Source organism: Eptesicus fuscus, chromosome 22 (assembly GCF_027574615.1).
Source record: "Eptesicus fuscus isolate TK198812 chromosome 22, DD_ASM_mEF_20220401, whole genome shotgun sequence".
In the NCBI taxonomy this organism is placed as follows: domain Eukaryota; kingdom Metazoa; phylum Chordata; class Mammalia; order Chiroptera; family Vespertilionidae; genus Eptesicus; species Eptesicus fuscus.
The window spans coordinates 24928646-25142957 of record NC_072494.1 but is presented as its reverse complement, the minus strand read 5'-3'; the positions used below and the strand labels follow the sequence as shown (position 1 = coordinate 25142957).

Sequence of the window (214312 nt, the reverse complement as noted above, 5' to 3'; positions counted from 1 at the left end):
ATTTGGTGATGACAAAATACATATTTTAGATGCCTTGAGAGAGCCACTGTTGACTAGGCTTGGTGTGTTGTTTTTTTAAGTGAACGTGTGTGGTATTTTCTTTTACATCAAGTTACTCTAAAAAAAAATTACAGAGCCTTTTCATATCTGTTCTTAACTGCTTAGAAACTCCATCATCTAGTAAACAGATGTGGTGCTTAGAAGGAAAATGTGAAGGTGTGGACGGAATGGGGTCAGATGCCGCAAAAGATGATCTTAGTGCCCCATCAGCAGTGCCTCTGTGCAGCCAGAAAGGGAAAATGAAGGAAGGTAGCTGTTTATTGCACAGACAAAAAAGCTCCACTTAAAAAAAAAAATTCCACTTAGAACTCCAGAGAAAAGAGATTTCCCCCCGCAGGAAGCAGGTAAACAATTTCAAGGAAGGATGCTGATTTCCCGCGCTTGGGTCACCTGCCAGTCTCTGAGCATCCCATTCCTAACCAAGTGCACACAGGTCATAGGTGTTCAGCAGCCCACCAGAAAACCACAACATTTGGGGAATGCAGTTTCTCCAAGGAAAGAGGTTCTGTTGCCAGAAGGAGGGGAGGTTATAGGACAGAATAAAAACAACAGATGTCTACTACATCAAGAGTGAGGTGTGTGAGATAATTAGAAAAATAATGTAAAAGGTTGCGTTGGCCTTTTAAGATTGCAACTTTGCCCTTATTTTTTTTTTTATCTTCTTAGAATTACCAATGTGTTTATTTTTCCATTCCTTCGTCTTTCTGACCTCATTTCCCTGTATTCTTCCCAAGCCCAGGCACCACTATATATATCCTTTATCTTTTATATTTAGAATGTAACCTAAGATAGCAATTATAATGATGCTAGCCTATATTTAATTCTGTTCTACACTTTTCAAATGCAATTACCTCTGAAGCGGGGGATATTAGCTGTGCAGTGTTGAGAAAACGAAGACTCAAAGAGATGAAGTAATCTCTGTAACCTTGCAAGCGGCAAGGTCAAGATGAGAACCTGCCCTTTCTGGCTCCCTGTCCAGTGCTGTTTCCTTTTCTGCTATTAAAGGTCATAGTAGAGAAGAGGATAAAGGAAGAGCTATTTCAGACTTCCCAGGTTTTTAGGTTATCAAACGGGAATTAAAAATGAGGTGAAAATTAATGTGATACTGGAAGAGAATTACAATATCCATCTTCAAAGTTACAGTAACTACACATGATTCTTTGTGTTCGGTTTATAGCTCTTGCCTGGGTCCTTGGTCCAAGTCCAAGCATAACAAGATAAGATATCTTTTGTGGCTATGCTCAGGTAGACGGGATTCTTCTTGTATGAGGTAAAGTCCCTCCTTCCCACTCAGCCCCACACATGCAATTTAAGCCACCCTGATACTGTGATACTAGTTGGAAAAGGGAGAGAAAAGAAGGACACTTACCATAATTCATAAAATTTAAACTAGAACTTTATTACACAGACAACAAAAGAAAATATTTCCCAAAGTGAAGAGTAGAGCTCAATCCCTCCCTGACCCAACATGTTCAGGGAGCCTCACATCTCAAAAATTGTCTTATTCTACCAACCGGATGTGCACTGCATCCCACTGTAGAGGATGGAGAGAGAAACAATCTCTTACATGCAGATGACATGGTTTTATTGTGGGAACTCGGAATGTCCTTAGGTTTTGACCCTGAATGGTTAAATATTGTTAGAAAGGGTACAGGTAACAGCCTGGTAACTATAGTTAATAATCCTGGGTTGCATAGTTGAAAGCTGCTAAGAGAGTCTATTTTACAAGTTCTCATCACAATAAATAATTTTTAACTATGTATGCTGACAGATGTTAACTAGACGTATTGTGGTGACCATTTCACAATATGCGAGTGTACAAATATCAAATCATTATGTTGTATACCTGAAACTAATGTGATAGGTTGATTATACCTCAATTTAAAAATTCAACTCTAAAAAAAAAGAGAAAGGTCAATTCTTTCAAAGCAAAAGGAAAGTTATTATTTTTGGTTGTTTTTTTCCTAACACTTACTTGCCTCATAGGTTCATTACCTCATTCAATTATTTAGATATATATTGCAACAGGTTTTTTTGTTTTGTTTTTAGGATGTGCGCCTGGAAATTGCATTGTTCAAAATTAGAAGTTCATAGCTCTTGAGCAAGAGTTTTTAGGAGATTGTTATTATACCAGCTTAAAAAGCTTTTCTGGCTGAAATTGTGATGGTCCTGGCACAGAACTCAAGAGTCTCCATCTCCAGTTTACATATGTATTGGAATAAATGTTAAATTGCTTTATCCTCCCACCCAAAATTTGTCTATTGTAGCAACCAAATTAAAGCAAGACTTTAAATAGTTCACCCATAATTCTACTACACTAAAATGACTTTTTAATTTATCAGAATTCCCTCTCCTAGCCCATATTATTATTTTATTTTAATAGACATCCTTTATTGAAGTACAATTTGCATACAGGAAAAATGCACCAATTCCAAGGTTATAGTTTAATAGTTTGTATCACAAAGTGCACACACTTGTGTAATCCTTACCCAGGTCCAGAAATAGAATCTTACCCTAACCCAAAGCCCCACCCTGCCCCACTGACCATCGGTAGCCCTTCCTTCTCCCTAAATGTAACTAACATCTGTGCTTGCTTCTAACAACCTTGCTAAAGTCACTTATTATGTCCTATGGTTTGTAAATTCTTCTTGATTTTCCAGCTACAAAATTAGGTTACCTGTGCATAGTGACAGTTTTATTTCTTATTTTCCTTTTTAATACATTTTAGCTCTTTTCCTTCTTAACTTGCACTGACTGGGACATCTAATATAATAATATTGAAGTGATGATAGCAGACATCTTTACCTTGTTCCTGATCTCACAGGAAAACGTTTCAACATTTCACCATTAAATATAATGTTTGTTGTACATTTTGTATATTTACCTTTTATCAGATTAAAGGAATTCCTTTATAGAGGGATTGGGGGAAAGCAGATTTATAGTTGTGAATAAATGCAGTTTATTTTTGTATTATTATTTATTTTTGTATTATCATTATTTTGTTGTTGTTGTTAATCTTCACCTGAGGATATTTTTCCATTGATTTTTTTAGAGAGTGGAAGGGAAGGGGAGAGACAGAGAGAGAGAAACATCGGTGTGAGAGACACACATCGATTGGTTGCCTCATACACACATCCTAACCAGGGCCAGGGATCGAGCCTGTAACCTAGGTACGTGCCCTTGACCAGAATCAAGCCCAGGACTCTTCAGTAGGCAGGCCGACGCTCTATCCACTGAGCTAGGTACATTTATTCTTGTATTACTTTTTTTTTTTTCATATGAAAAACTGTAAACCTACTTTTGCCCATGCCTGTATTCCTAGTTTAATAAGAGATTTTTTAAAAAAAAAATTATGAATGAATGTTGAAATTGGTTATGATTTTATGCATTTACTAAAATGTTTATTTAGCTTTTCTATTATACATATCATATGTTATTATTTGTTCATATGCTGAATAAATTGATTACTTTTTAAATGCTAAACCAACCTTGCATTCCTGGAATAAACCAAATTTAATTTCACTATTTTCTATCTATCACTGAATTTAGTTTCTAGTATTATATTTAGGATTTTTTCATCTATGTAAATGAGAGAAATTGCTCTCTTATATTCTTTTAAAAAAATCTTGATTTAGTATCAAGATTAAGCTGGCATGCCTGGCTTGTGTGGCTCAATGGTTGAGCATCGACCTATGAACCAGGAGGTCATGGTTCAATTCCCAGTCAGGGCACATGCCCAGGTTGTGGGCTCAATCCCCCATATGGAGTGTGCAAGAGGCAGCTGATCAATGATTCTCTCTCATCATTGATATTTCTCTCTCTCTCTCTGAAATCAGTAAAAATATTTATTGGCATAGATTCACTTATAATTAATTCTTATTCTCTTTTTAATTATGGCAGGAACTTTATTCATTCCTAAAACTGGTATTTTCTCTCACTCTCTTTTTTTTTACTTACTAGATTTCACCAGTTTAACTAATTGTTACAAATTACCGGCTCTTGGCTTTGTAATTTTTATTATTTGTTCACTATGTTATTCATTTACGTTTTTATTATTTTCTTCTTTCAACTTGGAGTTTTTGATATCCTGTTCTAACTTCTTGAGATGAAATATTAGATGATGAATTTCAGCCATTTTTCCCTAAAATATGCGTTTAAGGATATAAATTACCCTCTAAATGCCACTTTAGTCACATCCCATGAGTTTTGATGTGCCATATCATTGTTCCTATTCAACTCAGAATATATTCTAATGTCGGTTGCAATTTCTACTTTGATCTGTATGTTACTTACAAGTGTGTTGCTTAATTTCTAAACACTGGGGGATTGTTTCGTTTTCTTTGTTATTATATTGTTATTTACATTCGAATAACTGGAACCTTAGGAAATGTACTGTTGATTATTGCGATTGTCTTGCTCGGATCATGGAGTCTGCCCCTCGCTGGGCTTTAGGGAGGTGAGAAAGAGGACCCTGTGGTTTCCGCAAATTATACAGGGAGGGCTGGCACCAGAACTCTCTGACCCAGGACCTTGAGGATGAACTGCAGAAATGGCAACGGCCTTTCAACAGCAAGGGACAGGCGTCAGAACTGACCCCTTGAGACTGAGTGACAACCCCTGGGTTCCATGACATGGGGACGGACCCAGAAAAGAAAAGATATTCATATAATATTCAGGATAGATGTTTGGAGTTATCTTACTACTAAAAATATGTGGCCTTAAGTTATTCTTCAAGCTTGGGAAACAGGATGGGACATTTTTCACTTGATATCATTTTTCAGTTGATATTTAAGAGACATGAATATAATGTGGTCTCTCTAGTGTGGTTTTAATACCCATTGCTAATATTTACTCGGCACTTACAATGTGCCAGGCATTCTTCTAAGCAGTGTGCCTCCATTACTTCAGCTAGTCCTCGTATCTGTCATTATCCCCATTTTCCGATGAAGAAATGAAGGCACTGCCCAAGGTCATCCAGCTGCTGGCGCAGCCTGGATTTAAATTCAGGGTGTGTGACACTAGAGCCAGTGCCCCTAGCCACATGCATAACAACAAATGTTTACTTGGAATTTGCTAGGTAGCAATAACATTTTGAGTGATCGACTCATAGAATCTTTGCGTTAACTCTGTAAGTAGGTATGTTAACTATCATCCCATTTTACAGGTGAGCACATGGAGGCACAGGGAGGCCCAGTAATTTAGCCAAGATCACACAGCTAGTAGGTGGCAGAGCTGAGGTTCAAACATGGGCAGTTTGGCTGCGGAGCCTTTGTCTTCACCGTTATATATCACTGCCCCCCAAACTCTATCGACTTATCAAAGACGTGGCCAGTGTCCAAACCATCAGTTCACATGTATATACCATCAAATTAACATTCACTCTGGTTTGATAATTATGTCAGAAATGATGAGACACTTATTTTCTGAGTAAATGTTTTGCTCATAACGTTCTAATTTTTATACTTTAAAAACATAATAGCATAATAGAAATGACCTGCAAATAGTCATGTTTAGCACAAATATCATTGCATAGAAATATGGTGTGTGATTTTTATTGCCTAGAAATATGGATGGTGGTTTTAGGTTGAGTGCTATGACAGCTAGAAATGACTGTTATAGATAAGATCAACTGGGGGAAAGAAAACTTCAATTTTCCTTAAGTTATGCACACGGGTTATTTTTTTTTTCCATGGCTGCAACCTAAATTATTAAAGTTAAAAAGTTAAACTTTAACGGTAAACTACTCGAGGACTTCATAAATACCCTGTACTGACAAGGCTTATGTGTGTTAGTTCCACGTGGGGAAAAGGGTCCATTTTTTTTTTTTCGTCCAAGTCCAGAGACACGGTCACCTGATAACCCACTAAGCTTAATGAGAGCAAAGCTGAACAATCCTCTCACCACACAGGGTAGTTTTTAAACGACCCAATAAATGACATGGATATTGAAGTCCTTAACTTGCTGTCAGTATTAGCATGCCACAATTTTAGGAAAAGGACTTTGAATCCTTAACCCAATTGTATTTGACTGAAGTCATAAGCGGTTTCTGCTAACCTTTCACCTTTGACTTTTGGTGTGTGGTTCACTATACCCACTTGTTAACCACACAGGATATGCTTTTCCAAAGCAAGAATTACCAGTGACTCAAGCTGATTTTATGAAAAAGTCATTCCAGGAAGCAATTTGACATCAGAGTATTCACTGAATACAAGAATGCCGTTTTCTTTCAAAGAGCCGGATGGTCTTTCGGAGGTCCAGTTTTCAGGCACGTCAGGACGTTTTAGGCATAAGGCACCCTTGTTTTGTTTTTAATAGCATCTGGACATTTGTGCTAATGGAAGCACTGATCACTCATTCTGGAATGGGTTGTGGAAAGGACATTCTGAATACAAGGGACCTCTGTGACATCACCGCGCTGTTAGCAAAGAAAATACTCGAAGCGATAAAGCAGGAATACAATATACTCCCTGCATGAGGCAAGTGAGTGAAAATAGTCGATCTAGCTAGCGTCCGAAGCAGAAAAAGAAAATAACCACTTCCGAAGAACTCTTCTCAGGACAGCACAACATGAAAGCCAAAGCAAATTGCTAAAATTTGGGGAAGAAAAACCAACAAAATGTAAATAAAAGAAAAGGAACACACTCTGGAAATAGGCACCGTGGTAACTCCCAAAAGCCAGATGTGCCTTGCGGAAAAAAACAAATAAACAAAAAACTTTGCCCGGCTGGCGTGGCTCAGTGGTTGAGCATTGACCTATAAACCAGGAGGTCAGGGTTTGATTCCCAGTCAGGGCACATGCCCAGGTTATGGGCTTGATCCCTGTTGGCAGGGCATGCAGGAGGCAGCAGATCGATGATTTTCTCTCATCAGTGATGTTTCTATGGCTCTCTCCCCGTCCCTTCCTCTCTGAAATGAATAAAAAATATTTTTTAAAAGGAAAAGAAAAAATAACACTTTAAATTACTGTTATGGACTGATGTTTGGTGACCCTCCCCATAAATATCCCTATGTGTTGAAATCCTGAATCCCAATGTGACAGTACTGGGAGATTGGACTTTTGGGAGATAATTAGGGTTAGATGAGGTCATGATGGTGGGGCCCTGGTCTGATGGGATTAGTGTCCTTATAAGATAAGCATATGAGAGCAAGCATATGCGCTCTCTCTCGCTCGCTCTCTCTCTCTCTCTCTCTCTCTCTCTCTTCTCTCTCTCTCTCTCTTCCTTTCTCTCCCTCTCTCTCAGCCATGTGAGGACACAGCAAGAAGCTGGTTGTCTTCAAGGACAGGAAGAGCTCTTACTAAATTGGCAAACACCAGATCTTGGACTCCGGAACATAGAGAAAATAAATGTCTGTTGTTTAAAGCACCCAGTCTATGACATCGGTGAAGGCAGCCTGAGCTGTTAAACTACCTTCACTTAGTGTCAGTTGCCACAGAGTAGATACAAAGTGAGCCTGCTCTATCTCAGAAATGATGACTCTGTGTGTACTGAAGATGGGCCTGCTTTTTTTTTTTTTTTTTTCTTAATTGGCTGTGGAACTCCCAAATAGGAACACATTATAACTTAATATGCCCAAGTTTGTCACAATCTAATATTCACTGTCCTCTAAAATATACCAATAAAAGGAACTCTTTCGTTACTCAGCAAAGCTCATGTAGTCACAAGATGCCAAAATCTTGTCTGCTTGTAGCTCTAAGGTATGTTCCAGCTTTTATGATGTTAAATATTTAAAATTTAATTTCAGAATGAATTTTCTTCGCTTAACATATGTAATATCCTAACATTTTCATGGAAGATATAAGAACTAAGGTTTACAGTATTTTCCCCTCATTTGTGTATAGGACCATGCCTCGTTGTGTGCATAGGATTGTTTTAAGGAACAGGAGAGCTTTGCATTATTCTGAAACACTGGGGTATTTCTTACTCTGGAACTTCCGTCTTAAGACAGCTCATTATTAAAACATCATGTAAATGTCAGGTGAGTGTGTGAAATAACCATTGTCATCAGCTGCCCTCCTGATAGGTCTTACCCCCTTATCTGAGATATATAATTACACAGACGCTAGAGCTACGGAACAGCCAGGGAGAGTCCCTCAGCACACGGAGAGTCCCTCAGCACACGCAGAGTCAGGGCGATGGTCAGTGACCCTCTGAGAATGAATTCACATGTGCACCTGTTTTCATTCCCACCAGACGTGTCTTTTATAGTCCTGCTCAAGGGTTTTGGTTTTGGTTTTGTTTTAAATATTGGTACCAATGAGAGATGGAAGGGAAGTTGTAAAGATAAATTAGATCTTAATATTAACTAATTTCTAATGAATAAATGCAGTTTATCTTAGGAATTGAAAGTTTTCAATAAATTTGAAAGGACCTTCGGGAAACTGAATTTTCTTCTCCACTGACTGGTTTTAAGGTGTCTTATATTTAACATGGGACCACCAAACATAATTGACTCAGTTGGAAAGAATGCATCTTGGAATGGAGCCCAAGGACACTAAGACAATAAGCACCAGATACCTTGTATCTCTGACCCAAGCCCTAGATGGCAGCCCTAAAGTTCATTTCCACCCTGAGGCAGAGCCAGGAATCCATTCCAGGGACCTATGTGCTGAGCATTTCTCACGTCCACCACGCAGGCTAACCCTTCAGTCTCTATTAGTTATTAAGTGATCCTCTTATGTAGGACACAGTGCTAGGCACCGGGAGGGTAAGCGCAGGCAAAAGTTTCAAAACGGAGCTCAAGGTTTGATTCTAAGTTTGTTTATAATCAGTCAAGAGGAAAGAGTACATAAGTGTAAAAATTATTCGAGCACATTTACAAAATAACACAAATTTTTAAAGGTTATGCGGCTCAAATACATAAGTGCGTAAGAATTAATATGCAAAGAGTCTCCTTCCCCCCAAAAAAGGTGAATAAATGAACCACAGATTAGAATTTTAAACGCCGAAAGGGCTATGGGCTGGCCTAACAAGAGAAGGTACTAGAAGTTAAAATCTGGACTGATGAAACATTTCAGACCATATTGAAATTCATATTTGCTTGAGTGTACATGAGTAGTTGGCTTTTTTAATCTATCCAAGAAACACCCATTGTGTATCTACTATGTTCCAAGTGAATTCATTCATTCATTCAACACATTTTTTACTGCCTGTTGTGTGTCAGAAGCTAGAACTATAGCAGTGAATAGGCAAGGCAGAACACACTTTCAAAGTGAACACACTTGAAATCCAAGGGGAGGTGTAATATTGTGATTTATAAGATATATATATATATATATATACACACACACACACACACACACACACATCAGTCATATATATTTGGTCTTCATCCGCAGTCCCTGGCTCACAGCTCCTAAAACCTTTGGAATTTCCTAAGTGTTGACAGCAATAAAGGTGTCTTTTATTATGTGAATGAGGTGGCTGGAAAGCACCTAGCATGCATGCGGACTGGTGGACAGTGGAACCAACCATGTGATTAGCGGGTTGGAACATTCAGTCCCTCCATCCCCACCCCTGGAGGGGGAGAGGCTCTGGAGAGGAAGTGCAGTCACCAGTGGTCAGCAACGCAATCATCACACCTCTGCAGTGAAGCCTCTGAAAGGACAGGGTTAGAAGAGCTGCTGGGCTGCAGGACACGTGGAGGTGCTGCGAGTGTGGTGTGCTTGGGGAGGGCATGGAAGTGCGAGCTACTCCAGCACATGAATAAAACCTGAGGAGGGGGCGTGGGAACCTCTGATTTATAGCCAGTTGGTCAGAAGTACAGGAAACAACTGGTGCTTCTGACTGGTGTCTGAAGTCCCAGAAGGGGCTGTGGGAACTTCCAATATGTAACAGGTTGGTCAGACGGGTAACAGACTGGCCTTGCCACTGACATCTGAAGTAGGAGGCAGTCCTTGAGGACTGAGCCTTCAACCTGTGGAATTTGATGCTGCTTCCGGGTACACAGTGTCAGAATTGAGTTGAATTCTTGATGTCCAAAAATGGTTTGTTAGTGTGGGGAACCCCTATTATGTTGGAAATTGTGTCTCGAAACACCCAAAAGAGGAGGGCAAAACTTAAAAAAAATAATAATTATAATAAAGTAAGATGGCATATGACATAAGAAATACAAATGTGATTGGAAGTTATTGATGGGAATATTAAAAAGTAACAAAGTTATGTAAGCCTGGAAGTAATATGATCATATTTGCACATTTTAAAACATCTTTCTATTATTGCAGATGAAAAATGAATGGCAAAGGAGCAATGGAAGAGGGTCACTTAGGAAGCTGGTGCCTATCGTCCCAACAAGAGACAGATAATAATGGAGAAGAGGGTGGAGAAACATGGCAAACTGAAGACATATTTGGAGGCGGACAAGTACCTTCTAGGTATTTCTTAACAAGATAAGGAAGACTAAGAAAAATACTTCCTGATTCTGGATTGAGTGACTGGGTTAATGGTGATGTCATTTCCTGAGAGAGGAAACACTGGAAGCTGAACATTTTTGGGGGGTAAAGTTTGAAGATGCTGAGTTTAATTTCCAACAAGTTCGGTTTGGGTTATATAGCACTCCGTTAAATGAAAAATAAAGCATAGTGTCTGACCCAAGGGTTCACAGTATAGGAGAAAAATAATGAGCATGTTATCATAATTCAGCATAATAAAAGGCTAAATAGAGATATGCAGAATGTTTATCTAGTCGGGAGAGGTGAAGTTATAATGTGGTGGTGAATAAACACCAAACAAAGCAACTTAGCCAACAAGTTTACATTGTGCTTATACAGTAAGTGGCCAGATTAGTGTATAATCTCTGAACGCATAATAATCTGGCCACTCAGTGTGTGTGTGTGTGTGTGTGTGTGTGTGTGTGTGTGTATGTATATTAGAGGCCCGATGCATGAATTTGCGCTTGGGTGGGATCCGGCCAGCCTGGCCAAGGGGAGGGGACATGGGCGGTTGGCCGGCCTGCCTGCTGGTCGAACACCTGGTAGAGGGGACAATTTGCATATTAGCCTTTTATTATATAGGATATACACTGAGTGGCCAGATTAGTATGCGTTCAGAGATCATAATAATCTGGCCACTCAGTGTATGAAGTCTGATGCAGGTTCAAGGACTTTCCAGAGCATCTACCTCCATGTGGTATGCCCAGGCCATTTCTATCTTGTGGTGTTGCCGTCTCCATAACTGCCAACAGCAGAAGAAAGAGTTGGATGGTCATGCACCAACTCCTAAGTGTTTTGGATCAGAACTGGCACATTTCACTTGCACTCGAAGTCACAGGGCCTTACCTCATTAGAAGGGAGTTGGGAAATGTGGGCATCCAAAGGCTATTCAGTGAGGAGCAAGAGTTTCTGCCACAGACATGAAATGAGAGCGATTAATGACATGGGAGAGTCAGGAACTCGTTCAGAGGGAGGCCACATCTATGCTGGATCTGAAGGAAGTCCAGGAGTTGACCTTGAGATGAATCCAGAGGAAGGATTCTGCAGCCTGAGGGAGCATCATGTGCTAGGACACAAACATGAAGGAGCTCGAGATGCCGGAGGTGTCTGGGAAACGGCAAGAAGAGACTTGTAATTAAAATAGAGGGTTTCAGGGAAGTAGAAGAAAATAGAGTAAGTTATAAAAATTGGGGAAGGCATGAATACTCTAAGGAGGTTGTATTCTGACCTGTAGGCCACTGGTTTTTAGACAAATAAGTTTATCAGGTTGGTGAGGAAAAACGACTAGAAAGAGGTGAGACTGAAGGTAGGAAAAACATCTAGGAGACGGTCATATAGTCCACGAGAGAGGTGAAGAGGCTCAACCTTGGAAGATGCAATGGAGAAGTATCCACTGAGATAAAGTGGGCGGGGCTTGGAAAGTGACCTGGGAGAGTGAGGGAGGAGGAGCTGTGGAGAATGAATTTGAGGTTTTTAACCTTCTCTGAAACCATGAACAGATGTAGGGAAAACAGTCATCGGAACACACGTAAGAGTAAAACTGTTTCTACATGTAGAAATTCAAGACTCTAGAATCATCCTTTGTCAGAGTTTGTTCGCCAACAACTAATCTATACACATTTATAATAATCTATAATAATAAAAGTGTAATATGCTAATCAGACTGGACGTCCTTCCGGACAACCTTCCAGATGAAGCTGAGGCTGCGAGGGAAGTCCTGGTCCTGGGTGCCTGCTGGCAGCTGGTGCCAGAGGGAAGCCGGTGCCGGCAGCCATTGGAAGGAAGGCCTACTCTTGCATGAATTTCGTGCATTGGGCCTCTAGTGTTGTAATAATATTTTCCTTTTAAAAAAGTCCTAGTCTATGGAAACACGGAAGGAGTAGATTTTGTTTTTAGCTAAAACCACCCCCTTTCTTTGGGTCTTAGTCCAGTTTCTACTGCCTCCGGGATCCGATGTGCCTGGAGCATGGAAGCATCTGGAATAGCACACTTCCTCACTCAAGCCAAAACAAGTTCACTCATCTGTTGCTTATCTCATATCCGCCCTCTAGATCTCATGGGAGGATATAGCCCTTACTTCTAAAATAATGTGCAGAAAACAAAAATAGTGTGGAAAGAAGTTTTTGAACATGATCTCCGTAATTGCTTTTCAAAATAACTTACACAAAGTTAATGTAAGTTAATGTTTGTGTTTTAAATATTGCTTGGTTTTGATAAAGTTTGTTATGATTTTTTTTTTTGTATTCTTGTGGGCATTCATTTAACTTTGGGGGAATCATTTTTTTGTAATAAGAAAAGAAAGTCTTAGATTCTGTTGTTTCCTCTACTGACTGACTTAATAACTTGTGGTAAGCCACTTGACCTTTTGACAATTAAGCCCTTGACTGTGAAACAGGATAATACTGTAATATTTAACTCTCCTATGAGAGTATGATTGTGATTTATTCAATTAAAGGCTTTGAAACACTGTTGTGCCCTTGGGTGAAATTTATTTATAAATACTAAGTATGAATAATTACTGCTATTTGTTTTTAATATAATCATTTATTTAGTCCTTATATTTAGTGGTTCTCCATTTTTTGTTAGGTGCCAAAGATAAAAAGATAAATAATATATAGCTCCTACCTTCAAGGAATTCTTCATTTTACTAGGGAAGACAAATAATAAGATCAAAGTCAACACAAAGAAGTACAATTTCATGAATGGTCAAGTGAAACACTAAAGTAAAAAAAAAAAAAAAAAGTGAAACAGAAAAAAAACAAAAACAATAGAAAAGTTACCTGAGATAGCTGTTCCAAAAAATTTCAAGAATCTTGATTGACTCTTTTTTCAACGAATAATAAGTTATAATCATTTTCAAAGCTTCCCTCTTGATAGCAAGGTGTTTGAAGCAAGTCATATTTTTCAGCTTAGTATCTTATTTACCCCAAAGAACTGGTTAAGAGAGTTGGCCTGGATGTGAACCACCTGATTTAATTACTGATGTGTGACCTTGAGCAAGCTTCTAAGCCCCTTAATGCCTCAGTTTCCTCATCTGTAAAATGGGAGTAATAATAGCAACATTTTATAGAGTAGCTGAGAACCAAACAAGCTATGCATGCAAAGTACTTAAAAGTGATTGGCACTCATTAAACATTAAGTGCTAGCTATTATTATATTATCATTATTATTCATTAGCCACACCTCTTAGCACAGTTTTGTATGCAGTAGATACATACTCTTTGAATTAAATTAGCAGACACTTAGGCATAGTCCAGAATCAGATAAAAAGATCTATTCAACTGTCACTGTTGTTGACAAAGACAAGTATAAAATGGGTAAAGATTTCATCTCATGCCTGGCCAGCATGGCTCAGAGGTTGAGCATCGACCTATGAACCAGGAGGTCATGGTTCAAGTCCCTGTCAGAGCACATGCCTGGGTTGCAGGCTCATTCCCCAGTGTGGGGCGTGTAGGAGGCAGTCTATCATGATTCTCTCTCATCATTTATGTTTCTATCACTCTCTCCCTTTCCTTTCCTCTTTGAAATACAAAAGGAATGATTCAGTAGGAATGATTCCATTCCTACTGTGACCTATATATATATATAAAGATTTCATCTCATAAAGAAATAAGGAATATGTGAATAATTGCTAAGAGATAAAAACTAAGTGCGGGCCATGAAAAAGTTTTGCAGAACAAGAGAAAGGAAATAGTATCTTTACCGTGTCATGGGAGCAGAGACAATGCCAGTCTTATAGCCCTGACAACCACTTAATGCCTAGCATGTAATACATTCCCCATAAATATTTGTTGACTGATAATCCAATGGGGTGGAGGTGTGGGAGTGGGTAAAACCTAATTCTGAAAAATCAACTAGAGCACTATTCAGAGGGAAATTTCTATTTTTTTTACCTCTTCCATAAAACGCAAGATGACATATCCTTTATGAAACAGAATCAGAAAACCATAATGAGGAAAGGATGGGACATCGGTAGACCAAACACCAGTGATGAAACACTTAAATTACCACTTGCAATGACCGTGAAGGAAATGTCTACTGAAAGCAGGGTCTTAGCAGATGTCATATCTGCTGCAATACATCTTAGGTGGGAGGGAGGTTGGGTGTACAGGAGTTAAATCTGTCAGACGGTGAGGCTGCTTCTAAGTGCTAATTGATATTGTCTCAACTGTGGCCATGAGTATGTGCGGGGATGAATTCTAAGGCTGTTAGATCAGGAGGCAGGAACATAACTTTAGGTTGGGCTGGATTTATCAATTGGCATGGATCCATGAGAGACTGTGTATTCAGTGAGCTAATCCAAGCAGCTGAGAATAGCTTTAACAGTGTTTCTATTCTGAGTTAAGTGGAGATAACAGAAATTCTTTAGTATTAGATGAAACAGTGATTCTCAACCCCGTTAGACAAAAGCGCCCCCTTTTTATGATAATTTTTGGTAATATACCCCTTATTCTCAAATTAAATTCATAGTCAGTATAACCGACAGATGCATATTTTAATCATCATAATGCCCTAACTGTCACATAAAGAAATAAAAGGGAAGTATTATTATTTCAGCGTGCGAATGCTTAGGCACAACCCTGCTGGAAGACACAGTGAAGTAACCGCGTCTGGAGCCAGATGTGGAAGTCCCTGTTCTTGCGTAAGCATTCTGTTAACGGTGCTGATACGCAGAATGAATTTCTTACTGTGCGTTATGGTCAGCAATGTGGAGAAAAGCTTCCCTCCAGGACCTGTGCCCACGGATCTCTCCAGGCTCACATTTCGTGCCACTCTCCCCTGGTCCTGATGCGTCAGTCACACGGGCCTTCTGTGGGTCCTTTCATAACTGCCAGACCCTTGCCTTGCGGGGCCTTTGCACGTGCAATGCTCTGCCGGCGCTGTTCCTCCTACCAGGTCCCCCGTAGATGGCTTCTTCCGTGTTTTGGGTCTCCAGTTAAAAGTCTCCAACTCAGAGGGGATTTCGGCGACCATCCTATTTAATTAGCTCCCCACTGTTATTTTCTCCTCGATATCCCATTTCCTTCAAAACACAAGTCACGATGCTTAACACAATATTTTAAAAAGATGGTGAAGGTCTGTCTCTACTACTAGAATATAAGGTCCCTGGGGACAGGGGTTTTTTCAGTCTTTGTTGTACTCCAACATCCTGTAAACTCCACCCCGTATTGATAGTCAAGTCTTGACAGTTGTGAATTAAAACCCCTATCACGCCCTCAGTTTTGTCAAAGTGAGTAATTTATAATTACTTGGAAAATACTCATGAGCCTTGACAGATGCCGAAAGAGTTCTGTGCATATTGTAGCAGTGGAGGTGAACTTCCGTAATAAATTCCTGTCTGACCCCATCTATCTTGTTACTCTGCTTCCTTAGTGGGGGATGTTTAATGGCCGGACCGCCATTAAATCGTTGTTCAAAATTCCATCTAACTTTTTAGCTTGGCCACACAGCACTGATCAAAGGTTGTCTTGAGGAAATGAGGCAATCCCTTTTTCTTGGCTTGGAATCCACCTGAACAGCCACCAAGAGTCTTTGTTTGGCTGAGTGAGTCCAACATTATGAATGAATAGCCCCTTTTCCAGCAAACAATAGCCTAGAGCTGGGCACTAACTGGCTGAGAGGTGTTCATCTCCTAGTGGGTAATTCTTTCCAGAAATCTAGCAACTGCTAGAATGTTTCCATTCCTACTGCGTCCTAGAAACTTAACCAACTTAAAAAAGGTTTTTGAAAACATGCTGTAGTTTTCTGCTGCAAACTTTTCCATTTCAAAAGTCATGGTTTCATATTGAAATTGTGACGTTATAGCCCTGGCTGGTTTGGCTCAGTGGATAGAGCGTCGGCCTGCGGACTGAAAGGTCCCGGGTTCAATTCCGGTCAACGGCATGTACCTTGGTTGTGGGCACATCCCCAGTGGGGGGTGTGCAGGAGGCAGCTGATCGATGTTTCTCTCTCATCGATGTTTCTAACTCTCTATCCCTCTCCCTTCCTCTCTGTAAAAAATCAATTAAAAAATGTATTAAAAAAAAAGAAATTGTGACGTTATAAATTTTTTTTCTTGACATTATTATGGAATCTATAGATTAGAATCTAAGAGACTGATTTCATGGATAGGTTTAATTCACTTTCAACTCTTCCAACACGAGGAGCTGATACCGTACACTGATCAAACGTGCAGTTTGCCATGAATACCTTTACCCCTGGCACCTGAGGAGATATGAAGATCCTAAACAGAGTCACAGCCGTGACCTGCAAATGTTTACAGCAGGAAGTTAAACATCAGACCTGCAGCGGGGGTTAATCAACAGTCGATTTCTAATAGTTCGCTGACAAAGGCAGCCTTATTCCATGTGTTCCTGAGAGCCGCGGGAGTTAGTTCCTGTGACCTCACAGTGAAAACAACAAGCGTGCTTTGCCTCCATGGCCTGAGAAGCCAGGGGGTCCTTCAAAACCAAAAGTCAACTTCAGAATGAGAAAAACAGCCTTTCAACTGATTGTCCTCCAAATTGTACTGTTGCAGGTAAAGTAAACGGGGGCTCCTCCCCACCCCCCTTGTGAATTGGAACACTTCATGCTGAGTCAGCTGTGCTTGGTAACACACCACCACGCTGTGTTTAGTCCCATTGTTTGCGGGAATTTACTTTCCGGCTAGAAAGAACTTCCAAAGAGTGTTCATTCTCTCTCCGTCTCTCGTAGGCCCTTGACCTTTGTTCACAGTGCTCCATCCAGCCCTGTATGGTGGGACTTAGGTTGAGTTTTGAATGCTAACAAGGCATGATTAGATTTATCTAAAAAAAAATACCATTTGAAGATACTATCCATGTCTTACTGTGTCTTGAATTCATCCCAGTCCACTTTTACACAAGATTTCTAAACAAAAATGTTCAAGACGTCCTGAGACCTCGGATTTTAAAAAGAAAAAAAGACAACAAAAAACCCAGAAGCTCCTTCATTTCTTGCTATTGTTTGGGTATCAGCCTCTTCGCTCCTTTGCTGTCTGAATCTGTCAACTTTCAGGCTCCTCAGCTGGCCTTCCGGGTCTCCTCTGGCGACACCTTAGCCTTTAACACTGAGGTGTGCGGTTCCCTATGTTATATCACATGACATTAGGCAGGTGCAGCCTTCAAGAAGGGGTTTCCCGATTGGTAACATCTCACGGTGACATTTCCATCTGCATTTATCTAATTACACATTTTGATTTAAAATTTTTAAACATAAAAATTGCTTCTGTGAGAACTAAGTTGAATGCTTTGGAAACACTTAATAAGACCGAAGAACTTCAAATTGCTTAGGTGTCAAATTAGACGTGGGTTAAGCACTAAGTATGACAGGCACAAAAAGCTCTGGCCAAACATCTCAAGCATAGCAGAGTGGCCAGCTTGCCACAGAGTTAATGCTATGGGCATCAGCTAGGTCAGTTAGGTGGAGGGCCTTAAAAGAGAGTCCACTTTAATGTTGACTTAAGCCATTTTTATGATATTCCCTATTTTTAAAATATGTCATAGGTGATAGATCCTCCCTTCCCCCAACTGATGGCTGGAGTATGATGTAAACTCCACCAGCAGCACGGACATTCCTGAGCACCCAACAAGGCACCTTATATGGACTGTACATTGAACCACCAATCAGCACCTGCCAAATACCCTAAGGCCCCAATTCCTAAGTCCCTAGGTCCCTAATCATGTGCCTTACATGAAACCACCAATCAGCGTGTGCTGAGTGCCCTAGGCCCCGTCCCTTCCTTTTCCTCCCCTCAAAAGGCGCCTTTACCCCCCCCGGAACGTGTGCTCTTTCTCCTTTGGAAGGTAGCCCGGCAGGGGTCTTCTCCTCAAATAAAGCCTGTGTCCTGGTATCCTGGTCTCCGGCCCTCTGTTTCATCTTTCAATAGGTGTGATGAACTGTGTCAGAGAAATGCAATTGAACACATGAAGAGAGACTGATGAATGACTTAGCGCCGGCTTCTGGCTGAGCGGAGCTCCCCCTGTGGGAGTTCACTGACCACCAGGGGGCAGCTCCTGTGTTGAGCGTCTGGTCAGTGCGAGTCATAACGACCCGGTCATTCTGCTGGTCTCTTGATTTGCATGTTAGGGTTTTATTATATAGGATATTTCTTATTACAATTCACAGGACAGCTCACAGAATTCATGGGAGGACTGGAGAAAACAGGCTTGAGGCTACACTTTCAGGAACGAAACTGAAAACCTTGGTGCAAAACTGGTCTGATGAAGAACCTACTGCTGGAGCCCTGCTCTCCCCACCTTGGAGGACACACCATGGCCCTCTGCCAGGGATTGACTTCACAGTGTTCCCACTGGGTGAGAACTCAACCTTAGGACCACAGTCGTCCTCTCTGCCCTTGTCTTCAATTGTTTTGTAGCAGGGTGTCCTCACCCACCCCAATCATTCTACCCTAAACCATTCCATTCTTTTTCTAGCCCATGAGCTACCTTCTGATTGTAAGTTCTTTAGAAAGATACCTGTTCAAAAATATTTTTTTAAATTGATTTTACAGAGAGGAAGGGAGAGGGACAAAATCAGAAACATTGACCAGCTGCCTCCCGTATGCCCCCTACTGGGGATCGAGCTTGCAACCTTAACCAGAATCGAACCTGGGCCCCTTTAGTCCACCGGCCAACGCTCTATCCACTGAGCCAAACTGGTTAGGGCAGAAAGAGACTAACTTTTCAAGGCTATGAGATAAAATGCATTGCATTTATTTGTAAGTCTATTGGAACCTGCTTTGAAATGGCCTCGCCTGGAGTTTTCTAATTCCCCATTACTACATTCATCCTCCAGCTACCTAAAGATGGTTTTTATTATCTAAACAGGCAAAAGCCAGCTAAAAGTATTCAGTAATTCGAGTTTTTCAGCATTTATGAGGTACAGACATGACTTGCATGCCTCTATCCTTACTCCCTCTCCGAGATCAAAGAGCCGGGCATGGAGAAATGGTGTTTAAGTCAGGCAGTTACATATCTAAAATGTAGCTCATTTCCCTGTCCCTTAGTCTTTGGTATGTTCCCTCCAGCGACAGATTCACAGAAAAAAAGAGGGTGAGTGACTCCCTGGAACAGTGCTTGTCCACACAGCTCCCTTGGGGCCTGAGTCCGCGGGCCAGCCAGATCTGGCAGATGGCCCAGGTGGCCCAGGGCTCCAGCTCCTCCGGCCAGAGTGATGCCTGCAGTGGGTGTGTCCTCCAAACCTGCAGCTAATAAGTTGCCATGAAATGTGTGTTCACCAGCAAAACATACTCTGGCTTAGATTTTTAATTCATATGCAAAGAATCCAAGGTAAGTATTCCAAAAGAAATAGGATTTGGAATTCTCCTAGTGAGAGGGAACAAAGGTGTTACTGTTAGAACGCTGGTGTGACTCTGCGTATAAAAGTCCATGTTCCGTAAATTTGGCTTCCGGGACTCAAAACCACAATAGGAAACTCACTTGTTCTACTGAACACTTGCCTCTTTGCTTCACTAATATATACAATATAAACGACCCGTCACTGATTATGTTTTTAAAAGCACAGGGGTTTATTGGCCCATATAACTGAAGAGCCCAGAAGTGGTCCGAGGCTTCAGGCATAACTGCATCAGGGCTCTGCCTCTCTCCCTTTCTGTCCTTACGTGTGCTGGCTTTGTACCTATGCTGGCTTCCTTTGTGGTACCAAGAAGGCTCCTAGCAGAAGGGCTTCTTGTTGGAAAATCATCTGATGATTTCACTATAGGTTTAGTGACTTGTTTTACTTGCCTTGAGAATCTAGCAAAGGCAGAGTCTTTGACAACAGGTTCTTCACCGAACTTCCGGTGCTGGACAGTGAGTAAGGGTGAGGTCACCATCGGGGACATGGATGTCCTCAGTGTCCAAGCCCATGGGCTCCCTTCAAGGTACACAGCTCTGCTGGTCACATGCCCAAGCCTGTGCTTATTTGGCGGCCCTGCCACTCAGGGCTAAGCCTTCCTGCATTACCATATGGCCATTTTTGTCAGGGTCCTTCCATTATTGGTTATTTTTAAGGGATTTGAAGTGTGAAGCAATGGATATGGTAAAATATTCAGACCTACTTCTACAGACAATGAGGAACCCTAAACAATAATGTGAAGACTCTGAAATCAATAAAAAATATTTTAAAATTTTTCTAATGTATCAGTCTCTATTTATTATTATATTTTAAAAAATGCGGGGTCATTCTAGTTCTAGTGTAATTGTTAAGTGAATGACCTGATTTGTATGACTGCCTGAAATAGCTCTAATGACATTTCCTCTGGGGTATATATAGCCGGTGTTTTTTAGCGTGTGATTGCCTATAGCAGTGGTTCTCAACCTTCCTAATGCCGCGACCCTTTAACACAGTTCCTCATGTTGTGGTGAACCCCAACCATAAAATTATTTTCGTTGCTACTTCATAACTGTAATTTTGCTACTGTTAATGAATCGTAATGTAAATATCTGTGTTTTCCGATGCTCTTAGGCTCTACAGCAGTGGCTCTCAACCTGTGGGTCGCAAGCCACAGGTTGAGAACCGCTAGCAGGGTCGCCTAAGACCGTTGGAAAACACAGATATTTACATTACGATTCATTAACAGTAGCAAAATTACAGTTATGAAGTAGCAACGAAAATAATTTTATGGTTGGGGGTCACCACAACATGAGGAGCTGTATTAAAGGGTCGCGGCATTAGAAAGGTTGAGAACCACTGGCCTATAGTGTGTGGACTGTATGGGTAGGTGGGTTGGGGGGTAGCAATACTTATATCAGACAAAATAGACTTAAAAAAAGGCTATTGTAAAAGACAAAGAAGGATATTACATCATGATAAAGTGATTCATTCAACAAGAGACTATAACCCTTGTAAACATTTATGTACCCGACTTAGGAGCACCTAAATATATAAAGCAAATACCGATGGACATAAAGGGATAGATAGACGTAATGCCGACATAGGAGGGGACTTCAACACCCCATTGACACCAGTGGATCGACCTTCTGGACAGAAAATCAACAAGGAAACACAGCCATAAAAGACACATTAGACCAGATGGATTTAATTTATATTTTCAGAGCATTTCACCCCAAGCAGCAGAATATGCATTCTTTTCAAGTACACACAGAATATTTTCCAGGATAGACCACACATTAGGCCACAAAACAAGTCTCAATAAATGTAAGAAGACTGAAATCATATCAAGCATTGTCTCTGACCACAATGGTGTGAAACTAGAAATCAATTATAAGGGGGGGAAAAAAAACCCTTGAAAAACACACAAACACATGGAGGCTACATGATATGTTACTAAACAATGAATGGGTTAACAATGAGATGAAGGAAGAAATCAAAAGATAACTGAGACAAATAAAAATGAACACACAACAACCCAAAATCTATGAGACACAGCAAAAGCTGTTCTAAGAGGGAAATTCATACCATTACAGGCCTACCTCAAGAAACAAGAAAAGGCCCTAACCAGTTTGGCTCAGTGGATAGAGCGTTGGCCTGCGGACTGAAAGGTCCCAGGTTCGATTCCGGTCAAGGGCATGTACCTTGGTTGCAGGCACATCCCCAGTAGGAGGTGTACAGGAGGCAGCTGATTGATGTTTCTATCTCTCTATTCCTCTCTGTAAAAAATCAATAAAATATATTAAAAAGAAAAGAAACTAGAAAAGTCTCAAGTAAACAATCTGATTGTACACCTAAGGAACTAGGGGGAAAAAAAACAAAAAAACAATGAACAAAGCCCAAAGTGGAGAAAAAATGAAATAATAAAGATCAGGGTGGAAATAAACAAAGTCTAAGAAAATACAAACGATCAATGAAACCAAGAGCTGGTTCTTTGAAAAGCAAAACAATATTGATAAACCTTTAACACAACTCATCAAGGAAAAAGAGGACCCAAATAAGTAAAATCAGAAGTGAAAGAGGAGAAGTAACAACTGTCACCACAGAAATACAAAGGATTATAAGAAAGTACTACAAACCATTATATGCCAACAAATTAGACAATCTGGAAGAAATGGATAAATTCCTAGAAACATACAATCTTCCAAGACTAAATCAAGAAGACACAGAAAATCTGAACAGACCATTTAGAATAAACAAAACTGATGCAGAAAACAAAAGCAAAAATAAAACTCCCGACAAACAGATACCTGGACTGGATGGCTTCATAGATGAATTTTACCAAACATTCAATGAACCAACACTTATTCTCAAACTATTCCAAAAATTCAAGATGAGGGAATACTCCCAAGCTCATTTTATGAGGCCAGCATTATTTTAATTCCAAAACCAGATAAAGACACCACAAAGAAAATAGGCCACTATCTCTGATGAACATAAATGCAAAAATTCTCAACAAAATACTAGCAAACTGAATTCAGCAATACATTAAAAATACACCACGATCAAGTGGGATTTATTACTGGGATGCAAGGTTGGTACAATATCCACACATCAATTAATATGACACACCACATAAACAAAACAAAGGATAAAAATCATATAATCATATCAGTAGACAGAGAAAAAGCATTTGATAAAATCCAGTACCCCTTTATGGTAAAAACTCTCAGCTAAGATGGAATAGAGGGAACATACCTCAACATCATAAAGTCCATATAATGGCAAACCCATGGCGAACATCATGTGAAGTACAGCATAGGAAATATGGTCAATAATATTGTAATAACTGTGGATGGTGCCAGGTGGGTCCTGGAAATATCGAGGGGATCACTTTGTAAAGCATATCATTGTCTAATCACTATGATGTACTCCTGGAACTAAAACAAGATAATATTGAATGTAAAATATAACTGAAAAATGGAATAAAAAAAATTAAATAGCCCTAACCGGTTTGGCTCAGTGGATAGAGCATCGGCCTGCGAACTCAAGGGTCCCAGGTTTGATTCTGGTCAAGGGCATGTACCTTGGTTGCAGGTACATCCCCAGTAGGGGGTGTGCAGGAGGCAGCTGATTGATGTTTCTCTCTCATCGATGTTTCTAACTCTCTATCCTTCTCCCTTCCTCCCTGTAAAAAATCAATAACATATATTAAAAATAAATAAATAAATATTAAATAAATAAATATGTTTGCTGTACTATTAGATGTTATGCACTCTTCCACATGTAGGCTAATCAGCTATTGTCATCTTAGTGTCCTTTCCTGCCGAGATTGAAGTGTATGACTTCTGATAGTTATTAAGGTACGTGTGTGGGCCATTAGCTTTTTACCACCAAAGCTCTAGTCATTGGTTTTAGGCTGTGCCTTGTCCAGACCCTGTATTGCCTCTTGTTTGTAGAATCTGTGTGCCCTGAAACATGTCTAGTGAGTCATGTAAAATGAAATTAAAACCCCATGTCTACCTCAAAAACTGCTAAAAACAAAAACAGAACACAAAACAAGTACCAGGGAGTTAGTCCACACGGTCCAAGTTTGAGGATTTAGCAGAACATCATTTTGAGGTTAAAGAGGTGTAAGACCTTAGAGAAATGTGTCTAAACTTGTCCTTTAGCAAACGCTGTCTGCTTCTGAGTCAGAGGCTGGGGCTGGCAGGACTACAGGAATGCTTCAGGCTCCACCCAGCCCTTTGGGGATGGGGGCCTTTAAACAGCCCAAAAGCTCTCCAGTGCCCTCTTCTGGTAAAACGAAGGGGTACAATGCTTCCAAGAGAGCTGATTCCCCATGCACCCACCATTCATAGTATTTGTTTCAAAGTTAATATCAAAATGTTTTGAGGGGAAATGGGGACTTACTAAATACAATAATCTATTGACCATCTGCACCCTTCACTAGGATTATGAAGACAGGAATTTGTCTTTTATTTTTATAACTTTGGTATCTATGGATTGCCCAGCACATAGCAGGTTCCTAACAATTGTTTGCTTTGGGAGGCAGAGGATGGGAGGGGAGTTGTTTTTGAACTTTTGACTAGGACAAGTGGTATCTGTTATTCTGAACCTAAAAATAAAAACCCCACCACGATTTATTTAAAAAAGAAACATTTTGAAGAAATGCTAGAGTAATAGATTTTACTTTTGGTGAGTGAAATATATAGTGAGGTATCACTTTAAACAAAATCCAGAACTCCCGACAAGAGGAAAAACCTTTAGAGTCAAAACATGATGAATGTTGTAATTATTCCCTGAACTCTAGTAACACAATAGTAATGCTAATATTTTCCTAAAAATAAACTCCAAGTTTAACACAGTGTCCTTCCAAATGAGCGTGGAGGAAGGCAGGTGTTTTCCCAAGGCTGTGGGAACTGTGAGCCCCAGGGCAACGCTTCCCAGCTAGACAGTAAACAAAAGTTATTCCAATTGGCTCAATGTGAGAATAAAATAACAGAAATCAGTGGTCTCTGTTCTTCTCCAAAATATATTATCTTGAGCAGACTCTTATTGTGAAAGTGTTCATGGTTTGCACACATTAAATTACTCTTTAGCTGGAAATTTGCCTCCGGTTTAACAGTTACATAATATAATCTTTGTGTGTGTGAGAGAATTTTGAGCAGCACAACAGACACATGAAAATAGACTAACCTCTCCTTCTTGGCAGAAAGTGGCTGCCTTGCTTAAAATGTAAAGAAAAATTTATTTTGGGAACCATGTGAAGAGTTTTGGGGAAACTCTAGGTCGCTGGATTTATCACTAGGGTTTCCCCTAGTAATAACTAGAGGTCTCCATGCACTATCGCCTCCGAGTGTAAACAACTTTTCTTTCAGGTGTGTGGAGTTTCAGGTGGCGCACGCATTTGTTAGGTCATGATGACTGGGAGGGTGACTCACAATCACCCAGAAAAGGTAAGACCCTAAGAAATCCTACCTTGGGGTGAGAATTCTGTCACTGGGTGATTCCAAGGAGAGAGGGGTGGGGGCACCGCTCAGAACCGCGCACCAGAACGCCGCAGGCCTCAGCCCCGCCCCCGCCACGACGCCCCGCCCATAGCCCCGCCCTCCAGCTCATATAGAACGGATCCCTCACGCCCCGCCCCTTCACAAAGCCCCGCCCCCGCTACAACGCCCCGCCCATAGTCCCGCCCTCCAGCTCATATAGAACAAATCCCTCACGCCCCGCCCCTTCACAAAGCCCCGCCCGTAACCCGCCCTTCGACACCTATAGGACGGCCCCACACGCCCCGCCCCTTATCCCCGCCCTTCCCCCCAAAGCCCCGCCCTCCGACACCTATAGAGCGGTCCCCTCACACCCCGCCCCGCCCCGCCCCCAGGCACTGCCCCTCCACGCCCCTCCCTAAGCCGCGACCCACAACATCCCTCTCCACTCCATCACCCCATCCTCAACTCACGTCGCCGGGACCCCCTCGAGCCCCCGCGCTCGTTGCGGGCTCGGAGGGCGCAGCTCGCCCATTGGCCAGCGCGGCGCAGGCGGGAAAGGTGGCCAACGGCTCCAGCTGGCCCTCGGGTGCAGGTATGGCGTCGGAGTCCCGGACTTCGGTGCCTGAGGACTCGGACCAAACCATGAACCCCGGCGGGCGCGGCGAGGAGGTTGTCACCGCGCTCAGCCGGGACTTGTCGGCGGCGGAGACCCTGAAGAGCAGCGCGTCCCCGGTGCGATCGGTGGTGGCCTCCTCTCGCCCAGTGAAGGGGAAAGCGGGCCGGGAGGCGGCCCGGCGGCGGCTGCAGCTGCTGCCCGTGTCTCAGGCCGAGGACCCGGGAGAGGTGGCCGCGGAGGAGGAGGAAGAGCCCCTTCCGTCCGTGCCCGAGGAAGAGGAGGAGGCGGCGGCGGCGGCGGAGGAGAGGGCGGAGGCGCAGCCCTTGCCGCCCGTCTGCGTGTCCCCCTTGCGGGGCATGTGGCGGGAGGAGAAGGTGGCGCTCTTTTGCGACGAGGTGCTGCAGGGTTGTAAGGTGAGGATGAGAAGAAAACGGGCCGGAACCCAGCGCAGGACCCTTGGAGGGGGGTTAGCAAGGGAAGTGGGGTCCAACTCTCAGGGTGGTGGGGGTCCAGAGGGCACAAAGAAAACTTGCATTTCAAAAAAGTCAAATTTACTCAGCATTTATAGGATTTATACCTTATTAGGTGTGCCCAGGCCCTAACCTAAAGGAGTAACTATTAGATTTACGGCAAACTGAAAAATCATCAGTTAAGGAGACAGCTCTGGCAGTGTTTTTTCTTTCTTTTGTTTTTCCTAGAGCTTCTAAAAAATGAAGATAAGACTTTATCAATGTCCAGGTATACATCTTAGTTTATTCATTCAATAATTTGTGCACAAACATAAGGATAAGATTCCATTTGGTAGCCTTGAAATTTACACTACACTACAATAACTAAAAATGTTTACAGCCTAAGAATGGTTCCCACATGTCGGTTGAGGGTGTGGAAAGATGTTTTGTATAGAACATACACATATGGTACCTGAGAATACTGAATAGAGCAAATATTGTATGTTTCTGCTTGTTAAGCAGAAGGACTTATGTACCAAGATATTTATTGCAGTGATATTTATAAAACTTAAAAATTAGAAACTGCCTTGGCCAGTATGGCTCAGTTGGTTGAGTGTTGTCCCATCGAGGTCGCCAATTCCATTCCCTGTCAGGGCACATGCCTGGGTTTCTGGCTCAATCCCCAGTAGAGGATGTGCAGGAAGCAGCAGATCCATCTCTCCCTCTCCTTTCCTCTCTAAAATTATATATATAATTTTAAATTATATAATTAATTATATATATATAAAATTTTATATATATAAACTAATTTCCAACTAGGGGGTCAGTAAAGAACTTGTGGCTTCATATGTAATGGAAAACTATGCACATGTAAAAAGTATCTTTTCAAGAACTATAGATATGCTTATGCTATAATGTTAAGTAAAATAAATCAGGAGAGAAAACGCTGATTCATGAATATATGCATAGAAAAAAGACTGAAAGGAAATACACTAAATTATCAACAATGGCTATATTCTGGCTGCCAAGATTAGGGGTGATATTTTCTGTATTTTTCAAATTTCTCTGTATCTTGATATTTTATAATTTGAAAAAAATTTATTTTTAAAAACATAAAACTAGTACAGTATTAATGATCAACTTTAATATTGAGTATTGGAGAAGGGTATGTTTCTTAAAGGCATTGAAAAACGTTTATATAAATTATTGTCATTAATTAAACATGGTCAAATGACTGAGTTTAATTTTAGCTTAAATCATCATCCTTGAAATAGCTGAATTTAATTTAAATCAAATGGGAAAATATTTATTGAATGTTTAATATACTCATTTGCTATACAGAATGGAGTGCTATTTTAAATTTTTACGAACTGAATATATTTTAAATAATTGTCGCCGAGGCCGGTTTGGCTCAGTGGATAGAGTGTCGGCCTGCGGACTCAAGGGTCCCGGGTTCGATTCTGGCAAGGGCATGTGCCTTGGTTGCGGGCACATCCCCAGTGGGGGGTGTGCGGGAGGCAGCTGATCGATGTTTCTAACTCTCTATCCCTCTCTCTTCCTCTCTGTAAAAAATCAATAAAATATATTTTAAAAAAATTAAAAAATAATTGTCATTACATCATTAAAATTCAGAAGAAAATAACTTTTTACATATAATTATTGTGTTTATATTTTCCATTAAATGTAGATTCAGTTCAAATCTATTATTTCCCAGGTTTTTCATTATTTAAGAGTATATTGATTCTGTTTAAAATAGAAATCAGTAAAAATATATATAAATCTTACATATATATTATTTTACTTAAATATGTACTTTTTTCTTTTGCTAGGCAGAAGATGCTGATGAGGCTATGAGTAACTACCTATCAGAAAAATTAAAGTTGAAAGACAAATGGCTTGGAGTCTGGAAGACTAACCCTGAGTTATTCTTTCTGAAATATGAAGAAGCTTCTATCCCTTTTGTTGGTATACTAGTTGAGGTAAATAATTTTGACCTGATCTTTGTTCTTTTGAGTGAAAATATGATCTTATTAACTTGGAGCTTTGAAATATAAACAGAATTTGGCAAAAGTTTACTTATATTTTAAATTTCTAAGCAAATTAGTGTTAAGAGGGAATGTTAGCACCATTTACTTATAAACAGTTATCATTAACTATAATCTAATTTACAATACTAGACAGTATTTAGCCTAGTTTTAACTGCTCAAATAATGTAAAAATAATAAATAACCTATTTCTTAAAAATTAGTAATTTAGCCTTTAAAAAATTTGGGGCTTTTCCCATCATTTCCCTTCTTCATTTATCTCAATAATGATATTTAGTTAGATTAGGAAAGAAAAAAAATTGATCAGAAAACTACCATTATAATTTGAAATTTTTTCTTATGAAAAGTACCTTTTAATATAATACATTAACTTTCAAGCCTTCATCTGATAATATTTTGCTTTTCTATGCCTATAGGTTAAATATTGTGGCATATTTGATGTCATATATTTGATTCCCTTAAAGGTCAATTATCCCTGTATGGAAATTAACATTTACAATCACAAATGGTACTCCTGCCTCAGATTAGATATTTCAAATCTGTAGTTTTAATCATGAGAAAAACTGTGTTTGCAACTCACAGCATTGCATACTACCTGAAAACAATTGTGTGTTCCATGGAAAAGTAAGTTACTGGTTTTTTATAGATAAAGAACACGATCTTTTCAAACAGAGACTACCCTTGCCAAGTTGTGTCAAGGCAGACTAACCCCACCACCAGAGTGCTGTGAGGAACTTTCCCTCCCCGCCCCGCTCCGCAGTGTCAGTGTAGACCACATAGGAAACCTGGACTGCCACCCTGCCAGTAAGGAGAGACTCCGGTCATCCCTGCCAAGGCGGTGTCAGAAAAGGTCTAGTGGAGAATCAGGACCGCCCCCCGCCCCCCTACTCCCAGTGCTGTCAGGGGAGGCATCGGGGGAGCAGTAATGAGGTGCTCCTCTCTTTCCCAGCCAGAGTGCTGGTATCAGTGGAGGCCTAATGGGGAACCTGAACAGCAGTAACAAAGAACACCCCTTCCCCACCCCAACTGAAGAATCTGGACTTCCATCCCCACTAGGCAGTACCAAAGTGGCAACCCCCTTTTTGTGCCAGGTTTGATGTCAGAAGAGGACTGATGAAAGATTTAAATAAGATCAAGAACCTAATAGCACAGTACTCAAAACGTCCAGGTTTCAATAGAAAATCATTTGTCATCACTTCTAAGAACCAGGGAGATCTTAACTGGAATAAACAATAAGCACGTTCGTGATGATTGCAGATGTTAGTTAGAATTTTCTGACAAGGATTTTAAAGCAGCCATCAAAGTATGCGTCAGTGAGCAATTCTGAATGCACATGAAACAAATGAAATCACCATCTCAGCAAAGAAACAAAGTCTCTGCAAATAAATGAGTCACCCTGACTGCTTTTCGAATACAGGCAGTAAGGCATATCCCTTCAGGCATGAAAACTAGAAGATTTTTCTATGAATCAGCTCAAAAGAAACGACCTAAAGATATGGATATATGGAGTTCCCATGGAAAGAGTCTGGGTAGAACAGAAGAGTAGAAAAAAAGATATTTTCAATTATGTGAGATCTCAAAAGTTATGTCCAATGTACCCCTCAGGAAGTTAATGGATGTTCAGTCAAGGAAATAAATGAAGAAACATGAAGACATCCGATCCAAAATACAGAGAGGCCAACATGAGAGAAGCAAAGGGAATTCCCAGAATGATAGCGAAGAGATAACAGCTATGTAAGTAGCAGGCCTGAGAGCCAGTTCAGATTGGAACTGGTTGAAGAACTCTGGAAAGGAGTGCTTCAAGAAAATGAAATTGCTATTTCATTTCAAACATAACCTGTTATTTTGAACATATTGAAAGGAGATGTATACAACTTAGGGAATTTGAGGTTAAATTAATGAAAGGCTCACAGAAAACAGCAAAAAACAAAAACAAAACCTACTATTGACTCCTAAGAAACCAAGTTTGTTCAGGAAAGGAAAATGAATCAGCTTACACTGTATGGATCACCTGTGAATGGCATTTTGAATACTAAGCTTTAACAACATTGGTAGCTGGAGGACCAGGAGAGTGTGGGTATATGTGATGGGGATGGGGGAAAATGAAAGAGACTACTAAGCCCAGTCAGCATGGCTCAGTGGTTAAGTGTCGACCTATGAACCAGGAGGTTACGGTTCGATTTCTGGTCAGGGCACATGCTTGGGTTGCAGACTTGATGCCCAGGGGGTGTGCAGGAGGCAGCAGATCAATGATTCTCCCTCATCATTGATATTTCTTTCTCTCCCTCTTCCTGCTCTGAAATCAATAAAAATATATTTAAAAAAAAAAAGATTATATGCCAAAAACTGAAACAAAACAAACTGTAAGTGGCAATATAAGGATCTTATTTTTTTAAAAAAAGAGGTAAATGTCAAAATAATCAGCTAAAAAATTATAAGTGTTTGTCTCCGAGGAATAAGAATTAGAGGGTGGTGGGAGATTATAAAGAAATTATATTTTTTATAACCTAGTACAGCCATTTGATTTTAAAATATATGATGTATAATACTGATTTAAGAAATCAAAACTAAAATTTTAAAATATTTATTTTAGGCAACTTGTACACCACGCCAGAGCTCCTCATCTTGTTTCAGAGTGACTGTTTCTGTTGCTGAGCCTTTTTCTTCTAATATTGCAAATATTCCAAGGAATTTGGTTAATGAGGTTTTAGAAGAACTAGAGCATAGTGTGCCTCTCTTGGAAGTATACCCTGTTGAAGGACAAGATTCCGATATACATGACATTGCTTTGGCCTTGGAAGTTGTAAGGTATTAGAGCATTTTACTTCTTAAAGTTAAAATTATCATAGCCAACATTTTAGTTTAATATGTAAATTTTGTTCATACAAGCACTTTGTGAATATTTATTGATTGACTTTTACTCACTTAATTCAATTTATTTTTAATGAACATATTTGTAACTCTTAGTTAAAACATTCTCTTTTGAAGTATTATATACGGGCAATAAACATTTGCTATTTTCAACTTTGCATTTTACAAAAATTGAATTAAAGAATTCTAGCAATAAGTTATAAGTTCTGTTCATATTTAAACATCTTAAATACATCAGATTTCATTCTTTCACATTTAAGGGCATTACAAATACTCGATGTCATTCACATTATGATTGCTTCTTACAATCTGGTACAATTTGAGAGAAGCCATCCATAAACTTACTATAGATGAGGGCATGTTTCTGTTTTTCTCATGCTTTCCTGCTTTCAATATACAAATTTGATATCTTAAGTATTACTTTTTTTGGTGAATAAAATAATAACCCAAATCTATGAAATCTGAAACATGAAATTTATAATTCCACTTCAAGGAATATTATCTTATCTGTAGTAACCTAAAATAGAATCCAGATAATCAAATTTTTAAAGTTTACCTTTAATAGTAGTTCATTGAAAGGTCCTTTAAAAATATTTTTCTGCCCTGGCAGTGTGGCTCACTTGGTTGGAGCATCCTCCTGTATACCCAAGGGTGTCTGGTTCAATTCCCTATCAGGGCACATGCCTAATACACCAATTGATCTCTCTCTCTCTCTCTCTCTTTCTCTCCCTATCTCTCTCGCCCCCTTCCTCTCTCTAAAATCAATAAAAAGCATGTCCTTGAGTGAGGAAAAAAAAAAATTTTTTTTTCTTAACAGTTGAAATTTATGTAAAGAATTTTTACATCAGAATGCCTTTTTAATTCTAAATGTGGTACTCACTGTTTTTGATCACTTTCATCTTAATTTATCTTAGGTTTTTTTATGATTTTCTTTGGAGAGACTGGGATGACGAAGAACGTTGTGACAATTATACTGCTTTGATTGAAGAAAGAATTAATTTGTAAGTATACTCAAAAACTTGTTCAGGCCCTAGCTGGCTTGGCTCAGTGAATAGAACATCGGCCTGTGGACTGAAGGGTCCAGGGTTTGATTCCAGTCAAGGGCATATGCCTGGGTTGTGGGCTTGATCCCCAGAAGGGGGCGAGCAGGAGGCAGCTGATCAATGATTCTCATCATTGATGTTTCTCTCTCTCTCCCTTTCCCTTCTCTCTGAAATCAATAAAAATATTTTAAAAAAAACCACACAAACTTGCTCAGCACATTATATAAGATAAGCATTGAAATTATATTGATACTTTTCAGGTGGTGTGATATACAAGATGGAACAATACCTGGTCCTATCGCACAACGTTTCAAAAAAACTTTGGAGAAATATAAAAACAAGCGTGTCGAGCTCATTGAGTATCAGAACAATATTAAAGAGGATCCCTCTGCAGCAGAGGCTGTTGAATGCTGGAAAAAATACTACGAGATAGTAATGCTCTGTGAATTATTGAAAATGTGGGAAGATTTACGCCTCCGGTAATACTTTGCTCTATTTTATTTTATTCTACTTTATTATGTTTTTATTTATTTCAGAGAGAGGACGGGAGAGGGAAAGAGAGAACCATCAATGATGACATAGAATCACTCTGTCATCCTGTATACTCCCTACTGGGGAGCGAGCCCGAAACCTGAGCATGTGCCCTGACCAGTAATCAAACCCGATCTCCTGGTTCATGTGTCGATGCTCAACCACTGAGCCACACTGGCCAGGCAGTTTGCTGTATTTTAAATGGAAACAATTTGGCTGCCTCATTATTTCTGCTTTTCTAACCAACGTAAGTTGATAAGTTGTTTTTGATGATAAATAAAAAAATGTAGATTTAATCAGCATCATTCTCCTCTAGAATACTTCCAAATGTGTTTAAATATTTTTACATTGTTATGCAGCAAAATATATTTCTGTCTTTGTTTTTAAAAGAGGGGAAACAGGGATTCTTGCTCATAGTCCCCAAATTAATAGAAAATCTTGGAGTCAAAGAACTTGTATTTCATACAAAATTGTTAAACCACTTTTTGTGTGTTCTAACCTTTATTCATTCTTTGCCTTAGGAATTCTGAGCCACATTTTACTTATCCAACTGTAAACTGTGAGCCTAAATCTTTCCTTTTGTATTTTCTCTCAAATTTGACCTGTTTTATAATCACTAACAATCCCATTCCAGTGCTTATTTTTGATGTTTCCTTGTTATTGGGATTCCTGTGTAACAAAACCTTGGGGTTACTTTGGGAAATCAATATGGATATGATTTTTGAAATCCACTGATGTAGAAATGCAGCTTTAACAAAAGTTGAATTTGAATACAAGTTATCATCACTAGACTTGAGATTCCAAGGGCATAGGGCAACACAGAGTTCTCTCATCTGAAAATTATAATCACAGAGAATCTAATTCTCTGAGTGGTGGAGTGAGTTAATCAAACTCTTCCATAGATAACAATTATAAAATCTGGACAAAATTTATTAAAAGTATTCAACTATTTTAAGGCACTATGAAATGACCAAAAGCAGGCAGCAAGCAGAAAAGTTTATCCTTGGAATGGGTAAAAAATTGAAATTTGTGGCTTTTGGTCTGAGGGTAATCACCAATTCTCATAGCTCTGGCAGCAAAAAATGCAGTGTATTTGAAAGTGACAGGACAGAGTTGAGGGCTAGCAGAGTACCTGGAAACTCAGGTGGGGTATCCAGAAAATAAGAGGTACAAAAGGGGATCCACAAATTGAGCATAAACTCTGCCATTTCAAATTCTTGGTTGACCTCTAAACTATGCTAGCATTGGTGAGACAGAGAAATGCTAAAAAAGGAACCTGGAAATTGAGAAAACTAAGCAGAGATGCCAGCTGCTGCGTACCTCAAAGGAGAAAGTTTGCATTCTGGCACCAGGCAAGTTAAAACTGCCTCACGTAGAATACAAGACTAACAATCCTCAGAAAAACAACACAATCCAGAGTTACTTAAATATATTATCCCAAATCTCTAGTTCAACCAAAATTAATAGACATGCAATGAAGCCAGAATATTAGCTCATACTCGGGAGAAAAAAGACAGTTAATAGAAACTGATTTTTAGGGAGCCCAGATGTTGGATTTATCAAAGACTTCAAAACAGTTATTATAAATATGTTTGAAGAATTAAAGGGAAACATGATTATAGAATGAGAGGAAAATACGGTGTTAATAAGTACATGGAAAATCTCAACAGAGAGGGAAACTATGTTAAGAGAACCAAGGATCTCCAGATTCAGCTCGGACATGTTACCATGCTCACAAGAAAAAGGATTTCACACAAGTTAACTCACAGTGAACCATAGGCCTACATGGAAAACAATACTATAAGACTTTTAGAATAAAACAGGCAGAAACCTACGTGACCTTGGGTTTGGCAATATGTTTTCAGATACAACACTGAGTATGACAGGAATGTTCTATATCTTGATTATTGTGATTGAGTTAAATGTGTGTATACACCTATGAAACCTCATGAAATGATTCATTTAAAATGAGTGTCTGTTGTGTAATTATTCCCTAATAAATTCAATTAAAAATCACTGATATGTACATTTGTTGTTAAAACTAGGATTGTATTACATTTGTCCTGAGTATAGGATGCTTTACTCTTTGAGCAACTAGTAATCGGGTATATGGTGCAAAAATGTATGAGTAGTTCTCTTTCTCAATATCTAAACCACTTAAGTAGGTATAAAAATGTTGACTGGGTTTGATTTTGAAATGTTAAATGAAACTTTTGCTTTAGAGGATATTGCTAATATGTTGGAATTCAAATTTTAGTAACTTGCATGGCAAATTCTTAGAACCAGTTTCCTGAAAATTTAAGCTTCACAAAAATATTTGATAGGCAATAAACCTGAAAAATACTGGTACTAAAGCTGCATCCCATTTAGCATCAAGCAACAAAGTGCTGCAGAAAACACAAACGTTTACACCTAATGAGATTAATGGCAAATCGACATCTGTTGGAAAAGGAGGGTCCCTTCGGCTGACAGGAATGAGGAAAGTTACATTCAAATTTTTTTTCTTTCTCTTGATGACACATAAATGCAATTAAGAGATAGAACACAGGAACTGTAAAGAAAAGGAGAAAGGAGAAAGAACAAAAGTAATTAGAAGTGCTGAGTAGCAAACAATATAAAAACTAAGAGAAAAGCTAGAATTGTTCTTCTGGGAGGCAACAGCCAACTATTTCTACGGAGACCCTATCCTCTGAAACAAAACAAGCTGTTAATTGAACATAGTATCTGAAATTAAACACATCCTACAACATTCTTATGCCTCAGTATCACAGGCATAACCCACCTCTGCTCTGTGCAGTGGGTTATGATAGCACAATCAGGAAGTGTTTATTTGTATTGAGAAATTGAGGGGAGTGAGCTATTAACTGTAGTGGGTTGTATGCAGATTTCAGATACAAACCATTAAAATGAAAAGATTTGAGTTCAAGGGTTTAAACACTCAGTTATCTAATGAATATTTTAATCATTATTCTCAAGTTGCTCATTGCTCTCAAGGAGCTTAAAATTAGTGAAACCTTTTTCTCCAAGATGCTTAGTGCCAAGTTTTTATTTTCTAAGCAAGTGTAGGTTGAATCTTTTTTCATTGTTAATTTAATCATAAATGTTTTTAACTCTAGAGTCCATGGACCTTTTTTTCCAAGAATTCTGAGGCGTAGGAAAGGAAAAAGAGATTTTGGAAAGACTATAACACATATTGTAGCAAAAGTGATGACTACTGACATGGTAAGAAATATACTTCAGTCTTACTTGTTCATTTAAGTTTAGCTGTGTATAATCAGAAAAGCAGCACTTTGAAGGTAGGGTTCTTGCCTGACTCAGGAATGCTGTATTTCCCCCATTACATCCAGCTTAGTGAGTGGCATATAGTAAGTACTAAATGAAACAATGTCAACAATTATTTGCCGAGTACTAACCTTTGTTGTCAGGCACTATGCTAGTAGTATAGAAAGGATGGGAAACAAATATGAGAAAGCCTGCTTGTGAGGAAGATACAACATCGAACCAGACCCACACATCACACATTGTATAAGTCTGAATGTGGTGGAGATATGAACAAGTAGGCAATTACAACAAATAATGATACATGCTATGATACAGGATGCATATAGGATGAGCACATAAGCCTGAATTAGCAAGTCTGGCAATGCTGGCTGGGAGAAATAACTCAGTTGAAACCTAAATAAAGGAAGACTATAAATTTAAGCAGCCCAAGAGGGGAAAATGTTCTAAGTCTAAAAGTAAATATTTCCATCTCAACCTCAGTAGCATTTCACAGCGCTCTCCTGGAAACATTCTTGTTTGTTCTCTTGTTACTATACTTCTCTGGTTCTCCTTTCTAGATGCTTCCCTCTCCTCCTGTCGGTCCTTTAAATGCTTGGTACTTTTGCTGCATGATATTATCCCTAAGTGATTTAGCTTATCTCTATCTGATCAGTTATATATACTGATAACTGGAAATGTGTCCACTGCCCATTGCTCATCACCACTCTATCTCAAAAGTACTTCAACTCAACTATCCACAATTAAATACATGACCGTCTTCATTGACTTTATATTCTAGAGTTCCCTGCTCCAGTAAATGGTTCCAGTACCTACCCAGTTGCTAGTTATAATTTTCTGAGTTATCCTATCCCTCTTCACCTCCATGTATCTATCCACTTTGGTGTAGACAACATTCTTTCACAGAGTTGCTGCACATCCTCAACCCTCAACGTAAACATCATGTCCAGCCTTTCGCAGCCTTCCAGAGTACATTAAACAGCTGTGTACTATAACAGCACCCTGCCCTTCCCCTTACTGGCATTTTCCCATATCACTACTGTTGAATACTTTTTGTTGGTATCTATTGAATGTCTGTCTCTTACTAGAATATGAGCTTCTTGAGAGCAACGGGTATATATTTACCATACACCCCCCACCTCACATCATGCTTGGCATATGGTGCCCAACTGTTTTGGTTAAATAAATGAGTACATGTCTGACAGAGTACAGTGTGTAGGAGAAACAGAGAAGTGATTAAGTAAAAATGAGGCCATCATCCTGGCCAGTGTCCTCAGTGGTCAGAGGATAGGCCTGCACCCTGAAGGATTATGAAGTCTATTCCCAGTTAAGGGTTGCAGACTCAATCCCAGGCCCCGATCTGGACATGTGTGGGAGGCAACCAGTCAATGTGACTCTCTCACATTGATGTTTCTTTCTCTTTCTCTCTAGCCCCTGCCTCCCTTTCACTCTTTCTAAAATCAAATGGAAAAAAATATTGCAGATTAACCAAAAATTTCAATTTTAAATTAAAAAAAAATGAGGCCATTATGGTGAGTCCTAACCTACTCCTATAAGATATATGAATGATATTGCCATTTCTATTGGAAAAAGAATAGGTATTTTCTGAGTATATTTCCAGCTTCCAAATTTTATTTTAAATGTCCTCACTCTAAAAGGTGCTAATAATGAAGCCCTCTTCCCTTTTCTACCCCAAGTGAAAATTCCTAGTACTTTTTTTAGTCCTATGATTTAATATGTAATATTTTGTGGATTTATCAAAATTATAGGGTCAGTTCGAGTTAGAACACAAATTATATTGGAAAGGTATCTGGTATCATAAAGACCTGGATCTAAAGCTTAGATTTTACTGCTCACTAACTCTACCAGTATGTCCTTGGGCAAACCACTTAAACTGAGTTTCCACTTCCTGAACCTTTTAAAGCGATAATAGTTCACTTCAAAGAACTATTGTGAAGTTTAGGAGGTAACAGGTAAAATTCAAAATATGACTTCTAACACACACTATTTAGTATCTGTAAAATTATTAGTGATCATAAAGAAAATCTAATTTTATCACTCCTTTAAATGATGGACTAATACTTTGAGCACTTAACAAACATAATAAATAATAATTCAAGTACTTCCTATACAAGAAAAGTCTTGGGAAAAGTACATTACCAGTAAGTTAACTGATTAAAATGACCTCTCTCAATTTAACCTGTTGTTGAAGGTGTGCTGCTTTATTTCTTCTTTTCAGGTAAAGGACTTATCTTCAGACACATTTCTGCAACAGCATGATGATTTGGATTTGGCTTTGGATAGTTGTTATAGTGGAGATACAGTAGTTATTTTCCCAGGAGAATATCAAGCTGTCAATCTTGCTTTATTGACTGATGACATCATTATAAAGGGTTAGCAGGGCATCCTTTGCATTTTTATAGCAATGTGTACTAGGCAAATTGTATATTGCAAGCATGGTTAATGAAATTATTAGGAATTAGAACATGGATTTCACAAAAATCCCTTATGTGCCTTTTTACAACTAAGATTTTTCTCACCTGTCATGTGTATATTGCCTGTACAGGTGACCTTGTCTGGACATACTGTACCAGAGCAAATCAATGAGACTGCTTTTTCCCTATGCTAACGAAAACCTATTGACAGTATTTTCTATTAGGACCATCTATATTTTTATTAAACTTTCATCTGTCTCCTCTGCACTTCATATCACTTTTGAGGGAAAGCCCAAATGTAAGGCTGTATTAAAGTATATTCAGCATTTTCTTTAAAAGGTTAATTCACATGCAAACTTATTAAAATAGTAGAAAAGCAGAGCATACTAACTTTTTCTTAAGGGTCTGAATAAGTAACTTTATTCTGCCCTTTTATATTGAAGCATGCATATTCCCACTGTCTGGCCAAAAAAAAAGAACAGGTGACTTAAAAGTTGCCTACCTACATAAAATTTTCACTAGATTTTGATGACTGTAGTCAGTAGTATTTTGCTGAAAACTACTACTGGATAATAAAGATCATATTTGTAATTTTAAAAATTTGTAGCCTTCTTGAAGACCCAACCCTTATTTTTGGATTGATGTTTAAATTTAAATTGCTTTGACTACTCCAGAGCAAAATTATGGATATGATTAATCTTATAACCTAATTCAAGAGTCTCTGCCAGTCCTTTTTAATATAATTTATTATAGTTTTAAAAACAGGTATGGTAAGATACTTTTTGAGGCTTAAACATTTTGTATGTAGAGGATTACTGATTATATAATTTAGTAGTGGAATGAGTATGTTAAATATCATAGGTATAGATTGATTTTAAACCCAGAATCTGGCATCAAAATGACAAAAGATTACATTATAGGTAAGTATCTAATTTTAATAACTGAATAATCACATATATCATTTATTACAAATATGTAAAAATCTTGGTAATAGCAAGTATTATTGAGTTACAAAGAGCTTTTGACTTTGGGACTACTAATTTAATAATGTCTTTGTTCCAATGATTCAGGAGTTGGAAAGAGAGAAGAAATTATGATTACTTCTGAACCTTCTCATGACAGTTTTGTGGTATCCAAAGCTGCTAATGTGAAACTAATGCACCTATCTTTGATACAACAAGGGACAGTGGATGGCATTGTGGTGGTGGAGTCTGGTCACATGACTCTGGAGAACTGTGTATTAAAATGTGAAGGAACAGGAGTGTGTGTTCTTACAGGGGCTTCTTTGACAATTAAGGACAGTGAAATAATCGGTGCCCAGGTATTTCATTTTAAAACTGTTGCTTTCTATGACTATAGATATAACTTTGAATGAGCTTATTATGCAAAGAAAGGGTAACAGTTACCTCATCTTTGTACTTCATCTTTGATTAAGCTTAGAAGCTGATGAAAGTAAAATGAGGACCAGTACAAGAGTGTCATAGTATACTTAAGAAAAGCGAACTGCCTAAGTCCAAAGTAATAAATTATTACTTTGTGTTGTGTGATTTTTTTAAAATGTAGGAATCAGTGGCTACAAAATAAGATTATGAATCAGTTATCTGATAGTTTATTTAAAAAATAATAGTACTCATAAGCTATTAGACATTGCTGTAAGGTATGTGGTTAGTTATAACAGCTTGAGTCTTCAAGTAACAATCACAAAGATCATTAAATGACTAGAAAATTCAATGAGAAACAAGATTAAAGAAAGCAGAAATCTAAGAGGATTTTTCCATTAAAATGAGTCAATAGACTTTAGCAGCATTATGAGGGATTTAGTAGAGTATATTTAAGTAAATTTTTACAATGGAAAAGAATTGCTTAAAGAAACTTTTGACTCCGTCTAGAGACTTCATTTGAGTGGGAGAGAACCGTAATAGACTACGACTTCAATTCTTTCTAGTCCTAAGATTTTCTTAGCACAGATAGCAGTTTTTCCCATTTTAATAACATATACACAATAAATTGTTGCTTGCACTATTGTGTATTTTCATGTAATTTAGTGTTTAAATTGCTAATATGGGATTACAATTTTGAAATCTAAAGGAAATTTTGGAGAAATGTGTTTTACTGACTGTTGTATTTGCTTTGCATTGACAGGGTGCTGGTGTTGAACTGTATCCTGGCAGCACAGCCATTCTCGAAAGGAATGAAATTCATCACTGTAATAACTTCAGAACCAATGACAGTTCAAAAAGCATCTTAGGTGGTGTTAATATGAAGGTATTCTTATATTCCTTAATATAGAATTGTTATGAGAATGATAATTAGAAAGATACTAACATTATTTTTAGGCTTAAGATTTAGCCTAAATGTTATTATTGATTTGGAAAAGAATATATAATTAATTAAGATATGGCTTAAATGATGGCTGATAGGAAACAATTTTAGTCTTATAATTTAATAATTTTAAATTCAATTTTAGCAAGTAACTTCAAATATGAGAAAGTATATGTTTGCTCTTATAAAAATGTTTTAAATCCTTCAGTGAGCGGATGCAGAATACATTTAGGAAAGTAAAGCAGCCCTAGCCGGTTTGGCTCAGTGGATAGAGCGCCGGCCTGCGGACTGAAGGGTCCCAGGTTCGATTCCAGCCAAGGGCACATGCCTGGGTTGCGGGCTTGATCCCCAATAGGGGGCGTGCAAGAGGCAGCCGATCAATGATTCTCATCATTGATGTTTCTATCTCTCTATCCCTCTCCCTTCCTCTCTGAAATCAATAAATACATTTTTTTTTTTAAAAAAAAGGAAAGTAAAGCAAGAGAATAATAAATATATTAAGAAATATTTTTGCCGAAACCGGTTTGGCTCAGTGGATAAGAGCATTGGCCTGCGGACTGAAGGGTCCCAGGTTCGATTCCGGTCAAGGGCATGTACCTTGGTTGCGGGCACATCCCCAGTAGGGGGTGTGCAAGAGGCAGCTGATCGATGTTTCTCTCTCATCGATGTTTCTAGCTCTCTATCCCTTTCTCTTCCTCTCTGTAAAAAATCAATAAAATATATTAAAAAAATATTTTATCTTTCAAACTTTGTAAAATAAATCAAAACATTAATGGCAATAATTTATAAGTGAAATGCCTTCCCATTCCTATAAATTCTACCTTTCTAGAGCCCTCTCTAGACTTGTGTAGCTAGTGAAGTTTTTCCATAGAAATCTAGTTTACGTATCAATTGAAATTTTCATGTTTATCATTTTTTAAATCATTTATTTTCATATCTATCTTATTAAAAGCTTCATAGTATTGCTGTAACCCCATCTAGAATCATTTATCTTTACCAATAACTGATAAAAAATAAGTTAAAAACCTCATTTAATGTTTCCTCATTAAACATTTTTGTAGTTAATATTACATTAACCCAGTAAGGAAAAGAAATTGTTCAAAACTGAGATTCTGTTGTCTAAAAGAAATGTGTACACCCAAGAATAAATTCTAGAGTTTATGACACGTTCATTATTTATATTTATAGAAATTGAAAAACTAGTTTCTTTGAATACTTTCACAGGTTCTTCCTGCACCCAAATTGAAGATGACTAATAATCATATTTACAACAACAATGGCTATGGAGTAAGCATTCTTCCACCAACTGAACAGTTTTTTATTGTAGCAGAAACTTGCAACAAAGGGGCTGCTTCAGGAGACAAAAAAGATGAAAATAGGCTCTCCAAAGTAATGCAAAATCTGAATCTGGAAATGAATGATAATAAAATGGAAGCAAACTTAAAGGGGGATATCAGAATAGCCACAAGTTAAAGCACTGGGTTTATGTTCAAGTTTTATATTTCAGAGCGTTTAATAAATCTCATCTCCCACAGAAATGGTAATTCTAATTAAATTCAACTTATTTAATTAAAAACATTTAAACATGTTAATGTTTTCACTGAATGCTTCATTGTAAGATTTTTTTTTTTTAGTCTGGCTGTAGTGGTTCAGGGGTTGAGCATTGACCTATGAACCAGGAGGTTATAGTTCAATTCCCAGTCAGGGCATATGCCAGGGTTGCGGGCAATCCCCAATATGGGCAGAAGGGAGCCGATTGATGATTCTCTCTCATCACTGATGTTTCTATCTTGCTCCCTCCCTCTTTGAAGTCAATTTAAAAAATATATTTAAGAAAAAGGTATATGGTACCACCATCACTGCTAATTCCAAAAGCAAATGTAGTTTTAAATGTTGCTTTTAATACTTAGTCCAGTAAGCAGCATTGTGTTCTATGTGGAGAATGTTAATTTTACAGTTAATTCCTGATTCATTCCCAGTTATGTTAGTAACTGGAATAAAATAAGATAGCCCCACTGAATCAGGAATAGGTTCAACTGCAGGAAACAAATTCAAAATGAGAGGTAAACACTATAATGATGTATTTCTCCCTCACATTCAGTAAATCCAGAGGGATTAGTACAGGGTTAGGAGATACTCCATTTCGCTACTTAGCGTAGGGCAGTAGGTGTTTCAAGTTTCTTCTATTTTGTTTTACCATCATATGGTGTTCTCATTCAAAAGCACATGGTCCAACATAGCAATGGTTGCCCAAGCCATTATGCCAAAATTCCAGCTAAGCAGAAGGGATAGTGCCTAATAAAGCTGCATACATTGTTCCAACTGCATTCTTCTCTGGATAGAATCTAATATGGCTATACCTAACTGCAAATGAAGGTAGGAAATCTTTGTGTTCTCCAAAAAGGGGGGGGGGGGGGGGTCATTTCTAAGAAGTCTTTTCTACAAAGCAAAACATACTGATTTTAGGATATAAAAGGAAATAAGCACTCAGGCTCAAATACTTAAATGTTTCCTTCCTCAATTTGCTTTTCACTTTGTGTTATCTGTAACAACCTAGCAAGTGACCCTGTGTTGCCACAGAGACTCTCTTGAGGCCGTGTTGAATAAGGCAGTTGTTGTTCAGTGTTTCGTTGAATAGTCTTTTTTAAAAAAACATAAGGTCCTGTTAGCTGGGTGCCATGTAATGCCAGGGATTGCCCATGGAGTTCCTAAACAATCTTTCAATAATGAATATGCTGAGCGTGGGGATTTTCCTTTCCAGGCCTCTTCCTCCACCTCCGTTTTTGACTTTAGGAAGAGTAGGTCATAGAAAAAAAACAGGATCTTTTGAGCAAGAGCAGAAAGCAATAGCCTTGTGTGAGCAAACTTGTCACTCATTGGTCATCTGCCTCCTTCCTGTTGCTGCCAACTAATCTTTTCCCAGTCCCACATTCCTTTTTCCTATTCTCACATTCCTAAGGCATGCAAAAGCCTATGATTTTCTAAATTTGATCTTTCATAAATATTTTTATCTCCTTCCTTGACCTTCCCACCACTACTTTTCCCCTCCATTGTAACAAATGACCACAAATTTAGACAGTCAAGCAACGTTCATTAACAGTTCCTTAGACTGAGGTCTGACATGGGTCCCGCTGGGCTAAAATCAGTGTTTTGGGGCTGTGTGCCTTTCTGGATGCTCTAAAGGAGAGTGTTTTCTTGCTCATTTGGGGGTTGGTAGAACTCACTTCCCTGCAGTTTTAGGATTGAAATGTTCCCCTGACAGTTGTCAGCCAAGGGCTGTTCCCAGCCTCCAGTGGGCAACTGCATCCCTTGGATCATGGCCTCCTCCATCTTCAAAGCAGCAACAATAGATTGCATCCCTTTCATGTTTTGAACTTCACCTGCCTCTTCAGTCTCATCTCCCCACCCACTCCTATCTCCCTCTTCCACTTTTTTTTTCTAATATATTTTATTGATATTTTACAGAGAGGAAGGGAGAGGGACAGAGAGTTAGAAACATCGATGAGAGAGAAACATTGATCAGCTGCCTCCTGCACACCCCCTACTGGGGATGTGCCCGCAACCAAGGTACATGCCCTTGACCGGAATCGAACCTGGGACCCTTCAGTCTGCAGGCCGACGCTTTATCCACTGAGCCAAACCGGTTTTGGCTCCCTCTTCCACTTTTAAGAACTTACATGAACCTGGATAATCCAGGATAATTTTCCCAAACTCAGGTTCCTTAATTTTAATCACATCTGTAACGTCCCTTGTGAAACCTAAGATGTGGACATCTTGGGTGATGGTGGTATTATTCTGCCTACCACCTACCTTCACCAATTTTCCAGGTTAAGGTAAGAAAAATCCTAATTCTACTTCTCAAATGGGATTTAAGAAGTTTCCTCCACCAGGACCAGATATCCAATGCATATCTTTTGTACATTTAAAAGAAATTCTAATCTAGTACCTCAAGGGGAGATGGTTCCGTATTTCTGCTGTCCTCATGTGTGCACACATCTGGCTTTCCCACTATAAATTTCTTAGAATACAGGTAACTGGGTCTTAGTAATCGTTTCTTCCTATGTTGTACTGTGCATTGCCAACTAGTAACTGGCAAATAGTTTTAACAGAATGCACTAATGGGTCTCTGCCTATGCAAGACTGAAATGAGATTTATGATCCAGGACTTGAAAGGACATTTCATTACAGTTGCTGGGGATGGAAATGCTAGGATTCTAGAGATGAAGATGACAGATCGAGATTAGGAGAGGCCTTGGTGTGGATGGAAAGGTAGTGCCTTTTGTAGGGGACGGGGCAGTGGAATGGAGATCTCCTTCATTGCCTTGCCAGCAGCAGTGAGGGCACAGCCACATTTGAAGTGCAGAATGGAAGCCAAAATGCTAGAACCTCTTTTCAGTTTATGAAATAGAAGCAGTTATTGGTCCTCAGCAGCACAAGGTACAAGAGATGCTATGATTAGCGGAGCAAGCTGAGACACACAAGTTGGGAATTGCATGTATATTATCTTATAAATTTAATGATTATAACCAGAAAGCAAAAAATTTGTGAACAGAGGTCTTTTTCTAACGTATTAAAGTGGAAAATGAAAAACCTATTTTAAACTTTCAGTGATTTAACCAAATCAGGCACTATAGGTTCCAAGATTATGAACTACCTTAAATTTTAATTAAAAAATTTTGTTACATGCCTTTGTGGAGAGTCCATAGCTTCCATCATTTTCTCAGGGGTGCCTCATAGCCCACAAAAGCTTAAGACATGTTTTCACAACATGTACAAAGGGCAGGAGCTTTCATTGATAAGGCCTTAAGTGCAGTGTGGCTGGTGGGTGGAACAGAGTGTAGAGTAGGAGTAGGGGTAAAGTGTTTAGCCCTGACCCTGAAGGAACCCGTGATGTAAGGCAGGAACAGGAGGGGTGATAATAGATTTGTACGGGATGTTTACTCCAGCTGAGTGTGGAGAACGCACTGCAGATAGGACTGCAGGCAGCAAAGATCAGTTAAGAGGGTGTTGCATCATTGTATACCCAAATTAATATCCAGAATAGAATAGTCTGTTGCTTTATAAAAGCGCGGATGAAAGGTGTTTTGGAAGTAAAAGTGACTTCCGGCAATTATGTAGTTGAAACTTCTGTGATTAAAAAAAAAAAGTTGCCCTAATCAGTTTGGCTCAGTGGATAGAGCGTCAGCCTGCAGACTGAAGGATCCCAGGTTCGATTCCAGTCAAGGGCATGTACCTTGGTTGCGGGCACATCCCCAGTGTGCAGGAGATAGCTGATCCATGTTTCTCTCTCATTGATGTTTCTAACTCTCTATCCCTCTCTCCCTTCCTCTCTGTAAAAAAAAAAAAAAAAAAAAAAAAAAAATCAATAAAATATATTTTAGAAAAACCACAAAAAAACCCCCAGTAACAGTTGAACAGGGGACATAATAGAGAGCATAGAGTGAGTTAGAGAGTGTTCTTCAGTTTGGAAGTACAGCTGACCCTGAACAACACAGGTTTGAACTGCAATGGTCTACATATACACAATTTTGCAATAGTCAGTCAGCCATCTGTATCTCCAGGTTTCACATTAACAAATTCAACCAACCACGATTGAAAACAGTATTTCTAGGGATGCAGACAGGTGACTGAATGCATTCTATGCCATTTTGTTTAAGGGACTTGGGCATCTTCAGATTTTGGTATCTGCAGGGGCTGGAAGACATAGAACCAATTCCCTGTGGATACTGAGGGACAACTGAAGTTTTTGGAGTCAAAAGTTGTGAATTTCAGACTGCGTAATGGGTTGCTGCCCCTGACTCCGATGCTGTTCAAAGGTCAGCTATATGGACTTTTTTTCTTTTAATTTCAGTGGAATTTCTAAGCAGAAATGTATAATCAGTAAGCAGCTGCTTATACCACTACTAAAGATGGTAGTAGTCTGCTCAGAAAGGAAATCTGAGTTGGAGATTCAGATTTGAATCTACAAACAGATTGGAGCCATTGGCTTATCAATAGTAACTACTGAAGGTTGTGGTGTATTCTGAAAAGAACAAGAAAGCAAAATAACTGGCCCAACATCACCCACATGTCAAAAAGCAGCATAGTTCTGTCTAATCCAAAGCATATGTAATCTCTATTGTACTCTATTTCTCAAATGAGGAATATGTAAAAATCTTTGGAACTGTCAAGTGTTACAAATGTATAAACATCCTACCTTATAATAGAAAATATGCAAATTGACCGCACCTTTGCCACACCCACCAACCACGCCCACCAGGAAACCATTGCAGGGACATTGGGGTGTGGCGGAGCCCAAGGCCAGGAAAGCCTCGGGCACCAGCGGGGAGCCTGCACGGATCGCAGGCAACAACCAGGGGGTCGGCTCCTATGATCCATAGCAGGGAGGCTGGGGTGCAGCAGAGCCAAGGCCGCAGCCCGGGGCCAAGCCCCGACCCTGAAAGAAGGCAGAAGGCGGTAGCCACAGCCAAGGCCTGGGTCCAGCAGAAAACTGGTGCAGGCAGCCAGGTGAATGAAGGTCTATTGCACGAATCTTCGTGCAAACGGGCTACTAGTCTCTAATAAAATAAACTAGCTTAAAAATATATGTTAATATAGACAGAGTTAACTGTCTGGTATATAAACTTCATGCATTGGTGAAACTTATCTTTATTCTTTGCCTAAATATAAACTTTATTCAAAGAGTTTTGTGCGTTTTAAATTCTAATTAAAATTATTTCTTTAATTTTTACACTGGAAACTAACTTAGAAAAGATAATGCTGACCTTTGGCCTTAGATTTTTTCAAAAATGAAACTTGGGAAAAAGCCAAAATGCTCAGGCCTAGGTTAGTAGTCTTACTCAGATGCAGAGGTCTATGTGAATAGTGTACTGGCCAGTATTTGTTGCAAGAGAAACAACTCCACTCCAAGGCTAATTATTCTACTACAAATGATATCACTTGATGTACTTTTGAAACAGTACTGTTTGTCCTCTAATGTTTTAAACTAACAGATATAACTGGCATTGTAAAGTTATTCTGTGTAAGATCAATAATTACATTGCCTGTATTTGGTGTAATATTTTATTTTCTATTGTATTAAAGTAAAGCCAAGAAAATATCAAGTTAATTTTAAGGCAAATCTTTACTCCTTAAAGAAAAAAATACAAACCGGTACTTTTATAATAGATTGTTATATTTTACATAATATAAACAAAATCACTAATGTGTCTATATGCTTGGTTTCCTTAAACTACAATGAACCACAGAATAGGTGAAAAATGGGTTTACTTATTAACAGCAAATAAACAACTTGGGAAAATAGGTAGCATGCATTTTTTGTTTACTGTCTATGCATAGGCCCCAACATAACCAAGCTTTAATAGCCACCACCCCCTCTTCTTTGCCCAAAGTAGCCACCCCCATAACCCCCTCTGCCCCCTCCTCTTTGGAACCCCCCAGATCCTCGGAAGCCCCCTCCACCACCATAGTCTCCTCCCGCACCGCCTCTAAAGCCCCCTCGGGAACCTCCTCTATAGCCTCCCCCTCCACTGTAGCCTCCCCCTCCACCGTAGCCTCCCCCTCCACCATAGCCTCCCCGATAGGAGTTGGAGCCACCACCATAGCCACTGCCATAGCCTCCACCTCTGTAGCCTCCGGTGCCATAGCCTCCACCGCCATAACTAGAGCCTCCCCTTCTATAGCCACTTCCATTGTCATATCGGGCCATCTTGGGAGGACGTGGACCATCTCCATACCTACGAAAAGCACAAAGTCACCACTTTAGCAAAGGATCCTTAATACTTCTCAACTAGTCACAAAATATAAACATTAGGCATATTTGAAAATGTAACACATAAAGGGAATAAAACAAACTGCACAAGTACAAACTGAAATGAAATACATATGCTACTCCAAAACTGATACAGGAGGAGGCATCAACTGTAACCATGTTTTTCTAAAGCTCTTTCTAGTTCATTCTCAAAGATCTTCCATTTTGGCAGTATAGCCTTACAACTTCAAAGACAGTTCATTTTCACTCAGTTCAACTATATAGGATTCTAATGAAGCAATAATATGTTAGGAAGAGGTTCCTGGAGTTGGGAATAAATTATTTGATCTTTATCTACCAAATATTTTCCTGCATTAACTCTGAAATATGTTTTTGAAAATGTCTGGGTAATCTGTTTACGCCTAAATGTTTCATGTGGCAAACAAAGAAAACAAGGGGTAATGGAAAATTGCAGAAATCATGTCTCGCCAACAACACCCCAAACAGCTATTTCTCCCATGCAGCTTTGAGACTAGCATTACCAATTCAGCAGTGGGCCAAGTCAGGATGTGGCCAGGATCTGCCGTCATGCCCTAGCTGCACTGCGATCTCCCTGTTTCAATCCATCACCAATTCCTATTGATTTCTTTGCACAGCTGTCTAATCTATTCTCCCATTTCAACCCTATTATAATTCAGGGCTCCATCATATTAATACATCCTAAACTCGGTCTTAATTTTTTTTTGTTTAAAATATATTTTATTGATTTTTTTTACAGAGAGGAAGGGAGAGGAATAGAGAGTTAGAAACATTGACCAGCTGCCTCTTGCACACCTCCTACTGGGGATGTGCCCACAACCAATGTACATGCCCTTGACCGGAATCGAACCTTGGACCTTTCAGTCCGCAGGCCAACGCTCTATCCATTGAGCCAAACCGGTTAGGGCTCGGTCTTACATTTATCCCCTCCTTTCTAGTTTCTGGACATTTGTCCTTCACAGAGATTATCTGTGAAGCACCCTTGATCATCACCCCTTCCTGCCAAAAGTAATCACTCCTCTTCTATACATCGATAACTACATTTGTATCTGTATATGACACTTTTCCAGATTTATTTTTGAAGAGTCTCCTCAATAATTCTTCTATACATGTGACCTGCTGGGAGGACCAAAGTATAAATGACCCTTGAAGAATGTGGGGATAAGGGGGTATTGACCCCCAACACAGTCAAAGCACATGTAACTTTAAAATCCCCCCCTCAAACTTCAGATGTCCCTCAGTATCAGTGGGGGATTTGTTTCAGAACCAACCCCCCTCCACAAAAAAAGATACCCAAATTTGCAGATGCTCAAGTCCCTTATATAAAACGGCACAGAACAATGAATACAGTTAGCCATTTGCATCTGCGGATTCTCAACTGTAGAGAGGAAATAATGTTTTCGATTGCGGTTGGTTGAATCCTTAGATATGAAATCTGGGGACCTGGAAGGCTATGTATGTATTTTTTAAAATCTGTGTATGAGTGGAACTCCTGTGGGATCGGGCCTAAACCAGCAGTCAAGACATCCCCCAAGGGGTCCCCGATTAGAAAGTGTGCAGGCTGGGCTGAGGAAACTCCCCCCCCCCTCCACCCCTGTGCACAAATTTTGTGCACCGGGCCACTAGTAGCTTATAACTAGAAAACATTTCATTTTATAAAATTTTAGTTTGTGTATTACTGTTATTATAACTTAAGATTTTGTGGTGTGACTGTGGTACTGTAGTTATGTTCTTAAAAGATATATGGAGTATACTGGTGTAAAATGTCATAATGCCTGCAACTTAATCACAAATGATTACGAAAGCTAAAGAAGTAATACATACACGAAAGCAAGTGTCACAGAATTCTAACCATTAGTGATCCTAAATTAAGAGACTATATGGGTGTTCACTATACTATTCTTTTCTGTAGACCTTAGCTGTTTTCAAATAAAAAGCTGTGGGCAAAGAAATATTTAAAAGGTGAAAAGGAAATTAAACATTTAAAAGAAATCCCACACTTCTTTAAGATACCATGTTCTTCTATTTCCATACGATAAACCCTGATGCTTTTCATTTGAAGCAGGAGCAATTTGACCCAGCACCATCATTTTTTTCTTTGGAGATGGCAAAACAATACTGTGGAAAGAAGACTGACTAGGTTCTGTCACTTTATCATGTGAGCCACCATGGACTCTACAAAGAAGGCATACCTTGTTGGATTGCGCTTCACAGATACTGTGGGGCTTTTAGGCCAGTGCAAGATTACTGTCCTCTGCTTAGTTCACAGAGAAGTTACTGTGGCACTCACCGTGGTCCGCCAATCATAAGGTTGATACCAGCAGCTGAGGGCCTCGAGATCTGGCGGATCGTGTTCAGCATACGTTCATTTACAGGGTCCAGCTGGCTGATGATACTGGGCTGCTTGGTCACCTCGACAACCAGAGCCTCCATGGCTGCCCGGAGAGCAGTGATACAGGCAGCAGCTTCATGAGATATTTGCAGCCTGATCCTAAAGTAGAGAAAAATGATGGAAAAATTAAAGGGGGGGGGAGGGGGGGTACATAAGAAAAGACTAGTATCTCTCTCAATTTCACACACAGCAAGTGATGAAATAAATTTAACTTCCTACCAAGTACCAATACTTTCAATTACTATAATGTTACTCCCACACCTCTCCCCCAGCAATTTAAGCAAACACAGGTAAGTATAAGCCATACTATCAAAATAGAAAGGGAATGAAGAGAATGACAAAGTTATAAAGAACCTTTGGTGCCACCAAGTTTTGCCATTACTTGTTTTACAATTAAGTTAGATCAGCAACTAATTTTATCACATCTCACAATTCTCAAAACTGACTTTGGAGTTGATTTTTGAAAATCCATACCAGTCATCTACAAGCACAATCTGACCATCAGACTGGACTTTCTTGGAGGCAAAGAGCAGCAGCTGCAGGGGGGTGACTAAGGTCATGCCTTTAGCAGAGATAGCCCGGGTTCGAATCTGCAGATCAAGAAAGAGACAAGAAGTAAGAGTTGACATGCCAACTGCCAATCAACTGCTATGTAATGATAATGGACAATGCTTTAAAAATTAAAACTCCTGTGCCCACGGCACATTAACCTTTTGCACTCGGATGTCGAGTGTGACTCGACACGGTTAGCATCGGTAACAGTAATTCAAAATTACTCTTTGAATTTATCAATAATTTGAAATATAAAAAAATCCAAATAAATAAGTTTGTATGAAAAGAAACTCATTTTTAATTCTACTGCCGCGCTTTGTAAAATCTGGGATATTTAAAAAATTAAATCCCGAGTAGAATAAAGGAATCGAGAAAAAAGCAAGCGAGTGCAAAGGGTTAATAAGTAAAGACAATTTGAATTTTAAACCTAAACTTTTCTAACTAATCTTTTCTTACCTTTTCACCAAATACAAAGAAGGGAGATGGGTACTTCACGTCTTGGCTGCTAAAAGGACAATTAACAGATGACTTGTGGATAAGTGCATTACGCCCTTCAGTGGTGAGAATCTTTCTTTTTTCCTTATGATAGCACACGTTGGGGTACACGCCAAAAGCCAGAAGAGAGATAACAACATCTAAGTTATTATCTGGTCCAGTGTTAGTAAACACTTGTGTCAACAAACAATCTGTTAAGAGGAATGGAGTAAAAAAAAAAAAAAAAAAAAAATCAGATATTTGGCTAAACCTTAAATTGCATATAAACTATTTAAGAGCATTATGAGAAATGACTCTTCAACCTTTTTTTCAAACAACCTGCCTAACTTCTCTTCTCGGCACTCTTATACCCAAATTAAGTTCAAGAAAAAATTCTGCTGAGAATCCACATTAAGAAAACTAAAACGTCTTAGGTGTCTTATATACTCAACCATAAGATAAGGTTGGGATGATTACTTAAACACACACACACACAACAAAACAATTCTCTACTCTCCGAATAAGAGACTGGCAGGACCAGTCAAAGTATTCCTTCTGATGGTCTTAAATAGATGTTTCTTCTGGACAGACAAGTGACGATCCAAGGGAACCCACTGGAATGAAGATATTCCCCACTCCAGACTATACTCTGAGGACTTCACCATCATCTGAAGGGCCCACAGCACAGTTTGTTCTAGAAAAACCTGATTTCTGGTCTTAAAAACCTCCTAACTGAATGAACTTGAACAAGTAGATGAAACTTCTGTGCCATTTCTTCACTGATAAAATGGGGTAATAATATCTGCATACAAGACCATTGTGAAAGATTCTATCATATAAAAAATGCTCTTTCCCTTTCCTCTGATTTCAATTTAAAAAAATTACAAATTTAGTCACCTTACAGCAGAAGACTAAATTGCTGGGGGAGAAGTGTGGGAGTAACATTATAGTAATTGAAAATATTGGTACTTGGTAGGAAGTTAAATTTATTTCATCACTTGCTGTGTGTGACTTTGGTTAGTTTAGATCATATCCTTTTAAAATTTGCCATCTTTCCCACCAGGTTCTACCAGGTCCTACTTTTGATTTATGTTCCAGTTCTCAATGACTTAAGAAATAATTCTGGCTATTAATCTAGCTGGGGGAGAAAAGTACAACAGCTCAACTTCATATCAAGAGAAGATAGCTGGATTACTTTTTATACATCACATCACAAAGTCCTCTGTAAGTGTCTACACACTAAAAACCTTAATTAAAGCCACTTAAAATGTAACATGGTAGAGTTTACTTCATGTCTAAGAATAAAGACATGGACACATTGATGAATCACTTCATAAGCCACTATTTGAGGTTATTTTAGCACATCACTCATTCTCAGAATACTGAAAGCTAGACCAGTGTTCTTCACAAAATGATTTAAAATTCCCCAAAGCATTACAATTTTTCAAGCATCTATCGTTCACATTATTATTTGAGCATCCCAACCTTTTGCTCCTTTTTTAAAATGACTGAACTGCCCTGGCCGTTTGGCTCAGTGGATAGAGCCCACGGACTAAAAGTTTCCGGGTTCAATTCTGGTCAAGAGCACGTATCTAGGTTGCAGGCTTCATCCCAACCCTAGTCAGGGCACGTGTGGGAGGCAATCACTCGATGTGTCTCTCTCACATAGATGTTTCTCTCTCTCCCCCTCCCTCGCACTTTCTAAAAAAAAAAAAAAAAAAGAAAAATATCCTTGGATGAGGATTAACAACAATAAAATAATATAAAAGTAAAATGACTGAACTAATGTGAAAAACCGATTCCCACCATAGTTCAAAGAATAGCTGGAACACAGAAAGCACAGGGTCAAAGTCAGAAGCTGAGACGGACTGCACTGATAGTGTGCACTACATAAATTCCCTCCAGATGTGTCTTAAGACTATAAGAGTCTTACCTTCTGGAAATCCAGAATTGATTAGAATCTCCTTGAGCTGAACTTTGGCTTCCCAGGTCATTCTTAGTGTAGCCATATTGAGTCTTTTGTGCTCACAAAAACGTATCTCTGCTTCTTCTCCACCCATTCTAAAATAAGTATAAGAGTCATTTTTAAAGCCCAGGGAATTAGATAGATTAGAAACTAGAGACAGTTCACCCAAACCTTACAACTACCCTCTTTCAAATCCATACCTAGCATCATCCCAAGCTTGGAATACCGATAAAAGGGCCACATGATCAGAAAATCTGGTTCCAGCAAAATTTCGATGGACATAGCCCAGTCGCTTTCCTTCACTGATGAAAGGCTCAGGAAAGCAGGTGGCAGCAGAGATGGTACAGATAGCATCTCCCACACTGAAACGGAGACGGGAAAAGTCAGTCTCATTCTTGTTCCAGCACCTTGGACAGTATACTGTGGGTCAGCGTCTTGACTGGCTATGACACTGCTTTATTAGCACTGAAATTGGCTTAACAAAGAACTTTACAGCTGCTCCCTCCTGAAGCAGAACAGGAAAGAATAATGAGCTCTGAGAATATTAATGGATGCATATTTATCATAAATTATGACTAAGTAGTTAGTGTATAGTTTTCCTTTCCCATTCTCTCTTACCCATTTTACCAAATCTCTTAATCTTCAATACTTCTGATAAAACATACCCTTTTACCTAATGCTATTTCTCTTTCAGGGACAATTATAGGTAACCAACCTCCCGAGCTGTACCTTCTAAGAAACCAGAACTCTTTCCCCAGTGAGTTGTGTCCAGATGGCCATCTACTATTTGTTCTCATTTCATACTTCTTTCAGTGTCTAAAGTATGCCACTTGCCCACTTAAAAATGTTCAGTTTTTCTTCTATCTGAGCCCATCCTGTTTTTAAGGGGAGGGGAATAAGATTTTGAAACTATCCTACCATTTAATTATCAGCAATAAAACAAAGCACTTACTAGAAAATACACCCCATTATCATCATTTTGCCAAAACGAGGCTCAATGGGGAGTTTAGCCAGGATTCGGCCCAGAGGAGTCAACTCATCATTGACATCTAATGCATCAAGCTCTGTGGGAAGATATTTCTTTGTGAGCAGAAACAGTAACGAACACCCTTTAACCTAGACAAAGATGAAACATTTCTTTATAGATTAAGATTAGGAAAGTGCACTTGAGTTTTTATCACTTGTCAAGCCAGCTGCCAGCACCAGCCAACAAGTTTCTTCACTCAAAAATCCTGGAGCACCTATTATGAAGATGTACTAGAATTAGGCCTTGTAGGTGGTAAAACTGAATACAGTCCATTAGAAGTCTATAAATATACTAATAAATACTAAAAGTACCTATGTGCCAAAGTCTAATATCATCTATTGATAATTCTGAGAAAAATATCTTGAGAACAAGTCTGAGGTTTACACACATGAGTACTAGACTCAGCTCCAATATCCTCTTTCCCCCCACTATACTACAACAGCTTCAATCAGAAGTGTGATTAGAAAAAGTAGGTTTTGTAAAAGATGTACATAAAATATCATGAGTTATTGATGTTTTGACTGTTAAATATTGGTTAAGAGGTGACATCTTGCCTTTTCTCCATTTTTCCCCAAAATAAGACATTAGCTCTGTTTTACCTCAGGTTACTCATTGTTAATCCTGATAATACTAAGCACATAAGACAACAATGGAAGCCTTAGCATCAGTCCTGTGGACTGTATTTTCTTTTTGATTCATTGTTAAGTGTTACTTGCGAGAACAAGACAGGTGATATAATTCACATGTGCCAGGTAGGTCTATTTATAGGTACCTCTAAGAGTGTGCTCTGCTTCAATCACAGCATCCAAAGGTGGAGGCTCAATTGCCTTGGCCAAGAATTGGCCAATTCCTCCTAGACGCAGAAGTTTTATGCTCAAAGCAATTTCATGTAATGGTGTCCGGAACATCTCTGGTGTCATGTGGGTTTCGAGTCTAAGAGAAAACAAACATAAAATAACCATCCTCCTTTGCATATACATACATTTATATAATAAAATCTTTGCAGGTAATCAGGAATATGGAACTACACTTCCCTCATCCTTTTACAATTATCAAAGAATGTTTTATATTTACTGCAAAAAACTGTCTCTGGACAAGACTCTCTAAACTGGTTGAGGAGGGACTTATGACTATGACTATACTTACCGAGTCTGATAGCTTTTTCAGCTGGGAGTTAAGAAGAATGAAAAAATTATCCCAAACTGCTAATGTTATTACCCCCACCTATGGCATCTTAGTTCCCGCCTGCTGGCAAAATGGGCTAAAAATAGTAGCAAGACCTTTTGTGATATGTGGGCTAATACTGACATTTTCTCACAACCTCTTTCTCGTCCATATGATGTTAGTACCTCTGAAAAGATCTTACAGATCATCTTAACCTTTAAAATTTAAATAATAAGTTATTATTACAAACTAATACTAGTAACAATAGCTAACATCTACTGAGAGCTTACTATGTGCCAAGCACTGTTCTCAGTATTTTACATTATTAACTAATTTTATACTTGAACAAATCTTATGGGCTAGGTAGTATACTATCTTTAACAACTGAGGAAACAGACACAAAACGGTCAAGTAACTTAATTTTATTTTATAAAGAGACCTAAAGAGAGTAAATGCTTAAGTTCATGAAACATATTAGGCACAAATAGTATTAAAATCCAGGTCTCTACACTTCTAATCCAGGCTTATTCCCTATGAACTGTTCATGATGAAGATCAATGGGAACCATTACAGATGATTCCAATAGTACTGGCAAAACAGCTTAAAACAAGTTCACACAAATGCCTATATAGCATATTCATTCCTCATCCTACAGAGAAAAGAATAAAAATTCCTCATTGTAGGTCTCTATTCATGCATCACTAATTAATAGTTGCTTTACTCTAAGATGTTATGAGTACAGTATTTGTTTCATTTCAAGGGATAATCTAACCTTTTAAAAGAACTTGTCATCCAAATATCACAGGCAGTCTCCTGAGTTAACTTCTGATGCTAAAATAAACCCACATTCATAATTACTAGAAAAACATATGGTACCAGTATAAAGGCAAACTAAAGCCTCTCTAGTTTTTCTTCAATGCAATATGTACATCTGGTCACCTAAATTTATCTGTCTCATATTTTACTATCATAAATATACACACACAAATCCCCTGGTTACAGCTAATACACATCACATGGATCTCCAGAAATATACATCTAAATACATGTCTTAACACATTGCACACCAGTACTTTTATTGATAGCTTTACCCAGTGGCCAGTAAGTTTCTACTGAATGAGTACAAAAAACATTTTACAAAGCATCATACATTAAAAAGATATTAGCTTGGAAGAACATGTAATAAATAACTTCAAAATGCAATGGGTATTTAATTTTAAGGTGTGCCTTTAACTTTTATATAAAACACTGTGTAATATGAAAACACGAGAATGCTTGTGATCTGCGCGCAATGTGTTAAGTCTGTAATTCAGAGCTATAAGGATGTTTTTAACTAATAGATACCACCCACAAACATTCCCTAAAAGGCCATCTATATATATCTATCTATCCTAACTAATGAAAGAGTAATATGCAAATTAACCATCACTCCACCACACCCACAAACCACGCCCACAAGCCAATCAGGAGTTAATATGCAAATAAACCCAACCAAGATGGCTACAGCCACAGAGAGCAGGAGGGGAGGATTGGGTTTCCCAGGCAATGGAGGAAGCCAAGCTTTCCGCCTGCCCTTGCCGGCCTAGGCCTCCACTCAAGGCTACAAAGTTTCAATTATAGAAGGTAAACAAATCCAAACAGAAATGGTGGCAGCCACAGAGCTGGAAAGAGCGGGAGGGTAGGGTTGCCCCCAGCAATGGAGGAAGCCAAGCTTTCCGCACACCCTGGCTGGCCCAGGCCTCCGCTTAAGGCTACAAAGTTTCAATTATAGAAGATACATAAACCCCAACAGAAATGGCTGCTGCCATGGAGCAAGCAGAAGGCTTGGCTCTGCCCCAGGCTACAAAGTTTCAATTGTAGAAGATAAACAAATGCCAGATACCAGGGCCTCCGTTTGGGTCGCCAGGGGGCATGGCCAGCCTGCAAACCACCATAGGCCCCTCGCCCAGGCCGCCCCACGCCCCAAGGGAACCCCCACCCTGATCCAGGACATCCGTCAGGGCAAACCAGCCGGCTCCCACCCGTGCACCAGACCTCTTATCCTATCTAATTAAAGAGTAATATGCAGATTGACCATCACTCCAACACACAAGATTGCTGCCCCCATGTGGTCAAAGATCCTGCCCCCATGTGGACACAAGATGGCCACCACAAGATGGCCAGCAGGGGAGGGCAGTTGGGGGGAACCAGGCCTTCAGGGGAGGGCAGTTAGGGGTCACCAGGCCAGCAGAAGAGGAAAGTTGGGGGTGACCGGGCCTGCAGGGAAGGGCAGTTCGGGGGGACCCAGGACTGCAGTGGAGAACAGCTGAGGGTATCGGGCCTAAACGGGCAATTGGACATCCCTCGAGGGGTCCCAGATTGGAGACGGTGCAGGCTGGGCTGAGGGACACCCCCCCACTCACAAATTTCGTGCACCGGGCCTCTAGTCTAATCTAATAATAGACAAATATGCAAATTGACCGCACCTTCGCTACACCTAAGCCAAGCCCACCAGCCAAGCCACGCCCACCAACCAATCAGGACGAGTATGCAAATTGCCCCAACAAAGATGGCGGCTAATTTGCATATCAAGACAGTGTCAAAAGAAGCCAAGAGCTGCAAAGGGGAGTAAAGCTTCGAAGAAGCAAGCAAGCCAGGGGGGTGGGGGGAGGAGAAGGGAGGAGCGAAGTCAGGGCCGTAGGCGAAGGGAAACGAAGGCGGGCTGGAGGAGAAGGCGGGGCCGGCGGCAAGGGCGGGGTGGAGGCGGGGCCGGGGGCGAAGGGAAACGCGGGCGGGCCAGAGGAGAAGGCGAGGCGGGCGGCAAGGGAGGAACGGAGGCGGGGTAGAGTGCAGCAGGAAATCCCATTGCAGGAATTTTCCTGCAACGGGAAAGCTAGTATATGTATAAAAGGCTAAGCAATTGGCCGGCTGGCAGATACATATGACATGCACTGGCCACCAGGGAGCAGAAGCTCAACGCAGGAGCTGCCTACGGACAGCAACTTTGCAGAGTGCCCTCTCCCTGTCCAGGACCCCTCGGGCGATATGAGAGCAGGTTTTGTCCTGATTCCAGCTGGCCAAGCCTCGCAAGGGACCCCATTCACCCTGTAGTCTCCCTTTGAGCTGCAGTGCTGCCCTAGGTGCAGCTGGCGGGTGAGGAACCAAGGAGGGGGTGTCCAGCCCCGTCTTGCCCAGTCCTGCACCACTGGCCCACTAGTGTACTATAAATGGAAACGCCCAAGGTATAAACAGACTTGGACTTTAGCCTGGGAGCAGTCAGCTAAACTTTTTTAAGCTTTAGTTTCTTTATCTAAATAATGGCCTCTATTTCTTAGATGAGGAGATCATGAAACAGGTGATGTGCTAACAGTGAAAAAAAAAAAAAAAAAGAGAGAGAAATAATCTATAAATACAAAATATTACTTTAACATTTTCCAGAAAGTTAATCATTCTATAAATAGCAATAATTCCAAAGTAATAAAGCTATGCAGAACCAAAATAATGTCCATATATTCTCCTTTTAAATGCTTATAAGTAAACCAGTATCTAACATGCAACCACTGACAATTTGTGATTTCTTTCATTCTTACTGCAATCTTGTCATCCAAGCTAAGTTTCCTCCAATATAGTTAACTGGAGGCATTTATGCACTGATTTCATTAAATTCATGGCAGAGAGAGAGAGAGAGAGAGAAAAAGGGGGGTGGGGAGGGTAGGAAAGAGGTATATAAAGGGTTAAAAACAACATCCATCTTTATTCTATAATTGGTCTCACCTCTCAAAACGAGCTCGGCTACAGAGGTGAAAGCAGAAGCCCGGGCGTACTCGGCCAGCTCGTCCTTTCCGTTGCTCCAGGTTTGTTTTGGACGCCCACACTGTCGCGTAGTTTGTCATATTGTTGTGAGCAGTGAACAGCTTCACCTTCTGCCTACATAGCACAGAGTAGTTAATTCTAGGACTCATGTGAACTACCAATACGTAACTAATATTATTCTAAGTGGGGGATGAGTTCCAGATGGCCACACCTACATGTGATGTCTATTTGTGAACAGTACCAGTAAGAATTTGACTGCATCTCCTGTCAGCTTACTAAAAGGCAATGTAACACATATGTGCCACTACCAGCTAGATGATCTTGGCTAAGTGACTAACCTATACTGTGCCTCATTTTCCTCATCTGAAAATGACTATAATACCATCACCTATCTCATAGGGTTTTTATATATAAATATTAAGTTAATTAATAAATGTAAAGCATTTAAGTAGATCTGTTATATAAATGTAAGTGGACAATTAGATGATCTACACTATCATTGATCTAAAGGACATGTGCTAAACCGGAATATGGGGCACTTCTCATGACCTCACCAGCAGTGTCCTTCTAAATCCTTTACAACCCTGAACCCTTCAATGTTACAAATAGGTGGCTAGCACTAAATGATTGGGATGGCACAGAGGAGCTGCATACTATTCACCAATCCTTAAACTGGGCATTTGCAAATCTTTTTCTATTGTCAGGTAGGCGGAAAGACTATATAGAAAAGACTTGGGCACAAGCTGGCCAGATATAACCAAACTTTTGACTTTTTTGTCTTGTGTATCAATTACCATAAGTACTTAATCTATACACAATGCCACCCTATGTATCTCTCATACTCATTTAATACTAAATATGAACTCTTTTAATTCTAAAATGAGTGTCCTACAGGTAGTATATTTGTCATGTGCTAAATACTGACTGTCTTTATACACAAAACAGATGTTCATTTTCCTGGAAGTTGCCAACAAAACATCTACAGATAAGAGCAGTGGAATCAGTCAGAAACTAAGAGTACTAAGCATTGTTACTTCCTACCATAACTGATTTGTGATGATCAAAAACAAGAGACATTATTAATTAGTTTACTGCCCAGTATATATAAATGCACAGTGATTTGATGGTATAAGAACACAGGAACTTAAACTACATTCTAAAGATTTATTCCAGGCAAATAGGTTCCTTGTGAACTTACTTGCAGGAGTCAATGACATAAACAACATCATTTATAGTAATGCTTGTCTCAGCAATATTTGTGGACAAAATAACCTGTAAAGAAATGACATAAAGAAAAATTACACTTCAGGAATTTGATCACTTAGCCATTGACTAGTTAATGAAAAGCTTACTAAACTTGGAGAGAATATCCCCTTTTCCCTCAATTTAGACAGATTAGTTTTTTTTTAATAGCTCTTTGAAGACCGGTAACATTTGTTTAATATCTATGACATTCACAACCCTGTAACTGTAATGTTCATTGTTTACCTTAGTTACGCCAACTGGTACTGGGTCAAATACTTTGCGCTGTTCTTCTCGAGGAATCTGAGAATGTAGAGGCAGAATCTGATACCTATGGCTTCCTATAACAATACAGAAAGGTTAAGGTTTAAAAATAGGAGCCTAGTTTAAAACTGCTATCCATTATGCACATCTATACTAATAAAGGAATATGCAAATTGTCTGGGAAGCCATCACAGTAATGTCCAACAGTAGGCTGCGTGGGGCGGGGCGACTAGGCTGGCGGAGAGGGATGGGGCAGTTAGGGGCAATCAGGCTGGGGATCGGGCCTAAACTGACAGTAGGACATCCCCCGAAGGGGCCCGGATTGGAGAAGGTGCAGGCTGGGCTGAGGGGACTCTCCCCTCTCCCCCACCACCCAGTGCACGAATTTCATGCACTAGGCCTCTAGTTGTTGTATAAAAATGGACACACTAAATTTTGTTTATACATAGTGGTTAGGGCACAAGCAGAAAGATTCACTTTCACTCTCATATATGCAAGAATTCAAAGACTCATACCAAAATGTGCATTCATTTCCAAATGTTTCTGCATAGTATAAATTAAATTCCAGCCAGGCAGAAAGACCAACACGGCTCCAGGAACATTGAGGGTCTCAATGTACTTAAGTAGAGCCTCAATGAGCTCAAAAGAAGTTTCCTTTTCATTCAGTTGAGCCATGCTCATCCTTGTTTCTGGACCATATTCATCACCACAGATCAGGTTGCAATTTGCCTGCAAAAGGAGGAGACATATTTGGGAATATCTTGATTAACCACAGCTCATGAGATTAAGTCTCCTATGTCTGCTCTTAATATTCAAATGACACCTAATCTCATTAATTCTAGCTGATTAGTCCTTTCTGGCATACAGAAGAAATTTAATTTCCAAAAGAGCAGAACCTGTGGCATATTGATTTACGTACTAACCAATATTTCCCACAGAAAACTTTATAAACTGACCATGATGTCTGTCTGAGTTGATGGCATTCCAAAAAGGTTCTAAAATACAAATACAAACTTAACATTTGACTCTGAACTTCTAATGGCTCCTCCTACTGAGCATATTTCTTTCTTATGACTAACTATAAACTCTTGGTTTTTCTAAAATATTTTCCCTACTGATTAATGAACTGCTCACGATTCTCTTAAACAATTACCATATAACTATTGTTTTAAAAACATACTTTTTAAAAATTGATTTCTGAGAGGAAGGGAGAGGTAGAGGTAGAGATAGAAACATCAATGATGAGAGAGCATCATTAATTGGCTGCCTCCTGCAAGCCCCACACTGGGGATTGAACCTGCAACTCAGGCATGTGCCCTGATTGGGAATCAAACCGTGACCTCCTGGTTCATAAGTGGATGCTCAACCACTGAGCCATGCTGGCTGGGCCCATGCATACAATGCTTCCCTGTGTAATTCCCAGGTTCACTGCATACCAAATAGAAAGTTCTTTAATTTTTAAATGAGTGTCCTGCAGGCAGGGATTTGATCACTTTCATCTATTTCTGAAATAAAGTGGTCAGTCTTTTCTAAGAAGTCTACCTTAGAATCAATGACAAACCTCCAATAACGAGGACATTGTTACAACATATTTTTGTTTACCTTGGTTACTGGGTCACTTGGACATCTGGTGAAAATAAAGATTCTGACTTAGCAGATCTGGGGTGGGGCACAAGATTATGCCTTTCTACTAGTTAGTGACCCATGTGCTGTGACCTTTAAATATATTACTGTTTTTCTTTTTGACCTTTTTACCAGAGATTATTTAACTCATGATATGAAAAGAGCTTGTCACTCACATGAACCTTTTTGGAATGCCATCAACTCAGACAGACATCATGGTCAGTTTATAAAGTTTTCTGTAATGCTAACTTAACTGCGAATATTTACTAAAATCCATTCTCTTCTCTATAACAACAATCTTCCCATAATGAAGTCTCCATGAAATTCACTTACATCCTCCTCCTCACCACAATCATCATCCTTATCCTTCTTCTTCTTGTCCTTTGGTGGAGGAATAAAATGGGTCATCTGAATACAGTCTTCCAAAAAATATTCTGTCAGAAACAATCCAGTCAGGTAAGTATCATCAAGTTTCAGAATGGAGAAGTCTTTAAAAGTCATTTTCAAATTCATAATTCAAAATTACCTAATATCCATCAACCTGATTCTTCCCAACTGCCAAGAAATTCCAGTGGCCAATAACCTCTTTTCCCAATCTAACTCAGTGTTCCCACTTCTTGAACCTTGAAGGAGAGTCAGGTATCTTATACATGTTCCCACAAAGCCAGCCATGGTATCTATATACAATGTCCCACCAAACATTCATAGAATGCCTACTATGTACATGCACTATGTTATACACTCCCATGGTGTGAGTGTTATATATAAAAAGAAATAATATCAATACAGTAACATTCCATAGTCCAGGATGTACACATAAATGGGTTCCTTTTAGTTAATACTCTGAAGAAGGACCTTAAAGAAAAGGTCGGAACATCTGCTGATCAATTATCTCCTGAAGTTCTAGGATGGGCCCAGAAGTGTCTCATAATCTAAACATTTGTCCCCTAAGCTCTAAAAGCCCAAAGTGCCATTCTCATCACATATCCAAGGCACATGCCTTACCCCGATGATGTTCAACTTGATCACCTGAGATAGTGTTTGCCAAGTTACTACACTGCAAAGTTATACCTGCTTCCCCCTTTCCATACTCCTCTTTGGAAACAAGTCTTTAAGCACAGCACTTACAGGACAGGGAGTTAATTCTCACTTTTTTGAGAGAGTATCTACATACATTTTTTGAATTCTTCTGTATCAGAGATTTGTCTTTACCTTTTTTCTCATTTACCTACCATCCACAGATTCATGAATATTTATTTTATACTTATATAATCCACTACTATACTTTTTTGTTCCAATTAGTGCAAGCTTTGGTCATTGAGAGCTCTCTCAGTTAGCTCCTAAGTCCCTTTGTCTTCATCACTGTGGGGTGTTTTTGTTCCTCATTTTCTGGCACTACAAAATATCCCAGGTTCATCTCAGATATCCCCTGCCTTAACCTTAGAATCAGCCATTTCTCTAAGGACTGGTTCTTTAACTGGAAAATGCTACTAGAAATACCATCTGGATGGTGGCATGTCCCTTGATAGTGATCATTGCTTCTAGGACTGATCAGCAGACAAAGCTAGAAAATACATGTATGGATATTAGCCCATGTACTAATTCATTGGACTTATTTCTGTATCTAACCACTTGTACGGATACAAATACATGCAACCATTTGTTCCTATACAAATGTATCTATACACTAGTTCTTCCTGATGTCCCCAAATGTAACCCATGGCTCCCTTCCCTCCTAACCTATAACCTCTCACTCCAACAGTAAAACCTGGCTCCTACCATCTGCCACCCATGTATTTTTTCAATCTCAGTATACTTTCAAAGCAGTTTTAGTTCTCTTGTACACTGGCTTTTACTTCAGAGCTACTCGTATTTTAAAATTTCAAAAAATAGCTCCCTGAAATATACATTCATTATTTCATACTTACACTGCAAACTATTTAGCTTATTTTCATGCCCTCAATTAGACTGCCCCATAATTCATTCTTTTTTAACCCAAGCTATTAAAAATGGTGATGACAAAACCTTTTAAAGTAAAAAATTATTGTACTTTTAACTATCAGAATCTTAACTATCAGAAATACTTTACCTTGAAATATTCACTTTAATGTCATTTCCAAAGTCTGCCTGATTTGGCTCTAAGCAAAAATTATCTTGTTAATTTGAACCTGCTGCTTAAACTTTTAACAGTATTTCCCATGACCATCATATTGATTTACCCGACTGTAATAATTTTAAAAGTTGGGCTACTACATATGCACACTCTGCATGTAGTGAATGAAAACTTGTTCTCGCTCCTCAGACTGTACTCACTCCTGATTAACTAAAACCCCAAGAATGCTATGATGCACTTGATACTCTAATTTGCCTGGATTTTAAATGTCCTTTAACCCAACGGTTGCCAACTGGTGGTCCGAGAGGTCTGAAAGGTTGGTGACCGCTGCTTTAATCTACAAACGAAATTTTCTTCATCTCCAGAATTAAGAAATTGGTCAATCATGCTCCTGAGGAGCACAAAAGATATTCACCCTCACCCTCACCCTCACCCCCTACACAATATTTACCTTGAACAGGAAAAGTCCTCCCATAAACTTCAATGATGGGGCAATTGAAGAAATATTCACAGAACATGCTGGTATCAATAGTAGCAGACATGAGAACAATTCGAACTTCAGGATAAGCCTGAACCACATCTCGCAGCACCACCAAAAGGAAGTCAGTCTATTCAAACACACACAAACAAAACAAAATTGCATTAAAAAGTCAGTGCTAATGAGATACACCCAAGAGATTGCAGTTACCTAGGAGGCTTAAATAAAGGGTTACAGTGGGGGTGCAATTACAAACAGTATTTTAAAAGAACAGTCACAGGTTAATAGCTATGGGATTTAAAACAAGTGCTCTTCAGGTAGGGAAGAAAAAAATGAGAGCAAAGAATTCATTTCAAATTTTTCAGTGAAATTTATATTTGTAGGCACACCAACTTTAACTAGAAAAAAGGGAAACCTATCGTAAGTCAAAAATCAGTTATTTAGCCCGGCTGGTATGGCTTAGTGATTGAGTGTCAACTTATAAATCCAGAAGGTCAAGGTTCTATTCTGTCAAGGCATATGCCTGGGTTTCGGGCTGGATTCCCAGTGTGGGGCATGCAGGAGGCAGCCAATCAATGATTCTTCATCATCACCACCATCATCTCTCTCACTCTCCCCTTTACTCTCTGAAATCAATAAAAAATATAATTTAAAAAAATCAGTTATCCAATCACATGTAAAGTAAATCTTAAAAATGTTGAAAAGGTCCTAGCTGATTCATTCAAACAAAATAAGGGCCAAGACACTTAATCATGTAAAGTATCCATTGAACATGAAAGCTAGAACTTTGACAAAACTTTTCTCTAGCTGTGTGGTCTCTCATCCATCACTTTGCCTTCCCCAAGTACAAAAAACCATCATCAAAATCTTTATTTCTTTTCATATATACAGCTTTCACCTCATCTATAAATATTTTATAGACACCTATATAATACTCTTAACTTTATGAGAATATGTATTTTATATAATCTTTGGGATTTCCTCTCACATACCATATCACTGCGAAGATTCATTTACTACAGTTATTCTTTCTAATGATTTTAATATCCCAATATGTGAATATACCAACTGATTCACCAGTAGGTATCTGATGGTACATACTGCAGGTATCTGGGTTGTTTCCAGAATTTTACTATTGTCAACATTTGCTACTATGAACGTTCAAAGAAAAAAAAAGGGTTTAATGGCCTCACTAGAAAAAGATGTTCAACATCTTAGTGAACAAGTTCATGGTTTTGGTAGATGATGTAAATAGTGGGAAAAGAAAAAGCAAAGCAGACATTTTGATTTCTTTTTATTCAGAATATTAGCATTGTTACCTTATCATAATGTTCAGCCACTTACATTTATGTCTCTTTCATGTATTTCATCTACAATTACATGACTGATTCCTCTAATGCCTGCTTCTAATTTTCTCAGGAGCACACCTTGGGGAAAAAAATGACAGCAACAAATGGAGATGAGTTTCTATGTTGATTAAAGTAGAGGGATAGAAAAGTTCAAAGAATCAAGTTTCTAGACAATTATGCTTCAACTCTATAACCCCAGCATTATTTAAAAAAAGAAACAATCACCTGCATATTTAAAATTATTTAAAAAGTGATGAACTCTGAATTAAGAGATATAATTCTAGTAACCTAAGCTGATTTCATTTTTTCCAAGCTACAATGTCCAGCAGATGTATCATGCTGTCCATAAAGGAAAAAAACTGCTCAAAGTTCTATTTAAACAATAATTTTGAGAATGGCCCTTGATTTATGGTTTCCAGCCATTCTGTGCTATTACCAAGCTTTCTTCAAAAATAACACAATGTAAACCCCAAATGAAAGACCAAAATTCAACACATTACTGACCTACAGTACAAAACATTATACTGGCATGAGGGCGGGGAAGTATAGATTCAAATCGCACACTGTAGCCACAGCTTTTTCCAGGCTCTTCTCCTCTCTCATATGCAACGCGCTCTGCCACAGACACGGCACTGATTCTCCTGGGCTGAGACCAAAAATAAAAGTGACTTAAAAAACAGCACAATCAGTTACACCTGTTTATTGGGATTACTGAATTATCATAGTCAATCTGTCCCACTGCCAGCTCAGTAATCAACAGAAACTATAATAGTAATGATTATCTTAAAGGAAGTTCCAAAATTTATTTTTTTAATTCAGGACACAAAAAAATTAACTTAATTCAATGTCAGATACTGAAACATCCTGTTTTTCATCTTGTATATAAAGTGATTCCAAGATTTTTATATGAAAAACAATTTATTCACCACTGGCCTAAACTGTTAAAGATATTCAGAGTGATTTTCTAGCAGGGAAGGGGCTAACACACACACAACTAGGGAGCTTCCCTGTAACTGCCAACCATAGCGAAGGCATTTTTAAAAATTTAATTAGGATGGTTATTAGGAAGGTGAACAATCTCCTTTGCCATATTCCACTGTGGCCACCTTTCATTCATCTATTAACGCATAAAGGAAGCATTTGTTACATTCTGCATCAGGTGCCACATGGAATGAAATCACTCCTGTTTCTGATGAGCTTACGTAGTGGAGCAACAGTATATATTACTGCTTCCAGCAATAAATATGCCGAATCCTAAGGGGAATGCTATTTATTGTTTTTTTTAGTGTTGGTCCTTGGTTTTTCTGAAAACTTTTCTGAAATGTTCCATATCTTTTAAGTATACAAAACAGTATTTACTTGGTGGGTAGTATGTTTGAAAGGTATAGCTATGTAGGTACATAAAGATTTATCAAGAATGAATGCTTCCAAGATGCCTTGAATTTGATTTTGTCAAAAAATTCCTGATGACAGGTTGTATTTTAGTTCCTTGCTTGAGAAAATTTTCTGAGTTTCTTATCTAGTTAAGTACCTATATTAAGATATCGCAGATTACCACTATTTAGAAAATCAGAGGCTAAATCTTAATTAAAAAAACAACACAACTTCACTAGAACTACCCTTTGAATTAGTACAAAACATGATTTATTAATTTCTATGTCCCTCATAAAAGAATCCGTTGGTGTATGGAGCTCGTACAAATACAGGTTTAATTGTACAATCACTTGGTTCATATTTATCCCAGGAAAAGACAAGTGATTAAAAGATGCCTTCTTGAGCATAACTGTGTTGAATTTTCATGAACTTATATTCTATCTGGTTTATGTGCCTTGACTTGCTGAACTATGCTAGCTTTTACTGACCTGACCAGTACTCTGCACTTCACCAACCCTGAGTGAAAGCATTCCATGAAGAACTGAGCTCTGTATTTGTCCATCAAAGGAAGACTTCTGCTATACTCATGACAGGAAATGTGAAAAAGGTGTTCTACTAAATGTACAATATAGTTTCTGGGTCCTTTTAAGAAGTTCATTGCAGTCTATAAGTAACAGGTAAATGCTCCATGCTACTGTTAATCCTTTCCTCTACTGTCTTTCCTACAATTTTCAGCATTTCTCCTAAATAAAGAGCTGCTGCCTTCTAGAACTTAAAACTCAGTAGGATATTTGACTCTTTGGAGATGTATTCATATGCTACTGGGTATGCAGAGATTGCCTTTATCACCTTAGGGCTACTTGCACGTTTACAAGCTTTGCCGATTCCAGCCTTCTAAACGAATACAGGCAGGAGACGGCATATTTCCCATATAGTATATACTGTAGTTAACTCTACTGCCCCCAAACACAACTGTCTTCAGAGACTCAAGAAAGCCATCCATTCCATTAATTTGTGTTACAAATTAATGCAAGAGGTGCTTAAAAAAACAACCACCACACACAATCCAGGCACGTGCCCTGACCGGGAATCAAACTGTGACCTCCTGGTTAATAGGTTGACACTCAACCACTGAGCCACACCAGCCAGGCAAGAGGTGCTCTTTAGAACCATCTTCAGAAGCCCAATCAGTTAAATCAACTTGAGTATGAACAGAAAACATCAATATTAAGATGACTATTCAAACAGCAAATGACCCTGCAATCTCCTTCCCATATTTTATATACTTGACTTAACTTCCCACTTCAACAGCCTGGACTTTCAGACAAACATAAAACCATTTAAAATACACACTAAAGAGAGAAGCACTTTTTCATTCATAATTGATATGCTTAGAGATCAGTGCGATTTTTCCTGAGGGAAATACAGCAAAGTGCATGTCTAAGAATTTATTTCAATGAAACAAGTATATAAAGATTACAAGTACATTTACCTCAGCGTATGTAGTATGCCAAAATATTAGAAATAATCTTTAAAAAAATCTCCATCTCTTAATAGTAATGTAAGGGCATATGCATAAAATGGGGGCATTATGAAGTCATTAAAAATTATACTGTTGCTCTGAAACAACATTGTGTTCTTATATTTTGGAGCAGGTTAGGATGGTGTACAAGGTGTGTATGAAACAGCCTAAAAGGATGCAGACCAACAGTAAAAATGATTACTTCTGGATGGCGGTATCCTGAGTGGGTTTTGCTTTCTTTAAAATTTACTCTATTTTCTAGCCCCAACTGGTCTGGCTCAGTGGATAGTGTCAGCCTGTGGACTGAAGGGTTCTCAGGTTTGATTCCAGTCAAGGGCACATGCCTGGGTTCTGTGCAGGAGGCAACCGATGAATGATTCTCTCTCATCATTGATGTTTTTCTCTCTCTCCCTCTCCTTTCCTCTCTGAAATCAATTAAAAAAAAATTTACTCTTATTTTCTAATTTTTCCCCAATGGCTACATATTCCTTTTATAGTCAGAAAAAGGCAACTAAAAATAATCTTCTAATTCTCATTATAAATATTCACAAGATAAGCATTTTGTGTAAAATTCTGCTTAAAGAACTACTAGTGACTATTGAAACACTTCTCAAACTGTATACCACCTGATAGCCTAATAAGTTTACTCTTATTATCCCTTGAATTTACCTTTTCCCTTGATTTTCAGTGCTTCAACAATTGTTTTACAAGCTGTCCCACAGTAAATAAACACAAGACAAGGAGCACCAAACATCATCTATACCTGCAGAACTACCTTTCCCCCTGTGGCTTAGCTGCTTCTCTCTTAACTGCTCTATAGTATATTGAAATACTATATAATTCTATAAATAAATATAAAGAACCAAGACTATGGAGACCTCTAGAATAGTTATAATTAACATCTGTGTAACATAACAGTAAATACTATGGTTGTACATACTATTTCATTTGTGTTTCACAACAAGACTGATTTTTTTTTTCATTCTAATTAAAAAACTGAGAAGTTCAATTATTTTGCCTAAATTCATACAAATGACTTTAGCTGTAACACATTTTATTTATTCCCAATCTAATCCTTTCTCCAATTATTCTGCCTTATGTTGTATTTAGATTATTTAATATATTAAAAATAACAAAATAACCAATTTAAGTGAAACTAGTTAGAAAGTAGTGGTGATGAAAGCAAGAAATAATGTTGCCATTCCAACAGAATACTTCCATTAATCTCTAGGATATAAGCTTTTCTTTACATATTCATTGCACATGACTGATCTCATTTCCTCTAAAGAATCTTATTCCTCTTGCCTGGGGTCCAGCCTTAGTAGTAGGTAGCTTTTAAGTGGTTACTTCACAGTTTATCTGTGTTCACTTTAACCAAAATAGCTAATATTTACTGAGGACTCACTGAATTCCCTTTGTGCCAGACACTTGGTAACACTTTCCATTCCATTGGCATTTGAACTGTTCTTTTGCAGGATTCAAGGATCCACCTCTTTGATGTACCCCTCTTCACATTTATCCCAAACTGCAATAACTTCTCTTAAGAGTTGTCTAACTGAAGGAGCACAGGTTCCAGAACGCCACATCATTTCTCACCTGGTTATTTAAATACACGGTGATAGAACAGGGCTGCAATAAAATGATTTCTACAGCACCAGATATCAGAAACATATCTGGTTCTATTTTTGGAGTTTATTCTATATGAGACAGCTATATCCTGAAATGATGGCTTAAATCAAGCACTTGGTAAATGATTAACCATTTTCTGTTTTACTAGCTTGCCTGCTCTTATTCTAACTGGTTTTCACTGTAAATTATTTGATGGTAAGGTAGAGAAGACCAAGATTTGGATGTGAACTTGAGGAGAAAGTACTCTCAGTCTTGATTCTAGGCCCAAAGACTCCCTTCAACCCAGACAAAAACAATCTCCTACATAGCACAGTTTAGCTTATCAGTGAAGGATACTGGATACCAGAACAAGGCGTTAGTTCTTTTTGTGTTGTTGTTTTTGTTTAATTTTAAAGGGCCTGATGTTCTACCACTTTCAGATCCATATCTTGCTACAAAGGAGAATTGATCAAAGAATTAGAAATAGTCTGGCCTCTAGGCATTTCCACCATCCATCTAATTCACACCAGACACACACTTAGTAAGCTGGCTGGCTACTTACCTGAGTTACTACAATATTACATTCTGCTGCGCGGTCATTCTGGATAAAGTCATCAAGAATAAACTGGGGAACCTGTGTGGTTTTCCCACATCCAGTAGCTCCTCGGATAATGACAACTGAATTTTGACTAATTGCTTCCAGAATTTCACCTTCAAATTTCTTCACAGGCAGTAACTCTCTCTCTTGCAAGATCTGCGTTTAGAAAAGTTACACCTCAAATTTCTACCCACATGTATAATAAAAGCAACTGTCCTCTTGCTAAATAAATAAAAGAATAAAAATTGCCACCTCTATAAAAACGTATTCCTTTCCACTGGCTTAGTACTCAACATCAATGTTTCTCTCTCCCTCTCTGAAATCAATAAACATATATTTAAAAAAAGAATGTATACATTTCTATCTCTAATAGAACTGCCCCTTCTCACTAAATTTGTGAAGAGTCTACATAGTGGCCTTGCTCACACCCTTTTTTCCTCCTTTCTCCCTGAACATTCCATATACATTCTCTTTCTTCTAACATTTTTAATGTTTTATTAGGAAAATACTGAAAATAACCGTAATAGTTATTACCCCAAATCTCTCCACTTGCAATTAACTACGAATCCCAGCCCCTTAACTCACAACTACTACCCTCCACAGTATCTTAGATGAGCCATTTGGTAAACATCTTTGATGTACTTTCCGAGAAAGGGTAAAAAATATTATTTACTGTCCTTCTGCCTACACCTAGAATGTTCTGAAGCTCTGGCCACATGTCTATTATACTTCATAGACTTACAGCTTGCAAATCATGATCTTGGTCCAACTGGTACATTAATTCACTCTTAAGGTCCTTGCTTATTTGTTCTGGAGTAGCCTGTAAAATGGGAGAGCAACAGTCAAAAGCACATAATTCACCTTCAAACAGAATCCACTGGACACTTTAATGAAATATACTCAAAAGTAAAAAAAAAAAAAAGTAAAATATAAGAGTCTGATCTCAAGAATAACAATGCACTCACGTAAGCCAGGGGTCCCTCATCAATGTTGCTGCTAGTCCAGGGATTCCAGTTGGACTGAGGAGGTGACCAAGGAACCACTCCCATTTGGTTTTGTCGCTGAGATGGCTCAAAATGAGCCAATTTGCCAAGGTTGAGAACAGCGGGCACAGAAGGATCATCAGGCTATTTAGAAAGGGAAAGCAAAAAAATAATACCAGGTGCTTATCTGACTAGAGAATTTCTTGACAAAGGTGAACTAAAGAGCTGCATACTTACTGGAGGTATGATTTCAAGATTTAGCTCTTGAACGATGTTTTGTAGCTGATGCTCTAAATCTTGAGAGATGTTAACTTTATAAGGTTCCACCTACAGAAAAAGGATGACCATGAAAATCACATCACATCACATACAATCACTACTTAGTAGATCTACTGTAGCAGGGATCAGAGCATGTGGCCAACGCTAGGTCTAAAATATTCCTACAGCCAACAATAAGTCAGTTCTCTCCCGTGAAAAGAATTACTTCAATGATTATTGCCCACTGGGAACACAAGCAACCCACCTGGCATAGATGACTAGTAGGGCCATTTCCATTTCTTAACTATAAATTAAACTTGACTGAAATCCTAAACAGTAAAGTTTAATTTATAGTTAAAGTTTAATTCATAGTTAAAGTTTAATTTATCCTAAACAGCAGCTAAATATTTCACAATATCTCTCTAGGCTACTAAGTCTAAAGACTCACTGTCTCTCCTTCTTTCTTCTTTGTAAGTCCAGAGTAAGCTTCAACCACTCCAAGATGGTAGAGTTGTCTGACAAGTGACAGGGCACAGGACTGTGCTGCCAATTTTTTATTTGATCCATGTTCACGTGCAAAAATCCCTATAAATTAAGGTCATGATTACCAAAGACAGAAGAATAACTCAACTAAGTAAAGAAACATATTGTTTCATAAGCAAAAAACACACACAAAACAAACCCCACCCTAAAATACAGAGTAAGCAATGGGTTCTAAGTTCTTTTTCATTTTAACTGCTAACCAAAAGCAATTCTATAATAGCTTATCAATTGAGTGACCAACCACCTTTGACTATAGGCTGATACTAAGACAAAAACAATTCATCACTATAAAAGCAATAACCTATTTCAATAAAACGTATCATTATTAATATTGACATTAAAAAGGGGAAGGAAACATAGCTTAACGTAGTAAAAGCAAAGGGTCAACAAAGCAAAATATAAAATGAAAATGAATTCAAAGTGGTTAGCAATCTTCTCCTAGTCAGATAATATTTTAGGCTTTGCAAACCTCATGATCTCTGTCATAACTGTTCAAATCTGCCTTTAAAGTGGGAAGCCATCCATTGACAATACTTAACTAGGGTTTGACAAACTACAGGCTCAGGAACTAATAGTCATGTTTTTAAAACTGTACAAATACAACAAAAATAAGTGTGTGATATATGTGACCTGCAAAACTTAAATATTTATGATCTGGCCCTATATAGAAGTGTGCTATCCCCTGACACAAACAGATGAGTAACACTGTGTTCCAAATACAACTTTCTTAAAGAAAATGCTAGTATAAGGTTTCCCCTCCTTCAGTATTATTCAGCTTTAGGAGAGATGACAAAAGTAACAAGGGGCACAGGCCCTTCCTGTCTAATTAGCCAACTTGGTCAAATTAATTCTGATGGTTGTCAGATGAATGGGCGTACAGATGTCAGACTGCCTTAACTTCTCTTCCCTTAACATCCCAATCACTCAAAATAACTTATTTTTGAAGTCTGAGATAAAAAAAATTCAACATCTCCTGATGATTTATTCACAGACTCCATTCTAACAGGAAAGTCCTTCATATATGCAATTTGAAACACGAATGTCAGCTGCAGAACTCTCAAGTTGGAAAAAATCTTTGGCCATTTCTCTCAGTCCCCAAATAAAGTAAATTGAGTCCCAGAGACATAAGGTGTGATATTTGAAGTCATAAAATCTGTCAGTAACAAAGCCAGGTACATAGGGCTAGCTCCTTAGCCTTCAAACACAACACACTGCCCGTTTTAAACTTACTAAGCATAAAGAATACAGGCATCATACCTTTACCTTTTTACTTTCTTTATGAATAACCCCCATCTAGTCTTGTTTCTCAGGATTACTTTCTCACCTTTCCTTCTTGACTCTATGACTAATAAATGCTACACATCTGTCTTCTAATCCTGTCATCCAATTTATACTTCTTTTCTAAATTTCACCCAGCTAGTTTTACCTAAACAAAAAGAACATTTTTGTGTAGAAATTTTTTTTTAAAGTTTTAAAATTCTTTGACACTTGCAGGCTCCTAAGTAGCCTACCATCTCTCACCCTTTCAATTTTAACACTAGCCTAATTTCCCCCCACACCCCCCACACACCTGCACCTTGGGAAACTGGGTCCTCTCATATAATCACTAATACCCTAAAACACCCTAGATGCTGCCTTATATCATGTATTCTTTCAATTAATAAAACCCACATATTTGTAGCTCAAGACTCTACTGTGAATACTATTCCTCTACGTAAGATTCAGCTTATCAGTAACACTTACTTCTGCCCAGCACCTTGATATAAATGGTCATTTCTGCAATAAAGCTCCTGTAACGACATACACAAACAAGGTTAGGAATTTCACTATTAGAAATGACTCAATCCAGGACTCCTAAATCAGGCAGGCTTTTCCAACTGCTTAAGCAAATCACAGCCAAAAAACAAAAGAAAACAAACTAACAAAAAAAAAAAAAAAACATTGTAAAACACTTGCTTCTGTTCAATCCTAGAATAGAGTATATAAACTTCAAATAACATACAACATGGCACAAGACTGGTATAATCAAAGCTGATAAGCCAATTTTTCATGAAAAGAAAATGTTAGGGTTTTAGATTCTATATTTACTTACTCTTACTCCAAAGGTTGTACTCTGAATAGCTAGAAAACATTCAATGAAAAGGAATTTTCCACTTAGCTTGGGGCCAAGAAACCAAAGCTCTTTAAATTATAGCTATGATTAAGATTCCTTTGCATGGGCTACCCACTAATGACTTCAATCTGTTAAAATAATCTAAATATAGGTATGCATGCACACAGCACATGGACACACAAACACTGCATGTATCAGTGGCTCCTGAGGCAGGGGTCTGGTATCTGTCTACAGGTGACAACAGCCCTTAATAACAAAAAATTTTTTTTAGCATATTTATATTACATTTACTTAAATCAGATCCTGGAGAACAAAGAACTTTTGAAAATTATAGCTAAAATTGCTGGCAGATTCTAGGGAATGGTTTAGGTTTCAACAAGGGAAAAATTGCCCTTTGAAAACTATGGTTTCTGATCCTTTCACTGCTCAGGTACACTCTAACCTTGACTTTGTGCTATGAATAAAAGGTTAAGTGAGGATTAAGAAAAAGATGTTAGACTCCTTCCTATACATCTTGTGAACTGACCTTCAGGCACAGCTGGTTCAGGGGTCAAAGGCCACTGACTTTCAGGGGAACAACATCCACCCTTTCATTAATGACACCGATGCCAGTATGTTTCTCAGCCAGGCTTAAAGTCAATCTCATTCTCCTCCACCTAGGGGGAACAGCGACACCAGAAATCAGTTTACAATCGTTTCCCATGTGATTGCTTAGTTCAGCCTAAGCAGCAGCACATGTGTGTGTATGAACACAGACCTCTGGTGTTGCTGTCTGTTATGCCTTTAAATAAAGGACATACAAGGAGCAATGCTGTCCCAGCTTCCCCGACTGTCTTTGCCTCCCTAATCTTCATATCCTGAATTCTTCAATTCTTAGTATCACAAGTCAGAGATAAGATAGTGACATAAAAAATGTTTACAAAGTATTGCCAGCACAATTAAGTCATCTAACTCTTCTGAAAGTCACCAAGTGCTGCTAAGCCAAATCAGTTCAGAAGGACAAAATATTAAAGAAAAATTATTAACAAATGCATATTTCTTTTACAACCTCTGAGGGTTTTAAAGTCTGACATCAGAATTAAGTATTTGAGAATTCAGGATTGAACAAAACAGTGGGGTGCAGAGGTAACAATGCTCTATAAATCACTTTGACCACAGTGTCAAAGTTTTATTTTAGTAGTAATTATTTTAGGGTTGCTAGATGCACCCAAGGGAGAAAGAATGCTTTTGATTTAAAAAAAAAATACTTTTAATGTATTTGAGTAATTTATTTCTTATAAAGAACAGCAAATTAATCATCCAGGTTTTCATTATGACCTTCCCTCCCTTCCAATAAAATACAGTTCCCCCTGAAGAGTCTAATCCATATGAGCCTTCCTGGGAGTAATAATTACTACACCCTGGAATGCTCTCAGGAAGAACAGCAAGCGGGCTGAGAAACATACTGTCACTGTTACAAGGACCCCCCCCCCCCCTTTATGTTCAGTTTTATCAAGTTGACAGGCTACAAGGAAGCTAATTCACATACAAAGACTAAACCCTTAAAACTTCCAATAGGAATCTTCAGAGCTAGCAAGTTGCAAAGCAGAACGAAAGGAAATCTAGATCAAGGTGCAATGCAATCTACCTGAGACTCTAAACCTTAAGTGTCCAATTTGACTCATTAAAGAAATAATCATTGTAACTGCCTCTAACAGAGAATAAACTTGAGGCCTCTGGCTGATAGCACCAGCTGAGACTATCATTTTTGCCTTTCAAACTCAAATGAGAATCTTGTAAGTCTAGCAATATAAACAGCAGAATGTCTTACACAGCTGTATAAATCTAGACCAATGAACATCCAAAACAACCTTGACTTTCTACAGAAGGAAAGAGTGAAACAAGCAAACCTGTTGTGATCAGGGCCCACTTGGGTGTACTTATATTCTCCTTGGATCTTTTCTTTTTGGAAGTATTGGTTCAGCCGAGCCTTAGCATTTTCCAAGGTCCAATTTCCATGAAGCCCAGCATTTAAATCCACTTCTTCTGATTCTAGAGTCTGTTGAATCAATGAAAATTAAATTTGGCTGCACTGATTTTATTTATGAATATTTAAGATAGAGAAATTTATAACAATAACTTCTTTGTACCATCTTTCATAATGCAAAAGCTGCTTTTTAAAAACTGCTTTTAATAGTTTCTATTCCTACTCAAAATTGAGCCAGAATTCGTCTGTTCTGCATCTGATGGCCCTATTAGCTAACTAATACATTAGCTATTAACATATTGTATTTAAGTTGTTCCTAAGAAACCTTTGACAATTCTTTTGTATGTGCTAGTTTTACCACTTTAAATATATTAAGTAGGAAGATAAGTTGTTTTATCAAGGCATTTTTACAACAATAGCTCATAAAATGTACCAAGTGAGGTAACTACGTTTCCTATAAAGCAGGTGAGATCTTTTATTACAACCAAGAAAAATAATGTTTTATTTCACAGGCAATTCTAGTAACCAGATTTAATGTGTAGTTTAGATTTTTGGTGTCTTGTGTGATCAAGATGTCTCAAATAACCACTGAAAACAATCACCTAATTATTAAGTTGCGAATATCTTAAACCTTGCTATGAACTAAGTCTCACTCACAGTCCTAGAGATGTTAACACAGGGGGATGACAGTCTTACCGCTTGTACTTCCTGTTCTTCCTTTGAGTAATAATCCTTGCAGTTGGATCCTCTATCCCAGGTGGACCCAGGAACACCATAGCCAGAGGCCCCAATTTCAGAATTATTTTCTACTAAGGAAAGAAAATGATTGTGTGGTTTTTTTTTTTTGATGAATCAAACTGCAGGAAGATCCTAAATATTTTAAAGACTATTTCTAATTTAGATTTGACACTCTATAATTAGAAATGCAAATTTCAATTATTTGGAAATGGGCTTGAAATCTCCAGGACTTACTTGAAAAGTGTTATGTGACTACAGGATAGGACTAAATTGCTAATTCCAAGGCTGGTATGCAGGGCTAAGCTAGCAGTAATGGTCAGAAGTGGCTGACAATCGAGCATGCATTAGCAGTGTAGCACTGTTTGTCAAGGTGCTACATATCAAATAACTGATTAAATGATAAAACTATTTCTTTGCCAAGTATGACTAGGGAAGGAAGCTATCTGCTAGTGCTGGAGATAAAAAATGAGAAGCTGAAAAGGGTAAGTGATGAATCCTGATGAAAAAGCAGAGTAACTAAAAAGAGTACCGACTAATCACATGCTTTAAAATAATTACCCCACCCAATAATCTTAAATACCAGTTATTCTCATTTCACAAATACTGGATATGAGACTTAAGTAATTTGACCAAATACATTAGTTCATTTACTTTACAGTGGACATACCAATGAAAGTTTAAGTAATATATGGAATTCAGCAATGGCCTGGATCCATAGGTAAACAAATAAGTTTATAATATATTTGGTAGGATACATTAGAAACAAGAAAGGGCAATAAATAAGACCCTTTAACCAAATGTTCTAGCCTGTGCAAAAATCCATACAGAGATTAGAAATAAGTAAATACTAATTATAGCAAGGGATTTAAGCTGTATCATGCTTTATAAAAAAAAATTAAATGAGCTGGTGGTATTTGCAAACTTATGAAGGCTTGGGATCGCTCATAACATTAAGAGTTTATTAGAGTCATTTCTTTCTATCCAAGTGAAAAACAGAGATGACCAAGCAAGATAAGTGTGTAACTTGCTCTCAGTCATGCGAACACACTCAAGTTCCCTACCTGCCAAGAGAGCCAGATGTGGGGGAAGAGGTCCTCCCATGGTTGCTGGCAAACCCTCGCCATTATCTGCTGTAGTGTCAGGTGTATCGGTAGGTGGGGGGACAGGGGGTGCCACCTGCAAGTGAAAAAGTCAAGACAGTATAAGCAATTTCGCCTTCACAGGGACTAGTAAATTCTTTTCTACTTAAAGCCCACATGCTGCCCCCTCCTCTTCCCATATTAACCTCTTTGCTTTCAGTAACTATAAAACTATCAAGTTCTCATTTCAGGTAGAAAAGGCAAGAGTAGTATAGATTACTCATAATTCTCCATCTGGGAATTTTATAATATAACATGTACATAAATATAATTTTCCCATAAAAAGTGAGATCAGTTTATGCTGTATTGTTAACTTACTTCTTCTTCCATTTACTATCTTTCTAAGTACAATCAACATTCAAGAAGTATCTGTTAGGAGCCTTCTACATGGTAACACTGTTCTGGGTACTGAGATAAAACAATGCACAAAAGGCACATGTTCTGTACTAATAGAGCTATATTCAATAGCTATATTCTTATAAAGCTAAACAAGAAATAAATACATAATATGTCAGGTGTGACAGAGAAAAATGAAGCAGAAAATAAAGACTGTGAGAGATCACTATTTAAATCAAGTGAACAGGGAAAAGCTGCACTCATAGGTAACATTTGAGAAGAGATACGAAGCAAGTGAAGAGCCAAGCAAAAAGGAACTGGGAGAAGAGATTTCCAGAGAAGAAACATCAAGGTTTAAGACAAATTCAAAATATTTTACATACATTTTCTACTTCTTTAAATATTGATCTACATGAATTTTAAGAACTTACTACTCTGTTGTATGGATATACTACAAATCATTGCTACAAAGAAAAAGTAGCAATGATTTGAAATTTCTGATGAAAAGACCAAAGCAGGACTGCATTTGAACACCAAGAAGACAAAAATCATGACTACAGAAGAAATATACAACTTTTAACATAGACAATAATAAAGACATTGTAATTGGTAAAGATTTTCTTACCTTAGTTCAGTCATCAATTCAAATGGAGACTGCAACCAAGAAATCAAGGGAGAGCTGACTCAGAAGGGCAGCAATGGAAGATTTAGAAAAGATCATCAAGAGCAAAAATGTGTCAACAGAGACCAAGGCGAAAATTGTTCACACCCGTATTATTTCCAATTACTATGTATGGATGTGAAAGGTGAACAGTGAAGAAGGCTGACAGGAAAAAAACTGATTAGTGTCAAATATAGTGTAAGATGAACAAGTATATCCTAGAGCAAATTAAGCCTGAAATATCACTGGAGGCAAAAATGAAAAAAAAAAAAACGGAAGCTGTCCTACACTTTGGGCACATCATGAGAAGGCGGGGTTCTTTGGAAAAGACAATACTACTGGGAAAAATAGAAGGCAGTATGAAAAGAGGAAGACCAAATATGAGATGAATTGACTCCATAAAAGAAGCTATAGGCACAAATCTATAGGAGCTAAGCAAAGCTGTTAAAAACAGAACATTATGGATGTCATTCATAGCATGTTGCCAGGAGTCTCAAGCCAACTCAACAGCTCATCGCGCACGCGCACTCACACACACACTCTATATAACTCAAGCAATACCATGTTGATAATTTATAACTTCAAAACCAAGAGAAAACAAATACTGAAAATCACTATTAAAAAAATTATAAAACCTGGCCGGCATGGCTCAGTAGTTGAGTATCAACCTGTGAACCAGGAAAGTCTCAGTTTGATTCCTGGTCAGGGCACATGCCCGGGTTGCGGGCTCGATCCCCAGTTGGGGGGCATGCAGGAGGCAGCCAATCAATGATTCTCTCTCATCATTGATGTTTCTATCGCTCTCTCCCTCTCTGAAATCAATAAAAAATATTTTAAAAATTATAAAACATTGCCTTAAACTCTCTGTACTAAGGCTTATTTAAGAAAAATTCATAAAAGTTAAAAGACACCAACATTTTAAAAAGCACCACAGTGCTCTGCAGAAAGGTTGCTGAATTCCATACTCACCCAGCACTACATATGATAATCTATTTTCCCATATTCTCTCCAATTCTTGGAATTATAGGTACATTTTACATCTTTACCAATATCAGTTTTGGTATTTGTTCTAACAATCTATTACTTTAACTTAGTTTCTTTGCTCTATGTTCTACCTGGATACACTGTTATCATTGATTTCTAAGAATTTACCATTTCAGTGCTATTCACTCTGTCATATAAGTTCCAAAAAATTTGTCCTTTCCCTTTTAACTTTATTAATACTGCTCACTGTCTAAAGAAGTATTTTGTTAGTATATTTTCTATAGTCAAATCTAGTTTCTGCCTTTCCTATCCTGCGAACTACGAAATGGCCTTTCCTATCCTGCGAACTACTATCTACCATATCTTGTACAATAATAAAAGCATTTGAAGTCCCTTTGAATAAACGACTACCTATCTGCCCTCCAAAGTCTTGACAGACATTGTTATTTAAACAGTCTGTCACTATAATTTTAAATTTTCATTTAGAACCAAGTGTTCAAATTTCCAAATATTTAGTAGGATTTTTTGGGTCCCTTTCTAACATTACCATTTTAGTTTTGCCAATACATATTAGCATTTTTAATGCTAAGTGGGCTGGTTCAATATGAACTGATGTTTGTCTTTTCTACTTTCTTCCTTAAAGTTTATTCTGATATTATTATGTCTACTCCCGTTTTATTTGTACTTCATTTGTCTTATAAAGCTTTATTCATTATTTTCAATCTTTCTGATGAAAAGATTCTATTATTTTATACAGAAAAGATGCTGGAAATGCAAGACCAGTGTAGCTAGAAAACAGGAAGTGAGGAAGAAATTAAAAATGCATAGTCAAAGCATTCAATAGAAAAGATCTGAGCATGTTAAAATGCTACAATGAAAAGACAATAGGGTCTTGTTTCTGGTGTGGCCAAACAAGCTCCTGCAGGTAACATGAACTCCAGGGGAAAAAAATACCTAAGACTCCGACAACTATATGAAGGCACTAAAAGTGAACAAAAGCTAGCAGACTCTGGAGGGGACTTAAAATGAGAGAAATCAACGGATGGCGAAAGTGTAACTTCTTTTTTTTTTTTTAAAATATATTTTATTGATTTTTTACAGAGAGAAAGAGAGAGGGGATAGAGAGTTAGAAACATCGATGAGAGAGAAACATCGATCAGCTGCCTCCTGCACACCCCCTACTGGGGATGTGCCCGCAACCAAGGTACATGCCCTTGACCAGAATCGAACCTGGGACCCTTGAGTCCGCAGGCCGACGCTCTATCCACTGAGCCAAATCGGTTTCGGCCGAAAGTGTAACTTCTATTTATTTTATAGACATTTAGTCTGAGGAAAGATTGTGAGAGGCAAATAAAACTCCAATAGAAAATCTGGTCTTTCTGGCCAGAAGTATCAGATGGTAAGAGTTTAGGGAACAAAACTGCTAGAAAGTGAGGAGGGAATCCTGGAAAGTAAAGAGGGAGGAACCTTAAATTCTGTGCATGAACCCTGTCCAAATTTCTAACCCATACACATACACTGGGCAGATTGGAATCTGCCCAGCAAAGGATTGGAAAACTGAGGTAAGATTTGAGCTGTTAGTCAAAAGGCAGTGTTTGCAGAGAAAGAGTCCAATCAACTTACCTGCTTGATAACACAGTAAAAGCAATACTCTCTGGAGGAATATTATTTAAGATCTCCACAATATAATATTCACAATGCTCGACTATAATACAAAGTTACTTGACATAAAAAAAGGAAAAGGTGATCTGATCTCAAGAGAAAATGTAATGAACAGATCCAAACCTGGAGGTGACTCAGATGTTAGAATTAGTAGTCAAGGACTTAAAAAGCAGCTATTATAACTATGCTCAATGACATAAAGGAAATTCACATTTATATATTATGAACAGCTATAATAATCCTACCTAATAAAATAATATGCAAATTAACCATAACTCCACTACACCAAGCCACGCCCACCAGCCAATCAGAGCAAGTATGCAAATAAATACAACCAAGATGGCTACAGCCAGAGAGAGCAGGAGGGAGGCTTGGGCTTCCCAGGTAATGGAGGAAGCAAAGTTTTCCGCACACCCAAAGTTTCAATTATAGAAGGTACATAAACCCCAACAGAAATGGCTGCTGGCCATGGAGCAAGCAGGAGGCCTGGCTCCGCTCCAGGCTACAAAGTTTCAACTGTAGAAGGTAAATAAATTCCAGATACCAGGGCCTCTGCTTGGGTCGCCAGGGAGCATGGCCGGCCTGCAAACCACCACAGGCCCCTTGCCCACGCCCCAAGGGAACCCCCACCCTGATGCGGGACACCCTTTAGGGCAAACCAGCTGGCCCCCACCTGTGTACCAGGCCTCTATCCTATCTAATAAGAATAATATGCAGATTGACCATCACTCCAACACACAATATGGCTGCCCCCATGTGGACACAAGATGGCCAGCAGGGGAGGGCAGTTGGGAGGCACCAGGCCTGCAAGGGAGGGTAGTTGGGGGTGACCAGGCTGGCAGAGGAGGGAAGTTGGGGGCAAACAGGCTGGCAGGGGAGCAGTTAGACATCAATCAGGCTGGCATGGGAGTGGTTAGGGGATGATCAGGCTGGCAGGCAGAAACGGTTAGGGGCAATCAGTAAGACAGGCAGGCGAGCAGTTGGGAGCCAGCAGTCCCGGTGGGATCGGGCCTAAACGGGCAGTCGGACATCCCTCGAGGGGTCCCAGATTGGAGGGTGCAGGCTGGACAACCCCTTCTGCCCCCCCGTGCACGAATTTTGTGCACTGGGCCTCTAGTAAAAGCATAATATGCAAATCGACCAAACAGCAGAACGACAATCCAGACCACCACACTATGCACTGGCACCAGGCCAGCCTAGGTGGGTGCCATCAATGGAAGGGCTCTATGAAGGAGGCCCAGGCTATATCTCTTCTATATATACTAGAGGCCAGGTGCACAAAATTCATGCAGGGGTGGGGAGGTGTCCCTCAGCCCGGCCTGCACCCTCCCCAATCTGGGACCCCTCGAAGGTTGTCCGACTGCTAGTGTAGGCCCGACACCTGTGGAATCGGGCCTAAACCGGCAGTCGGACATCCCTCTCGCTATCTGGGACCACTGGCTCCTAACCGCTCACCTGCCTGCCTGCCTGCTCGCCCCTAACTACTCTGCCTGCCAGCCCAATCACCCCCTAACCAGTCCCCTGCCAGCCTGATTGTCCCTAACTGCCCTCCCATCCTGGCCTGATTGCCCACAAACACCTCTGCCTCGGCCCTGTCACCATGGCTTTGTCCGGAAGGCCTCCAAGTCTAATTAGCATATTACCCTTTTAACAGAATAGACTAGAGGCCCGGTGCACAAAATTCATGCACAGGGGTGTGTGTCCCTCAGCCCAGCCTGCACCCTCTCCAATCTGGGACCCCTCAAGGGATGTCTGACTGCTTGTTTAGGCCCGATTGATTGGGCCTAAACAGGCAGTTGGACATCCCTCTCACAATCCAGGACTGCTGGCTCCCAACCACTCGCCTGCCTGCCTGCTTGCCCCTAACTGCTTTGGCCTGCCAGCCTGATTACTCCCCTAACCACTCCCGTCTGCCTGATTGTCCCTAACTGCCCTCGCTTGCAGGCCTGGTCCCTCCCAACTGCTCTCCCCTGATGGCCATCTTGTGTGTTGGAGTGGTCAATTTGCATATTACTCTTTTATTAGATAGGCTAAAAGGCTAATATGCTAAGTGTCCGACTGGTCACTATGATATGCACTGACCACTAGAGGGCAGACGCTCAACCCAGGAGCTGCCGAGCTGCAGTGACTTGTCAGCGGTGGTTTTCAGGTGATGCACCCAAAACCAGAGAGGACGGAGCCTGATTCCTCAAGGGGAATTCCGCACAATTCCACCCACCTTATGCTGTGGGTTATGTTGTTGCTGGGGCACTGTTGGCCCCGAATCTGGTTTACTGCACACTTGTGTTTGCCTTCCACACCCTGTACAACAACAACTTTGCAGAGTAGCCTCTCATATTCCAGGACCCTTGGGGGGATGTTGGAGAGCTGGTTTCAGCCCAATCCCTGCCAGGCCAAGGGACCCCACCTGCTGGAGGGACCCCGCTTACTCCGCAGATGCTGGGGAAGGACTGCGGGAGGTTGGTTCCAGGGTGTGTCCAGCCCTTCTTATCCAGTCCTGCCCTGCCGGCCACCTTCTAATTAATTTCCTTTCAATGTGCATGAATCCATGTACTGGGTCACTAATATGCTTATAATGAATGAGAAAGTAGGAAATGCCACCAAACTGGCGGGCGAGGAGAGCTAAAAATTCTGGAAGTGAAAAATACAATATCTGAAATAAAAAATCCACTGGATGGACTTACCAGCAAAATAGAGATGACAAAGGAAAAAAAGCGGTGAATTTTAAGATAGCCATTTGAAATCATCCAATCTGAGTAACAGAAAGTAGGGGGGAAAAAGAAGACAGCTTCTGGACCCTTGGGATAACATCAAAAGTTTAAACATACATGTGAACACAGGAATCTCAGAAAGAGAAGAGAGAAAAATGAGGCAGAAGACATAATAACGAAAAGTTTCTAAATTTGGTGAAAGACAAATTTAAAGATTCATGAATCTCAGCAAGCCCCAAGCAGTATAATTAAACAATAACCAAAAAACCATAACTAGTCATATCATAATCAAACTCTAGAAACCAAACATAAAGACAAAAAAATGAAAGCAACCAAAGACGACAACACAATGACTGGTTTTAGTTGAAGTCCTATTAGAAAAAATGGAGGTAAGAGAATGAAAAATTATTTTTAAAGTACTGGAAAATGGAAACAGGCACCCCAAAATCCTACTACTCAAAGAAGGTAAAAGAAAAACATTTTCACATTAAAAAAAATATTAAAGAGAATTTGCTGTTGGCAAGACAAGCAAGAGAAAGAGGCTAAGAGATATAGAATAGGTCAGACCATGTGGAGCAAATGCTAATAGTTTCAAATATTTGAAAGAGGTACAACATTGTTTTCATAGCCAGAAATAATGTCAAGATCACCATGCCCAATCCCTTCATTTTACAAATGGGCAAAACAATGTAATTAAAAATTCTATGATTATCTACAATATACTAGAAAGTCTCTTTTCTGAGTCAAAAGCAATAGAAGAAAATAAAACATGTATCTTTACAAGTCAGAACACAAAAATTCAGTGAAAATAAATTGTTAAAATTTATATAGATATGATTTCTAAAAGTTTTATAAAACGGAATTTTTCATTTTAGTTAAAGGGATCTACTTAAATCATAATGTGAACCTTTTTATAGTCAGACTTTCTGTTTAATTAAGAGAAATAAAGTTTATTTCTTAAAAACAGTACTAGAGAGGGGTCTTTGCTGTGTCCTTACATGTAACTAAAATAATCATGGTATCAAAACCACCACAATAATATTCCATTATATGAAATGCTATTTCTTTCTGTTATATAACAAAGTGTTAATGGGACCCAACATTGTGTCTTAAAATGTTACTGATTTTTATATTTTGTATAACGTGGTATCTTTGGAAATACACAGAACACAACAGGCTCTGGAAAAATCAGTCTACTAATTAATGAAATATATAAAACGGTATTTCCCAAGCCCACAAGTCAGGTACATTATAATGAAATAAAACCTTAAGGAACTCATCCCAGTACTCATAGAAAATCCAATGCATTTGAAAACAACTTTGAAAAATTGTCACTCTAAGTCTCCATACACATTGGGTTAGCATCATAACCTACATCCTCAAGTGCTTGGTTCTAAATACTTACCGCAATAGCTGGGACTTCTTCACTCTTTACTTCGTTTATTCGAACCAAATAGTTAACAAAGTCTCTGGCAGCATTGCTCTGTGCATCTTTTTTATTAGTGGAATTGCCCATGCCAATGTAATTATATCCTTCCACTCGAACCTTTAACAGTGAAGAAAACAATTTATTAAGAGACTGGCCTAAGTGTAATTCTGGGTCTTAAAATAAAAATCGTAATTCAACAATCTATTAAGGGATAACAGTTGACTACTGGAGATAATACTCCATAAAACACTGAAAATAACACATCTACCATAAGAGAATATGGACTGGCTGCCTTATGAAAAAGCTTGAAGCATGTTGTCCAGTGATAAACTAATCTAAAAATAATAATATTAAATTATGTGACTCAGAAATTCTCCTCTCATGCAACAAAATGCTCCACATTAAAATGCAATTTTATAAGACCCAAGAACAAGCTCTCCATTTATTTTAAGCGCTTAGATCTAAAGCAATGAAGAAGTGCTTTACTTTTTACAGGAGTTGGCAAAACAGCGAACAACTGCCTAATCTGTGTTACTGGTACCGTAGAAGCTGAGGAAGATACATGTTTTAATTAGAATAATTTATCTAGCATATTGTTTTAAAAATAATATTCATCAGAAAATGATTTCTAAAGATACAGAATAGCAGGCAAGCCACAATCAAGAACATTATCCAATGTGTAACACATTACCATTTCCAAATAGAAAACAATGTTCTTTTAACACGAAAATAACCTAAAAAATCATATCAATATATTCTTTAGTACCTCACACATGAATTTCTGCCTGTTTTTGTTCCCCACTGCTCTTATTTCATAGGTTGGGGCCATCTTCCTTTTGCCACACCAGGCATACAGAAAGTTTTTAACATCACCCATGATGCAGGTGTTGTCTTCAGACCTAAAAAAACAAAAGTCAGTTAAAAACTAGGCCCCACAAACTCAGAGACTGGAAGTAACCACATAGGATGGCCATAAAAATGCCTAACTAGAAGTGAGCCATGATGGGTAGTCCTGTCCTAGAGGCCAGTGAGTTCCTTGTCATAGGTCAATATTTCAACTTAAGTGAGCTTGTCTACAGTCTTTTTGGATCTAAGATAGCACACCTCTGAAACTTCTCTGACCCCTTAGGGCACAACCTATTTATTGCAGAACCCCTCAGTTATACTGCTCCCGAATACCATCTCTATGTTAATTATTAACTACCCTGTACCCCCAAATGTAAGAGAAATGTTTTACTTTTAGCCAATCCCAGAGATTTCCCGTTTGCTTTCCCCCCACCCTTAATCTACCACCAATGAATTTCATGTCACTTTCCTCACGCCTCTTCCTCTGATTTAATGTATAAACTATAAGACTGCCATTCTCCAAAGCACTCCGTTGAGATTTTGCTTCCCAGCAATTGTCATCAGTTTGGCTCAAATAAACTCATAAAAATCCTCTACCCGTCTGGACCTTTCCATCTTTTCTCCCACCACTATTGTGCACCTGGCAGACTGCAATGTCGTACTGAATGATTCCCTTTTCCACTCTGGCCACCCTGAAATCCATTTTTCTTTTAAACCCTTCTCACCACAATGAGGTACCATCTCACACCTGTCAGAATGGCTATCATCAACAAATCTACAAACGACAAGTGCTGGCAAGCATGCAGAGAAAAAGGAACCCTCTTGCACTGCTGGTGGGAATGCAGACTGATGTAGCCACTGTGGAAGACAGTATGGAGTTTCCTCAAAAAGTTGAGAATGGAACTCCCATTTGACCCAGTAATCCCACTTCTAGGACTATATCCCAAGAAACCAGAAACACCAATCAGAAAGGATATATGCACCCCTATGTTCATAGCAGCAAAGTTTATAATAGCTAAGATTTGGAGGCAGCTTAAGTGCCCATCAGCAGATGAGTGGGTTAAAAAACTATAGTACATCTACACAATGGAATCCTACGCCACTATAAAAAAAGAGGAACGTTTATCATTTGCAACAGCATGGATAGAACTGGAGAGCATTATGCTAAGTGAAATAAGCCAGTCGGAGAAAGAGAAATATCACATGATCTCACTCATATGTGGGATATAATGATCATCATAATTTGATGAACAAAAATAGACCCGGGACAAATGGCAGGGGAGGGGGGAGTGGTTAGAGAGCAATCAAAGGACTTGTATGCATGCATATTAGCATAACCAATGGACACAGACATTGGGTCAGTGGGGGCTTGCCCGGGGTGGGAATGGTGGTGGGGTCAATTGGGGTAAGAGACACATATTAAACTTTAGACAGCTGAAACCGGTTTGGCTCAGTGGATAGAGCGTCAGCCTGCGGACTCAAGGGTCCCAGGTTCGATTCCGGTCAAGGGCATGTACCTTGGTTGCAGGCACATCCTCAGTAGGGGGTGTGCAAGAGGCAGCTGATCGATGATTCTCTCTCATCGATGTTTCTAACTCTCTATCCCTCTCTCCCTCTCTGTAAAAAAATCAATTTAAAAAAAAAGATAAAATAAAATAAAACTTTAGACAATAAAATAAACAAATAAATCTTTCTCACCACACCAGCAGTCACAGGACCTTTTCATTTTCTTCCTAATCTCTGCCCTTGAGCGCTCACTAATCGCCGCTACCTCTGCAGTTCTGCTTTTCCTTGTCCTCAAGGCTAATGAGCCACGTCCCTCAGCTCAAAGATCTCCCTCCTCCCAAAGGCCTTCCCTGTCCACCCTATGCAGTTCTCTCTCCCTTTACACTATTTAATTTCTCACTTTGAAAGGGGGCAGAAATAGAAAGTTGGGGAACCAGCTAGTATTGTAAGAAATATTAATCATGCTGTTAACCATGACTGTTTTATTCTGATTAAAGGCACATTCTACTCCGGCTGGAGCTGACCTGGAGATGCAGCCCTTCCGCCCCATTTGGAGCCGCCTATTATCATGGAAAGATTAACGACTAAGCTGCAGAAATCAGAATCGCCAGCCCTTTGAAGGTCTCGGTCCCCCCAGCGCTTTTTGCATACCTGCAGGCCTTTGCAAACTTCCAGTCAGCTTACCAGTTAATCGCCCTTCCGGCATTCCCCTTGCCTTGGCTATTTCCCCCATGTAACTCCAGCCCTTGCATATCACTCAGCCCTTTGCAGATACCTAGTCCTTTGGCGTACCTGTAAACTGCTCTTTTGCCTACCTTTCCTTTGTAGTTCTACGTATATAAGCAGCTGGCTTATTGGGGGCTGCAGAGCAGATTTTTGTGGCTCTCCCATACTGCCAGCAATATTGGAATAAATGCTCATGTATGATTTAACCCTGTCTCTGCTTCATTGGCTCGAGCAGTGACAGGCAGCAGGGACCCAACGTTTGCCCGGTTACACAGGGTCTTCTTATCGAAACCAGCAGACGGTTATCTCCCCTCCCGCCCCACCCCCCACCCCCCACCGCCACCTCGGTGAGGGGACGGACTGTGCCTAACTAGTTTACGGCTCCATTCACGGGGCCTGCGGGACTGCGCCCAGTGTTTGCAGCACAAAGGAATGACGGAAAGGCCTTGGGTGTGTGTGTGGCGTCAGGAGGGCTCGCCCCCAGACAACGGTCCCCCTTTCGATGGGCCGGACAACGCCCAGGCGCGGCCGGAGAAGGAAGTGGGATTTATTTTGGCTGCTGGGGAGGCAGGACCGGGATGAGTGGCCAAAAGGCCGGGGGCTAAGACGCACCCAGGGCTGCGCAAGCGCGGCGGGGCGAGTAGCGCGCACCCCGCAATCCCGGCACGCGGTGCGGCGGCTCGCCCTTCCCCCACCCGCCACCGCGGCCCGCGCTTCGCAACAAAGCCCGGCTGCAGAGCGGTGGGGCCCCCACGCCGCCCGCCACAACGGGTGGCAACGACGCCTTTCCCCTACCGGCCTCCGCTGCCTGGTGCCCGAGAGCACAAGCCCTCTTAGGACGGTCCGCGGTCCCGGCCTCGCTCAGAGACACCCGGCGAACGAACCGCAACTCGCACAGAGGCGCCGGCGAAATGGCTCCTGCGGCGACGACGGGGGGCGTGGCCAGTGCGTTTACGCAGGCGCAGAAAGCGAGCTCGGCGCCGCGGACGCCGCGCGGAAGAGGCGGGGCCTGAGCATCCCGTCGCCTAGGAGATCGGGCTGCGCCTCTAGGGGTCGCTTCCGGGAGTGTGCAGGCCGCTTTTGAACGTTTTGGGGAGTCGGGGTCCTATACCCTTTTGATGCAGCAAAATGTTTCGCCGTTTTTTGTCATAGGGACCTCTAGTAGATGAGGTGCCCTTCGAAGACTGAACTGGAAATCTTAGGTGCTAACTCTGTAGGGTTGTTGTGATGATTAAGTGAGACGGGACCTGAAAGACGTTTAGCTCAGTATTTGGCAGGTAATAGGTGTTCAAGAAGTGTTGTTATTGTTGCGATTCAGACACTGTAACGCGAACGTCTCCTGAAAAAGAAATAAGCTCAGTGAAGGCAGGGACCCTGCTTGGCTAGCTCAGGCCGCTCGCCGCAGTGCTTGACACACTGCATTGTTAAGAGCTCAGTAAAAACGAGTTTAATAAATAGATAACATCCTTCAAGATGGTTCTGGCTTGCAGTGGAGATCCTTTTGTCTCCAGAATCTTTGGAATACTTTTATCTCCTGAACTACTACTGTGGTAGTCACTGTTAAATTTTGAACTCTAGTGCTTCCTAGGAGGGCAAGAAAATACAAAATATTTCAAGTAAGGCCCCTAACTGCCCTCCTCTGAAGGTCTGGTCCCCTCCCAACTGCCATCCCTCCCCTGACTAATCGATTTATCTGGGCCCATTAAACTAGACACCCTATTTTTCACCTCTTTCATTACTTTTTTTTTCTTAACTCTCCTAGCTCATAGTGATCAATCCCTTTAAAACTCTGTTGCACTTACAATCGGAATAACAATTTAATATTTATTCATTCTTTTATATTCTCCATGTATTTGTTCTCTTCAATTAAGGGTAACATCATCATTCAGGAAAAGGCATTATTTTTTCTTTCTTTGTACCTTTCAGGGTGTTTACAGCTTCAAGTGCCTGATGTTTATGATAAGGGAAACTCAACTATCATAAATGGATTGCAAGTGTTTTGAATTAGATGCGGAACACAGCAACATATTAAGTATAAAAATTTTCAGAGGTGGAACTTAGGCTTCCAAGGATTATGGAAAATTTTATTATTGAGTTGGTTCTTAATTTAGCCCCTAACCACTTCTGCCTGCCAGCCTGATCACCCCCTAACCACTGCCCTGCCAGCCTGATCGACACCTAACTGCTCCCCTGCCGGCCTGATTGCCCCCAACTGCCTTCCCCTGCCGGCCTGGTCGCCCGCAACTGCCCTCCCCTGTAGGGCTGGTCCCCCCGCAACTGGCCTCCCCTGCAGGCCTGGTCCCCCACAACTGGCCTCCCCTGCAGGCATGGTCCCCCCCAACTGTCCTCGCCTGCCAGCCTGGTCACCCCTAACTGCCCTCCCCTGCGTGCCTGGTGGCCCCTAACTGCCCTCCTCTGAAGGCCTGGTCCCCCCACAATTGCCATCCCTCCCCTGCAGGCCTGGTTGCCCCCAACTGCCCTACCCTGCTGGCCTGATTTCCCACAACTGCCCTCCCCTGTCCGTCATCCTGTGTCAGCCATACTGTGACCACATGGGGGCGGCCATCTTGTGCGAGGGTGTGATGGACAATTTGCATATTACCTATTATATAGGATTCTTTTCTTATGGCTTGCTGTGCATATGTTATTATTTTGCCAACTATTAAAAGATTTAGCAGTAATGTTATGTTCTCAGTTGTATAAAGAACATACACTGAATTGCTTAAATAGCTACAAAAACTAAATAATAATAACTTCCACTTCATTGTGCTTATATGTCCGTCATGATTCTATTCATTCTTTTTTATAAGCAAGCGTGACAATGGAGGTCATTCACGGATATTACTTTTCTGTATCCACTGTACCAGTTCCTATTGAAACATTTATCTACAAGCCCTGTGACTTCCTGTACAGAAACTTACTCGTTTATTGGATTTTGTAACTTGCTTTGCTCTACTTTTACAGTTATTTTTGTTTTCTCTGCCTTTATTTTATAGAAATTACTTTAACACTAGTTTACACTTTGGCTTGCTTCTTACTTTTGTGGTCATTGAAACACCCTATTCACGTTGGCTGTTATGGTTCCCGTATGAAGGAGTGGGGCTTTATCTCCCCATGCAGGTATACATTTGAGCATTTTGCTGATACTCATACATTTCTATAAGGATATAGGATTTCTTTTTTTTTTAATTATCATACATGAAATTTAATATTGTACAATATTATATCTAATGTACAGTGTATATGCTACTTTCATTAACTGTCCCAATAAGGAACTTGACAGTTGTTTTTTTCCCTTTTTGAAGTATGAGCTCCAGAGCAGAGCAGGTATTGCATTCCATTGTCGTGTCTCTTTAGTCTCTTTTGCACCTAGAATAATTTCCCAGTCTTTTAAATTTTTTATCTTTATATGCCTTTGACATTTTTAAAGAATCCAAGCCAGTTGTTTTGCAATTATTGATCAATTTTGATTTGTCTGATTGTTTCCTCATGATTATTCATGGTGGATAGTGTCCTTCCCAGCGCATCAGTAAGAGAGCTCATATTTCAAAAATTACTTATTTTTTTAAATGTCTTTTTTTTTTGCATTTAATTACTTTATTGATTAAGGTATCCCATATTTGTCATCAACCCCACCCCCCAGGATATAGGATTTCTTAATTTTTCTCAGGGGAGGAAGGGGAAGTTTGTGGTGGCCAGAGCACAATTCTTTGGTTCTTTGAAACTTAGAGCTCTAATAAGTTCTCATTTAGCAACATGTGGAGACCTGAATTCTGTTTGGAAGGCCTTTCCTTGGTTATATGAAAACTATCCTAATGGGCCTTTCCATTATAGAAACTGAAGCAAGTTCTCACCTAACCCAATCTTTTGGGGGGAACATCCGTGACATCACAATTAATCTGAAAGCAGGTGTTCTAGAGTCATGCTGAGCAGCCAAGGAAGCTGGGGTGTTAATAGCTGTGTATTTGTTAAGTCATGTTGTAATTTGGCATTCAAGGTAGCTTAGCGTTTTCCTAGATTCCAAATGAATATTTATTAACATGAAAGTACATTACAAGTGGTTTCAAATTAGAAAACTTGAAGATAAGATTGAGAACCAGAAATCAAGATAATGGGAGCTCCCAAAGGCAGAGGGAATTAATTACAATTTCCCTCTTGATTCCATTTCATCCATAGAAGCAGAAATTTCTCCATGAAATAATTTGTGCAATATTGAATGACTCAGGGCTCATGGCTCCTTTTGGAGTTTTTGTCCCTTCACAAAAATAAAACTTTTTAAAGATCATAGTAGGTACTTAAATGCTTGATTTGATGGGAGATTTCATTTACCGGGAAAGAACGTAGTTCAAGCTCGTCCATAAAGTCCTTGAGAAATGAATGCACTGTTCAAGGTGGATTATATCCCAATGTACACACCCTGACTTGATAGAGTGGCATTAGCTAGAGGTTTCCAAGTTTCCATTCTTTAAATCCGTCAAAGAAAGGAAACCCAGACTCTTCAGTTTAGCTTCTGCATTATCAATAAACTCCTTGGAGGCTCTCTGCAGTGGGAGCCGGGGTGGGCCCATTGGAATCCCAGACACCAGAGTCATGATGGCTTTGGTCTGTGACACTCCAAAACCTATACAGAAAAAAATAAAGGAGGCAATGTGACCGGGACTGTCCACTCGACCACAAACACCCCCAAGAAGAGATCACATTCTTACAGTGACTGCTACGACAGCATAGGGTGAGCTAACAGATGGGAACGTTTCTAGTCAACGCGGCAGACTGAGAAGACAGGGAGTCCCTCTTCCTGCCTCAAATACATAGGAATGCTGGGGGAAAATGCTTTAAACAAATTGACAAGCTATAAAACTAAAGGAAGTAAGACTCAAAGTTAACCTCGAAAGCAACAAGGAGGCACCCAAGTTATCAGGAATAAAGAGGTCAGAATAGAGAAGAGCTGAAGCCGAATGGTCCATGAGAATAATCTGACTCAGGGGTATAGTGTTGTTGATCAAATGATAGAGGACCCCATTGCTAGGACAGAATTTAGTTCAAGCATGTCTAAGAAGTCCCTGAGAAATGCACTATTTAAGGTAGTTTGTGACTCCATGCTGCTGTTCTGGGCTGGTGTTATAAAGCTGGGGCAGGAGAATAAGAGGAAGCCTTGGGTCTGTGCATAGCAAAGAGCTGGACTCAAATTCCCTGCATAAAACTGGTAGCCAGCCTTCTATGAAAAGCAAGAGAAAAAAAAACCCTGGCCCACGGACTTAGGGATGGAGGCGCAGCTCTTGACTTCCGCCTGGGCTGTGGATGGAAAATGATCACATGAGAGAAGTCCCAAGCCCATGCCATACATGAACGATAGATCCATATTTGCATTATGCACTTGATGTAGGAACCAGACGAAGAAATAACCTAAAGACTGGTTAGAACTGGTGAAATTACGTGTCCCAGCAGAGGCTTGATGGGACACCTTACAACCTGGAGCACAGTGGGTTGCCCAGAAAACAAGAGTCTCTGAAGATGCATTCAGTTAAAAATGACAGAGAACAGGAGGAAAAAGAAGCTGTATGAAAGCCAGCAAATGCACAATTAGCAAATTTCACGTCCTGCGAACTGATACAAAATTCTGAAAGAGACTTCACAGAGGTAAAAGAAAGAAGTAGAAGCCATGGGCTAAGAAAGGGGCACAGAAATAAAGAACAGGAAGACTTGAAAACAACAATAGCCTAAAAGAAATACTGGAAATGAAAAATATGTAATCAGTGAAAGTAACCATAGCTAAAGATAGAATTAGTGATTTTGAAGGTAGATCTCAGGAAATAACCCAGAATAGAGAAAAAGATATGTGTTTTCTTAACTGGCTATTGCTTTTGGATCTATGGTATAAGAAATAACTTCCTTTTGCTAAATTAACTTAGTTACAGTAACAATTTGGCATTGGGAAGGAAAATACTAGAATGACTAAATAAATAGCATATAGTTTGATGAGTGCAAAATGACCCATGTTTATTATGAATGGTGGGAACAGGGAGCTACCTTCATGATAGGACTACATGTTCATTAAGATAAGTTTCTCTTTGACTAAACTAAGAAAACTCAACTCCAACTCCCAAGAAAAGTCTGAAATGAACTTTTTAAGATATGTTCTTTTAGAACATAAAATCTTAAAAAAAAAAAAAAAGCACAATACCATCTTCAAGAGTCCCCTTTTAAAATGTAAATATTCTGGCAAAGTTAATCCTTCAAGCTGATATCTTAGAGCTGTGTTTTGTAAAATTGTTACAGTATCACTGCTAGAATGCAAAACAATCATATATACAAGTAAACTTTTAGTTCTTTTAAAAAGTCAATAATTCAATATCTACTTCAATGCACTTTAGGAACATATAACTATCATACCAAACCCACAATTTTGTAAAAAAGTATTGCTTAGGGCAAGGGTATAACAATAGGTCATTCACAGTACTGGTGGCACACAGATAGGACAAAAATGAAAGTGGTAAAGCAAATGGGAAACTGTCTTTGAAGGACTGAGAGAGCTAGCTGAAAACCCGGTGAGAAGGAGGGAAACAACACATTCTAGGTGCTTCGGGGTCAGGAGGGGTTGCTAGGGTGAGTCAGAAAGGCTCTGAAAGGGAGGTGCGGGAGTTTTGCCAAGAATAAGCCTAAACTTTTCTTGGACTTGACCTAGGTTCTCAGGAAGGGCCAGTCTCTTGCAGAAGTGGAGTGAATGGTGGCATTTGTCATGTATCATAGGATAAGATGTAGGAGACTCTGGAAAGGTTTCTTTACTCAAATTCATGATATTTCCCTCAGAAATTGTCATATTATCCAATCCTCCATCCATTTAAGCTGAGTTGTGTTTATAAACTCTTTTTAAGTTGCAGATACTCTCGGGAGAGCTGTCAGTCATTCACAATGTAGTGAGATCTATATTCAGACTGCCTTCCTCCAAGCACTTAGGCTGAAGTCAGCGACAGTGTGGTAGTGGAATTTTAATGAGCCATAGGCAAGTAAAGGGAGTGCTGATGGTGCAGGGGAGAAGGAATAGAAAATGGTGTGTGTGTGTGTGTGTGTGTGTGTGTGTGTGTGTGTGTGCGTGTGTGTGCGTGCATGTGTGTAGAGCAGGGAAGTGAACAAAGTGCTAAAGTGGAGGAGAGAGGTTTGAGGAAGATGCCCTCGCCTTCCAACGAGGTTTACTTCACCATTTTATCAGGTTGGCCCTGAAGGTTGGTATTAGCATTAAAAGGTGTTTTTGTCGAACCCTCAAGAGAATGTGATCAAAATGCATCATATCACTTTCTCTGAAACCCTCAGAGAAAGCCCATTTCCTTTAGAGTCCCCAGGAGCAGACAAGCAGGAAACTTACCTAGTTTGACCACAAAGTTGATAAATCTCTGAATACAAAACTGGAAAGGAACAAACAAATCTATAGTCAGTATTACTGAACCGTGATAACAATTTAAAGAACTTAAAAGGTCAAGTTACAGAAACCCCAAACCAAAAAGTCCAGACACCTTAGTTTCCTGAAGGTCTGTCAGAGTGGAGAAAAATAGCCAAGTGAGGATAGCTGAGATCCATCCAGGATATGGTAGGATCTCTTCATACATTTAAGCTTTGTAAAATGGACCCATACAGATAGGAAGCTCCAATGATAGAATTGCGCAACAGAGAGTTAAAGTAGGGAAGACAGCCTTTTAACCGATCAAGCTCACGTAGGTAAACTTATCAGATAGAGCAGTTGTTTCCAAACTGGGGGTACACTAACCTCTGGGGTGTATCTTTCCAAGATACCCAAGGGGCAACTGGCCAAGGCAAAGATTTACGGAAATCGGTTTCTAGATCCTCAACATCTCTAAGTGCTAATTTCTAAAATGGGTCAGAATAAGAATTCACACACAATGGAGGTGTGGGCTGTCCTTTTGTATTTCCCCTTTTGCAGTCCTTTTTCTCCCACCTTTGAAAAAACAAAGACATACCTCCCACATCACTTCCCTGGGACACCTCTGGGAAGCAAATCAAAATGCTGGTGTAGGCATCAATAAAGAAAGTGATTCCTCTAACTAATGGATAACAAGTCCTCTATAAAAGTCAGAGGTTTCCAGTTTCTGCTTCCAACACTGCTCTCAGTGTTGCTGTGGTCAGCTGACAGAACTGAGTGGCACTGTGATAAAATGTCTTCCATTCTTATCTAGCAATTTACATGAACAAGGTTTCAGAATAAGTAACAATAGTTACTTATTCTCTAAAAACAAAACCCAGAAATAGTACTGATGCTGAACTTGAACTCGTCTTAGCAGAAAGTAAGATTCATCCAGGATTTCATGAACTAATTCATAAAAATAAAAGACTCCCATCCATCTCACCAAGAGATGCATTTTCAGTAACATTTTACTTTTATGCTGTTTCCATCAATTGTATACTAGTAATAAAAAATTCAGCGCAGAATACAATTTTAATATCCAGAGCCTCCCCCTCACACCGAACTATATAGCACATCACATTCTCAAGTCTGCACATTGCTGCTTTTTTCACTTAACGTACCATGGAGATCTTTCCAGATCTGTACATATAAAACGACCTCATCCTTTGAAAGCGCTGTATGTATTTTGATGGTGTAACTCAAACATAATGTATTTAACTATTTCCTTATAGATGGGTATTTGGGAAGTTTCCACTTTATTGCGGTTATAAATAATACTGGAAGGAATATCTTTGTACACATGTCATTTCTCTTGAGAAAATATAACAAATGGAATTTAAGTTCATGAGAATGGCTAAGGTTAGCCCTGATTTGTTACTTGCCTGCCTCTTCACTCGACTGCAAACTCCTTTAGGGCAGAGACGAGCTTTATTGAAATTAAGCACTGGACTTGGCCCTTGGCATACGTGTAGATGAGGGAGTGAGACCCACTTGCTTTCCATAAGAAGAAACAGAGAATGCGGTAAACTGATTTCCTTGCCAATGCTGTTTTGAGTAGGATGGTTTGAGTGGGACCGAAGCCGGGGAGTGGGAGGGGGAGGAGAAAGAAACTGGATCAGCCAGAAAAAAGGAACTGCTAAGGGTCCATATCTCAGCTGGTTCAGAGCTTACTCCATCCTGTGCTTTTCCTGTCTTTCAGCTCGGTAAAGGTTAGAATGTTCAGAAGTAACTCATTCCGGGGAAACGAAGGAAAAAGAAAACCATGAATGCAAAGGGATGGCAGAGTCCACATAATTCAGACTTACTGTAATTTAAATCAAAGCCTTGCCAATATTTAATTTAGTTGCATAACTTCCGAAGTCCCTACCCTGTTCCTGCTCTCAACTTCACCTGGTCTGAGGCTAAACAAAGGTAAATATTTAAATGAGCTAGGAAGTAGATTTAGGCTGGCTCCGTGCTCAGGACAGACCACCTGCTCTGATCTTGCTTATGCCTTTCATTCCCACTTAGTCTCTTGGGATAGTCCTCTCCGTCCCTTTCATTAGCCTGAAAATCCCTGTGCCTCTTGACCTTCCAAAAGTCTTTCTCTTGTGCCTACTCTATTTCTTTCCAGCTCATTCCATTTACTGAAGTACACTGCTGAGACCGGTTCCACCCAGCAAGGCTCGGTGTTCCCCGGACAGGTAGGCCGTCCTCCGTGTGACATTCATGGCAGCCACATGTCCCCTGGGCTCCTCCCCATCACACAGGAGCTCCTTCAGCTTTCCTTTCCCTGCTTCAAAGCCAGCGGCTCCTGTTTCCTGCCTGGTGAATGTTTTCCATTCTCAGCACATTTCCCAGCTGAAGAGGACTGACCTGCTCTGACTTTGAATTAAGTCTCCCCGTTTAAGGTCCCCAGCTTCACAGCTTCTGATGACTGCAGCTGTGACGTCCTCAAGGGGATGGCATGTGGTCCTTTCCCCAGAAATCTACTGCTATTCTTTTGTAGCCACAAAAATACCTTGGACATAGAGTAAAAATAAGGCCATTTCTAGGAGGAACAGAGAGGAGGCGTTCCTGCATGGGGCCTGTCCTGGTTAGACAGGTTTGGGAGCACGAACCATGGGGACAGGTTTGATTTTCATCAAGAAAAAAGTAAGGAACAGAAGGAAAGGAAAGAGAGAGGCAGGGAGGCAATTTTAACGAGGGCAGGTATGGCAGGATGAGAGGGACTAGGAATTCTCAAGTGGGAAAGAACAAAGGCTGTGGTCTGGGTGGAGGGAAGAAATAGTTAACCTGATAATTCAGGGCTGAAGAGAGGTCCTTCCGTTCATAAGCCTCCAACATCTGGTTTGTCTTTTGTCCCAGGTAGTTATAGGTACTGAAAGAAAACAGCACATACTGTAGAACCAATAACCCCGCACAAAAGGTCCAGATCTTCAAACCCCACTGCTGCTTGCAAGGCACAAGTATACTGAGCTTCCAGAAAGTCTATTTTTAGGCCCTAACCTATTAGAGGGTCAGGTGTCTTCAGTTCTAAGTTTTCCGGCAGCACTAAGCAGTGCCAAGAGGAGGCAGAGAACACTCAAAACGAATGAAGAAAAGTGGAAAAGGATAAAATTAGATAAAAGGAAAAAAAAAGAAAAAAAAGAAAGATGGAGGTGTGTTTAGTAAGGAACCACTGAGGCCCAGGGCACACACAGAGGCACAGGGCCAGATAAGAGCTGTAGGTAAAATGGGAGTCCTAAAAGCCTTCTGCTGAGGAAGTGGATGAAGGAGGCAGCACAGTAAAAAAGGGGCAAATCCCAACGGATTACCTAAATCTCTTGACAACTTATATATTTAGAGACCAGATTCTAGAAAATGACAATAATAAAATGAGAGGCCACTTATTAAGTGCCTATGATATTTTAGGTGCTTGACATAAATCATGTCTCCTTCTCTCTAAGCCCTGCAAGGTAGGCCTGGTTTCTATGTCACGGTGATGAAACTATGGCTCAAGAAGCGCTACAGAGTTGTCAGTTATCACAAGGTTTCCATCACTTCAGGCTGCCTGTTATAATCCAACAACAACAGAAGTTATTTGATCTGATAAAATGGTCTTGTGGACTTAGAAAAAAACAACAAACAGCTCTAACTAGCAATAAAGACAAATTAACATCTATAACCAGAAAGATAGGTTATAAAAATTTATAACTAGAATGTTCCCCTTTTGTTAACAAAGTCTTGTATAGTCAGTCAGTATCAGAAAATGTGCTTATTTTGATGTACCAAGAATAGAATGTCCTTCATGTGTGTAGACACTAGAGTCAACATCAAGGAATTCCAAGAACTTGAAGTTCCTATTATCGTCCGGTAATAAAGTACAAAAAATAAAATATCATAGCTGAGAAAAGTCACTTGGAGGTACAAAACACTCCTAAGTCCCAATATGTACATGGATGTCTGAGGAGGTTCAGAATAATACATTCAAATCCCAGGGGTCTTAGGTGTGTCCTCAGACAGAGAGGAACGTGATTCTAATGAAGAAGACGTGAAGTCTAACCAAATGTACTCTCTACTTATAAGTTATGTTGACAGAATTAAAAGGTCTAATATCAAGGCCAAAAAACAAGAGTCAAAATAGTCACAATTTCCAGGGGGAAAACTGTTCCACGGTCAGCAGCTGCAGGCATTCAGGTTTCCTTGGTAGAAATGGCCCTACAGGGATGGCCATACAGGCCATCCTGGCTTGTTCACAAGCCAGTAAGACTATCTAACTCAATTACTCCTCGTCAAAGCCATGCTCACCAAGACACGTTGTGAATATGACTTTGCTTCCCCTGTACTTTTCCTGCAGGGAAGGCACTTTCAGTTAGTGCAAATATTTCCATCCATCTGCTTGCAGACACATTTCTAAAGAATTAGTTTTAACACGTGCAGTTAACTGATCGTATTGCCTGCCTTCCCTGAGTAGGCATGGGGCCACACGATTCTACTTTCCTGCTGCAGCTTAGATAGGACCTTAGGCGGACCCTGGACTATCTAGTGATATCCTGAGATGCCATATTTGGGCAGCCACGATTGACCACGTGTGTGTGGAAGCACAGAAAACCCATCTGGAGAGAAAGGGAGGGGGAAATAAGGAGTTTTGCAGGGAGATGCAGAGGGGAGTGTCTCCAGAAGACTGCAGATGGAGAATGAGCTGCCTTGGCTGTTGAGAGCTTTGTAGTTCTGGGTTCACATATTCTTAGACCCGGCTATACTCTCTCCTCTTGAGTTTTATATAATTTCCTAGTATTTTCTAATAACACCTTAGTTTGCATAAGATAGTTCGAATGGGTTTCTGTTCTGCGTAACCATATAATTTCTGACCAAGAAATTCTGTGCATGCTCTCAGCTCCTGTGCCTGACCTCTCACTGCCACAGAGGCTTCTAATAACGATGGAGTTGCTCAGTCCTATTTAATCCTCTCTCACTGAAGGATTGTGGGGGAGAAAGGCAACTTCTATAGAAAAGGTGTACGTGCAAGAAGTATTACTACTTAGGGGATGAATGCCTCTATGGGGGGACTTGACATTTATACATCTGTACGTGGATAACCACGGGGGAAAATTGGTTCTGCTTACCTGCCCACTGCTCCCGTTGCTCCCATCACCAGAGCACTCAGCAGTTGCTAATCAGAAACAGACAAAGAGTATTTATTTTTATGAAAAAGAGAAGATGCTACTGTATAAGCAGCTCCATAAATTGTTTTGGAGGGAAACTAACCTGTGAGATATGCCAAAGGGTGCCTTACCTCATCCACCCCGAAAAGGAAAGCGAACTGTCGCTGGCGATTCTGATCAACACACTGTCCGAAGTCTAAGAGATCCGTGTCGCTAAATTTCAGCCCTTGGAAGGTGGGGATCTTCTCCTGGATCCCATCCAACAGCTCCTCGGCACGAACTGCTCAAAACAGTGAATGCCTCATGAATCTTCACGCCTCCAGTAAATATCAAATAACATCCCATGTAGCCCTTTACATTGAGTTTCCAGGAGCTTTGCTCAGCCTTAATTGACCGCAGGTTGGACATGGCCCCCTGCCCTTGCCTAGCAGGTCCTAAGTATTTGTCAAATTATAGCTCCAAGTCTCCCGTTCCTTGAAGACTATCAATGGATATTTAGAGAGCACAACTATTTTTATGTTTAAGAAAGAAAGAAATGGAATTAAAAAAGTATTCTAAAACATTTAATTGTAACAGTCTTCTTACTGGACAAGTATAGTAATAATCAAAGAAAGCTAGAAGAAAAGCAAGAAAAGGTCAGAGTACCTTCCTATGTGCCAGGCACTGAGAATACAGTAGGATACAAGGTAGACAGTCCTGTCCTAGTGGGGCTTCCGGCTGTGTTCCTGTATAAGAAGGAGGGATGTGTGTGTGACAGACACAAGGTGTCTGCTGGGAGTGCCCAGGGGCCAACTCCTCTCTCATACTTAACTTCCATTATCAGGTGGTGTCAATGATTGAAAAGGGCTGACTTCATTTTTGATAAGAGTGACTTATTTTGGAGCAATTGGAACTGTCTAGTCAACAGCGTTATGCTTTTATAACATGGGGCGGGTGGGAAGGAGTGAGGTTCTTAGTGAAATAGGGTAAGATGTGAGAGGGGGGAGAGAGCAATATGGAAAGAAGCAGCACTTACTCTTTACCCCTGTCAAGGCAGGGATATGATAGTAATAGAATGGCAGTGCCGGGGCAGCAGCAGCCACCTCCTTTAGGAAAGCAATGAGGTCATCTGAAAGAAAGCAGGAAGAGTCAGGATGTGAACATGTGTAAAACACTGGCTTTCCCTGGTAGATGGACCAGCTCATGAAATGCAGCCATCCTTTTCGGAAGCCGGAAATTCTTGGCCCCTCTTACCAACCCTGAGATTGCTTACTGCAATGTCTTTGCAACTCACTTCATTGGAAGTTGTACTTTCCTTTCTGTGGAAAGGCCAAAATAAGATACTCACTTTCCTACTATTTTAAAGTACTGTTAAAATACGTGTATGGCCCAGCCAGTGTAGTTCAGTGGTTGAGTGTCTACCTATGACCAGGGAGATCATGGTTGGGTTCCAGGTCAGGGCACATGCCTGGGTTGTGGGCTCGATCCCAGTAGGGGGTGTGCAGGAAGCAGCCAATCAATGACTTTCTCTCATCATTGATGTATCTATTTTTCTCTCCTTCTTCCTTCCTCTCTGAAATAACTAAAAATGTATTTTTAAAAAACAAAACAGTGGTGTGAACCTTCCCACCTATTAACAGCAGCTCATAAAATACTCTTACAAAAATGAGAATCCCATCAGGTAGGACTCTGGTCCTCTTACCCTAGAGGGGCTAAGTGTGATCAGTGAACAACAAAGACTTTGCATTAGGATCAGAATGAGAAAGTAACTGAGGAAATTCTACAACAGGAAAGGATAAGCAACATCTGCTCAAAGAGGGAGTTATAAGAGTAGTTGCACATCCCACAATAATTCAACCAGAGTTTGGTACTTTTTCCTTTTGGGGAGAAATCCAGGTATATCAGAAGAGAGCTCACTCAGTTTACTTAGGAACTGGGACTTTACATCATCCAATGTGAGCTTCAACTGCAATACTGCTGCAGATAATAAATAAATCCAGCAGAACTGCTTTCCATACCACTGGAAAATAGGAGAGAAGCTTATATTCTCCACCTGAATATTGTAATGATATATTATCTATGATGAATATTTCGGACAGAAGTGTTATGTATAGTTTGTTCTTTTTCTCTTGTCTCTTGAGAAAAGTATTCATGTAAAAAAAATTAAAGCCATGTGAAAAAAAAAGTTACAAATTGTTCATTTAAATTCCCAAAATAGCAGTATTTAAATTACTTTATATTAACAACATTAATAGGTGATATTTCATGATAATTTCAACCCATGATACATTTAGTATGGATTTATTTAATAATGCATGCAAATAACATATTGTCTGTTTCTAATCTTTTTAAAATTTGTATTTTTTTTTTTTTCTGATCAAAAGGATTAAGAAGACTCAGGGTACTTGGGAACCACAAATGGTTTTTAATTGAGGAAAACCATTGTAGAAGAGGAAAAAACAATACCTTGATATTTTGGAAGACACTAGATGTGTCTGTGAAATTTCTTTTCAAATTCATCACTCTCTCAACCCTGTATAGAACATGTAGTCTCAAAATACTCAGTACTCATATTCCTCTTTTTTTTTTTTTAGAATAATGGTCCCAAACTTTGCCAGGGGACTCTGACACTCTGCACAACTCATACAACAAGGAGTGGACACCTGATCTAAACACAGGCACCTGTATAGGTTAACCTGAGCTTGGTGGCTGACCCAATCAGATTACTTGGCAAAAGAGCTGAAATCCTTTAATGAAGTCTTTTCTTTTAAAGATCCCGGGTGGCCAACTATTCTGGAGAACTGCAGTACCATTACAATGTCATGCATCTAGTCTATAAAACTTTACATTCATGAGTTAAATATAACCATTGAGAATGAAGGCAAGAAGAAGCAGACCGCATGAGGTGCTATGCATTTAGACCTAATTACCTTTGTCCTGTGGCTTGAGAAAGAAAGGTGCAATGACAGCGATGCCATCGGCCCCTATTTCTGCTGCATGTTTGGCCTTTAAGAGAAGAAGACACTTATGGATCTGGTCACAATTCTGATTTGAATAGGTGTGAGGGTTTCCCCATACCACAAGCAATCCTCTGACACTAGCTGGGTATCCTACGATTCAACTCAACTCTGACACTCTCTACCTGGACATCGAGATTCCAGATGTTGAGGGCTCAGTCCCCTATCCCCCTGCCCTCACTTCATATTCCAGTCTCCATCCCAGGTTATCACCTGTGCTTTTGACTCACTGGCTATAGATTGGAAGTTCTAACTACCCAATCCTTGGGTTGATTAATTTGCTAGAGTGGCTCTCCCAGATGGACCTACATACATACCAGTTCTTGGGACTCCTTCAAGCTCAGGGCTCCTACATGAATTACCACTTGATCCAACCTGCAAAAGAGAAGGCACAGTTGTGTTAGGAACAAAAATAGAATATTGGGGACTAACTACAGTTATAAGAAATATTAATCATGCTCTATTAACCATGATTGCCTTGTTCTGATTAAAGAAAGGACATTCTAACCTGGGAGTTGCACGCCCCCAGGACTTGGGAGTCAACCTTGGACCTGGGAGTCAACCTTGGAATGTGGTCCATTCTCATTCAAGAACTGCCTAATATCATAGAAAGATTAACAACCCTGTTGCCCTAACAATGGAGTCCCTCCTCAGCCCGCATTGCCTACTTCCCCATGTAATCTTTGTCCTACCCAATATAAGCAGCTGGCTTCTGGGGGGCTGCAGAGCAGATTTTTTGTGGATGACCTGCTGCTTTCCTATCCTGCTGACAGTATAAGAATAAATGCTCATGTATAATTCAACATTGTCTAATTGGTTCAAGTAGTGACAGGCAGTCTGGACCCATCGGGTGTCTGGTTTCAGTTGCATCATCTGAAGTTTATGACAACATAGAGGGGTTGCACTATTTTGGTTTGTGCTGGTTTTAGCAGTTAGCCAATAACTGATTAACTTCAATCTCATGTCTATCAAATTCTGTAGTGGCCTATTTATAATTAATCTAACAGGCTTTAAAAAAAGTATGTCCAGAGAATAAAATTTAAGGTTCAACTGAGAAGAGTTTTGAAACCAATAACTGATCAATCAATACTTGAATACTTTTTTTTGACAAAGCATTGTTTTAGATGTGGTATTTGATGGTGATTATATACATAAAGATACGTGTAAAACTTAAGATTTTTTTTTTTTTTGTGGGAGACAGAAATAAAGAGGTTCCTTAAAGAGTACAATCAGGAACCAGCCATATGAGAAATGAATTCACTGTAAAAAGCTTTTTCTGATCTTGTAAGTCCCTAGAATTTGGCCCTAAGAGGTTTTCTCTGAGACTCCAGTGTTCATCTTTAGAAGTGCTCCATGTGGCCCCAGGGGAAGAGGCCTCAGAGACTGGTCTCAGGATAGAAATTAACAAAATCCCACAGTGAATCCAGGTGTCCCAGCGAGTCTCCTGAGGGGCTCTCAATGAGACAGACCCCATCCTCCTGGGATGGAGACACTGCATTTCCGTTTAGGCTGTAAAAAGCTGCCTAAATGGAAATCACTGCGTCCTGCACTGATTCCTGAGTTGTCCTGTCTTGGGTTAAAATGGGATGTGATATGATCGGGTTTGCATTGTTAAAAGGTAATGAGACTTTTGAAAGGAGAAAAGAAGCTGACTGACCTGTTTGACTCTTACCTGTAACTTTATTGCATGACCTCCTTGTCCCTGTTAACTGGCTTAAGTTAAAGCAATCATCCATTTCCTGCTCCCCTCCACCCTGGTGCTAGATGCTGCTAGAGAAAACCACTGTATGGCTTGAATACAAACTTGTCATTTCCAATTCAGGAGAAGGAAGCTCCAAAAGGCCTGCTGGTTGACCTGCCTTACTTGCCTTTCCAATTTCCCTGCAGTGGCTACTCCAAATCTTCACTATTCTCCTTAAGCTCTAAATTCCACCCAACTCCTTGTTCTGGGCAGATGTCTTCACTTCCTAGAAGCATGAATTTCTCAGTAGACGAGCCAGAAGCCCAGCGGAGTCAGTCACCAGCACATTCCCCCTTCCCCTCCCAATCCAGGGCCAGGTAACCCAAGAGGAGGGCTTGGTAGATAGATGAGAGGCAGGTTCCAGTTTCCGGGTGGGATCTCTGAGAGGCAGGCGTGTCCTGAAGCCTGGCTGCCCTTCCATACAAAGAAGGGCGCTCCTCTGCCTGGGTTTCTCATCCATGTGCTAGGATCCTCGGGTCCCTGTTCACTGTCCCACAAGCTGACCTTGAGCCTGACTTGTGACTGGAAGACAGGGAGGCTGTGTCATCGAGGAAGAGCCGCTGGCGATACAGCTCTGACAGATGAGTGTTTTTATGGGGTGGATCCACTCACTTGTTCCTCCCTTTTGTCACCCACTCCTCTGCGACCCGGCGGCGCTCCGAGATGCTCAGAGACAGGCCTTCTCCCGTGGTGCCATTCACTGTTGCAAATAAAGAGGCAGTCAGTGGGACCAACCAATACTTTACACTCATCCAACATCAACAATGGGGGTGTGGGTGGGGGGCAGGGTCAGAAATCCCTGCTTAGGAGGGAGGGATAGGGAGAAACAGCAGAAGATCCACTCAGGGAGGGATAATGCCATTTTCTATTTTCACCTCAGACTCAGTCTTTTTTCCTCCTCCACCTTGTCGAAAGTAGCAGAAAGGTGAATTCTGACTTATAATTACAAATTTGTCATTGCTATCAGGGATAGACAGCAAAGAAAAGGATAACTGCCCGTGTTTTAGGCAAATCTCCAACACACACCCAGTTCGATATTTGGGCTTGAATGGCAGGGCAGTTAACACCCTTCAGTCCTGGGATGTCAGGTCATGACCGCTGTCTGCAGTTTGGCATGGGAGCACTCTAGGACAACTTACTTTTTAAAATATATTTTTATTGATTTCAAAGAGGAAGGGAGAGGTAGAGAGAGAGACAGAAACATCAATGATGAGAGAGAATCATTGATCAGCTGCCTCCTGCACGCCCCATACTGGGGATAGAGCCCGAAACCTGGGCATGTGCCCTGACCGGGAATCGAACTGTGACCTTCTGGTTCTTAGGTTGATGCTCAACCACTGAGCCATCTCAGCCGGGCTAGGACAACTTACTTTTTTATAATTATTCAAAAGAAAGCACCAGGATGTTACTATTTCCCATAGCAAGCACTCTTATATATTCACTTCTCACAACAGCCCTGACAATTACAAATAATTCTTCCCATTTACAGATGAAAATGTGAGGCTCTGAATCACTAACTAATCCAAGTTTGAATCCAGATCTCTGATTCCAAAACTTTCCCTTCTAGCAAAGTCATCTCTTAATGGGTCACAGAAAGGATGCAAATGGCACAGGATCCATCACTGCACCTAATGCATATGGCAGCACGTTGGCTCTCCAAACACCAGCACTCAGCTGGGACAGAGGAGGGTGGGAGGCCAGGGGAAGTTGGGAAGTGTTGTTATCACTCTCTTGGGGTTTGAGACACTTCAAGCATGCTCCCTAGAGCCTTCTGAGGAGGAAGAATCTGTCTTCCCCACTATGGCTTCCAGCTGGAGGGGAACCCTGAGTGGTTCTGTAATCAGGTTTTGGTTGTGACATGTGGCCTGACCACCTTTTCACAGAAGTTTAACCTGCTCTGATTATGACCATGGTGCCTCCAATTTCGAAGGGACCCTGTTGAGAGAGCAGCAGCTTGGGGCCAAGGTGTAATGTTCTATCCGAGGGGCTGAGGCCCAGAACACAACACAAGGGGCAGGGTAGTCACAGGTAAGTATACTTGTCAGGCTTAAAATGTTCAGGGTCTGATTTTTCTAATTTCTACCATATGAATAAATGAGGGTAACGGCTAGACCTGTAATTCCTTTATGTGCTACAGTTAGAGTCTTTCTTACACATACAATAGGAAAGGTCTCGGTGAAGAGAGAATAAAGCCCATTCTTAAGAAAGAGAAGCTTGGGCCTAGCCGGACGGCTCAGCTGGTTAGAGCGTCGTCCCAGTACACCAATGTTGGGGTTTCGATCCCTGCAGGGCATGTACAAAAATCAACCAATGAACGCATAAATAAGTGGAACAACAAACATTAATGTCTCTCACCCTCTTTTTCCTTTTCTCTTTCTCCCTAAAATCAATCAATAAAAATTTTTTAAAAAGAGAGCGAGCTGAAACCGGTTTGGCTCAGTGGATAGAGCGTTGGCCTGCGGACTCAAGGGTCCCAGGTTCGATTCCGGTCAAGGGCATGTACCTTGGTTGCGGGCACATCCCCAGTAGGGGGTGTGCAGGAGGCAGCTGATCGATGTCTCTCTCATCGTTGTTTCTAACTCTCTATCCCTCTCTCTTCCTCTGTAAAAAATCAATAAAATATATTAAAAAAAAAAGAAAGAGAGAGAGCGAAAGAGAAACCTGTGTTTTGTTATTCCACTATCACTTCTTGACAGACTAGGCTTGGGCAACCTAAATAATATACCTGAACCATTGATTTTCTTCCAATGGGGGTAAAAACAATACCTTTTCTGTTGTGAAGGCATACCACTAAATTAGATAATCTTTAGAGTTGCTTTTTAGGTCTAAAATTGATGAGTCTACAAATTCACAAATTTGACATAGCTTAGCCAGGCTCACTCATAACCTATGACACAATGACACTGTGACCTCCTGGCTACTTCCTAAGGACTGAGCTAGAGTTATGGACTGAGCTAGAGTTATGTAGAGAAATCTCTAAAGATGACTTACCAAAAATATTCTTCACTCCCTGTTTTTCCACAAGATAATCCACATACTGACCAATGACTGAAAGGTTGATTTCTCTAAAAGACACAAGAAAAAAAATAGGAAAAAATGTATATTTAGTCTTTTTTAGAATATTATTCAATCAGTTCCCCAAGTCTGTCACCTTCTCTCTGTTGGTAATAGTTTTTATTTGTTTTTTAAAAATATATTTTTATTGATTCAGAGAGGAAGTGGGGGGGGGGAGCGAGAGAGAGAGAGAGAGAAACATCAATGATGAGAGAGAATCATTGATCAGCTGCCTGCTGCACACTCCCCATTGGGGATCTAGCCTGCAACCCAGGCAGGCACATGCCCTGACCGGGAATCAAACCATCACCTCCTGGTTTGTATCGATGCTCAACCACTGAGCCATGCCGCCAGCCTGTTGTTAATAGTTTTTAAAATCCTCCTAGTCATTTGTGAAATTCCTAGCCTCCTCTGAATAATTCCTGTTTTCTTGTTTGTTTTGTTTTCTTCTGTCTGGTGGTTTCTCTGCTCAGCCACGTGTTCCTCACTTAAGTGAGCAAAACACTATTAATCAACAAAGACTTTACATTTAATTATTAAAAGATCATCACACATAATATTCAAAAAGAAGTTACTGAATCATCGTTTGTTCTTTTTGGGAAGAGTGATGTTTGGGGGCATGGTTAAATGAGGACATTTTCTACGTGGTGAGAAGCAATCATTTCTTAGGCTTACAAAATAGGAAAATTCAATCTTACTAAATTTAAGAATTTTAGCACTTAATAGTTGTAACAACAAATGACAGCATAACTCCACATGTATTTGCTAGTTTGAAATCAAAGAGGATTACCAGCTGGAAAGGAACTTTGCTTCTCACAGTGCGGTCAGTGGAACAGCAGCACCTGAGGGAGTCTTAGAAATGCAGAGTCCCAGGCCCCGCCCAGTCCTACCCAGTCAGAATCTGCATTGTAACAAGATCCCATATCATCTGCATGCACTCTGCAGAGTACTGACCTTGGAAGCTGATGCTTAAGGCAGTAAGAGCTCTTCTCCTCAAAATCATATTGATTATGAAATCTAGAAACTGACTCAAGCACAAGCCATATAAAACCACCTGTTCTCAATCAAAATAGAGGCGGGGCACATGGTGACCAGAGAGCGAAAATACAAAGGAGGACGAACTGTGGGGCAAGTCTGTGTTAAATGCTGTGAAAATGTGAATAAGGTTAAAATTAAATTAGGATTCTCTGGCCCCACTGACAAAAATGCAAATGGCGCCCTAACTGGTTTGGCTCAGTCGACCTGTGGACTGAAGGGCCCCAGGTTCGATTCCAGGTCAAGGGCATGTACCTTGGTTGCGGGCACATCCCCAATAGGGGGTGTGCAGGAGGCAGATGATCAATGTTTCTCTCTCATCAATATTTTAACTATCCCTCTCCCTTCCTCTCTGTATAAAAATCAATAAAATATATTTTAAAAAATGCAAATGGCAGCCAACTAGTACTTTGTGTTCAAAACAAACAAAAAAATCTGATGCATAGAGAAAACAAAGACATCAAAGGGAATTGTCAAATGGAATGGGAACAAGAGAGACCAAAACAAGGAATTCACAGACAATCACTGCCCACAACATGCAAATGACAGCCAGCCCACTGCTTGCCCTTGGGAGCAGGTGTGCCTCCAAGGGGAGCAGACTCCCTCCACCATGGCTAATGTACAGGTATCCCTACCTCAACCCTCCCTGCCCCACTTGCTTAAATGCCAAATCCTGGCCTCTCAGATTTGCTAAGCAGGGAGGCTCCCTGAATGCATGACAGGAATGAATTTAGGTTGCTCTTATTGAAAGGTAAGATGGGTGTGTTATCTGCCTAGACTGTCCATCTTCAGGACCCACATTTAGGTCAGCTTAACCTGCTCAACTTCTTGAAATCGCTCTGCGCCTTGGGCATTTCTGACCACTTAGAGCCATGTCTTTACAACATCCCAGCTCCTAGCTGCTTCCATCAGCTCTTCCAAAACTTGGGATAAGCTCTGAGACGCCGGAACAGTCAGTAGGGGCTTTGTTTGTGTGACACGAACTCTGGTTTTGACCAGTGATGTCCCTCTACTCATGCAAACAGCCACAGAACAGCTCCAGCAGAGCCAGAGGACTTCAGAATCACAGAGCGAAAACTGGGAACAACCTGGCGGGGCGATAGCCTGTGTTGGACTAACGGGTTCAAACACAGTGGCTCCCGTACCCTTTCACCGAGGTGTTACCACCTCCCCAGCCCCACCACTAACTCAAAGACTCTGACGGAAGCACCGTCTTTTTCACCAAGGAGAAGCGAGAGCTCTGGCCCAGGCCTGCTAGGCACTGTGCCTTCTTTCGCTTTAATCTAATACCTTCTCATTTGGGAAAGGAAGCTGGAGAGCTTGTTTCCATTCTCAGGAATCCTTACAGGGAGAAACCGACTTACTCCATCTGTTAGGGTGTATGTGTGTCTCCCCAAAGTGGACTCCGAAACCCAGCAGAGACCTCCACCACCACTGGGGCCTTGAACGGCCAGGCCAGCACAAATGCTTGGCACTGTTTCAGGCTCCAGTGAAATGCTCACGCATGACTGCTGTTATTGCTCCGCAGTGACGAAAACCAGAAATACCCCACACCCTCAGCCAAGTCCACAGTCTCTTTTATTAGAAACATGAGTTATTTATGCTGCAGCAAGAACTTCCTGACGGTGCCTTTTATACCTTGCAACCCCTGGTCTGCACCAGGCACAGCACAGATGCTCAACATCTACACGTGTCTCCCTCCACCTCCCCCACTCTTTTAGGCCTGGATGGTTGACAGGCTACAGCAGTTTCACTCAGGTTAGGGCTGCCAATGGGTGACAGATGATGTAACCCTCCAAGAAAGTTTGCTGCTTCTGATAAAATGCTTCTAGCCTTCAGGAGTGATCCTAATGGTGGGATTTCTGGGGCAGTGGCAGAGTCACCCAACATGTTCTGAGACTTATGGCCTTTTGGAACTTTTAAATCCCCTTAAAGAGGTCAGAGGTTGAAAAGGGATGGCCCCCAAATGAGTTTTGTTGACTTTCACGGTGTTAAAAAAAAATGATTTTATTTGAAAAGTCAGAAGATCTAACAAGGCCAGGCCTACATTTCCATACAGCACCAATGGCTGGGGAGCGCAGTGGCTGCCCGCATGGGTTCACCGCAGGGACTTCAGGTCCCTGTGTGACTGCAGATGCAAGTCCGAGGCCCTCGGCAGGATGCCGTGGCCACAGTCACAAGAGAGCCCGGTGAAATCACCCCGAGCTGCTACCATATTTGTCACAAGGGCACCCGAATCGCAGGGCTAGGGAGGTAACAGGATGATAGTTCTCTCTGGGGACTTGACTCCCTTCCCTGCTTTCCCACCTACTCTACCTTCCCACGGTATCTGGGTTCATGTCCGTGGCTGTAGGCACTGTGTCAGTTACCAAGAAGTCACTAGAGAGAAGGAAACAGAGAGAATGAATTCTTCTTCTCCTTACTAGCTGTTTGGGGCTCGGTGCTCATGGAGGTGAGAGGGGGCACCAGCCAGGTCACTTGAGAAAGCTGGACCGGCTTTTTACTGCACCTTCTCTTCCTCCGGGAGCCCCAAGAACACAGCTCACCAGCAGTCTCGGGGGAGACTGGCCTGGAACCAACCCCATGCTTCCTGGAGTCATTCTTAGTCTTAACTCCAATTTAATATCTTCATTTCAGTTCCCATGGGTTCAGATGCTTTGCCTTAGGTCCATGATTATATTTTAAATAAAAGTATTTAACTTTTTTTCTCCTTACAGAAGCTATATCATGTATTTTAGAAAATACACACAATAAGAAAGGAAAAAATAAGCCACTCAGGATCTCCCTGGAGATGATTACTCTTATTAGTTTGATAGTTTTCTGTTCACCAATACACAACATAGTATTTTCTTAAGTGAATACAGGCATATTATACAGTATTGTAGTATTTTTTCACAGCATTTCCAAATTGACTATTTCCCCACCTCTTCAGATACTCTGTTACTATACTGGCTACACAGCATTTCATTGTATAAATAGACATAATTAATTTAGCTAATGCTCTATTCTTAGACATTTCATTTACTTAGAAACTCTATAAGAGGAGATACCTTTAATCACATTATTTCTAACCACAAATCGAGGCCCTGAGTGGTGAACTAGGAAACCACATGTAGACTATACCAATCTCTTCTCTTACAGTATAAGGATAATAGAGTTTTCCGAAGTGTCTTTTCAGAGAAAAATCCCTGTTACTGTGTATTTCCTCTCCTGGCACACAATACACAGGAAAGACTCTGTGTAAACAGAATCAAGAGGACAGGCAGGCTCTTTTCACAATGGGCATGATCTGGTGTGCACATCGGGAGATCTGACGTTCCAAGTTTTTTTGCCTTTCACCTGTATTTTTCAGCGTTTGAAATCAATGGAAGTTATGTGTGCTTTTGGCAAGATAACTACTTGATTACTTCGAAGCTCCTTCAGCAGAGATGTGGGCAGGGATTATGTCAGCCGCACCGTGCCAGGGCATGTTCTGGGCATATGGGTCACAGTCTCCCAAACACAGGTAAAAAGACGGCAATCTGTACAACTCCGACGCCAGCAGGCCAGGCCCTTTCTGACTGGGGTAATGGGTTTTGTTTTACTAGAGAATGTAGTGAAGATTCCCACGCTGAAGTCAATGGCATTCGAGGGAGAAAACACAACGTTTTCCTTGACATTGTAGCCAATCTGAAAGGGACTTTCTGTTCTAATGACTGTGCTTGCCTGAAGGAAAAAGTGACTTCTTGAAACAACGAAGGAAAGCAAAAGTCTTTTACTCCAGTGTAGAAATACGAGTAGACAGGGGTTGGGCTGGGTAGAGACTTTCCTTTCCGGCTATGTGGCTGGGGGCAAGATCTTTGGGATCTTGGCTTCATTCAATGTAAAAATAGGGATGGTAGCTGTCACAGACTTGTTGTGAAGATTAAATTGGAACATGTACATTAAAATGCAAAGCATGATTGACACATGGTGTTTAGCCAATCAGTGTTAGCTTCCTTCCCTGTTTCCTTGACCATCAGCATTAATCATCCCTGTAGTATATTCACTCAGGAAAGACCAAAATTCACCACACGCTGTGCTAGATGCTGAAGATTCCAAGATAAATAAGATACATGCTCCATCCTTCTGTACTGCCTGGTACTCGAGAAATGTCTATTGAATACGGTGAAGTCACTCAGAGCCTCCTGGAAGAGACAGGCATGTAACAGTTTACTATAATACTTACTATAAAACAAGTAATTCTGATGGAAAATGGTGTGCACAGACAGGGTGCTGTGGGATCACAGGGGAGAGATCTTCTTTTTAGGGAAAATGGGGAAGAATCACCAAAGGATGGTTTTGACAGATGGAAAGAAGTGTTCAAGTGGAACAGAGAAAGGAGAGGATGTGGCAGAAAGAGGCAGAGGGAACAGAATGTGAAAAGGCACAGAGGAAGGAAGGGTATGAAGAGATTGGGGGAAATGGAAGTGTAGCAGGATGGGTAGACTGTACAGGACTTCCTCTGTCATCCCAGAGGGTCTATCTAGGCTTTCACCTTTCACCCAGCTCATTCAGATCCTATGCAGTAGGATCTGCAATTCTGCATTTCTAGCAAGTTCCTATGTGATGTTAGAGAAAATGGTCCACGGATCATAAAATGAGTTGCAAGGCTTAGATTCAACAGAGATTCTTAAAGAGGAGAGTGACATGATTGCAGTGGTTTCCGAGGAAGCTCCTTGGGCTACGTGTGGTGTGGAGGAGAAACCGGAGTTGCAGGTATTTTTTTCATTCTTACTTAGTGGGGATCACCAAGATATCCCCGAGGACATAGCATCAGAGGACTGCAGACTCCCAGAATTAGAATGGCCCTTCAAGATAATGTGTTTGGACTTCCTCTCTTTACAGAATATGAAAGGGAACTTTTAAAAGGTGACAGGACGGCCCCAGGGTCAAACAGCTAGCTGGTGGCAAAGCTGGAGGTTAACAACTCAGACAATCTATTGGACATGTTCTTCTTGCCAATTTCCCCAGTTAAAGACATCAAATTATATCCAGAGAGTTGATTAGGTAATGAGAATGCCTTAGAATCATGAAGAAAAAGGAGGCAGGGGAATAAATAGTTCTTGTTCAGCCAAGAATCATGGAGGCCATGGTATACAGTACGAGCCACGTAGGAAAACCCCACAATGGCAGGTCACCAGGCAGAATGTCCAGTGTGAGATTCCACGTGACCCTTCTTTTTGTCCCATCTCTTGGAAACATGTCGGGAGTGCAGATTCCCTTGTGGGCAAGTAAGTTAATACCCAGCTGCTCCTGGTAGGTGCTCCAAACCTGCTTTGTATGTATGGGAATGTTTGGGCGGAGCAGGTGGTGGGAGAAAAGGGAACCAACATAGCTCATGTGCCTACTATGCGCTATGTACATTTTATTTTTTAAATGTGTTTTTATTGATTTCAGAGAGACAAAGGGAGAGGTTGAGAGGGAAAGAAACATCAATGTGAGAGGGAATCATCAATTGGCTGCCTCCTGCATTGATGCCCACAACCCGGACATGTACCTTCACCTGAGATGGAACTGTGACCTCCTGGTTCATGGGTCGATGCTCAACCACTGACCCACACCGGCCTGGCTGCTATATACATTTTGAATGTACTAATTTAATTCTTAACAAGTTCCTTAAAAAACAACAACACATTCTTATTTTGATTTGAATTGATGAAAAAAGAGGAAATAGTGAAGTGGAGGCAGGAGGGCAGAAGTATTTGAGAAATGGAGAAGGAACCAGCAGAGCAGAGTTAAGTTAGTAATCTCCTATACATGGGGCCTGCTACCACAGGAAAACAGCAGAACAGGGAGGAAGGACACACTGACACTCTCAATGGGTCCCAGATGAATAAATGAGACTGTTTTAGAAAGTCACTTCTAAGCTAACGGGTCTGATTAAAAAGATTAAAGTAGCAGAGACCAGAGGTAGTGTTTTGAGTTTGCAAACAGGAAATAAATTCTGCCTGCTCATGCAATCACATGTCCTCTGTTTTATCTGTCCAGCAAGTGGCTGACACAATGAGAAGGAGCTGACTTCAGTCTTTCTTAGAACTTGTGGAAAGGGAGAAGTAAGAGAGAAAAAAAAAAACCCACCAAAAACCAATGCTACTAACCACTGAGTAATCTAAATGGCATCTCAGCAAGAGTTTTATTTAGATCTAGCAAAGATGTGAATTTTCATGAATCTGAGAAGCTGGAATTCTTGAATTCACAATAATCTAAAAGGAAAACTGTAATATGGACAACTTTGATAACAATAAAAGTTAAAGAAATTTCATCTACTTTAAAGGGGTAGGGTTAATGTTAACAAATTCAGCAACAGAAGACCAAAAATAAGTAAGAGCCTTATTTAAAGATATCTTAAATTCATCTTCCTTTTACCCCCAGTCTTATGCCACAAAAGCAGTTCAAACTTATGGATCTAAGTGCATATTGATCCTATGCTAAGCACTATTCTATGGATAATCTCACGTAGCACACATAACTCCATGATCATTTATATTTTGTAGAGGAAGAAAGAAGCTTAAAGAAACCGGAATTCTGGTGGTTTTGGCAGACTGACGTCTCTAAAATGTCAAAAACATTTAGATCCAAGAGGTGAATGAATCTCCGTTTCCTCAGTGGCAACATCCCAGGGAGAAGTTATATTTCATGTATGGACATGTACAGCACATGACCATTATCTGACAATCTAAGAAAAATAGTATGGATGGCCATACTCTTCATGCGGAAGCCAAAATATTTGCTTGGCCAATGATTTCTCAGCAATCATCTGTTGCTCCCTCCCACTCCTGCGGGCTCCCCAACATGTAACCGATGTTGAAATGAGACTGCAGACATGCCTAAGGGATCCCTCTTACAGCTACCTTCTCCACTTTCATCCCGTCTATGAACAGCCTGAGGTGGAATCATGCAGATGTCTAGAGGCAGGATCTAGAGGAGCCAGGTCAAGGTTTGAGGTCAAATCCTGCTAAAATGGAAGTCTCATCCAATTCCACTGGCCTTCTTTGAGAAGGCTGTGATAAAATCCAAGGAGAATTTGCATTGTGGCGTTACAGACGGTGGGAGAAAGGAGAGCTGCTTTATCTTTTCTCTCTTTCTGCACTGTTTGAGATATTGAGACCTCGTCTCTGACTTGGGGCCAGAGACAGTGCAGGTGGACATCTGACGGAAGTTGCCACTTGGCAATGGTGCCACAGAAGCGCACAGATTAAGTGACTGTTATACGGAGACTATCAGTCCATTTTGGTGGAGTGAGAACAGATCCCTTTAAGGTCCCAAATGGTAGTTACCCATGCTCGGTCATCGGCGTGATGGTTGCAGCAACCAGACCTTGAAGGTTCTTCTTCCTGGAGGCCATTGAGCTGCTGAAAAAAAAAAAAACCCAACAAACAGAATTACTCTCTTCTTCAAGGAATGTCAATTAATGATAAAACTCCTGGGCAAAGTCCGTTCACCATTTAGAACTGTGAAAAAATGCTTACAAGTATGCAAACACAGAAAGCAAGTTTGAGAATGTAGAATTTCAGGGCTTAATTCTAAAGGAGAGGAAACTAATTTTTTAAAAGTCAGGAGAACAGAGTGGCCTGGCAACATACCATTGAAAAGGCCTCCGACTTGATCTAGATCAGCGGTCACCAACCTTTTGGACCTCATGGACCACCAGTGGTCCACAGACCACCGGTTGGCAACCGCTGCTCCAAAGGTTTCCTTAAACCAGCGGTTGCCAACCTTTCGGACCTCACGGACCATCAGTGGTCTGTGGACCACCGGTTGGCGACCACTGGTAAGGGAATAATGATAGTACTTGATGGTTGAGACAAGGTCAAACCTCTAAGAGCAGGGGTAAAAAATAAGAGATCAAAGAAAGAACATGAACCTAACTCAGGGAGCTCAAATAAATAAAGAATTACTGTAATTTAAGTTGAAATATGGTCAGGAGAACAGGGACATTCTTATCTCTTCAGCTTCATTCTGTTAAACAAGAATCAGCTCTTATAGTTTGAAGGCTTCGGTGTAATCTCTGTAGCTTATCTTCGGATTTACCTAACTATCCTTTCAGATTCTAATCTTGACCATGTGGTCCTGTTTTCCTACTTCTGGTAAACCACATCACAAGTGTTCATTCACCTCTCCCCCTCTAGACCACACTCCCCAGGACCAGGAATACATTTCATTTGCTTTGCCTTTCCTTCTCTGAGTGTTCTGCAGACACCTGTGTCCAATGAAAAATTGATGACTTTCTGGTTGATTGAATGAAGTGTTCAGGTTGTAGCTGAATGATGACTTCTAAGAGTGCCAGACACATAGTAAGTACAAGTTGAGCCTCCTCCATGAAGTCTTGTCTGATGGCTATAGGACATTAGCAAGTACTATCATTATTCCCTTACCAGCTCTTTCCTGTCATCCCAGCTCTACAGGTACCTCCTCCCCAGCCCTAGCTAATTCAGGGGCTAAGTCATTTCCATTTTGTTATCTTCTTTCCTGCATTCCTTCCCTCTCCCCTTACTGCCCCTCTCATAACTTGCCCTTTGTTACCTATTATCTACACCAATGGGTGCAACCCAGGTCTGAGAGGCCCATGGGGGCTCAAGAAAGTTCAAGTGATAAGAGTCCCAAGAGCTGGGTTCAGCACGGAAAGTCTCCTCAATCCAACAGTACTAGGCTGTTCACACTAGACTTCCAGGTTCTTGGGCTTTTGGCTGCATTTATTTCATGCTTAGGGCAGTTACATGATATGGTGGTCAGAAGCTCAGACTGGCAATACACACACACACACACACACACACACCCCTGATTGGTTAAAACTTTCAAAGCATGCGGGAATGGGATGAGAGTTGGGAACCACTGTCCTACCCCCACTCTCTTTATCTTCTTTCAATCCACACAGGCTGCTAGATTAACCTCCCAGTAGCATGGACATTTCTGACCTTGCCTTTGCCAATAACTTTCCACCCTGGCTTTCACGAAATAAATACCAAACTCCCTGGCCTGGGTCTCTGTAAAGATCTCTTCAGCTGGTCCCTGTTGCTACCTACCTTCTCTTGTCTGGCCTGCTTGCCTTTCTCCCATGGTTCTCCCACCTGGAATGCCATTATCTCCCACTTCACCCCCTTCAGCCTAGTCAACTTTTTAAAAGCTCGGGGACATTCCCTGACTCCCCTAAGATGAGAGTAATTTCACACCCCTTAGAATTTCCCCCAAACAATGGCTTTTCATTAAAAGCCTTACGTCAGAGTTATTCGCAGGGTAGTTTGGGCTTCTCTTCTAAACGGTAAGCCACCTGGGAGCAGAGTTTGCTGACTTTGTGAACTGTGAAACTCCTGCAGGAAGGGATGGGGCTGTGGACAAAAAGGGGCCATGTGCTAACCTGACTAGCTCAGGGTGGCCTTGCAAACTCAGAGACCCAAAGTTGGTCTGAAATGAAAACTTTTAAAACCAAAAAGCAGTTGATAGTGGGTAGTCATGTCATAGGCTGGCATCTTCCCTGACAAAGGTCAATCTTTCCTTTAATGGGGCCTATTGTCTTTTTGCATCTATGATAGCATATTACTGGCATGTCAAAGTCATTTTCCTTTTTCCAGACCCCTCAAACCACAGGTAATGCTCTTGGGAGACCACAAATCCCCAAATTGTGATTGTTCATTGTTGACTGTTAACCACCCAAGTAAGAGAAGTGTGTGTCTATCATTTTACTTTTTATCCAATCCCAGAGGTCTCCCCACTTTGCTTTCTCCCACCTCCCTAATCTATCACCAATGGATTTTGTGTAACCCACTTAACGTCTCCTCTTTTGATTGTAATGTATAAAACAAAGTGCAAAACTGCCATTCTCCAGAGCATTACCTCAATCCGTTGAGATTCTGCTTCCTGGCAATTGTCAACAGTTTGGCTCAAATAAACTCACAAAAAGTCTTCACAGGTTTGAATGTTTCTTACCTTAGTAGGTAAAAGATCATAGCAGCTGTAACTGGAGAAGCATGGATATTTTGTCAATTTGAGTTTTAAATAAACTTGGTAATGTTATGCTTTGAAATTCTTTATAGCTTGTATCCAAAGCAAACGGTTAGGATGTTCACCAGCTGAAGGTTTAATGTGAATCTAGAACGTTATTACTCAAAACACTGGGGAGGGAATATTACTTTTGGAATCGTATGCCTCTATCCACAGACAAGAATTCTTAGCGCAAATAATTCAGGTTACCTTAGTCAAATTCTCTGAAAAGGGCAAAGTTTAAAAAAAAAAAAGGAATGAAGGAAGAAGGGGGGAAGGAAAGAAAGAAAAACAGAGTAAGAGAGAAAGAGAAAGGAAGGGAGGAAGGAAAGAAGGAAGGGAGGGAGGGCGGGCAGGCAACTCTGGGTAAGAAGAATGACTTGACAGAGAAATACTTGGAGAGGAAGAAACGAAATAGAGAAACAAAACAAAACTAAAACCAAAACACAGAAATACGACCCACGTCCCATAAAATGAAGAGATTGTATCAAATTCAATCGCTCAACCGCTGATGCTGGTCATTTTGACCAAAGGACCTGGAAGGAATCCAGGGGTCCCTCGCCCCCATCTCCTGACTGGCTTCAGGCCGGAGGGTGTCGCCTTCACCGTTCCTCTGGCCCCGCTTCCCAGCCTACCCGCCTTCTCCTTTCCCTGGGGCCCGCACCTTCTCGCCCGCCCTGGACCCCGTCCCCTGCGCCCTTCTCCTCGCATCCCCGGTGGCCTCCCCGTCCCCGCCCGTCCATCCGCGCCCGCGCGCGCCCCGCTCACCCGAGACGCCGGGCCCGCCTCCCTCGCCGTGGCCGCCGCCGCCGCTCCGCGCAGAGCCGCCGCCGCCACGCGCCGCTCTTTATCCCCGCGGGCCGCCCGCCCCGCGCCGCGCCGCGCCCGCCACGCCCAGGGACCCTGGGGGCTGTAGTTCAGCGGCTCTTCCTGCAGAGCGCGCAGGGCGGCGGGACACGCCGAGTCACGCGGGGTCGCGCACAGTCGCGCGTCCCGCACCCCGAGAGCGGGGTTTGCGCTTCCCGGGGTCTCACCTGAGCCGGTGGGCTGAGCGGCCACCTGCGCGGCGCAGGCTCCCCGAGGCCGGCACGCAGCCCGCTGGCACCTCCGGCCGCCGCGCAGCGCGGGTCGCCCGTGCGCCTCCCACCGGCGGACGCCTCGGGCGCCTCTCCTCCTGACTTTCCTCCCCGCGCGCCCTGCAGCTTCAGGTATTTGGAGGTTGTGGGCTTGGAACCTCAGGTCGCTGTCCCAACCCCGCACACTCTCCCGGCGAAAAAGAGAGGTGACCTGATATCAAAATGGGCAAGGTACTAATGCAGCAGCTTTTCTGGCTTATTCTTGAGAACAATTAAGAAGAGTTTTGAAAGGGAAAAATATTTTTAACCAAAATGTCTCCGCTTGCAGGAATAGCACGTTTATTTTCTAACATCAGGTCCTGTGCTGATAAATCCGAAACACCGCCATAAGCAGGTCCTCTGCTTTCCCGCTGATGTGAGGTAACCTCCGTTTTCCAAACAAAGCAAGGGCTGATGCTTATTATTTCCCTTAGAGAAAAGAAATCCCCCCTTAAGGCTTTCTAGTTTACAAAGTGCTTTTAAATCCATAATAATCGTTATTTTATTACACAAAGCACCAGTAATTAATTCACCAACTCACAAAACAATCCTATGTGGTGGGCGTTATTTTTTATTACTTATTTATTAAAAAATTTTTTTTAATTGATTTCAGAGAGGAAGGGAGAGGGAGAGAGATAGAAAAAATCAGTGATGAGAGAGAATCATTGACTGGCTGCCTCCTGCACGGACCCCGGAGCCTGCAACCTAGGCATGTGCCCTGACTGGGAATGGAACTGTGACCTCCTGGTTCATAGGTCGATGCCCAAAAGGGCTGGGCATGGGCATTATTTCTTAAATTCACATTTTAAAGATGAAGAAGCACCATCCTACTTTACAGATTAGAAACAGAGGTTTAAAGGGCTTACGTGATTTGCCAAAGGCCATAGAGCCACTGAGTGGTTGAGTTGTGATTTGATTTGTTTTCAGATAGTCTGAGAGCTGATATTTTAACCACTATTCTATGTTATCCTTCAATGAAGGAAGGAGGGAAGGAAGGAAGTGTCCTAGTTATATCTATCTGTTTTGTAATGTTAACAAGAACATTGTATCCTAATGGGACAATGTTTGCAAATTTTTCAGTCATACTTTTAATATATACAAAATTAAGTATTTCAATACCTGAAGGTATGGGTCATTGAGCTTAACATCATCAACCAAATAAACCAATATTCTAAATGTTTAAACTCTTGTTTAGTATGTCAATACTAGAGGCCAGGTGCACAAATTCATGCATGGGTGGGGTCCGGCCAGCCCGCCCTGATCACAGCCGATTGGGCATGCTGGCCAGGGGGAGGGGACACGGAAGGTTGGCTGGCCGGCCCCACCCCGGATTGGGGTTCGAGGGCTGATCAGGGGTGAGGCTGGCTGGGGGGAGGGGCTGCAAGCAGTTGGCTGGCCAGCCCCCTGGTCGAACTCCCAGTCGAACTCCTGGTAGAGGGGACAATTTGCATATTAGCCTTTTATTATATAGGATGGCAGTCAAAGCAATTCCTTATAATAATGTGTTAGGTTACTAAGAAGCAGATGCTAAAATGGGATTTGATGTGCAGGAGACTTACTTGGGGAGGGAGAGCCTTCAGGTTGTCATGCAGGGCTGACACCTGTGGAAGGAGAGAGAGTGCCCATCTTCCTGGGACAGAGGTTCCACACTGCACCATTGATGAGGAGGTTTGAAGGAGGACACATCAGAGAATCCACTCTCTGGCCTTAAGAAACCCAAAGTCTCTACTGTGAATTGTGGGAAAGACATTTATCTTTAAAAAGATGGTAAGTGCAGCAATAGACCTCTGCAAAGATTTTAAGAAACATGGAGGAGAGACTAATCTGGGCTGAGAGGTGACTCTGTGTAAGTGTGTATGTGTGTGTGTGTGTACATGATGAGGCAGGAAACTATTTCAGAAATTCTTCCTGGGGGAGGTGACAACTGAGCTAAGTCAGACAAGAGTAGGGCCTAGAAGAAGGGAGAAGCAACAAAAGGCTGAGTGCTAGCTTCAGCCCTCTAACACTTTGCTGGTAAGCGGCAAGGGCTCAGTGACATTTCTTATATTGTTCAGTATTTTATCATCATTACCACTTAACTTTTTATGCTTTTACTAGAGGCCTGGTGCATGAAAATTCATGCACTGGAGGGTGGGGGTCCCTCAGCCTGGCCTGCCCCCTCTCACAGTCCGGGAGCCCTCAGGGGCGGGAGGCGACCTGGCGATCAGGGAAGGTAATGCCCCATCACACCTTTGCTGCTGCCACTCCTGGCAGCGCAAGCCTCAGCCGGCCCTGGGTGGCTGGGCAGCCGATATCCGAGGCTTGCCTGTGCCTCGGGCTGGCACTGGGTGGCTGGGGAGCTGAGGGGACTTGGGGACTCTGGAGGCAGGCTCAGAGCGGCTGGGCCCACGGCCTTGTGGCACGCCTGCCGCCCCAGCAGGGCTGAGGGGACTGGGTACTGCCATCTTGTGGCTGTGGGTGCCACCATCTTTGAGGACAGGGCAGTCAATTAGCATATTCCCTCCTTATTGGCTGTGGGTGCTACCATCTTTGAGGGCAGGACAATCAATTAGCATATTCCTTCCTTATTGGCTGTGGGTGCTACCATCTTTGCAATGGCATGAGGGTCAATTAGCATATTCCTTCCTTATTGGCTGTGGGCATGAGGGTCAATTAGCATATTCCCTCTTTATCAGATAGGATTTCTTGACCTCTAACTCCACTGGGAGGTAATCAAGGCTGGCAACATGTCCTGCTTCTTTGTTTTCCCACAGTCCAGAGCGCAGTGCAGGGAGGTTGGGATTGGAGACATATGCTCCCTTCAACTCTCTTGTTTTGTAAATAAATAAATAAATATTTATTTATTTTGTTATATATTTATTTATTTCACATCATCTTTTTCTCCCCACCACAATTCAAGCTTGAAAGCCAGTGATGAAGAGGAAATAGCTTGGGGATATAGAGTTTAGTCCTCCCCATTAGTTTGTAAGTTTCCTGAAGTCCGTATGTGTCTATTCTGTTCCCTGGGACCCACATAGTGCCTGTTACATGGCAGGCACTCAAGAAGTAGTTGAATCAGTATCAAATGCAGAACGAATGTTGATAACTGAGAACAGAATGCTAGCTCTGTGGCCTTTAGCTCTGAGGAGAGGTTGGTGCCTCCTTGTGCTGATGCAATAGTAGGGGCCCCTGTGGCCAGGAGGATTGGTGTCAGCACAGAGAAGGGGAAGCTAGGGAGCTTGGCAGGCACAGGAGCTGGAGGAAGAGGACTGTCGTGCCCCTTAGAGGACAGGAAGGGAGGAATTCTGGGTGTGGATTAAACCTGGACATTGTTGCCTCCTTGCTGACTTGGAGACCCTCTTTCTGAATTGTACCTCTGGACTGATGTGCCAATGGGTTAAGCATGCTCATTTGTCATTTTCTAATCATTGGAAAATTTGGGCCTAGTATGACTACTAGAAAGAGAGAATTGTGAAGGTGCCATTGGTGGAAAACAGAAGAGAAAGTTAATATTAATTTTGCTTGGTAGGGTCTCTTTGACAATACAATTTAAGTAATGACAGAGGCAAAACTCCTTTTGAAGGAGGTTCACCGTGTATTAGCTATTGGCTACATGAACGCTAGGCTTTCTGGAAACACACAGGTGAGTCTATTCTACTGTGACAATACACTAAAGGTTCCCCAAGGATCTCAAAGAGAAATGTGCAATGTCCTGTAAAAGCATCCCCAAACTCTGCTCACGTTATGAATAAGGTAAAAACTCACCACTAGGTGACAGTCTATCCGCAGAAATTGCTTTCTCTTTTAATGACTCTCAAACTGAAAGTTTCTGGGAATATCAGTAAAAATAAAAATATTAGGTAATCTTTTCCTGATCCCACTTTTCTGTCCTCCTTTCCCCCCAAATCTGTGCAGTTGACATCCTCAATTTTAACATTCTTCTTTAATCTGTCTCTTAATATTAAAATAATGAAAAAAGTGATGTTTAGAAACACAGAAATTAGGCATGGAAAATTAAGTGCCCCTCACCCTCCACTCCCCACACCCAATACTGTTTTTTTTTTTGTTTTGTTTTGAACATAAATATGGCTATAAAAAGAGTATGCTCAGTGGTCTTAACTTTTTGATATGTAGAGGATACTTAAAATTTAGTATTTTCTCCCTCATGAATATAACTCTGCTTCCTTTTAGCATTTGAGGTAAAAAAAAATGGGGCGATTGGGAGAAATATGTTTTTAATCTCTTTTATGAAGAACTTTTATTTTATGTTCCTTTTGAACGAAGGGCAAACTCCCTGGAAAGAATTCGATAAATGCAATTTGAAATTTAATTTGCTTTCACCCAAGGCTGGTTAGCTTCTGGGTAACAGCTGAATTAGGGTGCTAATAGTCTGGGCACAGGAAGGCTCAGGCTCCTCCCGTCAATTGGCCGAAGGGGGCCCAGATGGCTTCTGGAGGGGCACGTGGGGAGAACTGGTTGGTTTTGTTTCTCCTTGTTCCTCCTGCCCAAACCACCAGGGCCTTGTTATCCTGGAGTAGCTCACCCGGATTCCATCTTTTGGCGTCATTTCCACTGTCCCATTGATCAAGTTCTTCTGGGCCCACTGGCCTGTAAATTATCCCAACATTTTACTGTGCTCCCTTTCTCAGCTTAGGTGTTTCAGCTGTAGCCAAATTATGTTAGCTCCGAGAGAAAAATCGGCAATCTATATTTGGCCATGCACTTAAAGGTGGACCAAGTAGGTTAAAAACAAAAACAAAACTAAGTACGTAACAGTATTTGTTCAATTCTTCCATTTGTATTAACAGGAAAAAAACAAAAAAAGAGGCCTGTGTAGGAGTGCACCTGGAAATGCATAGATAGTTTCCGGAAGGAAAACAGTGATGTTCAGAATATTAAACAGCTGGCTTGGCGTTGGCTGACAGGGATGCTGGCCTTGAGCCGCCGGAGGGATGCAGGAGATCCTCTAACATCTAAGCTTTAATCTTTAATGATGGATTGAAATTTTCAGGGGGAGGGGCAGCACTCCAGGGGCTTAACGCAATGGCTGTTTACCAACCTATAGGGACATATTTGCATACTTTAACAACTTCCGCATTGACATTACTGAGCCAGCAGCTACCAAGTCATTTCTCCTGGGGAAGGGGATTGAGAGCCTGAGGGAGTTATTATTGTTCAGTGTGCCCTCTAGTACTGTTTGAAATGTGTTTTGTTCGTTTGAATTCCATGTAACCATGTGCTGGGAGACTGACTTTCATTCTGTTCAGCTCAGGTGGTGTGTCTGACTTTTAGAATTTGGTTCTGGACAGTTCTGCCTCATCATGAGTCATCTGACTCCCGTCTGTCTGAAGCTCCTCCGCCAGAGCTTTGCTTACACTCCTCTACTCATGGGGAAGGAGCAGGCTGGCTCACCTCCCTCTCCCCATCACTCCGTGTCCACCCCCAGTCCCAACGTTGGTCTCTGAATCTCCTTTTGTTACCTTGGACCTCTGGTCTCTCCACCTACCAGAGCTCAGTCCCATTACTGACTGGTATAGACATCACTCTGCTTCATCTCGTGGCCATAAAATAAGTGCTTTTGTGTGATCACACACTTTGGGTCTGTACGGTAGAAGCTGGGTTGCCTTGAGTTTCATCTGGGCCTCAGCACTAATGGTATTGGTCATTATCTGAGTGGCACTGACTCACATTGCATTGGCTTGTGCCTCCAACTGCCTAGTACACAATCACCCCGCCCACCAAGTCTCCCCCAGTTTTTCAAAGGAGGTCTGGTGGTACCACCAATCTGGTCCCTCCTATCTATCCTTTCCTGTCCTACTTTGAGCTCCTTCCTGGTATCCCCTGCCGTGAAGCCACTGGGGGGCAGTGTCTCATCTCAGCCGCGGTCAGACACTCAGCCAAGCTTGCTCTCCTCCTCTGGGGCCTAAAGACCTGGAGAGAGCCCTTTCTCTTCTACTTTGCCATATTTTTTTTTCCACCCAAATCCCAAAGCAGCGCCTCAATGAGCCCCTTCCCACTCTGTCTGCAGGATCGTCCTCTATAGGCTCAGGCGTGAGTCTAGGGACTCAAGGCAGGGACAACACAGACGTGTTTTCTTTCCCATCTCCCTTTCCTCACCCCAAGGTTACCCCTTCCCATCATCCTTTCCACCCCAAGGCTGCCATGAAATTGCTTCCAGCAGTCACCTCCCTCTACGGTAATCAGGTCAACTGCTCCCTTAGATCGGTCACACTCTTAGTGGTGGGCACAGCTGGGCTCAGGCTAGCACCCTGGCCACACATTCTATTCACACTTATCTCCCTGCGTGGCAATTATCTGTTGACATGTCTGCTTCCCCCTTAGACTGTGGGTTCCTCCAGCATGAGTTCCTAACTGCGTTTTCATCCATGTATCTCCAGCACCTTGTCCCTGCCTGTAACACGGAAGACCTTGATCAATCCTTTTGAAAGAATCATCGAACACAGTCATTCAGCATAGGTATACAAAAGGAGACCGCCCATCTTTACCAAAAGGATACTCAAGGACACACACACACAGGGAGGGAAGCTGTCCTTAAAGGCTGTTCTCCGCCCTACAAAGGAGCCATTCAACGCTGTCTGGGCCCCGTGATCTTCAGGGGTGGGGAAGATGCAGGGTTAGAGCAGAACTTCCAGGAGAGGCTTAAACTGATCTTGTTTTGAGAGAATAACATGCTGAACAACTATTTGACTAGTTACATTTTATTGTGTACCTGCCAACTGAAAAAACAAAGACAGAAACACGAAAACCAAAACAGTATGACAAAAACACATTGATCAGAAGAAGAACAAGCAGATGACACGGGGACAGAACATTGCACTTGTTTCATCCCAAATTCAGAGAAATATGGTGAACTCAGTGTTCAATTCACCTAAATGTTTATAGCAGAGGGAAAGTGACAGTGGGGTGTGGATTTGTTCATGCTGGGTATCAATATTTCTTCTCTTATTATTCACTGGAAGTAAGTCTGATGTCATGGGATAGACCATTAGCAGTAAACAACTCTTCAACCAAGAAAGATAAATTGTGTTAGCTACCTGACTTTATTCTTGGAGAAGTAATCCCATGAATCACAGCTGAGGCAGATACTCCTCAGCTAGTGGGAGACAGAGGTACTAATTATGTTTATTATGATAATAATAGTACTCAACACTTACTTCAAGGCATGGTATTTGCAGAATTGGAAAAAATAAGAATACTCTAGCAGGCTTACGGACACTCACTGGCAATATCACAGATGATGATAGTCCTTGGAATAATTTCAGAGAAGAGGAACGAGAGTTTCATTTAAGAGAGAGAGGGGGGGGGGCGGTATTGGTTAAACAATTTATTGAAGATCACCCAGCTCTTTAATTCCAAAACCTGATCTCTTTCCTCTACATGGCAGTGCCTGCCCAAGTGGACAATGTCATAATGTAAAATCTTTATGTGAAAAACATGATTTTCATGTGATTTAAAAACCAGTATTGTCTGATCACATGTTTTGGGTTATTTGTTCTACATACACAGAGAAACGTAGGTAGAGGGAGACTAAATGGCTGCTAAGTCATAAAGCAGGTTGGGCTGAAGGATAGTGGCTGGAATGACCAACTACCATATTACCCAACACCGTATCTATTTCCTACTCCAGGTTCTAGATAACTCAGCCTACGTAGAGCCCATTAGAATGTCAATCAACCAGTCTCCCAACCCACCCACCGACCAATAACTGGCCAGTGTTTGTTGAAGACCCACTTTGTTGTTCCTGGAGCAGTGTTTGGTGCTGTGGGAAATGCCAAAGCAGGACCAGACACGGTCCCTGCCACCTTGGCGCTTGTGATCTAGGTGGCAAGACAAGACAAAAATACATGACACAGTTACAGAATCTGACAGAATGTAATAAAGTGCTAAATTGTGTGGTACAGACAATTAGAGAACAAGACAGTATATAATAAAGTGCTAATTGTGTGGTACAGACAATAAGTATAATAGGAGTTCAGTGAAGGGATGGGTGAGTGTGGGCTGCAGTCTTCGGGGAAGGCTTCTCAGCATGTCAGGCTGCCGTATTTGTGCAGTGCATGATGGGAAACTGAATATGAAATAGAGGACAGATTAAGAGCAGAGTCACTGTGCTGTACTGTGGTATCTCTTCTCCATCTGGATGAGGACAGAAAGAGAAAGAATTCTTTGAGAGGTGGAATTCTCCATTTAAAACAAAAATCAAATAGGGAAATACCTTATTTTCTTTCTTTATTGTGTTACTGAAAATTTCCACAGGAACTTAGAATCATATTTGAAATTGAGTAATGTTTTACATGTACAAGGAGAGTTCAGTGTTTAAAGAAATCATGTTGTAAATCCTTTTCATTAATGAAGAACACTTTTGCATGATAGATAATTACTGACTAGTTTATCTTTATACAAGATTCTTAAAGCAAGTAATTAGACTGGTGAGACTAATAAAGATTTTGCGAAGTAATTTGGCAATGTGTACCTTGGATATTGAATATGTGTATATTATTCAGACCAAAGGTAAGTTTTACTTCTGGGAATTTATCCCAAGGTTATAATCACGGCTGACTGCAAGAATAATTTTTCTACAAGGATAATTGAAGATATCACATAGTCCCCAAACAGAGGATGGATGAAACAAATTAACACATACTTATAAATTGGAATCTATAGTCACTAAAATGCTACCAGAGAAAAATATTTAATATGGTGGGAAATGTTTACTATGTACAATGAATGAAGAAAGCAAATTCTAAAACTTGTAAAGCACGATTCCATTTCTGTTAAAAGTATGTTTTGTGCGGAGAAACGTACCTGAGGGGTGAAGATAGATGTAATTTCTACTTCTTTATGTTTTTGTGTAATTTCCAAGTGTTTTCCAGGCTATGGTTAACGCTAATAAAACACGTATTAGAACCCTATGGTTCTTTGATTTAATTTGTTTTCAGAGTTTGGGTAGTCATACTTTGTCATCCAATGTGTTTTCATAAAATGGGGCAGACCTGTTTTAGAGAGATTCCTGCAGACGTATGGGGTGGAGGTGGAGGCAGTTAGAGCCGAAGATTTCACACAGCAAAGAAGTCCTGGGACAAGAGACAAGCGCCAGGAGTATGATTCTATTTCCTTCATTTTTTTAGAAGAATATTTATATTGATTTTATTTATTTATTTATTTATTTATTTATTTATTTATTTATTTAGAGGAAGGGAGAAGGAGAGAAAGAAACATTGATGTGAGCACAAAACATCATTTGGCTGCCTCCTGCATGCCCCCTACTGGGGATGGAGCCCCCAAACCAGGCATGTGCCCTGACCAGGAATTGAACAGGCAACCTTTCGGTGTGAGGGTGCTGCCCAATCAAGGGAGCCACATGGGCCAGGGCTCCATTTCCTTGGAATTAGAAATAATTCCTATTTAGCAGAATGTATATCTTATTTTTGTGAACTCACATCAAGGTAGGAGATGTTTGGGAGGTATGCACACTCAGAGGCTTACAAATCATGAGTTTTTTAGCAGTAGAGCCTATGAGAGGGGGTGGAAAGCCCATGGCATGAATCACTTTTGAAGACTTCTGGGATGCTAAAAAAAAAGTATATATATGTATACAGAGTTTTAAAAATGTGGTGTATTTTAAATGCTTATCTTGAACAAATTAATAGCTTCAACACAGAGAATATAAAAACAGAAGGTAAAACTTCATTTGGAGATTATGTCCAAAGCCCTGCCTGGAAACCACGTGGGGGATGTGGAATTATTGAAAAAAAAAAAAAATCGGAAAATATCTGGAAAGGGTTTTGGAATTTTTGGCCTGCAGCAATTTTCCATGTCTAAAGTGAAAACAAAATACTCGTTTTCTATTCCGAGAACGTTATGTAGAACTATTTTGAAAGGGGCCTTTCTTTGAAACATTTCAATACAAAAGCACATTATTTTCTCATCTTATGACTCGGTGTCTTCCGTTTTCTAGGTTTTGACTAATCTAAGGTCTTAAAATATACATGTTTGAAGCCCTTTTCGTTAATAATTTTCTATTTTGACCTCGCCCTCTAGCTTCTCATCTTTCAGTTGGCCCAGTGAAAATAAAATGCCGCAAAGGGAGACTTTTTCTTCCTTCCCTGTGCCCCCAAAATGCAGAGAAAAATCTCTGGGGAGTCAGGTTCTTTGGAAGTCAAATCTTAGCTAACACTGGGACATGTCTGCCTCTCTTTGAAAAATCCATCCCTTCCCATCCAAAAACGAAAACTTCCTTTTGCTGAGATGGACAGCATCCCTGAAGTATAAGTCCTGAGGACTTGTCCCTGCATATTCCCTCGTCTTCCCGTTCACGTGGGTGAATTAACCCTCTGTGCTCTGCTGTAGGGGAGGACTCACCTGGAGGGTGAGGGGCATAGAGAAAGTAATGGGAGGATTTCTGACACATGGCAGACAGCTGTCATGGACAAGCCTTCCCTCCCACTGCTGTCGCATGGAAAGGCTAGATAAAATGTGGCAGCAATTAAAAATATTTATATACAACCAGTCTTGAACAGAGTAAAGGAAACAGTCTAGTTCGGAAAAGGAACTCGGAGCCAGTGTGATAACAAGCTAATATTGCTGGACCTGCGTGTAGGTGCTAGAATCTGGGGGCTCTGGTGTTGAGGCCCAGGAAGGAAATGTGGCCTCAGGCCAAGTTTAGGAATCGCACTGTGACGAGGGCTGTCAGACTTATCAAATAAAAGCACAGGATGCCCAGTTAAATTTGAATTACAGATAAACAATGAATCACTTTTTTTATGTAAGTATATCCCAAAAGATGAATGGGATATACTTATACTAAAAAAAAAATGTTTATCTAAAATTCAAATTTAACTGGGTATCTTGTATTTTGTCTAATCCTAACTGTGAAAGAGTTCTGTCAATACATGTTGGGGCTCACCCATGAAGTAGGGGGCAAGAGAAAATATTGATAACTATTGTGGGGAAGCAGGAAGGAAAGTTGGGGTTGGTCTGGGGCTATAGGAAATGTGTGTCCCCCATGACTTACCATGAGTAAATGTAAGATTCAGATTTATGCAGGCTAAGGATTATAGAAACCTCAACCTGAGAAATTACCATAAAAGCCGGTTCAGGACCTTTGAACCCTCAGAAATTCTCCAGAAACAAACCAACTGCTTTGTGGGGGTATTCCTACAAATTTAAGCATACAGGTATCTAATGGGATGACCAGCCCTGCTGAAGATGATGTCTGAATAAAAAATTACAAGTCAAATGAGGAAATGAATCACCCTGAAGGGGAAACCAAAGATAAACAGGAAAATCAGCAATCTGAGAACTGAGTTAACCTAAAAAAATCTGAAAGACATTATGAAATAAGGAACTTTTAAATGTCAGAGACATAAAGGAAAGCATAGAATGAAAGAACATTTTATTTTTTAAAAAAAGAGTAGGCTTATGGAAAAAGAAACCAAATAGCAATTAAAAATAGACTTGTTGACCTTAGAAAGTCAAAGGGACATACTAACTAGCACATTAGGCATCTGAAGAGGACAAGCCACCTTGAAGACCAAAGACGATCATCTTGAATGCAGCATAGAGAAGAATGAGGTAGAAAATATAAACATGAATAGGATAAATGGAGGTTAGAATGAGAAGGTCATGTACACACACAGACACACACACACATTAAGGAAGGTGTAAGGAAAGGGGAGAGTACAGAGACAGAGGTATAAGGTATAATTGTTAATATATAATAGAAGTTGCTTGAAAGATAAGATCCCAAAATATCTTGTCTAAACAAGATAGAGATTTCTTTCTCTCTCAAATAACAGTCCAGATGTCAAGAGCTTGGGCGGCTCTGTTATTTTCAATTTGTGGCTTCTATTTCAGGATCCCACATGGCTTCATGAGCTCTGGCCCTTGGGTCTGCATCTTGGGCCGTGTGGAGAGTTTGCAGGGAATGGAAAAGGGACATGCATGCCTGTTTTCTTTAAAAGCACTATTCAGAAGATACACATATCATTTCTCATATCACAAAGCCACTAGGGAGGCAGAAAGTGGTTTTAGCTATGCTCCTAGGGGAAAAAAAAAGATAGTTCTATTCTCAAAGAAAGTAGGGGGAAATGGATATTGGAGGGCAATTAACTGTTTATCCCACAGTAGTGAGGCAATATTAGAGGAGATCATGAATGGGAGTCTTTTAGAACTGATGAAAGGCAAGGGTTCTAAGAATGAAAGTCAGGGCATATTCCAAGCAAGATAAATAAGAACAAACCTCACATTGGGTTGATATTGCAGATTATTAAAGTAAAATAAAATATTAAAAACTACTGGAGGGGGGGGGCATGTTAATCACAAAAGAAGGACAAGTAGATCAATAGCAAACTTCCTACCAGTCACAAAGATATTAGAAAACAATGAAATAGTATCTTCAAAGTGTTGATGAAAAATAATGTTCATCCTAGAGATCTATATCTAATGCAACTATCATTCAAGAATAAGTGAACTAAGAAACCAGAAACACCAATCAGAAAGAATATATGCACCCCCCTATGATCATAGCAGCACAATTTACAATAAGATCTGGAAACAGCCCAAGTGCCCATCAGTGGATGAGTAGATAAAAAAGCTGTGGTACATTTACACCATGGAATACTATGCAGCAGTAAAAAAGAAGGATCTCTTACCCTTTGAGACAGCATGGAGGGACCTAGAGAATATTATGCTAAGCGAAATAAGCCAGTCAGAGAAAGACAAGTGTCACCTGATTTCACTCATATGTGGAATCTAGTGAACAAAATAAACTGAGGAACAAAATAGATCCAGAGATATAGAAGCATGGAACAGACTAGAATCTCAGAGGGAAGGTGGGGCTGGGTGGGTGGGAAGAGATCAACCAAAGAACTTTCTGGTTTGCAAGGTGGACTTTGGATTATGATAGCCCCAGTTCAAATCCTTGTTCTGTGATTGACTAACTTTGTGACCTTGAGCAGTTTAACCTCTTAAAGCCTCAGTTTTTAACAGCTGGGAAATAAAGAAAATGATTATATCAGCCAGAGTTTCTTTTCATTAGCCAGAGTTTTCTAAGCAATAGAAGCTGAAAGTAGATGAAAAAAGCATTTTATTTAAAAAACTAGAGGCCCGGTGCACAGCATTTGTGCACTGGACGGCAGGGGTCCCTCAGTCTGGCCTGTGCCCTTTAGCAGTCTGGGAACTGTCGGGGGATGTCTGACTGATGGCTTAGGCCTGCTCCCCACGGGGAGCTGCAGTCAGACATCCTTAGAGCTGCTGCAGAGGCAGGAGAGGCTCTTGCCACTGCCACCACTGTGTTTGCTAGCTGTCAGCCCAGCTTGGGGCTGAGCGGCACTCCCCTTATGGGAGCACACTGACCACCAGGAGACAGCTCCTGCATTTAGCGTCTGCCCCCTGGTGATCAGTGTGTGTCATAGCGACTGGTTGTTCCACTATTCAGTCAATTTGCATATTACTCTTTTATTAGATAGGATATTGGGCGGATCACAGAACTGTTGAATGGACTGGAAAACTGGGCTTGAGGATATGCCTGGAGGAATGATGCCCCAATCCAAACCACAGATCTAATGGAAAACGGCTGCTGCTCCACAGATGCTACTTCTACATCAGAAAGACACCATTGCAGCCCCTGGGAAATAGCCACCGCTGCTGCTGCCACCACAAAAAATGAGACACCTCTGCCTCCCCCTCAACATCAAAGATGCAAAGATGGAAGGTCCATGCAGAGCCTCCTTCCTCTTGTTGCTTATTTCTGAATCAAAAAATCTTATGATGGCGTCCCTGACCGGCAGTAACTAATTCATGTGCCTGAATCCTAGCTGCAAGGGAGGCTGGAAATTTGCATCCTGACTCCTATGTTGGAGTGGTGATGACTCACAATTTAGATATTTCCCCAAATATAGGAAGGAGATTCAAAAGATGATAGGCTACCATGCATATGAATAGGATAGACAATAATAATAATAATAATAATAATAATAATACTTACTATCCAGAATTTGAATTCCCTCCTCTGTTTGGGGCATCCAGCATTTTGTGAGCCCTGTTAGGTGGAGTATCTTCATCCCATAGCAGATGCCACAAAAAGACCAGATACTGTTTTGCTTGAAATTTTGACATGAGACTTAATGTATGAACATGAGATTTCAGCTCTTGTGCTGAGCTTTACGGCAGTAAGGGTGAGGCAAAGAAGCAGTAACTATTCTAAAGGCAGCAGTGTTGATGGTTATGACAGTCAGTGTCCAATACCCAGTATCAATAATGACAATAGGGTGCAGAGCCCACAGCTCTCATTATTATGATGGACATCCTTTTCCTCATCTGAAAATGGGTGCACCTTTCTTTAGAGGGTGTGTGTAAGTATTAATTGAGAATTGCATATGAGAAAGGCCTCTGAGAACAACCAAGCTCCTTATACTAGTACATGCAAGGCATTATTCTCCTCTCCCATCACAAGCACCAGCCTGGGGAAGTAGCATAATGTTTGGAGTTCCAGAAGAAAAAGAACAATTGATTTAAACTTGAAGAGAATAGATAAAACATGTGAGAGGAAACAAAGACTATTCATTCATTTGACCATTCTGTATTGAATGGTGACAAACACAGCACTACATTAGCTTACTGGGATAAATGACAGATCATCTGTTTTGACAAGTTGTCTATTCCATTATTATATTACCCTCAATGTGCAATTGAGATGTTTGAATTCTAGGTGTAATATGACATTTGGATATATTCATTTGAGGCTCCAAATAAAGCTGATTCAAAACTCCCTGGCATATTACAATTACTCTCAGTTAAAAAAACAAAAAAACCCAAGGCCCAGTCAATGTTGCTCAGTGGTTGAGCATTGACCTATGCACCGAGAGGTCACCAGTTTGATTCCCGGTCAGGACACATGCCCAGGTTGCAGGCCTGATGGCCTGCAGGAGGCAACTGATTGATGTTGATGTTTCTCTCTCATTGATGTTTCTATCTTCCCCCTCCTTTTCTTTCTCTCTCTAAAATCAATAAAACCATATTTAGCCCAGCTGGTGTGACTCAGTGGTTGAGTGTTGACCCAGGAACCAAGAGATCATGGGTTCAATTCCAGGTCAGGGCACATGCCCAGCTTGTGGGTTTGATCCCCAGTAGGGGGCGTGCAGGAGGCAGCCGATCGATGATGTTTCTCTCTCATTGATGTTTCTATTTATCCCTCTCCTTCCCTCTCTCTAAAAAAAAAAATTAAAAATTAAAAATAAAAACATGTTAAAAAATAGATTAAAAAAAATCTTTAAAAACCAAGGCACCTCATTGCCAGAACCTCATGTGGTGGGAATGTGCAGTTGATACACCAGGGTTTTTCTTTTTCTTTTTTTCTATCCTCATAGTGTTGCTTCTCGGTAATGTTCTCCATCTAGTATTTATGTGTGTGGTTTCCTTTATGTAGCATTTGGAATAGAGAGCGATGGCTGGGGGAATCTTAGGTCCTTTGAGGTTCAGTGGAATGTGTGCTGGTAAGCCATCTTTTGGAGAGAAAAATCCTAATTTATATAATTTGTCAATTGCCAGGGTTATGGAACATGGAGGTGGGAAGCGATGTGCAAAATCCGCTCTGGCCAGCTGGAGGCAGCCCGCTCCGGAAGCTCACCACTGTCAGTTTGCATCTTAAATGTTTGCTCCTAAGGTAAGAAAAGTCCACATAGCCATGAATCGCACCGTATGGTTTCATATATTTCAAAGCTATGGTAGCCAAAGAAAGGCAGATTTCTAACAAAAAGTTTATCCCAAGAAAACTTCCATGCCCACTGTCCTGGTGAACTTCTTTAAAACGTGCTAATTTAAGTGAAAAGGAGGCAGGGACATCTCTTTCAAACCAAGAGTGAAGAAGATAGGCCACTGTTCAGAGTGGGAGCCCTTTCTGTGAGTATTGAATAATTTCTTACATTTCTAGGGTGCTCTGCAATTTTCATCATTTGATTTCCCATTTTCAAGAGGAGACAGTCAGCTCATTAAATGGAGGAATTAAGATTTGATTAATTTGCCCTGGCCGGTGTGGCTCAGTTGGTTGGAGCATTGTCCTATAAACAAAAAGGTTTCGGGTTTGATTCCCAGGCAGGGCACTTACCCAGGTTGTAGGGTCAATCCCTAGTAGGGGTGTGTGTGGGAGGCAACAAATCAATGTTTCTTCTCTCTCTCTCTCTCTCCCTTCCTCTCTCTAAAACCAATTAAAAAAAAAACCACACATATCTTTGGGTGAGGATTAAAATAAACAATTTTAATTAAATTAAAAGAAGACAAAGAGTTGATTAACTTGATTCCTAACCTGGTGCTTTCCCCCTGCTCCCGCTGCCTTCCCAAGGTGGCCAGAGCCTCCCCTGGTCCCTGGTTCCTCTCTCAAAATCCATCTCAGACAGGATGTTATCTTTTCATTGCCAGGAAGCTGCTTGTTTCATCATCTGCTTCTCACTTTTACAAGGGGAAGTTCCCTTGGCCTTCCGTGGACTTTCTATTTTTAATGTCTCCTTGGATCACATTCCTGCCAGAGCCCTTCTCCACTTGCAGACTGACTGTGACTAACCATTCAGAACTGTGACATGTTGCCTGTCCCAGCAATGCTGGAGGGGTGCAGTTCTGGAGAATCTGTCCAAGAAAAGTTGAAGGCTCATCTCTAGAGATAACATGTACTGGGCCCAGTCATTCTGTCAGCTCAGTGATAACATTAATGCACTCTGTTAATGGTGCTGATAATGAATTCTTATGATTCCGATGATTATTGCACAAACTCGGAGATAGTTCATAACCTTACCTCATTTGACTTTAGAAGCAGCCATAGCAACAGCAATTATTCAATGGCTTCATGCAAAGAAGAGAAAATACTGACTGATGGGAAGCTTGAAAAGCCTAAATAGCATTTAATTAATGCATTCATATGTTAAACAAATATTGATTGGGCTTCTGTCATGTTCATGGCTCTGTTGTAAGGCCCGAAGACTCTCAGGTTAAAATGATGATGTTTGCATCCCTTATATTTTTGCACTGTGGCAAGGCAGACACACACACACACACACACCAGTGGTTGCAATTGAATGTGGTACTTACTACAGTAGAGACAAGTGCAAGCATTCTGCCCAGGGGAATGAAAGGACCTCCCCAAGGATTTAAGCTGGGGCTAGGATTTAGGACAATAAAGTAACTAATTATATAGTGCTTACTATGTTCCATGAACAATTCTAATATTAACCTATTCTAATATTAACCTATGTACTTTTTCCCAAGCCCTACAAGGTTGGTACAATTATCATCTCCATAGAAACTTGAGTCACAGAGAAGTTAGGTAACTTGCCTTGTGTCAACTAGCTGGGGAAAATGTGGAGCTGGGATTTGAACCCATGAAACTAACCTCTGTACTATGCCATTATGATTTGCTTGGGATTATGAGGGTGGGTGGGGACAGAATGGGGGGTGTGGAGGAACATTCCAAGCCGAGAGAACAGCATTGGCAAAGGCCCAAGGATGTGGGAAAATATGACGTGCCTGTGATTTTTGCTTTGAATTTTGGTGGGAGAGCCCCATAGGGCCATTGATCATACATGCCTCATTTCTCTTTCATCACAGAAGTTTTTCTAGAGAATATTTGGAGAAGAATTTACCAACACCCTTCCTTAGAATTGTGAGTGTTTTATACGGCTGCTATCCGACTAGTCACTTGTTGAGTTGGAAGCTGAGGGTTACTTTAAATACATCCCCAGTAGAAGGATACAAATTTCTTGATTTCTCGTTATTCCTAAAATTGATGTATTCTAATGCTACTTGAGCCCAAAATTCCAAGATCGATTCCCACAGAAGGCAGTTAGTATTTCTGGAAGAAAATTCTTTGGCATAACCACCAAGTGTATTCCTGACCATGGCTGAAGTTTTGGCCAATGTTGGCTGTTGATCACCAAGTGACAGTGTACTCCCTGTGGTACCTCACACCACTTCAGGATATGTGACAGGTACCCAAATGTATGTGCTTCAGAGGCAAAAACCAAGTGTGGCAGTATGTGGCCCAGAAAAACACTTAAACGGAAGATAACCTGGCCAATCCCATATTTCTTGGGTAATTTTCTGCTCTTCATACACCTGAGGATGGGTCATTTATTTGCTCATTCAGCATCTTCCAAGTGTCTACTGTAATAAAAGCTAGTAATAACAGTTGACATCAATAGAGCTTACCCCGTGACAAGCAATGTGCTAAGCACCTTAAAATTATTAGTACATCCAATCCTCACAATAATCCCTTGAAGTAATAGTATTATTATCCCCAGATGAGAAAATGGAGGGATTTGGAAACTTGCTCCATATCCCATAGCCGAATGAGCCGGCGGCTGATCTGATTTTCATCCCAGACAGTCTTAGTCCAGAACCTGCTGTGCCATGTCACCTCCTTCTGTCAGAGGCACTCTAATAGCATGGTTAGGGGTGCAAACCACAAACTAATCAAGTCAGAGTGAGACAGGCCTTTTGTCCACAGAAACACATGTCAGCTGATATGCATCGCTGGGATGCATTCTTGGGGACAGCACCAGCATGATGCATAATGCCACCCCTTTCACGCCACCCTTCCACCCCAGAAAGCATGTTAGAATGCTCGTGAATGAGAGTGACATTATTATAGCAGTGACATTGAATCAGAGCTAATTACGAAGGTGATAAATCCTTTGCACATTTTTGTACGAGAAGACAGTGGATATAAACCTCAGGACGCAGAGGTATGACTAGCCTTATGGGTAACCCAAGAGTCACCGTCGAAACTGTGGACACACTCAATTAAACATTATTGGGAGAAATTAAAGAAATTCAGCAAGATGGGACCTTTATGTGGCACAGATTTTGCTAACATTTGCAAATACCTTCGTGTCCTTAGATTCCAGCTTAAAATTGGCTTCTTTCAAGATTCACGGACTTCTAAGATCCAAGTGTTATCTAGTGGCCTTTGCATATGAAATACGAGTTCTCTGTATCTCCCCCCAGAATATACGGTTGTAGCTGGGAGTTAGTTATAAATTTCCTCCTCCCTGGGGTTTAGATGGTGAGACCCAGAAAGCTTTCCTTAGCGCATTCAGCACAGAGAAGGAATAGGAAGATGCATCAGGGCAATATTTCTGGAAGCCCGATAAACAGACCATGATTAAAATCAGCTTGCGGTTATATTGGCTGAGAAGGTCATGCCAGCTGCTTGTCAACCCCACAGATGATAGATGTCTTACTGCTGACCCTACTGCTCTCCGGAATTTATCAGCAGAAAAGAAAAATGGGGGGAGGTTATAACTCCCAGAGATTTCGAAATTCTCTTGGCAACAGTGAGCAGTGAAGGCTTGGGTGTCAGTTATGAACGGATCCCTGGGCATTGGTATGGTGGCAGGGAGGAGTGTCAGAACCTTGGCGCTGTAACCAAGAGCAGCAGGAGCATCTGGACCAGAGGTGCAAAGGAGGAAGATGAGGGGGTGAGAAGGCTCCAAAGGCAGATCCATTGTTATTCCAACCTGAGAATTTTAGCCAGTTGTTGTTAAGGGAAAACTCATCCTATATAATAAAACCCTAATATGCAAATCGACCGAACAACTGGTTGCTATGACGTGCACTGGCCACCAGGGAGCAGGCGCTCAATGCAGGAGCTACCCCTTGGTGGTCAGTGTGCTCCCACAGGGGGGGCGCCACTCAGCCAGAAGCCAGGCTCACGGCTGGTGAGCACAGTGGGCAGGCAGGCGGTAAGGAGCGAGGGGTCCCGGACTGTGAGAGGGCGCAGGCAGGCTGAGGGACACCACTCGCCCCTCCCCCACCCTGTGCAGGAATGTTGTACACCGGGCCTCTAGTAGTTCATATTAGGGAAGCACAGTTCAATGGCAGTCACTTGTCGTGGAGGAATAAATGGTTACTTCTGGTCCTGGAAAATCCTGCGTGGGTTCAGGAGTGAGGTGAGGAGTTTTGGTGTCGTGGAACCGGTGAAGGGCTCTGGGGGTGCGAGTTCAGGGGTAGCTGGCTATGGAGGCAGGAAAGATGGATTTGAATTCATCATCTTGGGTCCTGGTGCTAATTTCCTTTCTCTTTCTCCCAGTAAGGCAGCTAAGAATAAAAATGCTGGAACCTGCTGTTTTATTTTTCATTCAAGAAACTGATTAATGAGGGCTGCTGGGTTTAATCAATGGTTGTCTCTTTCCACTTAGAAAACACTATTTTGGGGAGTGGAAAAATATTGGCAACCTCTCACCTTGTGGAGAGCTGCATTATTTTGCAGGTGGTTAAAGGAACAGACTTTGGCAGTGACAAAGCCTGAGTTAGGATACACGTTCCTCCACCTGGTTTTGGATACTTAATAGCTGTGACCTTGAATGGTGGCTTCACTTCCCCTGAGCCTTCGTCCCCACACCCAGGAGGTGGTGATAATCATAGTACTTGCCTCTTAAATTTGTTGTGAAAATTGAGGAAGAGCCCTGTATGTTGGATAAATGTTAACCCTCTCTGTTATCAACCTATCTCTTCTCTTTTTTTGTCTTTTCAGAAGTAAGCAGAGGCTGTATTTGTTTATGGGTACTAGGGTTCTAAGCCCCTACTCCTGGTTCCATTTCCTGCTGTTTTCTGAACCTACTCATCATTGCTGAATCGGGAGAGTTTTCTTCATCCCTAGTCATTTCTGCTCATCCCTCTTTCTTGCCTTAGGAAGTAAAACATGAACTGACAACAAAGGGAAATTCGCTTTCATTTCCTGAAGAGACGCTGTGGAATAATAATTTGAATACTTATTATTTGCTGAGTGCGGTCGGTTTGAGGCCCCCTTCTGTAGTTTGTGCAGAGGTGCCATCTCTGATGTGAGACTAGGTAACCTAAGAGAGAAAGATATTCCAGATGCCCAAAGTCTGCTTTGTGCCCATGGACCAGGTGCACTAACCCCCAGCTATTGCGTTTGATTGTATGAGAATGTCATGCAAGCGTTGCACCATCTTTACCTCTTGCAGCCTGTTCCTCTGTATCGGGGAAACAGTGAAAAAATCAGCTAGGGTTCAATCCAGGAAGCAGATACTACTCCAGCTATTTTAAGTAGAAAGGGGATTTTCAGAGGCGATTGGGTGCTTCCAAAATGGGTGGAAGAGTTAGGAGGAGTGGACTCTAGGCTGGGCCTCCAGAATGAGTCCCAGAACTTTGTAAGAACTCACCCACGAGGGATATGATGACCTCTGCCCCCGTTATGGAGGAGCAGAGGCTGGGACCATTGACTTTCCCAACACAGTGGCATAGATCTGGAGGTCAGAAAGACAGCATTAAGAGTGGACACCGCTATTTCTCTCCAAATTGTCTAGACGGTGGAATGTGGAGTCTGGTGATCTCCATTGCCCAGCCACCTCTCAACATCCATGAAGATGGAGACTGGACACTGCAATCACTAAAATCTTCTCTGCTGGCAGAAAACCCCGCAAAGCAGCAGGAAGACAGCTCTCACCCCCCACCCCCCTCCAGACCTCTTGCGAGGACATCTAATTGGTGGGACGTAGTCATATCTAGTCTCCTAACTAGAACCTGGGGAAAGGTAGTGTTTTGCTTCCAGCCTCTGAAGCATTGAAGTAAAACATGAACTGATAACAAAGGGGAAATTGCTTTAATTTTCCCTTTGGAAATAGGTGGGAGGAGATTCTGAGCCACTATCAATGGGCTCCTGCACGCTGCGCTAGCTAGTCCCATTGTATGCCCATATTACGGTCTCCAATTCAACAACATGTACTCGGCAGAATCAAACCAGGTCCCTGAGGGAGAGAAGGATGTTAAACACGGTGGGCAATTGTATGGGACGCTCCCACAAGGAGTGAGCGTCAGGTCTGGAGTGAGTGTGCGAAGGGAGACTCAGACCTTCTGTTTCCTCAGTGGGTCTCAGTTCCTGTGTGTCTCACGGTATGAGAATCTTGCCTCTCTCAGCCTGTACACTCTGAGTGAGTAGAGCAATTAAAGAGCGATATCTTTGTCATGATCTGGCCCCAGACTAAGGCCTAAGCCTTTGTGTTTATAAGATAACATGATACAAAAAACTTGTCATGATTTTTTGCCTTCCTGGTTGATAGCCCAGCGGTCGCCAACCGGTGGTCCGCGGACCACTGGTGGTCTGTGAGGTCCGAAAGTTTGGCGACCACTGGTTTAGACCCCTCTCCCTCACTCTATCCTCATAAGACATGGCTTCATTGCACTTCACTGAGAATTCAGTGAGAACCAAATAAAATAGAAGCCATGTGAAAGCGTCATAAACTGTAAAGTCCTATGTAATATCAGGTGTTAACATCATACATAGTGCCTTACATGTAGTGGGTACTTTTAGTATTTTGTCAAATTAGTTTTATCATTGCCTCTCCCTCTCTTTTTCTTTCTCTCTCTTTCCTTATATATATAAAAAATAAAATTTAGTAGGGACTTTTGTAAAATCTTCTATATCACTTGTGAAAATTCATTTGCAGATGGACAATGAGCATTGTGTTCTCTCTGGTGTGTGAGAAAGAGAATATTTAAAAAGTCACCAGTTTTTGTGGTAGGCCTCATTCAATAAAGGACAATAAGAAATCACAGGTCATTCATAGAAGACAGTCCCAAGTAGAGAAACCTGGAACTTATGCCAAACACGAATTCTACATATTTATGTTTTTTATATAGTGTAGATTTATATATTATATAATGTTATTTTGAACCATTGACGCGTTTTAGAACATGCTTCTTTGTCCTTAAATACTTCAGTATATATTTTCTAAGGAGAATATTCACTCAGGATATTTAACAATGACATGCTGTTATCTAGTTACAGATCTTACATTTTTTTCAATTGTTCCCGTAATGTTTTTTTTATAGCAATGCTTTCTTTGTGGTCCAGGATCCAATTCAGAATCAGACATCTGCAATAATTTTCTGGCCTTCCTTTGATTTTCATGACATAGACAGCTTGGAAGAATTTAGGCCAGTTATTTTTTTAGAATGGGTTTTGTCCTCTGTTCCATTATGATTAGAGTCAGATTATGCAATTTTGGCAGGAATATTAAATAAGTGGTTAATGTTTTCTTGAGCTAAATTGAAAACACAATCTGACATAGATTCACTAAGTGGTAGTTTGGAAATCATTGGATCGGGAGTCAGCCTGATGTGGAAGCCACAGTTCTGCCATTAACCCTGCCATATTGAGTTATAATAATAAAAAACGATGATAGTAATAATAATGACTCTATTTGGCAATATGCAAAGTGCTTTTACATTCATTACCTCATGTAACCCTTCAACAATTTTAGGAGGTAAAAATGGTTTTTACGATATGGATGAGGAAATTTACACTTGAAGAGATCAAGTTCCTTGTTCAAGGTCACACAAGTAGGGAGGGGCCGAGCCAGGGGTCAAAACCAGGCTCTGAAGCTTGTGCTTTTAAACCCACATACTGGAGCAATGAAAAAATGCTCCACATCAGATGTCATTCGGGAAATGCAAATTAGAGCAATGGAATTCTTAATAAAATGGCCAAAATCCAGAACACTGACATCACCAAATGCTGGTGAGGATGTGGAGCAACAGGAACCCCCATTCATTGGGGGTAGGAATGCAAAATGGTACAGCCACTTTGGAAAAACAGTTTGGTGATTTCTTACAAAATTAAATATACTCTTGCCATATGATCCAGCAATCTTGCTTCTGGGTATTTATCCCAAGGAATTGAAAACTTATGTCCACACTAAAACCTGCACATGGATGTTTATAGCAGTTTTATTCATAATTGCCCAAACTTGGAAGCAACCAAGATGTCCTTCAGTATGGTACATCCAGACAATGGAATATTACTCAGCACTAAAAATAAATGAACTATAAAGCCATGGAAGAAACTTAAATGCATATTACTAAGTGAAAGAAGTCAATCTGAAAAGGTTACATACTGTATGACATTCTAGAAAAGATAAAAACTATGGAGATAGTAAAAGGTCAGGGTCACCAGGGGTTGGAGGTGGGAGAGGAGAGGTGAATTGGCAGAACACAGAGACATTTTAGGGCAGTGAAAATACCCTGTATGATACCATACAATGAATATATGTTATTATACATTTGTCCAAACCCATAGAACATACACCACCACAAGTGAACCCTAATGTATCTCTACTGTTGGTAGTTTAGGCCCCTCCCCCTCCCCCTGCCCTCATGGGTAATAATGGTGTGTCAATGTAGGTTTGTAGATTGTAACAAATGTACCACTCTGGTCTGGGATGTTGATAATGGGGGAGGCAATATATAATGTGGGGGCTGAGGGCATACGGGGAATCTCTATACCTTTCTCTCAAGCTGTGAACCTTAAACTGCTCTAAAAAAATTAAGTCAGTAAAAAAAGTAAGCCAAGCCACTGGGATTCTCAATGGTATTTAAATGAAGCAACTTGGGAGGAATTTGCTGGTTGTTAGAGGAGGAAGCAGATGGGCAGCCTGTAGATGAGTCATGTTAATGGAGATTTTTCTATAAAAAGGCACTTGAGCTTCTGCTACTGTAGTTTCTAGACCTCCTTATATTCAAATCCACAGTCCCACCCATTTCTCCAGGAGGCCCAGGCCTACTATGGCTCCATCTCCTGGGTTTCCCTGGAGCCCCTTAGGAACCCTGTAACCATCCCAGTTTTTTTTTTTTTTTAATATTTTATTGATTTTTTACAGAGAGGAAGGGAGAGGGATAGAGAGTTAGAAACATCGATGAGAGAGAAACATCGATCAGCTGCCTCTTGCACACTCCCTACTGGGGATGTGCCCGTAACCAAGGTACATGCCCTGGACCGGAATCGAACCTGGGACCTTTGAGTCCGCAGGCTGACGCTCTATCCACTGAGCCAAACCGGTTAGGTCCATCCCAGTTTACTTGAGCAAGCTTGAATGCGTTTCTGTTGTTTGTTCCCATAACAACCAATACAATAATACACATCCTCATATTTGAAAGCACCTATGCATCTCCCTGACATATTCCTTCTCTAAGTGAAATTTCCCAATTCTATCAGTTAATCCTCAGGCCATGTGTTTGCTGTCTTGGTCCTTTCTCTCTGGACCATACAGGTGGAGCCTTCAGAAATGGACTAATACTGAAGGCTGCACTTGAAAGCTACTTTTATGGAGCCATTTGAATGGAAAAGAGTGGAACCACCAGCCTCAAATTTCTTCCTGAACCCCTGGCAAAACTCTTCTTCAGAGCCTTAAAATTGGTTATTTAAAAAAATAGGTCCTTCCAGGGGTTACAGTATAACTGGAGAAATAATGACCAACCTCTGAGAGCAAGGCACTGTGCCAGGGAGGGGCAGTAGGTCCCTTGAAAGGCAATGAAAATCAGGGGTGGGAGGAGGGGCCAGTGGGGAGTTTTTCCTAAGCCTGTTCCGGCTCGAAGGCATTTCCAAGGAGAAACCCTGGTGGAAAACTGTGTCCCCCAAACTCTGGGGAAGGAAAGGCGTGCCAACTGGCAGATGACCAGTTTGCAGCAGAGAAAACTGTGGTCTGTTCCCCCTTGTGGTTGTCGTGTTTAGGTCAGTACTAACTTTAGCCCTGCAGTCCTCGAATGGGGACAGTCCACTAGTGGATTAAATCCTCCTTAAATGACTGAGAAACTTTTAGCCAGCGATCAGAAGAAAGGAAATTATTTCATCTAGTCTCTGCCTGATCGTGATAACTTCTGCGGGAGCCATTCTCCAGTGTTTTGCAATATAAGAACACTTTCTATTCATATTGCATTGATCTCCCAGGAGATCAGAGTCCTTCACAAGCATTTTATTAGCTACTGTCGCCTGGTGTACCTGGAAGGAGGGAGGAAGCAAGCTTGTTTTCTTCCTGGTGATCATTCTTTTTGCTAAGACCTCAGGCCCTCTGAAGGAGGCGGTGGGGGAGAGCAAACCAGAACTGTCACTGTATAGATAGGCTCACAGTTTTGCCCCTCTACTGGCTTCATGCGGGGTGTCCAGCACTTTATCATTTATTTACCCCATTTCAACCTGGGGTAAATATCCTTGTTTTTGGTTGGGGAAACTGAGGCACAGAGAAGCCATGCAGGAGCCCAAGATTTCAGGTCAGGCTATTGGCAAGTCTGAAGCAATTGCCAACAAATATTCAGCTACCAACATGCCTCTCCAAGCCTCTTTCTGCTACAGCAGGTAGTGGACTGTTGCAGAGTTGAGGTGGCCTGAGATACTCTTAATCTGAGGAAGTTTGTCCTGAAATAAGTTTGAGGATAAGAGGGAGGTATTATTTAATCTGGAAGGCAAGACCCCAAGGTGGTTGGCTGGCCTTCAGACACACTCTCCTCGGACCCACATCCAGTGAAATTCTCATCAGATCAGGCTGCCTCTCTGGGGCTTGAACACTTCAAAGAGGATCTGAGGGGTGTCCCAATGGTGCTGGGCATAAATAGCTATTCCAGAAGAACGTTGCCTCAGTGATGGGAAGACTGAGTCAGCATCGCATTGAACTTGCAGCAATCTGGTTCTTAGGTAATGGAGTGATGGTCAATGAACATTATTACATTTTCACCCAGTAAATGAGCCCTTAGTAAGAACAATAAATAGCTTCCAGGTGTCTTGCCACAAGATTTAAACAACAGAGTCACTGGAGCTTGATGGAAGAACAAGTGACAGCATAGAATCCCCGCATGATTCAGTGGCCACCAACTTGGATTGTCCCCAGTTCTAGCCTTAGCATCTTTCTTTAGTCACTTGCTGCACAGTCAGTTCCCCTTCTGCAGATGCACAATAGGAGGAAAGGGGGGGAAGGAGACAAAGCTGCCAAGGTCCCATGTGATCAAACATCTCCAGGAAGGGCAGTCTACTCATGCCAGGAAAGGCTGCTCCTGAGAGGAACCACCTGCTGATGATATTCCAGTTTAGGCCCTTGAATCACTGGCCATCCCAGAAAATGCCTGATTGATGTGCTGACTGCTATGGTTGCCAAGGATGCAAGGTAATCCCTCAAGAATGTCCAATCAGGTGGCTCAGCCCAGACCCTCCTGTCATGGCAGGAGCAGGGTGGAGTGGAAGGAGTATTGGCTTGGAGGTCTTGTCTCTGTGTGACATTAGGTGAGTTGGATCTCTCTGGGTCTTACTTTTCTCATCTGTGGGGTTAATGACCTAGAATGGTTGGGCAAGAATTAGAGAAGATAAGCTCAGACTTAAAAGTATGGATTATATAGTTGCTTCTTCATCTATTTTATAAGCATAAAGGCATTCTGTGCTTTTGTGTTGAATGATAAAAGGAGAACTCTATATTTATGGAATGATGGTGAATTTTTTCAGTGGCTATCAGTCCATAGTTAGAGACATTCTCAAACAGATGAGTTTGATGAAAGAACAGGATACCCCAAGGGAAAAGTGTTAACTTGTGTGACTGAATAAAAAATAAAATAAAAATAAATATATAGAAAACCTTCTGAAGCAATCCGCCTTAGATATAAGAAATAGTTTGCTGTTGGGCTTAAGTGTCTTCCTATTGATTATAAAAAAATAAAAATCATGTGTAAAAGGAGGAATCTGAAACTCATGTTGATGTCAAAAGGGTGGTGCCCTAGCTGGTTTGGTTCAGTGGATAGAGCGTTGACCTGTGGACTGAAGGGTCCCAAATTCGATTCCAGTCAAGGGCACATGCCTGGGTTGCGGGCTCGAGGGGGTGTGCAGGAGGCAGCCAATCAATGATTCTCTCTCATCATTGATGTCTCTATTCTCTCTCCCTCTCTGAAATCAATAAAAATATATTTAAAAGAATAGGGTCTTGTTACAATGAAAGTGCCAGGGAAGGGTGTTGTCTGCACAGAGCCTGAAAATATAAAATTTGAGAAATATTGCTATGTCTTCATTGTTTTCCCTGAAGAGGGCAGGAAAGAGGGCAGGCCTCTCTAGCTGACTGGTCTTTAGATAGAGCAGAAAGGGGAGAATTCGTTACCTCTCATAGCCTGAGAGAAAGCGCCCTTAAACACATCCATGCCCTTTGTTGTAATTCTGCACTCACCAAGCAAATGTCTGATCTGTAATTTGTCTATTAGTCACTACTAATGAGCACCTACTGTGTGCCTGGCCCTGTTTACTACACTTTATGTATATCACCATACATGACTCCTTACAACAACCTTTTGGGTAGGTATCCATCTACAGATAAAGGAATAGACGAAGGGTGGTTCAGTAATTTCCTCAAAGTCATTCATCAGAAATGGTGGGGCTGTGATTTAAATATTGCTTGGACTAACTTTCAATGCCTTCTCTCTCTTCTGCGTGCTGCTGTCTATTGGGAAGGAGCTGCTTGATGCTTCTTGCTTGTTTCACGCTTGGGCCAGCCATGCCTCACAGGTTGGAAATGAAGGAGTAGACACAGTTGGTGGGACTCAAGCCTCCAAAGGGGTCTTCTTCTGGGTGAGCTCGTTATTGTGCTTGAAGGTATAGGATGCAAACAGAATAGACCTTGAACTGCAATATTCTCGTTAAGATAGTGCCTCTGACAAAAATAGGCTGTCTGTTCTTGTCTTATAGCACTGATTAACCACAGGAAGGACTTGTGAAAACACAGACCTTCTCTGTGTGGCATCTTTAAATGGCAAGCACACTGAGATTTACTTTTTCTCCCTGGGAAAGCTCCAAATTAAATGGATACAAGAAGCTTGGTATTATTGCTTTTGTTCTCACAGCTGCTGAAATAGCTCTGGCCCTCTCCGTTCAGTTCATGACAACTTCAGTTGAAATTACTTGTGTCTAAAGATAGGACACACAGGTCAGAGCTCCTGAATGGATATTGCCCTTGGTTTAAATGGGACCTGCTCATTTTAGCTCAAGGCAGTCCTTGACCCACAAATGAAAGTGACAAGCCCACACAGCAGTCACTAAACATGGATGAATTTATCTATATACTCTCAACAATTCATACACATTGTGTTTGCATTTAAAGAGGCTATTTTAGCAATTAACAGGAGGCATGGATAGCCTCCTTTTCATTGGGAAGGTTCACAATTATACGTCCATATTTCAGATTTGTACGGAGGGACAGCAGTGAATTGCTATGATGGTGGGTGATCAGAAAGGTGGTGGGGTGGGGTGGTGGCAGTAGTGTGGGTGTGCAGCACCCACAGGGTTTGCAGAACAATTAGTAAGATGGCCTGCGGGTGGTTTAGCTCAGGAAAGAACTTCTAGAGAGGAGCTTTCTTCAGTTATCTGAGGGCCTTACTTGTCCCGGCCAGGAAAAAAGGAGGCTTCCCTTTTTTACCCTGGGGGTTAGAAATTGTACTAAAAGGAGGTAGATGAAGGAGACAGGCATGTGGGGGAAAAATCTTTAAAATGGGATACTGGGGGAGTTTACCATAAAGAACAATACTCGAGCATTAAAGTTGTTTGGAATGGCAGAGGCTGCTTTGGGTAACGCTGTGTTCCAGATCGCTGGGATGCATTCCTGCTGGGGAAGCTTCGACAGGGATTCCAGCATCTGGCAGGAGCTTGTACCCAATAGTGCAATTCCAATTTTGAGAACGTAGTTCATGGTTTGATTTAGATGCTGAGGTCGTTGTTCTTTGTGAATCAAATATGAGAAACAGTTCAGCGATGCATGTTGGAGAAGAGTATATTGATGCACTAAAACCTCACTCATTTAAAATAACTCAAGGGGAAAGCCATTTGGGTTGGTGAAGTCAATTATGAAATGCATGGAATTATGGCCACCGAAGTTGCCTGGTCGGGGGCCCTGCTTTAATGAATAGAGAATGATTTGTAATCAACATATCAGAGCACCAGGCTTGCTGGCCTCTGCTTAGATTAGAATTAAATCATTTGTAATTCAGAGTGTTTGGAAACAGTTGATCCCTTAAATAAATAAACAGGCCCCTCAGAATTTCACTTCAAGTACTTACTTGCTGTCAACTCTCTCTCTCTCTCTTTTTCTGTTAATGGTGCAAAGGGCAGCTTTCATTCAACTCCTGTCAAAATGTCACTATTAAAAACCAAGCAAACACAAGTGTACCATAAATAAATGAGATTTTTTTTGCCAGACTAATCCTCTGTTTCCTAGATTGAATATTAGATTGCTCAATGAAAGGAAGCTTTCTGAGGGGCTTCTCATATCTGGAAGATATGACAACAATTGGATTTAACGTTTTTCATTCATTTTTCAAAACTTAATATTCAAAGGAACACATATTGTATAATTCTATTTCTTTTAAAAATGTTTCATCTTTATTTTTTTAAAGGAGAGGGTTTTTAATATGTATTTTTATTGATTTTTAGACAGAGAGGCAGGGAGAGGAATAGAGAGATAGACACACCAATGAGAGAGAAACATCATCAGTGGGCTGCCTCCTGAACACCCTCCACTGGCGATCAAGCATGCAACCCAGACATGCTTCCTGACCAAGAATTGAACCTATGACCTCTTGGTTCCTGGGTCAACACTCAATCACTGAACCACACTGACTGGGCTAATTCTATTTCTATGAAATGTCCAGAATAGGCAAATCTATGCAAACAGAAAGTAGATTAGTAGTAAAAGTATGTAGGTATCTGGGGAGGGGTGGGGGGATGAATGGCTGCTAATGGGTATGAGGTTTCTTTTAGAGGTGATGAAAACGTTCTACAATTGACAGTGGTGATGGTTGCACAACTCTATGAATATACTAAAAACCATTGACTTTTACACTTTCAGTAGGTGAATTGTATGGTATGTGACTTATGTCTCAATAAATATGGAGTAAGGAATTGTTCTGGGCACTGAAAATAGAATGTTGAACAGGACGAGTTCCTGCCCTCACAGAGCCTGCATGCCAATGGGAGAGTCAGATAATACACATGAGCAAGAATGTAAAAACATAATTTTAGGAAGAAATAGTACTCTGAAGAAAAATGAAGCGAGATAAGGAAATAGGGAATGATTGTGTGTGTGTGTGTGTGTCTGTGTGTATGTATGAATGTATTGAGTGTATAGCACATCTGTCTATATGTGTATGTGTATTGTGTGCATCATGTATATGTGTATCTATGCATGTTCACGTGCCCTCTATTTTAGATAAGGTGAATAGGGAGGACCTCTCTAAATTTTGTTTTTAGCAGAGTTCTGAATTATATGAAAGAATGAGCCATCCAGATAATTGGGATAAGTGCATTCCAGGCAGGGCAAAGACCCTAAGGCAGGAATATTTTTGGCCTGCATGACTAAGAAGAGGGACAGGGAGCTAGAGGGAGATAAAGTGGGAGAGGTTGGCAGGGATCAAGTCATGTAGGAAATAGCCACAGCAATGCCTGTGCATTATTTTAAGAGCTCATTTTTTTTTGCAGTAATAATCACCATTAACTTTGTAGGACATACTATGCAGTTCATCAGTCCTTTTCTTAGTCATTATCTTGTGTGACGCTCACAACAGAAGAAGTTGCCAATAGGCTTCTCTATCTACAGGTAGGGAAAATATGGGACATCGTCCACAATTCTCCGTCTTCTATGAGCCCATGACTCACGTCAGAACATGGGTGATGGCTGGTAATTCTTATTTCCTCAGCTCCTAAATAAGTACTTGTTGCAAGACATAAACGCAATAAATGTTTGTGGAATTGACTTCTTTGAGGTCACAGAGAGACTGGACAGCCAAGCCAGGACTTAAGTTCTAGTCATCTCACTCCAGATGTCATTCTGTTTGCGCTGACTCACATGGCCACGTTGCCTTTCCCTTCGAATCAGAGTAGTGAGGATGACAGGGTCCTCAACGGTCATCTTCCTGGCAGGTTGACAGGAAGGTCTGTGGGTATTTCCGTAAGTTCTACAGGATTTGCTGAAAAGGATTAATCAGCCTCCCTCGTTATTACACAATCCCTCTTTAACGAGGAGAATGTTTTTCTTAGCACATTCTATTTGGTGACTTTAGTGCAATTAACTTTTGTCCACTGACGCCTATAGTTTCGTAATTTTCATTTCTGCCTTACCATCCAGGCTCCCTCTTAGGATTTGCTAAGATCCCTCACCTTTTATGTACCTAACAAAGTGGTTTAAGAACATTAGCTCACATCCTGAAGGAAGTTCAGATCCTGGTCCTGCTCTTGACAATCAATCACTCTGAGCCTCAGTTTTCTTATCTGTAAAATGGAGGTGATACTATTATTGATCTCATAGGACTGTTTGGAAAGTTAAACGTGTCTGTATAGTGCTCAGCGCAGCACCTAGAACTGACGAGGGTTCAGAACTGACAAGAGTAAGGATTCAGTAAGTGTCAGGTGTCATTAGCTAGAATGCTTATGGCCCCCTCTCCAGTGCCACTTCCTGTGAAATTGTGGCGAGGGGGGCAAGACATGAGATACTTCCTGTGGAATTGTGGCGAGGGGGGCAAGACGTGAGATAATTGCTTGTCAGTGCTTCTCGGTACAGATCATTATGGAAGGACAAATTAGGTAGTCAAAATACAACCTTAGATTGGAAAACAACGTGGCACAGATAGAGAGTAGGGTTGATTAACTCCTGAGCGTTATGCCCTGGAGGTAACGAGGGGGGTTACTTACTGAGTCTCTCCAAGTACACTATTTCCTATTAATTTCTCTGTCTGTTATTAAACTCTGATGGGAGGCTATTTTTACCAGATGATGATAGGAATTGAGGGTTGGGGATTCGGGAGAACAGTATGAACGGAGATGAAAGGCCATTGATAAAAAGAGCTATTTGCCTCCCTGCCTTTCCTTCTTGTAGATTCTGGAAGGAGAGGCGCTCTCTGGTCTCCACAGCTGTTTTGTCTCCTGTTAGCATGATTGTCACTGTTGCCAGGTAACTGCTGGTGCCTGCAGGGGCTTCTGGGGAGTGGCCTGTGCTTGGCTGCCCCCGGGGCTGGGGAACTGGAAGGGAGGCACCAGGAGGCAGAGGACGAGGGCAAAAGGAAAGGAAGCAGCAGTGCCTAGGCACATAAAGCAGGGCTGCTGAGATCTTCGCTCCCCCCCTCTCCCACCTCCCACTCCCCACCCCCCATCGGCTGATGGAAGAAGGCTTGTGTTTTTCTCCCGAAAACATGGAGATAACAAGGAAATCCTCAGCACCTCCTTCTCCCAGCCATAGTAATCCCTGCCACGAATACAAAGCCTGTAAATGTAAAACACCTTGGAGAAGGAATGAACAGCTTGACTTGTTCTGTTCTCTCTCTCTCCTTGAAAAAGGAACCTTAATTCCTTACAAATTCCAGAGAACCTGTGAGTGTGTGACTGCGGGTGCTTTGCTACCCCATCCAAAGCATCTTCATCTCAAGGTCAGATGCCCCAGGGATTCTCACTGTCAGCTTAGGGGGAAGGCAAATTGTCTCACTTGACTGCAGAAGCCCTTGGAAAGCCATCTTTCGGGTTCTTTCTCTCCCCCTTCTTAAGCACTGATTCTCTTCCTAAATGAGGAGTAACACGCTGACACTAAAGAAAGAACAGAATGTGAAGCAAAATAGCAGCTGACTGTGACCAGCGTATTTCACTGTTCATCTGAAAGCTGAGCATCTCCCAGCATACGTGCGGGGGCATAATCCATTTTCACAAGGGCAGCTGCTCTGTCAGCTCCAAGGGACCCCTGAGATGACCTGGGGTGACTCCATCTACCAGGGACCAGGACACGCCGGAGCTTAAATGCATATCAAGTTCAGGGATGAGACTTCAGATCACACTTTCCATGGAGGAGAGAGAATATCCCCGTAATTCTCTAGCTTCCACATCATTTAATGTCCTTACCATTAACCTTCAACCTCTGGCCCCACAAAATGCTTCTGAAAACAGTCTCCCCGGCCTTCCGAGTGATGTTACAGCCTCTTCATGCTGCCCCGGGCTACCGAAATGACCCTGCCATTTATCTCTGAATTGCATCCCAGACTCATACTGGGTTTCAAGGTCCTTTATTAGTTTACTCTTATTAAGTGATTGCATCGTCTGTCTCCATCAATAAATGTGTCACTGACTCCAGCTAAAACAATTTAGTCTTGATTTCTTTACCTATTCCTTTGTTTCTTGATTCCATATTTTACATGAAATATTTCTGTGTGTGTGTGAGTTTCTAGATTATGTTCTTTTTTAAAAAAAAATCTTTATTGTTGAAAGTATTACATAGGTCCTCCTTTTTCCCTCATTAACTTCTTTCAGCCCTCACTTGTCCCCCCCGACCCCCCCAGGCCCTCACCACCCTATTGTTTGTGTCCACGGGTTATGCATCTATGCATACAAGTTCATTGGTTGATCTCTTCCCATCCACCCTCCCCTGCCTTCCCTCTGAGGTTCAACAGTCTACATGAACTATTTTTAATGTTTCAGACAGAAAAGCGGAGGAGGCATTTGGGTACAAAGGCCCTTTGTAGGTCACTGCCCCTGCTTTTGTGGGGGCAACCCCGGTGATCAGTATCAATCAGGAAGCTGCTCAGAATGAGCGGATGAGCCTTCAGATGTGTCTCCTGTGAACATGGACAAGAGGGCCAGGGCAATAAATAATTTCAAACTGGTGCAATAGGCTGCGTAGAGGCATAAACTTATTCAAGATCAGGACTGGTTCTTGGTAACAATGGCAATGGAAGCCCAGGCCAGGTAGCTCAGTTGTTTATAGAGCGTTGTCCTGATATGCCAAGGTTTCGGGTTCAATTCCAGATCAGGGCACATACAAGAATCAACCAATGAATGCATAAATAACTGGAACAACAAATCTCTCTCTTCCTCTCTCCCCCTCTTTCTCTCTAAAGGAAGTAATCTCATCAATGAAATAATACAATGGAGACGACATGCCTTCCCCTCCTCCCATTGGGTCCTCTCTGTCACAGGCATGGAACTTGCCCCTTCCTTCCTCCCTTCCTTCCTTCCTTCCTTCCTTCCTTCCTTCCTTCCTTCCTTCCCTTCCTTCCTTCCCTTTCCCCCTTTCTTCTCTCTTACCCTGATCCCATTAAATTTTTCTGTCAGGGCTTTCATTCCCCCCCCCCCCCCCCCCCCCCCAGAGTTAGAAATGATCTATTTATCCCAAAGCATTTGTCTTCACATTCTGTTGGATTGAAGCATTCCACCACAAAAATTAACTAATGGATGTCTTTTCTTAATTTGGAAACAAAAAACCCTCTCTTTCCTAAAAAAAAGAATATGGCACTGGCTTTTCTTCAGTTACAGATGATTTTAATACTCTATAATCAATGCAATATGATACTTGTTAAAATAATTTGTTGTTTTTGAAAATTTGACCCATCATACAATACATTCAGTAAGTGCTTTTCTCTATGTGTATTTCCTACCCACTTGAGATCTTAGGACTGTGGTGCCCTGTATGGCAGCTACAGCCACATGGGGCTATTGAGCACTTGAAATGGGGCTAATAGTCTGAATTGAGACGTGTTGTCAGCATAAAATACACACTGAATTTCAACAACTTGGCCTAACAAAAGAAAGTGTAAAATATTAATAGTTTGAAAATATTGAGTATATGTTAAAATTATCACATTTTGGCTATATTGTGCAAAAATAACCTATACACATTAATTTTACCTGTTTTATTTTTAAACCCGTTTTAATGTGGCACTAGAAAATTTAAAACTGCACATATGGCTAAATTGGCATTAGCTTGCAATAAATCCTGACCTTTTATTTACTTGACACGAAGTAATCATTGACTCTGGGCTTCCCGATGTCCTCCAAGTACTGACAATGCAAAGCGATAACTCTTCGGTGCCTAACTTGGGTATTTAGGTCAATTCCCTTACCTCCTTAGTTAATATTAGATTCTATTATAGGAAGATTGTCTTGGTCAAGCCTAATTCTTACAAAACCATGCCTTATAATGAGACAACATAAAAGCGCACGGGAAAATATTTGGATCAACTACAAAGTCAAAGAAGGATGTGGAGGTATACTGAAAATATATTTGTAATAAGCCCAAAGATTCCTTCGTTTATTTTTCCTGCGGCTTATTGATGAGCATCTTCCAATCTCTTTAACTGGCAGGTATTACCCTCTTCTCTGGTGGGATGTTTGCCCTCCATAAAGCTGCAGCTATCACACACTAGGCATCCAAAGTCATAACCATCACCAGGATGAGGAGCTCTTCGGCTTCCAGTCAATCAATACCCAGCCACGAGTGGGGAAAATCACATCATATTGTGACTGACCTACTTTCTGTTGACTCAAATCTGCAGCCAAAATAATTTGGCATCCAGACTGTGTCTTTTGTTTTGGCCATGCCATTAAACAGGAGGCTGTTGGCTTCAGGGCCTCTGTTAGTCTGTTGATATTGAGTCTGCATGTGTTCCTCATTTTATTGAGCAATGTCGATGAATAGCTGGTTCTGGAGGTAGATCTGCCTGAGTCTCCCTTCATTACTCTCCTCCCTACCTTGAACCCTGGCTGATCCTTGACATCATCTGGAGCAAAACCTGCCCTGGTGGGTTTCCCTGCAGCAGAGGGAAGTGAGACTTTCTCTATCCCTTCAGTCTTTAGGGCAATGCAGTCGTTTTCAAGTATGGGTCAGAGGAGGGGTTACATCGGATGAATCGCTTATCATGCTGATGAAAAGCACAGCTTTCTGGGACCGAATCAGCATCTCAGAATTTCAGGGGATGGGACTGCTCAGTTGTAACATTCCAGAAAATTCTCAAGCATGTTAACATTTGAGATCTACGGATCTTTCCCTGCAAGGTAGGGAGTGAAGTTGCTGGAAGGACTCTAGCATTTTCTTTCTTAAACCCGGCCAAACTCTTTGCAAGGAAAGGTGATGACCTATTGGTTTGATAGGGTATACGTATTTTAAACTTTCCTACTGCTTGGTATGGGCTCTTTTAAAATGTAACGCCCCCTTGCCCTAGCTGGTTTGGCTCAGTGGATAGACTAGAGTGTCAGCCTGGGGAGTGAAGGGCGCATGCTCGGGTTGTGAGCTGGATTCCCCGGTAGGGGGCGTGCAGGAGACAGCCAATTGATGGTTCTCTCTCTCATCATTGATGTTTCTATCTCTCTCTCCCTCTCCTTTCTTCTCTGAATTCAATAAAAATATTTTTTTAAAAATGTAACACCCTCTAGAAGGAATAACTCATTAAGTCCCTACACAATAGAGAGAGTGAGTTTCTTAGGAACAGCAAGAGCGACCTGGGATCCATCTCAGGTTCAAGATGTTGGAGGACAGCTCAAGTTAAGAAAAGATGTTAAAAGAAAGGATTGGGAAATGAAATTCAAACTTCTTGCCCATTGGCTTATTGTCTCCACCTTCCATTCCAAACTTGATCCTTATATGTTGTTGCCTTTGCTTTCAGCTAGAAAAAACATTTTAAAAATAATCAGCTCCTTTTTGACGGGTTTGCCAAACCTGCTTCTATGTTATTTTTAGTATCTCTTTTGCTTGAGTGCCCTGAGGACGTGCGATACTCCGTGCATTCTTTCTTTTGATGAATATTTGATTGGCAACCTTAACATTTTTCTTTGTGTTTAAATTATAAACTCACTGCAAGCACAAGGCACCTTTCACCGTCCTTTAAACTACATGTCAATATGTGTTCTTGTAGAGCTATAATTACCTCTTGTTTCGTAGCTTTCTGAATTAAATATTCATTAAACAAAAGCTGGAAATGGTATTAAATCTATGTAAAAATTTTAATGTGCAAAAAGTACTAATCAGTATGTTAATGTAGCTTTATCAGGGTTTCACTTATGGGGCAAGGAAGGACGTTATATATTTTTAATGTCCTTAAAGCCATTCACATTTACAGAATAATGCACCTTTTTATAGAATAATGAGTTATTATGTGACTGAGGGAGTCACGAAATGTAAATGAGACACAATTTCGCTGTACTGTCTTTGGAGAAAGCATGTGAGGTTTAAATAAAAGTGGAAGTTCCCCACTTTGGCCGTAATCAGGATTAGCATCGCTAGTGGAAGGGAGCATATGGATGGCCGGAAGTTCTGCCCCCTGATCCGGAAGAATTCCGTCAGGACCTCACCAGCCCAGACTACTGCTGTTCATCTCGAGGTGTTCTGAGGCGAAGAGAGATGAAGTCACACACAAGCCAACATCTTGGCCATCCATGCAGACATAAATGTCCTGGGTGGGGGTGGGGAATGTTTCTCATTCAATCAGCCATTTTATTTGAAGTTTTCTGTCCAGGTAACACATGAACCTTGAATTGAAAAAGATTGGGTAGAAAGCCTTATAAAAGAAGTAACACTGTCTGCCTTACACCATTTCCACCTGACAGAGGCGATCATGGTTAAGTGACTCTGTTTAGTGTTCTGGGTAGTTACTTTCTATTTCTAATAGTACATTTGTCCTGCTAATTAAAAAGAAAAATATATATATATATCTTTTATTGACTTGACAAAGAGAGAAACATGCATCGGCTGCCTCCTGCACACCCCCTACTGGGGATCAAGCCCAAAACCCAGGCTTGTGCCCTGACCAGGAATCCAACCAAGGACTCTTTGGTGCCTGGGATGATGCTCATCCAATTGAGCCACACTGGCCAGGGCTGTCCTGGTAATTTTTGATTGATTTTTAAAGGATCTATCTATTGAGTACCACCTACCAAAAGGGACTATTACACTGTCCTCATCTTCTTACCCTTCTAATTTTTAATTCAGTTATTGTCAATTTCCTTTGTTGAACCTTTAAAGAATATCCTTAAAAAATCTTTTCTGGTTTAATCAACTTTAGACGCTGCCTCTTGTTTCTCTGCCATATTAGATGAGTATTTTAACACACTTGCACTTATTCTAGTTATTTCTTCCTCTTTTCTTTAGCTCCATTAAGTTTTGGCTCTTGGATTTCACTGACTTTTTTTTGTATCACTCAGTGATTATCCTTACGCCAGACTTCTTTTACTTGTGCAAGCTAGAGAGGGTCTCCATTCTTCAGGATAAAGAGTTCATCTGGAAATGATTTGAATCGTATTATTTATATAATTCAATATCCTGTTTTATTATGTACCCTGATGCTATCATGAGCATTTCCCCATGTCTTTATTTTTTAAACTATCATCCTTCATGCCTACACACTATTCTAATATATTACAGACACACTGAACCTTGGCTTTGGCTTTGTTATTTAGCCAGAAGATGCTACGTGGGTTTGGTTCAGGCTTAGTTTTTGAAGCCCTGATAGAATGCTTACTTGAATATTATTTCTGACATCTCTGAACTTGAATATAAGCAGTGATTGTGTAATAATTTATCTACCATCATAAAATATCAGTGTAACAATATCTGTTAAATGAACACATTATTTGAAATTTGTTGTTAACATAGGAGTATTGGGATACTGGAATATTCAAAGGTAGGTAAATTTAATCTAGATGTAACTTGAAGTAAAAAAGTACCTTTTATTGCTTTATTCATTTAAATCTCTCAGTTAAATGAAATATAAACATATATTTATTTCTGCTAGAGTAAAATTCTGCAATAATTAATAGGATTATGAGAACTATAATTTTATAATATTTATATATTTTTTAAATTGATTTCAGAGGGGAAGGGAGAGGGAGAGACAGATAGAAACATCAATGATGAGAGAGAATCATTCATCGGTTGCCTCCTGCACACCCCGCACTGGGGATTGAGCCTGCAACCCTGGCATGTGCCCTTGACTGGAATTGAACCTGGCACCCTTCAGTCCTCAGGGTGATGCTCTATCCATTGAACCAAACCAGTCATAGTGAGAACTATTATTTTGTATATAAAAATAATGATTAAGAACTTTCAGATTAATAACTAGAGAAAGAATGTCAATTAATATGCATAATAAGAGAATACATTAGCTAGATTACCTTAGGGTAAAAAAACAACTATGCTTTCTGAACCTACAAATATTTATAACATTAAATTATTATCAAGGTAGAGAAATATAGAATAGATGATAATTGTAATCCTTGTTGAATTTTATTTGGTGTTTTAAAATTCATAACATTAAACAAAATAGCCTATAAAAGCTATATTTAATCTTTAGTTATTAAATTCCATTTGGGTCATGAATCTTTCAAGTAAAGCTTCTATTTGGAAATTCTTCACATTTTATGAGAATGAATAAAAAGCAGAATGCCAATTTTACTTCCTTGAAATGTCGTGAAGAGAAAGACTTCATATCATAAAAACAAAACTCATCATAAACTGTCTTCAATACAGACATTAATAGCCAATACTTAAATTGCTCTTTTCTGTATACTTCCTCTATATGTTCCCTCATTTAATTCTTTCAATGATCCCATAAGGTATGGCTATTATTAGCTCATGCTACAGATGAAAAAGCTAAGGCACAGAGAGATTAAGTAATTTGGCCAAGGTCACACAGGTAGGCAGTGGTAGAGCAGGATTTGAACTCAGGCCTTCTTACTCGAATAGTGCTCTTAAGGAAGGTGTAATCTCTAAAATGAGTGCTTAGATGGTTTCCTGGCACATGATAAGCATCCAATAAAAGTCAACTCATCATTACTTGCTGGAATGGGGAATACTGGAATCAGAGAGGGAGGCGCTAGTGGGTTATTCACCTCTTGCTGAACCGGTCTCTAGAGTGGGATACATGATCCCAGGAAGCCAAAAGCCAGCTTCAGCCAGGAGGGTCCCAGATAACAAAAGCCCCTGTCAAAAACCTCATGCCTGGCTATCCGGCTGCTTGAAGTCATGGACCTTCTGGAATGTACAGGCGCTATGGCTGGGTTCTACCACCAGTTTCCTTCTCACGTTGTGAAAGTGACCATGAGGATAGTTGCAATATAACATTGGGTGCATTACTTTCTAGCTTTGCTGGGAAGGATTGTGGTAGAATGGAAATTTCAGTGGCATGGCATGTGATAACTTCGGACTTGGGGGGGCAGCGTAGACCAAACTCTACCCCTAGGGTTACCTAGGGTTGCTTTGAGGATGCTTATAAGCATTCTGCAAAGAAAGCTTAATAACACCCAAAGCCTTATCCTTTAAAACAAAGGTTTGGAAACCTAAGGATTTTTCTGGGATTAGCATTACATAGGCACACATGAAATTCTTTCCTAAGGGCAATCAGTGCCAGCCTACTGCAATTAACTAAGAACTGTACACTGCAAGCTACTGAGAAGACACTGAGTAGGAGTACTGAGTCCAGATGTTCAAGATTCAGAGGAAATTCAAGCAGTGCTAATAGCAGTCGTGGAAGCTGAGAGAGCTGTTTTACTTGTACCTAAGTTCATAATTTATTAACTATCTTCTCTATAGTGCAACTTTTAAAATATGTGCAAATGTTAGTTATTCATGAATTGTTAATATCAATGCTTTGTTACGTTAATGGGGTTATACTTTATTGATTTGTAATGCTCAATTCACGTGCCTTCCTTTTGCTGTGACTAGGGAAATCCTGGCTGACTGAGTCACATTACCCCACCAGTGGTTCTCAACCTTTCTAATGCCGCGACCCTTTAAGACAGCTCCTCATGTTGTGGTGACCCCCAACCATAAAATTATTTTCGTTGCTCCTTCATAACTGTAATTTTGCTACTGTTATGAATCATAATGTAAATATCTGTATTTTCTTTGCCTTTTTTTTTGCCTCTAAAATGATAAAAGCATAGTGATGCCAATGGCCATCTCTAGCTCTCTGTGAAAAAATCCTGCCAGAGAATGAAACATATCCAAGAAAAGTAGAATGAAATTAATTATTTCATGAGAGAGATTCATTCCTGATGACATCTCTAGATTCACTTGTGACTGTAGCCAAATTTAGTCTTTCAGTGACATGAGCCAAGACATTCTCCCTCCCCTGTTTTTGCTTCATTGAACTTGAGTTGTGTGTCTTTTTCCTGCCTTTTCCACTGCTGTAACCTTAACTCCTAGAACTTGGCACATAGTAGGTACTCAATAAATATTTGTTGACTGAATGAATAAATTGGGTTTCTGTCCCTTTAAACCAAAGAAGGCCTTACTAAATCAGAAAGAATTTTAAAAAAATTAATAATAATCCAGGTAGAATTTAAGTGCTGCAGGCCAAATGTTAGAGGTAGGCTATTGATAAGTATAAGTGTTTAAATGGAGAGGGAGGGAACTCTGGATTTATTAGAAGCAAAGGCTAGAGGAAAGCATGCACTGGGCATGCTCAGAACACAGGAGTGCAGTGGTCCTGTTGGGCAGTGAGTTTCTGACGGAAGGCTTGGGGATGATGCTGAGAAGGCAGGGTTAGCCCATCTCAGAGCTTTGTATAAGCAGTTGAAGAACTTGGAATTTATTTTGCGGCCAGTGGGGAATCAATGGATGATTTTTTGAGCAGAGAAGTGAGATCTCACCCCTTCCATGGATAGTTTTATTTTAACAGAAAACTCAAAGCTTTCACTTGAAAGGGTGTACTCTTACATAATAGGAATTTGAGATCCTAAAGCAGGTCAGTGAAGATTTTTTTTGTGTGTGAAAGAACTTTCAATAGTCTCAAATTATACCATGTTAGGCCACTGCTGTTTTATGACTCACTAGTCATTTTCCTATGATAAGTTGGAATTAAATCCAGTCATTCCTCAAAGACCTATTTGTAACTTTTGGCACTCTGACACTAGAAATAGGAAGATCCAAAGGGAGATAAAGGAGAGAAAAATGAAGAAAAGACTTTATTTTCTTCAGATCCATTTCATCTTTGGGGAAAGTTTTAAAGTCATGAAGAAAATATTTTAGATAAGTTTTCAGCCTGATAAAAATGATCAGATAATTTAAAAAAGAAACATCTAAGGAAGCAGAAATTGCATTAATAGCTCAAAAACCAATTATGCATAGTTTGGTTGGAACTGATTTAAAGCAATCATGATAATCTTATCCCTCTTTCTAATGACTGGGATAAACATGGGCATTTGAGCCAATCTTCATGTGAAGTGAGATGGGGAGGGGAATAACATTTTCTGTGTTAACTTAAAGAGGTGCATGGGAATAACTGCCTCCTTTGCACGATGCCCTTTGTTATGTATGTGACACCTGGAGCTACTCCTGCCACTTTGAAACTAGAGGAAGATTTTTCTAAGAAAGGCAGAGCGGAAAGGTAGAAACTACTAGGGTCTTTGTTGGTACAGCTGAGCTGCTGAATTAGCCAACCTCCAGACTTCCTCGTATGTGCTATGTGAAAATTATTGATATTTAAGTCATTTTCAGCCGGGCTTTCTTATTTGCAGTTAAAAGCAAACTCATGGATATTGCTTCCTAACAGTGGTCTCTTATGTAAACCAGTGCTCTTTGGAATGTAGAAATATTATGGTGCACTGCAAATGAGGGCTTCAATCACAGTAATTACTTATTTTAGTTTTCTCCAAATTACTTCTACTTAATTTAGTTTTATTGGTGGTGGAGGGGCGAAGCATCATTTCTCTTTTCCTTTAGACTCTAAATGAGCCACAATGGCAAATACCCGGATGAAGAGACTGTTGATCAGACGTGTCCCATGATGTGCATGTTGGCTTTTGAAGATGAAACATTTGAAACACAGAGCAATGTTTCCACTTTTCAGCTATATTTTGGTATTATACAGGAACCACTATTGCAAAAAACTAGGAATAGAGGATTTACATAAGAAATGGGATCATCCAACAGTGTCACTGGTTAGCTGTCCTGCCTATATGGCAAGTAATTCATTTTTTTTCAATTACGGAAAAAATTGAAAGTCTGGACATGGTGATATAGGGTTGTAATTATGACTTCACATATCAGTATTACTTCATAGACTTAAAGACAGTCTTTGTCTTCCAGGAGCGTATAGTTTAGTGGTGAGCAGAAATTGACATGGCAGAGATGGGTAAGGTATTAGTGGAGGTATGGAAAAGGGAGTTTCTTGCCATTCATTTATTCATTCAAAAAATATTCATCATAGGGACCAGCTATGGCCCCTATTCTTATGGAGCTTATAGTCTAACGAGAAAGACACGGATGTATAAATGCACAAATAAATATACAATTATAAATTCAGATAATGTGATAAAAAAAAAAGTACTGTGCTACAGAGAGAGTAACTGAGGTGATGTAATTTACTTTGGGGGGTCAGGAAGGGACTGTCTGAGGATGTGACATTTAAACAGACCTGAAGGGTGAATGGGAGAGAGCATGATTGAGTTTGGGGTGAGGGGGAGGGAAAAAGGTTAGAAAAATCCTCTTATAGGGTGTGGCACTAAACTCAAATTACAGAAGTCAAACTGGTGTGGTAGGAAATATTTACGTGCATATAAAGAAGACTGTAAGGAATAGGTGACCCTTGAACAATATGGGTTTGACGTCCGTGGGTCCACTTCTATGTGGACTTTTTCAATAAACACTATAAATGTATTTTCTATTCCTTAATATTTTCTAAATTACGTTTTCTTTTCTCCAGCTTACCAGAATACCAGGTATAATACATATAACATACTGAATATGTGTTAATCAACTATTTGTGTTATTGGTCAGGCTATTAGTTAAGTTTTGGGAGAGTCAAAAATTATACCTGGATTTTCAACTGTATGGGTGGTTGGTGCCCCTAACCTCTGTTGTTCAAGGGTTAACTGTATATCAAAATGCCAACAAGATATTATCTCTGGGTAATGGGATTATGCATACTTTTAATTTTCATGCTTGTTTTTTTGTACTATATTTTCTCTACACTAATTTTGTAATAAAAAAAAAGTTTACTTTAAAAAGTAGTCATAAAAAGCCCTAGCTGGTTTGGCTCAGTGGATAGTGTGTCAGCCTGCGGACTGAAGGGTCCTGGCTTTGATCCCGGTCAAGGGCACATGCCTGGGTTGCAGGCTTGATCCCTCAGTAGGGGGCTTGCAGAAGGCAACCAATCAATGATTCTCTCTCATCATTAATGTTTCTCTCTGAAATCAATAAAAATATTTATTTAAAAAATAGTCATAAAAGAAAAGAGGGGAAAATGGGTGTTTTCAAACAGGCAATGATGAGGTGGAGGTGGGGTTTTTGTGTGGTTGGGAGAGGTGGGATGACAGCAAGTTATGAATAGCTTCTTACAACTACAGCACGGCAGTGGGGCCGGGGTGAGAGATGAGACAGTGAAGCGGGCAAGAGGCCAGGTCGGGAGGGGCCTGGTCTCAGGAAGAGTTTCAAGTCCATCCTGCGGTCAATGGGGGAGTAGGGTGACCAGATCTGTTTTTAGAGACGCCCCCCTGGTGACCGTGGGAGATATGAGAGACAGCTGCAGTTATCAAGGTGAGCCATGTCGCACGGCAGGGAGATGTGTTTTTATCCAAGCAGCACACTCAGTGGAGTGACCTGAGGTTTATTCTCATCTGTTCTTCATGGTTTGTTGGTGCATTTGGTAGTTCTTCTCTGGATAGACCAATGCAGCTGAGTTGACTGATTCAAGTGTTGGCTTCAAATGGTTAAATTGACCAGTTTGATGCTAACCACCTACATGGGTGAAATTCTTTGTATCTCAGGGTGTTACAGACCCGGCCTCCCTTTATCATGGTCTTCACTGCGGGTCCTGCCCGGATCCGAAGAAGACCAGACCACCTGTCCTTCTTCTACCTTAGTGAGAGATCAAATGAGGGAACATCTATAGAATGATTGATTGATTGATTTCCTCAGACACAAGTACCACTGAAATATATGAACTATCATTATTTGCTCTGATACCAACTTTTTGTGTTTTAATTTTGTCTGTTTTAATTTTGTTTTAATTTTGTCTGTTCCTTTTAATCACATTTGAGGTCTCCATGACTACAATAGAACAGAAGGAAAAAAACTGCTTTTTCGTTGGAACATCCTAAATGGGATTGTTTATTGTAAAATGTGGATATTTTAAAGGATGCCCACATCTTTAAAAAGGTGTAAAGGCTGTTCATATGGTGTTCAAAGCCAGGGACAATTTTATGTTCTAGCCGTGGGTGATATGGGAACACACTGAAAAGATGTATCAATAGGACTCTAAAAACAGACTAAAAAAGTGGCTGGGTTTCATGGCAGAATCCAGATACAACTTGATAAATGTTTACTAAGGGAGGGTCTGGGCTCTCTGCAACCTGAGTCATAAGGTCAAGTGTGACCATGGATTTACATGCAAGTCGTATGAGTTTACATTCTGAATTCCCGAGTAAAACCTTCAGGAAATGCTGTCACATTTTCACAGGTCCTGCATGGGTGTGTGGCCAGCCTTCCCAGCATGAGGAGGATGTAATGATAAACCAGCATCCTTTTCCAAAAGGCAGTGAGTGTGTTTGAAGCTTTGCAGTTGGATTTGAGTTCCAGTTATACCACTTGCAATCTCCATGACCTTGGACAAGTCCCTTGATGCCCCAGACTCAGATTTCCTCACCTCTTACCACAAATGAGAGTAGCAAAGCCCACCTAACAGGCTTGTTGTAGGGGAATCAATAAGATAGCATTTATAAAAGTGCCTGGCAGTGAATAAGCTCTTTAATTTCATTGTTACCTTTACTGGTGTCATGAAACCCACTCTTCACTTGCAGAGAATTTTGATGAATTTTGATTTCTAAGCATCACACAAAGGGCGGCAGAAAGCAAAGGAGGAAAATGGGGATTGACACTGTGGGAAGGCCAAGTTTGGGTTGCCTGAAGCTCAGGGAGCTGAGTTCCTAGGTCCTGTGCAGCAGCTGGAGATTTCTGGAACTTAGCCAACATCTGGAGCCAGCCTATTCCTGGGTGTTGGTGCAGATGCCAAGTGCTTGGCAGACAGAGGTTAGGGCGATGCCAGGCTGTGGTCACATCACTTAGCTGGACAGTCCCACCGCTCAAGGTGGGGCCAATGCTGGCTGACCCCTGTCCTCCGAGTAGCTGTTTGGATATTTGTCGCTGGTGAATGTCCCCAGCCACTTCTCAGTCCTCCTTTCCTCCCTCCTGGGTCTTGTCCTAGTCAGGTGTTCTGCTTCCAATCAGATACCCAGACCGTGTCCTATTTTGGTTCTCAGATTAAGGAGAGCAAACCGCTGCAAAGGTAAGTCGTTTGCTGACAAGCTGGGACCCGTGCCATTTTGAAGAGAACTCTCAGAAACTGGAAGAATGACATCGTAATGGCAGAATGATAGGCATCGGGTTGATGTTTGGGGTCAGGGGTCTCTGTCTGGCATTTGTGGTCGGAATATGTCATGATGCAGTGTTCACACTTCCTTATTGGAAGCCAATCCTTGCCAGATATAGTGTTTTTAACTCTCACCTGCAGCAGGGAACTAATCAGAGGAGTGGCTTAGCACAGGTGGGGCCAATGCTGGCTGACCCCTGTCCCCTGTCCCCTGTCTCCTGTCTCTTGTCCCTCCATGAGTACTTATGTCCAGCCTTTGGTGAGCAAAGAGAGGACTGAAGAGAGTGAAATTGGTGAGGGTGGAAATGATGAGACCTTAAGTTTTCCCACCAAGAAATAAGGCTCATAAAATGGGGAAAGTAAAATAAAGGTGGATGAAGCCCTGGAAAGGATAAACACACACACACACACACACATACACACATACACACACAACCTACATGTACATAGAAGCATCTCTGTAATAGTAGGAGGAAAATCAGGAAAAAGAAGAGCCAATCAAACCAAACAAAGAAAGGAAGAGAAGAAGATGAGTGGAAGATGAGAAAAGGCACTTCAGTCAGGTCACTGTTTCTAGGTCAAAGGTGGCGGCATTCTGCCGGCAGTTCTGCCTTCCCCAGCCTGCCTAGGGCTGCTGTGCACCAGTGAGCAGATGTTGGGAGTAGCAGTGTCTCCTTGGATGTTCAGGCCTGTGGTCAGAGAGAACCTGGTTTCCTGCTGACACACACAGCTATGGAATGTGGGGTGAGAACTGGTTGGGAGCCCTGAGCCCTATTTCCCACTGAGGCCCAAATTCACCCCCCAGACTTTGCAGTCTGTGGTTCTGTCTGAGGGCCTTGGTGCAGAAAGACACAATCGGCCTCTTTTGGAGCCAGCCCTGCGGCTGGAGCGATGGAGTCGTGCTAAGACACACAGGGTTAAAATTACCCTGCTCTTCTTTCTGCAGCCGAAAGTCACATACTGTGGAAGTCATGGGCATTATGCTGTCAGACCACTGATGGCCCCTGTCCCCTTGTCTAAGCCATTATTTCATCTCAGGGTTGGGGAGCCCAGGAATGACTCCATAGAGCGCAGGCTGACAGCCACTGTGAGCCGGGCCTGTCTCTCCTTCTCCCGTCGCCTTGAAGGACACCCTAGGCCTAGGGGCTCAGACCAGGGTTTCCTTTCCACTTCAACCTGGGAGGTAGAATAGGCACAGATTCTTTTGTTGGGTCCCATTGTTCAGGAAAAGGCTGAAGTGGAAGACACACAGAAGCAAGCAGACTTTTCATGGCTCGTTCTCCACTGGCTAGCTCTCAGCCCACGGGTTGCTGCTGCTTAACCTACTAGTTATGAGTTTGGAGTCAGACTGCCTTGGCTGAATTCTAGCTGCACTACCCCCACACCATGTGTCCTAGGATGAACCTCTCTAAGTCTTAGTTTTATCATCAGCTAATGATAAATTCACTTCATCGGTGTTGGGATGGTCCAAAGCTTAGCACCATGCTGGCATTTAGAAGGTATTTAATACATATTATTTATTGATAATGATAATGCCCAGATAGTTGTCTTAGGTGTCTCTGCCATTGGACTCTTCTTGGCCACAGCATGGAGATCATCTGGTCCCAAGTTAGAAAGTTTATCAGGATGATTTTTCTGATGAGGCAGGGGCGGGGAGGGGAGGGCAGGAAAAGGGGTAAGGATGGCTTGACAAGTATTAAAATAAAATTCTTCATGCTACTGGGCACACCCTATCCAGCTTCAGACTTGGATTTAGACTTACAAGTTCAAAGCCAAGCACAAATGGCCAGTGTTCTTAGAAAGGTGGCTCAAACCACAGTTGATTCAGTGCTCTCAGTGGGTAGGGGCCATGGACCCAGCTCTGAGCAAAGCAAAGTAGAAAAGGTTGCTTTGCCTCTTCAGCCTCATTCCTCGAGGCCCCTTTTACAATAGTAGCATCATTCAAGTCATGTGGGGTCTTCATAACAATACCTGGTTTTAGAAAAAGATCCGGGACAAATTCACAGAGAGAGGTTAATGACTGACAGTTGAACGTGCTAGCTCTTCAGGGGAATTTGGATTTTGATATAAAACTACATACTCCCACATTGATTTTAAGAGTGCAGAAGGCATTCCGGGGACATCTGGTCTCTCTAGTTAGGTGGTTAATTCTCTCCTCTGAAGTTCAGCTCTAGCGGGTGGCATGATTAGCAGCAATTAAACAGAGGAGCCAAATTATCGCCCTGGTTTACAAGATGTATTTCTGAAAGTTTCTCAGAGATACTGGGGCACTGAATCTCATTTCCTCTCTCCCCGACTTCCTCCTAAAACACTTCAGTTACAGGAGAAGCTGAAGTGTTAACGGCTACTTTTCTCTTGCTGAGTCAGGGGGCCGAGAGGCATTTCGGGGACCTTAAAACCCACTGCGAGAATTGGAAGGGTCCGACACCTCTCTTCGAATATCCTTGTTTTATTTTATTTTTTAAAATATATTTTATTGATTTTTTACAGAGAGGAAGGGAGAGGGACAGAGAGTTAGAAACATCGATGGGAGAGAAATATCGATCAGCTGCCTCTTGCACACCTTCTACTGGGGATGTGCCCACAACCAAGGTACATGCCCTTGACAGGAATCGAACCTGGGACCCTTGAGTCCGTAGGCCGACGCTCTATCCACTGAGCCAAACCAGTTAGGGCCGAACATCCTTGTTTTAAAAGAAACTTCACCCTCCACATCCCTTGTTTTTATTTATTTATGTTGCTATTTGCTTGTACATGACAAGATACTTACTCTTACCTTAGTATTGATTCAGTGAGTGTTATGGATCATTTTTCAGGCTTTCTGCTTCATGCTCACCCACAGCAATGGTTTTTGTTCAGGATAGAATAGCTTTATTTTATTTTATTTTTTATATCTGTGATACAGAGTAAGAGTATACCTAATGTATGTGTCATTTCACATAACAATAGTCACCTTTACTATGTGTGAAAAAACAACAACACATTGTTTGACCCCTGAAACTGAGTTCATTGATTTCATAGTCAGGAGGCCAGGACTCCTGCGTGCACCTGGATCGCCCATGCCCAAACAAGTGTGTGTGCTGTCAGTGCCTCTGATGATGGTCTGATGATGACCACGTTGGCCTTGGTAAGTCTGGCCGGAGGTGTTTCGGGGACTTCTTCGCTCATGCCTAGCATGAGGCCAACCTCTCTCCCAGCAATATACCAAGGCCATCTTGGGTTCGAGGTGGTCTCCCAGGAGTGGGGTAGTGAGGGTGGGTCTGGGAGTCATACCCAGCAAATGACACCCATAATCCACATCAACAGTTCTTCGTGGCAGAGAGAGGGTGGACAGGAACCAGTTTTTGTGGGAGAATCTGGCTGAAGGGTTAGTTTCATGGAGCTACACTGTTGTCCCACTTGGCATATGGGTCCAGGACGACCCCTTTCCCTCTCCCTGTTTCTCAAGTTGGCATCTGTTTCTTCTGTGCATGACTGGATTGGGGAAGGCTCCTGCCCTTTGAGGGGCGTGGGGCACAGATTCCAGGCATAGGGTTATAAACCAAAGGGAAGGCTATGACAGGGATCCCCTGGAAATGCTTTAACCGAGGACAATGTCAGACTCTCAGTATGTGTTCCTCAGCGATTAAGTCGTCAGTAAATTCAGACATGCAGTCTTGAGAGGGAACCTCTCCAATCCATTATCCTGAGTGCTCATGTCCCCCGGGAGGTGATTCTTCTGCTATTTTATAGGAGGTGAGCATCCTGTATTTTATACAAGCAGAGAAATAGAGAAAATTGTATGGTTACTGAAGAAATCCCTATTTATCTGAGAGTCCTATGAGATCAAAAGCCACTGAGCCCTGTGGATATTTGGATTAAAAACAATGCTATTTGGACTCACATTAAAAGCTATAGTGAGCTCAGCCAGTGTTGCCCAATGGTTGAGTATTGACCTATGAACCAGGAGGTCACAGTTTGATTCCTGGCCAGGGCACATGCCTGGGTTGCAGGCTCAACCCCCCAGTGGAAGGCATGCAGGAGGCAGCTGATCAATGATTCTGAACATTGATGTTTCTATCTCTCCCTCTCCCTCTCTGAAATCAAGAAAAAATATATTAAAAAAAAAACTATAGTGAAATCTCAATTGTGTAGAGGTGAAGACTTTATATATTCTTCCCGAGAAGATGGCAAACCTAATTTCGACTTTTTGTCTCCTGCCAAACTGAGTGCCATGCTCTACCATTTCTAGTCGTTCAATAAATATTTGTTAAATGAATGATTTAAGTCCTACAAATTGTTATCTCAAACCAGCTTCTCTCAGCACTCAGCCCACTCCACGTCCCCCTCCCTGACTTCCCAGGCAATGGGTGCTGAGAAACTGCAAACAAAACATAATTAGGAAGATAAATCTACTTTGAAAAACTGCCCACATAAAAACAAATGTAGGCCAGAGGCAAATTTAAGTGATTTTTTCAGACTCATCTGTGGTTATTATCCATGGCCCTGTGCTGGCCCAATTTTTAAAGATAATCAGGTTATAGTTGATATTGGTTCTGTATTTCCACTTTATTTTTTTTAATTAAAGTTTTTTTCAATTACAGTTTACATTCAATATCATTTTATGCTAGTTTCACAATTAGGTACTTTACAAAGTGTTCCCCCTCATATTTCCAGTATCTACTTTGCACCATAGTTATTACAATATGATTGACTATATTCCCTATGCTGTACTTTACATCCCTAGGACTATTTTCTAAGTACCAATCTGTTCTTCTCAAAACCTTCACCTCTTTTACCCAGTCCCCCATGTTAGAATGGTGGGGAAAGGTGGGAGCATGAACTCGAAGAAATAAAGTTATAAAAACCTGGGAGTTGTGATGAGCTGAAGACACAAAAAAGCAAAAGGCACAGTATTTTTCTTAGCTAAAGTGTATGCAAATTTGCCTTTAGCCACCCCCTTCCCTCCCAAGCTCTAATCCTATTTGCTCTCTCATCAGGTTGGGGGTGGGGTGTATCTGGTAGGTAGGACTTGTGAGGCCGGAGCAGTTATTCACATTCTCCTCTTTCCCAGCCCCCAGGGAACAGTTCTGATGTACAGCTTTTCCTACCCAGCACCCAGGAGCATCTCAGGCAGAAATTTGGGTTGCAGGAGAAAGTGCTCTTCCTCCTTCAGGGGGCAGGAGCAGGGAGCTGGTAGGGGTGGAAGCCTGGAGGGTAAAGAAGCTTTGCAACGTTTGGGTCAGGGCTCTGACTTCACACTGTGTCCTCAGCCTAGACCATTCGGAACCCCTCTATCTTGTCCAGCATTGCAGAGTGCACGGCCCCTGAATCCAAAATGAATGGGCGGATGGGTGAGTGTGTGAATGAACTTGCTGGAAACAAAGTACTCCTGCTCTTTTGTCATTTGCCTACACATTCCAATGGCTCACTGCACTCCCCTTTGAGGAGGGGACTTACTGGCCCCTGTACCTGCAGTGAGTGGACTGTGGTCTACGTATGTTACGTGGGTGCCTGTTTGGTGTAAATCAAGGGACAACAGTTTTTATCGCCCTCAAAATATTGGGCCATCTCCTGGTGAGCCATGCCTTTGACTTGGCCTGAAATTCCCATCCTGATTACCATTAAAAGGGTTAGATAACCAAGTCAAAGGGTTGAATTTCTTCAGGAAGTCCCAGATAATGTAGCTCTTTTACTTAGGATTGGACCTTTAACCCTCTCCCAGGTTAGCTCTTTGGTCCCTTCTATGAGATACCAGGCAAGTACTTTAAAAGAGAACCCAGCAGTGATGGAGGCAAGATCTGAGGACAGATGACAGCTTGGAGACTTCAGCTCAAAGGCTGACTGGACCCTGAAGGGAAGTCGCCTCTGCCTATTTAGATAGACGGTCCTGCTTCCCAGTTCCATCCAGGCTTTGCCCCATCCCCAGCTGCAAGCCAAGATCCTTTGTAAGTAGCATTCAGTTTTCCAGGCTGCTGGATCTGACAGATGCATCTCAAGAGTAATCTTAAGGACCACCCTGCAACCTTAGCCCTGCCCAGGAGCAGCAGCCACCTCTGATGAGGCTGCCGGAACCTCCTTTATGGTACACCTCGAGGGGCAAAAAGTTGCATTTGTCCCTGAGGAAGATTGGACAGGAACACATCTCTGTTCTGCCTTTATTCCTGAGTCTGACATCCTGCTGCCAGATGATATTTCCTGAAAGGTTGCTGTCGTGATGTCACCGTTCTGCCCAAAGACACCCAATGGCTGTCTGTTGTTCATCAACTAAAACTCCCACAATTCACTCTGTGCCGCTAATTTCACTAATTTGCCTCATTTGAGGCAGAGGGGAAGAAGAGGCCTCAATGTCATGTTGGACACATTTAACAGGTTTGCAAGGAAACATGACAAACACATTGGGTAAGTTTACATGACAATTTTTTTCCCCAATAATAATCCACAGTATGTATAATTTATTTAATAAAATTGAGAAGCTTGGGATGAATATTCGACTGGGCTTGGGAAATGGATCCTGAATATGGATCCCAGTTCTGCTGTATCACTCGCAATAAATTCTTAACTAATTTACTTTCCCCTGGTGTCTCCGTTTCCTCAAAGGCACTTAGCTCACTGGAGAGTTGTGGTGATCAGATTAGATGATTGCGAAAGAGTCCTTTTAAATACTAAATTTTAAATTCAAAGCACTTTCAAATACAAAATGTCATCAGTTAACAAAAATCTGAGAGTGCATTAATTTTTAAGCAGAGTGCTATTTCAGGTTTTTTTGGTGCTTAATAAAATGAGAAATCTAATTAAAAGTATTCAGTCTTTCTGAGATGCCTATGACTTCCAGCAACTCTGCTATTTCATGAAGGCAGTGGAAATCATCCGGTGGGAGATCCATCCTGCATCTTCTGCAGGCAGCATCGGCCCAAGGGGGAACCTGGGGTATCCTAGACTATTAGGATGGACTGGCACTTCCTGTCTCTTGAAAGAGAAGCCGAGAAGAATGGTGCTCTGGTTACATTATAGGGGAGGGATGTTAAGGGGTCAGAGATTGGTGCACTCGTTAAAATCCCCAGGGACCAAATAACCCAATCCGTTGTAGAGTGTATGTGGGGGATGTTTGGGGGGTCAGGTTGGGGTGAATGGTTACACTTGCTTTCTTCCATTTTCCAGGGCAAATAGCTTCAGCTGCTGCCCAGAAACAGCCGGGTCATCAAAGCCTTTGAGAGTAGCTTTGAAAATGTGTCAGCCAATCTCTGGGCAGGACCAGCCCCACAGCTGAGGGGACCGCCCTTCCCCCTCCCCTCGCTGGAGCAGAGCCTGGGGAAGCAGACGAGGCCTTTCCCCTTGGCTGGCTATCTGGGCACATGGTTATGCACCCAGGACTCAGAAGCGGAGACCTAAGCAGACGCTTCATGTTGTTTATGCCCCTGATCCAAAGCCTGGAAGTAGTCTTATAAGCCCTCCTGCAGTCTCTTCTGGCGTGTGAGCGGCCGGATCCCATCCAGGGCAGGCACCCTATTAAATTTGCCTCTGAGTCTTCTCATGTGTCGTTAAGCAAGCCGCTGAGCCGAGAAGGCTTTGCTGGAGCACGTTCATTATAGTCCCGAGGGATCCCTTTCTGTGGATCCCAGACCTTTGGGCTCCTGGAATAGAGCCATCCGTCCTGCCAGGAAGGCCCCAAGGCCGTTGCAGGCCACTGGGGGGACTTTCCCCGCACCCCCAGTGCAATCCCCAGGGTTCTGTGAATCCCCTCGGATTCCTAAGGCGCCTGCAGCAACAAAGCCGACTTTGCGGAGCCACCGTTCCGGGAGAAGGGCCTCCCCAGGGATCTGCATGGAGTTTCTGAGGAAGCGGCTATATGGCACGTGTCTCCGCTGTTTTGTAAAATATTTTCCACTTTCCCCGTGGCAAGTGCCTATCCCCAGAGACTGAGAGCTGGGAAAATTCCCAGACCGCTTTCCCTGTACCTCTGACCCTGTCTCCAAGCTGATCTTGGCTCCCTGGATGATGGGGGAGTGGTGGTCTGCAGAGGCCCACCTCCTCCCTCCACTCCATGCTCTCCCACTCACCCTGAAAGCTCCTCCTTTGGTTTCTAAATACTCCGAGCCTGCCGAGAAATGCTCCTTCAGCCATAGCATCCCTTTCCATATTGTTAATCCCTGATGGAATGAATAAAAAGAAGGAGGGACTGTCTCCATCATGATGGGAAAGCCCTCCGGCCTGGGGATGGAGGAGGAGTGCAGGGTGATGAAAGAACAGCAGGAAGAGAGGCTGCTTTTAATATGAAAAAAAAAAAAAAAAAAAGGATAAAAGTGTGCAAATTATAGTTATCTCTCTACAATAGCCTGTCTTTTGCCTTAACCTTCTCAGGATCATAAGAAACATTCTATTCATTGAAATAAGTGCTTTGTATCTCTCTGGGCTCTTTCTTTCAGACGTACCCTAAGTCTCTGAGCGCTCCAACATTCCGGATATATTAAACTCCGCATTCATTACAGAGACGTGTTCTAATTCCTCTTGTTCTCATTTCTGCCGTAAATTCTGTGCTTCTGAAGTAAGGATTGTTTCAGGGTTAAACCAGATAATGATAAGCATCTGACTCCAGCTGGGACGACGCTGCCTTTTTCTTATTCAGGTCTGGTGAAATTTTGAACACGGAAAAAAAGGAGTTTGCTCAGAAGCAAATTCACCCTCTTCTAAACAATGCTGTTTGTTTGTTTTTTCACCCACAAGTGGAAAGTCTTGGGGAAAGGTATGCGTGGCTTTAATTTTAAGGGGAAAACAATCGAGCATTAGGGAGGGACATAGGTTTCTTCCAGGACTTGATGGAATTATTTTTGAGCTTTTCAGAGAGAAGAATTATTTTTCTCTCAAGGAAGTGTCAAGTGGAAAGTAATAAGTAAATAAATAACACATAACTTTATTGAGCATTTTTCATGTGGCAGACAATACTGTAAGCGTACAAGTATCAACTCATTTACTTTACAGATATGAAAATTAAGGCACAGCAGGGTTAAGTCACTTGCCTCAAGTCACACAGCTTTTCAGTGGAGGAGCTGGGGTTCAAACCAGCAGTTCCAGAGCCTGTTCTCCTAAAGCCTGAGATGGATGAAATAACACAAAACAAACAAATGACCAGATAATGCCAGCTCCTCATTCAAAGGCTTTCAGATCAACCCGTTTGTAGGTTTTGCACGACTTCAGCTTCTCCTTCTCTGTGATTTTATATTTTTCTCCATTCCATTGTCCGGGGGCTAGCAGGAGAAGGGTGAGACAGGGGAACTCCAATTCCTTCACTTTCAATGACCATCATCCATTCTAGTAAATGCCAAGTGAGGAAAACAATTTTTTGTGCCATTCCTTCCAGTACTACCTCTAATTCCGTGAATTAGAGCCATTAACACATTAAAGATTTTTGGAAACTCTACAAGTTCTCATGACCTTACTTTTCTCTTACGGTACTTTTGTTGGGCTCCTTTTGATAAGCACTCAATTAGCATTTTGGCCGTGAAGAATGGTGGCCCCCTACAACATTTTCTCACTTATAAAAATGAATCAATTGTAACATTGTTTTGTTTTTTTTAAAAAAAGCTTTATATTTTGAGAGGCATTGAAAGAGGGGAAGTCACCTTACCACGTTCTAGGTACATGCTGATTGTAAGACATCTTGACTACAGAAATGTTAAAATGTGGGAAACAAATGTGTTTTAGAATTAAGAATGTAGTATTTTATATCTGCCTTTCAACAAGGAATGAGCCTTGTTAAGATAGCATTTTGTGAGGGTTCATCTTATGTGGTCTGCCTTCTCTGGGTATCAGAATTTTGATTACAGTTGTCAGCTGGAGTTCAGCCTGGTTCAGATACCTATTTTTAACAAGAGCTGAAGGGTTGCTTTTTTTTTTCAGGACCAGAGAAGGATTGCTTAAGAATAAGGGAACTGACTCAGGGAAGGGGCCTGAGCTTTTCTTGTCAGGAGGGGGCTGGCTTTGGGTGTTGCCCCCTAATGGGCTGAAAATGGAGTGGTGATTCTTACCTAAGGCAGAAGGGTTGGAAAAGTCAGAGAGCTGAGCCAGGTTTGAGATTCCCCAGAGCCAGGAGAGAGATTTAAACTCTAGAAATAAATTTAGACTTAAGGGTTTAGAGTAAAACAGATTAGTTTTGGAGCAACAGCAGTTGAAAAACAAGAGGAGCTTAGAGGGTCATTGTTGAGAAAGGCTTTGGGTGTCTATGAGGCCCCTTCATCAATAGCTGGTGGCTCCTTACATTGGACGAGTTTTAACAGATGGACAGAGGCAGAGTAGGGAGAATGAGAACTAAGGAATCCCCAATTATTTATGGGCGTATTCTCTAGCAATGGTACCCTTTCAACAGATTTTATACCTAGCACCATATATGGGTGTAGATGCTCTTAAGTGGGTAGATTTGAGTGCACAATTCTTGGAATTCCACATCTACTGGACACAGAATGTATATAAACCGTCCACTAAACATTTATCTTAAGCATGTGCACATGTACATCGAACTGTGGTGTGTTCTGCTACTTACCTCCAACCTCTCGTATCTAAGTACTGGGTGTGGACTAGGTGATGTCTCTCCTCATTCTTTCATTTGCTTCCGCATTTATTGTCTGAACGTCAGTCTGAAGTTTGACGTCTGCCATTTTCAGCTCAGTCATCACCCACAATGGGTTTGACTCTTCCTTCTCAAAAGCTTCTCATCTTCCCTGGCTTCTGTGACATTTCATTCCTCTGGTTTTCCTACTCTCTCGCTCTGATCCCTTTTCTTGACGCCTCCTTTAAATGTAGTCACTTCTTAAGGTTCTGCCCTCAGCCCCTCTCTTCTTGCTGTCCTTGAGTGTTTCACCAACTCCTATCATCTTTGATCTTCACATAGAGAGCTTTCAGCTTTACACCTCTTTGCTAAGAGTTAATGCTATACGGTATTTCCATCTGCTCTTCATCTTTTGCCCTGGGATATCAACAGAGATCAACCAACCCCAAATCAAATACACTATAGTTTTTCTTTCACCAGCCCACACCTGCTCTACTTCCTAAGTCCTCTAGTCTTTTTTTTTTAATTTTAATTTCTTTATTGATTAAGGTATCACATATTTGTCCTCATCCCCCATCCCCATCCCACACCCCTCCCCACACAAGTCCTCTAGTCTTTAAAGCCAGTTTTCAAAGGTGAAATTATAGAGTCATTCTCAACTTCTTCCCATCCTTCCCCATTCTGAACTCCACTCCCCCGATCAAATCAAGTCCTGCTGACTCGACCTTCCCAAATCTCTGTACTTTGTTCTTCCTTCTCAAGTTTGTTGCCTTACTTTAGCTCTCATCCTCTCTCACCTAAGACTTACAATAACCTTGATTGGCTTCACCTTCCTCTAATACCTCTCCACTCAGTATCTTCTCAAAATGCAGATCTGGTAATGAAGATGATTTGACTTGACATTCCTTTATTTAAAGGTTTTTACCATCTGGTCCCAATGTACCCCCTTAAATGATCTCCTCCACTCTGTTCTCCTGTGACACTAGACTTTCTGCTCCAGTCTCCCTAGAAAGAGCACGTCTAGACTCCGTGCCTTTGCAGAGGCTGTTCCTCAGCCTTGAATTCTCCTCTCCTCTAAATTCCACTTGTCGAAATCCACAGGTGACCTTCAACGTGCAGGTCAGCTGAGGCCTCCTCTGAAAGGACGCCTCTGATTTCTTAGGTGGACGGAAGATCTGCATTTTCAGGGCATTCTTTGAGTCCTTCGCTCACCATCCATGCATCAGAGTCACTTGTTTAAGTCTCTCCTCTTCTGGGTCACCTGGGACATGACAAGGACGTTGTGGTCCTCTTTATCTCCCACAGCACACGGTGGGCTCCAAGGACTGTTTGCTGAATCCGCCTGATTTTGGTGAATTGATGGATGTCATGTTTTACACAGCAGTGATGTGATCCTGACATCTACAGAGGCAGGACCCAAAGCGTAGCGGTCATTCCCCGAGGGGTCATCTGGTTCTGCGCTCGTCAAGACCTCAGCGACAGGCCTGGAAGGAAGAGAACCAGCTTGTTGCCGGGAAGGACAATTCCTTAGAAATCCGTCTCAGTCTGGTTCTCCTCCCTCTGCATCCTGTCTCCTCCCGCCCCAAAAGGCCCTTATGTGAGATCTCCTTTCCCTTCATTAGCTGCGCTTGCTGAGTGCTCCCCAGCTGTGGCTTCCTTTGGTCTTTTCCAGCTTCCACTGTTTGTTTATTTGTTTCTGTGTCAGCCTCTTTCTCTGGCTGTGGTTGTAAACAGAGCCTATGACTGTCAGCTCTGGGGCCTGCGCAGTGAACCCTTACATATGGGTGGCAGGTCAAGGAGACTCTAGATTCTGACTTGAAGGGTGGTTACTCCTCACGCTCAGAAGCTGCTCCAGGCAGGGGCCCAAGCTCCTGACCACCCAAATGGAACTTTACAGATGGAAAGAAGCATCACACGACACACACTCTCCATCCTGTCATAGGCCTCCCCTCCTCCTCCCACAAGTCCCCTGATCACAGGTTGGGCAGATGGCAGAGGGGTCACTCAGGCTTGCCTGCAGCGCAGAGTGACAAATAACACTCAACATTGTATGCCTTGTGGTCTTTCATGCCTAATGTTTCCCCTGTTTGAGAAAGTTGGAGCTGTGCTTGATCTAAATGACCTACCCATTCCAATTCCCAAGCCAGAGTGGCCTTGTTGGTTATAGAAGGAGAGAGACAGCCCCGAAGGCAGGCCAGGAGGATGTGGCTTTGTCCCTTCCCCCCACCACCTCCTACAGCAGATGCTTCCATCCGGGACTGTGTCTGAACCAAAGCAGGTTATCCTCTCTCCCTGATGCAGGTTATCCCCTCCTTCCCACTGTGCAACCCAGGCCATCTTCTCCCGCCCCTACCTCCACCGTCTGCCACCCTCTGCACTCTGCCTCCCCCTGAATTCTCCAGAGTGGCTGTCCCCTTGTCCCTTCGTCCCGTTGGAGGCAGCTGCCAGTGAGGGAGCTGTCAGCGGGAGAGCCACAGGCAGTGCCATCCTGCCGGAGTCCGGGGTCCTCCCCCAACTCTGCCTGGCAGTGCGCATCATCTGTCACAGTGCCCCCTCCCCTCCCCTCCCTGCGCCTCCCCACCCCCTTCCCTGCTGCTCACTCTTTCCCAGCTCTGGAGATGCAAAGCCTGAGACGAGCCAGCAGAGCGGTGGGTTGCAGCCGCTCTGCTAAGGGCGCCAGGTGAAGTGGCCTCCCCTACCAGAAGGTGGCTAACTCTGTCACTCAGGGCTTCGCTGAGCCATGCCCAGCTGGGGCCCGAGCCAGCCACACCTTCCCAGCTGCACTGCCCACCGCCAGACAGGTAAGAGGGAGCAGCTCCTTCCGGCAGGGCCTGAGTGGGCTGAGCTGGCCATCCTGAGCTGGGAGTCCTGCTGGGAGGCACAGACAGCTGGGGCAGAAGAGGCACTGTCCTGTCATGACCCCCGTTTATTCTCTAACAGCTCCTCAGAGTGGAGAAGCCTGCCACCCTTGCCAGGAGCAGGGGTGCAGGACTTTGCCCATTCTCCCCTGTTAGTGGGGGCTGAGCTGCCAATGTCCTTTTCTGTTCTCCCTCCTCCCGGATCCCAACTCCCAAGGTCCCCAAACCCTGTTTTCTGGTCCAAAGGGATGCTGTTTCCTCCCTCAGATGCCTTCAGGGGCTCTGAAAGCATCGTGGTTTGCTATCTGGACTATGGCACTGTCTCTTTCCGTTTCATTCGAGTCTTCTGCTGCTGTTTTAAATCGGTCGCCTGCATAGCAGTTTGGCCGCGCATCTGTTTCGTTTCCCGTCATGGTGCAGGTCTCCAGCGTCACTGGTGACTAACACCGGTGACACATTCCGATGTAGAAGGACTCCCCACCACCATGAGCTGGAGGCAGATTAAAATATTGGCGATCACCAGTTTCTTTTTTTGCAGCTTGATTGAGGTATAATCGACAAGTAAAATTGTATTATGTTTGAAGTGTGCAACCCGATGATTAACTACATGTATGCATTGTGAAGGGACTCCCACCATCAAATTAATTAACAAATCCATTGGCAGGTCACCAATTCTTTAAAAAAATGTTTTCCCATATTTTTATTATTACATAAAATGCTGATATAACATCACAGTTAAAAATTTGCTCACATTCTGCATTATTTTCTTAGACATATTTTAAGTAAAGACTTGCTGGGATCAGGTTTTTTTTTAATTGATATAATTGACATATAACATTATATTAGCTTCACATGTACAACCTAATGATGTGATATATATATTGCAAAATGATCACCACAATAAGTCTACTTAGTACCTATCACCAAACATAGCTACAATTTGGGGGGGGCGGGGAGGGGAGGGAGGTCACCAATTTCTCAGCAGTGTGTTGAGGGCACCATTGCGGCCTACAGGTGATGAGTCCCTGGCATCAGCTCAAAGGGTTCTTCCCAGAGCTGCCGAGGTAGGGACTTTCGGGGGCCTTGGGGGAAAGGGCAGCTTTTCTGCTTCTGTGTGAGAGCCACTTAGAATCAGTCCCCTGTTTCACTGCAGGCTGAACATCTGGCTTTCAGGTCCTTGTAGGTCCTGATCTTGGGATGCTTTCAATCTAAGGAAATGAGAAAGGAAGCCCACCCTATTCCAAAACCTGGGTTATTTTGGGGTTGTTTCTACAGAATGGGAAAACTTGAGGGTTTTCTTGGAAGATGGAGGAGGTGCTGGGAAGTGGGGGAGTGAGGTAACTGTTATGAGGTCAGATGCATGCTTGGGGAGAGTGCTAAGCTCCAAACAGGCAGCATGGTATTGGGCTGATGGCTGTTATTATTATTTTGGGAATGATAGCTCCATGAGCACTCAGTCAATCTGGCAAACTAGTTTTTATTAACCCTTTGCTGTCAGCTCCGTCCTTAGAGCAGGTTTCCTGGAAGAAGGTCGATGGGTGGGGTGAGTGGGGGTTGGAATGTGTAGTGTGGTCTGTAGCCCACTGTGTCCAAGCAAGCGTAAGCCGCTCCTGGCACCTGGGTCCTTTTGGCATTAAAATGAAAAACAACAACACAGTTTCACACAGTGCCTAACACATAAAGGAATCTGAAAACCTCCTCACAGCCTTTGTCTGGTTGAATTAAACCTGCTGGTGGAGCCAAGATCTTTTCCCCATGGGTCAGTGAACTCTGATCTGAAGAACAGGGTTCCTTAGCCACAATGCCATCTCACAAATGCCAGGTACTCCTCGGGGGCTGGTGAGAGTGTGGCTGCCTGGCTGAGCAAAACCCATCATATTTCCATTAATAAACCCGCCAAATGTGGGTCTCCGCGGTAGCAACTGAATGTGCTGAGATGTTGTGTAGCCTGGAAAAAGCCCTGTTGGTCCTGGGTTCCAGTCTCTGTAGGGCCATTCATTGAATAACCTTGGGCCCTTCACTCAGGACTACCGAAAATTTGTTTCTGTAATCTGTAAAATGGGCACAACACAAGTGCCCAGCATGCCTCCAAAGGTTTATGTGAGGGTCAATGTAAAGTAATAATGATAGCTCCCAGTTAGCACGATGTGCTGGGCAACGTTGCTAGGTACTTTTCCTACATCTCACTGTTTAATCCTCCCAAATTCCCCAAACCAACTGAGGCCCAAAGAGGTTAAGCTACCTGATCAAGTTCAGCTAAAGAAATGTGAAAGCATAGTATAAGTTGTGACTGTGCTATACCAATGTCAGTCTTATTGTGTATAAAGATTTCATGGCTTAGAATTTTTGTTCTGTTCTATCACAGACTCTGTCTCCTGCTTTCTTATGTCCTCTTTGTCCAAACTCCTCTATCTCCAGAAACATAAGAAATGCTCCTTGCTTCCCCCTCTTTTCTTTGGGGATTAGGATATATATATATATTTTTACTGTCCACGAAGCATCAGCATTCTCATCAGTACCTTTAAGAGTTTGCTCTGTGTGGAATTTCCAGAAAGCTTTTGAATCTTTCAACAGAAGATTCTAGAAAGAAGAGGGTCTCAGAAAAGCTGAATGGCTTAAGGTAGATTCCTATCAGGGCTTTGTCTCTCAAGGAAAAGTGTCAGAATTTGCTCAGCGTCTTTGTGCATCTGAGTGCACCCACACAGCCCCGGTCCCTCCTCCCGCCCCCACTGCAGGCATTAATGTGCACCCAGCATAGCCTAAAAGCAAGGCGTCTCATTTCCTAGAGGACTGGGTGATGGTAGGAGCAGGTCTTGGTGGGAGAGCTGTCTCCTGGAGGCCAGGTCTTCACTCCGCTATTTCCTGCCGCTGTTGCTGCAGCCAGGCCCATCCCTGGGTCTGATGGATGTGGAGTTTCCTTTTTTTGCGTGACTCGAGGTGGCTGGTGAGAACGGAGCAGGAAGGGAGGACATAAAAGCCATTGGCTGAAGTCATTAAAAATGGAGGATTAGAAAGAGCTTATTTTATATTCAGAGGAGGGGAGAGTGCTGAAGCTGCTTTCTGCCCACAGCTGTAGGCCCCGATGGCAAATGATAAAGCTTTTGTTACTGCCTACAAAGGGGAAGACATGGCGAACCAGCGCCCTGGCACGTGAGATAGGAGGAGAGAGCCCCGCTTTGATTGTGCTAGTGCATTGCTCTTACATCCCAGCCCCAGGGCTTTGAAAACTAGGTCCCACTGCTTCTCCATCTCGGACCCTGCTGCCCCTTCCTCGGCAGCCTCTCCTGCCGCCCCCATTTGGTGTTAGGCCTCTGCCCGCCATGACTCTGATAACTGTCGATGTGACTTCATGTTTTTAGAAGGCTGAATAATTTACAATCCACGTGGGCTTAAATATCTCAATGAATTTCTACAGTAATACAAGAAGTTGGCATCACTTTAGGAATTCTGATTTCAGAGATAAGAAAGCAAGGTCTTAAGCCGGCCATAAGGGGCAGAGTTGGAGCTTGAACACTTGTCACCTGACCGTGGAGTCTGTGCTAGTTCTGTGGCTCCACACTGCCTCTCCTGGCCAGCATCCTGCCCCAAACATGGTCTCCCTCACCCACCTGCTGGCGGGTTCAGTTAAACTCAACTGAACTTATTGATCATCTTCCTGGTGCCAGGTACTGTGTGTGCTAAATGTTGGAGATGGGGAGCTGAAAAATATATTTTTTTTACTTATGCAATGTATGAAGTACCTCAACCTGCTTCCCCATCTTCTCCCCTACAAACCCACCCACATGTACACACATCCTTCCTTCCTTCCTTCTCAGATGTGTCTGCTCAAGGAGAATCCTTCCTCCTGTGGCCTTGAACCCATCCTTTCCCACTTACTGCGCTTTTTCAACTCTTTCCTCTGTCATTTGTCTCTTCTGCCATGTTATTCGATACTTACAAGTAAAAAGAAATTTCATTTTTAGAAAGTTCACGTGGGCACCCTCCTTTTGTCAGCAAAGTTACCTGAAAGAATCTCTGACTCGCCTCTTTCCATCCCCTCCTCAGTCCTTCACCATTTGGCTTCCATCCCTCCCGCCCCCCTGAAGCAGCGACCTTGATGAATCAGGAGATCCGGCCGAGGGTGTGTGAAGGATTGTGTGTGGTGCATGAGCCCTGGCTTTCTCTACACTCTGGCTTCCTGCCCATCAGCTGCCTTTGCAGAAGCCAGCTGGCCACTGGGAAGCTAATTTGTAAAAGCGGAGTTCACTGTTGAAGGCTGAGGTTACAATAGGAACGGGGAGGTTGCTCAGGTAAGAGAACAGGTCGTCATTTGTCTCCTCATCCAGGGTTGCCTTGTGGCCCTGGAATCTGGGTGGGGAGATGGGCAGCTCATCGGTGGGCAGAAAGGATGTCACTGGACTCTGCCCCAGGGGCTCTGGGCGTGAGTCCTGGCTCTGACTTTCTGAAATGTGACCTTCGGCAAAGTCTTTAAAGTTTAGTTTCTGCAGGTGATAGCTAAGAGTCATCCCTCTCTAACCCTCTATGAATATTAGCATCTGCTCCCTTGCAGTCAAATAATAGGTTATTCATGGGGAAAACAACTTACAATGGAAATCAATTCCCATTCAAGTTGTCCCCTTCTTCTACATTTCAGTGTCCTTGCACTAATACTTTACATATTGTATACTCATTTTACTGAAGCACATATTGTCACTGGTTACACTATTTTAAAATAATTTATGCACAATTTTAAATATACACAAGTCAAAAGACTAGAACAGTGAGCTCCTATGTACTACCGCCCACTTCAACATCCCTCACTCCCACCCTAGAGGAAGCAAGTCCCAAATACCATATCATTTCTATTGTAAATGTTTCAGAGTGTATATAAAAATAATAAGGTTGCTTAAGAAAAAACAACAACCTTACTATCGATATCACACTAATATTGATGTCTAATCAGTGCTGGAATTTCCCCAATTGTCTCATAATATTTTTATGATTTTAAATTTGAATCAGGATCCAAAATAAATTCCATGAACTGCATTTGGTTGATGTATATATGAAACAGTGATGACCATTGTCTGAGAGGCAATCCTGTAATCCTAAAATATCCACCTATTTTATGTCATTTTCCCCAGTGTTGGCATACATTTAACTTTAGGATCCCTAAGGAACAATTGCAGTTTAGACACCAAAGCCTCCTAAATTTAATTTAAAAATCCTTCTAGACACACTTAGAAGAAGTATAAAGACAGTGAATAAAGAAGAGACTGGAGAGAAGAAAAGGTTGCATTGAGTATAAGGAGACAAATGAGGGCACAAGAGGAACAAGAGAAAATGAAAAAGGTAACAGAGACTATGAAACCCTCCTATCCACCAAGAAGCTTAAAAAGCCTTACAAATATGTTTTACACAGTTTTGTATCACCTCAGTGAGCAGGCAATAAAGCTGAACCTTGAAATAATAACATTCTATTTATTTGGCACATTTTCCCAAATAGCATATCAAGTAGTTGAGCAGACATCCTCCCAGCAATCCTCTAGGTAAAGTAGGGAAATAGTAGGGATTCTGAGTCCCATTTTACAGATGATGAAACAGTCAATAAAGCTAATAATAGTGGCTCCCACTACAGTCATTTGCCCTTAGTCAAGCAGTGTGCTAACACTCGAGTACATGAATGATATCACTTAATCCTTATTACAAGCCAAAGACATTGGTGCTGCGATATCCATTTTGCTCATGATGAAAATGACACTCAGAGAGGGAGAGAGTCACTTGCCTACATTTACAGCACTGGAAACTCAAGGCTGTTTAACCCACTGTCTTTCTGCCCCCCCCGCCCCCTCAGGTCAGGCTACTCACCACTAAATCAACCATCTTTCTTTTGCATTTTCTTGCTTACTGGCAAAATTCCATTTAAAGGGAAGCTCAGGGCATCATCAGTTATAATAATAGTGCACAGTGTACTAGAATTTGCCAAGCATTTTTCTTCCCACTGCCTTTCTCATTTCTTTCTTGTAACCACCTTGAAAAATAGACAGGGCAGGGGGTGTGCATTTAGGTTTTACAAAGCAGGAAATTGACATTCAAAGCGCTTGGTTATGCTAGTTAGTGATCACACAGCTAGTCAGGGTCGTCAGGGTCATGGAGCTGGTTAACGGCTGAGTTAGGCCCAGGGGCCCTTTCTTCTGATTCCAGATCCTGTGCTTCTTGGGTTCTCTTTGCAAACCTCCTGAGCCCACACCTTGAGCTGCTGACTTCTTTCCGTGTCCCCTCTGATGTTCCTGTGAGAAGTCGAGCAGGCTTATTACCAATTAAATATCTGGATGCCTGAACTGATGAACAGGAAATGAGGCTGCTAATGCTCAGAGGAATGAAATTGAGATGCTTTTTTTTTTTTTTTTAGTAGAATTTTGGGCCAAGTGGCCTCTTTCTGTCCTTCCCTTCCCTGTGTCCTTCCAGTCTCCATGGAAACCCCAAATCAATGCGGCATATGTTGATTCATGTTTCTACTGTTACTAGGAAGCTACAAAGTGGAAACGGCTCTTAAAAGATTTGCGGAGAGCTTTAGCATGCTGACCAGAATTCAGGTCTAGTATCCGAATGACTGTTTTACCAAAAGCTCTTAATGTGGCACTCTCCTAGGTGGCGTGTGGATTAAATAAACACCCCAGGGCATTTGGGAAGAAATCTCCTTCTCCACTATCGTGGCTTTTAAAAATATTACATTGCAGCCTTTAATTCCCTTCATCTTCAATGTAATTACATTTTTGTGTGATGATGCCAGGCGCTCCTTTTGCTCTGGACTAATTCCACCCTCCTTGGCGGGGCTGTTGGGAATGATGGTCTGCCAACGCCGAGCTGCTGCCCTTGAGTGTCATTAGCACTAGGCTGACTTCGGTCTTGACTTGACTGCGGAAGTCTAATGTGTTTCTGCTAAAGGAACTCTTTGTCATTTTTCAGATTTTTCATGAATCCAAAGCCGAACCCAGCTGATATCTCTTAAATACCTGCTCCGTACGAGGCAGTGGGAATTGATAGCGAGGGGAGTAGTCCTGGAATCTGTCTTTGCGGAGCATGTAGTCATTTGGGAGGGTCAGGAGACCTAAGTCACAAGGATGAACTTCAGGCCGTGCTGCGGGCTGTCAGGGAATCACAGCAGCGCAGTGGCGTCAGGATGGAAAGGTTCCTTCTGATGGAGGAAGTTCTGGAAAAGCTTTGGAAAGGAGAATTTTTAGCTTGGAGGTGCTGGGTTTGGAGGAGGAGCTGGGAGTTACAAGGCAGATCCAGGGTGGGGACAAAGGGAGCAGCTGAGGAATTGGGCGTGTGTGTGTGTGTGTGTGTGTGTGTGTGTGTGTTTGTGTGCGCGCGCGCGCATGCGCATGTGTGCACAAGCATGCACAATGACATTGGATGGATAAATGAGGCAATATGATTGGACTATCAGACAGGACAAGGAGCTGCAATGGAGCCCATCAGATTGTGTGGATGACCTGCTTTATGGTATCTGTTCAGTGGGGTACCTCGTGGTCGTGTATGTGCCAGAAGGCTTGTGGGGGCTGATGAAACAGGCAGGAAAGTCAGTTACTTAGGAGGGTGGAAGGCCATGCATGTGCTGTGTGCCAAATAACCTCTGACACGACAGTGTCCATGGATGGGAGGGGATGAAGTTGAGAAATAGTTCACAGATGTAATGACAAGGTTTCAAAGGAATATGGAGGAAACGAAGCCAGTACCTGTGCTTGTTACCCTGAGGGGCTAGGATGGAGTGACGCCATGAACACACAGAGGGAGCCTGCAGGAATGGAGGTTTAGGAGGGAAAGGTGGTCATTTCAGAGGCAGGGGTGCCTGCAGAGTCTGAGAGGAGAGGGCTGTCCAGCAGACCTCTGGGAAGTTGGTCTGGAGCTCAAGAGAGGCAGGATCAAAACCCTGATCCTGGAGAGAAGCAGTGGCCGGCGCCTGCAAGGGATGGTTTCCCAGGAAGGCAAGTGTAGACTGGGAAGAGCAGAGAGAGTCCGGGCGGCCTGAGAAGCCAGAGCAGGGCTTGTAATGGCTGTTTTCCTGGGGAAAACCATGCGGATCAGCAACCAGGAAAGGATCTGGAGCTCTGGATTCCTGAGCAGGGGCTCCAAGCCCGTGATGCAGAGTCCAAGTAGGTGAATGCCTTTCTCACTAGCACTCCAACCTGCCTGCCTTTTCTGTTTCTCTCCTTCAGGAGGGGAGACCGTGCCAGAATGCTTACCCCTCAGTGCAGCTTAATTCCCTCTCTGGAATTCTCTATGCACCTGGCTCTGTAGGAAGGACGATTAAGAGAGAGTCCTCCCCTGAAAGGGGGCCGTACTTGGTCTGTGTTTCTCAAACTAGGGTGCAGTGTGGTTACTCCTTGGGGTTTAGGAGTGTTTTGATTTAAAAAAAGAGTTTGGCCCGGGCGGTGTGGCTTGGTGGTGGAGCGTTGACCTGTGAACCAGGAGGTCACGGTTCAATTCCTGGTCAGGGCACATGCCGGGTTGCCTGCTCGATCCCTGGTGTGGGGAGTGCAGGAGGCAGCCGATCAATGATTCTCTCTCATCATTGATGTTTCTCTCTCTCTCTCTCTCTCTCTCTCTCTCTCTCTCTCTCTCTCTCTCTCTCCCTTCTCTGAAATCAATAAAAATATTTGGCGGGGAGCGGGGGAAGAGTTTGGACTAGTTTCAGTTTTCTCTTTTTACTCACGGCCGCTGCATGTCCACACACTACTGAACTTCTGCTCTTTATATTCCTGTTCTCTTTTACACTTTTATTAATTAACTTTATTAATTATTGTGTCTTTCTTTAAACATTTGGCCTGGCTTATTGACTTCCTGTGACTATATTATTGCTCTAAGGCTAATGGAAGATTCTGGTGCCTGGTTAAGGTTGGTCAGCCTCTGCTCGAGACTTGAGCCCACCTGCAGCCCTGACCTATCTCCTTGGTGCCTTTCAATCCCGGATGCCAGCCTGAGACCTGAAAGAGGCCTTTATCCCACCAGTTTAGACTTCTCATAGAGGAGAAGTCCGCTCATGTCACTACCTTTGTGTTAAAGCGAGGGGCAGAGCTGAGGCTGGGAGCACGAAGTGGGGTATAGGACACCAGCTCTGCCACTTATACATGGCTTGCCTCTGTTTGTCCATCTGTAATGCGGGGATGATAAAGATGCCGTTGGCCTTGTATGTTTGTTGTGAGAGTTAAATAAGATAACACAAGCACAAATGTTTGGTACAGTGACTAACACGTAAGTGTTCATTAAACATTAGGTATGTGCGTGGAACCCATGCATGGGTCCCCCTTATGCTATACACTTATCTAGGATTAGGGAAGTGCCGATCAGTGGGCTTTTAATCACCAGTTCTGTGTACCTCTTTCTTACGGTACGGTACCAGGAGTGAAGGGATTCTCTTTATACTTAAATTCTGAGTCCCAGCTAGCATCAGGGTCCAGGGCAGGGGCCGTGAGGGATGGAAAACGTTTCCCTTGCATCTCACTTTATAACACCAAGTTCCCTTTACCTCACAGAGGGGCACTGTGGACATTTTCAGACAGAGACAATGAGTCACTGTGGAGGCAGCATCAGAATTTTGATTTCCTTCTATCATTTCACTTCGAGAAGGCAGGTTATGCACCAACAGATCTGCCGGGAAAGTCTGGGTCCCAGCGTGACGTGGTGGCAAAGCTCTGCCGCAGGAGTCACAGAGAACAAGTCCTGGTCCTTGAGCTCCGTTTAGGGGCGTCCCTGCGAAAAAGGGGTGCCGCCTGTCTAGCCTCAGTTTTCTCATCTGTAACCCCGGGATAATAACACTCTCTCTCACTATGACATGGGGTTGTTAATACTTACAAATGCTTCCTACACTGTAAAAGGTTAGGCAAACGGAATGGGATATCTTTATTAAAAAGCCATCTCTTTCGACAGAGATTTGGCTGCCTCCAGCCAATGCTGCCTTCCGGGTTTCAGGAACAACTTGCAGCAAAGGCTGGGTGCATTTGGAGCTAGTTCCCGAGTGGGAGCAGGGGACCCAGCTCCAGAGACCTCGAGCGGAACGAGGAGCATCTGAGCTTTATCCCAAGGCAGTGGTTCGCAAATGTTAGCATGTGCCAGAATCACCTGGGAGGCTGGATGGACCCCATCCCCAGCGTTTCCGAGTCTGTATGTGTGGGGTGGGGCCTGAGACTCGGCATGTCTAACACCTACCCAGGTGATGCTGAGCGCTGCCGGGCAGGGGCCTCACTCAAAGCAAGACTGCACTAGGGCAGGCAGGAAGAGGGAGTCCTCCTTCGGAGCTGAACAGGCAGTGTGAAGGTCCACGTGGGTAAGGCGGTTTGGAAGGAAAAAAAAATGTAGAAGACAGAAAAATCGGAATAATGCGCAGAATGGGCAGAACAAAGGGAAAAGTCTCACTCCATAGCATATGCAAGTAGGGGGAAGTTGCTAGGTGATGGATGAGGGAGAGAGGTGAATTTCCACTGTGGGAAAAACCAGGTGAGAGACAGGAGCACGGAGTTGGAAATATACATGTTCGGGGAGGTGGAAGTTTCTCATTAAGAAGTGAGGGGTGGTGTGGTGGGCGTCGGGGGCCGGGGGAGGGGTGGGAGTGGAGAAATGCCTCTGTCGAGTAAGGGGACAGCTGAGAGGTGGCAGAGGGGGTAATTAATTCAGGGCTTGGTGGTTTGGCTCGGTACTGCAGCAGGATAGAAATTGGGAGAAAGGAGGTGGAATTTAGATGTGTGACCTGCCCCGTAGCTTTCTTGCTCTCTGCATTTATCACATCACATCACACCCAGCGAGACAGCCCCCTCCTCCTGGCTCATTAGGAGATGTGGTTCGGCTTGGCTCCTGCTGTCAGCAGCTGTCTGGGGCCAGGTCTTTATGCTCCCGGCTCCCTGGGCGGCGACCAGCCTTCAGCGGGCAGCAGAGCTCATTAGAAGCGGGCCCCCTGGACACTTGGTTTCACTGGCGGCAGGAAAGAGTTAATGCCTACGGCTTCGCTGCCCCCTGCACAGCCTCTGGGTGCAGAGGGAGGCAGCTCTGGGCTGTGGGGACTTCTCCCTGAGCTTCAGCCAAAGAAGCAGGGAAGCAGCTTCGCGAAGCTGAGGAGGAAGGTGCGGGAGGAGTGCCAGGCGAGCTCCGCTCAGGGGCACCTCCAGCATCCTGCCAATGAGGATGGGCGTGCAGACTCTGCCCCGGAGCTGAGCCGCCGCCCGCTGGGTGTAGGCTGCTTCAGTATTTATTGGATGTGACAAACCGGGAGAAGAGATTTCAGCGGGGCTGCTCGCTGCCCGGCTCGAGTGGTGGGAGGTGTATTGTGCATGCATGCATGTGGAGATGTGTGTGCGTGCCCGCGTGTGCCTGCGTGTGCATGCACACATGCCCTTCACCCGCCAAGGATTTGACTGCTAAACTGCTAAAAGAAAGGTCTGCTCTCTCCCCAGAGCTCCTTCACCCACAAGCCTCTCTGACCATCCCGTTGGCAGAGACCCGAAGGCCATGAGGACCGCTCAGAGACAGTGAGTATTGCTTTTGCCTTTTCCTCTCTGGGTGCCCGCATGGGCTGATTGCATTATCCATATTTAATTAACCTGCCTCTCCATATTGATTGCTTTCTCTCCACCGAGGCTTCGTCTCTCTTCCCCTCTTTATAAATCTTTGCTCTTTGCTTTTAACCTCCTTTTTTTTTTTTTTTTCCCATTGAGCATCCTCTGTTTCCATTTTGACCCATTCAATAGAGTCACCTGTAACTTGGTGTCCACCTCGGAGGGCACATGAACTGTGGGTGTAATCACACTGTTGGTTTTCCTAGGCTCTGGGTAACCGCAAACTCTGTCCCCCCGCCCCAAAGTCAAGGGCCAAATGGGATAAGAGCCCCGAGGTGCTGGGGTGAATGGGGAAGCTGGGGTTAGAGAACCTTGCAGGTCCTCATTCAATGGGCTCCAAGGCTGAGCTCATGGAAGGGGCGGTGGAGGGTCTGAGGCACTGGTGGGCACTGCTGGATGTGGAAGAGAGGGAGGAGGCATCTAAGCAGCTCCAGTAAGCCGGTGTGGGCTAGCAGTGGGAATGGGAAGGGTGACAAGGCAGTGACAGGAGGCCTGGGGATACTTGCCCCAAACGACCTTGCCTGCTGTGTGTGTGGGGGTGGGAGTGCCTGGTTCTGCTTAGCTCCAGGGTCGTGAAGGCCCCTAGCCTGGGCTTCCCCCTCCTCTGTGGCTATATCCCACAATCCAGAGAAAATGAGGCTTAGATGCCCAGAACAATGATTTCTAGAGATCCTGACAGCTAGGAAAGCCTTCGATCTCCTGACTTCCGAGCAAGCAGGTGTACGCACGGTTAGAATCAGGATTAAGGAACTGTCCCTGCTGTCAGGGAACACAGCTCCTGTCATATCCTGGGGATGAGCCTTAAAAAAAAAAAAATATTTTTTTTTTTTTAACAAAGCAATCTTGTTATTTTATTAATTGTGGTATTATTCAAAAGGGTATTTTAAAAAGTCTGTGAAGTGTTCCTGGTAGCAGCAAAAGAATTTAAGTGGATTTCAGAAGGGCCTTATCTATCTAAATGAGGTTTCTTTTAAAATGGATTCTGTGTTTGGTGTCAGAGTTCCCCAGGGGACCCCTTTACGGATAGACTGCTGTCTTCACACGTTTCTTCCTACCAGTTCTCTTCCGTGGGAACAAAGGGCTTGAAGCCCCGAGAATGGGACCCTCAGGAGAGCGAGATTATCCGTCAATCAGCCCTCCACCTCTGTCCCCTTTCCCTGATGTCCTCCTGCTTCAGGTCGGGGACGGGCCAGTCGGGGGGCTGAGGTGGGCCAGGCAGCTTCCATAGGAGGGAGGAGGAGTGACTTGGGTATTCATCTCTTCAGCCTGTGTCTGGGATCCCTGCAAAGGAGTAAGCCTGTGCGGTGACAGTGCCTGCCAGACTTCCCCTGGAGTTACCCAACCTTCCTCCCGCTCACGCCCTCCCAAGGCTCCCACACTCTCACCTCTGGGACAGGTTGGAGGGAGGTGAGAATCAGAGCAGTAGCCAATGGAATGTTTCTGGAGCAAGTGCTGTCCCCCGCCACCCCAATACGCCCCTCCCCCCTGGCTGGCTGGTCACAGGATCCCACCCAAGTAACACAAAGAAAACAGTAATTTTTGGCTCGCCAAGCCCATGCCTCCCTCCCCTGGGGCACGTGCCCCACTTTACTGTTGATGGCCAATAGTGAGGGAGATGGAAACTCCTGACCAACAGGCAGCCATGTGAACCCACCCAACAATTTTTTTCTCGTCCATCCTTGGTTCGTCTCCCTGTCTCAGGACAAGTAGAAGTTTGTGGGGAACGGGGTGTGAGTGGGGAGGTATTCAGTTGGCATAAGGCCATCAGAAAGGATTTCTAGCACAGTCAGAGAAGAGAGGGCGACCCCCTCTTACAGCGGATTCTTTGATTTTAGGTGAGAGGACGTGCAAGGGTAAATCCCTGTGCCCCGCAGTCTTATCTCCCGCCCTGACGTCCCTGCACACCGGCCCGAGGGTTAACCGTAAGCGGGTGCCTGTATGGCCGCCTTACTGATGCCACGCAGGTAACTGATGCCAACCTGTCTTTTTGCCCCTGCCCCTCTGCTCTTTCTCCACCTGCTCTGCTGTTTGAGCCTCCCAGGGGTAGGCCGCTTGTATCCGCCCCCCAGGCCTCCTGTATAGACTGCGCTGTCCTTACCTGGGTGCTTCTTGCAAAGTTATGGCCTTGCAAGCAGAACCTGCCTTAGCACCAAGCTTTCCCATTGACCAGTAGGATGCAATGTGCATGAGCTTGTATTGAACCATCAAGGGACTTCTATGAGTTGCCGGGCCAGGGAAAGAAGATGAGGGCTAGCCTAGATTTTTTTTTTTTAATTCTTACCCGAGGATATGCTTAGAGAGAGGAAGGGAGAGAGAGAAACATTGATGTGAAAGAGAAACATCGATCAGTTGCCTTCCACACCTGCCCCGAGCAGGTATGTGTCCTCACCGGGAACTGAACCGGCAACCTTTCGGTGCACAGGAGGATGCTCAACCAACTGAGCCACTTGGCCAGGCAAGATTTTTTTTGAAAGTAACTTTAACCTCTGATTCTTGCTTCTGCTCCTATTATTTCAGACTGAACTAAAAGATTAGAACGGAGGTCTCAGCTAGACAAGATGGAAAACCAAAACCATTTTGTTACAAAGAATAATTTGTGGAAGATTTTTGCAAACTATTGGGAGAATCATTGTTGTCTTGGTAACAAGTAGCACTCTTTACTCTGGCCCCTGCTAACTCTTGTTAGATGGCTTGCATGGATCTGGCATTTTTTGGAAATCCTCTTAATTGCTTTTTGGGGACACGACCTGGTGTCACAGCAGCCTGTGATTTGTAAGAGTGAGTGGACATGAGACGCTATAGCAGATGTTTTGAATGCCAGGAAATCCATGGCTTCACAATGCACCTGGCTGAGATGAGAGGTGGGAGCACAGGATGTGCAGGCTCAGTTTTCTGCAGGACAGTGGACATTTCTGGGAACTTGGATGTCCCAGCCTTAAAAGACCCCTTCCTCAGAGATGGGCAGTGGAAAACAAATGTTGTCCTTGCTTGCCAAGTGTAATAACATCCCAGTAGGTGTTTGTTAGATTTCTGTGCATATTTGCCCTAGGGGTAAAATCCCACTTGAAGTGAAAGGAAGAGATGGAAATGGATGACCTATAATGTTTCTGCTGAGGCCCAGGATTTGTGAAAAAGAGGGAAGAAAAAATCAGGCAGGAAGGACTTCCCTTCAACATGGAGAATAACATCTCCTAGGACTGGTTCCAGGGCACATTGTTAGAGTGTGTGGTCCTGATCTGATTACTAGTATACCAAACCCCTGCCACTTACCTTTGCCCTCCATGCGAGGAGTTGGCCAGGGTTAAAGTTCAGACATCAGTAAACCTATTTTGTCAAGGGCCAGAGAGTAAATATTTTCAGCTTTTGGGCCAGATAGTCTGTGTTGCAACCACCCAACTCTGCCCTTGTGCTCTAAAGCAGCGTTCCACAATATGTAAACAGATGGGAGTTGTTGTGTTCTAATAAAACTTTATTTACACAAGCAGGCATCTTCCAGGGCTAATCTCTGGTTGAAGGTAAACGGGGTTAATGATGGGAATCAGAAAGAGACATGGACATAATTTCTCATTGCATTCTCCACAATAGATAACTATCATAAAGTGTCTGGACCTTAGGAAAATAAAATGTATGAAGATTCTAAACATGTTAAAATTTTAGCATGCTGATTGAGAGATGCCAAAATACAAACAGAAATAGGCAAGCTTAGTTAAGCAGAGAAGAGAACTGACAAAGGGGACACTGGTTCTCCATGGCTGAGTATTCCAACCTCCCTTCCTCTCACCGGCAGGCATGGCCCTTGCTGGTCTGTAGCCATTCGTGTATATCCCCAGGTTTGTGGGATGAGAGGGGGAACCCGAGTCCCACTTGACCTGCTTGGGCACCCCAAGCTTTGTGCTCTGAGACCCTGTGAGATGCATTCCTGCTCAACCCTTCCCTCTGTGGGGGTGCTGCTCTGGGGCCTTTGCAGTCAGGAGCTGTGGCGGCTACTGCTTCGCCCTCCTAATGGAGAGCAAGATGTGGTTTGTTATTTTGTCATCACTGTTATTTCCTTTCCCTGCAGGGAATCCTAATTTAGAAATTCTTCCCAGCTAACGCCCTTCATTGACTTACCATCAACTTGCATGTCAGCTCTAAAAAGCTAGGCCTCTCGGGGCAGGGTACCTATTGCTATTCCTGTCGTCGAGATAGGGAGTGCGTATATCCCTTGATCTTCTAGGTGTTTCTCCTCCTGATGGAGAAATCTTCAGGGGCCCCTGGGGGCAGGGTAGGGTCGGGGAGGTAGCGCTGGCTTTTGCAGCAACGGCTCCAGGGGCCCTTTATGGAGCTGACAGCTCTTGTCATGACAGGCCAGGCCCTTCTTGTTGCAGGAACAAAGGGATGAGGACTCGACTGGGATGCCTGTCTCACAAGTCAGACTCGTGTAGCGATTTCACAGCGATTCTTCCTGACAAGCCCAACCGTGCTCTGAAGTGAGTAGTATGGCCACCTGGTGTCCCGGGTGCCCAGCGTGGGGCTCCCACTGTGTGGCCACAGAACCCGTTCTTCTCTAGTGAGTTGTTGGCCAGATGAACCAAGGGACAATACATTCCTGCCTCTTGGCAGCTCCTTTTATACACCTGAATGTGAATGACAGAATGGTTATTATCCTTTCCTAATGTATCACTTAGTATACCTTTTCACTCCTTTCCCTTTTCAGAAAATCATTTTAACCACCACTTTTCTAAAGCTGCCGTGGAGGGTATTTCTTGGTCCTACTTAGTTGTCAATCTGAGCTCTCAATTTGGAAATGAACACTCCAATCTATTTGAAAAATCTGCTTAGGTTGAGATAATCTGGATTCAGTGCCTCTACTGTGCAGGCCCAGAGTTAAATGATGTCACAGATGTCACCTCATTTAACCCTCCTAGGGTCCCATGATGGGCGTCATTGTCCCCCTTACAGAGGTGAAGAAACTAGGGTGACAGAGAGGGAGTCAGGAGCTCAGCCTAAGTTTTCTAACTCCCAAGACCAGTTTCTTTCCATGGTGATCTTGACATTTTTAAATCACGCAATTGCTTAGCTTTGTTCTTTGACTGAGAGCCGATTATACTAAATTCCCAGAATGCCAATCCCGAGATTTTTTGCATCCATTTCTTAAGAAGGTCACAAATTACAGTGACAGAATTTCAGGAATCCAGGTATGGGTCTTCATTTGCCCTGCGCTGTTCCGATCTGTTCTGCTGGCAAATCTCAGTGGTGGCTAAAAGCGAGAAGGTCATTTCAAAAATAGTCAAGAGAGATGGTTTTTCTTTTCTAGGAGACTTTCCACAGAAGAAGCCACCAGGTGGGCCGATTCCTTTGACGTGCTTCTCTCTCATAAGTGTGAGTAGAACTCAGGTTTCGCCCTGTCTGGGCAAGTCATCCATTTATTAAAACGTGCTGCCTACCATGCATCAGGCAGGGGCTGTGCAGCTCCAGCCCCTGCCCTCAGAGCCTCCTGTCTGGAAGGGCATATGGATCACAAAACATAATTTACATGCAGTGGAAAGAGGGCCTTCTTTTCTGTTTTCTGGGTTGAAAGTAAGGTCCTAAGATGCCTTTGTGTTCTCAGCAGGTTTAGCAAGAAAAATGTGACCTTAGGGAGTTGGAATGATGGTCCAACAGGAACGAGAGAGACTCAGTTCCATTCCAGATCTCATTTATAAGATGACATGAGCCCCCCACCCCCCCTCGTACCCCTCTTCCCCCGGTCCACTGGAGAGCCTTGGGTTACTTTCGTCAAATGCATATCCTGTGCATTTTGTCGTTCGCTGGAGTTGGCAGGTTTTTTTCTCGTTGCTTTTTATTTTGGGGGGTTTACTACCCCAGCTGCATTATGCCCCTCGGTTTCTGACTGGGTGCAAGTCTAACTAGAACACACTTCCTTTCCCCCATTTCCTCCTCTTTTAAGCCTTGTGTTTCTCACAAAGGCAGACATAGTTGTGGGAAGGGAACCTTGACGTTGGCCACACTTTTCAGTCCTGGCTCTTTTCTCACTGTAAACAAGTCCGAGTCCACTAGGCTTTAAAATCCTAGTGGCCTTAAATACACGGGCGTGGGAGAGCGAAGGGTCTTTTGAAGAGAAATGGTTTCGCACGGACAGCTGGTGCTCCTCTTCCATGTGTCTTGTCACCATTAGAAGTCCCGGTGGGTCTGGGAGCAGAAGGACTGCTTTTAGAGAATTGTTTCCAGTGGATTGGGGAACACGGTTTTGTATAGCGACGTGAAGAGCATTGGTTGGTAGTCAAACCTATCTTCTCAGTTTTGACCCGGCTCAGCCACCAGATCAGGCGTCCTCAAACTACCGCCCGCGGGCCACATGCGGGTGTTTTTGCCATTTTCTTTTTTTACTTCAAAATAAGATATGTGCAGTGTGCATAGGAATTTGTTCATAGTTTTTTTTTAAACTATAGTCCGGCCCTCCAACGGTCTGAGGGACAGCGAACTGGCCCCCTGTTTAAAAAGTTTGAGGACCCCTGCACTAGATGGTTGAGTGGCCCTGATGGAGTCCCTCGGTCTTCAAAAGATGTCTTTACAAGTGATTTTGCTTTTAAGTGGGTAAGTGGTTTTCTCTGCCTGTGTCCATGATCCGAATGCTGATTAACAAACTAGAGGCCTGATGCACAAAATTCGTGCAAGGGGCTTGGCCCTCACAGCTGCAGCGGCTTGCCTCGGCCCTTGCAGCCCCGGCTTCGTCTGGAAGGACATCCAGAAGGTCGTTTGGCTGTCCGGTCTAATTAGCATATTACACTTTTATTATTATAGATGCTTCTGAATAGATTTTAAAATGAAATGTGAAATCTAACGAGAAGCACATATTGTGGCAAGTAACTTTGTGAGATCGTCATTTTAGTGTTCTAGGGATTATACTGAGGAAGGAAAATAAAGCAGCATACTACAGCATATATAGCATATGGCTACAGCCCCAAACAGAAGCTTATGTGGTGAATTTGCTAAAGTAATGGCATATGTAGGATAATACTTAAGATTTGACAGTAACGCTTGTGTTTTTTTTTTTTTTTTTATGAGGCCATTCTTGACTTACTTTCTGGAGGCACATTGGACTACAAGAGTGTCACTATCAATTTACACCTTTATGGGTTGGATTTGACTCAAGGTCATCTTGAAGTCTCGCTTCTATTTCGGATTCATGACTGACTCACTCAGTTCAAGTCCCTGAGGCTGTTTCCTCATTCTAAAATGGGGCTAGAAATACCTGTGTGCTACCCGTCACCCAGATATGAGAATCTTCAGAGGAGGACACCTTTGGATAATTTTGGGTTTTCAACTCCAAGGTGTTCTGTAAGAATATGGTGTTTTTAAACATGATGCTTTTAATTATCAAATGCAAAATAAATGTGAGAATAAGGTTGCAAGGCTGCTGCCAATTGAGTCATTAGAGACAGAGTTTGGGTGTAAACTGAGTGGCTGGAAGCTTCGGGTATTTTGGGGTTGCTGCAGTGGCAAGAGCTGGAGATTCAAGAGGTTTGATTTGGTTTGATTTAGTGACTCTTAGACCTGAAGACAATTGGTTCTGCTATTGTCGGGATGCTTTTGGTTTCCAGGAATTCAATGACACTTTTCTGAGATGGGGCTAGAGGCTGATGCCAGATTGCTTCTTTGGAAAGCTACTATGGCAATGGGCTTTGGACTGTGACGTTCTGTGATCCTTCCTGGAGTCCGACGTTCTGTTTTTATTTCTGTTTAGTATGGAAATAAAAAGCCAATGGAGTGAATGCCTTTAAGAAGAAAGGGGCCTCTGTGCAGGGGTCACTGGCAGCATTTTAAGGTTTTAGAACTTGAACACTTAACTCCCCGTGAAGGCGGTGGAGGAGTCGGAGCCCAGGTTGCCTTGAAGAGCCCTGACAACTGTCTCCAAGTCTGACTAATTTGGGTTAGTATTGTGACTCAATTAGGGCTGATTAGGCTTTTCCAAAGGGATTGAGTGTGCGCTGGTCCCTTAGGAGGGATAGCAGTTGATCAGAGGTGTACAGGGCTTTCAATTAAGACAACAAAATGTCCTAAAAAAGTAAAGAAAGGAAAATCGCTGAATGACTGGGCTCCAGAAAACTGTGTATTAATCTAGAACCTACTCTCTGGCAATTCTCCACATCTTGGCAGCTGTCCCTCCTAAGTTTTCTATTTCAGAAAAATTCAAATAATTATTGTTGTTCCCATGCTCAGTCTCCAGAGCGTCTCTGCCATCCCTGCTTTGCTGGGTATTTTGGGCAGTCATTTGTTTCACAAAAGGTGCATTTGAGTGTTCACTGCGTACAAAATCTATGCCACACAGCTGGTTGGCTGATGAATAGAACAGTCCCTGCCTGGTGGAGAATGCCACTTTCTGAGAAAACAGGCATGCATTCCCTCAACACAAGAAATAATACAGTGTGCTGACTGCAGATGCGGGGGGGGGGGGGCCTCAAGATTGCAGATAGGACCCTGACATTCAGTGCCCCTCTTAAAGTCCATCTTGTTCATATTAGAAGTCCTCACTTTGGGGAGCAAAGGGCTGCTTTTAGTTTAGAGCATTGCTTCCATTTAACCAGGGAACATACTTCCGTACGGTTAGGAAGAACTTGGCTGGTAGTCAGATTTTGACCCAGCCCTGCTACTCAACAGCTGGGCAGCCTTGGCAGAATCCTCGGAAAACCTGTTTTCTCATTTCTACAGTGAAGGATCTGGAGTAGGATGTCTCAGAGGCTGGATTCAGGCCTGCCCACCTGGATCTAGGATGCCGTCTGCAGTAACCATCGAGGCTCGGCAATAACTAGTCACCCTAGGCAGGTGGTTGGAATCAGTGCTGCCTGCAGGGTTATGCAAAACTGCTTCAAAGCTAAAATGTCTCGAGCAACCAGAAGAGGGGTGACTGCATCTGTGTTATGAAGTCTCCTCTCTCGGTCAGGGTCCCGCTGTTCAAATCAACGAATTAAAAAAGCAAGTCCGTTAGTTCTTAAATCTGAGAATGAAAAAAAAAAAAAATCTGGGAGGCAAATATTTGGAGCAGTTTTATTTCCAATCACATTTGCTGACAAGTGCAGTATGAAGCTGAAGAAGCATCGTGGAGGTTGGGGAGATAATCACTTGCTAAGTGCTCTCTCTCTCTCTCTTTTAACTAACAACTGAAAAATGAAATTAAAATTGCTGATGTCTTCATTAGATAGGGAAGGATTTATAATGTGTGTTAATTTGGCATCATTTTCCTGTTCATCCAGTGACAATTAGACTGGGTGTCTAAGTTGGGCACGTAGTCTGACCCCCAGGGTGTGTGTGTGTGTGTGTGTGTGTGTGTGTGTGTGTGTGTGTGCTAGCGTGTGCGTGCACAGACACCCAGAATCCTTTCTGCTTCTACAACTCATACCCTGAGTGTGAAGGCTCCCAGCTTGTGGGACATCTTTTCTGACTGGCTGCTGGAGAGCAGGCCCCAAACTGGGTGTCTTCTGCTTTCATTCCTCATGAGGTTCAGACACATGCTTGTAATTTGTCCAGCTTTTAGTGCAGGGGTGGGAATGTCTGGCCCGCGGGCCCTATGAGGCTCAAGAAATCATTTGGTCTGGCCCTGCCAAGGCAGTAGGGGTGAGTTAATTAAATGTTTGACTAAATACAGCAGGCTAATTTTTAAGTTGATAATTTTGTATGGCCTGCTAATGATGTTATAAATATCCAAATGGCCCTTGGCAGAAAAAAGTTTCCCCACCCCTGTTTTAGTGGGACATTCAGTCCTTATCTCCAAATCAGCCCTCCCTTCCTCCCTTCCTCCCTCCCTTCCTTCCTTCCTTCCTTCCTTCCTTCCTTCCTTCCTTCCTTCCTTCCTCACATTCTCTTCTTCCTTCCCCCATCCCTCACTACCTCCTTCCTTTGTTTCTTGGACGTAAAAGTTGGATTCATTTCACTTTTAAGGTGAAGGTGTAGACAGGGTTCCTTCCCCTTTCCTCTCACCTCTTTCAGCCTGATCCCACACCTGGATGACAGAGCCCTCACCCTGGGCATCTCTTTGGTCCTTAGGTTTGTTTTATTGTTTGCACGGAGCGTGGAGGGTCGATGCTGACCTGTCCCCACCAGGCCTAGGGAAGGCATGGCTAATGGAATAGCACGATTGAAAGCTCTTTTGTGTTTGCAGAGTTGGCATCCGTCTCTGAGAAAGGGAGACCAATAAAGAAGCATTTTGTTTTTAAAAATTAGCCTCCTTAGGGATAACGGTTGAAATATAGAAAAATGTAATGACTTGATTGGGTCACACAGCAACTAAGCAGAAAACAAACAAACAAACACGAATATTACCAGCTCATGAAATTTCTTAATTATCCACCCAAATGGTCTTTAGCTCTAGAATCTACAGCTCAGCAATGAGGTTTCCATTTGCTGCACAGCCCTCCCCACATACCACTCCAAATCAAAGGTTCTAGAACAAACGGTGTAACTCAAAGTGTGATCCAAGGAAGGCAGTCCCAGCAGCTGCCGGGGGCTGGGGAGAAACCAAAATTCTTGGGTTGTGTCTCAGCTCTGCTGAATCAGAATCTCTGGCAGGGCGGGAGGGGCGGCAATCTGTTTTCCCCCGAGCCCTCCAGGAATGCCTGTGCCCACCAAAGCTTGAGAAGCACCGCTCTGAAACGCGAGTAGGTACAACCGTGAATCTGGCGCATCTTGGTGGGCCAGGTGGTCTGTGCTTTCCAAGAAACACACTACCCACTATGTCGTAGCGTTCCCAAGTTCTCAGGCAGCACATCCTTTGATGGTACGTCATCTGTGCATTGCAGATCCACATTTGCAGCAGGTATGGTGCAGGCTGTTCACAGTAACTAAACAAATATGGCAGGTGCGCTTTCTAGGTAAAGTGGGGATAACGGTTAGAGATATGTGGAGAGAGGTGAAGGGGAGACTTCTCCTCCTCCTCTCTACATTGCTGTAACTTTGACTTGCACCCAGAGAGGTGGCTGCATTTAGCCTTTTTTAGGAGTGGCCGGCTTATATAAGGCACCTGTCCAAAGCTGGTTGAAAAGGTTCGAATGAAAACAGTTGGGCAGGCCTCCAATACCCATTCTGTCATTGACCAGCCGTGTGACCTTTGGCAAATTATGACACCTCTGTAAACCTCACTGTCCTCATCTGTCAACAGGGAATCATAAGACTTAGCTTGTAGATGTGTTGTGAGAATTAAATGTGATCATGGCCCTGGCCGGTTTGGCTCAGTGGATAGCAAAACTGAAGGGTCCCGGGTTCAATTCTGGTCAGGGGCACATGCCTGGGTTGTGGGCTCGATCCCTGGTGGGGGACTTGTGGGAGGTGGCTGATCCATGATTCTCTCTCATCGTGGATGTTTCTGTCTCTCTCTCCCTCTTCCTTCCTCTCTGAAATCAATAAAAATAAATTTTAAAAAATAAAATAAATTTAAAAAAATGTGATCATGATCATGAAATGCTAAGCATGATGACTTTCGCATAGAGGGGTTCCATAAGGGATAACTACTTTAATTATTTTTGTTATAACACATTAATCTCATTGAGAAAGCGTGCATTTCATGCCTCCTATATACTAGAGATGGTGTCAGATTCAGGCAGCTTGAGGTTGAGGTTGAGCAGCACAGGTGGGGTGGGGCTGAATTAGAATCACAGGTGGGCTTATTCAAATTCCATAATACCTCCCGCTCTTTGCCTCATGAAGTTTTGGCATCCCTGCCTCATCCCGCCTCAATTTCGCCTCCATGTATGTGAGAGGGTCCCTCTAGGGATGTAGTTGTTAAAAAAGCCCAGTAGGTGAATCTGATGAATCCCTGTTGTTTTCCTACAGATCAAACCAACTAGGCAAATTTTCTTGGACACTTCAATTTTGAAGTCTTTCAGGCTGTGGTGTACATGGGGTTTTAGAAAAGTTCTCTTGCATCAACAGTCACTTGTGAGTGCCAACCTTTCAATGTGTCAGGGACATTTGTCTCCCCTTGAATAGAAGACTCCTGGCTTGTTCCTTATAGTAGTTGGAGATACAGGCTCTGGCCTGTTATTTTGTCACTTGACTCAGCTGCTGGTTGATAAACGAGGAAAGAACTTTGGAATAGGAGTTGTGAGGCCCAGACTGTTCTTACTCTGCTACTACGTTCTAGGAATAAGGGCCCAAGCAACCTCAGAGCTTCGCCATCTCCTTGTGTCCAGCATAAGGCTTGGTCTTAGAATCTCTCATGTCCTTTCTGGCTAAAGGTTCTAACAACCATCCTGTCCTATTACTATTATAATATGTCATCTTGCTATATATACCCTAACAAAGTAGAGATCATTGAAGGAAATTATGTTACAAGACTGAAGTATAATTAGCATACCAATCGCTTGCTAATAAATGGCAGTAACTGGAAATAGTTTGCCCTTGAAATAATGCCCTTACCTAAATCTTGTTTAGCCCTAGTTGTTTAAAAACAAACACGCATGATGCTATTCTTATCACAAATTTCAAATTAGAGAACTTGGTCCGGAATGAAAGTGGTTTTGACTTCACCATTAGTACATGTATCTTGGATTTTATAAATAAATGTGTTTTCCTCTCCTATTCTCTGCCTGACGTTGGAACCCACTCACCAGTTTATTTTTTCCAATTGATCAGGGATGCGAGAGGACTCTGGTCTTTGGGACTGCACTTTGGTAAACAGAAAGCTCAACCAAAAAAAAAAAAAATTGCTTGTGATCTTGTAATTTTCCAGGCCTGGGAACCGAGCTAGGCTTAAGCCTACCCCCCGATGCCAGCTCAATCAGGGCTCCTGGACCTTGAACTGTTACCCAAGCCAACCTCCCGGCTGCACCAGCTGCACCGCTCATTCACAGTGACCCAGTTTCCCTTCTTATGTAAGCATCCCGCATCAGAGAACCAGGGAGAGTAGGCCGGCAGCAGGCAGCGTGTGCGGCCACGGGATGTGTTCTTGGAGAGCCTGGGCCTGCTCCGGAGGATGCCAATATTCTGCTCAGTGTTCCAGGAATTCTGGACATGAGCCTTACACACCAATCTCAAAAACGTGTAATGTTCTTAGCGCCTGGGCTTCTTAGAGGACCCTACAAAGAAAACCAAAGGGAAGTGAAAAAAAAAAAAAAAAAGAAATGAAGAAAAAAAAAAAGGCAGATCCTCATGTTTCTCTCAGTTTCGTGAACTGTTCACCACCCAACACCTTTAATTGCCCAGGATTATTTTTTGGTATTAGGCATGTTGTGTTCTGTGTGATGGTGCCTTAGAGCACCGAAGTGTAGGCATAATGATCACAAACATGGAGGGAACATTTGTGATCTGAGTGTCAGGCTCTGCGTGCTGTTTACATGTATTATGTGATCATCCCCACAGACCCCTGGGGCAGTGATGTTAGGGTCTGCATTTTTAAAAAAATTATTTATTGATTTTTAGAGAGGGAGAGAGAGAGAGAAACATCTATGTGCTGCCTCCTATAGGTCCCCTAACCAGGGATCCAGTCTTCAACCCAGGCATGTGCCCTTGACTGGGAATCAAACCGGCAACCTCCTGGTGCACAGGACGATGCCCTATCAACTGAAACACACTAGCCTGGGCTAGGGTCTGCATTTCACTGATGAAAGAACTGAGGCCCGGAGAGGCTGGCATCTTGCCCAAAGTCACACTAGCTAGTGTGTGTCCGGACACGATCCCAGGGAGAACAGCCTCAGGGATCAGAGAGAAGTCACTCTGTCCAGCTGCCTGGAATCTGTGGGATGGCGGAGGAGGCTCTGGTTCCTTGGGTGGGGGGTGGGTGGAAAGCAGCATCTGGCGTGCACAGAGTGGAGTGCATGGAGCCCTTGCACAGCTAACAAATGCAGGTCACACTGAGAGTGCCTATACATGCCCATGAGCCTTTCAGAGATAAACCAGCATCCTGCATTTTAAACCAATTGCAGTGCCTGGGCAAGCAGAAGGGGAGGGTCCTTGTGGAGAGAAAGGGAACGATGGGAAAAAAAAACAGTGAAAGGGACAGAGGACAGAAGGAGAAGAAATGGGCCAGGAAAAGATGCTGAGGGGTCAGGGAGAAGACCAGAGAAAAACCTTGCTGAGAAGTGATGGGAGGTGGTAGAGGGGAGGAAAGGATGCAGGTGGGAAGAAGAAACCCCGCTGGCTCTGGTTCCATACAATTCCTTTGCCAGGCCACATAGGCAGGAAAGGTGGGCGAGGTGGGGGACCAGCGGTCTGTACTCAGAAGCCCTCTGAGGCCATCTGCTCTGGGGAAGCGGCCGGGGTCCCGCAGCCTCGGAGGCTTTCCACCCCTTCTCATGTCCATTGTTCAGTGAAGTTTCTCTCTGTGCAAGCCAATTCTCTAGGCATCCGTTTCCTCACCCACAAGATGGAAAGAAGTAAAGCAACATCTCTGAGAGAGCGTTGCAGGTGTTCTCTCTTTAATTCACACGAAGACCCAGCAAAGCTGAGGCTTAGATGAAAAGAGATAACGTCTTTTCCTCGTGTAGCATAAGGCCAGTTTCCTCAGCTGGGTTATCTTCACCCAATACCGTTGATGGAGGCAGAATGGTAATTTTCTTTCTTTCTCTGTAACTAGACTCGGCTTGCTCACAAACACCCGTTTTTGTTTGATGAAAAGCAAAACAAAATCTAACGCAAACAATAAACTTGAGCTTTCCCAACAGGCTCTCTTCCACGTTCCTCCTCTAAGTCACTTTGCATTAGCTCTGTTAGATAAATGCATCGTGTTTTAGGGTCCTCCCCCCCCCCCAAGCCTCTCCGTTCCACTCCCTGACTACAGTGGAGAGGCAGCAGGTCCTCCCTGAGAGTGTCCATGGCTCTTGTCACGTGTGGACTGGTCCCACTCAGAGGCCACCTTGGCTGTCTCGGGCACTGTCTCCTCAGAGGCTTTCATCCAGCTGTGGCCTCGGAGTGGTGGCCCTCTCCTGGCCTAGGCGGTCTAGCTCTCAAGTTCGAGTTCTTTGGAGCCTGTGGATGCTTCTGGACCTCCCCTGGGAGAACTTGGAGGAGATGCGGGTAGCAAAGAGAGCATCACAAGGGATCTTACGGGCAGAGATTTTTAAATTTGTTTTCTGAGGTATCCCAAGACTTCGCACAGTATGTAGTTGTACATTAGTAGTTTGAAAAAGTTTGTTGAATTGAATGAATGATTCTCAGGCCACCTCTCTGCCTAACCACTGCCACCTCACTGTTTCACGGTCACTTTGATTCTCAATTTACCTGGGGTTTCTACTCCCTCTTCTCAGGGTTTCAAACCGATATAGGAATGAGGTTGGGTGGGATCCAGAGCAGCGCTCTTATTTGAGTCTAGACGATGTTACTCTTCTCCTCCTTTCCCTGCACAGGAACAAGCTTATTTCCATCCTTTCTAATGGGAAAACAAGCTTGCATCATTTTCTGCTTTCTCCATTTTCTATGTCGAAGAGATAAGGTGACTAGAAGTCCTGGTTTTTGCCTGTGGGGGTCATGGTTTATGCCCAGTCTCCCCATGTGATTAGCAGAAGTACCCCCCTTTTACTCAGAAATGTCTTGGCTTGCATGATGAGTTCATGGCCACGTCTAGTTTTGTTAGACACTTTCAGCTCATACCTCCAAATTTAGATTTATTTATGATTTCAAATTTAGCTTTGGGAGTCCCATCAAAACCCTTTTTTTTCCTCTCAAGTTGGGGGCTCTTTCATTGAAAAATCTTGGATTTTATGGCCATTGTTCTAGCATCAGTCTATATTGAAAGACAGTGGCTTTTTAATTAGGAGAAATAAAAATGTTCCAGAAAAGTAAAAGCAAACATTCAAATACATCAACAGCGTAGCGCTGCCAATCCATCAAATAATCCAGCGCACTGTTCTGGCACGTGTTGGTGGACCTCAGATCCTGGAGCAGGGCATCCCATCACCCAGAATTAAGAACTGCTCACATATTGTCCTCCTAATGAATTTTAGAAAGGAAGTAAACCATTATAGTGAGAGCCATTTTTAAAAAAATCTTGTGTTGATTTCAGAGAGGAAGAGAGAAAGAGAGATAGAAACATCAATGATGAGAGAGAATCATTGATCGGCTGCCTCCTGCACACCCCCTACTAGGGATCAAGCCTGCAACCCAGGCATGCGCCCTTGGCCGGAATTGAACCCGGGACCCTTCAGTCCGCAGGCTAACGCTTTATCCACTGAGCCAAGCCAGCTAGGGCACGAGAGCCATTTTTAATAGTGAAATGACTTTATTCTAGGTGGTGCCTGCCCTTTCCCTGAGGGAAGGTCTTTGGGCTGCCAGTGGCCAGGCTGCTGTAGGATAGCTTGCAGAAAGTTATCATTGTTATTCATTTAAAGGAGAGTGTGGTAAGGGTTGAAGTAATTCATTAAAATATTTTAAAATGAAAACATTAACTGAATTCATAGACTATCAATGAATGCTATTTTCTTCTCCAAATCTGTGTGGTAACCCTGCACCTCTTATTCTGATTGGAGGCTGTGTTTGAATAAAAGTGAAAGGGTATATTCATTAAGTCATGTAGAACAAAAAATATAATTAATCTTAATTAAAACACATAATTTGATAGGCAAGGTCTTTTGAAATAAATGAACTATGTTGTAAACCATTAAAATACATGGCCTCAGAGGTTTTTTAAAGGAGGCTGGGAACCCTGTGCATGTACTAGAAGGGCATTACCAGCTGAATTTCAGTGTGTGTTCACCTTCAGACATGACTCTGGTCACAGTGAAGGAATTGCCCTGAGGAATTCACACCTCCCTCTAGTTCATTTAATAATAGATTGGGTTTTTTTTTTCCAGGGTGGTTGACTTGTATTAGGGTAAGGAATGGATTACATGCATTACTTTGGCCCCATTAGAAACACAGGCTCACCAGTAGACCCAGGGGGCAGCCGACTCTGCATTAGGGGGTCAGGCAGTGACCACTGACGGCTGATTGGAAGTGACCAGGCGCTCCCATAGTCATGATTACTGTGGTTTCCTAAGCATTTTTCCTTAATATCACTGTTGCCTCTGAGATTATCTGCATGTCTAAGGGCAGAAAGTCTTCAAGAGGTTATGGAGGAGCAGTGGGGATTAGTCAAAGCCACTCTGACATTATTACTGCCTTTATTTCTTTCTTTCTTCTGCAGTTCTTGTGCCTAAGCTTCTTCCTATCTCTCTTCCTTTCCACCTCCCTCCACATCCACAGATGGGGTGGCTGCGTTTCTCGCCTTCTTGAAGACGGAGTTCAGCGAGGAGAACCTGGAATTCTGGTTGGCCTGTGAGGAGTTCAAGAAGACCAGGTCAACTGCAAAACTGGTCTCCAAGGCGCATAGGATTTTTGAGGAGTTTGTGGATGTGCAGGCTCCGAGGGAGGTGTGTTGGCAGTGGCAAGCTCTTGTCAGGCCTCTATCCATAGCTCCTGGCTCATACCTCCCTTCTCATGGAGGTTTGAGCCAGGCATGAGGGGGACTTTCTTTTGAAGTGAGCTCACTGGCTCTTGATGAATGGGGGGGATCATTTTAAGAGCGGAGCCAAGTGCTTGTATAAAGGAGCTCTAGTAGGAGTGCTTTAGCTGTCTGCCAGTTAAACATTGCCTGCGGGAACTGTGTTTCTCTAGAGATTCTACAAGGAGAGACACCACTGAATCCATGTGAGGTTTTCCTAGTGGAAAGCATCATGGCTTAATAGAATGAGCATCCACTTTGGAATCTTGTTCCAATTTCAGCTCTACCACTTACTAGCTGTGTGATCTTAGTTAAGTTACCTAGCCTCTCTGAGTCACATTTTCCCGAATATAAAAGGACCTAATATCACCTTCCTTTCAGGCCTACTGTAGGTATCAGGGATAAAGGACCTACTGAGTATTTGTCAATGCTTATTAATTACAGTCATTTATATTATTTTACCATAACTTCTTATAATTACTTATAATAAGACAATGAATTCAATGTACTGCTATTTTGATATATAAAAGATAAATTTACTTGGGAGGGTTTTATAGAAGAAAAGCATTTGTTGTCAATGAGTTTAGGTGCATTACATACCTAGAACTCTTCAGTTGTGCTTTGACTTGGGCTGCAGGAGGCCTTTGGCCAGTGGCCAGGATGCTGTCGGCTTCTTATAATGCTGCTTGGAACAGAGATGTGCATTCTAACCACAGTCTCTCTGCCTGGAGCATTTGTTTTCATAGTAGTTAAGAAAGGACAAGAGGGCAAACTTACTTTAGGGAACCGGCATTAATACTTGTCTCTAGTCTAACCCTTTGACATTGCAAAGGCCTCTGGATTAAGAGTTAAGTGAATTGGGGTTTTGCCTTGGCTTTGTTACTGACTTCCCATATTACTTTAGAACAGTTTTTTAGTATCTCTTTTATCTATAAATTGGGATGAAGAATATCTGGCCTTCAGACCTCATAGGATTCTTTCTAGAATCAGAAGGGATGACCTCCCTGAAACCAGTTTGAAAAGCCTGATTAGCCTTATATCTATCAGCTGCTGCCATTGATTATTACATAATTAGGACCAGCTGCCAGGCGCCTTGGCCCTTGAGAGCCCGTGACCATGCTGTCTGTTTGTGTCTCCAGGTAAACATAGACTTCCAGACTCGAGAGGCCACGAGGAAGAACATGCAAGAGCCATCCCTGACTTGCTTTGACCAAGCCCAGGGAAAAGTACACAGCCTCATGGAGAAAGACTCTTACCCCAGGTTCCTGAGGTCCAAAATGTACTTAGATTTGCTGTCCCAAAGCCAGAGGCGGCTCAGCTAGACCTCAGATGGGGACTCTTGGAGATCACCGGCTTTCCCTGCCCCTTGCTGCCAAGACCATATTCTAATGTGAAATGTCAGGGGTGTTCTAAAGCAGTGGTGGTTAGGCTGGGAGGCTGGGGCGAGGAGGGGATGAAGGGCCATTCCTAAGTGTCATTCAGTCACCGGAACTGGGATTCTATTTTATTTACCCATGTTTGTGTTTTGGTTAGTGGTAGCACCTCGCTGCACTCACCCTTCTCTGGGTCAGCAACTTGCCCTCCATAATGCCTTGGGTCATCTCCGCTGAGCTGGCAGATTCACTAGGCTGGGCTAATCTGTAAATAATAGAAATGTAGTCTCCGTACCTCCCATCCTCTCCTCAGTTAGGATTCCTGACACTCTAACTTGTCCTATACCCCTGCGAGGAAGAGTTA

The 214312-nt window shown here is 42.1% G+C and overlaps 4 protein-coding genes and 2 long non-coding RNA genes across 16 annotated transcripts; 3 read left to right on the top strand and 3 right to left on the bottom strand.

Annotated features, from left to right (window-relative positions):
- Positions 1-11535: 11535 nt before the first annotated feature.
- LOC114233101 (uncharacterized) lies at positions 11536-13515 on the bottom strand. The gene is made up of 3 exons (XR_003619245.2): positions 13270-13515; positions 13115-13136; positions 11536-11596 (listed from the first exon to the last, which is right to left on the bottom strand). It is a non-coding gene; the product is annotated as an uncharacterized LOC114233101 (long non-coding RNA).
- A 12314-nt stretch (positions 13516-25829) lies between these two features.
- Positions 25830-42507, top strand: SHCBP1L (SHC binding and spindle associated 1 like). Its single transcript, XM_028152145.2, has 10 exons — positions 25830-26340; positions 28206-28355; positions 31015-31229; positions 32207-32293; positions 32596-32814; positions 35983-36088; positions 38385-38538; positions 39651-39901; positions 40723-40845; positions 42127-42507. Exons 1-10 carry the CDS (start codon positions 25906-25908, stop codon positions 42373-42375), a joined length of 1989 nt encoding a protein of 662 aa, XP_028007946.2. The 5' UTR covers positions 25830-25905; the 3' UTR covers positions 42376-42507.
- Positions 42508-46255: 3748 nt separating this feature from the next.
- Positions 46256-53791, top strand: LOC129147985 (uncharacterized). 2 transcript variants are annotated; one of them, XR_008555198.1, is made up of 3 exons: positions 46256-46718; positions 52111-52194; positions 52699-53163. It is a non-coding gene; the product is annotated as an uncharacterized LOC129147985 (long non-coding RNA). The 2 variants fall into 2 exon arrangements; XR_008555197.1 differs by lacking the exon at positions 46256-46718 and adding an exon at positions 53173-53791 and having other exon boundaries at positions 52133-52194; positions 52699-52901.
- DHX9 (DExH-box helicase 9) lies at positions 47949-91750 on the bottom strand. 3 transcript variants are annotated; one of them, XM_054712132.1, is made up of 28 exons: positions 91626-91750; positions 88519-88651; positions 87729-87869; positions 79892-80006; positions 78789-78901; positions 78016-78164; positions 75757-75803; positions 73919-74055; positions 73450-73539; positions 73195-73356; positions 72972-73049; positions 72194-72385; positions 67632-67773; positions 67123-67205; positions 65752-65908; positions 63521-63621; positions 62080-62293; positions 61547-61641; positions 61257-61330; positions 60020-60172; positions 55875-56035; positions 55028-55139; positions 54276-54437; positions 54043-54170; positions 52092-52321; positions 51558-51673; positions 50982-51182; positions 47949-48638 (listed from the first exon to the last, which is right to left on the bottom strand). In XM_054712132.1, exons 2-28 carry the CDS (start codon positions 88627-88629, stop codon positions 48260-48262), a joined length of 3843 nt encoding a protein of 1280 aa, XP_054568107.1. In that variant the 5' UTR covers positions 88630-88651; positions 91626-91750; the 3' UTR covers positions 47949-48259. The 3 variants fall into 3 exon arrangements, with proteins under 3 accessions (XP_054568107.1, XP_008144150.2, XP_054568108.1); XM_008145928.3 differs by having other exon boundaries at positions 78789-78898; XM_054712133.1 differs by lacking the exon at positions 91626-91750 and adding an exon at positions 90920-91037.
- A 2159-nt stretch (positions 91751-93909) lies between these two features.
- NPL (N-acetylneuraminate pyruvate lyase) lies at positions 93910-123302 on the bottom strand. 7 transcript variants are annotated; one of them, XM_054711968.1, is made up of 13 exons: positions 123230-123301; positions 119495-119569; positions 114513-114575; positions 111099-111172; positions 108720-108807; positions 106684-106741; positions 106280-106355; positions 104386-104478; positions 103502-103650; positions 103332-103378; positions 101020-101104; positions 98191-98230; positions 94020-95451 (listed from the first exon to the last, which is right to left on the bottom strand). In XM_054711968.1, exons 2-13 carry the CDS (start codon positions 119560-119562, stop codon positions 95267-95269), a joined length of 1026 nt encoding a protein of 341 aa, XP_054567943.1. In that variant the 5' UTR covers positions 119563-119569; positions 123230-123301; the 3' UTR covers positions 94020-95266. The 7 variants fall into 7 exon arrangements, with proteins under 7 accessions (XP_054567940.1, XP_054567943.1, XP_054567938.1 ...); XM_054711963.1 differs by lacking the exon at positions 123230-123301 and adding an exon at positions 122964-123020 and having other exon boundaries at positions 94021-95451; positions 119495-119566; XM_054711962.1 differs by lacking the exon at positions 123230-123301 and adding an exon at positions 122964-123022 and having other exon boundaries at positions 94022-95451.
- Positions 123303-192812: 69510 nt separating this feature from the next.
- On the top strand, positions 192813-213897 carry RGS8 (regulator of G protein signaling 8). 2 transcript variants are annotated; one of them, XM_054711882.1, is made up of 6 exons: positions 192813-192835; positions 195046-195102; positions 199557-199658; positions 200486-200550; positions 212338-212504; positions 213715-213897. In XM_054711882.1, the coding sequence occupies exons 1-6, from the start codon at positions 192813-192815 to the stop codon at positions 213895-213897; spliced, it is 597 nt and encodes a 198-aa protein (XP_054567857.1). The 2 variants fall into 2 exon arrangements, with proteins under 2 accessions (XP_054567857.1, XP_054567858.1); XM_054711883.1 differs by lacking the exons at positions 192813-192835; positions 195046-195102 and adding an exon at positions 197128-197153.
- The last annotated feature ends 415 nt before the right edge of the window (positions 213898-214312 follow it).

Excerpts from the sequence above, each read along its gene's own strand:
- NPL (XM_054711968.1), bottom strand. The coding sequence starts at position 119,562 with ATGGCCTCCAGGAAGAAGAACCTTCAAGGTCTGGTTGCTGCAACCATC. Across the intron at positions 103,379-103,501 it reads TCCTTTTCGGGGTGGATGAG|CAACTGCTGAGTGCTCTGGT; the intron begins GTAAGGCACCCT and ends GTTTCTGATTAG. Across the intron at positions 95,452-98,190 it reads CAACTTTGTGGTCAAACTAG|GTTTTGGAGTGTCACAGACC; the intron begins GTAAGTTTCCTG and ends TTTTCTGTATAG.
- SHCBP1L (XM_028152145.2), top strand. The coding sequence starts at position 25,906 with ATGGCGTCGGAGTCCCGGACTTCGGTGCCTGAGGACTCGGACCAAACC. Across the intron at positions 26,341-28,205 it reads AGGTGCTGCAGGGTTGTAAG|GCAGAAGATGCTGATGAGGC; the intron begins GTGAGGATGAGA and ends TTCTTTTGCTAG. Across the intron at positions 28,356-31,014 it reads TTGTTGGTATACTAGTTGAG|GCAACTTGTACACCACGCCA; the intron begins GTAAATAATTTT and ends TATTTATTTTAG.
- DHX9 (XM_054712132.1), bottom strand. The coding sequence starts at position 88,629 with ATGGGTGATGTTAAAAACTTTCTGTATGCCTGGTGTGGCAAAAGGAAG. Across the intron at positions 61,642-62,079 it reads GGAAATGAATGCACATTTTG|GAAGCCATAGGTATCAGATT; the intron begins GTATGAGTCTTT and ends GTATTGTTATAG. Across the intron at positions 61,331-61,546 it reads TACCAGTTGGCGTAACTAAG|GTTATTTTGTCCACAAATAT; the intron begins GTAAACAATGAA and ends ATTTCTTTACAG.
- RGS8 (XM_054711882.1), top strand. The coding sequence starts at position 192,813 with ATGTTTGGTACAGTGACTAACAC. Across the intron at positions 199,659-200,485 it reads AAGCCCAACCGTGCTCTGAA|GAGACTTTCCACAGAAGAAG; the intron begins GTGAGTAGTATG and ends TTTCTTTTCTAG. Across the intron at positions 212,505-213,714 it reads ATGTGCAGGCTCCGAGGGAG|GTAAACATAGACTTCCAGAC; the intron begins GTGTGTTGGCAG and ends TTGTGTCTCCAG.